This window comes from Gigantopelta aegis, chromosome 2 (genome assembly GCF_016097555.1).
Source record: "Gigantopelta aegis isolate Gae_Host chromosome 2, Gae_host_genome, whole genome shotgun sequence".
Classification (NCBI taxonomy): Eukaryota; Metazoa; Mollusca; class Gastropoda; order Neomphalida; family Peltospiridae; genus Gigantopelta; species Gigantopelta aegis.
In genome coordinates, this window is record NC_054700.1 from 6503729 (window position 1) to 6782194 (window position 278466).

A 278466-nucleotide genomic window follows, 5' to 3' on the forward strand; every position below is an offset into this window, starting at 1 on the left:
GTCATGATGAAAATGACCTATTTGGAGTATTTTTGAAGAAAGTTCCCAGTTGTTCGCCCACCACTCAGGCCACTTTCTTCCTAGATGAAAAGGATCAATCTTCCTTCTCGAGAGATGATCTTGTTAGCAAGTTACAACAACCTAAAATTGTACTCTCGAGTGCCTAATAAACGTAGGGGCTGAATAAGCATAGGGTCTGGAAAAAATTTCTAAAATCAATAAGAGTAGAGTGCGGAATTAGCATAGGGTGTGGAAATTTAGCTAAAGTGTAAAAATTTACTAGTAATGAAAACAATTTGGTTTGACGTAAAAATAAAAATAAGTGTTTTGGGAGTAACAAAAATATACTATTGTTGTGTGTACATGTGTACATGTAATTTAGAAAACAAGTGGCTCAGAAATAACGTGTAGTAAATTCCATGGTATGAAAAAATGTGTTCACTATAAACATGTGTTTCTATTATCTGTTAAACTGTGTCACTGTCACACACAATTAATTAAAACTGTGTGTTTGTACATTTAAATGAAATTATGATAATTAATGTGAGGCGAGATTGCAACTTTGAAAAAAAATCCAAAAGTTCCATGCAAGAAAACCAAAACAATCAGGGTGGATGACAGCTCGCTAGATTCATCTCCTATATTTAACACATGGTCAATTATAACAAAACGTAATTTCATCAACTTAATTTTTACCTGTATCATTCTTTATTTTTAAAGCATAGGTGGAGACACTTATGATGCCAGGAGCTGGCATGCATAAATCTCAGCTGAAGATTCACAAACAACCGAGGTCATCGGCCATGCCATCTGTTAGCAGAACTAATTTCTAATACTCTCTATTTGCAAGTGAAAATAAAAAGGTTGAGTGGAATTTGTAATTAAAATGAGTGGAATTTGTAATGTAAAAAAATATATATAAAAAGAGGAAAGAATGTAGATAAAGTTTGGGCCAGTTCCCCTTATCCTAAAGGAACTGTACTTTATCTATTCTAGTATACATAGCTTAACAAAAAGTCATATTTACCTTTAAGAATTTGGTACCACCGTCTTCAATGTTTGGTGAAAAGATGAAGTGTTGAAGCGAGCACTCAATCGAACGCATCCTAGGAATTTACCCAACCAAATAAAACCGAACCGAGCCGAGCGATAAAAACAAAATGGCGGCCAACAATGTTCGGAAATATGTGTTTACATTTTGTCGTAGAGTAACATACTTTGTTGTGCCTTAATGGTTCAAATGATCAATTAAGCAGAAAAACAATGTATGTATATTAATAAATAAATAAACGTATTATCTGACCACAAAAGTTGGCATTTTATTTGACAACTCGGAAAATTGTAAAATCCGTTTAAGATTTGCAATTCCGTCCGCTATTCCATGATCGCGAAAAATCGGTACCCCTAATAGAGGCTATATGTAAGCATTTGATAAATTAAGAATTGTAATAAGCATTGGGTGCCGAATTAGCATAGGGGGTTACATTTTTTTTAGATGTAATTAAACGTAGGGTGCTGAATAAGTGTAGACACCAACATTTTTCCACAAATTTAATAAACGTAGGTGTACGTTTATTTGGCACTTGAGAGTAGGTGATACAGCTCGCCGACACGGTCATTTCCAATTTGGTTTAAATTTGAGTAGATGGGACCTGAAATGACATTTGAAAGTTCTACTGACTATCATTGTCCATGATATGATGTTGTGTGTTTAATTTGACATTTAAAGTTTGGCATTACAGTTTTGTTACATACAGAAATCCTTGTTGTTTCCAGTCTTTAAAGTGGCGGCTCAACTTACCCGATGTAGTGGCTCAACTCACCCAAGGCCTAGGGTCACTTGAGGCACTCTGCCGGATAACATTCAAACTCAGTTTTAGGGGTATTCCGTTCAGGATGGAATTAATCTGATATACTAGACTCATAGTCAGATAGTTTTAGTACAATATCCTATGGTGAACATTATTCAGAGTCCACATGGCAGCACGCCAAAGTTTAGGTAACACAAAAGTGACTCAACATGTCCCACCTTCCCCTAACTGAACGACAGCGGTCAGATTTTCTCCAATACTTTGCTAAAATAAGCCAGTTAGAGAGGCAAAAGCAGAACAACTTCAAAAAAGAAAAGCCATGTCACTGTTAAACGGAATGGAGGACCATGCCTACAACAAACGAATTGAAAAACATTCTGGCAGCAATTCCAACTCCAGCTCAAGACTGAGGCATTGAAGAATGAAATTTGTTACCAGAAGGTGGTTCTTGAGGTTAAACGTTCTTCACTCAAACTGACAGGTAATTTTGAAGCATTGCTCAACAGCTTGAACCAGTTTCTTGAAACAAATGCTACAGAAGTGACCTCCTATGAAGACTGCGATGATGAGTGTGCCAATGATGAAATGTCAACAGGTCGAGGAAGTTCAAGATGCCATCGGATCTACAGACACTGCAGCATTTGACAATAACCAATTCTCAAAGCAAGGCCAAAATGTAGCAGTGTATTCTGACAATGATTTTTATGTTGGACAAATTGTCAACTTGAGAAACCCAGATGAAGAAAAAGTAAAATTCATGGACAAATGTGGTGTAAAAAAGAATGTTTTTAAATGGCCCAGACTGGATTCCATAGAAACAATTAGTTCAGTGTATGTTTTGGATTGGGACTTTGACTTGCAAACTTCAAATGGGAGAATGTGGAATTTAAGTTCAGAAATCTACAGCACGTTGGAAAGGAAGTATAAATGCTACAAAGAAATTTATTGTTAAACAGACTTGTTGTTTAAGACATCCCAACTCACCAAAACACACCAACTGTTTGAAAATATTCCAAATTACACTGCCTACTGTATAAGTTACTATACATGACACTTGTAAACAACTGCAAACAACGTATGTCTGCGATTCACTGTTTTCTGAGGAATGGATTGTTTGGTCGTAACGTGAAAGAAAATCTGTTCATAAAAGCAAGTTATTATAATATTGTATGATACTAACACATGTGTTAGTTTTGTATGTGTTGCACCAGCATGCAAAGATTCATGTAAATATCTTTACTAGATTTCAAAATACAGTCTGCTGAAAATACCTGAATCATGGTTAGTTTTTGTCACTTTTTCTGCACCCTAAATTCAACATTTAGGCATTTTGCTTAATCGATAGCATCGAAATTAATATTCTCAGATGCCTAAAAAAAAAATAGGCTGCAAGTATACAAACTTCTCTGTATATAAAATTCAACATGTTGGTGTTATAATTTATATTTATGTGATTCTGAAAATGGCTTCAGGACACATTTGGACACTTATTTGCGCTATAATTATAATTTTCAAGAACCAGACAGATATACAAAATATGAGCATAGCAGACTAATTTTTGCAGTATATTGGCACATGTTTATGAGTGTATTTATACCGTCAAATGATTTTTCGACATTGCAAGAAAAATTACAATACTCAAAATATATCATATCTTGAAAACTAATAAAGATATCTTCAAAATTATTTTTTTGTTGTGCTTCGTTTTGCTAGCAGATTGCAAAAAGTAAGTTTATACTATGGAAAGGTGCTTTCTAAATTTTGGTTGCTGGTACCTAATTAAATTACGATTGGAGCATGATCACAGAATGAGAGAAGGGTAAATGAATAGTGCAACAAATTCAAATAGTGTACAGGGCACAAATGATTTCAGAATCAATGACTGCTATAGATCAGTATCTGTATTTGATGAGACTACGGTCGACCTATTTTTCCTACAATTTGAGAGGGTAGCTAAGGTATTAGACTGGCTTAGGTATTATTGGCATTTACTTGTTCAAAGTCGTTTTCGTGGTAAAGCTGCGGAGGTGTACGTGGCATTAGACAATGATCTGGTTCGTGACTACGCTATTGTGTAGGGAGCAGTCTTGAAATCTTATCAGTTAACTAGTGAGGCGTATCGCCAGTTGTTTCACAGTCTTAAGAAAACTGAATCAGAAACATATGTTGAATTTGTGACGAAGAAACAAAATAGCTTTGATAAGTGGACTAGGTCTTTAGAAATAGTTTTTCCAAATTACGGGAGGCCATGATTCTAGAGGAAGTTAAAAGTTGTTTACCTACGACTGTTAAGTTACATTTATCTGACCAAGGTATCAAAAGTGTGACCGGTGCCGCGGAAGGTGTGGACCATTATACTCTGATTCATAAAACTAGTCATTCTCAATCAGGTTTTGTGCAGTTTAACGAGGTTGGACGAAGAAATAGTGTTCAGTCAGGTTCTAGTTGCAGGTTTTCAAGCAAGATTTTGTGAAAAATAAGGGCTTTTTTTAGGGCAAAATTCTTAAAAAATAAGGGCTATTTTTAGGAATTTTTAGGAATTTTTTGACAAAAATAAGGACTGAAATTCAATAATCAATATAAAAGAAAAACATTCTGTACTCACCTCCAGGGAGAACATAAATACAAAAGCTAATTACCAACTCAGAAGATCATGCCAATGGTCATCAACAGCGATATTCAGCATATAAAGTAATCTGATATGTGCAAATCCATGCTGAATATGATGCTGATAACCACCAAGATGTCTTCTGAGAAATACATTAATTCAACATATTCATTATCTGAAAGTATACTAAGGCTAGATTTAATTAATTCCAACACTTATTTTATGTTGCATTTATAAAAAAAATTGAAAATTTGAAAATTTAGGATTTTCACCAAAAAATTAGGGCTTTTTAGGATTTTGAAGCTTTAAAGGAAACATGTCACGTAAACCATATTTGGCACCAACCATGTACAATTAATTATAAATTGAATCACCTAAAAAAAAAAATTATAAAAAATTAATTACTTAAAATATCTCCATAAAAGAACCCCAGATACGAGCTCTTAGCGGAAATTGCCGATCTTTAATGAGCAGGGCAATCACGAGGTCCGTGACGTCAGAGACGCGTCGCTTGATCTGACGCCTTACACTTAAAAGCATTAGTCCGTACCACGCATAAAGAATCTAAGACTTGCACAGCTTACCAAAACAATGAGTGTTCGTTCGCAAAACGTTTTGCCGTATCAATATGAGCTGTTAGTAAATGAAGAAAGACACACATTTACTTACAACAGTGATACTGAAGAAAAAACGGATAGCGAGTCGGAGGGTGGAGAAACTGATGGTGCCAGACCAGACCGGTCGACCAATTTACAGCCCGGAGCCCGAAAGTAACCCGGAGACAAAACCAAAACTCGGATGCTAATGCCGAGGTGTATACTGTTCATATTTAGCATAAAGATACACCTCGATATGATGTATTTAAATATGTAAAAAATATAAATGTAGGACAAACATTTTTGGGTGGGTTTTTTTTAGAAAATATCGCATTTTTTATGTTCGGGCTGTACATAATGAAATCTGTATGCACAGTGTAAACAAACGCTCTAATTTACGACAAGGCGCTTCACTTTAATTAACCTGGCTTGTAAAACAACATAAATGACTTGAGAGTATAATCAACTTTTAAACTAAATATATTTCTATTTGCATCAGTAGAACGAAATGGGGTTATAGTATTTTTCTCTCATAAAAAAAAGTAGCATATTATTAGGCCTATTGGTTGGGTGCGTTAGAGTAAAAACGACCACTCACGATACCCAAGTGATAATTTTCTTTTCTTTGGTACTACGTAATTGGTCAGTTTTGTAATTTTAGATGGGAAAGTCTACTTAATCAAGGGTTTTACAGCATTATTTACAGTAATGAAGCAGGGCGGCTGATAATGTCCATTAACATTGTACTATAGTCGCGACAGGTTACGCCACAATACCCTGTGATCTTAAAAAAACTGGCACGTATTTTGTACGTATGTCTAGACCGTGGTAATCACTTTACCTGGTCGATACCCTGCAATATACACCTGCCAATCAGGAATCACATGTGCAGGCCACGGAAAGAAAGGACCAATTAACTAAAACAACACTCCGATTCTCAAGTCAGCCCGTGGATGAAACATAATAATTATTTCGACACCGACAGTAGTGGTTTATTTTGTATTGAACTTCGTGTTGCTTTGGGGCTTCGGGCGATGAGGAACGTTTTTGTGACGTATTCTGCCCGAAGATTAAAAACATTATTTAAAATTATTATTGTTTTCTACACGTTTTTTTAAAAACATATTTAAATACATCGTACTGAGATGTATCCTCATGCAAATCCCATGTTTGTATATGCCATATTTAATTACTTATTGACGTTTCCTTCTTCGGACGGTGAATACAGATTTTGTTATGTAGGCCTACAGCCCTAACATGAAAAATCTTTTTTTTTCCAAAAAATAAATAAATAAAAAATTCTACATTTTTGTTTTAACATATATAAATACATCATGCTGAGGTGTATCTTTGTGCCAAATATGTACAATGTACACCTCGGCATTCGCAACCGAGTACTGTATTTGTCTCCGGGTAACGTTCGGGCTCCGGGCTGTAAATAGGCTGACACCAAAGTACTATGCGGTGTTGGTGTCCAATCTTTTCTTTTGCGATAAAATACACGCGTCTTTCTTCGGATACAATCCTTTGGAAAACCATAAAAAGACAATCCCGATCGTTTAAAGTGTTTATTTTTACACCCAAAGGCCGCGCAGTACGGCACTGTTGGACTGAAAAGATCGTAAGCCCCTTACTCCATATATAAACAGTTAACAACAATGGAAGAGTACAGCGGCTCTGACGTCACTTCCCTTTTTTTCCGAACGCTCACGAAGAAATATGCATAAATCGTACTTTGATACTGATTAGCGTAATTTCTTCATTTTAAGTTAACTACACGTATTTTATTGTTATAAAGTTATTTGTATATTATTTGTATATCATTTTTCTTTTAAAATGAGCTATAATATGGTCTCGTGTCATGTTTCCTTTAATAAGGAATATTAGGGCTGCTGTCAAAAAATAAGGAAAATTAGGAAAATAAGGGCCCGCTTGCAAGCCTGTAGTTGGAAAGGAAGGAAATGTTTTATTTAACGACGCACTCAACACATTTTATTTACAGTTATATGGTGTCAGACATATGGTTGAGGACCACACAGATATTGAGGGAGGAAACCCGCTGTCGCCACTTCAAAGGCTACTCTTTCCGATTAGCAGCAAGGGATCTTTTATATGCACCATCCCATAGACAAGATAGCACAAACCACGGCCTTTGAAATACCAGTCGTGGGGCACTGGCTGGAGCGAGAAATAGCCCAATGATGGTTCTAGTTGGAATAACGGTAGCAATACTAGATGTAATGTGGGTACAACTATTGGTAGGGCTGGGTCTGTGAATGATAGTGCCAAGTTCCTTGGCCAGTAGTCAGTTATCCGCTGATGCTAAATCATTCAAGCCACATTGTTCGTACTGCAAGATGACAAATCACACAGTGCTTTCAACGGCAATGAGATAATAAGCACGTAGTTGGTTTAGTCAGAACTGAGACTTGAGTTCCACACTTTGTCAGTGCCACGTGAGTGACAGAGATATGAGACATGTGTCGGTGGGTACTATTTGTGATGATCAACAAAATAGTAACCCTCATCCCATCTCTATCTTCCATGACACTGGCACGTGGCAAAGTTTAATCGTAAAAGATGCTCTTAGTATTTTATTTTTTGATTTCTTAATAATTAAAATTAAAGGTCAACATTGAATATTTCACAAGTCTGTTTTATCATAGAGATCTGATTGAATTAACTGAAATTTACTGTTTATTTCCTTCTGAAGTTTTGATTCCCCACACCTGAAACTTGGTATGCTATAAGGATTCTCTAGTAATAAAAAGAACTAAATGTTTACATTAATAAACAACAGCAGATCTATCCAAGCCATATAAAATATTTTTTCTTTTTCTTTTTTTCAGAATCCCATCTGAATGTTGGATGACATATCAAGATGACACTCAACAGGACATAATTAACTGAAGAAAAGGGATGTGAGAAAATCCAATCTAACATTTGGAAATAAATATTTTATTTGCATATTGTTCAAATATACTCTATTGATGGGTCACTCATGTTTTTAGTACTACACATGTTAACGATGCCCATCGAACACACTAAGGCCAAAAAAAAGAAAAGAAAAAGAGTAGGTGATCGTCCCCGCCCGTACCTTAAAAATGTGTCGAGATAGCAGCAATTCAACTTTCATAAGCACCGTAACGGGTTAAACCATCACCAGGTCCATCTGGTGGCCAGTGTAGGAACTACAACATCCAAGTGCATGCGCTGTTGACTGCTACTCCCGCAAAAAAATGGATGTTTTGTGATGCAAATTCCGCATTCATTGAAATCTTGAAAAAGACGGGTCAGTATGTCAGTCATCGTCGCAACTGCTACCCTCAGTGTGGCAACTGCTCAACGAAAAGGGCCATACCAATCTGAATTTATTTAGTTTTCAATGCATCCTTATTTTGCTCACAAATGTATTTTTGTTTACAGGTTCTTCAGGCAATAAACAGGGAGACGTATGCCAGTGTTAGTAATGTTGATAGTGGTAATGAAGAAACACCATTACCCAAAGATGCCCCTGCTGTACATATAGTACGTGATACTTTTATTCAGAGTCAAGCAACATTGGTTGAGAAAACTCTCCCTGATTTGAATCCAATTCGAAATGTTTGTACATGCACCAAGCTCTAATATAGCTTGAACACAGAAGAAGAAGAATCCAATCCCCAATTTGAATCCACCAGTAAAAAGGCAGCAGGCAAAGAAAATTATTACTTATAAGCCATTACAAAGAACAAGGAAGATACAAGTTAAACCAAAAACAAAGGAGTTTTGCGTGCAGTTTTCATCTTCATTTTTGAAAAACTATTTTCAATACTTGAAGACAGCAGGATAATTAAAATTCAGTTTAATTTAATTTTATAGCAAAAAACCTAATTGAAGTTATTGCTACATAACAAATTATCCCTTTGTATGCAGCGACATATACATGAATATAGAAGAGAAAGAATTTGCCCAAAACTTTAGATGTCTTATAGTGGTCTGGCTGTTGTATTAAAGCAGTTGAATGCACTTGACTATGTGATTCAATGAGGGGAAGTAGTGAGTTATCTTCCCTTGATTCACCACATGGTGGCAGTACATGCCGGTTCTAGAGTTTGTCAAGAAATCATGTTGAATATTAAATATTTTGCAAAATTTAAACAAAGAACTAATCTGCTTGTTGGTGATATCAATTTAGACTCTCAGTCAGCAATTAATTTTTTTTGCGTATGATTTTTCTAGGGATGGTCAGGTAATCGGAACCACTACTATTATTTTGTTTGGTCTAATGAAAGTTCTATGACCTTGATAAAAACATTTTTAAAAATTTGTTTTGATTTCGGTTCAGACTTCATGGCATATGAACGAAACAAAAACTTTGGCCAGACGGATGTTTGTGGACCAGACTCTTATATGCTGATTCCAGATTCAGTTTGCTTCAGAGATATTAATTCAGATACACAATTTTGTTATTTAACAATAGACACTGTAAATCATTATTTGCATCAGTTTGACAAAGAATTGGATATTGAAACAGTAAAGACATTCTATAGTGAAAAAATTATTATCTTCCTCCATGTAGGCAAGGATGGAGATAAATTCTTTGTCAAGAGCTGTTGCCATGCAGAAATGACAAAAGGTGTTACCTATATGATAGATATGGCCTTGAGTAGTGATGGTGATATCATCGAAACTCAGTGCAAGTGTGCAGCTAGCATGGGCCCAAATGCCCATTGTAAACATGTGTGCACAGTGGTGTATGCTGTAAACATCTTTTGTTCAACAAAAACTATTATCACTGAGGAAAAATGTAGGCATACTAAAAAATTGCATATATTCTACCACTGTAAAACGTTTGTAGGCAGTCCAAGAAATGCCAAGCAAATGAATTTACCTCAGGATGATGAGTTTACAAACATGGATTTTGATCCTCGACCAGCTAACTTGAGAAACAACCCTGGGTACTGTGATTTTTTTTTGGAACCATCGCTTAAATTTTTTAGGGATTTAAAAAATGCCCATTTTTCAATTGATCCCACCTGCCAACAGTTATGCAGTAGCACTAGACCATGACTATTTGGAATTAACCCCACAGGACTGTTATTTGGAGGCAATCTTTGTGACTGAAATCACAGAAGAAGAAATTAAAAATATTGAGAAACAAACCTGTGGTCAGGGGAAAAATCCACTTTGGGCAGATGAGTGGACCAAACATCATACATTGTCAAACTTCAAACTTCAGCAGGATATGCAAAACGACCAACCGCACAGATAAACATAAACTGGCAAAGTCGATGGTGACTGTTACAAGTGTTAAGGCACCGTCTCTTGTACATGGTTTAAAGTATGAGCATGCAGCTCTTTCCAAATGCAAGCCGAAGTAAAGGTACCACCTGAAGCGTGGAAGAGCCTACCGATGCCTGTAAAACATTATTTGCAACAGTTTGACAAAGAATTGGATATCGACACAGTAAAGACATTCTATAGTGAAAAAATTATTATCTTCCTCCATGTTGGCAAGGATGGAGATAAATTCTTTGTCAAGAGTTATTGCCATGCGGAAATGACAAAAGGTGTTACCTATATGGCAGATATGGCCTTGAGTAGTGACTATGGTATCACGGAAATTCAGTGTGAAAAATGCACTCAAAAATTGCAGACATTCCACCACTGTAAAAAGTTTGGAGGCAGTCCACCGAATGCCAAGCAAATGAATTTACCTTGGGACGATGAGTTTACAAACACAGATTTTGATCTTCGGCCAGCTAACTTGAGAAACAACATTGGGTACAGTGATAATTTTTTTGGAACCATGGCTTAAATTTTTCAGGGATTTCAAAAATGCCCATTTTGCAATTGATCTCACCTGCCAACAGTTACGCAGTAGCACTGGACCATGACTATTTGGAATTAACCCCACAGCACTGTTATGGAACTGGTACTTTTCTGAAAGAAGATTCTAATATACTGCCATTATGTTCTAAATATATAGCACCTTACCATTAAATTGTATTTATCCTGCAACCACTGTTTCTACTGACAAAATATGATGACGGATACGGCAGTCGTACCTGTATATGCAGGATATGATTTTTGACCTTACTCGTGTGACATCACACTCATAGCTACATGACAAAATCGTCCATTTGACCTCTAGGTCATCGTACACTGTGGCTGAAATAACAGAAATGATAGCAGGATAAAGATAATAACTAGTTAATGATGTCGGATATCGGCTTTATCCTACGAAGATAAGAATGGGAAATTCTGCAAGACTGCCAAGCAGAATTTCTCATTCAGTCTAGTTATTGTCTATTTAGCTAGTATAAGATATTTTTACCTATGGACAGGGTTACATAACCCACTGTGTCAGGCTAATGGAGTTATATATGAACAATTGAGAATGATACTCAGAGCAAATCAAACTGTTAATTCATGGCGTTCAAAAGAAGCGACAAGCAATCAATAAAATGGTCAAAAAACTTCAAGCAGTTGTTTTTCCAGGGGAATTTAGTGGGTACTAAATATGACCCAGATATTACTACTTTTATATTAATATGATGATGACACTGAAATATTTGTCACTAAAACACCCCCACATTTTACTTTTACATTTTAACAATCAAATATTACGATTCAGCCTGAGTGTACAATTCTGGACCTTCCTAATAAAGGTAGAATCTGGTTAAACACTACAAAATATACCGATAATGCTTTACCTTCACTGTAAAAATGAAAACATATTTTGGCTTATTTATATAATAAAATAATATCTTAACCAATCGATGGTTCACTTTGCTATTTTTATCGAACTTCTCGTCTTTCTTTTGGGAAGGGAGATGTCACTTCTCGTACTTTTTCAATCCAGGATCAGTGACTGCAAACATGTAGCTTCACCCATTTTTATCGAACTTTTTCTCTCTGTCTTCTGGGAAGGGAGAATTCACTGGTTAAGCTTTGATAAACCAAGCCAACCAACAGTGTGGTATTCCGATCTTGTGTCAGTGTTTGTGAATCGGTATTGCACCATGCTGATGTCAATCAGTGTCTACAACTCTCATGGTACGGGTCCCGGGTCCGCAAATCACGCCACGTTGGGAGTAGTGCACCTTGTAGGTGTTTACCACATTTATGACATGGAGCAGAAAACAGATTTTTATATCCCTGCAACCATATCTGTAAACGAACACAAAAAAGAAAGAGAAAAGTTAACTCTTTTTCATCCAGCTTTACATCCAGAAAATGTCATCACTGACCAAGTTTTTCAACAAGAAATTTGTAATTTTGAACCTACATTTTTCAACCTCAAATTGTAAGAAAACAACTAATGTAACAATCTTTTGATGTGTGTCATAGTTTAGGACATCTTAGTAAGTCTAATTACATAAATAAAATTTACAGAAGAACTTATCTTGATATTTTTTTTTAACCTCTATGATCACGATCCACGACGTCATTGTTCATGATGCTTTCACAAAGTTTATTTGCACTTTCAAATGACGAAAAGTAATCCCATCCATCATCTACTTCAAAGTCTGTATTATCAGTTATTTTCAGCAAATATATCCTTTACAAATCTTCAATTTTCATATAATAATAATGTCGAACATGTTTTAAAAGAAATATTATACAAATACTGAGAAATCGAACCCATGTATGCGTTATGTCATCAGTAATGTTCACACAAATTTAGACCCTTTTATGTTTTCTTTTCGATATTGCGATAACAACTTAAATATGAATTCCAGTCAACAAAATACACTCGACACATTCGATAGTCATTCTACTATGTTCTAGCATTCACAGAATCAAGATAGATAACTCCTATGAAGGTTGACAGCTGTGTTTACAAAGACCGGATGCGTCTTGACAGTCGAGAATAGGTTTTTACATTAGTTTTGTGCATCTCGACTGCAGTCGAGAATGGGAGGGAAAAAGTTAATAGCATACATCACGCTTTGAAATTGAACTCTTTCAAATATAGACAGGCATATGAGATGGGAGGGTGGGGTCTACCAAGTCTCAAATGAAAATCTGACAGGGCCAAGATCAAAATTAATTTTTTTAAATATCAAGGAAAATTCCTTCCGACTATACATAGAGTATTTTTTAATATGGAAAATATCAACCGAGTCTATGTTAATCGGTATTTGTCAAGGCTCTGCTGAGACAAATACCGATTAACTAGACGAGGTTGATATTTTACATATTAAAAAACACGAGTAGCGAATTCTATTTATCCTATAACACTTCTAAACTAACATTTTAATTCAGTTTTTTTTAGTAAATCACAGTACTAAAGTCGCCACCATCGATAATATAACGTCATCATGATTAGCACAGATTAGTTTGACATCACGCATTTTAAACAAATCTTTGAAAACGTTACGTTCAGGTACACGGGTCTTGTTGGCTTGTAAGCAAATGACCCATCCACAACAACATATTACCTAGAGACCTTGCAAATTTGCATACCATTATTAACCAGGTTAATAAAGTAAATTATCACATGGGTAAGTTATAGGATAAATATGTTATCCTATACACCTAATGAAATATATATAAAAACAAAATCTAGATTTCACTAAAACAATCATTTCCAATGTGTTGGCAAAATCAGGGAACCCAAAATTCTGTTACCCAATATCATGAAACATAATTCACCATCATCATGATTACCGAAAACTGTTAATGATGGGTTCCGATGATCAGAATTGAAAATGTGTTTCTCACCAACCCATTAAACTGAATGCAACAAATGTCTTCCATATAAAGAACTAAATGGAGGATACTATCACTAGGGCGACATTTTACAAAGCAATCTTAGCATTAAGATACCGTAAATACATGAGATAGCAATGCACTTAAGGTGATTTTAGCACTAAGATCGCTTAGTAAAACGGGGTCCAGATAGACAAATATTTGTTAAAGCTGTAGCAATGCATTTAAGGCAATTTTAGCACTAAGATCACTTTGTAAAACGGGGTCCAGATAGACAAATATTTGTTAAAGCTGTAGCAATGCATTTAAGGCAATTTTAGCACTAAGATCACTTTGTAAAACGGGGTCCAGATAGACAAATATTTGTTAAAGCTGTAGCAATGCATTTAAGGCAATTTTAGCACTAAGATCACTTTGTAAAACGGGGTCCAGATAGACAAATATTTGTTAAAGCTGTAGCAATGCATTTAAGGCAATTTTAGCACTAAGATCACTTTGTAAAACGGGGTCCAGATAGACAAATATTTGTTAAAGCTGTAGCATTGCATTTAAGGCAATTTTAGCACTAAGATCACTTTGTAAAACGGGGTCCAGATAGACAAATATTTGTTAAAGCTGTAGCAATGCATTTAAGGCAATTTTAGCACTAAGATCACTTTGTAAAACGGGGTCCAGATAGACAAATATTTGTTAAAGCTGTAGCAATGCATTTAAGGCAATTTTAGCACTAAGACCGCTTTGTAAAACGGAATGACAAATATTTATTAAAGCTGGCAGTATGGAGTACTTGCTATGAAGGACTGGATACTAATCTCTGGCATGATGTGGTAGAAGTGCAATGTCGCTGCTGTTGCATGGTCGGTAATCTGTCAAAGAAAACAGCCTATGTTTATCAGAGTTAAAATGTTTGTATTTTCCACAAGTTTTTTTTTAGTCCTGAGAAACAAAGTTAACAGTTTGTTTAACGACACTGCTAGAGCACACTGATTTATTAATCATCGGCTATTGGAAAAAAGAAATGTTTTATTTAACACATTTTATTTACGGTTATATGGCGTCAAACATATGGTCATGGACCACACAGATATTAAGAGAAGAAACCCGCTGTTGCCACTTCATGGACTACTATTTTCGATTAGCAGCAAGGGATCTTTTATGTGCACCATCCCACAGACAGGGTAGCACATACCACGGCCTTTGATATGCCAGTCGTGGTGCACAGGCTGAAACGAGAACTAGCCCAATGGGCCCACTGATGGAGATGACCTCAGACCAACCGTGCATCAAGCGAGGTGTTTTAAAATGTATAGCCCTTAAGCAATACACATGAAATTACAGTAGTGAAGGTAAATATAACAATCTGGACATGAGAACACAATACCTTTCGGAAGACTTGAAACCGTGAATTTGACCAGATATCTATCTGAAATTTAAGAAAATGGACATGTAGACATGAAACAAGCAAAACTGAAATACATTACGTAATCATCTCAGGGTTTGAAATAATATGTAGAGGTTTAGGAGCAAACTAACATCCCTCTCCTCCCAGAATGAGTTGAGTTAGAAGCCAGTTTAGAGCCATAGATGATTAAAACTATTTTTAATATATATATATATATATTCAACCTCTGCACTGCTTTATAGTTTTAATTTTTTAGTTTTTTTTACATTTGAAGTATCAGCTTTATATTTAACTGCAATCCACAAAATCATCCAAATTTCAGCTGACATTATTACTATATCAGATAAAATCCCATAGAAGAACATGTTAATGTTTGTGTTTGAAAATACTATATACAATATATCAACCACACTATGACCCATAAATATCAGTACTACAACCCCTACCCGAAAGTATTAACTGCAGAAAATGGTACCTTTCACAGCTCATTTTCAGTATAACCAGATGTTTTTACAACACCCCTAGTTTCACACAATATTTGAGTCCTTTTATTTTTCACTGGTACCCCATATACATATTTAAAGTACAAGGCTAGTGGTACCACAAAAAATAAAATTGCATATATTGTTTTCCCAAATGAAACTAATTGGTTTTTTCACAACACTCACTCACATTTATCACTATTGGCAGGACTTGTGGTATTAACTGCTCTATCAAAATTTGGGTGCACCTCGAACTCTGACCTAGCCAGACATTATTTGGTTTAGTACTACCTTAAGAAGCACAGTTTTTGTTAAGTATATTCGAGTTCCAAGTAAAATAGTATGTAACAAACCTTTCCATCTTCTGTAAGGAAGTCTTCTTGGTAGCCTTTCACTTTGACCCACTCTATCATCAAACCCCTGAACACAAGCAACACCTTCATAGTTCGGCCCAGGGTTACCTGCAGAGAGAAGCAGAAGAAAGGAATATATCTTTACCAACACCTCATAACATTTGGGTTCTAACATGGTTATTTTGACTCCAGATGTCTACAGATTGATAGAGATAACTTTTACTGCCACTATGCAGAGATTTATTCACTGGCAAGCATCCTCCAGTACCACACACTGGACTGATTCCCAGTAGCAAGTGGCAATGAAATTCCTATGAACCAGCTTTTGTATTTACTGCATCAGGGCTAAAGATTTGTCAGTTTTCATGAGAATCCATCCATGTGGATTCTTATGGAAGCAATCCACGAGAATCTTCTTAATCCAAACTTATATTTAAACTAGAACTTTACAAAAAGTTTTTATTTATAAATTTCTGCAATAGCATGGTGTCCAGTCCCACATTTAATACAGTATTTTACTAAGAATTTTTGGGGATGATGGTTCCATGTTCATGGTCTTACATAATTTATCTTTATTTTCATGCATGTAGCCTATTCAACTAAGGTACAAGCAAACAGTCCTGGGCACACATTTAGGCTATCTGTCCAGGATAGTGGTTTAATGGCTAGTTGTCAGTGAGAAAAAAAAGAAATGTTTTATTTAACGATGCACTCATCACATTGTATTTACGGTCATATGGCGTCAGACATATGGTTAAGGACCACACAGATATTGAGAGAGGAAACCCGCTGTCGCCACTTCATGGGCTACTCTTTTCGATTAGCAGCAAGGGATCTTTTATATGCACCATCCCACAGACAGGGTAGTGCATACAACGGCCTTTGATATACCAGTCATGGTGCACTGGCTCAAACGAGAAATAGCCCAATGGACCCACTGACGGGGTTCGATCCCACACCGACCGTGCATCAAGCAAGCGCTGTACCACAGGGCTACGTCTCGTCTCATTGTCAGTGAGAGAGAAGTCACTGAATAACTTTCTACTGAGCCACAGAAACTTACCCAGTACCTACCAGTTTCAGTCTGATGATCACGTAAGTCGGCATGTTTAATTTAGTTTGATAAACTGCGCAAGGAGGTACTTTGGGATTGTTCATTGACATTTGTATGGATATTACTGCAGCACAGGTCCAGTGAGAAAGAGCAGATAATTTTATTAAAATGAAGGTTTTTAACGAACCAACAAAGAAAAGCAGTGTTGTACAAATTTTGGCAAAGAAATCGTGACTTTCCACGTTACTTTCCATTCTCTTCAGGACAACTTTGAATCATAGAAACGGGTCAACAATAGACTGACTTAAGGCCAGGCTAGTCTCAACAACCCACAACATTTCTTAGACTACATGGCTATGAATGTATGATACGCTTTAAAAGCTAGTTCAGAGTGAAGCTTGAGAACCAGACTATTTTTGCATTATTATTTCTTGCTTAGTAACAGTTTACTAACTGATTATAAGATTTAATAAATTTCCAAAAATATTTCATGCAAATCCCGATAGATTCGGATGGTTAATGCTGACGCGATCGGATTCGGAGATTCACGCATATTTTTAGCCCGGTGCACTGAAATTACTTATATAAAAACTGTGTCATTAAAAATGTAGTCTAAAGTAAATGAGTCAAGTCAAGTCAAGCTTATGTCATGTGTAATTTTGGTAACTGAACGAAAATCTTGAATTTTTATCTAGTGATAATTGGCTATTCTTATCATCACAGAGATAGCTGGATACCATAAATATACTTCACACCACTTAAATATTTAATCTCTACCTGTACCACTGCACAGCTGCCAAGAGGACGAGTCACGTTGAACTGGATGTCTTGGAACTGACGGTCGAGTTGTGCAATAAAAGTATCCACCTTGCTAAAAATAAGAAACACAGAGCCATAGTTACACATATGTAAATATGTAATAAAAATATTATAATTACAATATGTAATAAATATGTGTATATGTAATAAATATAATTTAACTAGAATGCCAAAGCAATGTTGGCTTGCATGTAATGTCTTTTTGTTTTCATTTTAAAATGAATAAATGTATAAATGGCCAAAAGTAAACCAGGGTTCGACAAATCCACTAGCCCTAGGTCCTGGCTAGTAAATTTTTGGTTGGGCTGGTGGAAATTATCAACCATATTACTATAATACATCCATAGACACTAGCCAAAGCTTTCTCAAACATTTGCCAAACACCGAGTAAACTACACAACATCTCACCTAAAATTTGCTTAAAAACAAGGGGATAAATGGACTGCATAGTTCACAGTATTAAAAGGCGGTTTAGCCAATTTCTCACTGAAAATGAAAAAGCCACTATGTACTGGATAGTGAAATGATAAAAGTGAACCACCATGAAGGTGCAGTATAATTTATAAAACAGTAGTTGGGGAGCATTAGTTTCAATTACATGTAACACCCCTACTTCAGATACATATATACCAGCTATGGAAATAAGCAGACATTTTCACTAGCTCATCAGAGAGAAGTACATATAGAAATCTACTTATTTCATTAAAGTGTAAGGGTGATCTTTTTAATTGCTGAAAATGAAACTGCACTGAACATTTTCACTTGTCCACTGGACAACCACTGGGGTATAGTTTGCTTGTCCAAGGCGATTTTCACTTGTCAGGACAAATGGACAAGTTCTTATTTCGAACACTGTATAACATGTAAAGCTGAACAACAACAAAAAAAATGTGGGTTTTCCATTAGATTTCTGAAAAACACAATGGTAGGTACAGGCATGTATGACGATGGCATTTTACACGAGAGTGAATAGAACAAGGCTAGGGAGCACTAGTTTTAGTAACATGTAACACCCCTAACTCTAGATACATTTTGTAAAGCTAAAAACAAATTGTTCTTTCTCTATTATATTCTGAAAAACAACAGAGCAGGTACAGGTAAGGCACCTTTCTACCACAAATATCAGATTACAGACATTTATCATGAAGATGCCAATTAGGTACATGCTATTGTTCATTTTAATCATATAAAATAAAATCAAAAAGTTTGTTTCGTTTAATGACACCACTAGAGCACATTGATTTAGTAATCATCGGCTGCTGAATGTCAAATATTTTGTAATATTGACATATAGCCTTAGAGAAAAAACCCACTACATTTTATTCATTTGTAGCAAGAGAAATTTTATGTGCACCATCTTACAGAAAGGATAGTACATACCACGGCCTTTGATATACCAGTCGTGGTGCACTGGCTGGAATGAGAAATAGCCTAATGGGACCAACGATGGGGATCGATCCCAAACCGACCGCGCATCAGACGGACGCTTTACTACTGGCTACGTCCTGCCCCAAAATCAAAAAGAGCACAACAATAAAATTTAAAAAAGAAGTTTAAAGCTGTTTCAATCAGTGAGGTTTCTCTGATTTCACCTGGGTGGGTATGCTGATGGTAGCAACACAGATCGTCCTTTCACTCGGCTCATTCTGTATGGTGACAGGCTGGACCGCTTCAACGAGTTCTGCTGGAGGATCGACACGGCTTTCTCGGAATGTTCATGCATCTGCACGAGAAATATAGCAAATTACATACAGCTACTTGTATATGCAAAGGTATAAAATATATTAAAATTGTCTTAAAAACTATTGTAAAATTACACAATTTTGTTTTTAAATTTTAAACTTGCTCAGGGGAATAAAATAACATGATGCAATGAGACTAAAAACAGCCTACACCAGATGAAGAGATTTATTATTAAAAACAACACAAGCTAAGGAAACTAAGGGAACCAATAAACGAAATAAAATAAGAGAGACCCATTAAAACAACAAAGGGAGCACTGAAAGCTAGCCAAAACCACTGGGCGGGTTTTCATTAAGTCTGTGTGTGCTCAAACTGTATTCAGCCTGTGAATCCAAAGTGACTCAGCTATGTTGAGTTTCTTTTTGTATGTACACAAACTGGGAAAGGGATTTTTTAGTACCACCACAGTGCATTAATAATTAATCAGCACTTTGCTGGCATATGAAGAAGGAAGAAATGTTTTAATAACGACATGTTCAACACATTACTGATTTTAATTACGGTTATATGGTGCGGACATATGGTTAAGCACTGGTCACAGAGATAATGACAGAGGAAACATTCTGCCGCCACACAGTGGGACCATCAGGTTATATCGCATTTCAGCTAGTGCACCACAACTGGTGTACAAAGGCCTCCATTTGGTTTATACTATTCTGTCTGTGGGAACAATGCGCTTTGTATGAAAATATAAGCAGAGTGGGTTATGAAAACAATACTCGAAATTTTAGTATTAGTGGTCGGGTATTTGGCCATAGGGCTCGGGATGCAGAATACTTTGAATATTTAAAACGGTGGCCACCATTCACAGTATTAAAGTTAAAGTTTGTTTTTGTTTAACGACACCACTAGAGCACATTGACTGATTAATTAATCGGCTATTGCATGTCAGACATTTGGTAATTTTTTACATATATGTATAGTCTTAGAGAGGAAATCTGCTACATTTTTCTATTAGTAGCAAGGGATCTTATATATGCACCATCCCACAAAGAGTATAACACATACCATGGACTTTGACATACCAGTTTTGGATGGAGAATATCGAAAAATTTGGATAAACTGCAAAAAAACCTGTAAGCTTTACACTGTACAGACAAATAAAATTCTTGAAAACTTTAAAAGTTTTATCTCTGATAAAGAGACTATTTCATTTACTTTGTTAGTCCACTTGTATGAGTGCAGGATCTGAGAATAGACTGGCATCTTGTCAACAACAGGATCAACACAGATGTGCCCAGTGTTTGCTGTGTAGACGGATGTTGAAAGCGTTGATGCAACTTTATCCAGTTCACTAAAATATACAAGTATATATGTATATATATATGAAGTACTTTTTTTTTTACATTCATGTACTAATCTGAAATTTTACAAAACAAAATACACACATAAATATTATATCAAAGGCTGACAGACAGAATTGGTTATCAAGGCTCAAAATTTATTTTGTTGAATAGGAAGCAATCTGTGCTTTTAACATTTTAATCTGGAGGCAAATACTAGAAATTGAGAAGCAGCTGAGACCACATATACCATTGACATCCCAAATACTAGAAATTGAGAAGCAGCTGAGACCACATATACCACTGACATCCCAAATACTAGAAATTGAGAAGCAGCTGAGACCACATATACAACTGACATCCCAAATACTAGAAATTGAGAAGCAGCTGAGACCACATATACCACTGACATCCCAAATACTAGAAATTGAGAAGCAGCTGAGACCACATATACAACTGACATCCCAAATACTAGAAATTGAGAAGCAGCTGAGACCACATATACAACTGACATCCCAAATACTAGAAATTGAGAAGCAGCTGAGACCACATATACAACTGACATCCCAAATACTAGAAATTGAGAAGCAGCTGAGACCACATATACCACTGACATCCCAAATACTAGAAATTGAGAAGCAGCTGAGACCACATATACCACTGACATCCCAAATACTAGAAATTGAGAAGCAGCTAAGACCACATATATATACAACTGACATCCCAAATACTAGAAATTGAGAAGCAGCTGAGACCACATATACCACTGACATCCCAAATACTAGAAATTGAGAAGCAGCTGAGACCACATATACAACTGACATCCCAAATTGCATTTGGTAACAACCAAAACATGAATATGATACTTATGGAAAGAAAATTTTATATTTTTCAATTATGAAATAAACTGTATATATTCCAATCAGTTAATGAAAAAAATCAACATGGACGTAAAACGAATCCATTATAGGAAACAAAAGTGTAACACCATACAGTAAACAGGAAAGTGTGATAGTTTCTAACTGCATTCAAGCACATGCATTTGAAAAAACAACCTTTCCACGCATATGCAGTTCGTCATTTTCAATTTTTAAAGCCACATGATAAAATATATATGTTTCTCAACTATGCACAGTGGACAAACACTTTGATTAATATTTTTCTAAAGGGAAAAATTAAGTTTAAGAGCAGTCAGTTTACTTCTTTTCCGCCCCTCATGATCGCTAACAACACTTGGATGTCAATACAGATCTAGGCATTACCAGTCAATAGTCTCAAAATTATTTACAATTATTCTGGACTGCAGTGTATACATGTCTACTATTCACTATACAGTAGGAGCACAAAAATGCAGCATACCTTTTGCAAATCGAATACAATAAACTAAATAATGCAGGACCGAAACTCTTCTCTTGCCTCAAGGATAACTCTTCACACATAGCACCCAACCAAATGCTGGTCAACTCACCCAGTGTTTGGACAACTCATCCCAAATAAACTGTCCATAAATAATTGTGACAAAATTAAAAATGGACGTTTACAAATTTGGTGTTATTTTATTTATTAATATTACAGTGAAACTCTGCTATTACGATCACTTATTAAATGGTTTTATATTGTGGAGATCCTAATATCGGATAAACAATGAACTGTCAAGCCTATTTTAACGATGTTTGCGAGTTTGTCCCGTATTTCCTTAAACGAATGATCAGACAAGGCTTTTGGATACCGACTGGTATACATTTCAACACTATTTAATGCACTTTATTTCTCAAACTGTTGGTATATTGAATTAATAAAACGATAATGATAGTCCTTGGCTTTCAAAAAACCATGGCGAGTGAAAAATCGCACACCTCAAAACGCTTAGGCAAGTGAAAAATCAAACTCATCAAAATGGCTTGCGGTGAACTCGTATCCATGGAAAACTTACTCGTATGGGGGAAAATGCAGTGAACTCGTATGGAAATCCATATGTGAACTCGTATGGAAGACAAACTCGTATGGGGGAAAATGCAGTGAACTCGTATGGAAATTACAAACTGATATATCCAATACTGTATAGCAACTTGTGTTGTTTTTATGCACAGTTCGACAAATCCGCTACCCCAACGTCCGTGGCCAGTGGTTTTTAAGTTCGGGCTAGTGAGAAACGCAAAACATGCATGCATTGTTTACGGTTTCTGTTGCAGGAAATAAGTATAATGACATGCGTGTTTTAATTATAGGTGACTGCCGTTGACACACAAACTGTGGTTGACGCGCAAATAGTTGACTGATGGGGACATAAATAAGAAGCATGTATACAAAACAAGTGTCAAAATACACATTTAAGAGAAATATCAAAGTATATATCCCCATACGAGTTCACCGTTATTTTTTCCATACGAGTTCCCTGCATCCCATCAAAATGCTATGGCAAGTAAAAACCAAGCATTATCAATTAATGAAGTAATGGATACATGTAAATGTAGACATATTATAGGCCTAATAATTTTTCTTTGGATTTTTTAAGAGAGAAAAATACTATATAACGCCATTTCATTCTGTTGATGCAAATTGAAATATATTTTTGTTATTTTTTTACACTCGCCAGATTGAAATTGTGTGCGCTGTACAAGTTCGATCGCGCACCTTAAAGACATGGTCTGATGATAAGTTGACTAAACAGTGCGAGGCGAGTTGACCAAACGCTGGGGCCAGCTGATTTTGTGGCGAGCTGAACTGCTCACACCCACCCCACCAATCTCAGGGCTAGCTCTGGCACTCGCCAATTGTGAATTTCAAAAACAACTGGCGAATTTTATTTTAATTTAGCAAAATAATTAAATGAAATAAATGATATTTTTTAAGTTTAGTAGATAATTTGGTGAAATTTTCTGCTTACCCAGAGCTAACACGGAAAACAGGCTAAAACGGAACCATTTTCTTTGGCGAAAACGGAACCTATCATGGCTAAAATGGCACCATATATAAATATATATAACTTATCTTATTTTTAATTTCAGGATTAGGGTTAGGGTTCAGAGCGATGAGTAGGGGTTGGGGGGGGGGGGGGGGAATTCGGAAGTCTTTCCATTTTGATGACGTAGACTGGCCACACTGTTTATGTAATGTTACTACTAATATTACATATTAATAGATTATAACGTGATGTAAATACATAAATGTCTGTATTTCTTTTCTTTTCTTTTTTTACATTGGTACACTTATCTCTTTGTACATACTTTGATGCCTAATATATACCGACCTCGGTAGCGCTGTGATTAAGTCATCGGTCTCCAGACTGGTAGGTACTGGGTTCGGATTTTTAATTCAGGTAAAGGCTCCAAATCTGAATGAGTGCTCAGTCGAGACATGGGTAGGTTTAAATCACTTGCTCAGACCAGAGATCCATAACTGGTTCAACAAAGGCCATGGTTTGTGCTATCCTCCCTGTGGGAATCGCAAATGAAAGATCTCTTGCTGCCTATCATAAAAGAGTTGCATATGTGGCAACAGCGGGTTTTCTCTAAAAACTGTGTCAGAATGACCATATGTTTGACGTCCAATAGCCGATAACACACTAACAACAAAGTTGACAAGATTAAAACATTTTATTTGTTTAATAGTCATGTGACACTTTGACACCAAATGTACTGCAAATTTTTAATCAAAATGGACTGGGCCATGGACATCAGAACAGCTTGAAAGCAGCTGAATCGATGTGATTTCGCCATCTTTGAAGGCCTGCCATGCCTCTGACGCTGGGTTGCCGTCTGCCTTATATACATTGCCATTTGTAGCATCCATCACACAAAATTCCTTCTTGCCGAGGACGGACACACCTTTTACAAGCGATACAAATGTTACTCATTGTAAGAGACAAACAACACCAGAACGGTACAAACACGGTTTATATAACCTTTTGTTTTACTTGAGTCATGAAGAAAACAACTCATAATTAGCGGTACAGTCTTTGAAAATACAGAAAGTAGTCTTAACACCAATTTGACTGAACTTGGACAAACTCTAGTGAACATATATTGCTAATTAGTTCACAATGGATAACACCTCTCTACATTGGGAGGCTGTGTGTTAAATAAACAAGTAAGGGAACCGGGCTATCATACAATTAAACTCAAATTGCAACACAGAAATATCATTTGTTTTCTTGAATTTACAAACGGATTACTCAACAGGCATAGCCCATACATGAGCTCTCCTAAGCTCATATATATAATGACTGCAAAAGTTGAGATAGATAATGATTCGGTTGTTCCATATCTGTAATAGGAAGCTATGATTCTGTGTGTCTAATACAACAACAACAATACAGGAACAATACAACAACAAGGAAAAGTGTTGTCTTTATTGAATGTGTAAAAATTAAGAAATGCATACACAGCTCACGTTTTCTTCCAACTTCCGGTTGTCTCTTTGTTTTGACTTAATTTTATTGAGAAAAAAAAAAAGTTCACAAGAGCTCTCCTCAGCAAGATTGGCGTCTGGCTCTTGTCAGAGGCGGCTCCCAATGGGAGCGTGCTTGAACAGTTATCTGATGGAGGCACGTAAATAAATTTACCTGTCCTGAAGATTGTTTGTGCAACTATCAGAAGTGACACAAAAACATTTATTTTTTCTTTTAATAAATAACTTTTCATTTGAGTTAAGTTGTTTTGTTGGGGTTTTTTGTCTTATTTACTATTCTTCAAATAAAATTCAATTATGGTGCCGTTTTAGCCAACGCAGGTTCCGTTTTGTCCAATTTGGTTCCGTTTTCGCTTGGTGCCATTTTAGCACGGTTCCGTTTTAGATATAACCCGCTAACACTAGTAACAGTGAATCTCATTTATTGTTGTGATATTTAGTATTAAATCGAATGCGTAGCTGGGATGAACCGTTGTATATTGTTGATTCCCTAAGTTATTAACCGTTTACCTATAGTTATTATTGACCAACTTCAGAGATTTCTGCAAATTATTCAACGAACAAGATGCAGACACACCGGTCCCGGGCTCGCTTTCTTGTGGTCCGAATGCATTTTGATTTTCAAAGCCGTCAGCAAGATCTTGGAAAACTTGAGATACGCTAGATCTCAGTTTTTGTGTCAATCGTATCGCAAGATTGAGATTTTCTGTCTGTTCTCGGGCCATTACGATTATCTCTTCGTGTTCACCGCCAAAGCAAAACGGTACAGGAACTACTACAAACACCTGTGCTGCGCATGCGCAAATGCTATTTCCACATTACTTTCGATGTAAACAAAGCATGGGGGACGTAGTACAGAACTGTTTTCCCATATAGCCCCAGTGGATGTAGAAGTTGTATTAATCTCACTAGGAACAGTGAACCTCTACCTACCTGGAGCCAATGGACCCTCTTCTTGAGGACGACCCCTGCTTTTTTTTTTTTTCGCCGATTCGATCGTCAATCAAGTCGTTTCGTACAATGAATCATTCTCGGAACCGAACATACGGGTACTTCGACCCCTGGCCGCCATTGTTTATCACGTGACGCGGTGAAGCTTCTCCTTAGTTACGTATGGTTTGATAGTGAAATGAGGCAACTTTGGTCGATCATTTACAACAGTTAACGGTCACGATGCCTAACACATGTTGTGCAGTTGGCTGCATAAACCATAACATGATGTTAAAAAAAATATCGTTTTACAAATTTCCAAAAGAAGAGACTAGGCGCCGCTTGTGGGTAGGGTCATTAAAACGACAAACCTGATGGAATTCCATGGCTTCCCTCACAGAATGTGACTACGTTGACTTTAATGTTGTTGCTTGTTGACACCAACGGAGATTAATTTAGCAAACAAAATGGTTAAAGCATGTGCAGTGATACAAATCCCACATTATACTGTAAATAAAATACACAATTCCATCGTCTTCCATGAACCCCCCCCCCCCCCCCCCCCCAACAAAACGATGCATCCAGTTCTTGAATAAAGAGTATATTCCTTTATCATTAAATTTGTGTGGTCTTTATTTTTCATTTAATCTTAGTTGCTTGGATATTATCTATACTTGTATTTATTTTGCCATACCACAGCTACATCATCTTATTTATTTATTTTTTAATTTTAAAATAAAAGTTTATACTGCTAAATTGAAGAGTTCAGGCGCAAAAACCGACAAACGCCATTTTGGTCGAAAATAAACCATGGCGACCATTACATAGTACTGGTGCCGTATTTACTGACAGCATATCTGTTTCTTTGCAAAAGCCGACACCTACTTCATAAAACCCACAACAATTCCATGATTCGTTTCAGAAACCGACAAGTGACGGGTATCATTTTTCGCAAATACCGACAACTCCATTTATCCAATCTATACGCCGTAATTAGTCACGTGATTCAACATGGCAGCGCCCAGGATCCCTCTCATTACTCACTAAAGTTTCTACGTATTTTATCGAAAATGTCCTTTAATAATGGAGAACTTTGATGACATTGACGAGACAGTGGTATTATCACCAATTGGGCGTAAACGGGAGAACAATTCAGGCAATTCTGGACGCTCCCTTGCAAAAAACGCGCGACATAGTGGTGCTGAAAAACCTGCTAGCATTTCGTGTGTACATAATGTACGTAATGTGTGCTTGGCGACTTCCCTGTCCAATGATGATTTAACCTACGCACATGATCGGTTATATTCTACTGAAAACAAGGTTACTCAGGATGCCACCCTGCTTTCTTACATGGATATCGGTAAATGTGTGCGGAGGCGACCAAGGATAGACGATTCTTCTAAAATTAAGAGGAATAGAGAAATTTCAGTGAAGTACTTCACTTTGACTGCAAACAAAGAGAAGATACCAGTGTGCAAGGCCTCATTCATGAGCATTTTCGGTGAGTATAGTACCCAGTGTAATAAAGTTCTAGACCCTAGGCCATAAATGATCTAGTTTTCATTAGTATCAAAATGCCATGCAAATAAAAAAAGTATTATAAGTTGTAGAAACATCACAGGGGCAAATGGATTTTTATGTGCCCTCTGTGTGCTTCGACTGGGGGTAAAAGAGCACACAGAGGGTACGGTGCATAAAAATCCATTTACCCCGAGAGATACTTCTTCAACGGATTTATCTGGCCGACATTTAACTATATATTATTATGATGTATTTACAAATTTCCGCGATTAAAGGTTTACACTTTTCTAAGAGTACGGCGTCTCCCTAAAACTGAATGTTTTCCTTCCATAAACCTAAAACAAAAATGACGTCAAACCTTAGAAAATGACGTCATTTATATCTCGGCGGGGAATACAATTCAATAAGAGAATCTGGCTTTGCCTTCCAGTGTATAATGGTTTTGTCAAAGGCTAAATGATCAATGGAATTCAAGTATTTTACATGCAGGCGAGATAATTAATATTAGCCCCCGAACCAGAGAGTGGCTAGCCACACCAACTGACCAAGGCTATGTAATTGTTTGCTCCAACGGCCATATTTCCTGGTATGGCAGGCGCGTGCGCAGGGGGAGGGTTTTAGGGGTCGAACCCCCCCCCCCCCTGCTCAAGGCGAATTTTTTTTTGTCAGAAAGCAGCTCGGCTAGCCAGCAGAAAACACCTCAGAATAGCCCTAGAAGGGGCTTCGCCAGACACCTCGACCCTCCTCCCCCCCTGCAAAATTTCCTGCGCACGCCCCTGTATGGTTACATGACTGCTAAATTAGCTCCACTTAGCAAATATTCACCCCTACCCAAGACCAGGCTATACCCATTTATTCTGACACACCCCCCCCCCCCCCCTTCCCACACATTTTAACCTTACTATATGGGCTTTGGGAGTGGCTCAGGTCGTATCTAATGATATAGTCACGTACTTTGAGCCTTCAGGTGGGACCCACCTTCATAAAATCGTGGATCTTCCCCAGATTGCATGCCGAATGATAACTGCTTATTGTTATGTGCTCCAGTATCGTTATTTTAATAATTTTCTTATTTTCATTTCCATTTTATTGTTTCAGGTGTCAAGAAAGATCGGTTAGCGAATATTGCCAAATATTGGTCAGAGAATGGAGTTGCGAGACCAGAACATCGTGGAGGTGTGCGAAATGTGGAGAGGAACCTTGCCAGAAAGCATGCCATTCGTGACCACATCACAACGTTCACTTGTCGAGCTAGCCATTATGCTCGGCGTGGCGCCCCTGGCCGGAAATACTTACCAGCCGACCTGAACGTCAAAAAGATGCACCAAATGTTTCAGGATCAGAATAATTTACAGATATCGTATTCACTATACTACAGTGTTTTTGTCTACGATTTCAACTTGGCCTTTGGTCATCCTGCTGTGGATATATGCAGCACATGCCTGAAGTTCAGGCTACAGCTGAAGAACCCATTCATCACAGATGATAATAAACGGAATTGTTCGGCCATGTTCATTCTTCACAGGCGTATGGCAAGGAGATTCTATGACAGTTTAAATAATGTCGAGGATTCATTCACCGTTTGTTTTGATATCATGGAGAATCTTGTTCTTCCGAAGTCTCCCATAGGACAAACCTTCTATTCTCGGCAGCTCTACCTCTATGTTTTTGGTGTAGTTCACCACCGCGGCCGAGGTCTTCCACAGGGAAAAGATGACATTCACCTATACATATGGTTAGAAAGCCAGAACCGCAAGGATAGCAATATGGTGGCTTCAGCCTTAAACCATTTTTTCATTTCTGTTGTGGGGGACCAACTGAAAAGGAATCAACACTTGCGCTTGTTTTCAGACTCCTGCTATGGCCAAAATAAAAACATCAATGTTTTGTCGATGCTGTGTGCTATGCGAAAACAGAACTTTCCACAGCTGAGCATCGAATACACATTCCCTGTCCGAGGCCACAGTTTTCTTCCAGCAGATAGGGTATTCGGGAGGATCGAGCAAGACATTAGGAAAAATAATACTATTCTCCTACCTGATGAGTATGTTGCTATTCTAAACAAACACGGCAAAGTACATGAGTATTGTACAGATTGGCAATGTCGCGATTTCAAGACAGCTGCAGCAGCGCATTGCAAGTCCCAGAGGTCCTTCAAGATCAGCGACGCCAAGGTCCTACGCATCAATTCGGATCAAGTTGGTTTCAAGCAAGTCTATGGTGGTGACTTTTGTGAACACGTTATTCTCAAGAAGGGTAGAAAATGGGAGAACTTCAAGCCAGCCATCACTCCCATGGTCAACTGTGTGAAGCCTGCCAAGAAAGTTGATGTCCTCAAACTTATTGATGAGATTGGTGCAGCTGACACTGTCCGGATCTTTTATGAGAATATCTTCGCCGATGTCGGCCAGCGTGACATTGGCAGACAGGACCTCGAGGAAAGCAGTGATGAGGACTGAACTGTCATTGGTTGGTTTCAAGCCAGTGCTACATTATATCCTACTTGAACTTTGTGTGGCGATACTAGTCACAAACTGTATAAACCTTAAGAACCTTGACTCTCTTTCATGGCGGTGATTATTCCTTTGTAGTTAATATCAATCTGATTAGATTTCTAGTCATATGAATGTTTGTTTCTTCAAGGACCTCTTGTTTTGTTAGATTAATACTGATTTATGTTGAATATTGAATAACAGTCATAATATTTGCCATTTTTAACATATTTGTGTACTTTGAAACATATAATGTTTCGACCATTATTTGAAGAAAAAAAAATGTATGGATTTGTCTGTTTTTGCCGTAAAACGGAATCAAAAACTACATTTTTCTACTTTATTAATAAATTAATATTTTTGAAATTCTGTCCTTGGTTTACTTCACTTATAACAATTCAGAATCACCCTATACTAAATTGATATGCTTAACCTAGAAAGCACACCAAAAAAACCTCTTTTACAGAAAATGATCAAAATGGATTTGTCTGTTTTTGCATCTGAACTCTTCAATTACATACATAATAATTATAATATAGGCCTAAATTCTTGTTTAAACTTTAATTATTTTAAAAAAATTTGCAAATGTGTCTGTAGCAGGCCTGCAGTAAGAAAATATAGGTCGTTTCCCCACCCCCTCTCTCTGTGTGTTTAGTATTTACTTTGGTGCAGAGGGTAAATAATGTGTGTGCCTTTGTTTCAGTATATATATATATATATATATATATATATATGCCAAATTTCTAGGGAAATCATTAATGTCTGTGTGTGTGTGTGTATATATATATATATATATATATATGTATGTATGTATATGTGTGTGTATATATATATCTATATATGTATATGTATACATATACATACATACAATATATATATATACATATATATATACATATATACATACATACATACATACATACATACATACATACATACATACATACATATATATATATATATATACACACACACACACATTAGTGATTTCCCTAGAAATTTGTCAAGGCATGGTAGACCAAACACTTTTGGGGCATTTTCACCATTTTCGGGGCACTTTTTTCATTAAAAATACAAAAAAATTAATTGAAATAAACATTAATGTAATTTATGTGCTCGCTTTAATAAATGAATGGCAAAAGATGTAAAAGGCATATTTTATTAATTAATAATACCTTTTTGGGTGTTTTATAAAGGCAATTTTAGAATTAATTAGTGAAAAAGGCTTATTTAATCTCAGGGCAGCATGGTGCTGATTAAGGCAAGATGGTGCTAGACTATTGAGGCATGGTGCTGCACTGTGCTAAAACAAGCTAGGGAAAACACTACACATACATATACATAAATCTAAAAATACATAAAAATCTATTCTATTGTGGATCAATGTAATTTGGTGGTTGTGGTACATTTGTAAATTTTACTTGTTCAAGTTAGAGGACTTACCTTTTTACATATATATGTAGTTTCATGGTATTCTACAGTTCAGTGTGTGTTTGTGTGTGTGTGTGTGTGTGTGTGTTTGTGTGTGTAATCTGCTTTAGAAATTACCTGCAATAAAATGAATGGTCAACTGCCATATCTGATATTTGTTTTCCATTCTGAAAACACTGTTTGACATGGAGAATATAGCATTTAACTATCTCATTCATATATTTTCCTTGAATATGCTACACAAGTGCATCTACATGAGGTAATTTAACCCGGGTTAAAAGCAACTTGGGTTAAATATGTGTAGTCTAGTAGAAGGCATACCGATATAGATCAGTTTATTAACAACCATATTTGCCTCCTTTCTCCAGCTGTATACTATTAAAAATTAGTTTTGTAGATATTACTTAAATTGAACTGCAATAACAATTCCAATACAGCACAAGACTGAACAAGAAAATATCTGTAATATCCATTGTGACTAGATATAAAACACCAATATTATACATATATATATATTAACAATTTTTTACTCAGGTAAGTTTTTGTGTTTTATTACTAAATATACCAGGTTAAACCCTATTATTAAAACATTTGCATGTTTGTTCGATGAGGTAACACTTATGTTTTATTAGGTTGTAGACCTCGACATGAAAATAACTGAGGGAACTGATTATTTGCTCCCTAATGTAGTTTATGGGGGGCAATTTAAAATATTACCATATTGATACTACATGTATATAAATTCACATGCCAAAGGTAACTATATATTATTCTCCTTGAAACTAATCTCAGGTGTGATGGGTAAGTAGAGAGAGATATTGCTCCCCCTAGATGTCAAGGTCTGAGGATGGCTATATTTTATTATTGCTATTTTTTGTTGCCTGCATTCAACCGGTAAGGAAGGGCAACATCATGTGGTAATTTTGCAATCTGTAAAAACAAAAGCATTTCATTATTTCAAGAAACTATTTTGTTTTAAGAATAAAAGAATGTATTCAGTGGAACATTATACTGTTGCCAATTATACATCTATATAAGATATGACAATAATACTATTGTAATTTTGAACTTGTAAAGTAACAACTTTGCCATTGTTTAATTATTACATATTATTATGGAAATAAAATATTAAATCATAAAAATAATTAACTTAATCATGCATACAAATTTTATTATAAATACAAATTATATATTTTGTAGCCCACATCATAATTATTATATTAATAATTATCTTATCATTTCAAAATTGTTAAAATTTATAATTAACATTACCTGAAAATTGCATCAACAAAAATTATATTCTGCCCAACCTGCCCTGTCCCCTCGACATTCAAAGTACACGGAAACACATCGGTACTAAATATAGATTATACTAATTCAGATTCCCGTTGTTCGTTTCTCTTATATGGCAACCCAAGCTGTTATAATACACATAAGACGTATTGCAACTATGTGTTAGCTACAGAAAATAAATGACAATATGTAAGGCATGTAAAAAGTTAATATGATAACTTTATTCTATGTAAACCAGTAATCACTAAGGCTTTGCTTCACCCCCAAAGACCCGGATGATCGGTAACTAGGCCGTGTGACGTCACGCCGGTTCCGAGAATTGAATGGCATGCTAGTGCTTTGGCCATTTCGTACCATAGCCATTTCGTACCTACTTTTTACCATCTCGTACCATAATGTTTGGTCGGTATAATATCCACCCGGCCCCCCCCCCCCCCATTATTATTTTTACTTAGGGTTAGGGGAGGGGGGCGGGGACCGGGCGGATATTTGTTCACGAATGCCAGACAACTCGGCCCGGAGGACAACTCGGCCCACGTCGAGACAGCTCGGCCTAGAGTTCTGAGACAGCTCGGCCCAGAGTTCTGAGACAACTCGGCCCACGTCGAGACAGCTCGGCCCAGAGTTCTGAAACAACCCGGCCCACCGCGAGACAACTCGGCCCGGAGTCCAGTGACAACTGGAATCTGCAGGGGAAAATTCTGCAGGCATCTGCAGGGGAAAATTTTCGAACTGTGGGGATGCTACACAGATGGTGAAGTGTCCACTTCTAGATTCCTGTCTGCCTGTGGAAAGCTGTACGCCCCTGTTGCACACTGACTTTTATCTTTTGTTGGACGTTTTATTTCTATGTTCTTTTGGTGATTGGTGTTTTATTTCTTTATTATAACTATTTATGTATATGTGTTCTGTTGGTTTTTTTGCGTACATATGTGCGTATGTATTTAATGTAATAAATGTGGGAATTTGGCAAATGATGTCTTTTGCGTTATTTCTATAGTACAATACTTCTAAAAACCCATCCGACACTACGATATGCGCCTACGACATACACAATTGTCATTCTTAATGGTGACCATATAGTTAGCGGTATCTATCAGTATAATGCATTATTATTACTATAGTACAATACTTCGACACTACGACATGGCCAACTATCATACTTAACAATCATATAATGTGTCACAGCATGCCCCGTCTATCAGTCTAATAACTCGGCCACGGGGCCGAGTTGTCCCCCGGTCCGAGTTGTCTGGTCCCCTTTGTTCACCCCCTTCCAGATGCCTACAATTAAATTATGATCAAAGTAGGTTGCACATAAAGTCGCCATCTTAGGGGAGTATATAGGTGGCAATATAGGGGGGACCAGACAACTCTGGGCCGAGTTATTAGATTGATAGATGGGGCGAATGCCAGACAACTCGGCCCGGAGGACAACTCGGCCCATGTCGAGACAGCTCGGCCCAGAGTTCTGAGACAACCCGGCCCGGAGTCCAGAGACAACTCGGCACATGGACAATCTTGTCTATTGTTGAACAATATTGTTGAACAAGTGTTGTTTTTTAAATTAAAGTATTCTCACAGAAATAAAAGAATTAGTTTTTTTGTTAAATTGATAAATTGCTGATCCATTTATCTTTGAAGATAGTTTCCGCTGTTCGAATAATTTGTTTTTGTTCTACAGTCGATGACCTAAACATTGGAGATGATCCCAGAAAAAACATGCAAAAGTTATTTATCGTTGTAACAACACTGACTTTTATCTTTTGTTGGACGTTTTATTTCTATGTTCTTTTGGTGATTGGTGTTTTATTTCTTTATTATAACTATTTATGTATATGTGTTCTGTTGGGTTTTTTGCGTACATATGTGCCTATGTATTTAATGTAATAAATGTGGGAATTTGGCAAATGATGTCTTTTGCGTTATTTCTATAGTACAATACTTCTAGAAACCCATCCGACACTACGATATGCACCTACGACATACAAAATTGTCATTCTTAATGGTGACCATATAGTTAGCGGTATCTATCAGTATAATGCATTATTATTACTATAGTACAATACTTCGACACTACGACATGGCCAATTATCATACTTAACACGCATATAATGTGTCACAGCATGCCCCGTCTATCAGTCTAATAACTCGGCCACGGGGCCGAGTTGTCCGAGACAACTCGGCCCCATGGCCGAGATGTCTGGGCTGAGTTGTGCCCCGGTCCGAGTTGTCTGGTCCCCGATGGGGCATGCTGTGTCACATTATATGCGTGTTAAGTATGATAGTTGGCCATGTCGTAGTGTCGAAGTATTGTACTATAGTAATAATAATGCATTATACGGATAGATACCGCTAACTATATGGTCACCATTAAGAATGCGTCTACATTATTTGTTGAAAATGTCATCATGCTCATGCTCACCAATTGGAATTACTTCTTAATAGCAGGTAAAATAACAACACAACGTCTGCAGGGTGATATCATTTACTTGTTCATTAGCTACTCCCTGGAAGTCAGGAGGTTATATCCGCGAGTGTTGTTATTACGATAAAGAACTTTTGCATGTTTTTTCTGGGATCATCTCCAATGTTTAGGTCACCGACTGTAGAACAAAAACAAATTATTCGAACAGCGGAAACTATCTTCAAAGATAAATGGATCAGCAATTTTTCAATCCGACATGACACTTTGTTTCGGAATGTTTAGGTTAAGGTGGGACTAATTCAATACTAACAAAAACACATTCTTTTATTTCGGTGAGAATACTTTAATTTAAAAAACAACACTTGTCCAACAATAGACAAGACTGTCCCTGTGCCGAGTTGTCTTTGGACTCCGGGCAGAGTTGTCTCGCGGTGGGCCGGGTTGTCTCAGAACTCTGGGCCGAGCTGTCTCGACGTGGGCCGACTTGTCCTCCGGGCAGAGTTGTCTGGCATTCAATATAAGTACAGCCTGTTAATGCTAGAAGTGACTGGCCTCGGTAGTGTCGTGGTTAAGCCTTCGGACATAAGGCTGGTAGGTACAGGGTTCACAGACCGGTACCGGATCCCACCCAGAGCATGTTTTAATGACTCAATCAAGTCAGTGGGTAGGTGTAAGGGCACTACAACCTCTTCTCTCTCACTAACCACTAACAACTTACCCACTGTCCTGGACAGACAGCTCATATAGTTGAAGTATGTGTTCAGGTCAGCTTGCTTGAACCTTAATTGGATATAAGCATGAAAATAAGTTGAAATGAAAATGAATGAATGAATGCTAGAAGTGACCATGTACTGAACATTCTCCAAAGTGGTCAGACTAAGCCCAGGCACTACAACAGCTTAGGCAAGAACTGGGATGTGGAAGGAAGGAAATGTTTTATTTAACGATGCACTCAACACATTTTATTTAGTTATATGGTTAAGGACCACATAGATATTGAGGGAGGAAACCCGCTGTCGCCACTTCATGGGCTACTCTTTTTGATAATTTTGACACAGTCATAAAGAGGAAACCTGCTGCATTTTTTCATTATCAGCAAGGGATCTTTTATATGCACCATCCCATAGACATGATACCACATACCACAGCCTTTGATGTACCAGTCATGGTGCACTGGCTGGAACGAGAAATAGCCCAACGGGGATCGATCCCAGACCAACCTTGCATCAAACAAACTCTTTGCCTCTGGGCTACATCTCGCCCCTCGAACTGGGATGTGGAGGTAAACTGGGATGTGGAGCTGGACAGCAAAAGAAGATGAAGGATATAGGAGGAGCTGCCGGATAAGGAAGAAATGAGATGGAAATCAAAAAATAAATAAGAAAAGGGGGCAGCTGAGTGAGAAAATAAATATTAATAATTTGGGGGTCAAGAATACAGGCCTTTGGATTTCACGGTAACGATTGTTTCCGGTACAGTGTTGGTAGCTAGGGTGTCGGTAAAATCACGGAACTGAAATTTTATTTCCCATGATTATTATATCGAGTACAACTATTCAACAAAAATAATATGAACAGTTTCTGATGGGTTCCCATGATCACAAGGCATGGAGCCGAAGAAGTGTTTCCCATGAAGTTTGAAATCCTATGGCCTGAGAATACTATCAGTCTTCTGCGATTTCCCACAAAAATATGAGAGTAATATTTTTAGACTGTCCTGAGTGTGCTCACAACATAAGATGTTTTCAACTAATATACTTTTTAATGAATAAAATTACATATTAAATAAATTTTCTTGTTTAGTAATTAAACCAGTAACTGTACTTGCAGTGTGTTTCTGATCATCCTAATCGGGGCTAGTTCTGGCACTCGCCAAATTTGACAGTTGCAAATTTCAAAAACAATTGTTGAATTTAATTTGGTGAAATAATTGATATTTTGTTACAAAATAACTGTGTTTCTGTGGTTTTTGAAGTTTGATAATTTTACGAAATTTTTAAATGACCCAGAGCTAACCCTGCTAATGTTTGTAGCCCACGTCAGCTTTTACCTCCGAATGATTTCATACATAACAAAAAACAATTTAATTTAGGTTTTTAAATAAAAAATTATGCTTATACATGCTACTACAGTCATTAGGATGATTAGAAACATAGAAACACTGATATATTTTAAATAAGAAAATGTATTATTACATATGTAATTCTAGAGATTAAAAATGATCATTTAACGTTAAATATGTCATCAAAGCCCCACCCGTTACCGACCTCCATTGGGCTGCTGGTGCTCCCTTGCACCTGCCAGCATGCCCCCTCTCCCACCCACCCCAACTGTTTTCCTGTCCTGGACAGAGGAGGCGACAGAGGCCGGTACCTGCAGCCACGACAGGTGTGCATTACAACAGCTTGTTCTGAATGTGCATGTAAAATCCTATGACCTGACCTGGCATCAAAATGAGGACGACTGGCGTCATGGTTAGGCCATCGGTCTACAGGCTGGTAGGTATTGGGTTCGGATCCCAGTCGAGGCATGGGTTTTTTAATCCAGATACTGACTCCAAACCCTGAGAGTGCTCCGCAAGGTTCAATGGGTAGGTGTAAACTACTTGCACCGACCAGTGATCCATAACTGGTTCAACAAAGGCCATGGTTTGTGCTATCCTGCCTGTGGGAAGCGCAAATAAAAGATCCCTTGCTGTTTGTCATAAAAGAGTAGCCTATGTGGCAACAGCGGGTTTCCTCTAAAAAAACAGTGTCAGAATGACCATATGTTTGACGTCCAATAGCTGATGATAAGATAAAAAAATCAATGTGCTCTAGTGGTGTCGTTAAATAAAACAAACTTTACAAAGTGAGGACAGTCTCTGTAAGTACTGTGTGTAAGAGAGAACAAAACAGCCATGCGTTGAACAATATTTTAATTCTGTCTCTCCATAAATCTGATGAGGTCATTAATTGTTTACCATCATAAGTATACAATGTAAGTACACAGTGCCAAACTACACAAGAAGATATTTTCCTGAAAACCAATCGATGCATGAAATCTTTGATGCATGAAATTGTTAAATCCGTTAACTCTGACAAAGAAATAGGTTACCATATAGTCGCCCATGCACAATTTAAATGACCATCTTTTGTTACCACTAATAGTAATATATAGTTTCTACTGTTTTATGTATGTCGTATACACATCGTCTTAACAATTTTTTTTTTCTATAACAGACTAACAAATTCTTTATGCTGTACATATGGAGGATGTAAGTTAATTTAAAATAATTTTATTGTTAAATTTGTGTTTATACATTCCGACTATAGGGTAAAGATCATGGACTCTAATAAAAAAATTCTTTTGCTTGTTTGAAACAAAATTAATACTAAATTCAGTCAACAAAACTAAATGGTTTTGAAAAAAAACTAATATAACTATCAAACATGTTTGCAGCAATTTATTACTGGTAATACAAACTTAAACCATAAGGTCACCATTACAAAAGGTAATGGGTTTTGTAAAATAACAAAGTCTGGCAATAAAATCAAATGACTTTTTTCTTTTTGTAAATTTTAAAAATAGAATTAAAAACAGTTAAAATATACCACTGAATAAAAACTCCTGCTAAATATAGATTCAAAATTAGGAAACCTAATGGTTGCTGTGGTAACAAACTGGTCATTATAATGTGAAAAATTTAAAAATGTACACACATTTATCCAGAACATTATTTTTGGATTCTATTTTATGGCATATATGACATAAATAATTTAAGCTAAACTGATAAATATTGTCCGACAGGGTACACATTTTGGGCCTAATTTACGAAGCCTGTTTTTCTTAAACGCAGGTGTTTAAGCATTGTAAATGTGTGTAGTTACACACGTGTAAATCTTAAAAAAACAGGCTTTGTAAATGTGGTCCATTAAGTGTCAAAATAATCACTCGTATAACAGATATACTGGAAATAACTGCAACTGATCCAACTCTTTCTCCAACATTTTAACATTTTGTGAATTGATTGTTCAATGAAGAGCATCACTTAACAGTAAATACAGGTGAAACTGACAACACTGACGATCTGTGTAAGACATATACTCAACAGCAGGAAATACATCACAGTATTCTTTTACAATTAACACAGGGCTCGAAACAGGAAGTCAAATGTGGCCTGCTGTTACATGTATTTTGTTTAATCAACGTCATATAGCAGCCATCCAAAAGAAATATATCCTGCTGCAAAAAACAAAATGACCTGTTGTTATTTTTGTTTTTAAACATAGCAGCTCTCCAAAATATGTCCTTCTTAAAAAAAAAATATGACCTGCAGGTTTTTGTTGGTTTTTGGGGTTTTTTTGTTGAAAAACCTATTTTTAAATTTTTTGAAACATAGCAGCTCTCCAAAATGTGTCCTGCTAAGAAGAAAAAATACAATCTGGGCCCGTGCTTATAAAACTTAAAGTCTAGACTTTAATAAAGTCCAGACTTTAACGTAATGCTATTTGAATGGCGCTGTCATGGCGTTAAAGTCTAGGCTTTAAGGTTTATAAGCATGGGGCAAGCTGGAAATAAAACAACTTTTAACTGAATTAAGAGATAAATAATAGTCCTGGATCAGGCTTCTGGCTATCCAGAGAAGGGATCCAGGAAAGACATGCTCGAACCCTTGGTGATGTAGGAGCATGTTAAAATATATCTCACTCGCTAAATAATGAATGGGATAATCGTAGCTGTTGTTTCGTGACATGTGATCGGCAATAGTTTGGTGGTTTCAGCAGGTGCATGCATTTTCGTTTCACCTGTTGGGTCTAATAAAAGAACTGTTTTTCCATTTTTGCAGGCCACTATTTCGAGCCCTGCGACACATACTGTAAACCATAAAATATTAGCAAATTCATGTTTAACAATCAAATCACTATGTTCAGTATGCAGTAGAGAAATAATGCATGCCAGAATTAAATTAAGGTGATCTTGCTAATAAGTCTCCGACTTTACTTTCTCTGAATCAATATTCCTGTCCCGAGTCAGACCCCCAATCTTATCGGAGGCTGGACTCGGGATAGGCGTGTTCAAAACCATAAAGGTATGTGGACACGTTAAACTCCTAGTCACATCAAGTCTGCATCAATTTCAAGGTCACAAATATTTTATGGCTTACAGTATCTTTTTTTTAAGAAGGTAAAGTGTTGTTAAAATATTTCTGACAATACAAGGGGCTTTATAAAAACCTTTCTGAAATTATCATTTATTCTTAATCATTACTGCTTGAATTGAAAAGGTAATTATTGATCTTTCTCCAGAACATGGGAACAAAACCCATTAGCAATTTAAAAAGGCTTAACCATAAATGGTGCATTAAAATTAATAGAGTGATAATTCTGTGTTAAAATTCTCTATTACTTTAATGTGTGTAACAGTAATATGTTTGTAGTTTATTTATTTCATTACCATACATTTGAGAGAGATTAGATAAGAATAAATGCCTGTTGAGAAATCATTTCAAAAGTATTCTTGAAACCTTGAAATGATTCATGTTTTCTATACACTTAGGATATGATATTTACTGGACAATTTGTTTTATTTTTTTAAATACAGAAACCAAAACCCCTTGTAATGTCATAAAAAATCTTATTTAGGATAATGTCAATATAAACTATGCTTGTGGAGATCAGTTTTACATACCATACAAACATTTAACGCACACACTCAGATTTAATATCCGTTAATAGTTTGTTATAATTTAACTATAATTATATCATATTTTGTTAGGCTACGAAAAAGGGTAGTGAGCAGTTTGAACTGTATACATGTACAACAGTGTTAGTGTTCCAATGAAGTCATCCTAGTCATCTATATAACATGCGTGTATTATATAATATAGTCCGTATCATTGTGAGCTAATGCAGCCACAACAAAAACTGTAACATTTATCAACAATTCCACACATCACACTTGCTGCCAACTCAGTTCATTTACAAACAGTATATAGTCACATGTACAATATGTCAATAACTTACCAGCAACAATATATACTACAGCATAAAAATAGTAAAATTTACACACACAAACAAAAACGTCAAGTTATCGTCATCCTAAAGTCAACAAGTCATAGTATAACCATTGTTAAATGGAACATGAAAAACAAAAGCACTTTGATTTATATAAAATAGTGTTCAAAACCTCAGTGTGTTTTGAACAGTGACAAGATAATGTTCGTTTATTTATGAGACAGAGAAACATTAATCTTTTCAAACAATCCCTGTTACAAACAACTGTAGACAATTACACATAAAAAAAAAAGACATACATGTATTAAAATGTCTGTACATCGTTCTCTTCAAACTCAGATTCTGTTTTCTCTATAAGGCATATGGTCCAAAGAACTTCAAAATATCTACCAAAAAGAAAAGTCGGTTAAATACTACACTGGGCTATCTTTTGGGCAAAAAACAAGTCTTATAATCAACACATATCAGGAAGGGTCCAGATTTAATTTTGAATTCTGCACCATTTAGAAAAAGGGGCATTATTCTGTCCATCTATGTGCACACAAATTCAGATGCACGAAAAACATACATGCACACACACACAAATAGACATTAGGCTTGCCAACCCTCTAGCTCAAACCAATCAAATTGCTGAAACTGTAAAGATAACTAAAACAATAACTTTATTCAGTCAAGAAAAATTGAGAAAACCCAGTATTTACTTTTAGCCAACTTAATCACAGTTGCTACCGTCTTTTATGCCAAAATTGTGCATTAATAATTAATTAATTAATTAATTGTTAATTTTCTATTTATTTGAAAATATAAATGGCAACATTTGTAACATGACAAGAATGTTACTCAAATTTAAAATCCACTTTACATCTAAATGTAAACTCGTATTATCAAACATCTCCCCATCATTTTAACTTCAGGTTTATTAACATTTCTCCAATGTTTTAACAAAATCATGAAAATGTTCTTTAACATGTGGTTACTTGGTTTAAACGATACAAACTTGAATAAAGTGTTTTGGACATTATTTAAAGATATAGGTTATTCTAACTCCAGGATGAAATGGCAAACACTTCAGTTTAAGTGATATGTAATCCAGCCATCTATCATGGTGAAATATATCTACTAAAGACAACTGGCTATTGACTTATCCTCCTGATATTAAATGTATCATGGTAAAATATATCTACTAAAGACAACTGGCTATTGACTTATCCTCCTGATATTAAATGTATCATGGTAAAATATATCTGCTAAAGACAACTGGCTATTGACTTATCCTCCTGATATTAAATGTATCATGGTAAAATATATCTACTAAAGACAACTGGCTGTTGACTTACCCTCCTGATATTAAATGTATCATGGTAAAATATATCTGCTAAAGACAACTGGCTATTGACTTATCCTCCTGATATTAAATGTATCATGGTGAAATATATCTGCTAAAGACAACTGACTGTTGACTTATCCTCCTGATATTAAATGTATCATGGTGAAATATATCTGCTAAAGACAACTGGCTGTTGACTTATCCTCCTGATATTAAATGTATCATGGTGAAATATATCTACTAAAGACAACTGGCTGTTGACTTATCCTCCTGATATTAAATGTATCATGGTAAAATATATCTGCTAAAGACAACTGGCTATCCTCCTGATATAATATGTACGTACAAATATATCAATAATTGTTAAAAGAAATCAGTTTGTTATGTTCCATTTTTCACATTAATGACCATTAAAAAAATTCACTAATTATATTATTGTTAACATGAACAATTTACATGATGTCATTACATTTAATTTACAATTAGTAATAATTTACAACTACAACTGTACAAACTAGCAACATACAAAATGTGTTTCACAAAATCTGATAAGCCATATAGAGTACTTGATCTATATAAAAATGCTTCATATAAAATATAGAAAAAATGAAGTCCAAAAAAATAATATATGTTGATCATGATGGCCCATGTTTTAATTTTTTTTTAAATTATGTATACTACATTTAAGTACAAAAATTAAAGTAACCCCTTGTTTCAAAGATGAATTCACTTCACAGAGATATGGGCTAAATTTAGCCACAGTAAGCAATACAATAATGCTTGTGAATGGTTGCCGATAGGGTCAGTTGGTTTAAAAGGATTATCCTGATTTTCAGCCCTAGCAAGACTTCCGTTTGTCTCTCCCCCCCCCCCCCCCCCCCCCCAACAGCTAGTATATTTCTGCCTTGTCAAGGGAGTACAGAAATGACTAGTTACAGCAAAAAGCCGACTACAAAACAAGCCTTATGAGGATGAACAATCTTATCTAGATAAAGTTCGGAAGCCCTTATATGCAGACCTCAATGTTTAAGGGATGCTTTCAGTGTCATTCGAAATGTTTAGCTCCCCTTAGCATTTGAATTTATATGATATCAGTATGGTAATATCTTAAATGACTCCCTATAATTTAAGTTAGAGGAGCAATTATAAATTATTAATCACTTCCCTCAATTTGTTTATATGGCGAGGTTTGCATAGGAGTCCTAGGAATAACAATAGGCCACATTTTGACTCGTCAGATTGTCAAGAATCATCATCACATTCTTTCTAGCTTTTTCTTTTATGTTAATTCCACCCCACACAGTGTGAGCCACACTATAAGCCTAGCAACTCTATAACAGTTGTGCATCAACTCAGGGGCTCTTTTAATTTTTGTGCTTATTAAGTACTTCAATTTTTTGTATTTTATTAAAAAACACTGTTTCATTTTCTCACATGGACCACTAGTTTATTGAAAACAAAAAGGTCCTAAAAATTATTTTCCTTTTTTATACGATCCTCTTTTTGAATTCATGACTGAAAAACAAAATCCATCAAAACATATGATGATCAACACATCGGTTCACATACGTCAACTGACTAATCTATCTAAACTGATATGTAAGACTTTTAAAATTATCTTTTGAATCGGCCAAATCTTTTTTGCAAAAGCTTTGCTTTTATTCGATAAATCCAAACATACTTTCTTTATCGACTCATGCCTCAAGGCCAGAATCCACTACTGAAGGTACCGGTATACTAGTATCAACCTATAACATACAAAAAAATAGTTAAGGCATTAGAAAAATAGTGAAACATTGTATCACAGAGAATGCAGCAATAACCCACATAACCAGGCTTATAATTTCAATTGTTTCCTGTATAGTCTGGCCAAATCTCTTCTTCATCTACACCAATATTCCTCTTATTCCCATTTACAATATGTCTTGCGAATCATTTCTCAACCCATCTGCACCCTAAGAAAATCACATTGGATCCACTACTGAGCAAAGGTAAACCTTTGGCTTTGGGTGACAAAAACATTTTAAATTGTTTTTTTAATTATTAAGTTGTGAAATTTCCATTTTACAAAACATTAAAAAGTATATTTAGCTTCCTTCTAAAGACAAGTTATCATATTTAGTATTCATTGAACAGCTAGAAGTGATAAAAGCTGTCACTGTTCTTCAATATCTTAATAAAAAAATAAATAAAGCACTGGCCAACAACAATGCCTGAAGGAAAAGTATCGGTCGCATTAAAAAGGTGGAAATGTGTTTGCTACATTCTTTGTAGATTATCAAAAAGTGAATGTGTTACATTGTGTTTTCTAAGACATTTTGGTAAAGGAACCCTCGATCTGTTACCTTCTTGACTAGTATGTGATTTTCAAGGCACATTGATTAACTAAATTACCCAGATCATGTTACTAACCTTTCTCTATGAACAGCCATTTTGATAGAACTTAACACAAAAGGACTCTCCAAAACCTAACCATATGACTTCATAGTTCATTATTAGGAAAACAAGAGTACAACTTTCTGAAGTGCTAACTTTATCCTCAAAAATCACATTGATTGCTTAGATACAAAAATATCCTTTCTTCATATTTCATGTGTACACTGTGTATTATCTAACTAACAAAATCCACAGGTTCAACAATATCATGTTGTGCTTCAACATTTTGTTCTATAGAACAACACTTGATAAAGCATTCTAAATTATATCTCAAACTCGACCAAATATCTAAAAATTGAAGTGTTTTTAAAAAAATAATAAATAAGGTTTTTGTTTTTCTTCCTTAAAAACCTGAGCTGGCCATAACTTTATTCCGAGTTACACTGGCACATTTCTGTTTATTGCACCAATAATACAAGTGGGGATAACTCTATCATTCAGACAACATCACAGAGTTACTGTAAAATGTCATTAAAAGCTAAACTCCACAAAATTTGAAAAAAAGCACCATAATATCTATTGTTAACAACAACAACAACAAAAACAATTTAGATTATAAATTATTCAACATTTCTGTTCCAAGCCAATGATTACAACGACAAGCCTATACAGTGCAGTTCTCTCTTTTGTAAAACTGTTACTTTCCACTTACATTAAAGAATGGAGGTGAAATTCTGTCAAAATTAAAAAGAGTTTTGTTTGAAAAAATATATATCAAATCAGCTAGTTTCAATAGATGAGTTCTTATCATTAACTCAAACTAATGGTCAAACTTTCCCTCTAAGTACTTTACAAATGCAGTGAAATGTTTTCAAATAACATATATTAATTAGTAAATAAGTGTTAGATCAATGCAGTTCCTGCCGTGCTCCAAAGTCAGCGGAGGAATGTACAACCAACCAACCCCATTACCTGGATGTGGCTGTTGAAAAATCTCACCATGTTGTTTTTCACTGCCATATTAACTAAACTATCCACGACATTAACAAAACCAAAGCATATATTAGAGTCATATCCAGGGGGGAGGGACCTGCCCCCTAAACACATTGTATATTCAAGTACCTTTTTTTCCTGGTCTTTTTCCTTTAGTCCTCCACCCCACATTTTCCCTGGATCTGCTCCTATATATCTTAGTTTGAGCTTTTAAATAGATTGTCCTGTGTTTGCTGTCATGGTAACATGATTCCGACCAATAGTTTTGTTTAATGACACCACTAGATCACACTGATTTATTAAATGATCGGCTACTGGATGTCAAATATTTGTTAATTAGACATATAGTCTTACAGAGGAAAACCCTCTACATTTTTCCATTAGTAGCAAGGGATTTTTTTATATGCACCATCCCACAGACAGGATAGCACATACCACAGATGTAGGAGGACACTTGCTACATTTTCCCATTGGCAGCAATGGATCTTTTATATGCACGTTCCCATGGACAGGACAGCACATACCACAAGCTTTGATATATCAGTGGTGGGACACTGGTTGGAATAGGAAAACCCCACTCAAAGAATGGGTCCACTGTGTGGATTTGATCCTTCATCCCAAGCTTTGATATATCAGTGGTGGGACACTAGTTGGAATAGGAAAACCCCACTCAAAGAATGGGTCCACTGTGTGGATTTGATCCTTCATCCCAAGCACCTGAAGCAAGTGCTGTACCAACTGAGATAAATCCTGCCACTACAACTACATATTAAATACATTTTTGTTGGTTGCAAAATTGGTATCTTTAAAACCAATGTGTTTCTGGTCATCCTGATATTTAGAGCAGCACTAACTGACCTTTACCTCCCAATAATTTTATACATAGGGAAACATACAGTCAAACCTCTTGAAACCGGACCCTCTGTAAACCGGAATTCTTCAAAACCAGACGTTTTACCCAGTCCCTTTTTAAAACCAGGTCATAACTTAGCCTCTCTAAACTGGATCCCTCTTAATACCGGACATTTGTCTGGGTCCTATGTGTGTCCGGTTTAGAGGGGTTTCACTGTATATTAATTACGAAATACACGTACTTTGAAGTTTGATCTTTTACAAATATTATGATGACCAGCAGCACACTGAATATACAGACACTTCTATTCTAAACAAGAAAATGTATTTAACATGTAACTGTAATTAAAAGGTCTCTATTACTTAGAAAGATCTTTAAAAATGGCAGCCTATGGCAAAATTGTAATGCATTTCTTCATGTAAAGAAAGCATTGTAATTATTCTTGTGAAAAGCAAAGTAATCTATGACTCATTCTTATAAAACTTTACACTCTTATAGACTTAAATCCTTAATAATGTCACATGAATGCAAGTTGTTTGACTTCCCCACTATTAAAAGTCTCGGACTCTATTAGAGTCTTGAGTGTAGACTCTAAAATGTTTTATAACCAACAGGCCTGGTATACATGATATAATAAAAACAGATGTGCAAAATACCATTCTTGTGAATTATATTATATGTGAGTACACGATACCATTCTTGTGAATTATTGTTCACGTGAGTACAGACAGTGACAAATATTAAGGGTATGCTCCTTAATGTCTCTAACCAGTGTATGGGGGGGGGGGGGGGGGGGGGGGGGGGGGGGCGGATATAATTAGGGAATATTTCTTTACAACTCTAAAGTGGTCTAAACTAAGGTATCCAAATTTCATAGAAAAAAACAACTAGTGTGTAGGACCAGTCTCAAGGAAAACAACCCACATTTTTCAATCTTTTCTCAAAACAGTTCTACAAAACCAATCATGACTGTTAAACAGTATCTAAAGAACTCAGACCTGAAAAAAATAACTTAGCACTCAATGTCAATTGCAGGAATCAATCTTACAAGGGGAAAGTAACCCCTCGTAATCTACATAAGCTAGCATTGTGACCGGTTTCGTCAATATATCATCAAATAAACACGACATTCATATGAAAATACTCACGGTGCTACTGTTATAAAGGGGATGTCTTAAAGTCGCAAAAAGAAAAAGTACAAAGAAAATGTTTAGTGAAATGTAAAGATTACATCTTGAAACATATGCCCACAAAAAATTACATCTAACTAATTTCATTCAATATTAAATTTTATAAATTTATAACATTGCAAAAACTGTAACATGAACAGTTTGTATTGGAATCTCTATATTGACAATTAGCTGATTGCTATTTTAACAGATATGCAATAAATATTACTCTAATTTTTCCACCAATGATTCTTTTGGAAACAATTATTTAAATGGCAAAAAAAATACAATTTTGATATTCTTGAGTGAAAAGATTACATGTGGGGTCGATTAATTTGAAGTTATTTATCACAAATAAATATAAAAATTGTGAAATATAACATTTGCAACTTTAAGAATGCTCCTTAACAGGGGGGATAATCAAGACTTTTCTTCGTGCACTACAGTTTTATACTGTAAATAAGAGTTAATCACATAACATATCACAATGTTTCTGTCACAATGTACCACCAAGAATAAATTCTGGGGTCAAAACAAACAAAAAAATTACTTTTCAGTACAACTGCAACATTAGTAAAATACAATGGCAACACAAGTAAATAACAGAAAAAACCACTAGATACCATCCAACTTTTGACACGTTATATATGATATTAATATATACAGGCCGATAAAAAGTCCCAAGAAGTTGCACCTGACAGAAGCAAAGGCACCGAGTCACACAGTCATTAACCCCTTAAACAGATCCAGTCTCAAGCCTGACATTGCTTGCAGAAATATCATTTACAGCTGTGCAAACATGCAGTTTTTACTCTTTTTTTTTTTTTTGTCCTTTTTTTTTTTTGTTTGTTTGTTGTTGCGGCCATCAAGGTCTCAAATAATTAAATTTGGACCTAAGTGCTGGGTCAGAATTAGAAACTGACCCAAGCGTCAACGAGAACAGCTAGACTCCAGGGCGCGAGCGGCCCAACGGCCCGAGCCAGTCCTAGGTTGTCCATGCCTCAATTCGAGATCGCTTTAGTAAGGGCCCCTCGTAGTCCGAGTTGTGTATGTGAACTGGAGACGAGCTCTGGCTGTGGGATATGTGTCCCGGCGACAGGTGGCCTGTGCCCGTCGATGGGGGCCGCAGCTGCTGCTGCTGCTGCTGCTGTTGTTGTTGTTGTTGTTGTTGGTGCTGTTGTTGATGCTGTTGTTGATGCTGTTGTTGATGCTGTTGATGGTGACTAGAGGGAAGTGAGTCACGGGGTGGAGAGATGGGCTCGCTTTTAATGTTCATCGAAGTCATTGTGTTGATAGCAAGGGGAGACAAATGTTGATTGTTGATGGAGTGGGGCACAGTTCTAAAAAGAAACAGAGAAGAAGGAAATGTGTTATTTAACAACGCACTCAACACATTTTATTTACGGTTATATTGCATCAGGAAAAAAAACAAAACCCCCAAAAACCAACAAAAAAAACCCCAGAGAGACAGAAACATATGGAATGAAATTGAAGTAATTTATGCGTTTGGATGTACATGTATGATAAAATCTTTACGCAAATGAAATAAAAATATGTTTATATACCTCTATATACACTAAAATATATGAAAACAAATGATTAATAAATAACGATTAATAATTGTTTGTATGTAAATAAATAATTTAATTAATTAAAAATATATAATCTCTCTCTATCGCTGAAGCTCCCACTCTCAGTGTAAAAACATATCTATAGTTAAAGTTTGTTTTAAACCACTAGAGCACATTGATTTTGTAAAAAAATGTTTTAGTCCAAATGACCTCACCCTCTTATTATTTTTTTTTTTTCGGGGGATGGGGGAATTTATTAATCATTTGCAAACCTGTGCTGGTATCAACTGTTCACAAGAAAAATCAGAAGAAAAACATGTCACAATATTAACCGATTTACAGCATTTTATGGTAAAATACAAATCTATGTTAGGGGGGTGGGTGTACATACCCTGCTGATATGGAGAGTCCGGGGTGGTGCGAGGATCCTCCTCCGCTCAGGGGGCTGTGTCCATCCCACTGGTAGTGCGGACTGTTTCCTACATCAGCAGTATTCAGTGGGAACTCGTCTGAAACACAAACAATACAGGTAACATAGGTGTACAACATGTGGGAGGGAGGCGGGCCAACTCCTCCTCATCCAGTGCTGGAGTAAACTACAGTGAAACCCAATCTAATTAAAATTAGCCTCACTATTACATGTGGATCTAACAGCAGCCAGTTGGAGCTCATGTCCACCAATCAAAACTTTACTTGCAGAATCATGCCTTTGATTTAAAAATAATTTGAAAACATTCCGAATTATCCTGAGGGTATACGACATGTTTCGTGTGAATTACGAATGCCTTAAAACATGTTTTATTTTATAAAATAAATAATTTGTAATGTAAAACTGAAGACTGATTTAGTTTTTAGTTTTTTTTAATAAATAAATCATTTGTAATGTAAAATTGGAGACTGATAACCCATCCTGTACGTATTGGTATGGTTCACTGTACTGCGGCCACTAAAATAGACTCCCCCAATATTTTTAGAATTTGTATGCTCCCAAATAACGTTATAAAAGGCGAAGTGTGATTGGTCAATATTTAAATTATTATTTACAGATGAAATGTTACCTGGACATTGGAGACTATGCAGTGTTGTTAGCAATCTGATTAAAATTAGTTCTACTGGTCTAAATAAGGCATTCGTAATTCACAAGAAACATGTTGTATACCCTCAGGATAATTCGGAATGTTTTCAAATTATTTTCAAATCACTGGCATGATTCTGCAAGTAAGGTTTTGATTGGTGGACATGAGCTCCAACTGGCTGCTGTTAGATCCACATGTAATAGTGGAGCTAATTTTAATTAGATTGAGTGAAACCCTTCTAAACCGGACACCCTCGGGACCAAGTAAAATATCCGGTTTTAAGAGGTATCCGGTTTAGTGAGGTTAAGTTCTTTACTGATTTTAAAAAAAAGGACCGTGAAAAATGTCTGGTTTTGAGGGAAATCCGGTTTACAGAGGGTCCGGTTTTGAGGGAAATCCGGTTTACAAAGGGTCTGGTTTTGAGGGAATTCCGGTTTACAGAGAGACCGGTTTTGAGGGGTTTCACTGTATTGCAGTCAGGCAAATATGATGGAGCTAAGATGTTCCTGCAAAATGAGTTGGTGTGAAACCTTTTTACCATCCAATATTAGTTGTAATCTTTATAAAAATGTGTAGTGCTGTAAATATAAATAAACACAAACAAAACGGCTAACCAATTTCAATGTGGCACATTGACTAGTAAGACTGAGTCACTGATTCTGTTTATTTACTTATTAATTTGTTAAACCTGACAGTTGATGGAAAGTCTGATGCAAAATCCCCAGAAATATATGTTAATTTTGACACATAGTCTTCTGTGTGTGTGTGTGTGTGTGTGTGTGTGTGTGTGTGTGTGTGTGTGTGTACATGTGTGTGAGTGGGTACTTGTGTGTATATGTATGTGAGTGGGAACATTTGTGTGAGTGGGTACTTGTGTATACATGTGTATGAGTGGGTACATGTGTGTACATGTGTGTGAGTGGGTACATGTGTATACATGACATTGTGTGTGAGTGTGTTTGTTTAACAACACCACTGGAGCACATTGATGAATGAATTATCAGCTACTGGATGTCATACATTTGGTAATTATGATACGTAGTCATCCGAGGAAACCCGCTACATTTTTCCATTAGCAGCAAGGGATCTTTTATATGCACTTTCCCACAGACAGGAAAGCACATACCACGGCCTTTGACCAGTTGTGGGGCACTGGGTGAAATGAAAAAAACAAAAACAATCAGTTGAATGGATCCACCAAGGTGGTTCGATCCTGCGATGCAAGCACCTCACACGATCACTCTAATGACAGAGCTAAATCCCGCCACATTTTCTTTGACAAAGATACAACACGAGATGTTAATGGTTTTGTGAAATTTTCATTACATTTATACTTGCCATTGTTGGACATATTAGGTGGAAATGCTGAAGGAAGACCCGGATAGTTTGATCCTGGCGGTAACCCTGGCGTTGCTAAGGAAACGACAGGCGATGACATGCCTGAGTTTAATTGTCTTCCCTGAAATTGAAAGAAAACATCATTAAGACACAAAAGATTTTAATTATGTGGAGAATACATGGGTTTTTTTAATCTATATAATACTGAAATTAGATATTGTGAGTATAACGAATAAATGTTAAAATTGAGATTAAATTAAATTCAACATTCAGTTCCGTAATATTAGTGACTGTCATACATTACCATTACATTATTGCCATTAACAAAACATCAAACAACATTAATGTTACAAATAGAACACTAGTTTTACAAAGTAATGGACTATTAAGAAAAGCAATGAGATTACATAAAATTTTACAAAACAGCTATGGCATCATATAAACAAGCAAATGCAGAAAAAAGTGTTTATATTTAACATTTTTGGTTTGCTTTTTATGTGTTTTTTTTATTTTTATTCTAAGTTTCCACAAATATGAATATGAGATAGAATTGTGCTGGTTTAATATATTTTGACTTCAGTTCTTCAGTTCCCTCATTTATTTAGATGCAGCTTAACACAAAGTAAACCTTGTTTGTAAATAAGGTACATCCAAGATGTTTCAAATAGTCGGTAACCAATTTATTATTTAAATAATTCGTGTTTCTTCGCAAAGAAGATTTTAATGATTAAAGGAACATACCCTAGTTTTTAAACACTAAGGCATATTTTTTTTACTATTATAGCCATTTTTGATAACTGAAATCATACTTTAGATTATCAATTTCTGTACATTCGAAGTGTTTTTGGTCTTCCTGGTGTTTTTAATATCACAAAATCCATTTATCCTATTTTTAAAAACGCATGTGCGTCTGAGAAGTAACAGTTATGGAGTTGAGTTTTAGTCTATTTTTAGAGGGTATTTCACTATTTCAAAGTCACAGACTCGTGTTTCACTCAATTGTAACTTTATCCAAATGTGTCACAGGTTTGTAGATTAAATAAACTTAGTGTTAATTTTCATGGGTTGAAACTAGGGTCTGCCCCTTTAAAGGGGCACTTACGACTACCATAAGGTTGCTTTGTGGAAGTGCTGTAAAGTTTACGGTTTCCAGCCGTCAAAGGGGCACTCACGACTACCATAAGGTTGCTTTGTGGAAGTGCTGTAAAGTTTACGGTTTCCAGCCGTCAAAGGGGCACTCACGACTACCATAAGGTTGCTTTGTGGAAGTGCTGTAAAGTTTACGGTTTCCAGCCATCAAAGGGGCACTCACGACTACCATAAGGTTGCTTTGTGGAAGTGCTGTAAAGTTTACGGTTTCCAACCATCAAAGGGGCACTCACGACTACCATAAGGTTGCTTTGTGGAAGTGCTGTAAAGTTTACGGTTTCCAGCCGTCAAAGGGGCACTCACGACTACCATAAGGTTGCTTTGTGGAAGTGCTGTAAAGTTTACGGTTTCCAGCCGTCAAAGGGGCACTCACGACTACCATAAGGTTGCTTTGTGGAAGTGCTGTAAAGTTTACGGTTTCCAGCCGTCAAAGGGGCACTCACGACTACCATAAGGTTGCTTTGTGGAAGTGCTGTAAAGTTTACAGTTTCCAGCCGTCAAAAGTCACTACAATTAACCTTAGCTACGATTCTTTCATGCAACGGAGCACTGGCCAATAGCTTGGTCGGGGGGTGATCTGAGTATCTTATGATCCATACACCTCAATCAATCACTCTGAACACTCCAGTGTGTGCATTATGTAAAAGTACATGTACAGTCGGGCCATGTTACAATGACAGTTACACAATCCAGCCAAAAAATGCTTTTTGTTATTATTATTATTAATTATTTAAATGCTATTCAGTCTTTTGTTTAATTATGACACATAATAATAACTATTAACATTTTTGATACGTCATTACGTAATTAGATAATTCATGTCACATTGCTATAATGACAAATTCGTTATAAAAACTAAATGAGCCAAGTTAACGTTTGTTTTGTTTAATGACACCACTAGAGCACACTGATTTATTAATCATCGGCTATTGGATGTCAAACATTTGGTAATTTTGACATATAGTCTTAGAGACGAAACCTGCTATATTTTTTCCATTAGTAGTAAGGGATCTTTAATATGCACCATTCCACAGACAGGATAACACATACCATGGGCTTTGATATACCAATTGTGGTGCACTGGCTGGAATAAGAAATAGCCCAATGGGCCCAACGATGGGGATCAATCCCAAACTGACTGCATAAAGCATGTGCTTTATCACTAGGCTATGTTCCGCCCCTTTGAGATACACATCCAGCTCTTACAATGTGTGTTACTAGTGTGTGTTGTGTCTATAACATATGTGTATGAACTAAAATCCAGCTGGTGTGTGTTGTATCTATAACATATATGTATGAACTAAAATCCAGCTCTTACAATGTGTGTTACTAGTGTGTGTTGTGTCTACAACATATGTGTATGAACTAAAATCCAGCTCTTGCAATGTGTGTTACTAGTGTGTGTTGTGTCTACAACATATGTGTATGAACTAAAATCCAGCTCTTGCAATGTGTGTTACTAGTGTGTGTTGTGTCTACAACATATGTGTATGAACTAAAATCCAGTTCTTGCAATGTGTGTTACTAGTGTGTGTTGTGTCTACAACATATGTGTATGAACTAAAATCCAGCTCTTGCAATGTGTGTTACTAGTGTGTGTTGTGTCTACAACATATGTGTATGAACTAAAATCCAGCTCTTGCAATGTGTGTTACTAGTGTGTGTTGTGTCTACAACATATGTGTATGAACTAAAATCCAGCTCTTGCAATGTGTGTTACTAGTGTGGGTTGTGTCTACAACATATGTGTATGAACTAAAATCCAGCTCTTGCAATGTGTGTTACTAGTGTGTGTTGTGTCTACAACATATGTGTATGAACTAAAATCCAGCTCTTGCAATGTGTGTTACTAGTGTGTGTTGTGTCTACAACATATGTGTATGAACTAAAATCCAGCTCTTGCAATGTGAGTTACTAGTGTGTGTTGTGTCTACAACATATGTGTATGAACTAAAATCCAGCTCTTGCAATGTGTGTTACTAGTGTGTGTTGTGTCTACAACATATGTGTATGAACTAAAATCCAGCTCTTGCAATGTGTGTTACTAGTGTGTGTTGTGTCTATAATATATGTGTATGAACTGACCAGTAGTTCAGATGGCGGAATCATGCCTCTAAGATTCGGGTTGGTGTTCTGCCGGATCTGGTTGAGGGGGGGTGTGGGCGACTGTTTTGACATGTGTTTGGCGTGATGAGCCATCAGGCCTGGGGAGCTGCAGGGTGACGCTCGGTGGGAGTATCCGTTCGGGGTGGGGGAGTGACTCAAGTCAACCATCTGACCTGAAAATAAGAGAGAGAGAGAGAGAGAAATCACAATTAAAATGTATTTATATTAAGCAACATTTGTCCATGCATCATTATGGCATTAGTTAAGTCCAGAAGACATTATGTTTGAGAAAACCCCCGATGTTTTATGTTTTAAATGATTATATATCTTCATGTACAATGTATATATGGCAAAACCTCTCTAAACCACACACCTATGGAACCAAGTAAAATGGCTGGTTTTTAGGTGTATTCAGTTTAGAAAGGTGTTAAGTCCAAAAGACATAACGTTTGAGAAAAACAACAATATTTTATGTTTCAAATCATTATATATCTTCATGTACATGTACAATGTATATACTGTGTAACCTCCCTAAACCAGACACCCATGGACCAAGTAAAATGGCTGGTTTTAAGGGGTGTCCAGTTTAGAGAGGTTATGTTCTGTACTGATATTTTAAATGTAATTAAACTAAATGAGTGCTGCGCTCTGTTACACTATGTCACGGTTAACAGCTAAAAACATGACGTTTTGTCTGTTTAGTATCCACATGGTTCTTGTCCCGAGTGAAGTCCCTGGCTATCCAGAGACAGGACTCGGGATGGACATGCCTGAAACCTTAGTGGTATATGGGTATGTTAAAGAAGCTCAAGCTCAAGCCCACATAGTTCAACATAACTGAGTTAATAAAAATCATACAAAGCACACATGTAATAACAAGTGTCATGATGTGATTTTTAGAAGCAGCGTTCTAGCCCAGACTGTGCATGTGAAATATGATGTCATGTCATCATTGCCTTCTAGCTGTGGTGGAAACTGTCCATGTTATTACAATAATAATAAGGAAATTATTACACTCACATGTGAGTCGTACTGATTTTACAAAACTCATGTTAGGATTCATATTTTTCCATTAGTAGCAAGGGATGTTCAATATACATCATCCCAGAGACAGGGTAGCACATACCATGGCTTTTGATATACCAATGATGGTGCACTGGCTGGAAGGAGAAATAGTTCAATGGGCCCACCGATGGGGATTGATCCTAGACCGACCGTGCATCAAGCGAGCGCTTTACCACTGGGCTACGTCCCTCCCTCATTGAGTAAGGATTATAACAGTTAAAAACATGACATTTTGTTTGTATAAGATATTCAGAAGTAATTATATCTCTGTGTTACATGTACTGTCAATATCAAGGGATCTTTCACATGCACCATCCCACAGACAGGACAGCACATATCGAAGCCTTTGATATACCAGTCATGTACTGGTTAGAACAAGAACTAGCCCAATGGGCTCACCAATTGGGGTACTGCAAATGACAATATACCTGTGGAGGCTGTAGCCTATGCACACAAGCTTGCATAATAATCATATTTCACATAATATATATATAATATATATATAATATATATATGTGATATTCAAAGTAATCTACTATGTTCTGTAAATAGGAGTATACCTGTAGAGGCTGTAGCCTATGCACAAAAGCTCATATAATAATCAAATGTCAGATATAATATATATATGTGATATTCAAGCGTAATCTCCTATGTTCTGTAAACAGAAGCGTACCTGTAGAAGCTGGCCGTGGACTGTGTGAGGGTGGGATGACCGACGGTGGTTGAAGCAGGCCGGGCGACGGGCTCGACATGCTGTGGTGGTTCGGGTGCGGGGGGAGCAGCCCCGTCTGACCCCCGTACATGTTGTTGTGAAGCTGTACAGGCATCCCAGGGTTCCCAAACTGTGGCAAAGTACCCTGAAACACAGACATAAAAATATTAGAATGTAAAACTGTGGCAAAGTCCCCTGAATGCAGACATAGAAACAAGATATGTAAAACTGTGGCAAAGCACCATGAAACAAAGAGATAAAAATATTAGAATGTAAAACTGTGGCAAAGTCCCCTGAAACACAGACATAAAAATATTAGAATGTAAAACTGTGGCAAAGCACCCTGACACGCAGACATAACAATATTAGAATGTAAAACTGTGGCAAAGCACCCTAAAACACAGACATAGAAACAAGGTTTGTAAAACTGTGGCAAAGCACCCTGAAACAGACATAGAAACAAGGTTTGTAAAACTGTGGCAAAGCACCCTGAAACACAGACATAGAAACAAGGTTTGTAAAACTGGCAAAGCACCCTGAAACACAGACATAGAAACAAGGTTTGTAAAACTGTGGCAAAGCACCCTGAAACACAGACATAGAAATAAGGTTTGTAAAACTGTGGCAAAGCACCCTGAAACACAGACATAGAAACAAGGTTTGTAAAACTGTGGCAAAGCACCCTGAAACACAGACATAGAAACAAGGTTTGTAAAACTGTGGCAAAGCACCCTGAAACACAGACATAGAAATAAGGTTTGTAAAACTGTGGCAAAGCACCCTGAAACACAGACATAGAAACAAGGTTTGTAAAACTGTGGCAAAGCACCCTGAAACACAGACATAGAAACAAGGTTTGTAAAACTGTGGCAAAGCACCCTGAAACACAGACATAGAAATAAGGTTTGTAAAACTGTGGCAAAGCACCCTGAAACACAGACATAGAAACAAGGTTTGTAAAACTGGCAAAGCACCATGAAACACAGACATAGAAACAAGGTTTGTAAAACTGTGGCAAAGCACCCTGAAACACAGATATAGAAACAAGGTTTGTAAAACTGGCAAAGCACCCTGAAACACAGACATAGAAACAAGGTTTGTAAAACTGTGGCAAAGCACCCTGAAACACAGACATAGAAACACATATATGATATACACACAATCACAATTAAAACCTGAAAAACCACAGTGTAAAATGATAAGAAATGGCAATTTTGCTGGTAATCCTGAATTTCATTGAATCATTCCTTCATTTCTTTTTCCTTTATTATTATTCTCTTTTGCTCAAATACTGATGAGCATTTTATCAGTACAAAGTTTAAAGTGTATTAAAAATAAAAGAATTGTATATTTAATAAAACTGAAAAAAGATAGGATAACAAATTTTATAAAATTAGAAATTGTACATTTGTACACTGATTAATGTCCCAAATTGCATACTTTTTAAAAAGATCGATTTCACTGGATCCGCCACTTAGCTGTGAAACAGTGGAACTGTATACTTACACGCATGGCATTTTGCTGCATCACCCTCTGATAGTCGTCAGAGAGACGGTCGAACTTCTCGTCTCCGCGGAGAGCCTGTGTGTACGGATCCTGATCGATCGGCTCGGGGCTGTCGCAGCCCTTGTGCTCCTTTTTGTTCAGAGCCTGCAAGACACAACATCAAACAGAAATTACATTTTAAATAATGTATAACAATGTTAATTAATGTATAATAATGTAAAAGAAGAATATATATATAATATTGTTAAGTAAAACAAGCATTCTGGGAGTACTGCTAAAGCCATACATGTTCCCTATACCGGGCCCAACAATTATGCCTATCTCCTAAAATCAAGGGCCATATTTCTGTGAAAAATAGATAAATCGCCATGAAAGTCTAATGAGATCTGTAACAGTACATAATAAAGCTATATACAAAATTTCAGGCATTCTGAAAAAAACAAAAAAACATCAGAAAAACTATATGTGTGACAGATAGACAGACAAACAGAAGGACGGAGATTTGTAAGTCAGTGAGAGGGCAAGTTAATGAAACACAGTTGTCAGAAGTGGTGGGGTGGGGGGTGGGGGTGGGGGAGGGAAGAGACACGGAATGCTGGCTTATTCAACTGAGTGAGGGTGTGAGATAATGAGAAAAAGATTTTAGAGATTGTGGGGCAAAGAGGTGGGGGTATTTGCCTCCCCATTGCTAGCCTCTTCTAAATCCTGTAAGAGTAGCATTACCAATTTCATAGTAAAACTACCAGATATACATGCATATACTTTTTTTCAGACTAGACATTAACAAAGCTTACATTGTAACAATAATAATTTAACATACTAGTATTATTTTTTGGTGCGTTTCCATTTTGTTCAGTGTTTATATCATGTAGTTTTCAGTTAATTTTATTAAGGCATTAATTCGTCTGTCTGTCTGTCTGTCTGTCTGGCATTAATTCGTCTGTCTGTCTGTCTCTGTCTCTGTCTCTCTCTCTCTCTCTCTCTCTCTCTCTCTCTCTCTCTCTCTCTCTCTCTCTCTCTCTCTCTCTCTCTCTCTCTCTCTCTCTCTCTCATATAAGGGGTGGGACGTAGCCCAGTGGTAAAGCGCTCACTTGATGCATGGTCAGTTTGGGATCGATCTCCAGCCAGTGCACCACGACTGGTACATCAAAGGCAGTGGTATGTGCTATCCTGTCTATGGGATGGTGCATATAAAAGATCCCTTGCTGCTAATCGAAAAGAGTAGCTCATGAAGTGGTGACAGTGGGTTTCCTCCCTCACTATCTGTGTGGTCCTTAACCATATGTCCGACACCATATAACCATAAATAAAATGTGTTGAGTGCATCGTTAAATAAAACATTTCCTTCCTGCCTCTCATATAAACATGTGAGTAACACACTTACCAGAAAGACTGAGTCACTGATTCTATTTATTTACTAAATAGTATGCTTGATGCTTAGTTCATGCTTAGTTCATAAAAAAATCTTATGTAAAATCCCTGGAAACTGTAAAAAAAAACACTCACTTAAAACCAAACAAAAACAATGACCTATTTACAGTAAAAGACTGTGACCATTGTATACATGGGCCATTGTGTGTGATGAAACTGAATCCATCTATTTGCTAATTATCTTGCAGTTTCAGGTAGTCTGGCGCAGCGCTACCTACGTCATGCGGCGTAATCAATAACGCCATCTAAATAAACCTCCATTAGCAGATCCAAATCAGAGTTGCATAATGTACTTAAATCAGCGACTAGCTCCACAACCATATTACATGACATCTACTTGCAAAATATTCCTCATCTTTATATAGATTTAGAGCTGGGTTTTTTTTTTTCTTTCGACCGTCAAAGAGAAAATCAATGTGTGTACTTGAAGAATATATAGGAAAGAATAACAACCATTTTCTGTTGAGTTGTAATTCTCCAAATTGAATGTATATATTTGGAAGCAGGAATTAAAAAAATAATTAAAAGGTAAACTTTTTTCTTTCTTTTTTCCCATCATGTATGCTTGGTGTGGCATGTTTTCCTCCATCTTACCCATTATACAATCCATGAACATGTGTTTTCACAAATAGCATCTTACATAATTCCATGGTGAGGCAGAGACAAAGAACAAGTTAAAGTTGCAGGTTGTTTTGTTGTAGTTATTTCTGTGTGCATGTGTGCGTACGTGCATGCATGTGTGTGTGTATGTGTGTGTGTGTTAGATGTGTGTGTATGTGTGCATGTGTGTGCATGTGTACATGTGTTATGTGTGTGTATGTGTGTGTGTGTGTGTGTGTGTATATATATGTGAGCGCATGTGTCTGTGTGTGCATGCATGCATGCATGTGTGTTGTTTGTGTGTGCGTGCATGCATGCATATGTGTCTGTGTGTGTGTGTGTGTGTGTGTGTGTGTGTATGTATGTGTATGTGCGTGTGTGTATGTGTGTATGTTAGATGTGTATGTATGTGTGTGTACACACATGTGCATGTGTGTGTGTGTGTGTCTGTGTGTGTGTGTGTATGTATATGTGTGTGTGTGTGTGTATGTATATGTGTGTGTGTGTGTGTGTGTGTGTGTGTGTGTGTGTGTGTGTGTGAGTGTGTGTGTGTGTGTTGTTTTGGGGTATTTTGGTAGTTGTTGTTTAACAACACAACTGGAGCACCTTGATGTATTAATCATTGGCTATTAGATGTAAAAAAAAAAGGGTAATTCTGACATATAGCTTTCATACATTTTTTTTTGTTAATCATAATACATCTATATAACATTATTTGGTTGTCAATGTAATAACAATGTGTCAGAATGTATATATATTTAAAATTCGAAAGACTTTCATCAAAATTGGTTGCATTTTTCAATAAACATTCAGTAAGATTAAGCTATGGGGAGGGAGAAGATAGAACATAGGGCATGGTTGAAAACAAATATTATATAAATAAGAACCAGTTTGTTTATTTTGTTTGTTTTCTTTAATGACACCACTAGAGCACACTGATCTATCAACCATCAGTTATTGGATGTCAAACATTTGGTACTTCTGACCCGCACTATTTTTTATATGCATCAGCCCACAATGAGGATAGCACATACCACAGCCTTTGATATACCAGTAGCGGTGCACTGGCTGGAACGAGAAATAGCTCAATCGGTCGGTTCACTGACGGCAGTGTCAATCCTACACTGATTGCAGGCAAGTGCATTACCACTGGGCTACATCAAGACATCAATATTTAGAAAGATTCTGTAATGTACTTTTGTTTCCCACATGAATTATGTACTCTGGATGTGAATGCTTATTGCAAACACAAAATCAATACAATGATGCCTATGTTCTATACAGGTACGTTTGTAACATTCATTGTTAAAGAAACCAGAAGAGTAAATTGATCAAGTAATCATCGGCTGTTAGATGCCAAACATTTGGTAATTGCGACACGTAGTCTTCTGAGAAAACCTGCTACATTTTTCATTTGGCAGCAAGGGATCTTTTATATGCACTTTCCCACAGACAGGACAGCACATACCTTTGATACCAGTTGTGTGGAATGGGTAGGGAGGTTAAAAACCAATTAATCAGATAATGGGCACACTAAGGGGATTTGATCCTTCAACACAAATATCTCAGGCAAATGCTCTGCCAACTGGGCTAGATCCAGCCCATGTTCACTGTTAAATACACATGTAATATAATTTTTAACCAAAAAAACTAAATAAATTTTAAAAACTGGAAAAAATTACTTTTACTAAAAACATGCATATTATTCTAAACGGACATGCTGTTTCGTCAAATATAATTATTATTATGCTAAGTTAATTATATGGAAAGTTTTTTGTTTGTCTTTTCACAGCTTTACGATTCATATCAATATTTATTTTCACATATTAGTCATGCATCAGAAATTCATATTTGATAAAAAGCCTGAAACTGCCGCTGTATATATTTACACATGTAATATTCCGCCAAACTATGATATATGGCAAAACAACGTGCATTGTGCCGCAGGCTGTTCGTTCGGCTTGTAGGGCAAGATATCAGAGAGGTGGTGTTTTGCTCCAGGCATGATTTTAATGATTTACATTAATGTACAAGTGCGTCATATACTCGCTCGCTTGAATGCAGTAAACATCAACACATAACACCTCTTTTCTTTCATTCTATTCTTTTAACTCTTTCTATCTATTCCTTTTCTTTCTTTCTGTTAGTCCTCTTCTATTTCTATCTATTCCTTTACTATTTCTGTCTATTCCTTTTCTTTCTTTCTTTCTATTTCTATCTATTCCTTTTCTATTTCTTTCTATTAATTTTCTTTCATTCTATTCTTTTTCTATTTCTTTCTATTTCTTTTCATTCTTTCCATTCCTTTTTTATTTATTTTTTTATATTTCTTTCTATTCCTTTTAATGCTTTCTATTCTTTTTCTATATCTTTCTATTCCCTTTATTTCTTTATAGTCCTTGTCTATTTTTTTCCATTCTGTTTTTTGCTTGTTCTTTGATTCTTTCTTTCATTTTGTCTCTCTCTGTTTTTTTCCTAATTTATTTTACTGTTTTTACCACCACCACCCCACTTCCTTCATGAAGGAATTCCTAATTTTTAAACGAGGAAACTGTTCCAGAAAAGTATGCATCTATACCCCTGTAAGTGGTATTCCTCACCATGGTGCAGGGTGGCAACGTTCTGCCTGAGAGTGGGAAATACACAGCACACACAGTCACCAGTGGTAAAGTGCTCACCTGATGTGGGTGGGGGGTGGTGGGGGGGGGAGGGTGCACTGGGTGGCCCAGTGGTAACGTGCTCACCTGATGTGGGGGGGGGGGAGGTGCTGGGCGGCCCAGTGGTAACGTGCTCACCTGATGGGGGGGGGGAGGGTGCACTGGGCGGCCCAGTGGTAAAGTGCTCACCTGATGTGGGGGGGGGGGAGGATGCACTGGGCGGCCCAGTGATAAAGTGCTCACCCGATGTGGGTGGGGGGGGGGAGGGTGCACTGGGCGGCCCAGTGATAAGTGCTCACCCGATGTGGGTGGGGTGGGGGAGGGTGCACTGGGCGGCCCAGTGATAAAGTGCTCACCCGATGTGGGTGGGGTGGGGGAGGGTGCACTGGGCGGCCCAGTGATAAAGTGCTCACCCGATGTGGGTGGGGTGGGGGAGGGTGCACTGGGCGGCCCAGTGATAAAGTGCTCACCCGATGTGGGTGGGGTGGGGGAGGGTGCACTGGGCGGCCCAGTGATAAAGTGCTCACCCGATGTGGGGGGGGGGGGGGGGGGGAGGGTGCACTGGGCGGCCCAGTGATAAAGTGCTCACCCGATGTGGGGGGGGGTGGGGGAGGGTGCACTGGGCGGCCCAGTGATAAAGTGCTCACCTGATGTGGGGGGGGGGGTGCACTGGGCTATTTCTTGTTCCAGCTAATGGGCCCACTGATGGTGATCGATTCTAGTCTGACCTCGCATTTAGCGAGCACTTTACCACTGGGCTATTTTTTGTTCCAGCCAGTGCACCATGACTGGTATATTTAAGGCTGTGGTGTGTGCTATCTTGCCTGTGGGATGATGCATATAAAAGATTGCTTGCTACTAATCAGGCACAGTAGAAGTAAGTAGACATTGGGGGCGGGGGGGGGGGGGGGGGGGGGGGGGCTGACTGAGATCGAGTTTTTAGGGAGGTTTGGTGATTTACTACCAATAATATTTTTGATTTCAGAATTATTGGGGGGGGGGGGGGGGGGGGGGGGGGGGGGGATAGAGCCTGCTCCACCATGCCTGCTAATGGGAAAATGGACATGGATATCAAATCTACTATATATTCATTCCCTCTTTCCTTTATTATTTGGAATATATAATAAAATATTTCATCAGCTTTTAAATACCAAAAAGTAATCACACACCCAAGTCTAATCTTTCTTAGAGAGAAAAAAAACAACCCTGACACAACTGAATTAATAATTACTTAATAAGCAATAATGAATAGGGTTCTTTGTTTTCCTCATGTAATCTCCACCCAAAATGACAGAGAACACCAGTGTTATCTGTGTGTGTGTATTTTGACCTTCAGTATGAGAGAGAACCAAGCTGGCCCCATATTACCGGAGCACCGAATGTGGGCCAAGCGGCTCCAATATCACAACTACACGAAACTGACTCACACGCCAGCTATTTTAGTGATACACTCCTGCTATGTTTAGCCCACCAGTCTAATGTGCCTATTTTTGGTGATGCTTCAAGTGGACTCGGGCTGCACAGCTCGTTTGTGAAGGAATCTCTGTGAGGTACCAGTACATGTACATACATACATACATACATACATACATACATACATACAACATACATACATACATACATACATACATACATACATACACTTTCACTGGCTCTTCTTATTGAACTGGGCAAGACATAGCCCAGTGGTTAAGTGCTTGTTAAATGTGTGGTCAGACTAGAATCGATTGCCATCAGTGGGCCCATTAGCTGGAACAAGAAATAGCCCAGTCTCCCCCCCCCCCCCTCCCCACACACACACACACCTAAATGGAGATCAATCCTAGACTACACGACCATGAATCAGCAAAATGTTCCATGCAAGTTTGGTTTTCTGTAATCCTTTTTATATTTAGGACATCATTGTCATAGTCATGATGAGTTATGCAGAAATGATATGAGTTACCCGAATTTTGTTATGCATAACCCAATTATGCCAATTTTCAATTCTCAGGAGCAGGGTTCACATACCAGTACCAGCTTCCACCTAAAGCAAGACTTAATGCCTCAAGGAGAAGGCATACGGACATAAACAAGTAACCATTAACCCCTGTATGGCCAGATAGGTGAGATGTGATGTGCCCAGGATGGCGTGCTTGGTCCGTAATTGGATAATATACAGAGTATACTTAATAGTCCATCCTATCCTATAAAAGTGTTTTTTGTAAATAATTTCACTTTGATTTGACATAAAAAAAACTGTTTTGGAAATAACCAAAAAAAAAAAAAAAAAAACTTTCAGAGTATGTGGGAACGACTACAGGAAATTTAAATTAAAAAAAATTAAGGTCCATACTTCACTGGCTGGTTTAATCATGCAAAAATGACATACTCACATGTAGTCTAAAGTAATTAGGGGGGTGAGTGGGTGTAGGAGGTTAAAACAAAAAGCCTATGTATGAGAACAATAATTGTTTAATTCACCTGCATTGTATCAATAGTAATATGAAAACAAATAAAAACAATATTTGTTATCAGTGAAGTATCATTAAAAATAATACAAAATAAAACACAAGTCTATATTATTATTATTTTAATAATAATAAAATTTATAAAAAAAATACAAAAAAGTTAAAAAAAACCCTCATCAAAATCCTCTTAGAAACTCACTTTCTGTTCTTAAAATAAAATGATACATCTGGTCATACTTTCAGTGGTACTTGGTAATGAATGTAAAATCATATGGCTGCATGAGAAGCCCAGGTGTTCTTGCATATACATGTTTATTAAAAGTTGTAAGCAAAACAAGTGGGTGTCTACACTAATTAGTTAGTTGCTGTAAGTACAGGAGGGTTATTTCTTTTTCTATGAATGGTTTCAGCAATGCTAAAGAAAAATTATGTTTTCAGACATTTCTTAGCTTAGCTTACATGTTTATGTAGACCTAGTTAGCAGTGTGTAAAATCCAGGGCTCCGTTTTACGAAGCGATTTTAGTGGTAGGATCACCTTATGTGATTTATTAGTTATACACCTAAGGTGATCTTAGCGCTAAGATGGCTTTGTAAAATGGGTCCCTGGAATATTAATTGGATTACATGGCACCGAATCGGTAACTTCTAGTAAAACAACTGCAATTCTGATAGTTGGACAAATCTATGGTTCTAAAAGTTTGTTTTTAAAGTTAGTTTTTTGTTTAACGACACCACTAGAGCACATTGATTAATTAATCATTGGCTATAGGATGCTGGTTCGTAAAGATACATGTAGCTGCAACCGATTGGTAGTGATATAATAAAGTGTTTATTGACATAGATACTACTGTTTACACTTAATAAATTCATATGTTTACTGAATGTACAATGTATAAATGTACATTGGAGGTTAAAACCAGTAAAATTATGAAGCTAGCTACAGTCTAGAAACTAAATTGTTTCCAAAAATATTTTTAAAAGCAGTCCTACTTATTTTATGTGTAATGTCTGATTTGGGTTTTTTCGCAAACGCCTGTATATGTTTTATTACAAAATGTTAACATAAGCACCAGTGGCTATTTAAAAAAAATAGGCCTGCTTATTTTATACGTGTAATGTGTAATTTAGGGTTTTTTTGCAAATGACATATCGCCTGTATAAGTTTTATTTCAAAATGTTAACATAAGCACCAGTGGCAAGTAATTTAGTGCACGGCAACCATCAGACAGTCTTTCGTCATTGCATGCGGGCCTAACACCAATGCAGCCGCCTGCACCACTGCTTGTTGTGAACTGCTGGGTTGAAAATAAGCCCAGTCTATTCCTGACTTCCTACAATGTACGTATATATCAGAAAAAATATTTTTAGGAAGAACAGAATGAGCTATTTTTATTATGGCGTTTCCAAGACACAAACAACATTGTCTTCCAGTTTCCACCATGTTGCAGTACATCGAGCTATATAGCGTGCACGAGCAAGCTGATTGAGCTTTGATCAATAAGAAAGAAAAACTGCCATTTAATTTGGTCTCCATTTTCCGTCTAGGTCTGGAGACTACGAAATGCAACAATTTTAAACTAATTTATCACAGGTGGAATTTGAGGAGTAATCAGTCAGCAATGAGATCTGACAAAAAACTCTGATGAAACACGACTCCAAACGGAATCTACCCTGATATACCGTTGTGAGCAGTCGCACTGTCTTCCAGGAGATCGTGGTGGGAGGTGAAATAGCTCATTTCGGCGTAATTAATTTTCTGTGTTATTGAGGCAAAGTTATTTTAATGTCTTTCGGCAATGTACAAAGAACGTATTAGGATGTAAATGTCATCAGGCTTATAACGACATATATAGGAAGACTGACACATTAAAAGTATGAAGTAAACAGGTAATATTAAAATGAACAAAACACAAAAATATGAAAAACAGAGTTTTGGATTTAGTATCCTTCAAGAATACTGAAGTCTTTAGTTATTTGGTATAAACAATTCATTGCTGCTAATAGATTTAAAAAAATGTAGCAGGTTTGTTATAAAACAATGTCAAAAATTAACAAATGTTTAACATCCAATAAGTCAGTGTGTTCTAGTGGTATTGTTAAATAAAAATGTTTTATGACTACTTTTTTAATAGTTATTTTGTACTTTTTCCTGGTCACACAATTTTTTTTCTAAATTTAAATAAAAACTTTTTTTCTCTTTTTTGTGTATGTGACTTTATCATTGTATAACAGTCATAAATTATATAATTTAAGATGAAAAATTATTTGTTATTTTGTAAATTACAAAGAACATGGATTACATAGTTAAATATACACAACAATCTGGTTTTTTAGTTGTTGCCACAATCTGTTTTTCACAATAAAGTCCTAGCTATGATGTCATTTTCTACATTTTAATAAAGGTAACATTCAAGGTTTTTTTTTCAGATGTATCTTCCGATCAGCATTGAGTAAATTGCATAACAATAGAAAGATTGTAATTATAGATTTAACTACAGTGAAACTGGACATCCTCAGGACCAATAAAAAAATCCAGTTTTAAGAGGTATCCAGTTTAGAGAGGTTATCTTCTGCACAGATAATGAAACAGGGACCGTAAAAAACCTCCAGTTTCAGGGAAAATTCTGCTTTACAGAGGGTCCAGTTTTGAGAGGTTTCACTGTATGTAAATATTTACAGATTATGCTATTCAAAATGTTCTTTGAACCTGGTTTAGGCAATCGTTAAACTGTTCAGTCAGTTAGCTTCAGGGGTTCAAAACATTACATGTTTTATTTTACAGTGCGCTGGGGGTTAACAATGACTGTGTTGTATGGGTACGTATATCTAATTAATAAACATACAAACCAGTCTTAAATCTTAAAGTCTTCTGAACACAAAATAGATTTATGAATCATTCCTTAAATATGATTAAATGTTTTCTTCATTACTGGTAAACAATATACCATGTGCAATACAAAGTTTAAAGTTTGTTTTGTTTAATGACACTACTAGAGCATATTGATTTTTTAATCATCGGCTATTGGATGTCAAACATTTGGTAATTTTAACATAGTCTTAGAGAGGAAACCTGCTACATTTTTTCATAAGTAGCAAGGGATCTTTTATATGCACCATCCCACAGACAGGATAGCACATACCACAGCCTTTGATGTACCAGTCGTGGTGCACTGGCAGGAACGAGAAATAGCCTAATGGGCCCATGGACATGGATCAATCCCATACAGACTCCGCATCAAGCGAGCACTTTACCACTGGGCTATGTCCCACCCCACTCTGTGCAGTACATGCACAGAAATATTTTTCTGTGATTATATATATTGTTTTTCAAAATGCACATCTGTTGTTCTGAAAACAGCATCAGTTGCATTTGTTATTACTTTCTGGCATCTCTACCTCAATTAGTGTGTCACATTTTCTTATGTGGGAAGCCAGCTAATTAAACAAATAAATATAATTAATCCTATTTCGGTCTCAAATTTCTATTTTAAATTTATGCTGGTAAATAAATAACAGGAAATTGCCACTGTAAATCTGAATGTGATCACATGTATGGAATGTACCAAATTAAGTTACAATTAATATAAGATATTGAAGAAAATCTCACAATGCAGTGTCAGTATACAGGACTGGTATATCAAAGGTTGCAATCCTGTCTGTGGGAAAATACATATAAAAGATCCCTTGCTGCTTATGAAAAGGTGTAACTGGTTTTCTCTAAGATTGTGTCAGAATTATCAAATACACAACGTATTTGAAAGAAAGAAAGAAATGTTTTATTTAACAATGCACTCAACACATTTTATTTACGGTTATATGGCATCAGACATATGGTTAAGAACCACACAGATATTGAGAAAGGAAACCCGCTGTCGCCACTTCATGGGCTACTCTTTTCAATTAGCAGCAAGGGATCTTTTATATGCACCATCTCACAGACAGGGTAGTACATACCACGGTTTTTGATATACCAGTCATGGCGCACTGGCTGGAATGAGAAACAGCCCAATGGGCCCACCGATGGAGATCGATCCCACACCGACCGCGCATCGAGCGAGCGCTGTACCACTGGGCTACGTTCTGCCCTCAATGTATTTGACGTCCAGTATAGCCACAGATACAGACATTGCAGAATGGAATTTTGTTTTTTAATTATTATTATTATGTGATACTGAACCACTTTAAAAATGCAATATTTAGATATCATTGTACCAAACATTTGACAAAATTGGTTAAAACAGAAAACAGATATGCATGTGTGAAATTGTGAACCGTGAGACTTGTGCAACAACAACTTTATGGACATTCGACATTAATTTGTGGTCACTTATGATAAAGCAACCGATTTCAATCTGTTTAATATGAAATATGAAATGTTTGGTACAATGAGTATTGTATTTGTAAATATCTAGGAGTTACGCTTGAAATGGGATGGGTTTTGTACTCAATCAAACCTATGTACTGTGACAGAGCTATGTTCCATATCTCGACATGATAACAATTGAAGGGAAGTGACTGATTGCAAACTTCACTTTGATTATGGAGAGCCATTTAAAATATTTTGACATTTAGTATTGATATTTAATCCGCTTGCAGTACTTTTTTTTCTTTAAAAAAGCCCCTATATGTCAGTATTACTAAATGGTTACCACCCAATAGCTGATGATTAATAAATCATTATGCTTTAGTGGAAGGAAGAAAATGTTTTATTTAATGATGCACTCATCACATTTTATTATCGGTTATATGGCATCAGACATATGGTTAAGAACCACACAGATATTGAGAGAGGAATCCTGCTGTCACCACTTCGTGGGCTACTCTTTTATATGCACCATCCCACAGACAGGATAACACATACCACAGCCTTTGATATACCAGTCATGGTACACTGGCTGGAACGAGAAATAGCCCAATGGTCCCACCGACGCGGATCGATCCCAGACTGACTGCAATCGCTTGTGAGCGCTTGTGCTTTAGTGGTGTCATTAAACAAAACAAACATTTTCTTTTTTAAAGGGGAGCTAAAAATTCCTCTCCTTGAACTAGTCTCTGGGAAGTGATGGGGAGTAGGAGTGATAGCCTTCCTTAAAAGTTGAGATCTGTGTCTCCATCACCCCCACCCCTGAGTCTGGCCATCATCCACTTCACTCCCAGATCTGTGTCTCCATCACCCCCATCCCTGAGTCTGGCAGTCATCCACTTCACTCCCAGATCTGTGTCTCCATCAGCCCCACTCCTGAGTCTGGCCATCATCCACTTCACTCCCAGATCTGTGTCTCCATCACCCCCATCCCTGAGTCTGGCAGTCATCCACTTCACTCCCAGATCTGTGTCTCCATCACCCCCATCCCTGAGTCTGGCAGTCATCCACTTCACTCCCAGATCTGTGTCTCCATCAGCCCCACCCCTGAGTCTGGTCATCATCCACTTCACTCCCAGATCTGTGTCTCCATCACCCCCATCCCTGAGTCTGGCAGTCATCCACTTCACTCCCAGATCTGTGTCTCCATCAGCCCCACCCCTGAGTCTGGCCATCATCCATTTCACTCCCAGATCTGTGTCTCCATCACCCCCACCCCTGAGTCTAGCAGTCATCCATTTCACTCCCAGAATGCCTTGTCAAAATATCTAATTACCGTATAATCCAGTGTTTAAGGTAGCACTAAACCAAATAGCATCTGGTCAGGCTAAAGTTCAAAGTGCACCCATCTTTTGATAGAGCAGTTAATATCACCAATCTTGTTATTGGTGACAAATGTGACAATGTTTGTTGTCAAAACAATTAATTTTATCTTGGCAATAAATACATGCAATTTTATTTCATTTAGTACCATTGTGGCAAGTGGCCTTGTGCTTGAAAAGTTCATATGATGCTTATAAAACTAAGTACCGCAATTTTGTGCAAACTAAGGGTATTGTGAAAACATCTGTTTATATAAAAAAAAAAACGAGCCATGAAATGTTCCATTCCCTTTGGGTTAATTCTTTGGCAGAAGGGGCTGGAGTATTCATATGTATGGGTCATAGTTTGGTCAATATACTGCATCTAGTGTGTTTAACTACATACATGTTTGTTAACATTGTTGCCTATGGGATTTTATTTGGTATAGCTACAACTTAAAACAGATATCTGTGTGTGTGTGTGTGTGTGTGTGTGTGTGTGTGTGTGTGTGTGTGTGTGTGTGTAATTTTAAGTCCCTATCTAAGCCTCAGAGTCATTCATTCCACATACAATGCCTTTTCAAAATCTCTAATTATCATTCATGTTACATGATTTCTGTTATTGTATATGTCTTTATGGCATTTATGTCCTTTTCAATAGTTTTCAATGGTTGTTAAATTGTCAAATGCTATCCATACCACTGAGAAATACACACCCTATTCTACAATCCTTTCAAATTTAATTCTTTCAAAAACAGGTTTCTTTTTCTCCACGTCCTGTTTAAAACTATATAATAAAACATATTTGTTTTATGAATCAATTATCATAACACGCCTGGTGTCCAAACATTTAATAATATCCAACCCATTCATCAGTATGCAGCGAGAACATTATTAACACAATTCATTTTCTTAAACAGACTAAACAGCATATGCTAAAAATTAAACGGCCGGTTTTCTGAATAAGGAAAAAGTTACTGGCGACGAAATGCATGCGGTGAAACCCAGCAGGATGGTGACGGTGGTGACGATGATGTATTCAAGTCGGAAACTCCGGCTGAGTTGTCACTTGTCTGTGTCAACCCTGCTCATGCAGGAAGTGCTCCAGTAAATGTCATATGAATATTAATCTTGAGTCGGGTTTCCTCAAAGCCAGCAGTTTTATAACGGCCGTCTCCGTGCACAGTTTTATAAAGCTGCCTGCATGCACCCCCATGTAGCTTTTAATCCTATTACTTGTGGTTTAGCTAGCCACATAATGTGAACATCAACTGTACTGTGTGTTTTAATTATCTGAAGCACCTTCTCTGTGGGGGTTTTATATACTTATAGAAGAATTCATGAAATCTGATATTTTTTATATACTTACGGAAGAATTGTTTTGAAAACTAAGATATTTTTTATATACTTACAGAAGAATTTTCATGAAAACTGAAAATATTTTTTATATACTTATATAGAAGAATTCATGAAAACTGAAGATATTTTTTATATACTTATGGAAGAATTTTCATGAAAACTGAAGATATTTTTTATATACTTATGGAAGAATTTTCATGAAAACTAACATATTTTTTATATACTTACAGAAGAATTTTCATGAAAAATGAAGATATTTTTTATATACTTATGGAAGAATTTTCATGAAAACTAACATATTTTTTATATACTTACAGAAGAATTCATGAAAACTGAAGATATTTTTTATATACTTAAAGAAGAATTTTCATGAAAACTGAAGATATTTTTATATACTTATGGAAGAATTTTCATGAAAACTAACATATTTTTTATATACTTACAGAAGAATTTTCATGAAAACTGAAGATATTTTTTATATACTTATTGAAGAATTTTCATGAAAACTAACATATTTTTTATATACTTACAGAAGAATTCATGAAAAATGAAGATATTTTTTATATACTTAAAGAAGAATTTTCATGAAAACTGAAGATATTTTTTATATACTTATGGAAGAATTTTCATGAAAACTAACATATTTTTTATATACTTACAGAAGAATTTTCATGAAAACTGAAGATATTTTTTATATACTTATGGAAGAATTTTCATGAAAACTAACATATTTTTTATATACTTACAGAAGAATTCATGAAAACTGAAGATATTTTTTATATACTTAAAGAAGAATTTTCATGAAAACTGAAGATGTTTTTTATATACTTGATAATATACTTGCTAATGGAAAAATGATACTGATGATACCATAACACGCTCTGGTAATAATTAACCTCTATGTATCATTAAAACTTGCAAATGGTTAAATGGATCCAGCCAACTATTTTATGCATGTAACCCTATATAGCATAGACATTAATTTATTAACAGCTGTTATAAACCTTTTTCTACTTTTGAATCAACGGACAATGCCAGCTAAGGTATATTAGCAACAGAATTGACACAAAAAGGTATATACATGTACTGTAGAGTCTGTGCAAATTTGTTATATGAATAAACATATTTTATATGGAGTAATTAAGCACTGAAAGCATTGGTAATATGTTCTAAATCAACTTATTTTCATGCTTATATCCAATTAAGGTTCAAGCACGCTGTCCTGGCCACATACCTCAGCTATCTGGGCTGTCTGTCCAGAACTTGTAAGTGGTTAGTGAGAGAGAAGAGGGTGTAGTGGCCTTACACCTACCCATCTAGTCATTAAAACTCACTCTCGGTGGGAGTCGGTACCAAGGTTGGTTTTTTGCTTACAAACATTGAATTGTTTTATATTGTATTAAAACATAGAGAAAAAGAAAGAAATGCTTAATTTAATGACACACTCAACACATTTTATTTTACGGTTATATGGCGTCACATATGGTTAAGGACCACACAGATTTTGAGAGGAAACCCGCTGTCACCACTACATGGGCTACTCTTTCCGATTAGCAACAAGGGATCTTTTATTTGCGCTTCCCACAGGCAGGATAGCACAAACCATGGCCTTTGTTGAACCAGTTATGGATCACTGGTCGGTGAAAGTGGTTTACACCTACCCATTAAGCCTTGCGGAGCACTCACTCAAGGTTTGGAGTCGGTATCTGGATTAAAATGTCCATGCCTCGACTGGGATCTGAACCCAGTACCTACCAGCCTGTAGACTGATGGCCTAACCACAATGCCACCGAGGCCGGTCTTTTCAACTACCAATATACCACAATCAACAAATGAAAGTATTAGGAAAATCTAAATATCCTTTTCACCATACAGTGACTTTTGTGAGGATAGTGGTATGGTGGGGTGGGGTGTGTGTATGTTTTGTATAGGGTAGATTTAAACAGTTTATCATTGCTAGATTCAGAAGAAAGGTATCAGTGATGTATAGAATCCTTTATTTCTTTCTAAAATTTTGAATATAATAAACAGAAACAACTTACAGCCATATGGATGACCAAAAATATAGTAATTTATCCAGTTATTAAATCCAGTCAAATGTATATCCAGTGATTACAGGATCTTTTAATTATTTATTTTTTTGTTAAATAAAGTTTATTGACCCCAGAGAACAAATATAGACTGGGAGTGGCAGTCCTCTTTGTGATAGTCAGAATGATGTATTGTTCAGTAAAGGATCTCCCCAGGAGTGGCTGTCCTCCTACAGACGAAGCACTATTTTGCCAAATGCCCATTCGACTCTGCATTGTGCAGAGATGTGGTTTTGATCACGGATTACGGTTTTCTTGTTCTGATAGTATTGGCAGGGTAGTGATTGCATGATGAAATATTAAACAGATGTAAAATCCTACCTCAATAATGTCCTTGTTAGTTCGGCTCTCGTGAGGTTCATTGTACTCGGTGTATTTGAGCAGACATTTGTCCATGTCGGTGCTGGCATACTGGAACAGTTTGTTGGAGCCGTTAAAGATGATGAGAGCAATCTCACAGTCACACAGGACACTCAGCTCATACGCCTTCTTCATGAGGCCAAACTTCCTCTTGGTAAACGTAACCTGCAACACAAAACATGACTTCTTCTTCAGGCCAAACTTCCTCTTGGTAAACTTAACCTATAACACAAAACATGACTTCTTTATGAGGCCAAACTTCCTCTTGGTAAATGTAACCTGCAACACAAAACACAACTTCTTCATGAAACCTGCAACACAAAACATGACTTCTTCATGAAGCCAAACGTCTGCTTGGTAAACGTAAACTGCAACACAAAACATGACTTCTTCTTGAGACCAAACTTTTATTTGGTAAATGTAACCTACAACATAAAATAAGACTTCTTCACAAATTCTACAACATGCCTTCTTCAAGAAAGTTACAACACAAAATATGAATTCTTCATGAATTCTACCATACAAACATGACTTCTTCATGAATTCTACCATACAAAACATGACTTCTTCATGAATTTTACCACACAAAACATATTTATTCATGATTTCTACCATATAAAGCATGATTTCTTCATGAATACTACCATACAAAACATGACTTCTTCATGATTTCTATTATACAAAACATGTAAAACAAATCACCAGTGCCAAAATTTGGCTACTGGATTCTCACAAAAGTAATATAGTATCGGCAAAGAATGTAGAAGAAAAACTTTAATATAATACTAATTTGTGGCAAAAAAAAGAGTAAGTACATGTATCCACTTCCCCTTTCAGTTCTCTTCAGGGTGACTTTGGTTCATAGAAATGGATGAACCATTGTTTGACCAGCCAGACTAGTCTCGATAAATGATTACAGTTTCAAGATTACATGAATACGCTGTTTTCAAAGGCAGCTTAGACTGAAATTTTGAAAACCACAGTAGTTATTTATTATTATTTCTTGAGTTATACTAGTAAAATTTTATAAATTAATTATTAGATTTCATAAATTTTGGAAATATATCCCATGAATGGACAATGATTCGGATGTTTAATGCTTTGTGAACCATGATATGAATCAATTTCAGAGATTCATACTAATTTTTAGCCTTGGTAGTACCTCATACTAGTGCCAAAATCTCCACATCAAAGAATTCTCATACATACTTAATTAGTCTTTTTTTTCTTTTTTTTTAAATTTCTGTTTTATGCTTGTTTATTTATTATTTTTTAAATTGTTATTTCAATTTCTGCAGCATGAATTAATGGCAAGATCAACTTTGATGAAGAACTCAAATTGAGAGAAACTCCAACTTTATTGATGAAATCAGTTTTGAGTGATACAATGGGAGACTATCTAAAAGTCATTAAAAACAAAGGAATGTGACCTCAGCAGACAATTACAAAGATAAAGACCTTAATGTGGCTTTACAAATTTAGCATCTGCCGTGGATCCTGGTGGATGATCTATCATGGCCAGCATGAAACTATGAATCGCATTAGAAACCAATCACAGACCATTGAGCGAAAGTTCACCTCAGTTCTCAAGACAGTAGTAACAGATGCTACTGTCTGATTGGTCAAGCCAAGAAACAATCACTGGACACCAGGTGTCCAGTAGAGCTTAATAAGGTGGCAGGTGCCCTGTGGATCCAATAAGTTTGTCAATCATCTAGCAGATTAAACCATCTGTGATGATATCATAAAGCAGCCAATGACCAATTCCTTGTTACAACCAAAACTACATTTCTGACTACTTTTTTTGTTTTTGTATTTAAAAAAAATAAAAAATGAATGAATGAATATTTGCCACCCCAGAACAAAAATATTGACTATTGGGTGTCAAACAATGGTAAGTATAATGAAACCTCTATAAACTAGACACCCAAAGAACAAAATAAAAAGTCAGTTACGGGATATCCAGTTTAGAGAGTTAATATGTTGCTTGCTGCGCAGTCGGTCTGGGATCGATCCCCATTGGTGGGCCCATTGGGCTATTTCCCATTCCAGTCAGTGCACCATGACTGGTATATCAAAGGCTGTGGTATGTGGTATCCTGTCTGTGGGATTGTGCATATAAAAGATCCCTTGTGGCTAATCAAAAAGAGTAGCTCATGAAGTGGCGACAGCGGGTTTCCTCTCAATATCTGTGTGGTCCTTAACCATATGTCCGACGCCATATAACCGTAAACAAAATGTGCTGAGTGTGTCATTAAATAAAACATTCCCTTTCCCTTTCCATGTTCCATACTTATGTTTAAAAAAGGGACCTTCAAAAATTTCCAGTTTTTAGGGGTTTTATTGTATATGAATATGATTTACATGAATTTAATATATATATATATATATATATATGTAAAATACAGTGGAAAAAGCTGTGAAAAGAATACAAATATCACAGGAATTTTAAAATTTGTAATAAAAATCATATTTTAAAAATTAAAATTAATTTAAGGGATTGCTCATAAATGCAATGTCACATTGATGGTCTTAACAGCAGAGTTTTACTGTATAATATTTAGAATGTTAAAAAAGTAAAAAATGTCCAGTTTAAAAGAGGTATCTGGTTTAAAGAGGTTCTGTTATGAACTGATATATAAAAAGGTACTATAAAAAATATCCTGTAGGGAATTCCATTTTTCAGTGTCTGGTTGTGAAGGAATTCCATTTTACAAAGTGTCTGGTTGTAAAGGAATTCCATTTTACAAAGTATCTGGTTGTGAAGGAATTCCATTTTACAGAGTGAGTGTCTGGTTTTGAGGGAATTCCATTTTACAGTGTCTGGTTTTGAGGGAATGCCATTTTACAGAGGTGTCTGGTTTTGAGGGAATTCCATTTTACAGAGTGTCTGGTTTTGAGGGAATTCCATTTTACAGAGGTGTCTGGTTTTGATGTAATTTCAATTTAATGAAGGTCCAGTTGTGAGGGAATTCCATTTTACAGAGGTGTCTGGTTTTGAGGGAATTCCATTTTACAGAGTGTCTGGTTTTGAGGGAATTCCATTTTACAGAGGTGTCTGGTTTTGATGTAATTTCAATTTAATGAAAAGTAAAGTTTGTTTTATTTAACGACGCCACTAGAGCACATTGATTTTTTATCTTATCATCGGCTATTGGACGTCAAACATATGGTCATTCTGACACTGTTTTTAGAGGAAACCCGCTGTCGCCACATAGGCTACTCTTTTTACGACAGGCAGCAAGGGATCTTTTATTTGCGCTTCCCACAGGCAGGATAGCACAAACCATGGCCTTTGTTGAACCAGTTATGGATCACTGGTCGGTGCAAGTGGTTTACACCTACCCATTGAGCCTTGCGGAGCATTCACTCAGGGTTTGGAGTCGGTATTTGATTTAAAAATCCCATGCCTCGACTGGGATCCGAACCCAGTACCTACCAGCCTGTAGACCGATGGCCTAACCACGACGCCACCGAGGCTGGTCAATTTAATGAAGGTCCAGTTGTGAGGGAATTCCATTTTACAGAGGTGTCTGGTTTTGAGTGAATTTCAATTTAATGAAGGTCCAGTTGTGAGGGAATTCCATTTTCCAGAGGTGTCTGGTTTTGATGTAATTTCAAATTAATGAAGGTCCAGTTGTGAGGGAATTCCATTTTACAGAGGTGTCTGGTTTTGATGTAATTTCAATTTAATTAAGGTCCAGTTGTGAGGGAATTCCATTTTACAGAGGTGTCTGGTTTTGATGTAATTTCAATTTAATTAAGGTCCAGTTGTGAGGGAATTCCATTTTACAGAGGTGTCTGGTTTTGATGTAATTTCAATTTAATGAAGGTCCAGTTGTGAGGGAATTCCATTTTACAGAGGTGTCTGGTTTTGAGGGAATTCCATTTTACAGAGTGTCTGGTTTTGAGGGAATTCCATTTTACAGAGGTGTCTGGTTTTGATGTAATTTCAATTTAATGAAGGTCCAGTTGTGAGGAAATTCCATTTTACAGAGGTGTCTGGTTTTGATGTAATTTCAATTTAATGAAGGTCCAGTTGTGAGGGAATTCCATTTTACAGAGGTGTCTGGTTTTGAGGGAATTCCATTTTACAGAGTGTCTGGTTTTGAGGGAATTCCATTTTACAGAGGTGTCTGGTTTTGATGTAATTTCAATTTAATGAAGGTCCAGTTGTGAGGGAATTCCATTTTACAGAGGTGTCTGGTTTTGATGTAATTTCAAATTAATGAAGGTCCAGTTGTGAGGGAATTCCATTTTACAGAGGTGTCTGGTTTTGATGTAATTTCAATTTAATGAAGGTCCAGTTGTGAGGAAATTCCATTTTACAGAGGTGTCTGGTTTTGATGTAATTTCAATTTAATGAAGGTCCAGTTGTGAGGGAATTCCATTTTACAGTAGTGTGGTTTTGAAGGGTTTTACTATATTTTTTCTTATTTCAGAAAATATAGGTCAGGTATAGGGCTTAATGTGCACATTCAGAGCAAGCTGTCGTAGTGCACACCTGTCATGGGCTTAGGTGCCGGCCTCGGCCACGTCCTCTGTGAAAAAAATACATGGACCTGTATGCATTTATAATGCAATCAAATTGTGATTGCTCAATTGTACAGAAAGTGATCTCCTTTAAATGCATTAAAAACCAATTCTACAATTGAACTGTCAGTGTTTCAAATTGAAAAACAAGAGATAAACAAGCTGATCAATAACAAGCCAACTAGTAGCAGACATCAATTGGCTGAGGGGCAGTCATACATCCTCATCAAAGAGACAAGTAGCAGACGACACGGGCAGCCATGTTTATCTTTTAGGACGAGTAACATTTCTTCAAAGCACACCACTTAGCATTGTGTTTTAATGATTTCAACTTCCCCTTGGGTCAGTACCCGAGGCTTTAGGTGCGGTGTGGGATGTGTTAGCAAATGAGCATGTAGTCTTTCCAGGGTTTTATCTACCAATTATCTAAGGACAAATATTGGCCTCCAGTTATATGGATATAGTTCACTCAAAATTCACACTTTTTGATCCAGCGATGAAAATTTACTGAGGATTAATGCAACCATAACTATATTATTATGAGTCAATTGAATCCCCCCCTAGAAAGAATTAAGAATGGAAAGAAAATAATATGCTTTAAAACATCCCAATATGTTGTTGATATAATTATCCAAGTTGTATATAAGGCCAAATAAACAAAAAGAGTTGGTGATCGTCCCCGCCCGTACCTGAAAAATGCACCCACCCCTGAATTTATTTTATTTTTTATTTTGTTCAAAACTGTTAAAAATGCATCGAGATAGCAGCAATTCAACTTTTGTAAGCACTGTAATGGGTTAAACCATCACCAGGTCCATCTGGCAGACAGTGAAGAACTACAACTTCCAGGAGCATGTGCTGTTGGCTGCTACTCCCGCAAACAAAATGGTCTCCAGGTTTTTATAAAGTTTTTCACAGAAATGTAAACATTAAATCTTCAACTATATGCCCATAAAAAAATATTAGAAGCAAATAATTTAATGTACTAGAAAAAAAAGAAGAAGAAATGTTTCCGGCAAGTTTGCCGTCTTTGTGCAAAACATCTGTCTGTGATGGCACTACCTAGCAGCCAATTATCACCTTACCCGATTCTGAAGGTTTATCGATTTCATACAACTTGTTATGACATGGCATTGGACATATGTTTAAGGACCCCACAGAGATCTCAGAGAGAAAACTAGCTTCTTCCTCTTGATGGTCTCTTATTTTATACTGTATCACACACATAGCACCGAGGAATCTTTTACATACACAGACAAGACATTACACAATCACTGCCTTTACTTGTTACATGTACACCAGTTGTGGACCACTGGCTGGAACATCAACTATAGCCCAATGGGTCCACCAATGACAGGGGTGGAAATCGGGCTCTGTAAAGTAAAGTTTGTTTTATTTAACGACGCCGCTAGAGCACATTGATTTTTTATCTTATCATCGGCTATTGGACGTCAAACATATGGTCATTCTGACACTGTTTTTAGAGGAAAACCGCTGTCGCCACATAGGCTACTCTTTTTACGACAGGCAGCAAGGGATCTTTTATTTGCGCGTCCCACAGGCAGGATAGCACAAACCATGGCCTTTGTTGAACCAGTTATGGATCACTGGTCGGTGCAAGTGGTTTACACCTACCCACTGAGCCTTGCGGAGCACTCACTCAGGGTTTGGAGTCGGTATGTGGATTAAAAATCCCATGCCTCGACTGGGATCCGAACCCAGTACCTACCAGCCTGTAGACCGATGGCCTGCCACGACGCCACCGAGGCCAGTCGGGGTCTGAGAAAAAAAAAGAAAAAAAAAAACCAGTCCATTTTATAGCCTAGAAATTCACCTGCTAAAACCACCAAAGACTTGCAGGTCATTTTCCAAAAGATATATGTATGTACAGTCAAACCTCTCAAAACCAGACCCTCTGTAAACCAGAAATCCCTCAAAACCAGACCCTCTGTAAACCAGAATTCCCTCAAAACCTGACGTTTTTCATGGTCCCTTTTAAATATCTGTACAGAAGAGAACCTCTCTAAACTGGATACCTCTCTAAACCAGACTTTTTAGTTGGTCCCTAGGGTGTCTGGTTTAGAGGAGTTCCACTGTATGTATCTCACCTGCTATTTAGCTTGTGGTTCTGCTTTAGTTTAATTCCACAACACTCAGAGGTCCTAACTTCACACATTATCCCAAACCATCCCTCACCCCAAAACGTATCTTATTTCTAGCAATCAAGCCTTTTTTGTTTTTCTTAACAGGACCTGGTATTTTAAAATAATAACAGCAAAAAAGTTTATTCTGTTTAATGACACCACTAGAGCATACTGATTGTTTAATCCTCGGCTATTGGGTGTCAAACATTTGGTAATTTTGACATATAGTCTTAGAGAGGAACCACACTACATTTTTCAATTAGTAGTAAGGGATCTTTTATATGTACCATCCCACAAACAGGATAGCACATACCACAGCCTTTGATATACCAGACATGGTATTTTACTTGTTATTTCGAGTTCTGAATGGGGATTGATCCTGAGAATGATTGTGCATCAGGGAAGCATTTTGCCACTGGGCTACACACACATCCTGCCCTATATGGGAATATGCCGTTTATTACACATTGGTTTTTCAGGGGGCAGGACGTAGCCTGGTGGTAAAGCACTCGCTTGATGCACGGTCGGTCTGAGATCGATCCCAGTCGGTGGGCCCATTGGGCTATTTCTTGTTCCAGCCAGTGCACCATGACTGCTACATTAAAAGGCTGTGGAATGTGCTATCCTGTCTGTGGGATGGTGCATATGAAAGATCCCTTGCTACTGATGAAAAAATGTAACGGCTTTAATCTCTATGACTGTGTCAAAAATTACCATATGTTTAACATCCAACAGCAGATGATTAATAAATCAATGTGCTCTAGTGGTGTCGTTAAACAAAACAAACTTTTTTTCTTTTTTTTTGTTCTTTCAGAGTCCTGGATCTTAGGAAAACTAGTAACCCATATTATTTAGCATTTTTTGCTTTGAAGAAATTTTAACTACACCCTTCACACGATCAGTATGATATACAGAATCTACATGGTATGTTATTATTAAAGACTTTTCTTTTCTTCTTAAAAATAATAAATGTAAAAAAAATCCCCACAAAGCTGTTTGTTATTATTAAAGACTTTCTTTTCTTCTTCAAAATAATAAATGTATAAGAACACAAATCTGTTTAATTTTAACTGCCGTTTTTAACAAAATAAGGTCAGAAGATAAGTTAGGGTGTTTTTTCTTTATGTATTTGCATAATAAATGACTATATACAGACAGGAAACCTCCCAAATAAGAGAAACTAAGTGGTATCAATCATGTGTCTCTCCTGGTCTCCGGAATGAGCAGGACAGGGTGTTTCCGTCTCTAAGGTTCTTGGTGTAAGAGAAATGATGAGAGAACATTGGGCTGGCATACCTGTTGGATTATATATACACGACAATCATTGCAAACAGAAGCACGGCAGACGTGCAGTGTTGACACAATACATCTAACTTCACTGTCACACCCCTGCATGCCAAGGGGCCTTGTTGGGGATCCCAAGTTGTCGCAGGTTAAATAAAAAAATAAAAATTAATGACACCACTAGAGCACATTGATTTATTTATCATTGGCTATATTGGATGTCAAACATTTGGTAATTCTGACATATAGTCTTAGAAAGGAAACCCACTACAGTTTTCTATTAGTAGCAAGGGGTCTTTTATATGAATCATTAAGTTGTCACAGATTATGTTTATTGGATAAAGTTTGTGACAACCTTGTGAGATAAATTTAAAAAACATTATTATTAGAAGGAAAGTTTTTTCCAGTTAATTTGTGAGAAAAAAAGAGAAAAAAAAGAGTAATATTTTTAACATTTCACAAAGTAAACTAGGAGAAGACAGAATTAAAAAAATTTCAATTAAAATGTTTTTGGGGTTTTTTACAAAAAATTTTTTTTATAAATTTCCAAAATATCTCTTTTAGTTTATGGACGGTACCCCAGAGAATCATTGTACCAAGCTTCAGAACAATTCAAAACTGTAAAAGACAGACTTCAAAAAAAAAGTTGATGGATGGACAGACATATGGATGGACAGACGGATGGATGGACAGATGGACACCCAACAGATCAGTATTAGAAAAGCTCCCCTAACAGGAATACAGACAGGAAATATTCTAGTTAAGAGAGACTAACATCAATACATGATCCTTTTTCCTTTTAGTCAAAAAGACATTTTAATACAAGATTTTTAATTTTTTCTAAAAATGAAATTGAAATAGTTTTTAGTGGAAATGAAAGCATACCTAATCTACGTAATGTCATTTCCTGATCTTTGACAAAACTTTGCAAAACATTTTTCTGTATGGTTTTAACTTTACTTTATTGTAATTTTTCATAGCAACTATCAATTGTGAATATCCATTTTGGAAGATATTTTGTCGATATTATATGGTAGGTTTCTAGTGACCAATGAGACAACGCAGGGGATGAAACCAAGTTGCCAGCTGTCATGTCAGCTACTCCTATCAATTAGCACCAAAGGATCACACATACCATAACCTTTAATATTCCGGTTGCAGAGCGGAGATTTGGTAAACAAGATTTTCAGACACAGTCACCCATCCCTTTTTTACTTAGTGCCAGCAAGGACTGGTTTATCATCTACCAATATTGCAAATATACTGAATCTCACTGGAAAATGGTCAAACCCCCCCCCCCCCCCCCACCCAAATCAAATCCAAACAATGTTCTCCTTTTTTCTCCTCAATACATTTTTCAGGGGAACATGTCTCGACCCGTTCCAGTAAACATCACTTGCCACCCCCACCCCCTGCTAAAATTCATTGGAACATCACTAGTGATATTTACTTAAAACTAAATGTTGAAATGATCTTTAAAAGACTGAAACCCTAACTACCATACATAACTAAAGATGTTTTTGAGCATTTAAGATCAAACCCAAAGAACATTATTTTATGCAAAAAGAAAGAGAAAAAAAGAAGAAAAAAAAGAAAGAAAAAAAAAGATACCCCACCCCCCCACCTAAAAAAAATTACCTACAAAATACAATAACTGAAATTGTATAAAATGTTGATAAATCGAATCCCTGCGTTTACAAATTCCATGAAAATTCCAGTCTTTGCATGACCGATATGACCCCTGTATGAAACAGTACACTGTCTCCAAGATGGTCATCCCTCCCGGACGATTTCACCCACAAGAAGGAAACCAGTCGTCCGGCTCTAATTAGCCCAACTGACCACCACGGAGTTTCTTCACGAATTCGGTCAGTGGCCACTTGTTCCAGGTCTACGATTACCCTGGTTAATGAAGCAGACTTTCAAACAATAGGCACAATGTCTTGTCCATCACAGACATGGACGTGGGTTCCCCAGTTCAGAATTCTACAAATGTCTTAAAATATTTACTTTTAATGGCCATGCTACTACACACACAACCGAACAATTTAGTGACACCCAACTTAACATGAGTAGATAAAAAAACAAAAAACATGACTGTACTGTTCACCAGCCCTATACACAGTTTGGAGTGTGGTCACTTGGATAAAGTAATAACATGGAAAGGAGTTTTAAACTATTATAGTACCTGTATAAGTATATAAGATGGAGGGGTCAGGAGGGTCAACTGCCCCTCCACCAGCACTTCTCATCCCCATCCCCCACCCCCGGTGTTGGAGCGAATCAATGCAATTAAGGCAAACAACTATGAAGATGTGTGGACAAACTGAGCTAGTCCTAAACCTGTTCACCACACATTTCCATCATTCTACCCACAGTATTAGTTGTAATCCAAGTTAAAATGCATATAGTGATTCGTTTGCTACCCTATATAGCTGTTTGGTAGTAATAAAATTATGAATAAATGTTGTCCACATTCAGGCATTTTTGTTTAATTTGGGCAAAAACTTGCCTGACCACTACAAAAATGGAAGCTTGAATGCCTATGAGTAGTAATAGGTTACAGATGATGGAAGGAAGGAAATGTTTCATTTAACGACACACTCAACACATTTTATTTACGGTAATATGGCATCGGACATATGGTGAAGGACCACACAGATATTGAAGGAGGAAACCTGCTGTCGCCACTTCATGAGCTATTCTTTTCGATTAGCAGCAAGGGATCTTTTATATGCACCATCCCATAGACAGGATAGCACATACCACGGCCTTTGATGTACCAGTCGTGGTACACTGGCTAGAGTGAGAAATAGCCCAATGGGCCCACCTACCAGGATCGATCCCAAATAGACTGTGCCTCAAGCGAGTGCATTACCACTGGGCTACGTCTGGCCCCCATGGAAGCCTGAATGCCTATGAGTAGTAATATAGCTACTTGGTATCTAATATACAGATAATGTTGGAGAAAAGGTAAATTATCACACCAACACTAATAGCAAAGAATGCATGACAAATATTTTATTGATTTAAAACAAGAGCAAGCAAAATTTTATATGGGAATATCCTAAATTATTTATTAAAACTCCTTTACACTGGACCCTCTGTAACTGAAATTCCTTCAAAACTGGACATTTTTCATAATTCCTTTTTAAATATTGGTACAGAACACAACCTCTCTAAACTGGATATGCCGTAAAACCAACTTTTTTTTACTTTGTCCTGTGGGTGTCTGGTTTAGAGGGGTTTAACTGTGTATATACATGTACCTAGATATATTTGAGACATCACATTGTGTTGTTACATGTTTGTGTGTTTATCATCTTGTATGCTTCCCCATGGGGTGTACTGATTCTATAAAATGTAATTCAATTCCATCCACATAACTGACATTCAATCTGGCATGCAGGCGGGACATAGCCCAGTGGTAAAGCGCTCGCTTGATGCGTGGTCCATTTGGGATTGATCCCCATCTGTGGGCCCATTGGTCTATTTCTCCTTCCAGCCAGTGCACCACGACTGGTATATCAAAGGCCATGGTATGTGCTATCCTGTATGTGGGATGGTGTGTATAAAAGATCTCTTGCTACTAATGGAAAAATGTAGCGGGGTTTCCTCTCTAAGACCATATGCGAAAATTACCAAATGTTTGACATCCAATAGCCAATGATTAATAAATCAATGTGCTCTAGTGGTGTTGTTAGACAAAAGAAACTTTAATTTTCAATCTGACGTCAAATTGTTGTATTTCAAACAGACATTAATTATGATGCTGATCATGAATTAAATTTGGTCGACAATTCCGTCAGGATATATAGTTACTCCAGAGCTACATAGCACTAGGTTACTTTTTTTTTCAAAATTAAAAAATAATAATTGGCAATTTTCAATTTTATTTGGCAATTTGAATATGTATTCACCAACTACATTTTTGGCATGTCAGTAAGAAAAACTATTATACTTTGCAATAACATAATAATGAGAAACACAAAAAGCTTGGGGAAGTTTTTTTTCACCATTCTTATAGTGGGATATTGCTTAATGGTAGAGTGATGTTTCTCCTGTTTCAACCAGTCCGTCCCCCCACCATAACTGGTATATCAAAGTCTATAGTATGTACTGTCCTGTCAACAAAGAGTGCATATAAAAAAAACTCTTATTGCGGGCTTTTTAGCTTCACTTTCCTTCTCTCCCTCACACCTCTTTCTTTCTCTATTTTCTTTCTATTCTCTCCATCCCTCCCCCTTTTCTCTCTCTCTCTCTCTCTCTCTCTCTCTCTCTCTCTCTCTCTCTCTCTCTCTCTCTCTCTCTCTCTCTCTCTCTCTCTCTCTCTCTCTCTCTCTCTCTCTCTCGTTAGACACCAAACAGCTGTAGTTTAAAATGTACTGAGGTGTCATTAAACAATATATTTTCAAACATTAAATTAAAATGAAAAAAACACCCAGATTAAAATGTGTATTTACCTGCCGGTTACGTTCATCTCCTATACGCGAGATCTGTATCTTCTTGCGCCCCATTTTACTGTTGTTCGAGGCTTTGCTTGATTCAGCCAATGTTAAGCCGTATGTAGAACCACGTATAAATAAGTCCCCAAATTCTACAAATAAGTCTATCCAATGATGTCAGCACAGATTCTGAAAAACAGAAAATATCCCCCAAAAAGTTAATCAAAAATTACTTTTATGAAACACACCAATGGATCCAACAGAAGAATACATTTAATCAACTGCTGCTAAAAATAAATTAGTTCCAGCCACGAATTTTAATAATAATTTGATGATTTTACATTCACAGAGTAATATCCAACTGTGGTGCTGTCACACATCTAAATATACCTACATTTATATAATAGGCTTCTTAATTACTACTGCCAGAGAAAGAGCTTTTCTGCCATCTTTCCAGTTTACAGATTACACATATATCCTAGCTGTATAGACAGACCAGTGTGTGTATTCTACAGACCAGTGTGTGTATTCTACAGACCAGTGTGTGTATTCTACAGACCAGGGGCTGGACATAGCTCAGTGGTACAGCGCTCGCCTGATGTGTAATCGATCTAGGATCGATTCCCGTCGGTGGGCACATTGGGTTATTTCTCATTCCAGTCAGTGCTCCACAACTGGTGTAACAAAGGCCATGGTATGTACTATCCTGTCTGTGGGATGGTGCATATAAAAGATCCCTTGCTGCTAATAAAAAAAAGAGTACCGGTAGCCCATGAAATGGTGACAGCGGGTTTCCTCTCTCAATATCTGTGTGGTCCTTGACCATATGTTCGACACCATGTAACTACAGACCAGTATATGTATTCTACACCAACATATTCTAGACCTGGGCCCCGTTGCACATAGTGATCTTAGCCCTAAGATTACCCTATGCATTCAAGTTGATCTTAGGGCTAAGATCACTTCATGGAACAGGGCCCAGTGCATGTATTCTGAACCACTACTTATATATTTTAAAGACCAGTGCATATTTTGAAGACTGGTATACATTGTATATATATCCTATGGACCAGTACATGTATTCTATAAACTAGTACACATATATCCTATGGACCAGTACATGTATTCTATAAACTAGTACACATATATCCTACAGAACAGTGCATATATTCTATAAACTAGTACATTATATATCCTACAGAACAGTGCATATATTCTATAAACTAGTACATTATATATATATATATATATATATATATATATATATATATATATATATATATCTGTCTATTTATCTATCTATCTATCTATCTATCTATCTATCTATCTATCTATATATATATATACATATATATATATACACACATACAACCGTGTCCGGTGTATCGGCGCGTCCGGTGATTCGGCGCACTTGGTATTTTGCTTGAGTATGCTTAGGAAGTTGTCATGTTGTCGGAGTTTTTAACGAATTAAAGTTCAATTCCTTTTTCAATAAGTATCAACATATTTATTGTTAAGGGTGCAATTTTTTTTTTTAGAATTATCAATAATTATATAATAATTTCAAAATAAATCATTCACCTGTTTTCGTGTTTATAAACGCGAAGTAGGTCATCCTTACTGATATTAAGAATGTTAAAACCAGTCTAAAAACACCTTTCCCACATTTTAAAAATTATAGTAAACAGTATAAATGTAATTATTTTTGTTCAGTTATTTTTTATTTAAACCGAAAAAGAAAACACAGACAAATGCAAACAAAACGAAAATTGTACAGCTTAATTGACAGTCATTCCAGTTCACAATTGTCACATTGTTATAAAAAAATAAAAGTGAAATAAGATCCATGTGTGTGCACAATCTATCCGAGAAAAATAAAAATCCATGTAGGCATCTTAGCCATGCATGACAATGAACATGTATGCATCTGCAGTACTGTGCCACTCAAGAAAACGATTCCGAAACTGATCATGAGAAGGGTAATGTGTGATCGTTCATTTTCATAGTAATATTTTTAACAAGACAAAACAAAAAAGTGCTAAAATAATTCTGGGACAATAGTGTAGCGTTTATAGGCTAAAAGTGAGGTCATGGGCGGTTTACAAATAGCGGGGTCAACGATCCACATCTACTGCGCCGAATCACCGGACATGCAAATCGTTTTGGATACAAGGGGGTGCCTATATTTATGCACCATTTAAAAATATTTATTTACTACAGACATAAAACAGTTTGTAGTGTATTTCAGATTATGCACTTCTTCATTGGTAAGAGACGCATTTTATTAAATATTTCACAATGTTCATATAGAAAATGGTCCTTGAAAGCTTAGGTGCGCCGATACACTGGACAGCACTGTACGTGTGTGTGTGTGTGTGTGTGTGTGTGTGTGTGTGTGTGTGTGTGTGTGTGTGTGTGTGTGTGTGTTCTAGACCAGTACATGTATTCTATCTTGCTGACCAGTAGATATTATAGACCAGTATGTGCTTGACGACTACACCATCGAGGTCGGGCAGTCCCACAACAGGTATGTGTATATCTTACAGAAAGCAAGCCACCGTGTCAAACGAGTCACCAGTATGACAGGCCATGTCCTCAAATACCCTCCATGAGGTCCAGAGGCCATGCCGTGACCTGTTTGTCCAATGCTGGAGTACGCTGTGGTCCGACTATTAACACACTTAGTAGGTAATCGACCCATCCACTGGGCACCTCGGGGGTTCATACACATATCATGTCACATTACAACCAATCCACCATTGCTGGGTCAGTCAAGTGTGGCCAGTCATCACTGTACAATGATCACCGTTAACGGGTGGCTGGGTAATTGTTCTCTAACTGTAAACAGTAGGATATGGAGAGGTTTGTTGCACCTCCAGGATTAATTCACACAGCATTACAAACTGTGAATATACTACAAGTATAGCACTGTCTAACTAAATAACAAACAAAAATATTTTAACAAAAACATTTTTAAAAATAAAAATAAAACTAATGTAAAGAAACCCTTTTCTCTTAATTAAAGCTCACAGGTAGAAAATTTTGTGGATAAAGAAGAAGTTTGTTTTGTTTAACGACATCACTAGAGCACATTGATATGTTAATCATCGGCTATTGGATGTCAAACATTTGGTAATTCTGATTCGTAGTCAACAGAGGAAACCCACTACATTTTTCCTAATGCAGCAAGGGATCTTTTATATGCACTTTCTGACAGACAGGAAAGCAAATACCACAGCCTTTGACCAGTTGTGGTGCACTGGTTGGAATGAGACAAAAATCAAATCAGTTGAACAGATCCACTGAGAGGATTTGATCGTGCGACGCAAGCATCTCAAGCGAGTGCTCAACCAACCAAGCTAAATCCTGCCCCATTGTGTGGATGATACACCAATAAATACTTTAAAAGATTTTCTTAAATATCGGAGTACATATCAAGAATTGACAACAAGAACTGGTTACATGTATGGCAAAACTTATTGCTTGTGTTTTTTTGGTTGGTTTTTTTTTGGGGGGGTACAAAGAAAAGAAAAAAATAAGATTACTGTAAAGAAACCCTTTTCTCTTATAATGTTCTCAGAGATAACATTTAAATACACATCAAGACTAAGTTAAGTCATCTTGGAGTTGTATATTTTATTAGCCATAACTTTTCAAAGGGAATAAAAACATGATTTGAATGTCCCCTAGATGACACTTGACAAATATCACAGTTTACTCTTCTGGCTGTAGCTTGACAAAGGAATACAACACTGTCAGATTTATATACTACTGTAATTTACTGGGCCATTCTGATGGCACATAATACAAGAAATATCTCATGACTGCGAAACCCAGCCTCGGCAGGGCAGTGGTTAAGCCATCAGACCAGTCTATCATGAACCATTTTAAAAATTTAACAATTTATCAATCTTAGTTAAAGTGTTATAATTACAAACTTTCCGAATTTATACGATTTACTGTATTCTGATTGGCTGATGTCACTAAAAAACCAAGCGTTATCCTTCCATAAACCTCATAAAAATATGTCATCACGGAAGACCAAGATCGAGATAACCGCACAACACCAACAGTCACTACACGTAAACAAAAGTTAATACCAAGGTCACTTTGCGATAGAAAAACACAAGACAAATCTGCACATGAAATTGTTTCATTTTCTAAAAAGAAGTTATAATAAAGGTATATACACTGTTTTTGTTGATTCAATACTTATTTTTATTTTTAGCGGACAATTTCCAATAGTATGTATACATGTATTCCTACGCTTATTTACAGAACATGGTTGACGGTAAGAACGAAAGAAATTATTTTTGAGTGTTTTAAGGTACACTTCTTGTACTGTCTGTAATTATAAGAATTGTTTCTAATTTTTTAGGAATTTATCGATGTATAAAAGTCACAAATGTAGTATAAAATCGCTTCGCTACGCTACGCGATTTTATACCATTTGTGACTTTTATACATCGATAAATTCCTAAAAAATTAGAAACAATTCTTATATAACAAATGGCTGAACTTTCACATCATTCATAATTTTGTGAAATGTCCTGGATGGATGGATGGATGGATGGATGGATGGATAAGATAGATAAGATATGGTTGGATGGATGGAAGGAAGGAAGGAAGGAAGGAGGGAGGGAGGGAGGGAGGGATAAATAAGATATGGTTGGATGGATGGATGGATGGATGGATGGAAGGGTAGATGGATGGATGGATGAGATAGATAAGATATGGTTGGATGGATGGAAGGAAGGAAGGAAGGAAGGAAGGAGGGAGGGAGGGAGGGAGGGAGGGAGGGAGGGATAAATAAGATATGGTTGGATGGATGGATGGATGGATGGATGGAAGGGTAGATGGATGGATGGATGAGATAGATAAGATATGGTTGGATGGATGGATGGGAGAAAGGAAGGAATGAAGGATGAATGGATGGATGGATGGATGGATGAATGGATGGATGGATGGATGGATATAAAACTTGAGAAATGGATAATGTTAAAATATATATATATATATGTTTATATTAATACATAATTTCACTATATGTAGCTGTTATTTATATATTATTATCTCTATCATATTTGTCTAAGTTATCCATATATGATAGGTAAGACCAACAGTAAATTCTAGAACTCTTGACTCAATGGATTTCACGCTATATAATAGGTATATAAAATCAAATAAATTATACTTCATATAAACATTCCATATTTGGAACAGCATGAATATAATATTATGACATTAAAAAGGTTTAAAACAATCATAATAAAAACATAAAAATATAATAAAATGTCTGTTACATTCATTACACTATAACATCATCCCATTGGTCCAGCCGTAGAGACATTATTTGTCAATTTCTCGATGAACATAAAAATACCATTGTCAGCGAACGTCATACCTGATGACATCACTTTACATGGCTACCTTGTCTTACTGAGTGTTATTGTTTAAGAACCAAAACATTATTCAAAATAAAGTATAAACTTTTAGTGTTATTATTAGTAAGTATGTTTCAAATTTAATTATAATTATTGTCTGTTATTTCTTTTACATTCATCTGGGTATGAACAAAAACAATCATCTTTAAACTTATGTAGGAATGGCTTCGCCAATTCACACAGTTTGCAGATATTTTTGGTTCATATCCACATGAACGTAAAAGAAGGAAGGAAATGTTTTATTTAATGACGCACTTAACACATTTTATTTACGGTTATATAGCATCAGACATATGGTGTCAGACATATGGTTAAGGACCATACAGATATTGAAGAAGGAAATCTGCTGTCGCCACTTCATGGGCTACTCTTTTCGATTGGCAGCAAGGGATCTTTTATATGCACCATCCCATAGACAGGATAGCGCATACCACGGCCTTTAATGTACCAGTCATGGTGTGCTGGCTGGAGTGAGAAATAGCCCCAATGGGCACACTGACGGGGATCGATCCCAAACCGACTGTGCATCAAGCGAGCGCCTTACCACTGGGCTACGGAACGTAAAAGAAATAACAGACAATCCTTAAATGAATCAAGTATGCAGTCACATATAGCAACAAGTGTTTTGTACACATTAATGTCCTGTTTGTGTTGCAATAGTTATACAATCGTGTAAGTCAAATTTGTTCTTTTAATCTCTGAATCCTTAATTTTTATGGGCTTAAATGTTATTGATTTTGCTAAAAAAAAAAAAAAAAAATACCCAGAAGTACTTAAATTTGTGGATCAAAAAGACCTGTAGTATTATATTTTATATTATATATTAATAGAATCAGTCACTGTTGTGAGGTATAGATAGATACGGTAATTCCAACCTGAGGGACAAAATGTTTTTTTTGTGAGGGCCAAGGTTTACCGAGTCCCTTACAAAAACGTTTTGTCCCGAGAATTGGAATTGCCTCATCTACTTGTATACTTCACAACAGTGATTAATTCTTTTTCTTGCCTGTTTAATTACAGTAACAAAACATTACTTCTAGTGCAGTGGACAAGAAATACATGTGTTATATATTGGTTGTTCTTAAATATTATGTCAGCTAAACTAGTCCATGAGTGAACCGGCCTCGGTTGCGTCGTGGTTAGACCATCGGTCTACATGCTGGTAGGTACTGGGTTTGGATCCCAGTCGAGGCATGGAATTTTTAATCCAGATACCAACTCCAAACCCTGAGTGAGTGCTTCTCAAGGCTCAATGGGTAGGTGTAAACCACTTGCACCGACCAGTGATCCATATCTGGTTCAACAAAGGCCATGGTTTGTGCTATCCTGCCTGTGGGATGCACAAATAAAAGATCCCTTGCTGCCTGTCATAAAAGAGTAGCCTATGTGGGGGGGGGGGGGGGGAGGGTGTCTCTCGTCCAAACCCCCCGAACCCCCCAGCCTATGCCCCTGCAATATGCATGATGTTCAAAATGTTTACTGTGGAAAACAAACAAGTCACTGAATGCGATTGATAAATAAGACAACAACTAAGAAATACAACTAAAACAATAGTAGAACAGAATTCAGAGGAAACAATAATTATAATTCATAATGCCGGGGAAAAAATTTAATTAAACTTTTAAAGGGATTGTACTGAGTTTGCAGCCATTGTCAGATGTATCCAACTAACAGAGGTCTTTTTGATGACTGAAGTTACATATCAAATACATTTTCTTGTCTAGAATACCAGTGACTGTATATTAGATGTGTTCACAGTCATATGATAAATTTGTAGCAGTCGTTTTTTTTTCTACTAGAAAATATATTAGAACAACACACACATTGTTTACACAGACGCTGATATTATAAACAGGAAAATATCTTTAATATGTAATTTTACTCACCAAAAAGACTTTGACTGTCATAAACACATTACAATGGGAAACTTCTTTCCCTCCCTCCCCATCTCTTACTCCTCTCCCCCCCCCACCCTCTCTCTCTCCCTCCCTCTCTCTCTCTCTCTCTCTCTCTCTCTCTCTCTCTCTCTCTCTCTCTCTCTCTCTCTCTCTTATATACACTAAATGCATTGTAAAACTTACCGTAATATATTCTCCTAGTTTTCTTTTAACCTCCCATTTCAGTTAAAATTTTGGTGCCAACATTTCAATTAACCAACAGCTGGACCAGACTAACTATTCAGTGCAGAACTCGCCAAGGAAACAAAGCAGTTCCTGTGTTTCCATAGCGATACACTCCAGGATTGGCAGTCACCAATATTACTGGCATAATGAACATAACAAATATTGAATATAACCTTATGGACAGGTGGTCTTAGTCCACATGTTTTTATGATACATACAGACTTTGTTATGAACAAAACTGAAAGAAGGTAATGTTTTATTTAATGACGCACTCAACATATTTTATTTACGGTTATATGGCATCAGACATATGGTTAAGAACCATACATATACCGAGAGAGGAAACCTGCTTTCGCCACTTCATGGGCTACTCTTTTTTATCTTTTATATGAACCATCCAACAGACAGGACAGTACATACCACGGCCTTTGTTACACCAGTTATGGAGCACTGGCTGGAACGTGAACAAAATTGAGGGCAGTGATTAATTTCTCCCCAAACTTAGCCCCTTAGCAACATCTAACACCTGAAATGTTTCAAAACATATCCATTTCCAAAAGATACCCAGTTGTATCAAGTCTAAAAATTACCTGTGCAGATTGCATCAGATGAACACATATTTGAAGAGGGTTTTTTGGGGGGGGTTTTCCATCTCCACATTGCAGTGCTCAGGTACAACAAAAATCTTTTAGCCAGTACACCATAACTAGTATATCAAAGGCCATGGTATGTGCTATCCTGTCTGTGGGATGGTGCACATGGATGGTGCACATAAAAGATCCCTTGCTACTAATGGAAACAAAAAGTAGTGGGTTTCCTCTCTAAGACTATATATCACAATTACAAAGTGATTGACATCAATAACTGATGATTAATAAATCAATGAGCTCTAGTGGTGTTGCTAAGCAAATCAAAGTAATATTTTAGCTGAAGCACTATGCCATCGAGGCTGGTCAGTCTCACATATATATGTTTAATCTTACAGAAAGCAAGCCACTATGTCAAAGGAGTAACCAGTATGACCAGCATTTGTTTAACTAACTGGCCATATAATACACAATAAATGAAACCACAGGTATACTATGATGTGCTACAGGCAACCGACTATATGACAGTGTAAGATACATAATTTGAATGGCTGCATCAGGGACATATACGCGTATGCACTAACATTGGCCAGGTGCCAGAAAGAGTGATATTGATGGTTTGGAAAATAAGTCTCTATCCATCACTGTGGACAGCTTGGATGATTAATCCTCAACATAGCAAACCGTCTCAGTACAACGGAGACGATACAGAGAAAACAGCCACGGCTAGGTAGATACACCATCAGATACTTACAGAGAAAACAGCCATGGCCAGGTACATACACCATCAGATACTTACAGAGAAAACAGCCACGGCCAGGTACATACACCATCAGATACTTACAGAGAAAACAGCCACAGCCAGGTACATACACCATCACATACTTACAGAGAAAACAGCCACGACCAGGTACATACACCATCACATACTTACAGAGAAAACAGCCACGGCCAGGTACATACACCATCAGATACTTACAGAGAAAACAGCCACAGCCAGGTACATACACCATCACATACTTACAGAGAAAACAGCCACGACCAGGTATATACACCATCACATACTTACAGAGAAAACAGCCACGGCCAGGTACATACACCATCAGATACTTACAGAGAAAATGGCCATGGCCAGGTACATACACCATCACATACTTACAGAGAAAACAGCCATGACCAGGTACATACACCATCACATACTTACAGAGAAAACAGCCACGGCCAAGTACATACACCATCAGATACTTACAGAAAAAACAGCCACCATCCAATACTTACAGAGAAAACAGCTACGGCCAGGTACATACAGCATCACATACTTACAGAGAAAACGGCCACGGCCAGGTACATACACCATCACATACTTACAGAGAAAATGGCCACAGCCAGGTACATACACCATCACCTACTTACAGAGAAAACAGCCACAGCCAGGTACATACACCATCACATACTTACAGAGAAAACAGCCACGGCCAGGTACATACACCATCACATACTTACAGAGAAAATGGCCACGGCCAGGTACATACACCATCAGATACTTACAGAGAAAACAGCCACGGCCAGGTACATACACCATCACATACTTACAGAGAAAACAGCCACAGCCAGGTACATACACCATCAGATACTTACAGAGAAAACAGCCACGGCCAGGTACATATACCATCAGATACTTACAGAGAAAACAGCCACGGCCAGGTACATATACCATCAGATACTTACAGAGAAAACAGCCACGGCCAGGTACATACACCATCACATACTTACAGAGAATTAAAAACCAGCTTCTCATCCTCTCGCATGCCAATAGTAACAAAACCATGCTATAGAAAGTAAGACATGTTTCATAAAGGTGTTAATTCATAATATGATCACTACAGCAACAAACACTGGTACTTTTACTTTCTCTACTCTTCTAGACTGACAGAAAAGAGGCAGGGGATCAGTCTAAACTGGTACAGATGTTTTACAGACACAAGCAAAAAGACATCCATATGACAGATATAAAACCAGTTGGGGGTTTTCAGTTGTTCACACAAACAATATTGATGTTTTGTTGTTGTTTTTTGTTTTGTGTTGAGGGTTTTTATGTTTGTTTTTTTAAGGATCTCACCCAATGTCTATATTACCACATCTTTTGATGTATCTTTAAATTTCACATTATATTTTAATAGACCCCCCCAGGGAGGTATTATAAAACACAACGTTATAGTAAAATCTGATGACGTCATTTTATATTCGTACATTGTCTTATTGAGCGTTATTGATTATGGATAAAAAATTATTCAAAATAAATATGAACTTTTAGTTATTGTTAGTAAGTATGTTTTAAATGTAGTTATAAGGATTGTCTGTTATTTCTTTTACGTTCATCTAGGTATGAACAAACAAAATAATCCACAAACTTATGTGAGAACGGCTTTGCCAATTTACAGTTTGTACATGATTTGGGTTTTTTATTATCTCCTGGTGATCGTAAGAGAAAAAACAAAGAATTCTTAAATATAATAATAATAATAATAATAATAATCATGCATGTAAATCCTCTATATGTTTTTCTTTGCTATTATATCATTTGTAAATGATAAGTGCAGTGATCTGAACCGATTAACACTCTATACAATACTCGCTGTGTGTGTATAGATATTATTATATAAGCTTGTGTGTCATACTGATACTGAAAGTAAAAGAAGGTATGTAATAAATACAGAACCTCACATACATTGTTTTTATTCCTATTTATTGCACAAGTTTATTTTGCACAAGAATACATACACCACGAGACTGCATAGCAGTCGAGTGGTATGTTCTTGTGCAAAATAAACGAGTGCAATAAATAGGAAGCGAAAACAATATATGTGAGGTTCTGTATTTATTACATACCTTCTTTTACTTTTTACAAATCGGGTTTTAATTTAATGTCATAAATACACTTTCTTAAATCTATGATCAATCCTCCTTTCATGAATTTACTTAACCTTAAGAAGTATACTCTGCGGCAATCTGGTGTAATGTTTCAAATACAATGTCACATAAGTTGTAAATCATACATGACGTCAGTAACTCCAGTAAAAACACAAAGGGAATTCCCCATTTACAAGTTATGGTCCAGATTGCACATGTGTGATACAAAATAAATTTATCACATGGTTTGAAAATATCTTTATCCCTATAGTAAGATTGAATAGGTATGTAAACATGCGTATACACTGAAAAACTAAGCTTCTGGACAAACAACTATAGTTCATGAATATGTACATGTAGATATACACTAATGATCCAAGTCCTCAGGCCACATGTACTCATTTCCCAAAGTCGACCACAGAAGTCAATCAATGTCTAGTTGTCCTGATCATACTAGATAGACTTGTACCAATTAGCATCTCACTGGGTCAAAGTTCGAGGTGCACCCAACTTTTAATATCACACTTAATACCAAATATCATCTCACTGGGTCAAAATTTGAGGTGAACCCAACTTTTAATATCACACTTAATAGCATCTCACTGGGTCAAAGGTTGAGATGCATCCAACTTTTAATATCACACTTATAACCAAATAGCATCTCACTGGATCAAAGTTTGAGGTGCACCCAATGTTTAATATCACACTTAATACCAAATATCATCTCACTTGGTCAAAGTTTGAGATATACCCAACTTTTAATATCAAATTTATAACCAAATATCATTGGGTCAAAGTTTGCGGTACACCCAACTTTTAATATCACACTTAATATCATCTCACTGGGTCAAAATTTGAGGTGCACCCAACTTTTAATATCACACTTGATACCAAATAGCATCTCACTGGGTCAAAGTTTGAGGTGCACCCAACTTTTAATATCACACTTAATACCAAATAGCATCTCACTGGGTCAAAGGTTGAGGTGCACCCAACTTTTAATATCACAGTTAATGCTATCAGTCCTGCCATTAGTGATAAATATGACCATGTTCATTGTCATAAAATGTTTCATCTAGCCAGTAAATTTCTACAATTTAATTTGAACTGTTATCAATGTATCAGCTACTACTGTGCCTCAAACATGTGCCGCGTCCTACTAAACATTGGGGGGGGGGCAGGACATAGCATAGTGGTAAAGTATTCGCTTGATTCGCGGTCAGTCTGGGATCGATCCCGTTGGAAGACTCATTGAGCTGGTATATCAAAGGCTGTGGTATGTACTATCCTGTCTGTTAGATGGTGCAAATAAAAGATCCCTTGCTGCTAAACAAAAAGAGTAGTGACAACAGCAGGTTTCCTCTCTCAATATCTGTGTGGTCCTTAAACACATGTCTGATGCCATATAACCATAAATAAAATGTTTTGAGTGTGTCGTTAAATAAAACATTTCCTTCCTTCCTTCTCAACAATTAACACTAAAAATCATAAATCAATTAATGAAAACACTATGTTCATTAGTATCAGGTAACTTGTTATGGTAAACTACATGCACAGTGAAACCTCTGAAAACCAGACCATCTGTAGACCAGAATTCCCTCAAAACTGGACATTTTTCATGGTCCCTTTTTAAATATTGGTACAGAAAAGAAGCTCTCTAAAATGGATACATCTTAAAACTGGACTTTTGACTTGGTCCCAAGGGTGTCCGATTTAGAAGAGTTTCACTGTATAACTAATTATATTAATTTCACATTATACTGTAAACTGTGGAAAAAATGTGTGCATATATACATTTTCCATTCTCAAGTACAACGATTTCTATGTATCCATTGTTTTCATTGCAGATACTGGTATGCACTGCAGATACTAACAGTTTGTGAAATGTACACATCACAAACATTCTAAAGTATATGTTCACAAAAAAAAAACCACAATGCAATATTAATATGGTGTATAGTAGATAATTATATAAAATCACATTACTTGATAAACACATAACATATATACTTTTGGGGTATATTTTGGTAGAGTAGTGATGAAAAGTTATATATTTTTATATAAAAGGTTACTGGGTTGTTTTTGTTTTTAGAAGGAAGGAAATGTTTTATTTAATGATGCACTCAACACATTTTATTTACAGTTATATGGTGTTGGACATATGGTTAAGGACCACACAGAAATTGAGAGAGGATAACCGCTGTTGCCGCTTCATGGGCTACTCTTTTCGATTAGTAGCAAGGGATCTTTTATATGCACCATCCCACAGACAGGATAGTACATACCACAGCCTTTGTTACACCAGTTGTGGAGCACTGGCTGAACCAAAAATGGGCCAAAGGGCCCACCAACGGGAATCGATCCTGGCTGTTTTTAGAAAACTGTCAATCAGTTTAGGCCTATCTTCAGTGCAATACAGCATAACATTTTATATGATCCTGTGTTATATTATATTATAAACATATTAATGGCAATGAAAGGATGAATGAGTGAGTGAGTGAGTGAGTGAGTGAGTGAGTGAGTGAGTGAATGAATGAATGAATGAATGAATGAATGAATGAATGAATGAATGTTTAATAATACCCCAACACAAAAACAAAAATACATCGGCTATTGGGTGTCATACTACGGTAAACGCAAAAAGTAAATATTAATGGCAATTGTGAGACTGTACAAATTTAAGTCTTACCTCGTCTTTAATCCATTATAGTGTTGACAGTCCAGTCAAGTATATAGAGTTTTGACAGTCTCAATCCAGTTGCCTAATGCCTTAACCTCAGTGATGAAATTAACCTCAGTGCTGAAATACCCATGCAGCAGCTACTGCAATCATAACCATACGGTAATGAAAGCCAATGAGGTCAAACCATTTGTTCTACAGGGATGTGTGGTACAGCAGAAGGAAGGAAAGCAGCACTAAACTAAAAGGTAAGGCATGCCCACGGCAGGTGGTCACAGCCAAGTGTCCTTTTTATGATTTGTCCATTTAAATGCAGTTCACATTATAACGATGGAGAATTGCATGGTAGCAGGCCGGTCTGTCTGTGTCTGTGTGTGTGTGTGTGTGTGAAGGGGTCAAAACAAACGATTTGACTGCCTGGGACATCACAAGTTCAATGTTGATGACACCGGCTGCATGAAGACTGGTGGAAATGTTTCTATGGGATGAGAGGCAGATGAGTGAATTGTCCTCGTCTCTGATGCTGATCTCGGTGTCCAGCGATGACGGTAGGGACAGGTGGACAGACAGGCTCACGTGGATCAATGGACCGAGTCTGGGCAGCAGGCGTCATCAACAAAAACACCACTGGTCAAGTAGAGGGGTCAGGAGATGGACAATCAAAGAGGTGTTCACAAATTAATGGGGGCCGAGATTGGCAAACTGTAAAGGAATGACAGCATGACAGAATGGAGGGTGAGACTTGGGCACGCGCTGCTGACAATTGCGAAACAATGGGGGGAAGATTTAAGATGCAATGGAGTGTGATGGTTATCGGGGACAACAACAGACTGCAGGCACGTGGCTGTTCGTTGAGGGCTCCGGCTCTCCGCATAATGACAGATTATCATGTTTGGGGAAGACTTCAAAGTTCCGTCAAATTGCAAGTACAAGTAATGATGGGATGGGGTTTTCACAGCAGTTACTACTGAGGCGACCTGCTGGTTTCGGTGTTTCGCAATCCAGAGGCCATGCAGGGCAGGAATAGTTTGATAGATTTCAATTAATGCCTAGGATATATACTGAGTCAATGTTTACTGATGTTGCTGCCTACTGATATATTTATTTATGATGAATAATAAATTATTAATAAATTTGATTAATTATTTGCCATTTCCTCAATATAACATCTTTTATTAATGAATTAAAGCTTTAATAAATTTGTTTGGTTACTTTACAATAGTTTACACTAGATTTTAGCATAATGCTATTATTATTACTAGCTGAATTCTTTATTTGTGTATGACCTACACTAGAAAAAAAACCTTGTGTCAAAAACCTTTAATATTTTACACATACATACTTTTTTGTTACTAATTTTTTTAATATTTTTTTTATAAATTTTTTTAAATACTTTTTTTTATTTTTTTATTATATAAATAAATATCTTACACTATCCATTTGGCTTTTGTTATTTTCTGGATCTGAACAGGGCCTAAACTTTCATTAATTAAAAAAGTAAAATATTGATTTTAGATTGATCAAACTTCAATGAAAGTAGACATAAATGGCCACTGTAGACAGGTGTCTGCTGAATAAAGGTGGCTACATTTACATGCTTAAAAATAAATAAAAATAAAAATAAAAATAAAAATAAAATAAAATTTACCATCTGCATTGCTTATTAATGGAAGTGTTCTCTATATTTTACTGTAAATCAACTTTCAACATGTCGTCTTCTTCAAAATTAATAAAATTTTAATAAGTATTAATTTGACCATTTGGATGTTTTCCCGCCTCCATTCGTGCAATTACCACATGTGATATGAATGTATTGTCGCTGTAGATAAAGCTACTGACGTCAAGCTCTCACTTAGAGCTAGTTAAATACATGCCACAGTCGCAATTCCTTAATGAACACACAGTCAGTGTCAGACAGAATCAGTATACTGTATAGTAATGTAAATGTGTGAAGAGCTATTTCTTAATATATTGTTTTTTTCTTTTTTACAACTTTCAAAAAACATGGTCACCTGAAACAGGGTTTTTACTTTTTAACATTTGAGATCCAGGTATAGAAAATAAAAATAAATAAATAAATAAACAAAGGTTAACATAGGTCACTTAATGCAGAATATAATTCAGGAGGAATGTATGTGGCCACTCAAGACAGGTGGCCATTGAATACAGGTGGCTGTTCAGGCAGGTTTGATGGTATATCGATGCCCTTTTACTGTACTACAATAATAATACAGTATTCCAGTGGATTCGTTCTACATGTCACAAATCATTACAAGAATTCTACAGGAATGCATTTACTTAAAGGGACGGACCCTAGTTTTTAAACACCAAGGCATATTTTTTACCTAGACCCTAGTTTCAACCAGTAAAAGTGGACACTAAGTTTGGTTAATTTACAAACCTGTAACAAAGTTAGATACAACAGAGTGAAACAAGAGTCTGTGATGTTGAAATACCCTTAAAAATAGACTAAAAATATGAAAACTTAGAAAAACCAAGATAAACAGAAACACTTTGGTTGTACAGAAATGGATAATCTAAAGAATAAAATATAAGTAATGTTTGATTTCAGTGATCATAAATGGCTTTAATAGTGAAACATATGCTGTAGTGTTTAAAAACTAGGGTCTGTTCCTTTAAAGTCTGTGAGAGGAAAAGAGTTTATATGGAGTTGGAAAATTGATTTTACATCCTCTGATATAATATGCTTAAGTTAAAGTTTGTTTTGTTTAATGACACCACTAGGGCACAGTGATTTATTCATCATCGGCTATTGTACATTAAACATTTGATAATTCTGAGTTTATACATGTTGTTGGAAGAATTGCTGTCACAACCTCTGATATAATATGCTAAAGTTAAAGTTTGTTTTGTTTAATGACACTACTAGAGCACAGCCAGCGATTTATTCATCATCGGCTATTGCATATCAAACATTTGGTATTGTGACATATAGTTTTAGAGGAAATCCAGTATGTTTTTCTTTTCGTTAGCAGCAAAGGATCTCACAGACAGGTTAGTGCATATTACAGCCTTTAATACACCAATCATGATGCACTGGTTGGGGGAGGGAAAAACCAAATGGATAATGAGTCCACTAAGGGGATCTGATCCAGCATCCAAATCACCTCAAGTGAGCACTCTACTGACCTAGCATGATGCCAGCCCTAACATGCTAAAAACAAACATGATGTAATAGAATAACTACTGTTTATTTTCTTTCTTAAATAATGAAACAAATCATTAACTTATAATTTTTCTAGACTTGGATAGTGCTAAAGGTTTGTGAAAATCAAACATATATGGGGATGAATTCTAATGACATCTGAAAACAGAATTTTAAATTTTTTTGTTTTTTTTGTTTAGCTGTTTGAATCTCAAGTCTCATTAGAGTACTTGCAATCAACTGAGATTGGCATACATCATGTAATCATTAAGAAAACTGACATTATTTAATAATCAATAAAATGCACTGTCACGAAAAAGTCTAAATCAATATCCACATCGGCTAGGCCCTATGAAACAAAATCTTGACTTATCGTAGTAAAAAAAATTAAAAATCTATTGACCCAATTCCGGTATAAATACCAATTTATAAATGGCAACAAAACCATTTGTCCCAGCCCACCACAAGCCGAAACCAATAACAATAATAGTAAACAAGCACAAAACACAAAAATATAAAAGCTCTTACAAGCAAGTTATTTTTATCAACTATAAACTCTTGCCAGATTCTCAATATAGAATTGCACTTGAAACCACATTGAGAACTCCCATCTCAATTTGACAGGAGAGCTAAATATATTCTACATATTTCCAGCAAAGGGCCAAGATATAAACTAACCACACACCTACCAAAATAGATAAGTACTATAAACAGAACAAATTAAACTATAAAAGAAGCACATTCCTAGTTCTCATTCATTCTCACCTGTGCACAGAGAAACCTCAACATTTAAAGAAGCCACAAAACGTGAAGACGTTTTTCTCCTTCTGAAATAGCAGCTTGTGAAGAAATTTGCCTGAAAATGTTTCCACAGTTTCCAAGATGGATGGAAGTTTAAAAAGATGTTCTAGGAATGAGGAATATGGTGGAAATAGAGCTGAGGAAAAAGAAGAGAGATTTGTTGGCAGTGTGCCAGGTTCTGGCAGGTATATGAAAAGTCTGAAGAGAGCAACATGATCAGCTGCTATCGTGGGTGATGACGTCAGGGCATACCGGAGTATTCTATGACCAGTGCTGCTTCACACCACTGCAGTATTAGCCCACTTCCACGACTCCTGTGTGCTGCCTATTAGTCAGGCTAACAACAGCCATAAAGCAGAGTTTTTCTTCTACAGACATCATATATAGGTATCGTCATAAAAAATAAACCAAACAAAAAACAAACAAAAAAGGTTTAATTTTCCACATTGGTTTTAAATTTTAACATTGTTCACATTGTTTTTTCATTTTTTTCATTGTATGACCAAAACAAAGCTGTAATTTAATATTTAGTGAGGGGTTTTAAATTTTAACAAAGTTTGTTTTGTTTAGAGCACATTGATTAAGTAAGGATCAGTTACTGGATGTCAAACATTTGGTAATTCTGACATGAAGTCATCAGAGAAAACCCGCTTCATTTTTCTATTAGCAGAAAGGGATATTTTATATGCACTTTCCCACAGACAGGAAAGCACACACCATGGCCTTTGATCAGTTGTGATGCACTGGTTGGAATGAGAAAAAAAAATCAGCTGAATGGATCCACCAAGGTGGTTCGATCCTGTGATGCAAGCACCACAGACAAGCACTCAACCAACTGAGAAATTTTAACATTGTTTTCATCAGTTTGTTATTGTATAACCAAAACACAGCTGTAATGTAATATTTTGTGCCGTAAATAGTCAAATATCTTCGTTAAAAATAGAGGATGAGACATAGCCCAATAGTAAAGCACTTGCTTGATGTGCAGTCAGTTTGGGATCAATCTCCGTCAGTGGGCCCATTTCTCGCTCCAGCCAGTGCACCAAGACTGGTGTAACAAAGGCCATGGTATGTGCTATCCTGTCTATGGGATGGTGCTAATCAAAAAGAGTAGTCCATGAAGTGGCGATAGTGGGTTTCCTCTCTCAATATCTGCGTGGTCCTTAACCATATGTCCAACGCCATATAACCATAAATAAAATGTGTTGAGTGCATCATTAAATAACATTGTTAAGCATTTCCTTTCATTAAAAATATGCATTATACAATTATTAGCATAACTGATGTTATGTTTTAATCAATAAAATATGGTGTTACAAATCTTTTATATCAATATTAACATAAAGTCAATGCAAATATTTTTTGGTAAATTCAAGTTATCTTAATTATCTATATTAAAATTTAAATCAAATTAATATATCAAATCAAAATACAATTTCGAAAATCTATTTACCTGAGGGTTTGGGGAGACAAGTTGAGAATTTTATTTTTAAAAATGAACCTGAATCAAGATAGAACAGGTACAATGTCATTAGGCTGGAAAATGGTTGATCATTAATATACACCATTACAGTATGTATGGTATATGCTGTCCTGTCTGTGGGATGGTGCATATAAAAGATCCCTTGCTACCAATGGAAAAATGCAGTGGGTTTCCTCTCTGAGACTATATATAAAAATTACCAGATGTTTGGCATTCAATAGCCGATGATTAATTAATCAATGTGCCCTAGTGGTGTCATTAAACAAACAAACTTAAACTTGTTTAATAGGGGGTGGGACATAGCCCAGTGGTAAAGTGCTCGCTTGATGTGCAGTCAAGTGTTCAGTTTGATATCCAATAGCCAATGATTAATTAATCAATGTGCTCTAGTGGTGTCATTAAACAAAACAAAATTTGTCCATTAGTAGCATGGGATGTTTTATATGCAACATCCCACATACATGACAGCACATACCACAGCCTTTGATATGCCAGTCGTGGTGTACTGACTGAATTGAAAAATAGCCCAATGAGCCCACTGATGGGGATCGATCCTAGACCGACAGTGTATCAGGCAAGCACTTTATCACTGGTCTACGTCCCGCCCCGACTCTTGTATATAAGTCTTATTTTTAAATAACAAAATACCAGCCTCGGTGGTGTTGTGGTTAGGCCATCGGACATAAGGCTTGTAGGTACAGGGTTCGCAGCCCGGTACCGGCTCCCATCCAGATCAAGTTTTAATGACTCAATGGGTAGGTGTAAGACCATTACACCCTCTTCTCTCTCACTAACTACCAACAACTAACCTACTGTCCTGGACAGATAGCCCAGATAGTTCAGGACAGCGTGCTTGAACCTTAATTGGATATAAGCACGAAAATAATTTAAAAGAAAGAACACAGTTTTCTCAGTAGTTAGGTGATTGTGATTTTGTTTAATAAGACTGTGTGGAGAACAAAGTATCTTCAAAGGCATAGCACACATTACGCACAGTACACATGTGCGTAATGCAAAAAAATCTGGGAATAGGTCGAGGCTGTCTGTAATTGTTCTACAAAATATCCTTTTAAAATTCACTCAAAAAAAGATAGAAAAAAATGCCTCAGAAAAGGCTCAGAATGCATCTACAGGCGTCTTGAGTTTCAAACTTTTCACGGTGGGGGAGGCCCCTAGAATACCCTTCGTTCTTGACTTATTTCAGTGGCCTGGATCTTTATGATGTCTGAAGTGATAGTTACTTAGTGCATAGACTCAATCAACAGTGTATTGGCAGTTTAATGCAGATTTGAAGTGCATGTATTAAAATACATCAGGGGCCTATTTTCACAAAGGTCTCTTAGGCTCTGCTAAACAACAAAGCATCCTCTTTGTAAGTCTTTCTGCATTGCACTGCGAGATCGCAAAGTTGCGAGAGTTTAGAGAACTACATGTATAACTATAATATTAATTCATTTCATGAGAAATCAGTTATTAATCTGTAACAAAAATATCAGTAATTGACATGTTTGCGGTAATATTATTTTTACTACATCTTCATTTGAGAGCATACCTTGAACTTTAAAAACATTATTTAATGTTTCTTCTTCTAATAAATACGGCAACTTCCCCTCCATTAGTCTGAATAGTATTTTTCTATAATCAATACAGAGATTAGTTCTTCATGTCTCACTTTCATTATGTTTCGCGTACATCATATCTCCATATAGAAGCTAGTACGAAATTGAAATTGATTAGACTAATATTGTAATTAGGTTGACATTTCAGAAAATCATAAGCTACAGTATCGGGTGATATGCTATCAAACTTCAGTGTTAATGAAGTTATAGCTCACTGTAATGTTCCCAGTAGAAGCTTGTAGAATCAATCCTATCAATCAAACTGATTTCTGTCTGTAGGGTACTAGTAACTATACCACAAGTACGGTATACATTTTCAAAAGAAAAACAATTTTGTTTTGTCAGTATTTCTTTCTTTGTTTTTTCTCTTATTTTTTATTATTACTTTTTTGAGGATAGAGGTTATTGTGGAGGGCATTGTTGCTTCTTCTTTTTTTTTCTTTTTCTTTTTCTTTTTAAGTTATAATTATGTTTTTATGAAATTTTATATACCCTTAATTTTAGCAATATTTTTTCTTTCTTTTTTCTATAGGTGTATTGTGTATGAATTTGTGTATGTTTCAGAGCCATTGTGCATATGCACAGTTGCTGACACAGAGCAGGCACAAATTAATATGCAGAAAACAAATGCAGAAGAAAATAATTATTTTTACAGTTATCCATCCCAAACAGGACAGCCCATACCACAATATTTTTGTTTTGTTTTGATGTGTGTCAGCATGTGCATGCATACATAGGTGCATGCCTGTGAGCATGTGCAGTATGTGTGTTTTATTCTAAAATAACTATCTAATTTTTAAATTTAAATTAATTGTTGTGTGTTACATGAATAGAAGTTTTATTCTGACACTATCTCTGACAGGACAGCACATACCACAATGATGGAAACCAAGGAAAAAAAATAACCGTACATGTAACAGGAATAAAACAAGGACAGAATCCCAGTCTATTTTTACTCAGCACATTCAATCATAAGATTTTTATTGTGGAACTTTTATATCACAGGACAGCACATACCACAATGATGGAAACCAAGGAAAAAGATAACCGTACATGTAACGGGAATAAAACAAGGACAAAATCCCAATCTATTTTTACTCTGCACATTCAATCATAAATGTTTTATTGGGGAACTTTATATCAAACAGGACAGCACATACCACAATGATGGAAACCAAGGGAAAAGATAACCGTACATGTAACGGGAAAAAAACAAGGACAGAATCCCAGTCTATTTTTACTCGGCACATTCAATCATATAAGATTTTTATTGAACTTTATCTCAGACAGGACAGCAATACCACAATGATGAAAAAGAAGGAAAATTAATACATGTATATACCACAATAATAGAACATTAGATGTAACAGGAATAAAACAAGGACAAAATCCCAGTCTATTTTTACTCGTCAGATTCAATCATACAAATCTCCTATGAATAAACCTACTATACTGGGAATAACAATGTCGCCAAATCCCCTTGATTAAAACCAGGATGAATTAAAATGATTTTCTTATAATTTATATATTACGTACTTCACTCCAAAAAAGAAAATCACAATTATCTTCTATTTTTGCTTCAAAAAGAATGCTTCTTTCCAACACACCAGTCACCCATTGACCACGACCCAAATGCTCCAACAGTGACGGAAATATATCAACAATGTGTATATTCATCCTTTGCTAATGGAGGACATTAATTAAAGGGGTCAGTTTTTTAATTCACAGAAAGGAAACCCACTAACCTGAAAGCTCTATCTAGAGTAAGGTCTTGACATGAGGGGACATGTATATAGCTATGAAAATAACCAAGTTATAGTTCATCAGACATAGTGTGGCTAATTATATCTTCATTACATGCTTACAAGCAGGCGGTGTCTGTTTGAAGACAAGTACATATATAAATCTGATTATACTACTTTCAGAGAGTGCGTGTAATATGTTTTGCTATTAAGTCACAGATCCCAGTTGGGGTGGGACATAGCCCAGTGGGTACAGTGCTCGCTCGATGTGCAGTTGGTCTAGGATCGATCCCTGTCGGTGGGCCCATTGGGCTATTTCTCGTTTCAGCCAGTGCACCACAACTGGCATATCAAAGGCTGTGGTATGTACTACCCTGTCTCTGGGATGGTGCTTATAACAGATCCCTTGCTGCTAATCGAAAAAAGAGTAGCCCATGAAGTGGCGACAGCGGGTTTCCTCTCTCAATATCTGTGTGGTCCTTAACCATATGTCTGATGCCATATAACCGTAAACAAAATGTGTTGAATGTGTCGTTAAATAAAACATTTATCTTGTTTTAGATCCCAGTTTTTTTAACATTATACACAGCATATTTTTCACTATTGAAAGTTTGTTTTGTTTAACGACACCACTAGAGCACATTGATTAATTAATCATCGGCTATTGGATGTCAAACATTTGGTAATTCTGACATATAGTCTTAGAGAGGAAACCCGCTACATTTTTCCATTAGTAGCAAGGGATTTTTTATATGTACCATCCCATAGACAAGATAGCACATAGCACATACCATGGCCTTTGATGTACCAGTTGTGGTGCACTGGCTGGAGCGAAAAATAGCCCAATTGGCCCACTGATGGGGATCGATCCTAGACTGACCGCACATCAAGCGAGTGCTTTACTACTGGGCTACGTCCCGCTTCCTTTCACTATTGGAGAAGTTTTTGGTAATTGAAATCAGACATTACAAAATTTTATTGTTTAGGTTATTTATCGATTTCTGTTTATGAATCTGAAGTGTTCCTGGTCATCCTGGTATTTCTAATACCACAGAATACTTTTTTATTTTTAATTTTAATTTTTTTTTTATTGTTCCCAGGTCATTTTGACAATGCCAGGGTTCCACAGAATACATTTTGTTATAATTAAAAACCCCACATATACCTCTGACAGGTAACAGATATGGAAATAAGTTGTAGTCTGTTTTTTACAGACTCTTGTTTCCCTCCATTGTAACTTTATCCAAGTGTGTTACAGGTTTCTGTAGTGTCCATTTTCACGGGTTGAAACTAAGATCTGCAACTTGAATGGGCTTCAGGATGTAATGGGTTAGTCAATTTATCTGAAACAAAATGTGTTTTAAAAAGAAAAACATTTGGGGTGGGTAAAGATGTTTTCCGTAACCCTAATCCTAACCCTAACCCTAAACTGGTCTATCAATTAATATTGTCAATTTGGAATGTGGCAATATTTTCCAGTAAACGTTTGACTACATAAATAAAAAAAAACCCTATTATTTCATGGTGTATATGCACTTTATATAGAGAAAATAACAGCAAACAAAGTGTCAAATACTTTAACGGCAAACCAGCGGTGCAGAAAATACTCGCCCGCTCGCCAAATGCGAGTAAACATTTTCACGGATGAGTTAAAAAATGCAACTATCAGTCCGACAGGCGATCTGTCTTTTTCTGACTGACGGTATTTTTTATTTTATTTTAAATTTTGAATTTTGTAAATCTACATGATTAAAACTAGAATATTTTTTAAAATATATATCATTTGATGTGAAGATAGTGCATATTATAATATTATTAAACATTACCCTGGTAATATATTGTTCTATAGGCTGGCAGACTGGTATAAATTCTGGCGGGCTAGTAAATTTTAGTTGCTTCTGGTCATGCAGGCTAGTGAAATATTGTTCATTTTTGTACCTCTGCATTTAAAAAATATATATGTAGCCCTAAAAAAGAAATAACTACCGAATGTGACACCAGATAGCCGATACTTAAAAACCCAATGTGCTCTAGTGGTGTCATTAAACAAAACAAACTTTATTTCCTCTCTCAAACTATAATGTCAAAAATTACCAAACCTTTGACAGCCAATAGCCAAAGATTAAAACATCAAATTCTCTAATGGTGTCTAAATTAACTTTAATTTTACCAATTCCATATTCAGTAGGGTTATCCGCATTCTTTGGGGAGCCATCCGGTATATATCTGATTAAAACCCACTTCTCTTGTGAAACCTGCTTTACCTGTTGTTTGTGTATAACAATATGTTTGTTTATTTTATGCGCATTGCTCATCACTATCCTATCACCCTGCGTGTGGTACCACCACCTATCCTTGAGACCAAGCCATTTGCTTTTGTTGACCTTCGACAAACACGGGGACCCAACTGTTTACCGTGGGTGACCGCAACCCAACATCCACGGTCCGCGAGCGTGGTCAAGATGGAACCGATCGACTTGAACCGCGGCCGGGGAGGCGCGACATGGCACACCGGTGTCTTCTGTCCACATGACATAAACAAAATCTGCGACTAGTGACCCCCGCAGAGACGGTACACTGGAGGAATTCAGAAATACATATATGTTTGAAGTCTTGGAACGAAGGTGGAAAAAAAATATAGGCAAACTAAGCAGATAAAAAAAAAAAAAAAAAATGGCTGTGCATGTACTGTACACTATGTGATGACTAATTGTCTGTACAAATCTAAAGCGGAAAATATTGTTGGTTGAACTAACAGTGTGGAAGTGGTGTTTTTCAGGAGGGTTTTCTTCTCGTTTTTTGGTTGTCTTTACAAATCTAAAAATACTGTCAGCTGATTTAGAAATATGGAAGTGTTTTGTTTTTGTTTTACAATTATTTATTATTGTTGGTATTTTTTTTTTTTTTTTTTTTTGGGGGGGGGGGTGGTGGATTGTTGTTGGTTTAGTTTTTTGGTGTTTTTCTTTTGTAATCACCTGTACAAATCTAAAACAAAAATATTATATTATATAGTCAATCTATAAACCATGTTGAAGAGGTTTTTTTTGTAGTTATAGTTGTAATTGTAGTTGTAGATACCGATATAGATATAGATACAGACACAGACATAGACTAAGATATAGATATAGACATACAATGTACATAGATATCGATAAAGATGTAGATATAGATGTAGATGTAGATGTAGATGTAAATATAGATATAGACATAGATATAGATATAAATCTAGATATAGATATATATAGAGACGACGACATAGACATAGACATAGACATAGACACAGACATAGACTAAGATACAGATAGAGACATACATAGATATCGATAAAGATGTAGATATAGATAAGATGTAGATGTAAATATAGATATAGACATAGATATAGATATAAATCTAGATATAGATATATATAGAGACGACGACATAGACATAGACATAGACATAGACACAGACACAGACATAGACTAAGATATACATGTAGATATAAATATAGACTAAGATATAGACATAGATAGATACTGATATATATATAGATAGATAATGATATATATATATATATATATATATATATATATAGATAGATAGATAGATAGATAGATAGATAGATAGATAGAGAAATAGACTAAGATAAAGATATAGATATAGACTAAGATATAGACATATATAGATATAGATAGATACAGGACAGATATAGATAAATACAGATATACATATAGATAAAGATATAATGTATATTTTTAAAAAGACAACTTCATGAGCTAAAAACGTTTAAAAAAACCCAAAAACAACATGCACAAACCAGCCAGAAGCATTTTCGTTGTTGAGGCTGTCCTCACAGCACGTTGAACACAAGTGCATTACGGCATGAAATTCTCATCAAAATAGTTATTGGTTTTGCCAAATTCCGGATACCAAGAGAATGAATCTAAAAAGGATATTTACTCTCAAATGTTCAGTGACTTGAGTAAACAGGCACTAAGTGTAATAGGGAGGCCGTCGGAGTGCTAAGTTCCTCCATCATTTGATGTTATCCCTCGAATGCTCTAAGAAAGTTTAGAGGGGATGCATGATAAACCAACAGACCGTAATCCTTGGGTAAAACAATTGTGTGAAAAGTGACAAGACTAAAGCAAAATGTGGACAGGCAACAGATTTTTATCGATTCTTACCCTCTCCTCCACCTATCCCCAATCCCCTCCACCTATCCCCAATTCCCTCTCCCCCCCCCCACCTCCCCTCACACTATATAAGCAGAATATGATTATTTTAAGTACTAAAATTATTGTTGTCGTATATAAATATTGGAAATATTGCTGACAAAATGGATTAATTTATCTGTTCTGGAAACAGATCAAAGTTTATGCCCAAAATGGATATGCTTGAATCTCTACTTGATATAAGCACACGCTGAAAGTTTAAATTGGGACAGAGTAAGATAATTGTAATATTGCTGTGTTTAAACTGTTGTTTTCTTTATGTGCAATACTACAGTCAGTACATTTCTAGTTCAAATGTGAATTTCTGGGATTTTTTTAATTGGACAAAGTTATATGTAATATTAATCTTGTTTTGCTTATTTAATACGAACACTGGTTGATAATATGGAAACTTGTCTGTTGTTTCTTTGTTTTTTAAGTATACATTCAGTAGTTAAACAAAGATTTATTCATATTTTTGCATGTATGAAAAATTAAAAATTAGTGAATAACTGAATTTACAAAAAGCTGCATAAAACTTATTCCACACATGAAAATTACTCTCTTTTTTATGGCAGTCTATTTTTACCTTTTTTAATGACTTGATGGCAGTTATGAAACAGAACCTATAAAGATATATATATTAGTACATGTATTTGAAACCAAAATCTGGCAAATAGGTTTTTTAAAATTAAAATATAATTTCTTCCCTGTTCAGCAATTATCTCAAGATTTCTTGCTTGATAGCTAGGTACTGTACGCCTAATTTAACTATGGTACTTTTGAGATGCATCAATTAATTCAGTTACATCTCATAAAAATTAGTATAACAAATGGAAAACCATTAAGGTTTTTTTTATTTCCAAGAAACCTTATCCAAGGCAATAATCATTAAAAGACAAGTATGTTAATAGAGTACAAAACGGCCACCGTGACCCAGATGTAACCTATAGTGGAACATAATATGGTGTCACTGCCGCCATTCAGAATTTTATCATGAGGTATTTGTGAGGAGTGCTGGACAATGCATATGTTCAATTAGGGAAGGAGGTGTTTAAGAATTTTGTTAGCATTTGAGAAGGGGAGGATGTGTGGACAATATGAATTTTTTTTTTGCATGTGTATTTTGCACGCAGCCCCTAGTCTATAAACAATACCTTCTTACGCGGGAATATAAAACAAACTATCACATGTAATGTAAGTCGATTACACATGATATGTACATATGCGTATAAGTTACAGTCAATGTACATATTGAGATTTATATATATATAATTCACAGACTAGACATGTGCAAATCATAAATTACAACTATAAATAAATAAAGGAGCAAAGTACAGTGTTAACAGTGTTTCAGCTTGTTCAAACATTACAATAAGTCAAAGGGGCGGGACCGGGCTCAGTCTGTAGAGTGCTCACTTGAAATGCTTGGGTTGCAGAATCGAACCTGCTCAATGAGCTCACTGGGGGTTTTCCCATTCCAACCAGTGCCCTGTGACTGGTATATCATAGGTCATGGTATGTGCTGTCCTGTCTATGGTAAAATGTACATAAAAGATCCATTGGTTTTAATGGAAAATTGTAGAAGATTTTTCTCTGAAGACTGTCAGAATTACCAAATGTCTAACATCCAATACTCAACAATGGATTAATCAATGTGCTCTAGTGGTGTCGTTAAAAGAAAACAAACCTTATTGATTGGTACATCATTTTCCCACATCATACAGTTCTTGGATGGGACATAGCCCAGTTGTAAACAGCTCGCTTAATGCGCAGTCGGTTTGGGATCGGTCCCTGTCGGTGGGCCTCATTGGGTTATTTCTCATTCCAGTCAGGGCACCATAACTAGTATATTTCAAAGGCAGTGGTATGTGCTATCCTGTCTGTGCGATAATGCATATAAAAGATCCCTTGCTACTACTAAAAAAAATGTAACAGGTTTCCTCTCTAAGATTAAAATGTCAAAAATTACCAAAAGTTTGACATCCAATAGCTGATGATTAAAAAATACCATGTGCTCTAGTGGTGTAGTTAAACATAACAAACATACATACAGTTCTAGACAAGGTGCAAAAAGTGGGGGGGCACACTTTTATATTTACATACTTTTACACTATTATAAAGAGAATAACTAGTTAATGACATCAGATATCGGCTTTACCCTGTGAAGGTAAAAGTATTCTGATAGGGCTCTGACGAGCGGAATTTTTCATTCGACCTGAACAGGATAAAGCAAATATCCAACATCATTAAATAGTTATTATCTTTATCCTGCAGACCTTAAAAATTAAGGGGAAAAGCTATTATTTCTGTTATTTCAGCTGCACAGTACTGACCTAGAGGTTAAATAAGTGATTTTGTAATGCATGTGACATGAGTGACATCAAGTGATATCCTGGTACTATGTGTAAATGACTTTGCTTTATCTGTGATCATAATCTGTCAACAGAAATGGTGGTTACAGGATAAAGTAAATTATATACTTCATTATGGGATGCAATTAATTTCTAAAAATTATCCCCCCCTACAGAATAAAACTAAACCATTTGTTTTAACAGTGTATATAAAACTATTTCCAGGACACACACACAGACCAGACATGAAAAGGAAAAGCCCAAATTGGTGCTGTGAATCTTCACACTGATCGATTTTACATGTAGTTTAGCTGTAAGGTATTTGACCTACAATTTTACATCCAAGAACGTTTGATTTATTATTTAAAAACCAGGCCAAGTCCAAATGATATGACTGAACCATCCATGCATGACATGACTGACCATCCATGCATGACACTAATGTCATACAAATACATATGTACTATAAGAAGAAAAGGAATGTCTGTTGGCTAATTACTTATAAATTAATGTATGCTCTAGTGGTGTCGTTCAACAAAACAAACTTTAACATTGGTTTGGAAAAGAAAGACAAGGAATGTTTGTTTAACGACACCTCAGCACATTTAAACTACAGATATTTGATGTCTTAATTAACACATGATTATGTTAAAGGGATATTCCTGAGTTTGCTGCATTGTAGGATGTTTTCGACTAATAAAATATTTCTACAATTAAACTACATATTAAATATATTTTCTTGTTTACAATATCAGTGTCTGTATATTCAATGTGTTTCTGGTTGTCTAATATTTGTAAGAAGCCTAAACTGGAGTTTGTCTTCAAATAATTTCGAATGTACGAAAAAAACGTAATTTAGGAAATAAAATGTGACTTAACCTAGTACAAATATTAGAACGATAAGAAACATGTTTAATATACAGCCACTTAATATGTTAAGCACAAAAATATATTTGATACATAATTACAATCATTAAAAAGTCTTTCTTAGTCGATAAAATCTTAAAAATTGCAGCAAACTCAGGAATGTCCCTTTAACATTTAATTGGTCAAAAGAGAAAGAAAGAGAAGAAACCCCTTGCAACCACATATGTTACTTGGTGTCTAACTTGGATATTAATTTGGTCAATACAGTAACCACTGCAGCCATACTGACTACTACAGACAAAGCAGCAAGGGATCTTTTATACAAAGCAGCAAGGGATCTTTTATACAAAGTTTTACATTGTTAGAAGAGTATATTGCCACAGCCTTTGATGTACCAGTTATGAAGCAATGGTTGGGAAGGAAGGAAGGAAGGAAGGAAGGAAGGAAGGAAAGAAATGGTTTATTTAACAACACACTCAACACATTTTATTTACGGTTATATGGCATCGGACACATGGTTAAGAATCACACAGATATTGAGGAAGGAAACCCGCTGTCGCCACTTCATGGGCTACTCTTTATCGATTAGCATCAAAGGATCTTTTATATGATCATCCCACAGGCAGGATAACACATACCATGACCTTTGATGTACCAGTCATGGTGCACTGGCTGGAGTGAGAGATAGCAATGGCTGGGAAGGGAAAAACAATTGTGTCCATGAAAAGCGATCGATTTTCTAATCATCTCACCTCAGATAAGCACTTAACCCTACATTAAATCCTTCCCAACTACAGAAGTATTAGTATTCCACAGATGTGAAAAAAATTACCTATGAAATAAGTGGCTTTTGATGCACCAGTTGTGAGACAGTGATGGGAATGGCAAAACAATCCTGTATCCATCAAACATGCTTGATTTTCTGACCCATTTCACCGTAGACAATCACTGTACCCTAAACTAAATCCTTCCCGTACATAGAAGTATTAGTATTCAACTATGTGAAATAGTGGCTTTTGATGCCCCAATTGTGGGGCAGTGGTGAGAATGAGTAACAAATGAAGCCTATCAAGGATAACTGACCATGGACCATGTCCTGCCTTACTATACTATATGTATCAGTATTCTAATGATGTGAAACAATGATGTACCAATCATGGGCAGTGGTTGGGATGAGAAAAAAAAACAATACGGATAATCGATCTTATGACCCATCACACTTCAGGCAAGCACTCTACTACTAAGCTATGTCCTGCCTTACTAAGAAATACTAGTATTCTAATGATGTGAAACAATGATGTACCAATCATGGGCAGTGGTTGGGATGAGAAAAAAAACAATATGGATAATCGATCTTATGACCCATCACACTTCAGGCAAGCACTCTACTACTGAACTACGTCCTGCCCTACTATAGAAGTATTAGTATTATAACAATGTGGAAAAATGACGTACCAATCATGAGCAGTGATTGGGATGAGAAAACCCCAACAAGGGCAATCGATCTTGCGACCAGTCGCACTTCAGGCAAGCACTCTACTACTGAGCTACATCCTGCCGTACTATAGAACTATTAGTATTGTAATGATGTGGGAAAAGGAACCTATGAAATAGTGGTTTCCATAATCAACACATTTATGAAGCCTGCATTGAACGCGGTCGGTCTTAATAATCACTTACTAATGCACGTTGGCAGTAACATTGCAGACAGACCAGGGAATTGATTGCGGGGGAAGCCTTACAGCAGCCCACATTGAGAGCGGCGACTCTCTGAGACAACCATGCAGCCATTGATTTATCACTGGGTGTGGTCGCTAATACATATGGTCACATACCATTTCGATCTCCTATATGGGCACTGCATGGGTATAATTTCGTGTTTTATTTTTTATGTCTAATGAAGCCAAACTAGAGACTAAATTTTGTAATAAGTTAAATTTGTATTTGTCCAAGGTGAATAATGGGCTGTGTGGTCAATCACCCCCTTCCCCACCATTCATGTCTGCAATGAGTTAATCTCATTCCATTCTTCAGAATATAAAATAATGTATTAATATGTAAAAGTGACGTATTAGAGAGAAAGAATGAGAGAGAGAGAGAGAGAGAGAGAGAGAGAGAGAGAGAGAGAGAGAGAGAGAGAGAGAGAGAGAGAGAGACAGACAGACAGACAGACAAAGACAGACAGACACAGAGAGAGAAACACAGAGAGACAGATAGAGAAGGGGAAGGAGAGAAAGAGAGGGATGGAGGGAGGGAGGAAGGTAGAGAAAGAGAGAGAGAGAGAGAGAGAGAGAGAGAGAGAGAGAGAGAGAGAGAGAGAGAGAGAGAGAGAGAGGGGGGGGATACCAATATCTGTATACATAAAACATAGACCACCACACCAACAACTGTATACATTTCAAAAAATCACCCCACCAATATCTGTATATACATTAAAAAAAACCTCACAACATCTGCATGGTAAAACTTATGTCAAACATAATATCACTTTTATAAGCCAAAAATGTGACTGTACAAGACTGCGTGCTTTTGTTCCGGAATGTCTCAGTTTCCAAATCCCAATGACGTCAGCGAAACATCAATAAGCGTCTCTGCATGGGGAGCTGATCGCAGGCCGTCAAGATCAGGTGTGAGTGCACACCGCAGATCTGAGATAATTAAAGTGAGTCGCAGACGGACTGCTCTGATGACGTGATTTCGCTGCCCGATCCCTATTGGCAAGCCGGTGTAACCTTTCAGTGGGTCTGCTGCAGCCTCATTTGGACACTACTAATGGTCTTATTTACTCTGAAAGGATTTTTTTTTAGAGAGAGAGAGACACGAGAATGACAAGAAACAGTTGGGTATTAATATAGCTTTGTCAGTTTTAAAAACAGACGGAAAAAACATGACTGTGATGTTAAATGAATGAATCGGACATTAATTTTTTTTCTATTTTTTATTTTACAGTGGTGTTTCTGATGGAGTCATTTTTCTGTTTGAATGGTTTATTAAATTAATTTATGAATGTTGTATAGATTTTGCATTAAAAACAAAAGTGTCGAGTTTTCAAAATTCTGAAGTAGCAATTTTGAATTTTTTTAAAAACATTTAACAATGAATCATATGGCAACATTTCAATTTCCCTTTTGTAGTTAACATGGTCTTAAATTGTAGCAAAGCTTGAATTTTCCATATAACAATTATTGATAACATTGTGTGTTAAACTGTGGCAAATTCTGAACTATTCTAATGGCAAAATTTGAATTTCTCTATAACCATTATCATAATGTTACCCTATAACAATTAAGTTAACATCATGACTCATTGCAAAATTTGAATTTCCCTATAACCATTATCACTGTGTTTTTGAAAAAAAGAAGTAATTTTCCCATAACAATTAACACCATGCAATAATTGTGGTGCATCAGGAAAATGCTTTACACAGGGCTATGTTCCACCCCAAACAGACAACATTATAAAGACAATTAAAAGACAAGAAAGAAAAGGTAACAGAGAGAGGGAGGGTGGGAGGGAGAGAGAGAGAGGAACACAGAGAGAGAGAGAGAGAGAGAGAGAGAGAGAGAGAGAGAGAGAGAGAGAGAGAGAGAGAGAGAGAGAGAGAGGAACACACAGAGAGACAGAGACAGAGAGAGAGAGAGACAGAGAGAGAGAGAGAGAGAGAGGAACACAGAGAGAGAGAGAGAGGAACACAGAGAGAGAGAGAGAGAGAGAGAGGAACACAGAGAGAGGGGAACACACAGAGAGAGAGAGAGAGAGAGAGAGAGGGGGGAACACAGAGAGAGAGAGAGAGAGAGAGAGAGAGAGAGAGAGAGAGAGAGAGAGAGAGAGAGAGAGAGAGAGAGAGAGAGAGAGAGAGAGAGAGAGAGAGAGAGAGAGAGAGAGAGAGAGAGAGAGAGAGAGAGAGAGAGAGAGAGAGAGAGAGAGAGACAGAGACAGAGAGAGAGAGACAGACAGAGACAGAGACAGACAGAGAAAGAGACAGAGAAAGAGACAGACAGACAGACAGAGAGGGGAGAGAGAGCAAAAGTGTCAGAAACAAATGCTGGAAGAGATAGCAAGAAAGAGAGAGAAAAAGAGAAAAAAACCCAGAAAGTGACATAAAAATAAAAAAGCTGGAGGGAGAGAGAGAAAAGGAGAAAGAGAATGATGGAGAATAAGAAAGAGTTTTAAAATCGTAAATGAAATACTAAGGACACAAAGAAGAAGATATAGTGGAGTATAATAGATAAATTAGGGAGAGAAATGAAATCTTCGCCAAGACATTGGCTGTTGAGCATAATCCAGCAAGGCAGACAGTTTGGTTCATTGAGAACTATTGGGAAAACTATCTATCACTAGAGTGTCACTTCTGAACACAAGCAAATATCGACCACTAATGTAAGACAGGGGAGATCAGTGATAAACAGAGCTGAACTTGCTTGCACCAACTGACACACACAGCGCCTCAATCCCTTTATCCCTCTTGGCACAACACCCGATGTTTGCCAGAGAACCAGCCCGGCTGTGGTGCTCTTTCAATGCAGATCGGAATAACTCAACTACCGCAAAAATGTTCCTCCATGTTGATGATATATAACCACAAAATCCCCTTCCAGTTGTGTGGTTCTACTTCTAGACTGCCCAGGATAGAAAGCTAAAAATATTCTTTTATTCTTAAAGCAGCCGAGATGGGTTACTGGTGTATGTAAAAATAAAACAAGAGACTAAAATCTGACAAATGTATGTGTGCACAGATGTGGAACATACATAATCTGTACTGGTGGAATTAGATCAAGAATAGATGTACTGATGGAAATATATGTATGAATTGTCCATGCCATTGGGGGTGTGGTGGGTTGCCTGTTTGTGTTTGTGGGGTGGGGGTGGGTTTTGTGTGTGTGTGTGTGTGTGTGTGTGTGTGTGTGTGTGTGTGTGTATGTGTATGTGTGTGTGTTTGTCGGGTGTGGGTGTGTTGTGTGTGTGTGTGTGTGTGTGTGGGGGGGGTGGGGGTGGTGGGTTGTGTGTGTGTGTGTGTATGTGTGTGTGTTTGTGGGGTGGGGGTGGTGGGTTGTTTGTGTGTGTGTGTGTGTGTGTGTGTGTCTTTGTGTTTATGGGGTGGGGGTGGTGGCTAATCCAACTTTTGTTTCCTGTAGATTGATATTCTAATGCTTTTGTAGATTTACTTTGTACTTAATTCTCTATAAACAACTACATGCATATATACTTTAAGGAAAGCACTAAAACAAACAGAAATTTTATACAAGGTTTTATAAGCTAAACTTTTTAATGCACTTTCCCAGACAGGACAACACATACCACGACCTTTGATGAACCAGTTGTGAACCACTGGTTGGAATGGAAAATAGCCCAAACTGCAAATGGGTCTACTAAGAAGGATAGATCCGATGACCGACTGCTTCACAGGCGGACACGGATATATCATACATATAGTCACACCGACATATTCACAATAATATTTTTGTCTTTGCATTCTCTTTTGAATTTTGAAACTTCCACACATCATTAAAGATGGATACAACTTAGTTCTGTGATATTTGTGAATCCTTTTTTTTTAAAAACATCATTTAGCCGAAAATTTAAAGTCTGTTTGTTTGTTTGTTTATTTCACCTACTTTATGATGAATTCTTCACCAAAAAGCTAATTAATAAATCATCGATCCTTTGATATAGATCTATACAAAAAACCCATTACATAGCTATATATGATAGTTTTTACACATTAGTGGCAAGGTGTATTTTATTTGTACCAGGACTTGTAGAATTGTCATAAAAATCCACTAGCCATGGGATCAGTGATTAATTGTTTTTACTAGCCATGATTAAAAATCCACTAGCCATGGGATCAGTGATTAATTGTTTTTACTAGCCATGATTAAAAATTCACTAGCCCTACTTTATGAAAATTTTTTTTTACTCATAGGAATAATTGGATATATCACCTAAAGAATGAGACAGAGCTTTAAAAAAAACCCTAATTTTGAAGGGGGGGGGGGGGGGGGGGGGGGCAGGATATTCGTAATTACAATATAGACTTAAATGCAGTATTTGACCCAAAAAAATTCACTAGCCATTGGAAAGGCGATAGTAGTTATTTACTAGCCCTACATTGAATATCACTAACCACTGAAGTGGGGCTACCATAATCTAAAAGCCCTGTTTACTATCACATAAAAAAAGACAGCACAAACAAAGCACTTCCGTTAATATAAAGCAGTCACGGAAGACTGCCTTCATTTGAGAAACTACAGGGCAGTTGCCAAACACTGCTGTTTGAGGGGAAAACCCCAGTGAATGAGTCCACCAAGGAAACCTATTTGAACAAGTTCCTTAATCAAGGAAGGAAAGGAAGGAAATGGTGATATGGCGTCAGACATACGGTTACGGACCACACAGATGTTGAGAGAGGAAACCCACTGTCGCCACTTCATGGGCTACTCTTTTCAATTAGCAGCAAGGGATTTTTCATATGCACCATCACACAGACAGGGTAGTACATACCATGGCCTTTGATATACCAGTTGGGGTGCACTGGCTGGAACGAGAAATAGCCCAATGGGCCCGTCGACAGGGATCGATCCCAGATCGACCGCGTATCAAGCGAGCGCTTTACCACTGGGCTACGTCTCGCCCCTGACTTAATCAATGAAGAAATGTGTGTAGACAAGATTTTTGTTAAAAGAACTTTGTTTTAAAAATTTATATTGTAATTACCGTGAGTTTATAAAGACTGTTATAAACAGTTTTATATGTCACAATAAATGGAATGACCTAAAAAAAGAAAAGAAATCAAAATAACAAATAAAAGATTGCCGACAGATGAGTATAAAATGTTAATGCAGAGATTGATAGATTCAAAACGTTAACACATTATCTTTGATCTAAATATCCATAATAAATTATGCACATCATTTTGCTGAAGAAAAAAACCCTACACACACATTTGTTGATAAATGTGAAAAGATATTTTAAAAAAACCCCAATATATTTAAAATAACTTAAATTTTACAGTAAAATTATTAAAGATTTAAAACACAATTTTTTTTTTTTAAATCTTAAAATGGTATTACTGGTATGTTCAAATTATAAAACAGAAATATCTAAATGCAAGTGTTTACCATCAGTACCAGTAGTGAGAAAACAAATGTGATCATAAAAACACATTGAGTTGATACACTGAAACATATACCATGCGACACTCGAGTCATATATCAAATTTGGAAATTCCATTAAATATTGATTGTGAATTGTCATACAATGTATACTTTAAAGGTTTCACCTTGTCCATTGCCAAGGTAGCCACATGCTAATTTGTATACAAAATGGCTACAACATTTAATCTTTGCCTTATAAAACATGCCTTAAAATAATAATTTAAAAAATATTTCTAATGAAATACTCTACATATTCTAAAAATTGGCTAAACCAAAATTATCTAAACAAAAAATATTGCAATCAGACATTATTATAAAACTACATGTAGCTATCCACACAGAACAGACCATTTTACTGAAGAGAACGGCTACAATTTTAACTACCTAGTACTGGTAATTTGAGGAAAAACCTTATAACAAGTAAACCAGTTGTCTTCCAAAATAGAGGAAGAAAGAAATTATTTATAACATGGCAACATATTCATGGATAGACATTAATGTGTTTAACAACACCACCAGAGCACATTGATTCATTAATAATTGGCTATTGGATGTCAAACTTTTGGTAATTTTGACAAATAGTCTTAGAGAGGAAATCAGCTACAATTTTCCATTAGTAGCAAGGAATCTTTTATATGCACCATCCCACAGACAGGACAGCACATACCACATCATTTTATATACCAGTCGTGGTGCACAGGCTGGAATGACAGCACAATGGGCCCACCAACGGGGATCGATCCTAGCCCGACCACATATCAAGCGAGCACTTTACCACTGGGTTCCGTCCCACCCTACGTTAATGTAAGACAAGACAAAACTAGACGTCACCAGATAGGTTACCGTTTCTAACTACAGCAAGGGCTTTTGTATGCATCTTTTCACAGATATGATGATATGTATTTCTGATTTACAGTAAAACTACTCTGAAATGGACCAACAGTAAACCAGAAGTTGTTCAAAATCAGATGATAATCATGGTCCTTTTTTTCAAATATCTATCAACAAGAGAACTTCTCTAAACTGGATAATCCATAAAAGCTGACTTCTTACTTGGTCCCGAGGGTGTCAGATTTAGAGGGTTTTCACTGTATATATAATGGATTGTCAGGAAGCATCGAGATGGAGATATTAACCTTCTTGTACAGGGGCCCGTTCCACGAAGCGATCTTAGTGCTACGCAGAGTATGACAAATATTTTGAAAAGTCATTAGCCACAGGGCTAGTGGGTTTGTGAAAACCACTAGCCCACCAAGATAAAGCACTAGCCTAAATTCCTGATCAATTATAACTGGATTTTTATATAATTTTTGTAACATTACACATTTACGCGTATAACAGTAAAATAAAACAAACACTTAAATCATGTTGTAACTTTCAGTTTTTTGTCGTGTCGTACGTTTTGTCTTTTGTCAAGTGTGATCCATCGTCATTGTCCCGTTTTCGTTTTTGCCCTCCCCCAGGGAAATATAATTGAGCAAACTCTTGGTTGGTATCTAAAAGCACTATCAAAATAATTAAATTTAAATGAGGGTACGACAGTGTGACACACGGTAATAGATGGTTCAGTTTATTTGGTAGTTGGTTATATATTTAGGGCCTACTATTTATGTCGCCAGGAACGGTGATGCCAAATACAGGGCATTATTCCGTGTCAGACCGACATCAAAAGAATATAACGGCGACATCTAATCCGTTGTTAATTGAGGAACAAAAAAGGTATTATCTTGTATCGGCAGCTATGACGTATTATCCAAAACGCTACACATAATAGGCCAAGCCGAGTCATTGCATATGCGGTTACCATTAAAGTAAATTGTTTTCCTGATTGCCGATAACCACATGTTAGCGAAGTGTTAAATTAGAAAACAATAGGTAAATAAAACAAACACTGAAATTCAAAGCATGGCTGGTGTTTACTTGATTGAGATTAACCTGTCGTCGCGATTGGTGATTTCCAAGTTCTTAGCCTAAAACATATGTGCGAGATTAACTACCACGTGACGTGTCTAACCAATCAAAACACGCATGTCATTAGACTTTATTTCCTGTGCCAGAAACTTGAAAGGGAAAGGTAAACAATGCATGCTGTAACTGTGACGATGTAGAGATAGCATGATACTGCAGTTTGCAGACCTAGCTCAAGTGGATTATTATTATATACTGATTGCGTTGTTGATATTATTCGATGACAAACGTCACAATCAAATTTATTAAACGAAATTTCAGCCGAGAGAAAAAGAAAGAAAGAAAGAAAAAATACCCGCGATGACGAGAGGAGGGGGGAAACCACTAGCCCGCAGGGGCTAGTGGTTTTGCCTTTCTCACTAGCCCGAACTTAAAAACCACTAGCCACGGGCGTCGGGCTAGCGGATTTGTCGAACTCTGCTACGACCATCTTAAGTACATAAGGTAGCTATACACTTAAGGTGATCTTAGGGCTAAGAGCACTTAGTGGAACAGGGCCCAGGCCTCTCAAAATCATGAGAGCGATAGTTTCGTTCTCATATCACTTGCGTAAGTATAGTTTGCGTAATAATTTATGACATCTTTTACATGGTCTTGACGGGTTATGTAAAAACAAAATGGGTTACCTGAATTTGTTTTTGTGTAACCCATAAATGGTTTACGCAAATGTTCAATTATCAGAGTCCTGCATGTATTAGGGGTTTTTTTTAAAAATAAAGCTGATATATAAATTTATTACCCCAGCAGGCACTCATAATGGGGAAAATAAAAATCATAATTTCTCACTGAGAAATTATCATGCATTGGTCTAACAAACAATACTATTGGATGATTTGACGTCAACAAACCAATCAACTTGTCGGTACTAAATATGACATCACAAGTGAACATTATTTCACTAGGGACATAAATTTGATAATACCTGGCAACTCGTTTATTATCCTCTATATATACACCACAAAATACCAATGAAAATAGAATGAATGGATTATGTTTATAATGAAACCAGCTGCCCAATATTTAGTTATCATTTATTATTTTATACTGGAAAAACACCACACTAAACAGAATTCACTATTGTATTAAAAAAATATAATGCAATAAACAGTTATAATTATTACATAATGCATATATGGTAATAGATTAATAAAATACATATAATGGTACTAGAATAAAAATAAAAATTAAATTAGGAGTAAACACTGAATTAAAAATGATTGCAGTGCCAAAATAACAGTGGTCCATAAAAAGCCTACTTTTTTAAATAAAGGTGAAATATTTGTTTAAAAACAAAACACATACTATGATACTAAAAGGCAAATAAAAACTGAATTAGAAATAAACACTGAATTAAAAATAATAATAGTGGAAAATAATCAAAACTCTAAAATTTTAAAACTAAAAGTCAAATAAATGTTTCTAAACAAAATACATACACTGATACTACAAGACAAATAAAAACTGAAATAGAAATAAATATTGAATTAAAAATAATAACAGTGAAAAACATAATAGTGTTTAATCAAAACTTTAAAATTAAAAAAAATAAAGGTCAAATAAATGTTTTTAAATTTAATTTTTTTATTTATTTATTTAAAAAATGTTTTGCCGTGTGAGAAAAGATAACAGTATTACCTGTACATTGAGAAGAAAGCAAGCGTTCTTTTGGGTGTTACGACAACAGAGGAGATCAGCGCAATAGCGGGCGATTCAACACGCAGCAATCCTAAACTATCAAAGCCTGGCCATCGAGAACAGAGGACGTGGGTTTGACACCGGGAGCCGGTATGTTTGCATTGGATGAGACAACGAGCTCACCTGGACCAGGTAATGAAACAAACTGTGCTGCGTTTCCCACCTGGCCGTTACGGCTCAAGCCGGCTAGGGTATTGGTCAAGCGGCCCTTATTAGGATACAACAACGACAAAAGGTTGGGTCATCATCATCGTCCGCTGAAGGAGATGACCAACTTGGAAGAAGGGTGTGTGTGGGCGACTTCACAGGTATATAAAACACGACAATGGTGATTACGACTCACAATAGCCGGTCACTTTCACAGTTGAATGACGGTGGTTGATTGCGGCGCGTGCCGGTGCAGTAACAATCGTCAACACTGGATGTGTCCCCTAAAGCAGATGGCAGCGTCTAATAATAGTGCTAGAAATGGTTATCGGTTTGGAGATTCCAGCACATCCTATTGTGTGTGGTTTGGCGGTGGCCACGTCTTGTCCACATTACGTCAGCCCACCGTGCCATCTGCCGCTGTAGACAGACTCGTGGCAGGACACTGTGGCGGCACTGCCGCACTTCCTGGTGTCCCGGCATTCCTGCAATCGTACAATTCGACAAGAATCTGTGCAACAAACACTCATGCTTCAGTGTATGGATCTGTGTCTGGTCAGACTACTTCTATCTCCAAACACACAGATGTCGATTAATTGAAAACACTCATGTCTTCATCTCTACAGTCTTATCTATATATTTGTGTGTTAAATATTAATGTAATCAGATTTGACCCCCAATACCCCCCCCCCCCCAAAAAAAAAATGTTTTAAAGAAAATACAGGTCTTAATGTTTACTTAATTTGTCATTAATTATAAAATGACAGATATTAAGGTTGCACATACCTGAAACCATTAAGTCCACCACAATGTGGATTCATTGAAAACACTCATGCCTGGATCTTAGTCTCATCTATATATTGGCATTTATTTTATCATTAATTATAATTTGGATTCTATATTGAAAACATTCATGCCTTACCTTACAGTCTCATCTATATTTGTATGTTAAATATCAATGCAATCATATTTTCAACACACACAGCCCCCCACCCACCCCCACCCCCCAAATTAAAAAAAAAAAATCCATATATACTAGGTTTGATGTTTATTTATTTTTATCATAAACTATAAAAATTACAGATATTAAGATTTGCACATACCTGAAACAATTTAGTCCACCACAATGTGGATTCATTGAAAACATGCATGCCTTGATCATACAGTCTCATCTATATATTTGTGTGTTAAATATCAATGCAATCAGATTTGAAGCCCAATTTTTTTTTCATGTTTATTTATTTTATCCTTAATTATAAAAATGGCAGATATTAAGATTGCACATACCTGAAACCATTAAGTCCAACACAATGTGTATGGATTCATTGAACAAAAATTTCATCTATATTTGTGTGTTAAATATCAATGCAATCAGATTTGAACAAAACAATAAACAACCCAGAACAAACTCACATAGACAACATTATACAAATGTAAACTTCTTTGTTTAAATTTTAAAAAACCCTAATTGTACTTTGACAGTGTTTTCTCAAAGACTGTCACATAATTATATATGTGTCTACCATTTATATAAAGTACATTTATATGATAACTGACATGCAACGAATCATCAATGTAAATTATTGTCAGTGCCATATAAAATGAAAATTAAAAACTGAAACACTTACAACTTAACAGCACCCTTATCCCACCGACCCTCACCCACAAAACAAATTTCCAATTTTAATATTCAAAATATAGTAGTTTCTTTAAAATTTTGTATATGTTTTTTCTTATTTTGAAGAAAGTTATTTTTTCCTCTAATATTGTCGAAGGAAGGAAATTGATGACACTATAAAATAATGTATGTGTACCGTACGTGTCACTCACCATGTATGTGTACCGTACGTGTCACTCACCATATATGTGTACCGTACGTGTCACTCACCATGTCTGTGTACCGTACGTGTCACTCACCATGTATGTGTACCGTACGTGTCACTCACCATGTCTGTGTACCGTACGTGTCACTCATCATGTCTGTGTACCGTACGTGTCACTCACCATGTATGTGTACCATACATGTCACTCACCATGTATGTGTACCGTACGTGTCACTCACCATGTCTGTGTACCGTACGTGTCACTCACCATGTATGTGTACCGTACGTGTCACTCACCATGTCTGTGTACCGTACGTGTCACTCACCATGTATGTGTACCGTACGTGTCACTCACCATGTCTGCAGAAACTCTCCTACACCACCATGAGAATGGCAGAGAACAAGAATACATGCATTATTAAAAATACTTGATCATACTTGATGTGTATTAACTGTCATGTACATCAAATAATCGTCATTTTAATATCTTTTTCACATTCTTAGGGGGTGGGGGGGTGGGGTTAGCTCAGTCGGTAAAATACTTGCCTGAGGAGCACAAGTTGAAGGTCAACACAACCTCGGTGGACCAATTTTAAAATAATAAATTTTTTAACCATCCCAATGAGAAGCCAACAACTGGGATATAACAAATATGTGTTATTGTGTCTATAGGTAAAGTGCATGTCAAAGATCCCTAAATGTCCGACATAAAATAGCTGATGATTAATTATTCAATGTGTTCTAGTAGGGTCTTTAAACAAAACAAGACTTTTAGCTTTTCTCACATTCTTCTCACAAATGTGGAATAGATTTTACACTTTAATCATATACATAACTTCTAAAAATGTTATGTTTTTTTCTTGTAAAGATAATTTTAGCCTGCAATTTTTTGTTCTCCATTTTAATGTCATAGACTCTTGTTTCAATCTATTATAACATTATCCAAATGTGTTGCAGACTTGTAGATTCACCAAACTTGGTGTCCATGTTCACGTGTTCAAACCAAGGTTTGTGACTTTCAGCATACACCTGCATTGCCATTTATTATTTGGCAAATATCTAATATAGCTCACACTGACCTATATTAATTATATTCATCAGACACCTATCTTAAAAGACCACCTCACTTTCTAATATCTAATACAGTTCAAACTGGCTTGTATTCAGTTAAAACAGATCTACATTAATTAGCAACCTGTCTTAAAAGACCACCTCACTATCTAATATCTAATACAATTCTAACTGGCTTGTATTCAGTTAAAACAGACCTTCATTAATTAGCAACCTGTCTTAAAAGACCACCTCACTATCTAATATCTAATACAATTCAAACTGACTTGTATTCAGTTAAAACAGACCTTCATTAATTAGCAACCTGTCTTAAAAAAAAGAAGATTGTTTTATTTAACAACGCCACTAGAGCACATTGATTTTTTATCTTATCATCGATCCTGTCGGTGAGCCCATTGGACTATTTCTCGCTCTAGCCAGTACACCAAAGGCCATGGTATGTGCTATCATATCTATGGGATGGTGCATATAAACGATCCCTTGCTGCTAATTGAAAAGAGTAGCCCATGGAGTGATGACAGCGGGTTTCCCCTCTCAATACCTGTATGGTCCTTAACCATATGTCCGACAACATATAACCATAAATAAAATGTGTTGAGTGTGTCGTTAAATAAAACATTTCCTTCCTTGGACTTGACTTTTGACTTGACTATTGGTTTCAACAACCAGGACTTTTATATTTATACATAAACATACACATATATATAGAGAGAGAGATAGATAGCTAGATAGATAAATAAAATGATCTATCTATCTATCTATCTATCTATATCTATATCTATATCTATATCTATATAGAGTTCAAACTGACCTGTATTACGTTCAAACAAACCTTCATTAAAAGACCATCTTAATGTATGTCTGATGTCTAATATAGTTCAAATTGACCTATTTTCCTAAGAGGTTGTTTTCGATTCTCTCTATATAGGTGACTGTTCAACCTGTTTGGCTGGACACAGCAGTGGATTAATGTGCTATTGATCCACAGTGGCCTGAAAAGACTTTCTTTCCAGAGGACTATTTTTAAATCTGCTCAAGCTAGTGGCAAAAGGAGAGTAAATGTAACTGCCAGAATACCGAGTGCAAATATCATCCACAGACTGAGTTCAGTTTCCACACACCACTCCTCCAAAGTGATAACGAGAGACAACTCTGAAACTTTGCCACAGAATTGTTTTTAATAGTAGAATACCGGCCTCAGTGGCGTCATGGTTAAGCTATTGGACACAAGGCTGGTAGGTACTGGGTTCGCTGTTCAGTACTGGCTCCCAACCAGAGTGAGTTTTAGCGACTCAGTGGGTAGGTGTAAGACCACTATATTCTCTTCTCTTATTTTATTTTTATTTTGAACTTATTTTCGTGCTTATATCCAATTAAGGTTCAAGCACGCTGTCCTGGGCACACACCTCAGCTATCTGGGCTGTCTGTCCAGGACAGTGGGTTAGTTGTTAGTTGGTTAGTCGTTAGTGAGAGAGAAGAGGGTGTAGTAGCCTTACACCTACCCATTGAGCCCTTAAGAACTCGCTCTGGGTTGGAGCCGGTACCGGGCTGCGAACCCTGTACCTACCAGCCTGTAGTCCGATGGCTTAACCACTGCGCCACCGAGGCCGGTTCTCTTCTCTTTCATTAACCATGAACAATTAGCAACTAATCCACTGTCCTGGACAGACAGCCCAGATAGTTGAGGTGTGTGCCCAGAACAGTATGCTTGAACCTTAATTGGATATAAGCATGAAAATCAGTTGAAATGAAATGAAAATGGTAGAATTCAAATGCAAATCCAGGATGGTGGAGCTGGGAGGGAGGGGGGGGGGGGGGGGGGGTGATGGGGGTACATCTCTTATCTTGAATTTGTGTGTCCCGAAAGTGAAGTGATTAATATAGGAATATAAGGATTGTTTTTCTTTTTTTGGGGGGGGGGGGGGGGGGATGTAATAATTATGTTGATTAGTTGGGTGATTCTGGTTTATGTCAAACAATTCTGGAACACCATAGTTGTCCTTCATTAAAAAAAAACCTCCTCTAGATACCACTTGTATCTACACTTCCAGGTGGATGCATGGACGATAGATGGACTGATAGATGGATAAATGGATGGATGCATGGGTGGTAGGATGAATGGATGGATGGATGGATGAATGAATGAATGAATGGATGGATGGATGGATGGATGGATGGATGGATGAATGGATGATTGGATGAATGGATGGATGCATGGGTGGTAGGATGAATGGATGGATGGATGGATGAATGGATGAATGAATGAATGGATGGATGGATGGATGGATGGATGAATGAATGAATGGATGATTGGATGAATGGATGGAAGGAAGGATGGATGGATAGATAGACTGATAGGTGGATGGGTTTATGGATGGAAGTTGGGATGAATGGAGGGAGGGAGCAGTGTATGGGTAGACAGATGGCTAACTGGATGCACAGATGCGTGCAAGAATGGATAGATGGATGGATGGATGGATAGATGGATGGATGGATGGATGGACTGATGGATGGATGGACAGATGGACGGAGGGATGGACAGATGGACCTATGAATGGATGAATGGATTAACTGATGGGCAGATGGATGGATGGATGGATGGATGGACAGACTAACAGACAGATGGTTCTGAGTGAAATAAACCAAAACTAAAGTGTCCATGTTACAAGTGGAAACTGAATGAACAGCATAGCAGGGTCATGATGACATGATACATTTTGCATTATGGGGTCAATTACCACCAGAGGTCATATTACACTACACTGCTGTATAAGATTAGATTGTATCCTGTCATTACCATGGACCATCACTGAGTAACCACTTAATGAAATTCACAAGTGCTCATTCACAGTAACATAATGCAGTCAACTCAAATGACCAAAATTAATTCTGTTTACAAAACTTAAGTCCATAAGATGTCAATTTGAATTAAAAAAAGTTTTGTTTCAAACAATTATAACTTTGTGTATATAGCACTGGTTAATATCAACCATATTAATCCATTTACATTACTTCAAATTTCTTCAATTTTGGACATAATGAGTTTCATAAAAAAAATCTACTTCTCTCAATAAAAAAATGAGAAATTTGTGAACTGGCTCATTGATCCCTTCATTTTAATAGTATGTGTTACACTTCAACAATTATAATAATTAGTAATCATTTCTTAGGTCAACAACTTTTAGGATTGGGGTTGGGAAGGGTTTAGTATTTTAAGGGAAGATAAAATTAATGAAAACCAGCTTGCTATGTCAATGAAATCTTTTTTACATTTCATACTTCATGGTACATGATGCCTTGTTAAAAAAAAAATCCCATTAAAAATCCCTTTAATACTACTGAAATAGGAGATACAAATGGTGAAAGATAAAGTTTTCAAAGCAATGTAGGGTTCAGCAATGATTGGCTTCTTAAACGACATGGTAGGTGCTGACCTGTGTGGTAAAGTGGATTTCAAAATATTTTTTGTAATATGTGTCAGTTGTATAACACAGAAAGGTCTCAACACAGACATTGTTATTTTGAAGCAATCAGACTATATTTATATGTCAACTTCTTAACTTCTTTCAAAATAATAACAGTTCACTATTTTTTTACTTTATTTATTTATTTATTTATTTATTCACTGATTTTTTTAATTTATAAAAAAAAAAAAATCAGATTTTTATTAAAAAATTTAGGTTGTTTTTTCATTACTAAGATTAATATAAGACTACATGTCAGAATTACCCAATGTTTGACCTTCAATAGCTGATGATTAATTAATCAATGTGCTCCAAGAAAGAAAATGAATGATACCATCTTTGCAACAATCTATTTGACAAGACCGGCCTCGGTGGTGGCGTAGTTAAGCCATCGGACATAAGGCTGGTAGGTACAGGATTCATAGCCTGGTACTGGCTCCCACACAGAGCAAGTTTTCATGATTCAATGGGTAGGTGTAAGACCACTACATCCTACTGTCTCTGACTAACCACAAACAACTAACTCACTGTCCTGGACAGACAGCTCAGATAGCTGAGGTGTGTGTGTGTGTGTGTGTACCTAGGACAGCATGCTTGAACCTTAATTGGATATGAGCATGAAAATAAGTTGAAATGAATGAATTGATGATTCAATGGGTAGGTGTAAGACCATTACACCCTCTTCTCTCTCACTAACCACTAACCAACTAACAACTGCCCTGGACAGACAGCACAGACAGCTGAGGTGTGTGCCCAGGACAGCATGCTTGAACCTTAACTGGTCTATAAGCACGGAAATATACTCAACAATGAAAGTTTAGCAAATATCTTTTATGATGTCTAAATTTGCCATGGTTGAATAAACCTAAAAGAAAACCAGGTCCCCCTGTTGTGTTAAGGAAAAGGTTGATGAGTTTATGTTGTTTGTAAATGGTAAACATTTCAGATGTGAATACTAATTAATATCAATAGGTTAATTTATAAATGTTATGGCATTTCTTTTAACATTAGCTAAACTTTTGTTGTTGAGTATATATAATTATGTTGAAATGAATGAACATTTGACAAGGAAGAAGGCTCCTCTGCAGGGGACCAGTGCATTATGACTGCACCGGTGTAAAACCTTCGTATTACTAAATAACAGCGTAATGTCAAGAGACACTCCATGACATTGTAATGCCAAGTTAACATCCCCGTCTCTGTACAATCACGAGGTTTCAGCCGGCCAGCTATTACTGAAGTAGAAAAAGAAGCAAAAGCCATAAAGCAGCTAAGACAAACCCGTCTAAGTTCTCAATGACAAGTCGGATAACACGGAGTAAAGTTCCTTGTTCATCATTGTAAGTATGTGTGTGCGAGAGAAACAACAGCAAAAAAAACAAAAAACAAAACAATACCAGGATCAAGTTGCATTATGAGCTGGCCAGAAAGCCTCACTTCGCCAGCTTCCTTGTTCATTGTTAATAAGGCCATTTTCATTTAATATATTGTATTACAATTCATCCTAAACAGAGGCAAGGACGTAGGTCACTTGTAAAATGTTCCCTGTCAGTGGGCCGCCCATTGAAGGAAGGAAATATTTTATTTAACGACACACTCAACACATTTTGTTTACGGTTATATGGCATCAGACATATGGTTAAGGACCACACAGATATGAGAGAGAAAACCTGCTGTCACCACTTCATGGGCTACTCTTTCCGATTAGCAGCAAGGGATCTTTTATATGCACCATCCCACAGACAGGGTAGTACATACCAAGGCCTTTGATATACCAGTCGTGTTGCTGGAACGAGAAATAGCCCAATGGGCCCACCGACAGGGATCGATCCCACACCGACCGCGCATCGAGCGAACACTACCACTGGGTTACATCTCACCCCTCTGACGTAGGTCAGTTGTAAAATGTTCCCTGTCAGTGGGCCCATTGAGCTATTTCTCATTCCAGCAAGTGCATAATGACTGGTGTATCAAAGGCTGTGGTATGTGCTATCTTGTCTGTGGGATGGTACCTATAAAAAGATCCCTTGCTACTAATGGAAAAATGTAGCAGGTTTCCTGTCTAAGACTACATATAAAAATTACCAAATGTTTGACATCCAATAACCAATGATTAATACATCAACGTGCTCTAGTGGTGTTGTTAAACAAAACAAAATGTTAATTTTACAATCCATCTTAAACAGAGGGCGAGACGTAGGTCAGTGGTAAAATACTTGCCTGATGCACGGTTCAGTCTAGGATTGATCCCCATCAGTGGGCCCAGTGAGTTATTTCTGTTCCAGCCAGTGCATCACAACAGTTACTGGTGTATCAAAAGCTGTGGTATCCTGTCTGTAGGATGGTGCATATAAAATATTGCTTTGCTACTAGTGTTGGAAAAGTTTTGTGGGTTTTTCTCTCTAGGAATATGTAAAAATTACCAAATGTATGACATCCAACAGCCGACAATAAATCGATTAATATTTTCATATCTCTACACAAGATGGTCAAAAAGATGTTTTCATGACTGTTTCCATGATTCCCAATAGTAGAACCACCCCCACCCCCAACCTCACCCCAAGATAACACCATCCCCCCCCCCCCCCTCCTATTTCACCCTCAGGAGGACTGACAAATTCTAATCTAATCGAATTCAGACAAAAAAAAGCCCCAGGATTCCTGTAGCTGTTTACTTTTTCATTAACATCATTATTATCGTTAGTAACATTTCCCAAAAGCATCATGCTCAAATAAATAAACCATGGGTTATCATATAAATAAGTGGTAACCTTTGTTTACATGCAGGAAGAAAAACAACAAGAGTTCTTTGAGGGCATAGCCCAGGAGCCAGGAACCATCCCCTTGTCTCAAGAGGGATCTCAGTGCGGTAATGAGCTTGTATCCACTCTGCCCGCAGCACAGCGGTGGCCTCCTCTCGAGGTATGTTGGTATTACCAGTCTTAGGATGACCCCCCCACCCCCCATCATTGCCCAGTCAGACAGAACACAAGTGAACATTACAACAAGCTTTTTTAGTGTCTTATTATTTTCCACAAATAGAAGATTTAAATTGACAGTCTGGCGCTGTAATAAGTGGAGGAACTGACGTATGTGTTTATGTTCTATCTGGATCAAGTTCACTGTTAGTGCAGTATGGAATACTTGATACTGTAATGTACAGGGATGGATGAATGGATGGTTGGGTGGATGGATGGAGGGATGGAGGGAGGGAGGGAGAAAGGGAGGGATGGATGGATGGAGGGAGGGAGGGTTGAATAGATGGAGGGAAGGATTTATGGAGGGATGGATGGAGGGAGTGATTTAAATAGGTGAGGATGGGTTGTGGGGAAGTGGATCTGTGGGTGGATGGATGGATGGATGGATGGATGAATGAAATGGATAGATGGGTGGGTTTTAGGATTTGGATGGATGGATGGATGGACAGACAGATGGATGGATAGACGGACAGATGGATGGACAGATGGATGAATGGATGGATGGATGGATAAATGGATGGATGGATGGATGGATGGATGCACAGATGGATGGATGGATGGATGCATAGATGGATGCATGGATGGAGAATGGATTAATGGATGCTGCAATAAACAATGTATAAAGAATGGGTGCTTATAAAGGACAGACAGATAAATAAATAATACAATTAAACGGATAGGTATAAATACTATTATAAAAATATAAATAAATTAACTACAAGTTTTGATCTACACAGATTATTAGCTTCAAAATATTCAAAACACTCCCACCCCCACCATTAACATTTAGATCTGCACCTGTCAACACAGAAGCAATCAGGGCCTACAGACAACGATAATGATGACAAGATGAAAACTACAGTACGGAAAAGAAACAATGGCTGTACTCAGGTTGACTGAGATCACTGGGTTCGAACTATATGGAGCCAGTCAGTCAAACAAAATTGGACGGGCATCGAAAATACCGACCTGGACCAAACTGTATTTTGCCCCGCAGCTATACAGATTTTGCTTGACACAGAATACAAAATATCCAGTAAGTGACGCAGATACAGATTTTAAGATTGTTTTATGGCGTAAGGAGTGGTTTTTGTGGACGAACACCTAATAAAAACATGCCAAAGCGGAGTCATAAATGTCACCACACGACAACTCTCTCATATTGATGTGTTTTGTTGTTATGTTGTTTAGAAAGTATCATCTTATAAATGTAAACGGCTAATAGATACGGTACTTGGTTGTTGGTACATTTATTACAGTATTTACTTGTTTACTGTACAACTGGTTATTAAACCATTCTGGTCCGGTGAGAGGGACACAAACAATTTTCTGCATTAAAACAAAATACAAAGGTGTAGTTGATAGACATATGTTTTCTTAATCTTAATTTTAAACATGTCAGAGTAGGCAGTAGTGTCACTTTAAACCTATTAAGATTTTAGCTGACTCCTCATGTTAAGTACTGTGGCTTCAATATATGCTAACACAAAACAGTTTAGCAATTTGGTAAATGTGCTTAAATGAAAGAAATCTCTTTACTTTCAAAGTAAAAACTTAACTATAATTATTATGTCACTGACAAATTTGAGTTGAGTACTTATTTACAATATATTGCAAACCCATGCTAATTGTTGTTAAATCTCTATGCAACAGTATAAATAATGTAGGTTCAAATGGAAATTAAAATTTAAAAATTTCCTTTTTCACAAAGCTTAGGTACAAGAGCACTAAAAATCTTACCATAAAAGAGATATCATCATGGATAGGGCGTCTAGACTTCACTTCCGATTATCTCCAGATTATACACCATCAAGGTCAGATACACCCAACATTATAACTATAAACATCAAAACGGCATTATCTGTACCTCAGTATTTCGGTTTAGAAGAATGAATTGAACAAGAAAAAGAAAAAAGAAGAAGAAGAAAAAAAACCTTTCAAAATCTAGCATAATTGCAGTGTGGTGAAAATGTGTATCGCAGTAGCGGCCTTGGTTTGCCCAAGGAAAACATCTTGCAATGGATCCAGTGCGTTGGTGTGTGTCTGGCCGTCCTGTTTAAATGTACACAGCACACAGCTCTCCACATGCTAAGTGACGGATTTGACATGCACTTCCAACAGGCCCCTTGTGTTTCGTATTGACCGAGTCATTCATCATTTACATCCACATCACCTCTCAAGTTTTGTTTTAAACTTTTTTATATTCATCAACACATTTAATTGGCTTTTTGTTATCCTGTGAGTTGGCTAGGTAGTGTAAAAGTATAAAAAAAGAGCACACACACAAAAGCATTTCCAAAAGTGCCCTTGTGTTTGGTATTGACCGAGTCATTTATCATTTACATCACATCAACATCATCTCTCCAGTTTTGTTTTAAAAATGTTTTATTCATAAAACAATTAACTGGCTTTTTGTTATCCTTTTAGTCAGCTAGGTAGTGTAATCTCCCCAAACTCCCATCCCCAAAACACAAAAACAAAAGGTTTATGAAGTTAACTCTGGGTAAATCATAATGAAAGTCAAACTTGATCAGTAACAGTATTTGATAAAGCTATAAACAAAATTTCAGTTCAGTATCTTGAGACATTGTGGGGTAAAACATCCGGAAACCTATATGTGGGACAGAAGGATGGATGGACAGACAGACAGACAGACAGACAGACTGACAGATCGACAGACCGACAGACTGACAGACAGACCGACAGACCTACAGACAGACCGACAGACCTACAGACAGACAGACAGACAGACAGACAGGATATAGATGAAACCTATAGTCCCCCCAAGTTGGACCAGTAGGGGACTAAAAACAACTTTTAAAAACAGCAATAAGAGCTTATTATAGGTTGAATACCACCAAATCAAATCCCTTAGATGAAACATAAATAAAATAAAATAAAATAAAATAAAATAAAATTGAAATAAAATAAAATACAATACAACAGAAATAAAATAAAAATAAAATAAAATAAAATAGCCAAAAACCAAAACCAAAAAACCAAAACCAAATAAAAAAAGCCATTGACAAAAAGTTGACAACAACTGCTTTAATTATGCCTGAAACATTTGCACTTGTGAGGAAGGAAAAAAACAGAAGAAGAAATGTTTTCTTTTTTTTGTGTGCAAATAACATTTAAGAATCTGAGACATTTTCACAATTTCCTACACAAATATACTCAAACTTGGGTTAAGCCAGGGATTATGTAAGAGCTATTGTGTGCTGCCCGTGATATGATGCTCCTGAACAAACACACAGTCCCTCCCATGTGCCACAGCGCCGCCAGAGACATGCGGCATGCATGCCAACGCCATCGATTGGAGAGATAACCGTTGCAGAGGGGCAGTCGCAAAACTTGTCAAACAGCCACACAGTTTATGTGGAGCTCCTCAAGATGTCACACTTCATGGAGGTAGGGAATATGCAGACTTAGTTTCAGATTTGATCTTACTGATGCCAATATGATCATAGACTAATAACCTACTGATCACTGTACATGCTGATGACCGAAAACTGATAGCCATTTTTCTATGGCCATAGAATGATGGCCTATTGATGACAATTATACATTGTTGACCATGTATCAATGGCAACAAACTGATAACATATACTTACAATAATATATTGATGACCATATACTGTTGACCATACTAATGGCAACACACCAATGACATAATTACAATCATATATTGATGACCATATCAATGGAAAAATACTGATGACCTATTTACAATCATATTCCAATTACCACAGAATTGACCATACCAATGACCATATATTGATGACCATATTGGTGACCATACCTATACCTATGTCGATACTGTCCATATTGATGATCATATACCTACACTAATCACCATGCCTATACCTATGCCACTAGTGACCATGTTTAACTAATACCTAGATGGACATTTACTGCGCCTATACCTATGTCAATATTAATCACCATGCCTATACCTATGTCAATATTGTCCATATTGATGGCCATATACCTACACTAGTGACCATGCCTGTACCTATGTCGATATTGTCCATATTGATGACCATATACCTACACTAGTGACCATGCCTGTACCTATGTCGATATTGTCCATATTGATGACCATATACCTACACTAGTGACCATGCCTGTACCTATGTCGATATTGTCCATATTGATGACCATATACCCTTACTAGTGACCATGCCTGTACCTATGTCGATATTGTCCATATTGATGACTATACTACATTAATCACTATGCACAGATGGATGATCATACCAATGCCTATGATGATGTTGGAGACATTGATATTAAGCACAGACTTGTAGCAGTATGTTAAATACTGTATGTGTACCATGTAATGGTCATGATGGAATCTATGGTTCTACCTAACAGTAAGGAGGACAAAGTTAGGCTGCTGTCATATATTTATACTATACAGACAGCTTTCCTTGTATTCTGGTGCCAAAATATCTATCAGTCAAAAACCACAGATTAAATCCCAAATCTAATCATAATTTTGCTTTCTGTTTTCTTAACCAATACACTGTAGGGTACCAAGCCATTGTATTTGCTATGATCCTTAGAGCCACTGTGGAAGGAAGGAAATGTTTTATTTAACGATGCACTCAACACATTTTATTTACGGTTATATGGCATCAGACATATGGTTAAGGACCACACAGATATTGAGAGAGGCTACTCTTTTCGATTAGCAGCAAGGGATGTTTTTTATGCACCATCCCATTGATAAGACAGTACATATCATGGCCTTTGATATGCCAGTCGTGATGCACTGGCTAGAGTGAGAAATAGCCCAATGGGCCCACCGACGGGGATTGATCCAAGACCGACCTCGCATCAAGCGAATACTTTAACACTGGGCCACATCACGCTGTCACAGCTGCTGTGACTGCCATCAGAAAAGTAAAAGTTATATCGCACCTTTATACTTCATTAAAACAAAACCCACAATTACTTACAAACTTACAATTGTACACATTTTGACTATGGCTCTGACGTGTCATATTATAAACCACAACTTACCTGGTTCTTTGACAATGTCTCCATCAACTGGAATCGAAAATCTCCGACCGACAAGCAATGAAGAGATATCACTGTGGAGTTAGTCTACAACTGTATACCACATACATCACTGCGTTACTGGATCACACCAACACAGCTGGGTTTTTTTTTTAACAAACTGAATATTTCATCCAAGTACACATGTAATAAAAAATAAAAAAAATAAAGTTTGTTTTGATTAATGACACAACTAGAGCACTTTGATTAATTAATCATCGGTTTATTGGATGTCAAACATTTGATAATTCTGACACAGTTTTATCCAACTAATATGCAGTTTTATTCCTCAGTGTTCGTATCCATCTATGAAAAGTTTGCTATAGTATTGCATACAGCTGTTTGCCTCAATGACTGCCAGTTTCTGTTTATATGATGTTTGCTAGTATCACATACTGTCAAATGTTTCAATGACTGCCAGTTTCTGTTTATATGACATTTGCTAGTATCACATACAGCCAAATATTTCAATGACTGCCAGTTTCTGTTGATATGTTTGCTAGTCCAATGTATCACATACTGTCGAATGTTTCAATGACTGCCAGTTTCTGTCTATATGACATTTGCTAGTGTCGCATATGGCCAATTATGTATCAATGACTGCCAGTGTCCTTCTCTGAAGTTTGCCATACAGGTAGTATCACATACTGCTTGGTCCCGTAACTTGGCTTTCTTGGCAAAAATGTTGTCAAAGAAACGACTGTGGTCGCATGTAAAGTACACAGAGATCTTCTCCTATCTGAGAGAATGTGACACCGCCATGAAGAGCTTGTTGAACATTAGATGAGGATACAATTGCATGGGCCACTGAATGTTACTGATGCCCAATGACTTAGCACTAACAGTTTGACATTCGCTTGTGGTCGGTTCAGAGGGTGCGAGCCAGCCAAGGGGAACAAACAAACACCCACCTCATATATGCCTTGTAGCTTATTTCCAAGAGGCCCAATTTGGGTGGGAAGCAAATACCAGTAGGACTACATCCAGATTTGTACTTATCACGGATGAAGTGTGACAAATTTTTTGATTCTTTGTTTTGTTGACACCACTAGAGCACATTGATTAATTAATCATCTGCTATTGGATGTCAAACATTTGGTAATTTCTGACTTGTAGTCATCAGAGGAAACCTGTTACATTTTTCCTAATGCAGCAAGGGATCTTTTATATACACTTTCCCACAGACAGGAAAACACATACCACAGCCTTTGACTGGTTGCAGTGAGAAAAACCCCAATCAGTTGAATGGATCCATAGAGATGGTTCGATCCTGTGATGCAAATGGGGAGGGGGAGAGAGAGAGAGAGAGAGAGAGAGAGAGAGAGAGAGAGAGAGAGAGAGAGAGAGAGAGAGGAACACAGAGAGAGAGGAACAGAGAGAGAGAGAGAGAGAGAGAGAGAGAGAGAAAGGGAGAAATAAGAAAGAGAGAAAGAGAAAAAAGAAAGAAATGTTTTATTTAACGACGCACTCAACACATTTTAATTACGGTTATATGGCATCAGACATATGGTTAAGGACCACAGATATTGAGAGAGGAAACCCGCTGTCGCCACTTCATGGGCTACTCTTTCCACAGACAGGATAGCACATACCACAGCCTTTGATATACCAGTCGTGGTGCACTGGCTGTGACGAGAAATAGCCCAATGGGCCCACCGACGAGGATCGATCCCAGACCGACCGCGCATCGAGCGAACTCTGTACTACTGGGCTACGTCATGCCCCAAGAGAAAGAGAGGAGAAGAGAGAGAAATGGAATGAAAGTCAGACACACAGACAGACAAAAAGACAAACAGACAGAATGGTTTACAAACAAATAAGACAGACAGGCAGACTTACAGACAGATTGATGTGTTGGAGGATAAAGAGTGGAAAGAAAGGAAGGTTGAAGGTTCCAGCCAGTGCACCACGACTGGTATATTAAAGGCTGTGGTATGTGCTATCCTGTCTGTGGGATGGTGTATATAAAAGATCTCTTGCTACTAATGGAAAAATGTAGTGGTTTTCTTCTCTAAGATTATGTCATACTGACCAAAATTATTTTAATGTTTGACATCCAATAGCCGATGATTAACATATCAATGTGCTCTAGTGGTGTCATTAAAGAAAACAAACTTTAACTTGACAACCCAGTAATTAGATGGATGGGTTTGGTAACTATCACTGGATATATTATAATCTGTCATTGTTTTAAACATGTATTCAGAAACACTTCACCGTTTCATTTTTCACATTAAATTATGATTACATGAAAATGAAAACTGAGAGAAAATATGTTAAAGGCACAGACGCTAGTTTCAACCCGTAAAAATGGACACTAAGTTTGGTTAAGTTACAAACTTGTAACACATTTGCATAACGTTACAAGAGAGTGAAACAAGAATCTGTGATGTTGAAACAGTGAAATATTAATAAAAATAGACTAAAACTCAACTCCATAACTGTTATTTCTAAGAAGTACATGTGTTTTTAAAAATATGAAAAATGCATTTTGTGGTATTATAAACATCAGAAACATTTCCAACGTATGGAAAGTTAATAATCTAAAGAATAAAATATAAGTAATGTTTGATTTCAGTGATCATAAACGGCTTTAATAGTGAAAAATATGCTGTAGTGTTTAGATGAATACCTGGAAAATAAACCCAAAAAACAATAACAACAAAACTTTAACACACAGATTGTATAATGAGTATGGTAAGAATTAACGTAATTTCTTATAATTTCCTTTAAAAAAAATTTCTTATAAAAAGGAAATGTTTTATTTAATGACGCACTCAACACATTTTATTTTCGGTTATATGGCATCGGACATATGGTTATGGACCACACAAATATTGAGAGAGGAAAGCCGCTGTCACCACTTCATGGGCTATTCTTTTTTGTTAACAGCAAGGAATCTTTTATATGCACCATCCCACAGACAGGATAACACATACCACAGTCTTTGATATACCAGTTGTGGTGCACTGGCTAGAGCGAGAAATAGCCCAATGGGCCCACCGACGGAGATCAATCCTAGATGGACACTGCATCAAGTGAACTCTTTACCACTGGGCTACATCTGGCCCGTTTCGTATAATGTGTTGAGTGTGTTGTTAAAAAACATTTCCTTTCCTTCTTTCATGCATGTGTATTTATTGCACTGTTCAGCATGTAGCTGTTTTCAAACACGTTGATCACTGTGAGATAACAAAAATTAATAATTAAGAAAAAATTAAAATGGCAAACCGACATGTACTAGTTGACCAACAGCTTCTACTAAATGGACACCCGAGGCTATTTCAATAATATAAAATGTTCGACACGGGCTCAAGTTGGATCTAAATCAGTCTAGCAAGAAGAACTGGCTGTATGTATTAATCTTGGTTAATACCGGTGTGTGTCGTACCACCTCTACATGGGCAACAAAAGACAGCCTAATCTAGTGTTACTCCAAGTGTGTTGGTTAACACCCAGCTAATGGGTGCCAGACAGTACACCCAGAAATAACTCAACAACTGACGTATAAAGAAGAACAACAAGACATATTATGTGAACAAGGATTAAGACATCAACACAGATTGATATGGCAAAGAAAATCTTCTATTTTGCCTTAGGACAAACTGTGTTTAAAAAGGCTACTAGTATATATATAACTGTTTTATTGTTGTAAGGCAGCACATACCATAGCATTTCATATGGAACACTGTGTGAGATTTATATCATCAGCGATATCGAACACATGATGGATTATTCATTTAAGGAATCTCATTGTGTTTTTTTGTGTGATGATTTAGTTGTCAAATCCAAACCCCATGACTGGTATATCAAAGGCTGTGGTATGTGCTGTCTTGTCTGTGGGAAAGTAAATATAAAAGATCCCTTGCTGCTAACAGAAATAGTAGTTTTTTTCTGATGACTATGTGTCAGAATTACCAAAGGTATGACACTGAATAGCCAATGATTAATAAATCATTTTTTCTGATGACTATGTGTCAGAATTACCAAAGGTATGACACTGAATAGCCAATGATTAATAAATCATTTTTTCTAGTGGTGTCATTATACAAAACAAACTTTAACTTTTCCAAACAGTCCAATGAAATGAACACTACAGATACCTTTTTCTACCATTTAATGGCCCACACATTTACTGCAAGCACAAACGCTGTACACCAGTATGTATGCATATATCAGTTTGAAAAAGACAGTTAAATTTGATAAAACCGGCTTTTTTAAATTGACACACCCTTGTTTTAAACACTATAACATAATTTTCACAATGAGAGTCATTTTGTATAATTTAAATTAGAAGTTACTTACATTTTATTGCTTTGAATATCCATTTGTATACATCCGAAGTGTTTCTGGTCACCCTAGTATTTGCAATACCAGGAAACACATACATTTTTGTTAATTTGAGAAATGCACATAAAGGAAATAAAGGTTATAGAGACACGCTTTAGTCTATTTTTAAGGGTATTTCCCCATTTTAACCTCATTATGTTGTAACTCTATCCAGATGTGTTACAGGTTTGTAGATTAACAAAATTTTGTGTCCATTTTCATGGAATGAAACAAAACTCAGATACTTTTTTGGGCAAATAGTTTAAGGTATAATTTTATATTTCAAAGCAAAGATTAATAACAAGAAAAGCAAGTTGTAAATAACATACATGAAGCTGGAAAACATAGTAAGAAATTAATTTTTAAAAACCCTGTTTTATGAGGAGGATATATACGAAACAGGCGAGACGTAGCCCAGTGGTACAGTGCTCGCTTGATGCATGGTTGGTCTAGCCAGTGCACCACGACTGGTACATCAAAGGCCATGGTATGTGCTATCCTGTCTATGGGATGTGCATATAAAAGATCCCTTGTTGCTAATCGAAAAGAGTAGCCCATGAAGTGGCGACAGCGGGTTTCCTCTCTCAATACCTGTGTGGTACTTAACCATATGTCCGACACCATATAACCGTAAATAAAATGTGTTAAGTGCGTCGTTAAATAAAACATTTCTTTCTTTCTTTAAGAGAAAAGGGTTTCTTTACATTAGTCTTTTTCTTTCCTTTCCTTCCTTCCTTCAGTTAAGAAACCGGACACTCCATGCGTGTGTTTTTATTGTTCAGCATGTAGTTGTTTTCAAACACGGTGATCACTGTGAGATAAGTGTGCTATCTAATGGCCAGTCATACTATTCTCCATTTAGTCACGGAACACTGATTAAAAAAAGGAGATAACATAAACAAGTGTTCGTTATGTACAGAACTTTTCAAAAAATAAGCCAGAAAATACCATTTACTCGGTCAGTTGTGAAGAATTTCGCACAATTAAGCTTTCTGGTTTAAATATACTGATGGCAAATTTTTTTTTTTAAATATACTGAAAAAAGGAGGAGGGAAAATATGGTATTTGAGACCAAATTTAATTCACTACTAGGGTAAAGTAAAATTTGTTTTGTTTAACGACGCCACTAGAGCACATTGATTTATTAATCATCGGCTAATGGATATCAAAGATTTGGTAAATTTGTCATATAGTCTTAGAGAGTAAAACCTACTCTATTTTTCAATTAATCAGGTCAGGTCAGGTCAGGTCAGGTCAGGTCAAAGTGCTTAAAGTGTACATTCAGAGCAAGCTGTTGTAGCGCATGCCTGTCCTGGGCACAGGTGTCAGCCTTAGCCGGCTCCTCCGTCCAAGACAGAAAAGGGATGGGGTGGCATGGAGAGGGGACCGCCTGTACTGGCAGGTGCAAGGAAGCACCAGCAGTCTGACTGGGGCCAGTAACAGGCATTTCCATTAGTAGCAAGGGATCTTTTATATGCACCATCCCAGCGGTCGAAGCATCTCCCTACTTTTGTTTTGTTCAATGTATTTTCTAGGGAAGCATTACGTGTCCCCACTGTAAACTACACTCACCACAATCTAGACACCTCCCTGCTAAAATTCCTGCACACGTTCCTACCAAAAACATTTTAATCTTCCCTTGAACCCCCCCCCCCACCACCACCACCACCAGATGACCACCATATGGAACAATGTTTCATTTTAAAAAATCTTCCAGTTTTAAACCACCCAAAGATAACCACCATATGGAACAATGTTTTATAAATTAAAAAAAAAAAATCTTCTATTTTTAAACCACCCAAAGATAACCATATGGAACAATGTTTTATAAATTAAAAAATCTTCCCTGGAAACATAGCCCAAAATGACCACCATATGGAATATTGTTTTATAATTTTAAAATCTTCCCTTGAAACACCCCCCAAGATGACTACCATATGGAACAATGTTTTACAAATTAAAAAATTTAAATCTTCGATTTTGAAACCACTCTAAGATAACAACCATATGGAACAATATTTCATAATAAAATAAAAACATTCTTCCATTTTAAAACCACTCTAAGATAACCACCATATGGAACAATGTTTCATAATTTAAAAATGTTTAAATCTTCCATTATGAAACCACCTTAAGAGAACCACCATATGGAACAATGTTTCATAAATTTAAAAATCTTTCCTTGAAACATAGCCCAAGATGACCACCATATGGAATGTTTTATAAATTTAGAAAATCTTCCATTTTGAAACCATCCTAAGAGAACAACCATATGGAACAATATTTCATAAATTAAGGAAAACAAAAATTCTTCCATTTTGTAACCACCCTAAGATAACCATCATATGAACAATTAAACAAATCTCTCCTTGAAACACCCCCCCAATATGACCCACCATATGGAATAATGTTTTATAAATTTAGAAAATCTCTCCTTGAAATACACCCCAATATGACCATCATATGGAACAATGTTTTATAAATTCAGAAAATCTTCCATTTTGAAAACACCCTTAGATGACCAACATTAAGTACGTTTGAAAGCTAAAGAAATCCTTGTGTTAGTAGCTAGAGCCCACAGAGCCCGAGGTGACAAGGTGTTTGAGCTGTGATTAGGTGGGATGAACTGACAAACAGCGGACCTCACTGTGGTGAGAACTGTCAGAGACTCGGTGGGCGGAATCGTTCATCTCAAACACCGAGGGCTCCAGCACACAATGGAAACAGATCTCTGTCTGTCACCGCTCTCAACATCATCTACGATGTCGTCACTGCTCAAGTTTGTGAAAACAAAAATATTTTTGTGTGAAAAAACAACAACAATCTTCTCTGCCGCTGGTTCATGTTGCTCAATGATTGAATCTCACTTTGAAGAGATTTAGAATTGTCCCGAGACATTCTTCTGATGCTCATATGTCAACGGATTTAAGCTTTGTTTTTAGTACTCATTTTAATATATTTGCATTGTCGGGGGAAATGAGCCCGGCATAATATTGACAGACTAATTCCTGTTCTTGTTATTGCAATCAGCAGGGCAGTGGCTTTCAAATTAGGGATACAATGAGATGCTGAATGCCATGCACAAAGCTCATCAGCAGATGAACTTAGTTACAAAGTATTATATGTCCTTTTAAAAAAAAAAATGTTTTGTTTGACAACGCAAACATTTGATAATTCTGTTATATAGTCTTCAGTGGCATAGAAAGGTGTAAAAAAAAGGGGCGGAGGACACACACACACACACACACACACACACACACACACACATATATAAACCATCTCTACTGCTACAGGATCAAGAAAAATTATAATTGTGCTAAGATATTGTAACCATTATAATGTGTTGTTTTTTCTTTTCTTGATGTTGATATTATTGTTTATGTCTGTATAATTCATATACGGAAATAAATGATTGAATTGAATTGAATTGTATTCTATAGCTTTGTTACTTTTAAAACATAATTAGTCGTCTTTTGTAGCATTATATCAGTATCATGGTATAGGAGGAACGTAATCATGCATTTCACAGACAATAGATAGAACTGCAGTCTGCGGTTTCTGACACATCCTGCTTTTTTCCTATTGTCTGTGTGCAGTGACGGAATCAACCAATTGATGCATCATCTGGCAACCAACATAAAATATATATGTTAATTGATTAGGTAAAGATGTTTTAAGTTGTAAGTATGTGAATAATTTATGGTAGGCATCAAAATGTTTTAATAAAAAAGGATGGAAGGAAAGAAGAAAATGTTTTATTTAACGCCACATTTTATTTAGGGTTATATGGTGTCAGACATATGGTTAAGGACCACACAGATATTGAGAGAGGAAACCCGCTATCACCGCCTTCATGGGCTAATCTTTTTGATTAGCAGCAAGGGATCTTTTATATGCACCATCCCACAGACAGGATAGTACATACCACAGCCTTTGATGTACCAGTTGTGGTGCACTGGTTGGAACGAGAAATAGCCCAATGGGCCCACTGGCAGGCATCAATCCTAGACTTGATTAGGTAAAGACATTTTAAGTTGTAAGAATGTGAAGACTTTAGGGTAGGCATCAAAATGTTTTAATAAAAAAGGGAAAGAAATATTTGTTTAAAAATACTTCAGCATATTTTAAATTACGGTTATTTAGTGTCTAACTTTAATGTTAAAGTTTGTTTTGTTTAACAGCACCACTAAAGCACATTGATTTTGAAATCACAAGCTATTGGATGTCAAACATTTAATAATTCTGACACATCTTTCCATTAAAAAGAAGGGATCTTTTATATGCACCCAATATTAATTACATCCTTACCTTAATTCTGTAAGCTGTAAGCAGTCTTCAGGGTGATGGTCATAAACTGTTTACTATTGGCACATGTGCACAGTATGACTGTGAATGACACAAACACTGACCTCAGGATCCCTCTAGAGGTAAAGCCAGGTTCAAGTTGTGGGTGTTCAGGATTACATGTTTTTCTCACCCGCTGTTCCCATTCCTTATCTCGACAACCCAGATATGTGATTACACCGACAGTCCCCTTTCCGGTTTAGCTGACACCACTTAAACCATGTGTGTATTACGGTATATATATATATCAGGCATATTAATCGGACCTTTCAAATAGACTCTTTATCAAACAATGCTGAGTATTTGTGACTAAAAATAGCCCCCCTTCGGATATATTTAGATAAGTGTGTTCATTCAAGTATTGGAGTGAACAGTTATCAATAGGACAAACATACAATATTGTGCCACAGATTCTTGTCACCTACGACGACACAAGACGACGATGACACAAGCCGACGATGATACAAGATGATGATGACACAAGCCGACGACAACACAAGCCGACGACGACACAAGCCGACGACGATGACACAAGCCGACGCCGACAACGACACAAGACGACGATGACACAAGCCGACGATGACACAAGTCTCGTGTGCACACATCTCTTTTTCTCTGGGGGCAGAACATAGCCCAGTGGTAACGTGCTTGCTTGATGCGTGGTCGGTTTATAATCGATCCCCGTTGGTGGCCCCATTGGGCTATTTCTCGTTCCAGCCAGTGCACCACGACTGGAATATCAAAGGCCGTAGTATGTACTACTCTGTATGTGGGATGGTGCATATAAAAGATTCCTTGCTAGTAATGGAAAAATGTAGCAGGAATCCTCTCAGACTATATGTCAAAATTATCAAATGTCTGACATCCAGTAGCCAATGATTAATAAATCAATGTGCTCTAGTGGTGTCATTAAACAAAACAAACAAACATTCTACTTACAATAGTACTTGTAATCCCTGTAACAATGTGCAGTGGTTTGTTTGCAATGCAATGTAGCAATTGCAGATTCTGTATTTTCATTTAACTCGTGCAAACATCAGCCTGCATCCACCCCCAAACACAAACGAGAGCCTGATCACCCATGGTCTATCTATCCCCTACCATGCCCATTTTCTGAACAATATGGGATGAATTTACAACACCTGTTTTTGTCTTACATGATACGTGAATGTAACCACATTGATTTACAAAGTTTAAACACCTGTATTTAAGAAAAACAGGCTCTGACATGGAACCCACAAGGCAACAGAAAAAGCGGCCACCCAAATAACACATGGTGGAGGCAGCTTGAAACCTGAGCCCAGGACAGACAACTCTGGAAAACTGTAGTCAATGGCCTATGTCCCAGAAGGGACGATGGGTATAAGTAAGTAAGTAAGTAAGTTTAAGAAAAACGGGATTCGTAAATTTGATCCAAAATATATTTAATCTCACCCATCTTGAAATAACTCAACAAAAGAAGTGTTTCATTGCTTCACGTTCAGTTATCATAATTTTTTGTTTCATTCTGATGTCTGTAATAAATGGAGGTGTCTGGATAAAAATCAGTTTTTAGCATCGTTTCAGAGTCAAATATTGAGAATTTGTCACGATTGTTTTTTAATTTAAAAAATATCAACTGGGTCTGTGTTAATTGGTATATGTCGAGGCTCTGCCAAGACAAATACCAATTAACTAGATGATGTTGATATTTTTACATATTAAAAAACACGAGTAGTGAAGTTTATATATCCTATAACACTTCTAAAATAACATTTTAATTTGATATTTAGTAAAGCACAGTTCTAAAGCCAGCTCCATCGTTAATATGACGCCATCATGATTGTCTCAAATGTAGTCTGATGTCACGAATTTGATATTTAGTAAAGCACAGTTCTAAAGCCAGCTCCATCGTTAATATGACGCCATCATGATTGTCTCAAATGTAGTCTGATGTCACGAATTTGATATTTATAGTAAAGCACAGTTCTAAAGCCAGCTCCATCGTTAATATGACGCCATCATGATTGTCTCAAATGTAGTCTGATGTCACGAATTTGATATTTAGTAAAGCACAGTTCTAAAGCCAGCTCCATCGTTAATATGACGCCATCATGATTGTCTCAAATGTAGTCTGATGTCACGAATTTGATATTTATAGTAAAGCACAGTTCTAAAGCCAGCTCCATCGTTAATATGACGCCATCATGATTGTCTCAAATGTAGTCTGATGTCACGAATTTGAACTACATGTATTTCTCAATCTAGTCAGTGCACCATGACTGGTGTATCAAAAGTTGTGGTATGTACCATCCTGTCTGTGGGATGGTGCATATAAAAGATCCCTTCCTACTGATGGAAACATGTAGCGAGTTTCCTCTCTCTAAGACTATATTTTAGGGTAAATCTGTACATCAAAGCTATCCTTGTCAATGGCATCAACTTTTGTCTTTTATATTCTGAGCTGTCGATCCACCTACCAGTAACGATGGATGGATGGATGGATGGATAGATGGATGGATGGATGGATGGGTGAAAGGAAGGGTGGATGGAGAGAGACAACCATTCCAGAGACACAACAGTTCATGAGAGACAACCGTTCGTGAGACAGCAGTTCCAGAGAGACAACCATTTGTGAGAGACAGCAGTTCTAGCGAGACAACTGTTCATGAGAGACAGTAGTTCCAGAGATACAACCATTTGTGAGAGACAGCCATTCTAGAGATACAACTGTTCGTGAGAGACAGTAGTTCCAGAGAGACACTAGGTCGTGAGAGACAGCAGTTCCTGTTTGGATCAGGCCCAGCCTACTGTGCACTGTGTTAGTGTGGAAGAATTCATCTTATCCCAGACCATTGATTTACCCAGTCAGGTGTGAAATAGCAATGACTGGTCAAACACGCACTCGTGAATACTTGCCAAGCAAATGCTTTGAGAAATGTCTTTGAAGGCAATCCATCATAGAAATTATTTACAAAAAAACTGAGAACTGAGTGGGCTTTTCTTTAGAACATCGAAAAATGGTTCAATTTGGATCTGTAATCTGGTGTGTTTATATGTACAGTGACCCATATCCAAGTAGGCCATGGTAATCAGTATGGTGTAGGTGATTGATCAAGGAATTGGTTATTGGTTATTGGTTCAGCTACCACTTCCTGGTCACATCAGTTTCACTGATTAATATTTAAGGCTTGTGGGTATTGAGTTCATGTCTCAGGACTGGCTCCCACCCAGAGTAAGTTTAAACAGCTCTTTGGGCAGATGTAAGTGTGCATATTACATTTAAAAAATGTCTTGCTATCCATGGGTTTGAGAGAGAGAGAGAGAGAGAGAGAGAGAGAGAGAGAGAGAGGCATGGGAGGGATAGGGGAGAGAGGGAGGGATAGAGAGAGAGAGAGAGAGAGAGAGAGAGGCATGGGAGGGATAGGAGAGAGAGAGAGAGAGAGAGATAGAGAGAGAGGCAGAGAGGCATGGGAGGGATGGAGGGGAGAGAGGGAGGGATAAAGGGAGATAGAGGAAGGGGGAGGGAGGGAGGGAGGGAGAGAGAGAGAGAGAGGCATGGAGGGATAGGGGGGAGGAGAGAGAGAGAGAGAGAGAGAGAGAGGGATGGAGGTGAGAGAGGGAGGTATAAAGGGAGATAGATAAAGGGGGGAGGGAGGGAGGAGAGAATAGCGTGGGGCATGGGAGGGATAAGGGGAGAAGAGAGAGAGAGAGAGAGGGAGGTCGGTAGAGAGAGAGGGGCATGGGAGGGATAGGGGAGCTAGAGAGAGAGAGAGAAGAGGAAAGAGAGAGAGAGAGCTAGAGATGCATGGGAGGGGATGGATGGGGGATAGAGGGAGGGCTAAAGTTAGATAGAGATCAGGGGGAGGTATGGAGGGAGATAGAGAGATATAGATATCTAGATAGAGAGTGGTTGGCATGGTGGGGATTATTGAGGGGACGATAGGGGAGTGGATCAAAGGTAGCGATAGAGGAAGGGAGGGAATGAGATAGGATCAGAGGGAGAGAGAATAGAGAGAGAGAGCAAGAGAGCGAGAGATAGCGAGAGAGAGAGAGAGAGGGGGGGAGAAAGAAAAAATGAGACAAAAAAAGACAGAGATGGTGGACATAGACAGAGAAAAAGCATGAACAACAGAAAGAAAGAAGGAAAATAAGAAAGAAAAAGAAAGAAAGAATCAATCAATGGTTAACAACACTCCAGCATGAAAACTACATCAGCTATTGGGTAGATTTACCAATGAACCAGGAAAAGGAAAAACAAAAGAATCCTTTTCCCCTGCAGTTTTACTGTCTGTTTTTTTAATAATTTTTATGATGACATATCACAATCATAACTGATGTAAGTGCAGAAAGCCAAGGCGTAGTCAAAACCTATGGCAAACAATCACCTTATTAAACTCAAAATATAAAAAAGTCACTATGTTAGTAATTGGCTACTGAATATTGTTCAGCTTAGCCAACTTGGAATATTAAGGCATACTCTCAAAACACTGCCTGAAAGATTTGGTAGTTAAAGCAGTTATAACTGTATTCTAATATTAATGACCTGAGAAGGTCATACATAAGGTTATATAAGAAGCTTCAACAGTCATGCAGTACAGAGTAATATTTATGAGAGGTGAAAACAATAAAACTGTAAATCATGTTCACTATAGGGCGTGAGATTAGAATGGATTGAGAAATACTGTACCAGCCTTTGTGGTGTCGTGGTTAAGCCATCAGACATAAGGCGGGTAGGTACAGGGTTCACAGCCCGGTATCGGCTCCCACCCAGAGCGAGTTTGAACGTCTCAGTGGGTATAGGTGTAAGACCACTACACCCTCTTCTCTCTCACTAACTACGAACCACTAACCCACTGTCCTGGACAGAGAGCCCAGATAGCTGAGGTGTGTGTCCAGGACAGCGTGCTTGAACCTTAATTGGATATGAGCATGTAAATAGATGAGAATGGACTGAGAAATACAGTTAGTGTGTCTGAACATGTTACTGTTAGTCTAATGTCTACAGAGGAGAACATATCACTAATGCAATAACCTCAAGTTCACACAAGTGAATATACATGTATATCACTTGACACTAGCTCGGCAATCGAATGAAACACCTTACCTACACAAAAACTAAATAATAATGACATACAGCAATTTATTTTATTATAACGTTTATGTCTCTCATGAAATAATGTTGTTTTGTCACGCACGTTAGTATTAATGAAAATTATTTTAAAGAAATAAGATCTGTAGCTTTTTTGATGACCTCTAAAAATTATATGAAGGTCAAACGAACAATCTGAATAAAAAATTATGTTCTCTCTTGCTGTAAGAAATAGAACAAATATTGATATAAAAATAATAAAATTTAAGTTGGAAAGAATTTAAATACATGTCCAATATCTTGAAGTGATAGTCCCTAGTTTTTAAAAATTATAGCAATTTTTTCCCTATTTTAGCCTTTTTTGACAATTGAAATCTGACATTACTTAGATGTCATTGCTTAGATTTATACATTTCTGTACCTCTCAAGTGTTTCTGGTCATCCTGGGTTTTCTATAATACCACAAAATGCATTTTTTAAATATTTTAAAACAAACATACACCTCTGAGGACTGTTATGGAAATGCTTTCTTTTTTCTTTTCTTTTTAATTTAACGATGCACTCAACACATTTTATTGACGGTTATATGGTATCAGACATATGGTTAAGGACCACACAGATATTGAGAGACAAAACCCACTGTTCACCACTTCATGGGCTACTCTTGTCGATTAGCAGCAAGGGATCTTTTTATATGCACCATCCCACAGACAGGATAACACATACCACGGCCTTTGATGTACTAGTCGTGGTGCACTGGCTGGAGGGAGAAATAGCCCAATGGGTCCACCGATAGGGATCGATCCCAGACTGAATGCACATCAATCGAACGCTTTACCACTGGACTACTTCCCACCCCATAATACCACAAAATGCATTTATTTTTATTTTAAAACACACACACACACACCTAAGAGAAGTAACAGTTATGGAGACGTTATCTAGTTTATGTGTAAAGGTGTTTCCCCATTTGAACATCATGCAGACTCTTGTTTCACTCTAATTGTAACTTCATCCAAGTGGGTTATGGGTAAATTAACCCCACTTAGTGTCCATTTTCACACACTGAAACTAGGGCTATGACTTTAACATAAAGACACATCAGATCTCACCCCCACTACAGTAGCTGCTATATTTATAAACATGGAAATTAACTCGCCTACACTGTGAAACTTAAATTACTAAACATATAGGGCCGAATTTACAATGCCTGTTTTTTTCAAAGGCAGGTCACTGGCGTAGAAATAATATTATGTGAGTGATCTTCTTTAGAGCTATAACATAAAAGCCACTATTAATATTTGTATTCCACATTGTGGTTCTCTTACCATAATTTGCCAACATCCTTTATTATTTTTTGGGCCACCATATTTTTTGGCGAGTTTCAAGCCCTGTGGTTGTAATACAATGCATGAAACATAGAAAAAAAATAAAAATAGAGAGAAACATCGAGTGGGTGAGGAAGGGAGATCAGCAAGATGCCCATATAAGGACTGTCCACTTTTATATAGTCCCACACACACGAGATATGCCTGAAGAAAAATGTTTAAAACTGACTACCTCAAATACGTAGAAATTTCTCCTTAGAAAACGACACCCTATAGCAATTCTACACTGGTATTAACCAACTACTGGAAATAAACTTTATAAATAACATGTTTACTCAACCGGTTGGCGTCAATTTGCAGACTTGTTAGCAGCAGCACTTGACCAATAAGAAACCAGTAGGAAGATGTTATAAAAAGATATTATTTATATTTCCTATATGAGAGTCAGATGTCTCAAGATTTTCAGTTCCTACAGCCATGAACTAAGACCTTGTGCAATCTAATATTAAACATAATGTTATACACATGAACAGCTTGTTTTATAAACAGAATACAGACAACTCATATTATGAAGCAGACGTACCTATTGAAAAAAGCCATTTCAGTTTACTATTCTCTATAGTCGTTTATTAGTATATATGGCAAATAATCACTTTTGATTATAGATTTTTTTTTAATGCAAATATTATATTTTGTGAATTAAAAAACAATAATAAAGAAATAAAATAAAAAAATAAAAATATGCAAAACGCGAATGACATTTGCGAGTTATTTTTATGGAATGATCAAAAAGAAAAGAAGATATTTAGTGGCTTCTGAGCACGCCGACTTTCATTCTAAGAACTCAGTTTGAAAGACAGTTATTTTCTTAATGCTTAATATTTAATTCTACTCTTTCATTCTTTTACATCAATACTTAATCATAATTACGTTTTGTAATACTGAACTGGAAAATAATTTTAAAAAATTAACTCAAGTAATGAGCGCTTTTTTAGTGGCACCCCCCCCCCTCCAACCCCCCCCCCCCCCCCATCGTAAGTGGATATATTACGTTTTGCAAATGAACTCTTAAAATATTCCTTTCATTTCACCTCATACTCACTAATAAAAGGAATATGGTAAATGGTTCTGTGCTCACATTGCATTATTGTGCTTTATTATTTATTAACATTCTGCTTGTTGTTTTAGATATGTCCAAATGTTCTCTTTATATGACATTTCTCACCTGGAAATAATATTAGTATCCAGGGAGCCTTCTACCAATATTCAGGAGATGGCTGATGTTTAAATAATTAGTTCTTTGTCAACGAAGCTCAATCATATAAACTTTCATTATGACAAACATGAATATATATTGATTAGATGGCAATGATAATTAGTACATGTAGCTTTCACATCAGGGCTGAGATGTAGCCCAGTGGTAAAGCACTCGCTTGAAGCACAGTCGGTTTGGGATCGATCCCCGTCAGTGGGCCCATTGGGCTATTTCTCACTTAAAAAGGCCATGGTATGTGCTATCCTGTCTATGGGATAGTGCATATAAAAGATCCCTTGCTGCTAATTGAAAAGAGTAGCCCATGAAGTGGCGACAGCGGGTTTCCTCTCTCAATATCTGTGTGGTCCTTAACCATATGTCTGACGCCATACAACCGTAAATAAAATGTGTTGAGTGTGTTGTTAAATAAATTATTTCCTTCCTTTCACATCATGCAGTAACACTACTTCATTTGCATATTATGAACATACGGTATATACTGTAAATCATAAAATATTAGCAATGTTAAAATTTAGCGAAATCCAAATAAGAGACATGTATAACGTATTAACAACGTAAAACTATATAGACGTCGGCATTATCAGACATTAACAAAACAGATAGAAAAAGCTGTAGGATTGGCTAAAAGAATACTTTGGATATATTTTGACGTTATGCAATTTACATATAATCAAATTTAGTAGAAAAATGCAGTAATATGCATGCTAACTAATTATTATTATCATCATCGACAGCATGTAACCATTGTTGTGCATCCAGTTAATCACCAACAAAGAAAGAAAGAAAGAAACGTTTTTATTTAACGACGCACTCAACACATTTTATTTACGGTTATATGGCATCAGACATATGGTTAAGGACCACACAGATATTGAGAGAGAAACCCGCTGTCGCCACTTCATGAGCTACTATTTTTCGACTAGCAGCAAGGGTTCTTTTATATGCACCATCCCACAGATAGGGTTAATCACCAACAAAAGAATTGCAAAACAAAAATTCAGATTAGTGTCTAGTAGGTCTTTTTAAATTTAGTATCATGAAATATTAGCATTTTGTATGGACTTGTTAATCCACTAATATTTTATACTCGCTAACATTTGCTGATTTACAGTATACAGCAATTAAGAATGTATAAAAAAGAAAGAATCATAACAGAATTTAAAGACACTGAATCTGTAGTAATTAGTGTAAAATAGTTTTGGCTACAACAGCTAGCTTTTATAACATTCATTCACACATTATTTACAAATGATGGCTTAAATTATCACTGTTTGGCAAATCATACTGATGTTTGTAGAAGCTTAAAATATATTTGTATGCCAAACAGAAATGTACAAACTTTGGTAATGACAGCAGCTGTGACTTAAAATTTTTGTAATACAGTAATAACTGGTAAAGATATATATATATAGTTAAACCCTTCTAAATTGGACACCCATGAGAAGTCCAGTTTTAAAGGGACATACCCTAGTTTTTAAACACTAAGGCATATTTTTTTACTATTAGAGCCGTTTTTAATAACTGAAATCATACTTTACTTCGATTTTATTGTTTAGATTATCCATTTCCGTACATTCGAAGTGTTTTAGGTCATCTTGGTGTTTTTAATATCACAAAATGAATTTTTCATATTTTTAAAAACACATGTGCATCTGATAAGTAACAGTTATGGAGTCAAATTTTTGTCTATTTTTAGGGAGTATTTCAACATTTCAAAATCACAGACTCATGTTTCACCCAATTTTAACTTTATCCAAATTGTAGATTAACTAAACTTGGTGTCCATTTTTACGGGCTGAAACTAGGGTCTGTCCCTTTAAGAGGTATTCGGTTAAATAATGAGTTTGTGTTCTGTACTAATATTTAAAAAGAGACCATGAAAAATGTCCTGTTTTAAGGGAATTCTGGTCTACAGAGGGTCTCGATTAAATAGGTTGGGGTTGGTGGGTTGGATGGAATCTGATTATTGTTTATGCCTACTAAAATTATTTTTAATGCATGACAGAATATAACACAATTATATCAGCTGAATTGTTTGTGACAAACAAAACCACTATTCGATCCACTGGCTCCACTGGCTCCACTGGCTCCACAAGTAGAGAGTCGCATAACTTATGTATGTTTACTTCTTTTCACAAAGCTTACGAATGAAAAGAGAGATAATTATTAATTAAACATGTTTCTGTACTCTGCAGACACGTGGATACGAGTCTGGGCAGCTTGTATTCCCATTTTATTTGAGGATTCTTTTCCTCACATTTTCAACAATCATGTTCAAGCAACGCTGCATGAATCCATATAAACTGAAAAGCGGCAGACAATTGGTTCCAAGGCAGGTGATCAAGTGTTCACAATGTGACGAGCTGAACACAGGCCAGACTAATGAAGCATGTATAATTCACAATCATTTGTATAATTACATTACTGAATGGTGCCTCATCATCGGCTATAGCACCACGGTTCATTTGGCAGTGTGATAAGATTAATATATGCTGTGTAGTTATAAACGGCAGGACGACAGTCTCGGTGGTGGTGGTGCAATATATTATGGTAAAAAAAAGTTAAAGTTTGTTTTGTTTAATGACACCACTAGAACATTGATTTATTAATCATCAGCTATTAGATGTCAAACATTTGGTAATTTTAAACATAGTCTTAGAGAGAAAACCTACAACATTTTTCCGTTAGTAGCAAGGGATCTTTTTTATGCACCATCTCATAGACAGGATATTCCATACTATGACCGTTGATATTATATTATGGTAAAGTTAAGGGAGAGTCTTTTAAAATCTTGGGTAACCAATATATATAATCTGTATTAACATTTATATTGTGATTAACATGTGTAGTGCCACTAAAATTAGGATAACAATTTATGTGAAGAACTAGGATGGTCATGGGTATATGCTTCCTATTATTTTGGGCTTTCATTTTCTTTGAATCTTAAAGGTAAAGTGTTGTAGTTATCTATGGTATATCACTAGTTAATGTGAGTTATCTATGGTACATCACTAGTTAATGTGAGTTATCTATGGTACATCACTAGTTAATGTGAGTTATCTATGGTACATCACTAGTTAATGTGAGTTATCTATGGTACATCACTAGTTAATGTGAGTTATCTATGTTACATCACTAGTTAATGTGAGTGACACACTCTCAAGATTCACCTCTAAAATAAAACATGTTCAACTAGTACTGGTAAATATAATTATTTGGTTGTAGGTTTTTTTATAGGCATATAATTAAGGTATAAACTTCACTAGTTAATGTGAGTTATCTTACGTTTCAAAGCAAAATTTGGTTGTAGGTTTTTTTATAGGCATAAATTAATAAATATTAGTTGTGGTAACTGCCATTATTGAAACTTTGAAATAGCACCTTTAAGGGTGAAGTGTTGTAGTTATCTCTGGTATATCAGGGGTTACAGTGTGTACCGGTATTTGAAAGTGGGAGGGGCCCAATGTCAGTATGATTTGAAAATGGGGTGGGGGGGGGGGGGGGGCACTGTCAGTCCTATGGCCCAGGGCATGGACCTGTCAGAGAAAGTTCGGTGGGGGGGGGGGTGTATTCTCCTCTGAGTGAACCTTTTGAATTTCAAGCATACAAATATAGCATTTCCATCTTTCCTGTCGTAATAACAGGAAAAACTGGGGGGCATGGACCCTGCAAAACCCCGTTCCGTGACCCTTGTATATAAGTATGTACATACATACATACGTTGATTGAAAGGCTGCATGTAGCAGCTTTATTACATTAGCCAAATATGTTAGTATGGTTATCTGTGGGAACTGATTTGGTGGTGTGCACCCTGTAAATGCACGTCTGTATAAAACACATATGGCTCTGTGTTTGTTGGTGTTTCCATATCCTCTCTTACAAAGTCATCTTTGTTAAAAACCCGCCAGGGATTTGACGGTGTTTCCACAGCCCGACACTGCAGATAGTAACCAGGAGCCCAGTGCAATATACGTCCAGAATTAATCAAGTGTATTACTGTTAGTTAAAGACTTCCCAACGTAATCTTATCACATGTTTCACAACACACAGTTTATTATTAAATGGGCTACGAGTTAAGATTCAGTTTATCACACACCAGGGTCAAATTGGTGGAACAAATGGCAGATTATTAACAACTTTACATATGGGAAAGAAAGGAACTACTACATATCTAGGTACAAATTTGGAGAGTGGAGGGGGTAAAGGAGTTTGAATCCCTCACTTGAATGTAAAAACAAAAAATCGATGTAAAGCTGTTCACGAATACACAGTGACACCTCTGAAAACCGGACCCTCTGTAAACCGGAATTCCTCCAAAACCGGACATTTTCCACGGTCCTTTTTTAAAAATCAGTACAGAAAATAACCTCTCTAAACTGGATACCTCTTGAAGCCGGACATTTTACTTGGCGCTGAGGGTGTCCGGTTTAAAAGAGTTTTACTGTATATGTTTGTGGATGAATTTTTTCTTTTTCATAACCAAAAGAATGTAAAAGAAATAACAGACAATCCTTATCACTAAATTTGAAACGTATATGCTAAAAATGACACTAAAAGTTCATACTTTATTTTCAATAATTTGTTTGGTTCTAAACAATAACATTCAATAAGACAAGCTACAGTGACGTCATCAGGTAATCAACCATATGACATTACCTGACATTATTTTTACATTCATCAAGTAAATAAACAAACTGAAGTTGCTTTGGCTGGACCAATGGGATGACATTATATACATTTGTAGTAATGAATGAATGATGGAAATGTTTTATTTAACGACACACTCAACACATTTTATTTACATTTATATGGCGTCAGACATATGGTTAAGGACCACACAGATATTGAGAGAGGTAATCCGCTGTCACCACTTCATGGGCTACTCCTTCCAATTAGCAGCAAGGGATCTTTTATATGCACCATCCCACAGACAGGATAGCACATACCACGGCCTTTGATATACCAGTCGTGGTGCACTGGCTTGAATGAGATATAGCCCAAATGAAATTTGCATGCTAAAATTGACTCTCCTTTAACTACCAGTATACTCTCTGGGGAGTGATGGGGAGTCTATGTGACAGCAACCCTGTAAACGGTGACGTCTGGCCAAGCTGGAAGTAAATAACATTGCATTGTGCTGCCACATACCAGACAAGTTCCTCTAGTGAGTCTTATTAGTGCTGCCATTACAAACCATCTCATTTTGCCGGGATCCCAACTCAGACACACTAGAGCTCTCAGAAACACCAGTGCCAGCTGTTCCAGTTCACGCCTAGTGTGTCAACAAGATGAGCAGAATTAAGTTATCAACCTCAAGGTGTCACACAAAATATGTAACCCATCAAAATGGACCTAGTTCTATTTTAGCTAAAAAAATAATAAGAAAGAAAGATAGAAAAGAAAGAAAGGACGGAAGAAAGGATGAAAGATAGATAGATAGAAATTAAGAAAGAAAGAAAGAAAGAAAGAAAAGAAAAGAAAGCAAGAAAGAAAGAAAAGAATGAAAAAAGAAAGAAAAAAAAATCGAGTTGGTGTTACTCTGTAATAAGATATGGATTACCATTATGGTTAGTGAAGGAGAAGAGGGTGTAATGGTCTTACACCTCCCACTGAGTTGTTAAAACTGGCTCTTGGTGGAACTCAGTACCTACAACTACAAGACTTATGTCACGACACCACTGAGTTGTTAAAACTGGCTCTGGGTGGAACTCGGTACCTACAACTACAAGACTTATGTCACGACACCACTGAGTTGTTAAAACTGGCTCTGGGTGGAACTCGGTACCTACAACTACAAGACTTATGTCACGACATCACTGAGTTGTTAAAACTGGCTCTTGGTGGAACTCGGTACCTACGACTACAAGACTTATGTCACGACACCACTGAGTTGTTAAAACTCACTCTGGGTGGAACTCAGTACCTACAACTACAAGACTTATGTCACGACACCACTGAGTTGTTAAAACTCACTCTGGGTGGAACTCAGTACCTACAACTACAAGACATGTCACGACACCACTGAGTTGTTAAAACTCACTCTGGGTGGAACTTAGTACCTACAACTACAAGACTTATGTCATGACACCACTGAGTTGTTAAAACTGGCTCTTGGTGGAACTCGGTACCTACAACTACAAGACTTATGTCACAACACCACTGAGTTGTTAAAACTCACTCTGGGTGGAACTCGGTACCTACAACTACAAGACTTATGTCACGACACCACTGAGTTGTTAAAACTCGCTCTGGGTGGAACTCGGTACCTACAACTACAAGACTTATGTCATGACACCACTGAGTTGTTAAAACTCGCTCTGGGTGGAACTCGGTACCTACAACTACAAGACTTATGTCATGACACCACTGAGTTGTTAAAACTCGCTCTGGGTGGAACTCGGTACCTACAACTACAAGACTTATGTCACGACACCACTGAGTTGTTAAAACTCGCTCTGGGTGGAACTCGGTACCTACAACTACAAGACTTATGTCATGACACCACTGAGTTGTTAAAACTCGCTCTGGGTGGAACTCGGTACCTACAACTACAAGACTTATGTCATGACACCACTGAGTTGTTAAAACTCGCTCTGGGTGGAACTCGGTACCTACAACTACAAGACTTATGTCACGACACCACTGAGTTGTTAAAACTCGCTCTGGGTGGAACTCGGTACCTACAACTACAAGACTTATGTCACGACACCATTGAGTTGTTAAAACTCGCTCTGGGTGGAACTCGGTACCTACAACTACAAGACATGTCACGACACCACTGAGTTGTTAAAACTCGCTCTGGGTGGAACTCGGTACCTACGACTACAAGACTTATGTGACGACACCACTGAGTTGTTAAAACTGGCTCTGGGTGGAACTCAGTACCTACAACTACAAGACATGTCACGACACCACTGAGTTGTTAAAACTCACTCTGGGTGGAACTCGGTACCTACAACTACAAGACTTATGTCATGACACCACTGAGTTGTTAAAACTGGCTCTGGGTGGAACTCGGTACCTACAACTACAAGACTTATGTGACGACACCATTGAGTTGTTAAAACTCACTCTGGGTGGAAGGAACTCGGTACCTACGACTACAAGACTTATGTGACGACACCACTGAGGCTGGATATGTTCTATCCTGCCCTTCTACAGCACACAGCATTCATGTTATACCATATAAGGACTGACCAGACTCTAGCTCCATCAGCAGCAAAGGTTTTATTGAACTATGTAGGTCAAGATACACAGTAGCACTGAGAAATCTATACATTCAATTACAGCTACTAAATGAGGCCCATATAGCTCGATCTGATTGGAAACAAATTGGTGAGTGTGGTATCCATTTCCAATAAATTCATATATATATACTTTTATTTAATATGCAATTGTCATTCATATGCATGAGAATATTTCTTCAGACAGATTTTTTTCTCTCTTTTATTTCTTTTTTAAATTTATAATTTAATGATTTTGTAAATTTGGGATAAATCTGGGAGGTAGAGGGAGTATACCCATTTATTCTTGCAGTGTTCATGACAATATATATAGGGCCATATATAGGTTTTTTTTTGTGTGAAACATTGTGTATATATGTACATCTTACAGGCATAGCATGTGCAGAAAGTTAACAAATGGGCAACACTATCTTACTTAATGATTATAAAATATGTACATAATGTAATTATTTGCTTAGACAGGTAGTATATAATATAATGATTTACTAAGACCAGTGGTACATAATGTAATGATTTACTAACAACAGTATAAAATGTAACGATTTGCTAAGACCAGTAGTATATAATGTATTGATTTGCTAAGACCAATAGTACAAAAATATAATATAATAATTTGCTAAGATGTGTAGTACATATGTAATGAGTTGAAGTCCAGTAGTACAACTGTACATAATGTAATTATTTGCTAAGACCATGCAGTAGTACATAATGTAATGATTTGTTAAGATATTTAGCACATAATGTAATGATTTACTAAGACAGGTAGTACACAATGTAAAGATTTACCAAGACATGTAGTACATAATGTAAAGATTTACTAAGACAAGTAGTACACAATGTAAAGATTTACTAAGACAAGTAGTACACAATGTAATGATTTAATCAAACAAGTAGTACACAATGTAATGATTTACTAAGACATGTACCAGTAGTACACAATGTAATGAGTTACTAAGACATGTACCGGTAGTACACAATGTAATGATTTACTAAGACATGTACCGGTAGTACATAATGTTATGATTTGCTAATACCAGTGGTATATAATGTAATGAATTACTAATATTGGTAGTACATAATGTAATAATTTACTAAGATGGGTAGTACATAATGTTCTAATTTGCTAAGATCAGTAGTATATAATGTAATGATTTACTAAGACTAGTAGTATATAACGTAATTATTTGCTAAGACAGTTAGTACATAATGTAATGATTTGCTAAAGTTGGTAGTGCGTAATGTAATGATTTGCCAAGACTTTTAGTACATAATGTAATGATTTGCTAAAGTTGGTAGTGTGTAATGTAATGATTTGCTAAGTAGCACATGATTATTTGCCAAGATATACAAAAGGCCTACTTAATCATGTACGGTAATGATTTGCCAAGTCAGTGGTATTCATATATAATGTTTTTATGATTCTCTAATACTGGTTTTAGTACGCTCTTCACTTACAGCACAAGATAAGGTAACAATACTACAAAAGGCTCTCCGATTGCCTGGATGTATACATGAACTAGGTTTGTAGGTCATGGTAAGACATATGACATGGTGACGGGCAAAGAAAAAACCCACCTCGGTATACACGAAGACAGTCACATGTATGCTAATGTCCGTCAAGGTGAATAATAAAGTGTCAGATTGCCAGCGCTTCTTACTTACAAACCTCGCCTGTGTCACCATGATAAATTGGGTGGGTGCAAAAGGTGTTCACTGAAGCACGACCTGCCTGAAAAACATGGGCAGCCAAGCGAGCACGGAGCATGAAGCATGAAGCGGAGCATGAAGCATGAAGCGCGGGCCTGGTGACATGATGGGCAATGACATTGAGGTCGTTAAGCAATTAAGAACATTTACAGCATTCTTTTGCAGTTGACCGACTCACTGAACACACAGCCCGGACAGCATATGATATACAAATTAAAAAGTTAAAGTTTGTTTTGGTTAATGATACAATTAGAGCACATTGATTTATTAAAATATTATAGTTTTGCACAAATTAACACATTTCACAATTTGCCATCACTGTTCAACATAATCACCATCATCAAGCTGGTCAAACGTTTGGTAATTTCGACATATACATGCAAGTCTTAGAAAGGAAAACCGTGCTACATTTTTTCATTAGTAGCAAAGGACCGGCCTTGGTTGTGTCATGGTTAGGCCATCGGTCTACAGGCTGGTAGGTACTGGGTTCGGATCCCAGTCGAGGCATTGGATTTTTAATCCAGATACTGACTCCAAACCCTGAGTGAGTGCTTCGCAAGGGTTTGCTCAATGGGTAGGTGTAAACCACTTGCACCGACCAGTGATCCATAACTGGTTCAACAAAGGCCATGGTTTGTGCTATCCTGTCTGTGGGAAGTGAAAATAAAAGATCCCTTGCTGCTAATCGGAAAGAGCAGCTCATGTAGTGGCGACAGCGGGTTTCTTTTCTCAAAATCTGTGTGGTCCTTAACCATATGTCTGATGCCATATAACCATAAATAAAATGTGTTGAGTGCATCCTTAAATAAAACATTTCTTTCTTTCTAGTAGCAAAGGATCTTTTATATGCACCATCCCACAGACAGGATACCACATACCAAGTCCTCTGATATACCAGTCGTGATGTACTGGCTAGAACGGGAGATAGCCCAATGGGCCAGTTAACTGATGGGGGTCAATCCTAGACTAAACACGCATCAGGTGAGTGCTTTACCACTAGGCTATGTTCCGCCCCCACATATGATATAAACATGAATACACACCGGTAGATAAAGTTCAAGTTTTATAGATAAAATCAAACACAACATAATAGAAATGTACCAAACACACAGATCTTATGCACGCATCTGTTCTTTGATTGCTGTGTGAGACTGCCAAACTCGGTGGTAGATAGAACGTTTGCCTCAGGTGATACACTTAAGTCACAGCATGGAGGCATGTTCGGGGGGGGGGGGGGGGGGGGGGGGGGGGGGGGAGGGAGGGGGGGGAGAGATGATGGCCTCAGATTACAGTTATCTTCCCATTTGGTTGTCCAAAATCCGGAAATTTGACCGCGCAAGTAGTCTGCTGTTTGACTGTGATTATTTCATGGCAGACAGCTATGAAGTGGCAACTGTTTGACTGAAGTGACAGGGGATAGCATGTAGTTTGTAAACATGTGTAACTTGTTGACATTGAAGACTTGTTTGTGGTAATTCCGGCCCATGCAAAAGTAGTGCTTTTTGTGTAAAATGGGTGTACTCCGGCCTGGTTTAGAGGGTGTGTCTGTTTAAACCAATATGCTGGGAGAAAGAGCTGGACAACAGGGGTTGTCCTTTTCAGGGTATGTGTCCCACATGCAGGCAAAGGTACATACAAAACTTCACGGGCCTGCTGATATTAATAAAAATGTTATAGCCACTAAGGCTATATAGAAACATATAGGGAAATTAATTGTGGTCTGAGGCCATGATCACAGGCACAAGCTAAAGACTGGTTTTTGCATCTAACATTAGATAAATGTAATGTGATAGAAGATGATGGTACCAGTTAAAATGTTCATGAGCACTTGGCCTCTTGAACAGGTCACTGATCTGCTCTAAGGACCCACTGGGGTTTTTTTTTTTTTTTTGTGGAGGTCAGGTCAGGTCAGGTCATAATATTATGGCTTAACATGCACATTCAGAGCAAGCTGTTTTAGCGCACACCTGTCATGGGCACAAGTGCCGGCCTCAGCCGGTCCTCCGTCTAGGACTGGAAAGGGTTGGGGTGGGTGAGAGAAGGAACTGCCTGCACTGGCAGGCGCAAGAGAGCACCAGCAGCCCGACCGGAATCAAGAGGTAATTGGGTTCTTTTTATTGTTTGTTTTTTTGGTGTTGTCCCAAACATAGGCGGGATTTGACTCGGTAAGTAAAGTGCTTGCATGAGGTGCCTGTAAATTGGGTCATAGGATCAAACCTCCTGGCCAGACCCTTTGGAGATTTTCCTGTCCCAACCAGTGCCCTATGACAGGTATATCAAAGGCTGTGGTATGTGATGTCCTATCTGTTGGAAAGAGCATTTAAAAGATCCCTTACTGCTAACAAGAAATGTCGCGGGTTTTCTTTGAAGACTACATGTCAGAATTACCAAATGTTTGACATCCAGTAGATGATGATTAGTCAATCTATGTGCTCTAGTGGTGTCATTAAACAAAACAAAGTTTAACTTGTATGCTATCCTGTCTATGGGATAGTGCATATAAAAGATCCCTTGGTGCTAATCGAAAAAAGCAGCCCATGAAGTGGCGACAGCAGGTTTCCTCTCTCAATATCTGTGTGGTCCTTAACCATATGTCTGATGCCATATAACCATAAATAAAATATGTTGAGTGTGTCGTTAAATAAAACATTTCCTTCCTTCCTTCCATCAAAATGTGGTAGTCAGTATACACTGACAATGTTCACACTGAGGAGGAGGGTACTTTAAAATAAATGAATGTGTCAAATATGTATGCACAGCACAAGACTACTTCATTATTCCTGCACCGCCTGTAGGAGGACTGCCACTCTCCAAGGACCACTAGCTTGACAGAATGAACATTGTTTGCGACTGCACCATCCTAATCATAAGACATAGTGGTTAATATGAGTTTAAAATCACTGAATGGGACACTGACATTGGCAGGGGCAAATTCAAAGCAGACTTGCCAGCTGTATTTGCTTTTTCATTGTCCTCAATGCCAACATTGCTTGGTCCCCAACACAATATGACATCTTTATTGGTAAAAGATAAGAAGACACAGGTTCATATCACCATCCCCACCAAGGGGTGCTCCAATTTCATGTACTGTAGAGCTTGGAGACACGAAAGTGAGTCTGTAAAATAATATATTTGGTTGCACATGAATTCTTCATCTCTTCCAGGGCTTTAATGATTACCCAAATTTCACCAGTAAATATGGATGTCGAAATGGGCCAATCTCATGGAAATTATTGTGTCTGATAGAAAAATTGTAGCAGAAGCCACAGAATTAGCATCCTGTGATCTGCCTGTTTAAACAGACATATATGTAATCACGGTACCTGTCTTGAATTTTCATTACATGAAATATTGTTTATAAATAACTATCTGTTTTAACATTAAATGTAGTATCATGAGTGCAAAATGTGCCATAACGAGAAGGGGGGGGGGGGGGAGAGATGGGGAGAGCCATGGTAGCTCCACTTTACCGTTATTGTGCTATGGAAGCTGGAAATGATGTCCTGAAATTCAAACATTTTTCAATGAAGCATACCATACCCCTAAACCCTCCAAGACAGGTCCACACCCTTTAGGCCCTCAGATTTCCATCTCCTTAGCCATCACATTAACCATGCCCCCCAACCCCATCCCCACCACCAACTTTCAAATATACTCTATGGGCCCTGAACAGATAACATAATTAAGATATATAATACTGTCTACCATATATACTTGTAATACCCTATACACTTTCAAGCAGAAATAAATTTTTCATTTAGAAATAGGTCTAAAAATGTTAAGTATAAACAGACCATTATAGATCGGGTGCGTTATTTTACCTTAAAGTAAACACTGTCCCGATTTATCAACATTTGTACTGCTGTATCAAGGTCTATTTTGGTTGCCTTTATCATTCCATGTTGTAAATTACAACCAAAAAAAAGTTGTAAATTTCAATACAATTCCAGAGTAACAAATACACCGGTGGTGTCGGAAAAGAAAGAAAGAAAGAAATGTTTTATTTAACGACGCACTCAACACATTTTTTTTATTTACGGTTATATGGCGTCAGACATATGGTTAAGGACCACACAGATTTTGAGAGGAAACCCGCTGTCGCCACTTCATGGGCTACTCTTCCGATTAGCAGCAAGGGATCTTTTATTTGCACTTCCCACAGGCAGGATAGCACAAACCATGGCCTTTGTTGAACCAGTTATGGATCACTGGTCGGTGCAAGTGGTTTACACCTACCCATTGAGCCTTGCGGAGCACTCACTCAGGGTTTGGAGTCGGTATCTGGATTAAAAATCCCATGCCTCGACTGGGATCCGAACCCAGTACCTACCAGCCTGTAGACCAATGGCCTGCCACGACGCCACCGAGGCCGGTCCCGGTGGTGTCGGAAGATGCCAATCACTAGGCAGGGGCGTCGGAAGCGGTACAGCTGGTATGGCCATGGCTGTACCACTTTTTGGGCCAGGAATGTGTTTTTTTCTCTTCCTATGGTACAAGCATAGTGTAGATATCATATACATTGCTTTCATGGTCATACCAACTTTTAATTGCTTCCAACGCTCCTGCTAGGGTGGGTGGGAGTGGGGCTGGTGATGGTGGTGGGGTTAGCTATATATTAATTTGTCTGTCAACTATGGGAATGTCTGTTTTAAATTGTTAGATGACTGATGCCTATGAAACAGGAGTTTGGGTTGGGGTAAACATTGTAAATATGGACAATTCCCTATATAACAAAAATGGCAAATACAATTCTGCATAAACTCCCCCCCCCCCATCTCTCTCTTGTGCCAAATCATTTTGTATGTGTGTATATATACATATATATATATATATATATATATATATATATATATATATTGTGTGTGTGCCTGTGTGTGTGTGTGTGTGTGTGTGTGTTTTATATATATTATATGCAAAAAGGATCAATGTAATTAAAGAACAATGAACTTGCCATTAAAACAAAATAAAATCTTAAACAATGTTCTAAAAAAATAAACTAAATTTAAAACATTGTACTAATATGAACATTTAAAAAAAAAAAATGTTACCTTCGCTAACAACCCCACCCCACCCCCAACGAACTTCAGTGATAATCATTGTTTTAAATTACTAACGACCTGAAACAATTTAGTCTAAAATTACTTTTGAAATAAACATGGGATAAACTAACACCGACATTACAACGTCTTACTTTTGAAATAAAGCATGGGGTAAAATAACACTGACATTACAATGTTTTACATTGTTCTTGTCGTGTTATATAACATCACATGATTTGTGACATTTGATCAACACAAAACACCCCCACACTGCTCTTTTTTTTAAAACAGCTACCAAAATAGGCCTACTCATTGAAAAACAAGAGTTGACGAAATAAGAGTTGCCAGCTAAATCTGGCACACGGTAACAAATAAGGTGACAAAAATAAAACGGTGATAAATGAGTGAATGCATTATCCGGGCCAGTAATAAGAAATGGCGTGCCCGCACGCCGCTGTGCATTGCATTGCACGAGGTGTTTACCAGTTCATTACTCTAATGAGCTCATAACGGTTAACCACGGTGATCCGCCGTACCAGAAAAAAAAAAAAAAAAGGGCGCGGTAAAATATCAAAAGAAAGTGACCACGGTTTTGGCACGAGGCCAATATTTTCTGCTGATTACGTTTGATAACAGTAGATCGTGTATATGTAACAATACACAATGTTCATGCGATCCTTTTTCTTGCGAGTCTGTGTAAGCGACATAGATTCGCGGCTGTGTACGCAGTCTGGTCTTAGGTAGAAAAATATCGATAATTGCGAATTCGAGTCAATGAGAACGAACGGCTACGAACGTCAATTTTTGCCTGCTCACCAAGGCGATATTGTACCAAAGCGATGCGTTGCTAATGACGACAACGCAGTCTCTGACGTCATTGCCACTGGCAATCCGACAAGGGCTAACCTAACAGCGTTTTAAGGTCGATTTACCCCCAAATACATATCACGGCATTACTGGTCGGGGAACTAAATATTTTACTAGCATTTTCACTAGACGTCAGTGGCAGAATGTTATTAACCACGTACAAACGTCAGCACAGTGTCTACTTTTAATTATTAAAGCTTCCATTTCCAACCTATATATACATTTAGGGTCTACAAACATGTGTTAATAATTTAAATAACTGTGATATGGTACCGTAACACAATACTTTAATATTGTCACAGTATGTAAATTATGTTGTCAATGACCGTGTTGTTTGATACGCCGTTTAACTACTCTGTTACTGACAAAAATATTCATTTCAATCACAAAATGTAGGCTACCTCGTTATTTGTGACAGGTCGCTAGTAGAAAGGCCAGGGAGGAAATAAATTAGTTGATGTATGGGGAAAGGGAAAGAATATTGTGAGTTTGTGATGAATGAGAAGTTAAATGAACTCTGTATTTGTAGTTCTATTCATCAGGCCCGCTATGGTATATATCGTTGTAGTGTTATACGACAAAAATAAAACCATGGAATGTTCTCTACGTTTCGTTAGAATGTTACTAGTTTATATAATAAAATAAAATAAAATAAAATAATTAATTAAAATATCGGCTGCCTCACAAGATAAATAAAATAAAATAAAATAAAAAGGGGGGAGGGGAAAGACGCAAAATTACTGTACTAAACTGCAAACACCTAGTGACGTAACATTTTCGAAAGTAATACAGTTTATAGTAAAGAAGGATATTGTACCAGATATGATAATTAAGATAAGAAACCTACCTTCTTGGTGCTGACTTAGCGCTGGCGGCAGTGTAGTTCCTCACATAGGTAACATGTAAATACCATCGAGGAAGAGAACGCACGAATCGTTTGGTATATATCCGTCAGTCCAGGCAAAACTCTTGATGGTAACAATTAATCGTTTGTGTCACTTGTAGCTTTCCCTTCGCATTTATGTCACGGTCCAGCATTCTGAAATATTAAACACACAATAATAATAAGCGAAAGAAAAAAATAACTTTAGCCGTAATATCGGAGAGAAGAAGAAAAAAAATTAAGACGGCGGTCGTAGGATAAGTAAGACCTAGTGACTTGGAATTATTCCATTCATACTTTCTTACGACACTATTTCTAATTTAAGAATACAATTGTGCAAACATTACACCAAATACATTTCACCGCTATAAATCCATGAACTGAACGAAAATAACTCTAAGGTTTCTATTTTTACTAACCACTGAGATGGTATAAGGTGGAAATCTGCAACTCGTGCTATTTTGGGATAAGGAAAATACACTGCCTCAGTATTTATAGTGGGCCTATATCAAGCTATCGATGCGCGAAATGCGGTCAACCTTACCAGACTAAACACAAGGTAACGAATCTCACCAGGCCAGAAATAGTGTATTTCCTATTCCGATTCGCCAACGACAATGTCTAACTTTACATCACTTTCGACCTGTAGATAATTTCGGAAGCGCTACTTTCTCTCGCGGAGCACTCGCTACTTAGGTAGCTATGTGCGCTGTCGTATTTGCGTCATCAATGCCCCAGTTACGAGCCGTCGACTGGAAAGTGATTAGTTGGACTTCGTACATGGTAATACGCGCTTCCACTGCCAGAATGTAATCATTTCTGTGTTCTGCGATATTATAAATGCTTTCATTGGCCTGTACATCACAATTAAGACAGACTTGCAGATTTTCGGATAGCTACACGCTACCTGGAATACCCCGTAATTGACGTCATCTGGCAACGCCAATCCGATGAGGGGTGGGGTTTACCGTTGAATGTAGTAATACATTGTCAGGGACACGACGTATCACGTGGACTAGATATTTTTATATGTTTTGTTGTATGTATTTGCGTGTATCTGTCTGTGCCACTAGGTCAAAGTGGATTAGTAAGAATAGATCATAATTTATTATTGTTATTATTATTTAGTTACGGAAGCTAGATTTATTTCTTTTTTTTAGGAAGGGGTTACTGGGGTGGACTTATGCCGACAATTGTTTTTAATTTAAAAGGGCACCTGCAGTATTCTACAGCACACTGGCAAAATTAAATGTATTGCAGTTTTTTTTGTTTTTGTTCTACCAATATTTAATACACACTCACACACACACACACTCTCTCTCTCTCTCTCTCTCTCTCTCTCTCTCTCTCTCTCTCTCTCTCTCTCTCTCTCTCTCTCTCTCTCTCTCTCTCTCTCTCTCGTCTCCATTAAAACGGAATCAGTGCATTAATTATATTCTGAATTTTTAGGACACTTCTAAGTTAAGGGGAAGAGTAGGCACATCCAACATTTAATTACTTGCACCCATCTCTGAGCTTTTATCATCATGAAATTTAATATGTACATGAATTAATTATATTTATATTTATATTAAGTGTACTGTTAAAGGAGTTTCAAATACAAGAAATTGAAGTATACGTAACACTGGAACTCAGGGCGATGCCAGTACATCGAAGATGGTACGAAATGCCAGGATGAGTGAGAGAGTAATTATTGTCCTATTGATTCAGTAGTTTATTAAAAAAATAATTATTATTGTATTGTATTGTTTTGTATTGTTTTTTATTGTATTGTATTGTTTTATTTCATTTCATTTCATTTCATTTTTATTTATTTGTTTGTTTGTTTGTATTTATTCATTTATTCATTTATTTATTTATTTATGTATTATTTATTTATGTATTGATGTATTGATTGATTTATTGATTGATTTATTTGTTGTTGTTCTTGTTATTATCATTATTATTATAATATCATTTTATTACATAGTACATACTAATATGGCCTGGTGCCTTTTCAAGCCATTATTTAAAGCCACTACATTATTTATTTATTTATTTATTTATTTACTAACATTATAATAGTTTTAATGTTAATAATTCAGTGACACTCTAGTGTACTTTTATTTGTTTATTGGTGACTGTTTTAATTATTATATTTAAAAAAAATTAAAATTTAGTTGTCATCTCACATATTAATTGCATCTTGAAATCATATAGTCAAAGAAAATTAGAATGTTGGTTCATAGAAGATAACACAAATATACGAATAATAATAAATAAATAAATAAATAAATATTGAACAGATTTAGATTACGGAACTGTTTGTATGATTTTAAAAAGTAAACCAGTTACCAAACAACAACATCATGAACAACAACAAAAAGAACAAAGAAACAAAACAAAATTAAACAAGTAATCTTTTATTTAAATTTATAGAAAGATGTTGTTGTTGTTGTTATTATTCTAACTGTTTTTACTGTTTTGTTTTGTTTTTCTTTGATAAAAGCGAATTTGTGCTGCAGATAGGTGCGAAACGTTATTTTTTGTTTATCAACTTCTTTTAATTTCGATACAGTTTGCCCAAACGTTTGTACTATATACCATAAAATACGTTTCAATCAATCTTCTTAATAACCAACCAACCATTCATCCGTCAGCCCCTTCGTCATTCCGCCATTGCATGCATGCTGACACACACACGCGTACATCCATCCACCCATTCATCCACCCATCCATCCATCTGTCTCCATCCATCCATCTATACATCCATCCATCCATCCATCCATCCATCCATCCATCCATCCATCCATCCATACATCCATACATACATCCATACATACATACATCTATCCATACATCCATCCATCCATACATACATTCCCCATCCGTCTCTGTCCCCATCCATCCATCGATCCATCCATTTAAAAAAAAAAAAAAATTTAGATAAAAAAATTACACATCCATCAATTTACACAATGACGTAATTATAAGGGAATGTAGAGAAATACATTAAAAACTTAAAGGGACATTTCTGAGTTTGCTGCATTGTAAGATGTTTCTGACTGATAAAATATTTCTACGATTAAACTTACATATTAAATGTATTTTCTTGTTTAGAATATTAATGTCTGTATATTCAATATGTTTCTGGTCGTCTTAATATTTATAAGAAGCTCAAACTGGATTTTGTCTTCAAATAGTTTTGTACGTATAAAAAATATATATTTTTGGAAATAAAATGAAATTTAACCTACTACAAATATTAGAACGACCAGAAACACGTTTAATAAACAGCCACTAATATTTTATGCAGAAAAATATATTTGATATGTAATTACAATCGTTAAAAAGTCTGTTAGTCGATAACATCTTAAAAATTGCAGCAAACTCAGGAATGTCCCTTTAATTGATTATACATTGTAATAATATATATATGTATATACTGACACACTTTGAAAACGCAATTTGGTTTTAATGTGACATTAAACAAAATATCTAAACAAAATATCTAATGTATGTCTATGAATGTATTACTATAACATGCTATGGTGTATTCGTCCATGTCAACGTGGGTTTCTGAGTTTACAACGAGTATCTTTTCATGCAGTTAACACACAATCTGAAAACTATATATATATATTGTTCTGAAAAATCATACGAATTAGACATAGACGTATAGCAAACACCCGTATGTATTTAGATACACATGTATTTTAAATGTGTTTACTAGATATCAACCTAGAAACTCGTTAATTATTCTACTAATTTTAGTACCTTTAATGTGTTGATACAGTACGGCACTTATAATGATATATTTTAAATATATTGCATACATCACAGTTATAGACTGCTATCTTCAACTAGCATTATCCAACAGACAGGACTGCACATACCCTTAATATTATGGTTCGTGTTAAATTCGATGTAATGTTTAAATATAATAATGCATGGCTATACTTTTATTGTGTCTGTTGATATGACTGAGTCATATGGGAGATTGTTTTATTTCACACAAACGCATGCACCCGCATGCATACGCGCATGCACGCATATGTGCAAGCATGGCTATACGTACGCATACACGAAGGTGCGCCTACTACACAGAGGCGGATCTGGGGGGGGGGGAGGGGTGTCAGGGGCCCGGATCCCCCCTAAATTTTGCGACAGATATAATTTTATTATATATTAATTTCATTTTTTTTTTACGATCCCCTCCAAATCTCCCCCAAAGTTCCATTGACATTCCGCCTCATGTCATTGCCCCCCTCCCCAAATGGATTTTCTGGATCTGCCACTGCTACACGAACGCACATGATATTATGTAATAACATAAATAAACAAAAGCAATAATAATGGCTACAACGGAACAAAATAGTTTTAGCGATAAACCTAAATTGTTAAAACAGTTTTAATTTAAAAAAAAAAAAAAAAAACTTACTAAGTTAACCGGAATGTGAAGATCTGAATATATATATATATATATATATATATTTTTTTTTTTTTCTTTATTATTTTTTTTTTTTCTTCTAATTAAAATAAACTCTTATGGTCTTCGAAAAAGATAAAACCGAAAATTAATAATTAATAACTACTTTTGTGAATGAAAAATGTTTTACATTTCATTGCTTTGTATTAAATCTCGGAGCTTTGTCAAAACCATTTAAACAATTTAAACAATGCCACAAAACTCATGTTTAGCATTTCTCAAACTGATTTTTTTTTTTTATAATGAATTTTATTGAATGCACTAAACAGGCTAAAATTATAAGTACGATTGACTATATTTTGTTATTTAGATATTAGAGAGAGAGAGAGAGAGAGAGAGAGAGAGAGAGAGAGAGAGAGAGAGAGAGAGAGAGAAAGACACAGAGAGACAGAGAGAGAGACACATAGAGGGAAAGACAGAGAGAGAGAGAGAGAGAGAGACAGAGAGACAGAGACAGAGAGATAGAGATAGATGTGTGTGTTAAAACATAAAAACAAAAGAGTTGGTTATTTAAATGTACTATGCAGGTTTTCAACCCTAGCAAGACTTCTGCTTGTTCCCCCTAAAATAAACGTACATTCTGATTTTTTTTTTCTCTCTCTCTCTCTCTCTCTCTCTCTCTCTCTCTCTCTCTCTCTCTCTCTCTCTCTGTCTTTAAATTTTAAAAAAATAAAATAAACAAACAAACAATCCTACACTATCTTATCTTAACATGTTTCAAATATATAGAGAATAATACATGAGTGGCCATTATATACCATTTATCTCACAACGAGTTGTTTTAAAATGTATCTAACTAGCGAAAGCGAGTTTGATACGTTTTTAAACAACGATTTGTGAGATAAATGGTATCTAACAGACACGAATGAATTATTTTATTTCTTTCATATCCTCAAAACCAAGGTTTTAAGCAAATTTTAACATCTTTTTCGACTAAAAGCTATCTACAAACGTTGCACTTGTAGCTGTCTTACCCGTCACAGACACATGATTGTAAGGTTAACTATACGTCACAGTGTAATCGATTTCCATCGCGGTTTTTTTAATTGGACGTATGGCATTGGTGACCTGGTCATTACCTAGGAGCAGTCAGTCGTATGTCTTGAAATTGTTAACACACGTACATGTGTAAAGAACTATGTGCTATCAAAAATAACACATGATGTTCTCACCAACGGGTGTATAAGAAAAAGTATTAAACGGATAAATACATTTGGAATGAACTTTGACCGAAATATTTCAAATTTCATCGGTTTGGTGGAAGAAATTATTTTAGACAAAAATCGATATTGAGATACTACAAAACATTACGATGTCCAGAAATACATTGGTTTAGAAATGTTCATATTCTAAGCAACAAAGTATAAGTAAATCATAATTTTAATAATCTACAAATATTTGTTTCCCGTAAACCTTTTAGAATGGTTACAAACTCAGAACAGTTCCTTTAAAAGTGAAAGTGTTACATCAGAGTTGCAATTCTAAATATTTACATTTTTTGTCATAAATAAATACACATTAATCTATGCCACATATAATGTTTGCATAATTAACTTGATAATATAAAAAATTATAATGTACAGTTGGGCGTAAAGAGTGATTCTGTGAAGAATTCGAAGTAAAAATAGTAAACAGAAAAATGCACGTCACATGTCAATGAAAACAGCAGTTCTAAAGTTGTTGTTTGATTGAAACATTTTTTTCTTTTAAGAACAAATGTATTAGGCACGTTATAACTAGACCCTCTCCATAATGCATACATACATACAGATAGAAAGACAGACAGACAGACAGACAGACATATTAATTTTTTTTAAAGTGTCACCTTATGTACACAATAATAAAATGCAAATTAAAATACAGTATAAAAGTACATAAGCCATTCTTTACAGGAACTATGAAAGACTATCAATAGATAATAATATAAAAACGAACGTACACACACACACACACACACACACACACACACACACACACACACATACATGTTTTAAAAACTTTAAAAATAATTCTGGGTGGAATTTAAAAGATTTCAAAACATTTCTGTTGCCAAATTTATCATTTCTTGTCTGTTTCAGATGATTACACTCCACCAAAATGTGGCGCACAAGCAGTGTACACTGATAATGTTCACACTGAGGAGGAGGGACCTTTTTTATAATAAATGAATGCGTCAAATACGTATGGCCGAGACTACTTCATCCTTCTTGCACCGCCTGTGGGATGACTGCCACTCTCCCAGGACTGGCTTAACAGAATGAAGCTTGTCCGTGACCGAACCGTCCCAATCATCTTGCCAAGTCGAAAATATATATTGGTTAATATAATATTTAAAATCAGTGTAGGGCAAGACGCAATAAAGTTCTCTATATGTGTTGAAAGAAAGAAATGTTTTATTTAACGAAGCATTCAACACATTTTATTTACGGTTATATGGCGTCAGACACATGGTTAAGGACCACACAGATTTTGAGAGGAAACCCGCTGTCGCCACTACATGGGCTACTCTTCCGATTAGCAGCAAGGGATCTTTTAGTTGCGCTTCCCACAGGCAGGACAGCACAAACCATGACCTTTGTTGAACCAGTTATGGATCACTGGTTGGTGCAAGTGGTTTACACCTACCCATTGAGCCTTGCGGAGCACTCACTCAGGGTTTGGAGTCAGTATCTGGATTAAAAATCCCATGCCTCGACTGGGATCCGAACCCAGTACCTACCAGCCTGTAGATCGATGGCCTACCACGACGCCACCGAGGCCGGTCTATATGTGTTGAATAATTAAACAGCAGGTTTGCTACAAGGAAGGCAATGTTTTATTTAACGACACACTCAACACATTTTATTTAGGTTATATGGAGTCGGACATATGGTTAACGACCACACATATATTGATTCGATTAGCAGCAAGAGATCTTTTATATGCACCATCCCATAGACATGATAGCACATACCACGGCCTTTTATACACCAGTCGTGATGCAGTGGCTGGAGCAAGAAATAGCCCAATGAGCGGACTGACAGGGATCGATCCCAAACCAACCGTGCATCAACCGAGCGTTTTACCACTGGGGTACGTCTCGCCCCGTTTGCTATATGAGCACAAACCACAAACAAAGCATCGCAACGATTACGTAATAGCTACCACCCCCCCCCCCCCCAAACACAACAACATCAAACAAAAAACCCAAACAAACAAAGACCTCCAGAACCTCACCCTCCCCCCCCAAAAAAACAAAACCCACCCCCAAAAAACCCCAAAACCCCCCACATATACACACACACACACACACACACACACACAAGGAACACAAAAAACAAAAACGTTCATACATTATTTACTAATTAAGGGAAACGTTTTGTTTCATTTATATACTTGTGTATACCTGAAAAAAATCTTTATTTATTGTCTTCCTCATTTAGAGTACTGAAGTTCTTCAAGAATTACGGTTGGAAAGTGTGTGCCCTATAGTCGTGAAACCACACGCGTAACCTCTTGGTGACCCTCGAAAGGTTTCTTCATTTTGTTTCTGCTAATAAACGAAATTATTTGGATGTATTTTTTCTATTATTTTTAATTTTTAAATTGATCGAAGCATATTATTTTGCTTTTGAAAAACAAATGGATTAGGCACACTTTTCACAACTTACTTGGCCTTCTCCATAAATGGTTTGACGTTCAAGTTATAATTTTTGCATTAGAAAAAACAAAAAACAAAACAAAACAAAACAAAAACAGAGAAAAACAAAGAAGTAAATATTAGCAATTAATGTTTATGTAGCTTTGATACTGTCTCTTTAACTATACATTTATTTGGTTTGTAAATTACATTTTTCGAAATTTAACGGCGCACGTAACTATTGTTTTTCTAACCGAACGGTCATCTTTGATTATTGGCCCAAAGTAATAAACAGCGAAGATGCTGTAGCTACGCCAACAACAGGAAATATTATCAATAGATAAGTGCGAGCAACCACTCGAGCCGTGTCAGTGTCCTATGAAAATGGCCACCGCACGTTGTTGTTCAGGTGAATCGACCGCCCCACGACCAAGGAAGTCGCGACCGCTGTGCTATCGGCTAAACCCCTACTGGGAGACGCCAGGGGATCCACGGGGGTGATCGAAAAACATGGCGCTATCAAGAAACCCTGTCTTGCCATAATTATGTAGACAATTAAAGTTTGGTTTGTTTATAAGGACACAACTAGAGTCCATTGATTGATTGACGATCGACTATTGAATGTCCGTCGTCATTTATCCATTCGACTCGCTCGATGCATGGTCGGTCTGGGCTATTTCTCGTTCCAGCCAGTGCACCACGACTGGCCGTGGTATGTACTACCCTGTCTGTGGGATGGTGCATATAAAAGATCCCTTGCTGCCAATCTAAAAGAGTAGCCCATGAAGTGGCGGCAGCGGGTTTCCTCTCTCAATATCTGTGTGGTCCTTAACCATATGTCTGACGCCATATAACCGTAAATAAAATGTGTTGAGTGCGTCGTAAACATTTCCTTCCTTATCCATTCGACAATAAAATTTGGCATATAGCTACGAGCTGAAATTCGAAATTGTCAAAATATATCTTCATTTAAAAAAGCAATAAAACCCGATGTCCCATACGTTGCACCATACCATTCATTTGGTAACAGAAGAGAAAATGTATTGCATACATAGAGAATAATACATGAGAGGTCGTTAGATACCATTTATTTCACAACGAGTTGTTTTAAAATGTATATAACGAGCGAAAGCGAGTTTACTACGTGTTTAAACAACGAGTTGTAAGATAAATGGTATCTAACGGACACGAATGTATTATTCTATTTCTTACATATCCTCAAAAACAAGTTTTTAAGCAAATTTTAAAGGAACATTCCTGAGTTTGCTGCATTGTAAGATGTTTCCGACTAATAAAATATTTCTGCGATTAAATTTACATGTTAAATATATTTTCTTGTTTAGAATATCAGTGTCTGAATATTCAATGTGTTTCTGGTCGTCATAATATTTGTAAGAAGCCCAAACTGGATTTTGTCTTCAAATAATTTCGTACGTACGGAAAAAATATCTTTTAGGAAATAAAATGAAATTTAACCTAGTACAAATATTAGAACGATCAGAAACACGTTTAATATACAGCCACTAATATTTTATGCAGAAAAATATATTTGATATGTAATTACAATCGTTAAAAAGTCTCTGTTAGTTGATATCATCTTAAAAATTGCAGCAATTTCAGAAATGTCCTTTTAACATCTTTTTCGACTAAAAGTTATTTACAGCCGTTGCACTTGTAGCTGAGCAAAGGCAAAGACGCATTCTCTGGAATTCATTGTAAAGATTTCAGCCAATAAATCTATAACTGGTTTTAAACGGTAAAAGTGGTCTAAGTGAAGAAGACAATAAAGAGATATTTTTTCATGTACATAAGTATGTAAATGAAACAACATGTTTTCTTTAATTAGTAAATAATGTGCGGATTTTAAAATATATGTTTTGGTAGTCATTGCGATGCCTTGTTTGTGTTTTGTGTTTTCCTTTAGCAAACCTGCTGTTTAATTATCGAACGCATCTAGAGAACGTTATTGCGTCTTTTCTCAGTTTCCTTAATTCTCTCTCTCTCTCTCTCTCTCTCTCTCTCTCTCTCTCTCTCTCTCTCTCTCTCTCTCTCTCTCTCTCTCTCTCTCTCTCTCAGTAATATTTATTTCTGTTCATATTTAAATTGCAAAAATATATTACTGTCGTGCAATGTATGTATTATGGGGAATGCTTAGTAAGTTGCATACCGTGCTTAATCAATCGGTTATTTTAAAAAAACAATAAAATATGTTTCAATCAATCTATCTAACATAATATTGAAATAACGTTGCATTTTTTTAAAAATTACAACTAGGTTTACCTCTGCAGTATTTATATAGCCCATTCGTTTGATGTTCTTTATTATTTTGGTTACTAAATGATAAAACCTGTAATACGTATATACAGCAAAATGAGGTGGTCCTCTGGTTAAAGGGGGATTACTTTTTTATTTATTTATTTATTTATTTATTTTTGATGATCAACCTATAATATTTATTTTACATGACAGTTACCAAGCGACAGTACCTGCAAAAAAAAGAAAAAAAGAAAAAGAAGAGGAAAACCCAGTCACGTATCGATGTTAAACTGTTCATATAATATATATTCTGACACAGAAAGTGTATTGAATGTTAAAGTTTGTTTTGTTTAACAACGACTATTGGGTGTCAAACATTTGTTAATTCCGACATATAGTCTTAAGAAGAAACCCGCTACATCTTCCCATTAGTAGCAAAGGGTCCTTTTAGATACACTATCCCACAGACAGGATAGTACATACCATGATCTTTGATATACCAGTCGCGGTGCACTGATTAGAACGAGAAACAGTCCAATGAGCCCACCGACGGACGGGGATCGACCGCCCGCATATTAGACGTGCGTTTTACCGCTGGGCTACGTCCCACCCGTTCGTTCCTCTATATTGGAGGGCTTGTAGTTATATAGCATGCAGGATCGTTCTTAGCGTGGGTAAGGGGAAGTTGCACCCCCTCCCCCCGTACAATACAACGTAGGCCTACCCTTCTTAGTTTACAGCTCCTTACACTGTGGTTTTACATAATCATATAAATAATATTTTCATATACTTAACTTTTGTGACACCCAATAGCCAGGGACGAGGCGTAGCCCACTGGTAAAAGCGCTCGCTTGGTGCGCGGTCGATTTGGGATCGATCCCGTCGGTGGGCCCATTGGACTATTTCTCACTCCAGCCAGTACACCAAAGGCCGTGGTATGTGCTATCCTGTCTATGGGATGGTGCATATAAAAGATCCATTTCTGCTAATCGAAAAGAATAGCCCATGAAGTGGCGACAGCGGGTTTCCTCTCTTAATATCTGTATGGTCCTTAACCATATGTTCGACGTCATATAACCGTAAATAAAATGTGTTGAGTGCGTCGTTAACTAAAACATTTCCGTCGTTCCCAATAGCCGATGTGTGTGTTTTGTGCACGGGTGTCGTTAAACATTCATTCATTCATCCATTTTTAGTTTAAAGGGACTATCATGAGGGTTCTTCCTTAGCAAGACTTCCGTTTTCTCTCTCAACGAAATAAACACACAACCTGCTTTTTCCTGTTTTTTTAAAAATACATTATATCACGTAACATGCTTTAAATACAAGCATATTAAGAATAAATACAATTGGAATGACGTTTGGACTGATTATTTCAAATTTCGTTTGGCCGTTGGAAAAAAATGAATAAATTTGTATGTACGAAATTATTTTATACATAAATCGATATTGTGATAGGACCTACTACAAAACATCACGATGTCAAGAAATGCATTGTTTATAGAGATAGTCTTATTCTAAACAAGAAAATGTACATAAATTGTAATACTGATAATGTAAAAAACATTTCATGTGCCAAAAGCCTTTTAAAATGGCTACAAACTCAGAACAGGTCTTGTCCCTTTAACAGTGCACTTTTCGTCTACCTGTCCAGACATCCTTTATTAACTGTCCCCTGATTGTTTCTGTACTTTCAACCAGCTCATATCATAGTAAGTACGGTCTTGGGATGGGGTAACATTTTAATGATAAAAAGGTACTACGTATTCACCATCTACAGCTGAAATAAATCGATTTTCTCACAGATATGAGAGAACAAGGTAAAAAGTGTGCTACCTGGTCGATACGACGCGAGTGATTTACGATGTCGGCTATTCTGCGAAATCAGCATATAAAGAATCGATCCATCGATCTCTCTATTTGTAGCGACAACTACTGACGATAATAAAAAAATATTGTATTTTTGGCAGTTACAACAAAGGAGAGAGAGAAAAAGTGTCGTGCTTGCGTCACTTCACGGGTGATCACGCTTTATGATCACTTGAACATGGATGCGTTCAACTTCGAGTCGATCGTTTGACGCAACCCACCTCGTCTGACGCAAATACATTTTTGACTGGGTATTTAGGTAATTTTGAAAATCCGAATAGTGTATAATGGATAATTATTTACTAGCATAGGCAGGCTGGCGCGACATTGAACTACCAGAGGCTGAATCGCACGGATTACGTGACTTCGAACATGCTTGTGTATAGCTCTACGTTCCTCTTTAGCTGAAGATCGCTACCCTAAAGCCCAGCCTCACACGGTGCGCTTTTTTTTTTTGCGATATGACGCCATACTGTAAGATACGATAAGATATCCTAAAAGAATCGCACCATGTGCTGATTCTTGCGATAATATTATAGACAGTACGATGCCGTCATGTCATGTCATGTCTTGTTTGGTCGTGACGTTTTGAACAAAAGGTCGTATACAAATTGTAGGAAATTGTACCGTGTATGTGTATATTTTCTCTGCGATCCCATACGATAAGATGCTTCAAGACACGCCACGATATTTATAGCTGGACACACACGGTGCGTATTTGCTGCTATTCCACACGATACAATATGATACGATGCCATATCGCACCGTGTGATGATACCTGTGATACAATTAGCCATCATTTGGCTACAGACGATAGTCGTATCTTATCGAGTCGTAGAGGTTTCAATATACGTGTTCTGAAAAATGTTCTAGTCGCACGATCGGACGATCAAGTCGTATCTTGCGCAATCACACCGTGTGTGATCACGTCATAGTAAATCGTGTCGCATCTCGGACGATCGAATCGTATCTTGCGCAATAACACAGTGTGTGATCACGTCGTAGTAATTCGTGTCGCATCTCGGACGATCGAGCCGTATCTTGCGCAAATCATACCGTGTGTAATCAAATCGTAGTAAATCGTGTCCCATCTCGGACGATCGAGTCGTATCTTGCGCAATCACACCGTGTGTGAACAAGTCGTAGCAAATCGTGTCGCATCTCGGACGATCGAGTCATATCTTGCACAATCACACCGTGTGTGAGCAAGTCGTAGCAAATTGTGTCGCATCTCGGACGATCGAGTCGTATCTTGCGCAATCACACCGTGTGTGATCACGTCATAGTAAATAGTTTCGTATAGCAGAGCACTCTTGTCGCAGCTCCAGCATTTTCACGTGTATTTCGACCAATATGTCCACACGCGCGCGTGATATTCTCCAAGATATGTCACAATATTATTTTCCAAATACACATCGTGTGAAGCCGGCTTTAGTCTTTCTGCAAACGTTGTAGGTATCACTTTTAATATCACAGTTGACACCACCACTCCTACCATTGATGATAAATGTGACAGTGTTTGTTATATAGAAATAAATGTTTTATTAACGACGCACTCAATACATTTTATTTACGGTTATATGGCGTCAGACATATGGTTAAGCACCACACAGATATTGAGAGAGGTAACCAGCTGTCGCCACTTCATGGGCTACTCTTTTCCATTAGCAGCAAGGGATCTTTTATATGCACCATCCCACAAACAGGGTAGTACATATTACGGCCTTTGATATACCAGTTGTGGTGCACTGGCTGGAATGAAAAATAGCCCAATGGGCCCACCGACGGGGATCGATCCAAGACCGACCGCGCATCGAGCGAGCGCTTTACCACTGGGCTACATGCCGCCCCTTGTTATATAGAGAATAATACATGAGTGGCCGTTAGATACCATTTATCTCACAACGAGTTGTTTTAAAATGTATCTCACGAGCGAAAGCGAGTTTTATACATTTTTAAACAGCGAGTTGTAAGATAAATGGTATTTAACAGACACGAATGTATTCTATTTCTTACATATCCTAAAAAAACCCCAGGATTTAAGCAAATTTTAACATCTTTTTTGACTAAAAGTTATTTACTTACGCGTCACAGACAAATGATTGTCAGGTTAACTCTACGTCACAGTATAATCGATTTCGATCGTGCTGTTTTTTTCATTGGGTGTATGGCATTGGTGACCTGGTCATCACCTAGGAGCGGCAAGTCGTATGTCTTGAAATTGTTAACACACGTACATGTGTCAACAAGTATGTGTTATCAAAAATAACAAATGATGTTCTCACCAACGGGTGTGTAAGAAAAAAAAATTGTTTTGTCTGGTCAGTAAATTTCTTCAATTTTCTTTTGACTAATTGACTAATATCAATATAGACTACCAATTAAAGGCCCGTAGGAAAGCCTTTGGGGGGGTGCGTGTGGGATGGGGTGGGGGGGGGGGGGGGTGGGGGTGGGGAGCACTGACGGATCGAGTAAAAACTCTATATCAGACTTTGGTTACAATGGCAAACATTAATGTGATAAAAAAAAAGGCATACAAGTGTGTGTGTGTGTGGGGGTGGGGGGGGGGGGGGGGTGGGGATGTGCTCCCCACCCCCGGTTCCTACGGGCTTGAGTTACTGCTTTGCTTGAAACATAATATTAGGTGGGACACTGGCATAGCCAGTATTTTATATTGGAGAACACCCACACTGTGGCGACAGGAAAACATAATATTATAACGTAACGTGGGAAAAGAAATGTGATGGGGGGGGGGGGGGGGGGGGGGGGGGGTACCCCATGACCCGCCCTCTGGGTACACCAGTGGAATAGAATGATAATGTTTTCGATTTTTTAAATGCGGAACTATGGTAGTTAAAGATGCTTCCCGGTGTATTTGAAACGAGCAGCTTAACCCCAGCTTATTTTCTGATTTACTTTAAGGGTGGGGGTGTCACGGTATTTGTATTCATGGTGTAGAATGTTGATTAAAACACCATGTAGCCGTTTTAACCACGTATTTTACCCCCAACCTTCCGCTAAGTACAGCTCTGGAAAGATATCCAGTTAACTGACAATTGTTGTTGAGGGTTTTTTTTTTTGGGTTTTTTTTGCGCTTTTTTCCAATAACTATTTCAGTGTTTTAAATGTTGTCATTGCTATTATTTATTTTCTGCATTTTGTTCAAGAGGCCGAACTATGTTAGTTCTATCGCAAGCATAAATAGCTGTATACAATGTCACGGGCGTTGCGCTGTTCAGTCAAGGATACAAGAGTTGTTTTTCTTGATCATGTATTGCATGAAAGGATGTTACAAAAAGGAGACTAAGACTGAGTATGCACACTTAATTATGTAACGTAGCATTCCTGTCTCTCATTTGTAACATTTTGTAACGTTAAGGAAAGAGAGAAATGTTTTATTTAACGACGCACTCAACACATTTAAGGTTATATGGCGTCAGACATATGGTTAAGGACCATACAGATATTGAGAGAGGAAACCCGCTGTCGCCACTTCATGGGCTACTCTTTTCGATTAGCAGCAAGGGATCTTTTATATGCACCATCCCACAAACAGGGTAGTACATACCACGACCTTTGATATACCAGTCGTGGTGCACTGGTTGGAACGAGAGTAACGTTAAGACCACACGCCTCTAAACATACGCAGCGTTTATCAATAGGCCCCAATTTCCTTACAATGAGAGGTGTTGTGGGTAGAACCTCCTCCCCCCCCCCCCCCCCCCCCCACAGCTTAAACTTTTTTCAATACATATTTAAGGGAGCATGTCTCGCCCTCCTCCCACCTATAAACTTATCTCGCCACAGTCTAGTCCCCTCTCTGCTAAAATTCCTACACATGCGCCTGTACTCCCACTCCAGATACCGACCTCGGTACGGTCGTGATAGGCCATCGGTCTACAGGCTGGTAGGTACTGGGTTCGGATCCCAGTGGAGGCATGGGGATTTTTAATCCAGATACCGACTCCAAACCCTGAGTGAGTGCTCTGCAAGGCTCAATGGGTAGGTGTAAACCACTTGCACCGACCAGTAATCCATAACTGGTTCAACAAAGGCCATGGTTTGTGCTATCCTGCCTGTGGGAAGCGCAAATAAAAGATCCCTTGCTGCCTGTCGTAAAAGAGTAGCCTATATGGCGACAGCGGGTTTCCTCTAAAAAAAAACCCAGTGTCAGAATGACCATATGTTTGACGTCCAATAGCCGATGATAAGATAAAAAATCAATGTGTTTTAGTGGCGTCGTTAAATAAAACAAACTTTACCCACTCCAGATATCATTCCTATTGGCCTGATTTTTCTTTATGAATAAAAATGAAGGAATTATTTCGAAAACGTTACATAACTGTTGACAAACTCCACGCTCATTCCCTTATACTTCCAAGCTAACTCTCGAAGAAGCTTGATGCTGTCGCCTGTGCTCTCGACTTGCTCCCCCCCCCCCACCCCTGGGGGGCTTGATTGCAAGCTTTGGGTCGCTGCTGGAGTTTCGCGTCGCGTACACCGGGTCACGGGCAACCGCGACTTTGGTGTACGGCGACTCGGACTCGCAGAAGAGGAAGGGAAGAGGACGGAGGAAGAGGAAACGTGCGCCAGGGGCGGCTCAGGGGGAATAAAACTGGCGCCTCAACAGCCAGCGGCCAGCGGCGGTCCCTTCTGCGTCGCCGCCCCCGACACGACCCAAGACGAAAGGACCAGCTCATCCGGACCTGCCGTCAACACCGAGGGATGCTCTCAACGCGCCGATGTGCGAGACGCCCGCAGACAGATTTCCATCTCCCTCTACGCCACCGCCTACCCGTAACTGGCCACTGTTACCAGTCTTGCTAGTTCGGAAGGCGGCGGTCCGGGCAGGAGCCGTTGCGAAGAGGAAGGCCGTCGATCAGCCGAGCGACCAGCCTGATAAGGCAAGGCCTCCACCTTGACAAGCACCGTCTCCCTCCGACTCGGAAGCCGTCTGGAAAGTTCAGATCGGGAAAATCAGATCCGGCTTCCTGAAGTTCGTGGTTTAGAGAGATGGATAGCCACACCATCCACAGGATCGTCAAGGCCCTTTTCGGCAATGTCATCACCATCCTCGCCGACCAGAGATGGGTGCGAGTGCGAGTGCGAATAATTTTTACATGCCCATATACCACTAGTTTCGAGCTGGATAGCCAGGGGCTTGTCCCAGGACAGAAAAAAAATGAGCGGACAGTTTTGAAATTTACATCCAAAAATTAAATAGTGGGCCTTTAAAATTTTTATGCGCATCTCTAATATAATTAATAAAGAAAATTTTACTCATTAATTTGGTCGCTAGATTAGATCGGGTGGTCAAAAAGAAATTAGATAAGATCGGTGGCCCGACTCGAGATGGGGGTGGGGGTGGGGGGGGGGGGGGGGGGGGGGGGGGGTAGAGTTGAAAATGGGCAGAATTTTGAAAATAGCAATTAGTGTAAAAAGGTTAACAGAATTTAAAAAAAAAGAAAAAAAAAGTTACAAGCCAGAAATAAAAAGAATTGACTGCTCGGTCGAATATTTATATAATTTGGAGCATTTTAGAAGGACAGTCCAAAAATAAATAAAAGAAAGAAGAGAAGATCGGACTATTTAATAATATTAAAAAAAAGAATGTAATTTCGGCATAAACGTTTGAACGAAGGTCTAAACGTTTAAAGTCTGATCTATATATTCATGTGAGTGGCCTCGTTAAGGCCGCTTGGGTGCACAGCTTATAGGGACGAGATAGGTTGCATCCCGTCAAGAAAACCCCTAGATTGACAGTGAAGTGCTGTGATGAAATACAGATCTTGAGAAGCCGGATCCGTCTGAACCAGAGATGGAAGCACTTCATCCCCGCCTTTGCCGGTTCTCCGCTCACCAGTTCGCTGTAGGCCAACCTCCATACCTAAGACCTTAAATTCTGCCTATTTTCAACCACTGTACTTCCTGGGGGGACTCTAACTGAGTTACGGGAAGCTACTTGAGTATCGCGTCACGTACACCGGGTCACGGGCTTCCGTGACTTTGGTGTACGGCGACGCGATCGTACAGAAGAAGAGGAGGAGATGGAGGAAGAGGAAAAGCGCGCCAGGAACGACACGGGAAAAGTTCAGATCGGGAAAATCAGGTCCGGCTTCCTGAAGTTCGTGCAGGGGGACACCTCGGATCCAGCATCACTGATGGGCGGACTAGTGAAACCAGAACTAAAACAACTGCCTCATGGAAGCGCTTACGAGCTACACACCATCAAATCTACAGTCGGCAAGACGGGGTTGGTACTAACTCAGCGCCGAGAAGGAGTCTACCGACAAGCGGTCCTGGTTAGAGAGATGGATAGCCACACCATCCACAGGATCGGCAAGGCCCTTTTCGGCAACGAACGACTACCAGAGTGTCATAACCATCCTCGCCGATCAGAGATTGAAGCACTTCATCCCCGCCTTTGCCGGTTCTCCGCTCATCGGTTTGCCGTAGGCCAACCTCCACACCCTAACGGCCTTAACGAGGCCACTCACGTGGACATATATTATAGATCGGACTTTAAACATTTAGACCTTCGTTCAAAATGTTATGTCGAAATTACTATTAATATTATTAAATAGTCCGATCCTCTCTTCTTTCTCTTATTTATTTTTGGATTGTCTTTCTAAAATGCTCCAAATTATATAAATATTCGGCCGAGCAGTCAAATCTTTTTATTTTTAGCTTGTAATTTTTATTTTTTTAAAAATTTATTCTATTAACTTTTTACTAATTGCTATTTTTAAAATTCTGCCCATTTTCAACACTACCCCCCCCCCCCCCCCCCCCACCCACACACACACACACACATCCCGAGTCAGACCACCGATCTTATCGGAGGTCGGACTCGGGATGGGCGTGTTCGAAACCCTAGTGGTATATGGGCACGTTAAACTAGTTATCATCATCATCACCATTTTCAACACTACTCTCTCTACCACCCCCCCCCCCCCCCAATCCCGAGTCATGCCACCGATCTTATCGGCGTGTTCGAAACCCTAGTGGTTAAACTAGTTATCATCATCACTCCCTTACAGCTACTCGTAACGCATCTAATGACACCCCTTCCTCTAAAGTGTTACGCAATTGTCGAACAGACCATTTTCTAATAATTTCATTCCCAGTCTGGAGCTCCACGCGGTAAGACGTGTTTGTTTCGCTTGTGCACACTGCACGTGCTTTCGTGTGCTCGACTTGGGGGTCCTTCATTTCGTTGTTTTTGTCAGCGAAATGAAGTTTTCTACTGGGATGTATGCGGCCATTGGAACTGATCGAACGCTGGAACGCTTCTCGTTTCGGCAGCCTGCACCACCAGGTTGGATTCTTTTTTAGCGAGATTCCTCGCCTCCACGTCATTTCTCCGTCTGACTGTCGACTTGTTTTTTTTGTGACTCGTATGACGGCCATTCTGCAGAACGCCACGGTTGTTCGCGTTTAGTCTCTACATGTCCGAACCGGTCCTAGCAGCACTGGAAGATTGACCGCCCCACTCTAAGAAGAAATAGGAAGCGGAGTCGGCCCCTACTACTCTTTTTCTAGACTTTACCTTGCTTTATAGTGATACCATCTCGTATCCTCCGGAGTCGGGCCCGTCCGCACCACTATACCAACCCATGACGACTGGACTATACCCTAGTCTGATACTCTCTCTCGTTCAGACGGATCCGGCTTCTCAATATCTGTATTTCAGCACAGCACTACACCTTCAACGTCTATCGACTGTCAATCTAGGGGTTTTCTTGACGGGATGCAACCCATCTCGTCCCTTTAAGCTGTGCACCCAAAACGGCCTTAACGAGGCCACTCGCGTGGACATATCGATCGGACTTTAAACTTTTAGATATGCGTTCAAAATTTTAGGTCGAAATTACTTCTATTTTTTTAATATTATTAAATAGTCCGATCCTCTCTTCTTTCTCTTATTTAATTTTGGACTGTCCTTCTAAAATGGAATATAAATATTCGGCCGAGCAGTCAATTCTTTTTATTTTTGGCTTGTAACCTTTTTATTTTTTTTATTTATTCTATTAACTTTTTTACTAATTGCTATTTTCAAAATTCTGCCCATTTTCACCCCCCCCCCCCCCCTCCATCCCGAGTCAGGCCACCGATATTATCGGAGGTCGGACTCGGGATGGGCGTGTTCGAAACCCTAGTGGTATATGGGCACGTTAAACTAGTTATCATCATCATCATCATCTAATAATTTATTTGGCTGGTGGTGGACTAATTTAAGGGCAGCTCGCCTGAGGTTTGAAGAATCAAAGGATCGATCCGACTCAATGGATTTCATTTTCCACACTCCCCCCTCCCCCCTCCCCCCACGTCCCTCGCCTCACGGCATCTTCTCTCTACGACACTGTTTATGAGTCATATTATGGAACGACAGAAAAATATATAACGTGGGGGAAAAAGGAGTTTTGATTGGTGGGAGGGAGGGCATGCCCCCCCCCCCCCCCGACTACGCCAATGTCTGCCTCTGTTCTTTCTCTCTCGCTCTCCTCAGTCATGTTCCTTCCTCCTCCTCTATCTTTCTGTCTCCTCTCTTTCTTTCTCTCTCTCTCTCTCTCTCTCTGTCTATCTGTCCATCTCTCTCCCTCCCTCTCTGTCCGTCTCTCTCTCTCCCTCTGTCTATCTCTCTCTCTCTGTCTCTCCTCATTCATCTTCCTTCCTCCTCACTATCTTTCTATATATCTCTTCTCTCTCGCCCTCCCTCTCTCTGTCTATCTGTCAGTCTCCCTCCCTCCCTCCCTTTCTATGTATGTGCGTCTCTCTCCCCCTCTCTCTGTCTATCTATATGTCCGTCTCTCTCCCTCCTACTCGGTATATCTATCCGTCTCTCTCTCCCCCTATTCCCCCCCCCCCCCCCCCCCCCCCCCCCCCCCCCCCCCCCCCCCCCCCCCCCCCCACCCCCCCCCCCCCCCCCCCCCCCCCCACCCCCCCCCCCCCCCCCCATCACCGCCCCCCCCCCCCCCCCCCCCCCCCCCCCCCCCCCCCCCCCCCACCCCCCCCCCCCCCCCCCACCCCCCCCCCCCCCCCCCCCCCCCCCCCCCCTCCCTCTCTCTCTCGGTCTACTTCTGTCTCCTTTTCTCTTTGTAACCTTTAAGCGGCAGTGGATTTCCGATCTTTCGTGTTCAAAGTGTTGAAATAACCATATTATTATATGCAAAACACCCAAATAATCGTAGGTTCATTTTACTGAGGTGTCGCTAAACATTTGTTCCATTCCTTTACAAGAAAACGTCCTTGTTGCTTTTTCGGGTGGAATAGTCCGTGAGGTGGCAGCATGTTTCCAATCCTTCATATCTCTCAAACCAAGGGTAGAAATAATCCTATTATTTTAGATAGACAGATAACTAGTTTAACGGTATTAACGAGTTTTGATTGGTGGGAGGGAGGGCATGCCCCCCCCCCCCCCCCCCCTACGCCAATGTCTGCCTCTGTTCTTTCTCTCTCTCTCCTCAGTCATGTTCCTTCCTCCTCCTCTATCTTTCTGTCTCCTCTCTTTCTCTCTCTCTCTCTGTCTATGTCCATCTCTCTCCCTCCCTCTCTGTCCGTCTCCCTCTCTCCCTCTGTCTATCTCTCTCTCTCTCTCTGTCTCTCCTCATTCATCTTCCTTCCTCCTCTCTATCTTTCTATCTATCTCTTCTCTCTCGCCCTCCCTCTCTCTGTCTATCTGTCAGTCTCCCTCCCTCCCTCCCTTTCTATGTATGTGCGTCTCTCTCCCCCTCTCTCTGTCTATCTATATGTCCGTCTCTCTCCCTCCTACTCGGTATATCTATCCGTCTCTCTCTCTCCCCCCCCCCTCTCTCTCTCTCTCTCGGTCTACTTCTGTCTCCCTTTCTCTTTGTAACCTTTAAGCGGCAGTGGATTTCCGATCTTTCGTGTTCAAAGTGTTGAAATAACCATATTATTACATGCAAAACACCCAAATAATCGTAGGTTCATTTTACTGAGGTGTCGCTAAACATTTGTTCCATTCCTTTACAAGAAAACGTCCTTGTTGCTTTTTCGGGTGGAATAGTCCGTGAGGTGGCAGCATGTTTCCAATCCTTCATATCTCTCAAACCAAGGGTAGAAATAATCCTATTATTTTAGATAGACAGATAACTAGTTTAACGTGCCCATATACCACTAGGGTTTCGAACACGCCCATCCCGAAACCTGCCTCCAATAAGATCGGTGGCCTGACTCGGGATGGGGGGAGAGGGTAGAGTTGAAAATGGGCAGAATTTTGAAAATAGCATAATAGAATTTTTTTTAAAGTAAATAATAAAAAGTTACAAGCCAAAAATAAAAAGAACTGACTGCTCGGCCGAATAATTATATACTTTGGATCATTTTAGAAGGACAATTCAAAAATAAATAAAAGAAAGAAGAGAGAATCGGACTATTTAATAATATTAAAAAAGAAAGTAATTTCGACAAATTTTTTCGATCGAAGGTCTAAAAGTTTAAAGTCCGATCTATATGTCCATGTGAGTGGCCTCGTTAAGGCCGTTTGGGTGCACAGCTTATAGGGACGAGATGGGTTGCATCCCGTCAAGAAAACCCCTATATTGACAGTCATGAGACGTTGAAGGTGAAGTGCTGTGCTGAAATACAGATCTTGAGAAGCCGGATCCGTCTGAACGAGAGAGAGCGTATCAGACGGGTATAATCCAGTCGTCATGGGTTGGTATAGTGGCGAGGACAAGCCCGACTCCGGAGAATACGAGATGGTATCACTATAAAGCAAAGTAAAGTCTAGAAAAGAGTAGTAGGGGCCGACCCCGCTTCCTATTTCTGCTTGGAATGGGGCAGTCAATCCTCCAGTGCTGCTAGGACAGGCTCGGACATGTAGAGACTAAACGCGAACAACTGTGGCGTTCTGCAAAATGGCCGTCATACGAGTCACGAAAAAATGATTCGACATAGTCAGCCGTTGAAATGACGTGGAGGCAAGGAACCTCGCTAAAAAGAATCCAACCTGGTGCTGCAGGCTGTCGAAACGAGAAGCGTTCCAGCGTTCAATCAGTTCCAATGGCCGCATACATCCCAGTAGAAAACTTCATTTCGCTGACAAAAACAACGAAATTAAGGATCCCCAAATCGAGCACACGAAAGCACGCGCAGTGTGCACAAGCGAAACAAACATGTCTTACCGCGTCGAGCTCCAGACTGGTAATGTATTATTTAAGACACCCAAATAGCCGTGCTGAGGTGTCGTTAAAAGGGTGTCTTTCCGTTGCTTTCACAAACTGAAGAAAAATACAAGACATGGAAATAAAACTTTATTTCAGTAGAAAGACCATCACACCCGAAATGTTTTTAGATTCACGAGTTTCTGAACTCATCCGTGAAAATGTCCGAGCTCATCCGTAGAAATTTCCGAGCTCATCCGTAGAAATTTCCGAATGCACCCGAATATATTCGGGAATCAATCGGATAATCCGAACGCACCCAAATATATCCGGAAATCAGTCGGGAATCCGAACGCATCCGAATATATCCGGAATAGAAATCATTCGGACCTAAAGACACTGCATGTCTCTACCCACTGTCTCTTTTCTTCCGCTTCACTCCGATTGTCCGCACGGAACTATTTGCCGGTGAGGCGGATCCCACATTGACACACTGGCAGTGATTTGGCACCTCGTGTGACACGAGCTGTACGCCAACGCTCTGCGTCCACACGAGACTCCAATGCGCACGCGTCACCTGCTTACAGCGGGCCACGCCCCCTCCACCACACGGGGCGTCCTCGTTCCTGTGTAGAAGACAAAAAATAAATAAATGATAAATTTAAAAAAAATACGCATTTATATTATATCTATATTATTAAATTACGTCATGCGAGCATTAATACAACATTACTTGCTACCATTGTTATATGATTAGGGAATGTCTCTTTAAAAGTATAACCGGCATCAGTGGCGTCGTGGTAGGCAATCGGTCTACAGGCTGGTAGGTACTGGGTTCGGATCCCAGTCGAGGCATGGGATTTTTAATCCAGATACCGACTAAAAACCCTGAGTGAGTGCTCCGCAAGGCTCACTGGGTAGGTGTAAACCACTTGCACCGACCAGTGATCCATAACTGTTTCAACAAAGGCCATGGTTTGTGCTATCCTGCCTGTGGGAAGCGCAAATAAAAGATCCCTTGCTGCTAATCGGAAAGAGTAGCTCGTGTAGTGGCGACAGCGGGTTTCCTCTCAAAATCTGTGTGGTCCTTAACCATATGTCTGACGCCATATAACCGTAAATAAAATGTTTTGAGTGCGTCGTTAAATGAAACATTTCTTTCTTTCTTTAAAAGTATATACTCAATTTTTTTTTTAAAAATGAATTAATGGCTAGTAGAATTTTTGGTAAGTTTTTCTTAGTGTTATATTATTATGTTAGCATGTTTTAATCAGAAATGATTTTCAAAATTTGTTTAAATAAATTCTGACCAGTGAATACTCTCCTTAATTAATTTTGTTGAATAAATAAAGTGCACGTGGGTTCAAAGTTGTCATTTGCCTTGCTAGACTCGACCCGTGCCCGAGTACTCGAGTACTCGTGAAGGCACTAGTGTCTATATCCTTCAAAAGGTTCAGGCACGTTATATCTGTACTATTATACTGGCAACGTACTGGGTTCCACTACAATTAGCATGCCTGCTGTGCCCAACTAGGGTATCCACATTCTCATTTTCTGTTATTTATTTTAAGAGTGGAGTGTTTGTTTATTTATAATTGTCTATGGCGTTCAGATATGCAAGTGATGAATTTTGTCTAATATTGAAGTGCACGAACCCTGTAAAACATCAAGTACAAAATTAACAGAGTATGAATAGAATAGAGTAACACATGTGATACGTAATGACTATGACAATCTCTGACTGTGATAATACGAAACAGTCATAAAACATGGTACGAAATGACTTTGACACGCTCTGACTTGAATTAAAAGTTGTTATTGAAGTTGATGATGCTGTGGTTGACCCGCTGGAAATCTGTAATTTTGTCCACACCCTCATTTTCTGTTATTTATTTAAAAAATGGAGTGTTTGTTTATTTATAATTGTCTGTGGCGTTCAAATATGCAAGTGATGAATTTTGTCTAATATTGAAGAGTATGATTAGAATAGAGTAACACATGTGGTACGTAATGACTATGACACGCTCTGACTGTGATAATACGAAACAGTCATAAAACATGGTACGAAATGACTATGACACGCTCTGACTGTGATAATATGAAACAGTCATAAAACTTTGTACGAAATGACTTTGACACGCTCTGACTGTGATAATACGAAACAGTCATAAAACATGGTACTTAATGACTATGACACGCTCTGACTGTGATAATACGAAACAGTCATAAAACATGGTACGTAATGACTATGACACGCTCTGACTGATAATACGAAGCAGTCATAAAACATGGTACGAAATGACTTTGACACGCTCGGACCGTGATATTACGAAACAATCATAAAACATGAGAGAGAGAGAGAGAGAGAGAGAGAGAGAGAGAGAGAGAGAGAGAGAGAGAGAGAGAGAGAGAGAGAGAGAGAGAGACTGACTAACATGCATCGTCCCGTGGGGATGAATTGAAAGTTGTTATTGAAGTTGATGATGCTGTGGTTGACCCCCTGGAAATCTGTAATTTTGTCCACAACCTCGTATCCCACCTCTCTGAAAAACATATCATAACATTACTATTATAACATATACACAACTGTAAAAAATAATCTGTTTTAAGGTTCAACTCGGTAAACGTAGTCTAATCTATAATACAATACGCAAGGCCGTTTTAACAATTTCCGATCGTTCTGGTCGCTTCTCTGTTTTTAATGTGCACTGCCAACTGTCTTCTTTGTACTTACCCGATGCCGCACTTCGCAATGATCTTTTAGCGCTCATCAGGCCCAATTAACTACCGTACACACATCGTACTAAATATTGTGTACATAGATGAATTCCATAAATACAACGGCAATTGAAGCCTCCATCTTTGTCACTTAACATAGAAGCGGTTTTATATATACGGTGGCAGTGTACATAGCAATGGCTAATCAAGGCTGGCTGTCTACACGGCAGTCGTATTTTGGGGAGACAGCCCAGTGCATGGCCACCTCATCCCATCTAAACTCGCCCGTGCTAAGCAGGGATTACATCGTCGTATTTTGGGGAGACAGCCCAGTGCATGGCCACCTCATCCCATCTAAACTCGCCCGTGCTAAGCAGGTGTTACATCGTCGTATTTTGGGGAGCCCAGTGCATGGCCACCTCATCCCATCTAAACTCGCCCGTGCTAAGCAGGGATTACATCGTCGTATTTTGGGGAGACAGCCCAGTGCATGGCCACCTCATCCCATCTAAACTCGCCCGTGCTAAGCAGGTGTTACATCGTCGTATTTTGGGGAGACAGCCCAGTGCATGGCCACCTCATCCCATCTAAACTCGCCCGTGCTAAGCAGGGATTCATCGTCGTATTTTGGGGAGACAGCCCAGTGCATGGCCACCTCATCCCATCTAAACTTGCCCGTGCTAAGTAGGTGTTACATCGTCGTATTTTTGGGAGACAGCCCAGTGCATGGCCACCTCATCCCATCTAAACTCGCCCGTGCTAAGCAGGGATTACATCGTCGTATTTTGGGGAGACAGCCCAGTGCATGGCCACCTCATCCCATCTAAACTCGCCCGTGCTAAGCAGGTGTTACATCGTCGTATTTTGGGGAGACAGCCCAGTGCATGGCCACCTCATCCCATCTAAACTCGCCCGTGCTAAGCAGGGATTCATCGTCGTATTTTGGGGAGACAGCCCAGTGCATGGCCACCTCATCCCATCTAAACTCGCCCGTGCTAAGCAGGGGTTACATCTAGTAGTGTTAACAATGCCATAGCGAGGCAATTTCACTAAACATCACGGCTGCATATTTTAATATCCCCCCCCCCCCCCCCCGGGATCAACAGCTGGCATTGTCACAAGTTGGAGCCGTAATGTCCGTGCGTGTACCTTTGATGTACGCACGGTGATCAATAGGTTTCCACTCCTCGTCATTTTAATCATTAAAGCAGTTTACTAACAATCTGCATAAAACTATTAGCAGTTTTACCTGTCGTAGATTTGACAACCATAAGCGTACGAGCCAGAGGAACAACTCCCCCCCCCCACCCCCACCCCCATCCCCGACACACCAGGGCTGGAGCAAAATCTCACATTCGGGCAAAAATTATCCGATAATCGGGTAAAATGTGTTAACCAGGGGCCTAATTCACAAAGCTCTCTTAGGCTCTGCTAGACGAAAAAACATCCTCTTTGCAAGTCTTTTAGCACTGTACTGTGAGATCGCAAAGTTGCGAGAGTTTAGTGAATTAGGCCCCTGAGACCTTTTTATCATGTATTTCCATCATTCTACCCTCAAAATTAGGTGTAATCCATATAAAAATACGTAGTTATTCGTTTGCCAGCCTATATAGCTGTTTGGTAGTAATGCTTATTTGACTCCAAACCCTGAATGAGCGCACACTAAAGATCACTTGATACTAACTGACAATGAATTCATAACGCAACGGTATTCAGATTTGACTTCATTCCTGTAAACGGAACTCCACGGCAAATACCTCTCAGAGGCGGATCTGGGGGGGGGGGGGGGGGGGGTGTTATAATTTTATTATATATTAATTTTCATTTTTTTTTTTTACGATCCCATTCCAAATCTCCCCCAAAGTTCCCTTGGCATTCCACCTCATGTCACTGGGGCTCCCCCTAAATGGATTTTCTGGATCCGCCACTACACGCTCATCTGGTCCTCAGATCGGGCTGCCTGTACGCCCCGGTTTGTGTGTCCCAGCTCCTCCTTTTCCCTCCCAAACGTTCCTTCCTTTCATGGACATATGAACTGGCTAATGCCAGAATTTGTACCTAGGACGTGCGTGCGCTTCGACAGCTTTCTCTAAACATGCACATTAAACTACTTGTTTTGTCTTGTCTTGTCTTGCCTTAAAATATACTAAACATTTCTTTTTAACTGTCTTAAAATCCCAACGTTTCGATTAAAAACTTTAAACTTCCTCAGGGGAATAAAATAACAAAGTGCATTGTCTTGTCTTGTCCTGTCTAATACAAAAACGTAGCTGGTTTCCCCTGAGGACAGTAGTTTGACATCAAATAGCCGATGATTAATCAATCAAAGTACTCTAGTGACGCCGCTAAACATACAAAACAAAATAAAGAAAGAAAAAGGAAAGATAAAAAAATCATAATGATGATGATGATAACTAGTTTAACGTGCCCATATACCATTAGGGTTTCGAACACGCCCATCCCGAGTCCGACCTCCGATAAGATCGGTGGCCTGACTCGGGATGGGGGGGGGGGGGGGGGGGGGGGTCAATAGGCAGTATTTGGAAAATAGCAATTAGTTAAAAAATTAATAGAATAAATAAAAAAAAGAAAACGGTTACAAGCCAAAAATAAAAAGAATTGACTGTTCGGCCGAATATTTATATAATTTGGAGCATTTTAGAAGGACAGTTCAAAATTAAATAAGAGAAAGAAGAGAGGATCGGACTATTTAATAATATTTAAAAAAACGAAGTAATTTCGACATAAATTTTTTAACGCAGATCTAAAAGTTTAAAGTCCAATCGATATGTCCACGCGAGTGGCCTCGTTAAGGCCGTTTGGTTGCACAGCTTAAAGGGACGAGATGGGTTGCATTCCGTTAAGAAAACCCCTATATTGACAGTCGATAGACGTTGAAGGTGTAGTGCTGTGCTGAAATACAGATCTTGAGAAGCCGGATCCGTCTGAACGAGAGAGAGTATCAGACTAGGGTATAGCCCAGTCGTCATGGTTTGGTATAGTGGTGCGGACGGGCCCGACTCCGGAGGATACGAGATGGTATTACTATAAAGCAAGGTAAAGTCTAGTAAAAGAGTAGTAGGGGCCGACCCCGCTTCCTATTTCTTCTTAGAGTGGGGCGGTCAATCTTCCAGTGCTGCTAGGACAGACTCGGATATGTAGACTAAACGCGAACAACCGTGGCGTTCTGCAGAATGGCCGTCATACGAGTCACGAAAAAAAACCCAAGTCCACAGTCAGACGGAGAAATGACGTGGAGGCAAGGAATCTCGCTAAAAAAGAATCCAACCTGGTAGTGCAGACTGTCGAAACGAGAAGCGTTCCAGCGTTCAATCAGTTCAAATGGCCGCATACATCCCAGAAGAAAACTTCATTTCGCTGACAAAAACAACGAAATGAAGGACCCCCAAGTCGAGCACACGAAAGCACGTGCAGTGTGCACAAGCGAAACAAACACGTCATACCGCGTGGAGCGCCAGACTGGAAATGAAAGATCATAAAGATCATGCTCGTGAATGAACCCCCCTACCCCCACCGAAACAACTCCCCTTAAAAACACACTTAAAAACCTCCCCACAAACCCCCCCCCCCCAAAAAAAAAAAAAAAACCCACACAACAAAACTAAAACAACAACATTATAATATTATGCTTACGTAAGACAGCAGCCACATTTGTTGTCGTTGATATAGCTGACCTTGCCACTCTTCCAGGGCGCGCGCCCAATAAAACTGCCCACAATGATTCGACGCACCGGCTTGTAGGTGGGGTTGTGGGGTTTCGTGTCCACCATGTCAAAGTTCGGAACCATCTTCAACAGGTCGTTCTCCGACATGAACCTGTTCGGCAGGAGTCGGAGGACGTCGCTTCGCTTCCGGAAGCTGCACATGTTACTGAAGGAGGGGAAACCGAACGAGCGCGTGATCGGCCGGCTCTGGAACTGCGATTCTGATCTGGAGGACCAGTAATAATAGCGTCCAAAAACAAGGGGGACAACCAGCGAGATGATCATGACTGCCGCTTGGAGTCGTTCTGGGAAGATGCCTGTCGTCTGCAATGAAACAGAAACGTTTTATTTAACGACGCACTCAACACATTTTATTTACTTTTATATGGCGTCAGACATGGTTAAGAACCACACAGATATTGAGAGAGGAAACCCGCTGTCGCCACTTCATGGGCTTTTCTTTTCGATCAGCAGCAAGGGATCTTTATATGCACCATCACACAGACAGGGTAGTACATAACACGGCCTTTGATATATATACCAGTCGTGGTGCATTGGCTGGAACGAGAAATAGCCCAAATGGACCCACCGACGGGGATCGATCCCAGGCAATGAAACGGAAACTGTCGTTATTTTAACAATGTTGTCTTAAATGTGTACGATGCCAATTCCAATCCATACATCGAGGGCTTAATCGACTTTATATATAATTATATACATTAAAAAAAAAGCATTCTTCGACTCACTAATGAACTATTATGATTTATCAATATCCTACAATAGGGAGACGCATGAACTTTATTTCCCTATTCCATTAAATAAAAATATTAAAATTGTCCCAGAGATTTGGTAAATACCTGTTTGTCCTAGACCTAGCCAATGGCCATGCCACACTCTGGCAGGGGGTTGTACATGTCTGAACAATAATGATTAAATTATTTGACCTCGACCGTGACCGTTTTAATAATTCCTTCCACCCAGGGACCAACGGTTGACATTGTTATAAGTTGGACTCGTGGTGTCTGTTCGTCAGCCTTGATTGGAGACCAAAAGTTTCCCTCCTCTATTTTAATAATTAAAGCAATTTACTAGCAATCTGAATAAAAATATAAGACTTATTATTCTATATTAAGAATTAAGGAACCGTTTAACAATTTTACATTGGGGGTGGGGGATCCACATAGTCTAATAAGTCGTGTTATGGAGCCACAGGCAAATTTAAATCCTCAAATTCGGGACACACCATAGAAATATTCGGGCAAAATGAGCAGGCCTGAAACGTTTTCACCATGTGTTTCCATCATTCTACCCACTATATTAGTTGTAATCCATGTAAAAGTGCGTGATGATTTGTTTGCAACCCTATATAGCTGTTTGCTAATATGAATAAATGTTCTTATTCAGATTCGGGCATTTTCGCTTAATTCGTGCAAGGGATCTTTTATATGCACTTTCCCACAGACAGGAAAGCATATAACACGGCCTTTGTCCAGTTGTGGTGCACTGCTTGGAACGAGAAAAAACTAATCAGCTGAATGGATCCACCGAGCTGGTTCGATCCCGCTCTATATATCAAATTACCAAATGTTTGACATCCAATAGCCGATGATTAGTAAATCAATATGCTCTAGTGGAGTCGTTAAAAAACTTTATTTAAAAAAAATAAGGTTACGTAATTCTTCACCATCATAAAGCAGAATCTTCATAGTCATATAAAGGACATTTTACGAAAACATGACTCCTCCCTCACCCTAAGGCGTTACAGAAAACATGACTCCTCCCTCACCCTAAGGCGTTACAGAAAACCTGTTGAACGGCTCCTATTAAAATTACTTTCATTCAGTAGCCCAGGCGAGTTTCGTGTGAACTAAATCTACGTTAAGATTGCAGGCTCATATCAAAATACAAACATGATATGACACACGTGGAATATATTTATAGCAAAAACGTTGTTTGGACCCAAAAATATTTTATATGCTTTTGAAAATGTAGCAAAAGACATATACATTTCGATTAAAATATTTTATTACAAAACACTTCCAGCTGTTAACTACTTAGAAATAATGGTGCAACATTTTGTGGACAGTTCAGGCCTGATTTACTCGCTGCCATTACATATCATGTTTATCTCCTTCATTAAGTAATTTTCATTATCATTCGATAAAGCTGGTGACAACTGAAAACTATTTTACTATGGACATAAACATGATACTATCCTATTTATTACCCATAATCGATTTTAATTAATATCAGTCATCTCGTTTGGTCCACTTTCAAGTAAGGTTGTATTGCACCAATCAATGACGTCACTGTATTACGTCGAAGTGTCACGTCCCACTTGGCGTTCTAGTAAGACGTATCACTTTGATACGTACCAAGATATTTTTAACCATATGGGTAATAAATTCCAATTCTGCCATTCGGAATGGCATTGAGTTGGAGTTTAGTTTGTTTTGTTTAACGACACCACAAGAGCACATTGATTTATTAATCATCGGTTTGGACCGAGTTGGAAAGTAAGAACATTTGAAAAGAGGCAAGTTGCTGCCAAATAGGGAAAATAAAAATAAAATGGATCTCAGATGAGACAAAGGGAACGCTTCAAAACGACATAATAAACAAAACAATAAAGGTGATGCGTATGATCTTCTGAAAAAGATATACATTTAATTCCAAGTGTATTCTGATACATTGATCCATATATAGTATTGTATATAAATACTTTTGACCTATTTAAAATAAATCTCCAAAACACCAGATATAGGAGCTGTGGAAATAAATGAACATAGCTTTTGGGTTTCTTTGTTTAGATGCCAGTGCAATAAAACGTCTGAGTATAGTTTATGCATACTTTTATTAAGTAAAAAAACTAAACAAAAAAACCCTCACATTTCTTTCGTTGGATAAACTAAATCATCTTGGCGAAAAAATTTTATTAATTCTACACAACATTTATCAAAGGTTTAGCGTAAGATCATAAACATATCGGTGTCTGCACGCGCCAAGCATAAATTATGTGAATATTATGATAATTAACTCACGATTATATATGACTCATATGAATATTATGACTAAGAGTGAAAACAAAAGAAGACAATACTCACTTCTGTTACAGTAATACAAATATACATTTCGAAACAAATATTGCATACAAAATAAACAGTTTTGACCTCGCGTGAGGCCTGAAACTTCTTCTTCTTAAAAATGCTAATTTTGTATACTAGTCTTAAAAGATATAGCATAAATTATGCGGATATTATAATTATTAGTTCAGGTTTAACTATGACTAACATACGAATATTGTAATTAGGAGTGAAGACAGGGATATTAAAACAATATTAAAACAATACCCACTTCTGTTATTCTAATGCAAATACAAGCTCAAAACAAATATTACATTGAAAAATAAACCACTTGTAATTACAAATACAAATTTGATATACTAGTGTTAAAAGGTGTAGCATAAAGTATGCGAATATGATGAAAATTAACTCGCGTTTATCAATGACTAAATTACGAATATTGTAACTAGTAGAGATGATGGTAATATTAAAACAATACTCACTTCTTTTATCCCAATGCAAATCTGATTCTTGAAACAAGTATTGATTACAAAAAACTTCCCGCCCCAACCAGCGCACCACGACTGGTATATCAAAGGCCGTGGTGTGCAGTCATGTCTGTCAGAAAGTGCATATAAAAGATCCCTTGCTACTAACAAAAGAATGTAGCGGGTTTCCTCTAAGACGAGTTAAATATTACCAAATGTTTGACATCCAATAGCCGATTATTAATAAATCAAATTGCTCTAGTTTTCTCGTTAAATAAAACAAACATTAACTTTGTATTTAAAAAAAATCTACTTGTACTTACATAATTGTTCAAATTTTGAATACTAGTGTTAAAAGATGTAGCTGACAGCGTACAGAATTTGAAATGAGAGACTTATTGCCATATATGTGAAACACTTGGCATTCCTTCACCCGTGAGTGCCCATCTGTGGGGCCAGGTGTTCTTGTATGAATGCGTCATAACTAAAGACCTCTCATAAAACGATCATCGAGTAAATGCTCATCCTGGTACGGTACAGAGAGGACTTATTTCACAAAGACCCACTGTTCTGCCGATGTTTCGCGAACCTCGCAAATCACGCGGAAACCATTTGCATACTATATTCCGTACGACTTGCTTCTGTCATTACTCATTATGCACCTAATCCACGTTTCGGAGTGATACCCACACTAATTATTTGACGTGGGTTTTTTTTTACCCAGTTCTACAATAATTTAATTGTTTAAATATTTTATAGCTGTTTTAATTATGCATTTCGAATCACGAAACACTGGCGGTTGGCACTTCATGTACCTTGTTACAAATTCTACAATAATTTCGATGTTAAAAATATTTTATTTCTGTTATTATAATCTGAAATTTACAGCTCTGTGACGCATAAGGTAACTGCAAGTGCGAGTGTTCTAAATTAGTTTTAGTTGTTTTTGAGGATACGGACCTTAATACGTGACAGTACTTTCAGTTTTTTCTTTGCAATATTTTTCGTTTTATCCGTCCATTTGCACGAGCCAGTCAAATGTTTTTTTATTCAACGACACCACTAGAGCACATTAATTTATTAATCATCGGCTATTAGATGTCAAACATTTGGTAATTTAGATTCTTAGAGGAAATTCTCTACATTTTTTCATTAGCAACAAAAGATCTGTTATATATGCACTTCCCACAGACAGGACAGAACATACCATGGCCTTTAATAAAACAGTTGCGGGATACTGGTTGAGACGAGAAGTACAAGCCCAAACACGTTTCATATGAGGACTTCCATAGCGCGCGTTAATTTATAATTGTCACGTTTCACGTGTAATCTTGTAATTATTAAAGGTGCAGTGTTAATGTTTCACGCCAAAATGATTGATCAATCTTTGCTTTGAAATGTAAACCTTATACCTCCAACTATATGCCCATACAAAATTACAACCAAATATATTTTAGCATTTAATTTTAGGTGTGTGTGGATTTTGCTTTTTTTAAAATGTTCCCAGACCATTGTAACGTTGGTCAGAATCACAACCAAATGATTTAATTTTCAAGCAGAATTAAAAAAAAAAAAATCAAATAATGGAGAGATCTTTAGAAGATAGCCGAAAGAATTGGGTGAGTTCCGTTGAGCGTCATGTGAAGTTATAAGCAGATTTGACATGTTGTTTGTGTTGAAACGATCATCACCAAATTATTCATAAGCATTCATTACATCACAACGGTATTCAAGGCTCCATCTTAAAAATACTGGCACATTTTTCTCACTGTCCAGCACCAGCAAACGTAGAGTGGCCATCTGGTCCTTTACATTTTGAGTGTATGTTTTAACTTTTCAACAGTTGTGGATCGGATTAGACAATTATGAGACCATCGAAGCAGAAGAGTGATCCAGTGCATCTCCAGTAATTCCTCCTGCAGTCTTGAGTTCACTTATAGCTTGGTCCATTTTTTAAATCCACTGTTAGAATTATGAATAGGATGTTACAAAATGTTTCTGCTTTCCAGGTTCTTGATGAGTGCTCTTGAGCAACAGCATTTGGGCAACATAAACTGGCATACTCGTAGAAGTAATGCTACACGTGATCCCCAAGAGCTTCAAGGTGAAGCTCTCCCTCCCCCTCTCTGCTCATTCGAATCAAGTGATGTACACACTGCCTATTATCATATGACACCCGATGGATCTCTATAATGTCTTTGGCATTTTGACTCGCATTTCGAGCTTGTATCCAATAGTGGACATAAATCTCAGCTACATAAGCCAATTGGGTAAATAGTTATTCATTTAATGATCCTACACCTCCCCAGTGAGCCATTAAAACTCACCCTGAGTGGGAACCGGTACCCAACAGTCTCAAGTCAGGTCAGGTCATAGGGTTTTACGTGCACATTCAGAACAAGCTGTTGTAGCGCATGCCTGTCGTGGGCACAAGAGCCGGCCTTGACAGGAAGGGGGGTGGGGGGTGGGGGGTGGGGGTGCTATTAAATTTTGAATGAAGCAATTAATATGCCAAAGAGAAAAGGTGCGCAATTTTGATTGAGGACATTTCGCGCAATTTTAAACTGTCGGTCAAAAAGTAAATGGCAGAGCTAATATAGGTTTTGACATTAGTGAATCGAGAGTCTCAAGTCCAATCGCTTAGCCACTATACTACCTAGAGAGATGCATTAAACGAGTCAATGAAGATTGAATATACAAACACTTCTTCAAAGGCATCTGTGATGTAACGTTTGTCTCTTGTGTAGCGCAATGCAGTGTTATTGGCATTTCAGGACCATGGTTTCCTGGTAAAATTAAATTAAAATGCTGTTCAAAGCAGGCCGTAAATGTGGTACGGAACACCAGGATGTCTTGTCAAATTGTAATACTTTCCAATGAAGATTTGACAAATTGGTGACAAGGAATAGAAAGGCCAGCACCAATGCTGAAGGTATGACTATACCAAATAAAATTCCATAGGCGACCATGTTAACGTTTGTGTTTAAAAACACTACACGCAATATATCAACCAAACTATGACCCATAAATATCAGTACTACAACCCCTACCTCAAAGTATTAACTGAAGAAAATGATACCATTCGTGGCTCATTTTCGGTGAAACCAGATGTTTTTCAACACCCCTAGTTGTGCAAAAAATTTGATTACGTTTTTTTTACAGGTACCCATGTTCCAAGCACAAGGCTACTTGACACAGTGGTACTAGATGAAATAAAATTGCATGCAGTTTTAGCCCAGATGAAACTATTTTTTTTTTACAGCCAACACACTCACATTTATAACCAATCACAGGACTTGTGATGTTAACTTCTCTATCAAAAGTTTGGTGCACCTCCAATCTAATTAAAATTAGCTCAACTATTACATGTGGATCTAACATCAGCCAGTTGGAGCTCATGTCCACCAATCAAAACCTTACTTGCAGAATCCTGCCAGTGATTTAAAAATAATTTGAAAACATTCCGAATTATCCTGAGGGTATACGACATGTTTCGTGTGAATTACGAATGCCGTAAAACATGTTTTATTTTATAAAATAAATAATTTGTAATGTAAAACTGAAGACTGATTTAGTTTTTTTTAATTTTTATAAATAAATAAATAATTTTTAATGTAAAATTGAAGACTGATAACCCACCCCGTACGTATTGGTATGGTTCGTTGTACTGCGGCCACTAAAATAGACTAGTCTGATATTTTTAGAATTTGTATGCTCCCAAATAACGTTATAAAAGGCGAAGTGTGATTGGTCAATATTTAAATTATTATTTACCGACGAAATGTTACCTAGACATTGGGGACTACGCAGTGTTGTTAGTTTTATATCACTGGCAGGATTCTGCAAGTAAGGTTTTGATTGGTGGACATGAGCTCCAACTGGCTGGTGTTAGATCCACATGTAATAGTGGAGCTAATTTTAATTAGATTGGTGCACCTCGAACTTGGACCCAGCCGGAAATTATTTGGTCTGACAGAATCAAACCCACTGTCTTCAAGATATTTTACCGCAACATGATGAGAATCAAAACAAACACAGTTTAAGACCAGTTGTTATGAGACTTTTACAAAACCACTATAATCAGTGGGGGATCTCTCTTAAAATAAGCAATGATTCCAGTATGTGCCTTTGGTGATTGTTTTGCTGATGTCACTGTGTATTGATACCCACCGGGCCACGTTGGCATGACAACGTGTTTTTAGAGTTTAGTACCTATGAACTCTTTAAAGTTGTGTAGAACTGTGTATTGCTCTTCAAGATTGGTTTGGCGTTGAAGTTACTTGAACATTTTATAACAGTCAAAGATAATGTTTTGAGTAACCAAAAACCCACAAGATACACACAACCGGAAGTACCATGCAATGTTTTACAGGACATTGTACCTTTAACCGATGGGGAACTATAGAATTTGTGTCAAACGCATGGAATTTTTAATTCACTTAAATTGACTCGTGTTTAAATCTTGAATCATAAATGCTTTTGAAATTAAGTTCATTATTTATTCAAAATGGCCACCACTTGTACACTTAAGATAAAAAATTAAGAACAGTTATTTCTATTATATATCCGTCTCATTAACACAATAAAGTAAGGTCATTTCCATAATAAAACAGCTCTCAGTTGTCGGTTAGTAAAGGTATTTTCCAAAACAGGTTTGAAACTGGCAGCCATTTTGAAATCCAATTTGGCGGCAGTAGCTGCAGAAAAAAAAAAAATGGTACGTAAAATGTTTGCATTCAGCATAACGTAACTGACAAATCTGAACGACCCCCCCCCCCCCCCACTAGATATTATGCCCTCCCTCACTAGAGATTGTGCCTCCACACTAGAGATTGTGCCTCCACACTAGAGATTGTGCCTCCACACTAGAGATTGCCCCCAGGGGCCAGCCCCTACCCTCAATTTGGCTTTTTTTTTCTTCATTTTTTTTACGTTAGAGAATCCCAGGAATCACTTCGGGAACATTTGTGGCCTTCGGCCACATGTCATTGATTCCATGAATATTTATCTAGTGCCTCGTCTATTGGAGGACAGCAAGGGCCCACTCGTGACGAGATCCTTTACTGGACACTACATCCTTACTGCACTGCCACAAAGAAGACTGCCAGTCTCGCACCAGTTTACTAAATCAAAACGAGCACACATCAGAGCTCGTTTGAATAAAAATAGCTGTGATGCCATGCACTCATGAACCACTGTTAGACCAAAACATCCATTTTGGCACAATCATCTAGCTAGCCCAACTTATTGGACATAGCGAACTGTAGTATTATGCCAGGCAGATGATGCAACCTAAATTCACTTGTGTTCGACTACCTTATCGAGTGCCCGTATTTTGTCCAGCCGTAGAAACTAGGGGGTCGGAATGGGCCAGTGCCATCCTAGCCCCTCACTCCACCTGAGAACGAAAATGTATGTGTTTTTTTTGTTCCACACTAGAGATTGTGCCCCTCCCCCACGCTAGAGATTGTGCCCCCACACTAGAGATTGTATCCTCCACACTAGAGATTGTGTCCTCCACACTAGAGATTGTGCTTCCCTCACTAGAGATTGTGTCCTCCACACTAGAGATTGTGTCCTCCACACTAGAGATTGTGCCCCCACACTAGATATTGTGTCCTCCCTCACTAGAGATTGTGCCCCTTACTAGATATTGTGCCCTCCCTCACTAGAGATTGTGTCCTCCCTCACTAGAGATTGTGTCCTCCCACACTAGACATTGTGCTTCCCTCACTAGAGATTGTATCCTCCAACACTAGAGATTGTGTCCTCCCACATTAGAGATTGTGCCCCCACACTAGAGTTTGTGTCCTCCCTCACTAGAGATTGTGTTCTCCTTCATTAGAGATTGTGCCCACACACTAAAGATTGTACCCCCTCACTAGAGATTGTGCCCACACACTAGATAGTGTGTTCTCCCTCACTAGATATTGTGTCCTCCCTCACTAGAGATTGTGTCCTCCCTCACTAGAGACTGTGTCCTCCCACACTAGAGATTGTGCCCCCACACTAGATATTGTGTCCTCCCTCACTAGATATTGTGCCCATCACTAGATATTGTGTCCTCCCTCACTAGAGATTGTGTCCTCCCTCACTAGAGATTGTGTCCTCCCACACTAGAGATTGTGCTTCCCTCACTAGAGATTGTGTCCTCCACACTAGAGATTGTGTCCTCCACACTAGAGATTGTGCCCCACACTAGATATTGTGTCCTCCATCACTAGAGATTGTGTCTTCCCTCACTAGAGATTGTGTTCTCCTTCATTAGAGATTGTGCCCCCACACTAAAGATTGTACCCCCTCACTAGAGATTGTGCCCCACACTAGAGATTGTGCCCCCTCACTAGAGATTGTGCCCCCACACTAGATATTGTGTCCTCCCTCACTAGATATTGTGTCCTCCCTCACTAGAGATTGTGTCCTCCCTCACTAGAGACTGTGTCCTCCCACACTAGAGATTGTGCTTCCCTCAATAAAGAGTGTGCCCCCTCACTAGAGATTGTGCCCCTCACTAGAGATTGTGTCCTCCCTCACTAGAGATTGTGTCCTCCCACACTAGAGATTGTGCTTCCCTCAATAAAGAGTGTGCCCCCTCACTAGAGATTGTGCCCCCTCACTAGAGATTGTGCTCCTCACTAGAGAGTGTGTCCTCCCACACTAGAGATTGTGTTCTCCCACACTAGAGATTGTGTCCTCCCTCACTAGAGATTGTGTTCTCCCTCACTAGAGACTGTGTCCTTCCACACTAGAGATTGTGCCCCCTTATTAGAGATTGTGTCCTCCCTCATTAGAGATTGTGTCCTCCCTCACTAGAGATTGTGCCCCCTCACTAGAGATTGTGCCCCCCTCACTAGAGATTGTGCCCCCTCACTAGAGATTGTGTCCCCCTCACTAGAGATTGTGCCCCCTCACTAGAGATCATGTCCTCCCTCACTAGAGATTGTGTTCTCTCTCACTAGAGATTGTGCCCCCTCACTAGATATTATGTCCTCCCTCACTAGAGATTGTGCCCCCCCTCACTAGAGATTGTGCCCCCTTACTAGAGATTGTGTCCTCCCTCACTAGAGTTTGTGTTCTCCCACACTAGAGATTGTGTTCTCCCTCACAAGAGATTATGTCCTCCCACACTAGAGATTGTGCTTCCCTCAATAAAGAGTGTGCCCCCTCACTAGAGATTGTGCCCCTCACTAGAGAGTGTGTCCTCCCACACTAGAAATTGTTCTCCCACACTAGAGATTGTGTCCTCCCTCACTAGAGATTGTGTCCTCCCACACTAGAGATTGTGTCCTCCCTCACTAGAGATTGTGTTCTCCCACACTAGAGATTGTGTCCTCCCTCACTAGAGATTGTGTTCTCCCTCACTAGAGACTGTGTCCTTCCACACTAGAGATTGTGCCCCCTTACTAGAGATTGTGTCCTCCCTCATTAGAGACTGTGTCCTCCCACACTAGAGTTGTGCTTCCCTCAATAAAGAGTGTGCCCCCTCACTAGAGATTGTGCCCCTCACTACAGATTGTGTCCTCCCTCACTAGAGATTGTGTCCTCCCACACTAGAGATTGTGCTTCCCTCAATAAAGATTGTGCCCCTCACTAGAGATTGTGTCCTCCCACACTAGAGATTGTGTCCTCCCTCACTAGAGATTGTGTTCTCCCACACTAGAGATTGTGTCCTCCCTCACTAGAGATTGTGCCCCCTCACTAGAGATTGTGCCCCCCTCACTAGAGATTGTGCCCCCCTCACTAGAGATTGTGCCCCCTTACTAGAGATTGTGCCCCCCTCACTAGAGATTGTGCCCCCTCACTAGAGATCATGTCCTCCCTCACTAGAGATTGTGTTCTCTCTCACTAGAGATTGTGCCCCCCTCACTAGAGATTATGTCCTCCCTCACTAGAGATTGTGCTCCCCCTCACTAGAGATTGTGCCCCCTTACTAGAGATTGTGTCCTCCCTCACTAGAGTTTGTGTTCTCCCACACTAGAGATTGTGTCCTCCCTCACAAGAGATTATGTCCTCCCACACTAGAGATTGTTTCCTCCCACAGTAGAGATTGTGTCCTCCCTCACTAGAGATTGTACCCCACACTAGAGATTGTGCCCCCACACTAGAGATTGTGTTCTCCCTCATTAGAGATGGTGTCCTCCCTCACTACAGATTGTGCTCCCTCACTAGAGATTGTGTCCTCCCACACTAAAGATTGTGCCCCCTCACTGGAGATTGTGCTTCTCTCACTAAAGATTGTGTCCTCCCTCACTAGAGATTGTGCCCCCTCACTAGAGATTGTGCCCCCTTACTAGAGATTGTGTTCTCCCTCACTAGAGATTGTGTTCTCCCACACTAGAGATTGTGCCACACACTAGTGATTGTGTCCCCTTACTAGAGATTGTGTCCTCCCTTACTAGAGAGTGTGCCCCACACTAGAAATTGTGTCCTCTCTCACTAGAGATTGTGTCCTCCCTCACTAGAGATTGTGTCATCCCTCACTAGAGATTGTGTCCTCCCACACTAGAGATTGTGTCCTCCCTCATTAGAGATTGTGCCCCTTCACTAGAGATTGTGTCCTCCCTCACTAGAGATTGTTCTTCTTCACTAGAGACTGTGTTCTCCCTCACTAGAGATTGTGCCCCCACACTAGAAACTGTGTTCTCCCTCACTAGAGATTGTGCCCCACACTAGAAATTGTGCGCCCTCACTAGAAATTGTGTCCTCCCTCACAAGAGATTATGTCCTCCCACACTAGAGATTGTGCTTCCCTCAATAAAGAGTGTGCCCCCTCACTAGAGATTGTGCCCCTCACTAGAGAGTGTGTCCTCCCACACTAGAAATTGTGTTCTCCCACACTAGAGATTGTGTCCTCCCTCACTAGAGATTGTGTCCTCCCACACTAGAGATTGTGTCCTCCCTCACTAGAGATTGTGTTCTCCCACACTAGAGATTGTGTCCTCCCTCACTAGAGATTGTGTTCTCCCTCACTAGAGACTGTGTCCTTCCACACTAGAGATTGTGCCCCCTTACTAGAGATTGTGTCCTCCCTCACTTAGAGACTGTGTCCTCCCCCACCACACTAGAGATTGTGCTTCCCCTCAACTAAGAGACTAGTGTGCCCCCTCCTCCCTCACTAGAGATTGTGCCCCTCACTAGAGATTGTGTCCTCCCTCACTAGAGATTGTGTCCTCCCACACTAGAGATTGTGCTTCCCCCTCACTAGAGATAAGAGATTGTGTCCCCCTCACTAGAGATTGTGTCCTCCCACACTAGAGATTGTGTTCTCCCCCTCACACTAGAGATTGTGTCCCCACACTAGAGATTGTGTCCCCCTCACTAGAGATTGTGTCCTCCTACACTAGAGATTGTGTCCTCCCTCACTAGAGATTGTGTTATCCCACACTAGAGATTGTGTCCTCCCTCACTAGAGATTGTGTTCTCCCTCACTAGAGACTGTGTCCTTCCACACTAGAGATTGTTCCCCCTTACTAGAGATTGTGTCCTCCCTCATTAGAGATAGTGCCCCTCACTAAAAATTATGTCCTCCCTCACTAGAGATTGTGCCCCCTCACTAGAGATTGTGTCCTCCCTCACTAGAAATTGTGCCCCCTCACTAGAGATTGTGCCACCCTCACTAGAGATTGTGCCCCCTCACTAGAGATTGTGCCCCCTCACTAGAGATTGTGCCCACTCACTAGAGATTGTGCCCCCATCACTAGAGATTGTGCCCCCTCACTAGAGATCATGTCCTCCCTCACTAGAGATTGTGTCCTCCCACACTAGAGATTGTGCTTCCCTCAATAAAGAGTGTGCCCCCTCACTAGAGATTGTGCCCCCTCACTAGAGATTGTGCCCCTCACTAGAGAGTGTGTCCTTCCACACTAGAGATTGTGTTCTCCCACACTAGAGATTGTGTCCTCCCACACTAGAGATTGTGTCCTCCCTCACTAGAGATTGTGTTCTCCCACACTAGAGATTGTGTCCTCCCTCACTAGAGATTGTGCCCCCTCACTAGAGATTGTGCCCCCCTCACTAGAGATTGTGCCCCCCTCACTAGAGATTGTGCCCCCTCACTAGAGATTGTGCCCCCCTCACTAGAGATTGTGCCCCCTCACTAGAGATCATGTCCTCCCTCACTAGAGATTGTGTTCTATCTCACTAGAGATTGTGCCCCCCTCACTAGAGATTATGTCCTCCCTCACTAGAGATTGTGCTCCCCCTCACTAGAGATTGTGCCCCCTTACTAGAGATTGTGTTCTCCCTCACTAGAGTTTGTGTTCTCCCACACTAGAGATTGTGTCCTCCCTCACAAGAGATTATGTCCTCCCACACTAGAGATTGTTTCCTCCCACAGTAGAGATTGTGTCCTCCCTCACTAGAGATTGTACCCCACACTAGAGATTGTGCCCCCACACTAGAGATTGTGTTCTCCCTCATTAGAGATGGTGTCCTCCCTCACTAGAGATTGTGCTCCCTCACTAGAGATTGTGTCCTCCCACACTAAAGATTGTGCCCCCTCACTGGAGATTGTGCTTCTCTCACTAAAGATTGTGTCCTCCCTCACTAGAGATTGTGCCCCCTCACTAGAGATTGTGCCCCCTTACTAGAGATTGTGTTCTCCCTCACTAGAGATTGTGTTCTCCCACACTAGAAATTGTGCCACACACTAGTGATTGTGTCCCCACACTAGAGATTGTGCTTCCCTCAATAAAGATTGTGCCCCTCACTAGAGAGTGTGTCCTCCCACACTAGAGATTGTGTTCTCCCACACTAGAGATTGTGTCCTCCCTCACTAGAGATTGTGTCCTCCTACACTAGAGATTGTGTCCTCCCTCACTAGAGATTGTGTTATCCCACACTAGAGATTGTGTCCTCCCTCACTAGAGATTGTGTTCTCCCTCACTAGAGACTGTGTCCTTCCACACTAGAGATTGTTCCCCCTTACTAGAGATTGTGTCCTCCCTCATTAGAGATAGTGCCCCTCACTAAAGATTGTGTCCTCCCTCACTAGAGATTGTGCCCCGTCACTAGAGATTGTGCCCCCCTCACTAGAGATTGTGCCCCCTCACTAGAGATTGTGCCCCCTCACTAGAGATTGTGCCCCCATCACTAGAGATTGTGCCCCCTCACTAGAGATCATGTCCTCCCTCACTAGAGATTGTGTCCTCCCACACTAGAGATTGTGCTTCCCTCAATAAAGAGTGTGCCCCCTCAATAAAGAGTGTGCCCCCTCACTAGAGATTGTGCCCCCTCACTAGAGATTGTGTCCTTCCACACTAGAGATTGTGTTCTCCCACACTAGAGATTGTGTCCTCCCTCACTAGAGAATGTGTCCTCCCACACTAGAGATTGTGTCCTCCCTCACTAGAGATTGTGTTCTCCCACACTAGAGATTGTGTCCTCCCTCACTAGAGATTGTGCCCCCTCACTAGAGATTGTGCCCCCCTCACTAGAGATTGTGCCCCCCTCACTAGAGATTGTGCCCCCTCACTAGAGATTGTGCCCCCCTCACTAGAGATTGTGCCCCCTCACTAGAGATCATGTCCTCCCTCACTAGAGATTGTGCCCCCCTCACTAGAGATTGTGCCCCCTCACTAGTGATTGTGCCCCCCTCACTAGAGATTGTGCCCCCTCACTAGAGATCATGTCCTCCCTCACTAGAGATTGTGTTCTCTCTCACTAGAGATTGTGCCCCCCTCACTAGAGATTATGTCCTCCCTCACTAGAGATTGTGCTCCCCCTCACTAGAGATTGTGCCCCCTTACTAGAGATTGTGTCCTCCCTCACAAGAGATTATGTCCTCCCACACTAGAGATTGTGTCCTCCCTCACTAGAGATTGTACCCCACACTAGAGATTGTGCCCCCACACTAGAGATTGTGTTCTCCCTCATTAGAGATGGTGTCCTCCCTCACTAGAGATTGTGCTCCCTCACTAGAGATTGTGCTCCCTCACTAGAGATTGTGTCCTCCCACACTAAAGATTGTGCCCCCTCACTGGAGATTGTGCTTCTCTCACTAAAGATTGTGTCCTCCCTCACTAGAGATTGTGCCCCCTCACTAGAGATTGTGCCCCCTTACTAGAGATTGTGTTCTCCCTCACTAGAGATTGTGTTCTCCCACACTAGAGATTGTGCCACACACTAGTGATTGTGTCCCCTTACTAGAGATTGTGTTCTCCCTTACTAGAGAGTGTGCCCCACACTAGAAATTGTGTCCTCTCTCACTAGAGATTGTGTCATCCCTCACTAGAGATTGTGTCCTCCCTCACTAGAGATTGTGTCCTCCCACACTCGAAATTGTGTCCTCCCTCATTAGAGATTGTGCCCCTTCACTAGAGATTGTGTCCTCCCTCACTAGAGATTGTTCTTCTTCACTAGAGACTGTGTTCTCCCTCACTAGAGATTGTGCCCCCACACTAGAAACTGTGTTCTCCCTCACTAGAGATTGTGCCCCACACTAGAAATTGTGCGCCCTCACTAGAAATTGTGTCCTCCCTAACTAGAGATTGTGTCCTCACTAACTAGAGATTGTGTCCACCACACTAGATATTATGCCCCCTTCCACACTAGAGATTGTAGCCGCTCTCCCCCCCCCCCCCCCCCCCCCCCCATACACTCTCACTAGAGATTGTGTCCGTTAGACATTGATCTATTACTCATACGGGCCTATTTGTGGATTAGCAGATTGTTTTATTGGAAATCTGTTTGTATGTCAGTACATAAGTCTGTGAGTGTACTGTACCCAGCGTTCTCAACACGTACGGCAATGTCAGCCACGTGACACACATCTGTAGTAAATAGTAAACAAAGACACACACCACACGGCTGTTTTAAACCGTCACAGTTAAGCAAAAGATGACTTCTGAGCTATCAGATAGCCAGGGGTTGTCACTTTGCCATTGTGGAGGTCTTCAACAACAGACACCGTGTGACCTTGGTTCCAACGCCAACAAACACGCAACACCGGAACAAACACGGCAGAGATGTTGTCGCGTTGTTTTTGACATATGGAAGGTCACATTTTAAGACACAAGAATAGACTGGGCGTTATGAAAGGAAGGAAATGGTTTATTTAACGACGCACTCAACACATTTTATTTACGGTTATATGGCATCGGACATATGGTTAAGGACCACACAGATATTGAGGGAGAAAACCCGCTGTCGCCACTTCATGGGCTACTCTTTTAGATTAGCAGCAAGGGTTCTTTTATAGGCACTACCCATAGACAGGATAGCACATACCACGGCCTTTAATGTACCAGACTGGGCGTTATATTATATAGGATAAGCTAATGTATTTAAAAGCTGGCCATGCTGTTGCCATGGGTATTTGCCATGGACAAAAGCGTACGAGACAGGGGGCAGGGAAGGGGGTGGGGAACCATTTCCTTGTTTAGAGTACCTGTGTCTGTATGTCCAATATGTTTGCGACCGTGTGCTAATGTTTCTAGCAGTCACTGTTCATTTACTTCGTATATGTTTTTCGTACGTACGAAATTATTGAAAGGTAAAATCCAGTTTGGGCGGCTACAAATTAACACTGGAATGACAACAAACTTCTTATTTATGCAGACACTGATATTCAAAACAAGAAAATAGATTTAATACGTAATTTTGGGATCTGTAGTTCGTAAACATGCTACAATGACAACTAACTCAGGTTAGTCCCTTTGATAGGGGCTCATAATACCGAACACACACACACACGTACGTACGCATGCATGCACGCACACACCTACACACATGTACACACACCTACACACATACACACACACATACTCTCTCTCTCTCTCTCTCTCTCTCTCTCTCTCTCTCTCTCTCTCTCTCTCTCTCTCTGTGTGTGTGTGTGTGTGTGTGTGTGTGTGTGTGTGTGTTAATGATGACATATTTCCTAAGCCAGACTATATATTATTAAGCTGTTACACAAAGTAAAGACATGGGGAATAGTGGTCTTTACGCTTTCCCAAAATGTTGTATCAATAAACTTACCATGGTTTAAGCCAAACGTGTCGACGACTGAAAATACTGATGAATTCACTAAGTAATTTTTGTCAGAATCTGTGTCGAATGTTTCATTTGTGGACGTAACAGACTTTCCTACCGATGTTTGTCACTCCCTGTTCACCATTACGTGGAATCGTCTGAAGTTGGAATCATCTATATAGCGTGGATGCCTATACGATGCCACAGAATTCCATCTCTTCTTGAAACGTCAGCAGGAAGCGTCTGAATGTTGGACTTTAAATCAAGTCTTGGAGACAAGGAATCATAACTCTTCTTTAAATGTCAGTAGAATTGTTTTTTCAAGTTATACTTTAAAAGAAGTCTAAGAGTCCGATAGTCATAACTCTTCTTCAAACGTCAGTAAAACGTGTCCGAATGGTAGACTTGAAAATGAGTTTCAGTGTCAGTGAATAATAACTCTTCTTCAAATGTCAGGTAGAACGTGTCCGGTCCGGATGTTGCACATTAAAACAACTCTTAAAGACAGAGAATCAAAACTTTTCTTCAAATATCAATAGAAAACAATGTGAAGGTTACAATTTAAAAACACGCCTCAAAATTTAGTTATCGGAGCCCAACAAATGTCTGTGCACACACTTGTTTTCCGCATTCGCCGACTGTTTACAGTAAGCCCCCCGTTTTACCTGTGTCACCTGTGTCGCCTGTATCATCTGTCTGGAACTCTCTCGTCAGCCTGTTACCCACCGACCTCTCTTCTTTTTTTTTTGCCACTAACATGTCGCTCGATCAACAGCTACAATCTTGAGTAGTGACAAGATATAGTCTTCCCTGTCACCTTTTGACAAGAGCTAATCTTCTGTAGTTGGCAGAGGAAACACGTTGTTGAATTTAACGCCATATACAAGTCATGGCAGGGAATTAAAACATTATATATGTAAACCTTTGACCGACCTGTTTATTGAGATATGTGTGTGTGGGGGGAGTTCTTGTGTGTTTAAATGCTACAAGCATTGTGAACGAAAACAGATTGCAGGCGTATCCACAGATTTGTTATAAATTAAATAATTAATTAATCAAGAAGATGGATATGAGAAAATATAGCCCATCTACCGATCCTGTAGGTTAGAGGTTAAGCATGTGTAGCAGCACCAGTTATGCGTGAAGCCACACCAATATAGGGAAGCGTAGTGCATGACGCACACACCTGTCAATAGTAGCACACTAATGACGTCAAATCGCCTTTATATTCCACGTATACTGAGATGTACAGACAAAAACCTGCAGTTGTCAAAACAAAAAACACACACAAAAAACACACAAAAAAGGTAAAAGTAAAACGTAGATTTCATCATCACGACATACACGGAGGGAAATACATATTTATTAATTGTGTTGAAGAAGAGGAAGAAGAAGAAGAAGAAGAAGAAGAAGAAGAAGAAGAAGAAGAAGAAGAAGAAGAAGAAGAAGAAGAAGAAGAAGAAGAAGATGATGATGATGATGATGATGATGATGATGATGATGATGATGATGATGAAGAAGAAGAAGAAAGGAAGTAAAAGGTAGATTCCATTACCACGCCATACAGGGAGGAAAAACGAAATACCTATTTATTATTGGTCAAGAAAAAGAAGGAGAAGAAGAAGAAGAAGAAGAAGAAGAAGAAGAAGAAGAAGAAGAAGAAAAAGTAGTAAAACTGAAACATAAAAACTAGATGTCATCACCATGCCATTTATGGAGGAAAAACGAAATACACACTGCTTCAGAATTAATCATTTATATGTAATGTGGTTATCCTACTTGAGCGAATTCTTCTTCAACGGTTATATATTGTTACTATCTATTAACAACGAAGCAAATACATGGACCGTACATACCAGACTCCGTATTCATAATGTCGGTGGACGCAACTGGTGTAACAAAGGCCGTGGTATGTACTATCATGTCTGGAATGGTGCATATAAAAGATCCCTTGCTGCTAATCGAAAAGAGTAGCCCATGAAGTGGCGGCAACGGGTTTCCTCTTTCAATATCTGTGTGGTCCTTAACTATATTATGTCTGACGCCATATCACCGTAAATAAAATGTGCGTCGTTAAATAAAAACATATCCTTCCTTCTTCCGTTTTCATAAACATCCTTTAGTCAAAATATCATATTTATCTGTATGGATCAAGAAGGTAAATAAGAATTATACGTTGACTTTTGTCCGCTTATAAATATGGAGCCAGAGGGGAAATAAGATGTAAATTTTATTTTTTAATCCAGATGCAGCGTGGGTGGTGCGAGTGCCCCCCCCCCCCCTCCTCCCTCTCATTGCAACAAGCCTTTTTTTCTTTCTCTTTTTAAATACATGTATATTTTCTAGAAACAAAATTCGCTCGTCATAATATAGACCCGACCCCCACTGTACAAGCGTTTGAGTTCAGTCTTTATTCAGTTTTTTCTGAAATCATTTGTGAAAATATATTCTAAGTATGGAGGCAGGACGTAGCCCAGTGGTAAAGCTCTCGCCTGGTGCGCGGTCGGTCTAGGCTCGATCCCCGTCGGTGGACCTATTGACCTATTTCTCGTTCTAGCTATTAAAAAAGGTTGTGGTATGTGCTATCTTGTCTGTGGGATGGTGCATATAAAATAAACCTTGCTACTAATTGAAAAATATAGCCTGTTTCCTTTCTACGACTATATGTCGGAATTATCAAATGTTTGACATCCAATTTCCGATGATTAATAAATCAGTATGCTCTAGTAGTGTCATTAATCAAAACAATCTATTCTAGGTACAAAATGACATAATGAGAACAATCAGTGCTTTAATAGGAATTCCGGAGTTTACACAGACGAATGCGGTCTACGTTTGTCCCAAGGAAATAACTATCAATCCACTACCGTACGTGTCTGACGTTATTCCACGTGTTGTTCATTTTCATATCACTCTGGATCTATTACAGTTGGTGGTCACCTCCCTCGAGCTCGACAATACACCTGCCACTCAATTTTACCAGCCCCACCCACCTATGTCAGGCTATAGGCAATACCATCAAATAATAACACGTCAGATAATTCTTTCTTTAAATTCACACAGTACTACTACAGTAAACAACTTACCAAACACAAGATACGTTCCAAGAAAAATACAAGGAATAAATCTCCACACTGCCTTTTATAGCTAAATTAATATTCATAATCACAGAACGCTTATTCTAATTGGTCAAAACAAGACAAGACCTACTATGCCACATTACTAAGTTACAAGATGTATTACTTTTGGATGGAATATAAAGGAAATAGGACAGACAGTATCTTTACTCCCTGTCATGGGTAGAACTCTCTGGCGAAGTCAGAGGATGTTCACACGACAGGCGTGGTTCTAAAACAGTCTACATCAAACTGCATAACTCTGTGCGGTCCTTAACCATAATATGTCTGACGCCATATAACCGTAAATAAATCGCGTTGAGTGCGTCGTTAAGTAAATACAGTTCCTTCCTTCCTTCCTTCCTTCCTTCCTTCAAACTGCATAACACTAGATGCACCTCTATCACTCTGAATCGGCACAGTTACCGTTCCTGTCAAAACATCTTTCAGGTGGCGGGAAACACCAAATACATGTAGTTTGAGATTTGATTTGGACCATCAAAAATCAAAGGTGTACTAAATGTAACAATTTTACGACTCACAAGGCGTGCGTTCTCCCTTTGTTTGGGGGGGGGGGGGGGGGCATGCTGATTTTGCCCGAATTAAAAAGCAACACACACACAAAAATGCCCGAATCTGGATAACAACGTTTATTCATATTTGCATAACTACCAAATAGTTATATAGGGGTCCAAAGGAATAGTCACGCATTTTTATACAGAATAGAATAGAATAGAATAGAATAGAATAGAATAGATGTTTAACGACACCCCGCTTTTTTCATATAGATAACAACTAATATTGTGAGTAAATTGTAGAAAATTCTTAGTGAATAGGTTTCAGGTATTTTCATTTTGCCCAAATGTTTCCAGCGGGGTTTTTTTTAAATGCAAATATTTGCTCAGGGGGCAGGAGGATGTTTGTGATAAGTCTAATTGAACATTCAATGAAACTATATACACATTAAACTCTAAGGATAAGCATACGAGACAGGGGGCGGGTGAGGAGGGGGAACTCCCCCCTTAGTATTGGAGCAAATCATCAAATTCGGGTAAAAACGATAGAGATATTCGTCCAAAAATGTGCGAGTGCGAGTACGAATAATTCTTACATGCTCATATACCACTAGAGTTTCGAGCATGTCCGTCCCGGGGCCTGTCTCTGGATAGCCAGGGGCTTGTCCCGGGACAGAAAAAAAATTAAGCGGACAATTTTGAAATTTATATCCAAAAATTAAATAGTGGGCCTTTAAAATTTTGATGCGCATTTCTAATTAATATAATTAATAAAGAAAATTCTACTCATTAAATTTGGTCGCTAGATTAGATCGGGTGGTCAAAAAGAAATTAGATAAGATCGGTGGCCTGACTTGGGATGGGGGGAGGGGGTAGAGTTAAAAATGGGCAGAATTTTGAAAATAGCAATTAGTAAAAAAGTTAATAGAATTTTTAAAAAAAGGAAAAAAGTTACAAGCCAAAAATAAAAAGAATTGACTGCTCGGTCGAATATTTATATAATTTGGAGCATTTTAGAAGAACAGTCCAAAAATAAATAAGAGAAAGAAGAGAGAATCGGACTATTTAATAATATTAAAAAAAGAAAGTAATTTCGACATAAACTTTTGAACGAAGGTCTAAAAGTTTAAAGTCCGATCTATATGTCCACGTGAGTGGCCTCGTTAAGGCCGTTAGGATGCACAGCTTGTAGGGACGAGATGGGTTGCATGCCGTCAAGAAAACCCCTAGATTGACAGTCAATAAACGTTGAAGGTGTAGTGCTGTGCTGAAATACAAATCTTGAGAAGCCGGATCTGTCTGAACGAGAGAGAATCAGACTAGGTCCAGTCATACGAGTCACGAAAAAAACCCAAGTCAACATAGTCAGACGGAGAAATGACGTGGAGGCAAAGAATCTCGCTAAAAAAGAATCCAACCTGGTGGTGCAGACTGCCGAAATGAGAAGCGTTCCAGCGTTCAATCAGTTCCAATGACCGCATACATCCCAGTTGAAAATTTCACTTCGCTGACAAAAACAACGAAGTGCAGGATCTCCAAGTCGAGCCGCGAAAGCACGTGCAGTGTGCATAAGCGAAACAAACACGTCTTACCGCGTCGAGCTCCAGACTGGGTATGTCCAAAAATGTACTAATTTGATATCTTTTTACCATGTATTTCCAACATTCTACCCGCAAAATTAGTTGTAAGCCATGTATGTAAACATGCATAGTGATTCGGTTGTAACCATATATAGCTGTTTGGCAGTCATGCTAATATGAATAAATGTTGTTAAATCCAAATTCTGACATTTTGTTTTAATTCGGACAAAAACAAGTCTGCCCCCCCCCCCCCCTTTTCAAAAATGAGAGCCCGTACGCCTATGCACAGAAGATTTGGTATTAATAAGACATGAACGTACACTTGGAGTTACAGGTAGGGATGGTTAAGGACCACACAGATATTGAGGGAGGAAACCCGCTGTCGCCACTTCATTTGCTACTCTTTTCGATTAGCAGCAAGGGATCTTTTATATGCACCATCCCATAGACAGGATAGCACATATCACGGCCTTTGATGTACCAGTCGTGGTGCACTGGCTGGAGCGAGAAATAGCCCAATGGGTCAACCGACGGGGATCGAGCCCAAATCGACCGCGCACCAAGCGAGCGCTTTACCACTGGGCTACGTCTCGCTCCTGTATGTAAGCAAGGCATGTAACAAAGTTTTAAAAAATACAAAAAATACACGGTACATGTTGTTAAGTTTATTATTAAAACATGAAATATATGGATCACGTCGGTGTACTAAAGTTTATTTAACACGCATTTAACATATATTTTAACACATTTAAGAAAGCTAGTCGAATCTAAAATATAGGGGTTTCCGACTGAGAACGAACTTGAAATAAAAAAATATTATTTACCGACTCATAATATATGGGAATACCGATAATAACATGCACCTCTAGTAACAAGCGCCGATTAATACATATTCAGTTCGGACGTCAGTCACGCTATGACAGGTCAATTTCATTTGTGTTTACTTCCGGTCTGCAAGGCCATTACGTAATGTGATTAATTGTCCAGATCAAATCAAACGAAGCTGGTTTGACAAGACTGAATGTGTGGTTTTACTAGATAAACTGGGTTAAAGCTCCTGTATCGAGATTAGACCATCATCATTCCTCGGTGGTTAATCCATCGGACGTAGGTCTAAGAGAGCACCATACTATTCATTTGGCAATAGATGAGAAAATGTATTGCATAAACCAAGTTAAGACACGGGTGTAGTGATTTAAAGCAGACTTATATCGAGTTGGCCTTAGCACCGATTCCTCGTGTAGTTGTGGATATTATTTCGAAAACAATTTTTTTACTGGAATTCATTGCAAATATTTCAGCAAATAAATTTACAACTGATTTTAAATGATAATAATAATAATAATAATAATAATAATAATAATAATAATGAATTCGTATGCAGAAGTAGATAAATGAAACAAAACGTTTTCCTTAATTAGTAAATAATGTACGGAGTTTGTTTTCTGTAGCCATAAAGTAATCATTGCGATGCCTTGTTTGTGTTTTGTGTTTTCTTTTAGCAAAATTGCTGTCTTATCGAACACATACAGAATTGTATTGCGTCTCTTCTCTGTTTCCTTTATTAATTCTTTCTTTATGTCTTTCTTTCAATAATATTTATTTCTGTTCATATTCAAATTACAAAAGTATATTACTGACTTGACATGTATGCATTACGGAGAAGGCCTAGTAAGTTGTATAACTTGTGCGTAATCCATTTGTCCTCTTTAAAAAACAATCAAATATATTTCGATCAATCAATCAATTAAGTAAACAAGCAAGCAATCGATCAATCAATTAAGCAAAGAAGCAAGCAATCGATCAATCAATCAACAAGGCCAGTGTGAAAAAAACCTTTAAAGACATAAGATTGGCTCCCGACGTGGCTATTTGGTTTATCGAGTTCCATTATCTTTTCATTTGCCATTTTTTTTTATAATTCACGAGTCCAATTTCTACACCCATATTATTATATGCGACCAAGTACTTATAAATAACTTATTTAGAGAACAAATGGAGAATAAACGAATTAGTACCCTAAATAAATGTAATAATTAATGAATTCAAACGCTCATGACTACAAACATCATCAAAACCAAAAATATTCAATAAAATATTACAATTATGTACTGCACCATATATACGTTTAATAATCTATTCGTTTATAAGTACTTGGTTACCTCTATATCTGTATTATTACATAATATATTGATGTGCGTGATTGTATGTGTTTTTGTATGTGTTTGTGAATGTATTGTAATTAATGTATTTACTGCCAACCATCTTGTCACGTGTATATAACAAAATGTTTATGTATATATTCCGCCTATGCCGTTGTGCAACGGCCCGAGTGTAAATAAAGTCTTGTCTTGTGAAGCGCAAAAACCAGTCCAGCGGAAGTTGTTCTGCTCGGTATGGCTGAACTTAGCAATGGTTTTTCCTCGTCCCACCAACCTAGGCGTAGTTTACAAAGTGTTGAGATGTTGTTAAATAAATACTCCTCTAACTCCTTTCTCGAAACCGAATCTTTTTCTTTAAAGAATCATACTAATATTTTAACACTTTTTTCTCAAGTAAATTAACGGACAAAAATAAACTTTGTTTCTGTGAAACAACATGTGAAACCAGAATTACCCATCTGTGAGATTAATTAGGTGTGTATGTAGTCAGTTCCTTCTGTTTACTCCTGACAGATCTGTGCTATATTGTGAACTCGCAGACTTAAAAAAAGCGCTGTAATTTATTAATCGGAAATTACATAGCATAATACGATGTCCCATTCCGCCTTTAGATTTTCCTCTTATTTATTTTGTTACTTAGCACTAGTTATAATATTGCTTACTATCGCCACGGCGATGTAATAATTCCAATCTGGGATTAATAGTTTCAAATTAAAACATATATTTAATATGTTAGCTATTTTTAACCTCCTTAAAAAAAAAAATTAATTAAAAAACAACAACATTTAATTGAGTCTTTTAAAACGTTTTTGTGCTGCGACCAGGAATAATGTTTTTTCTTCATCCATCTGTGCTTAATTCGATGGTCATCATGCAGGCATGTCATGTGATATTACATATAATGACATGTTGTTTTCTTTGTTGGGGTTTTAAACAGGATTATGGTAATGTGATGAGATGAATGTGCCACGTGCATCACAGTAAGTGATATTACATTTGTTTGGATTATGTCATCAGACTCATTCTCTTCACTGCTGACATATTACACTTCCCTGTTCACACTGTTAACAAATGACCCCTGTCATACATCGACGTCATCGAGACACAGTTATCTCAGTCGGTACAGAGTTCGCCTGAGGTGTATTGGTCTTAAGATCGAACCCCCATAACGGATCCATTGATTGACTGGGTTTTTTCCCCGTCTCTGCTAATCGTCAGTGATCGATGTTTTGTGAAAATGGCTTCTGAACGATCATGCATCTGTTAATGCAGGCGCGTGTGTGGGGGTGGTGTCCAATATATTTTCCTGGGGAACATGACTCGACCCCCCTCCCCCCATACACTTAGCTCACCACAGTCTAGAACCCTCTAAAAGTCCTACACCTGCGTCTGTAAAGGTCCTTTAATTCATATAAAGGACAAATTAATATTAAAGGACAAATTAAAATTAAATGTCCTCAAAGGCACGTAAGAGTCTCTATTATGCATTACAGGATAGTATTCCTAAGTACCCCTCACCATAATTATGTGAGAGGCCCATATGATAGATCATTGATTTTTTTTTATGATCTTTGTAATAATGTCACTTTTTTATTTTCTTCAGAATGTATTTTAAATACAGTTAGGCCCTACTGTTTTAGACTTCAAGCGAAGGGCACACCTACCCCACCCCGCACCCGGTTCTTTCGGACCTGTGTTGAAAGATGCAAGTTTGCGCTTAACACGCATAACGTCATAATCTATTTTTGACAAAGTATATTAGCGATCGAGACTACATTTTCTGAAATTCGTCAAGGGAAATAACTTTAACAAATAAAGAAAAATCTTTCGCTTGGAAAAAACAGTTTTGTGCTGACTTCCGTATTTGTTGGTGTTGCACATGTTTGAGTAAATGTTGTCAAGGATTATATATTCTAGGCTACTGTCAGGCTTAGCATTCAAAAATTTAAAGACGATGTCGACAGCACTACCGTCTGTGTATGTCAGATGCATTCCAGACGAGGAGAGAATGCAAATAAGCGTCAATTACGATCGTGGAGGCGGACACAAAGCTAAGACCTTTAATATGGAGCGACCACAGCAAGAGACCTTGAGTAAAGCTCTAATTCGATTGCAGCAAAATATACAGAAAGGCATTTTCAAACGTAACAAGAAAAAGGCCCCGAAGGAGGTAGTAGGAGAAATAGGGATTCAACTTCTTATCAATGGGGATTCTGTCGAAGACGATCTTCCCAACAATAAAGCCTGGGTTGACGGAGCAGAACTTCACATTGGTGATCACATTCTGACAGTCGGTGTGAATTTACCCACAGTGTCGGCACTTTCCATGCCATCAAACATCATGGCTGGTTTTCCAATATTTCCAAGAATTGATGTGGAATTTGCAGATCTAAATAAGTGTGTTTTTAAATGGGTAAGAGTTGCTCGTGATCAGACGGATGAATCTCACGAACATGGGGAAACATCTTCTGGTATTAGTAGTCCGAATGAAGCTGACGTACAGGTTTCTTGTTATCTTGTTTATACACCATCCACAGACGATATCGGACACCATTTAAGTTTAACATGTTTCCCCCAAAATGCCAGTAGGACGGGAAGAGAACTGTCATGTGTATCAAAAGTTGCAGTTGATGCTGGACCTGGAGTTTGTCCTTTCGACAACAGACATCTGTATACACCAAGTGAAGTCGGTGCTGGCTGGTGTGTCTTCTAAGTATACAGTTGCTAGTCACTTCGTACCATGGTCATTTCGTACCTAATTTGGTCGTTTCGTACCCTGGTCATTTCGTACCTTGGTCATTTCGTACCATTGCAAAAAGTCATGTCGTACCTTGGTCATTTCGTACCATTGCAAAGAGTCATTTCGTACCTAGTCATTAAAACATAGTCTGGTTGACCAGCAAAAATAAAGTACATAAAATTAGACGCTAACATCAAAAAAACTAAACTACAACTCTTGTGTAATAAAGTACATGTAGTGTAACAGGTTCTATTGTCTTTTGTCTGTTCTTCGATATTTGGTTAATTAAAATAAATAAATATTATTAAGTGGCAGGGAGTCTAGTTAGAAGGCTAGTTCGTGCTGTGTCCAAATCTGAGCAGAGTTGTGCGACTGTAATGAGTTGTGTTTTAGGGAAGTTGATGATATAATAACATTTTTCGTATTTATTTAGTGTTTGGAATATTGAGAATTCTTGTGCGAGTGTAATAAAATATTTTCTTCTGTTCGTTTCTAGCTGTTTGCAGTCCACAAGAAAATGTGCCTCATCTTCCACTGCCTCTTTGCAAAGCTTGCAGAGTCGGTCTTTTCTGAGAATATTGTGATATCTGCCTCTTTCGATTTCGAGGCGGTGTGCACATATTCTAATTTTAGTTACATGTCTTCTTAGGTTACAATTATTTAATGTTTCGAGGTATAGGGCAAGTTGATATGGTCGTATTGTGTTTATAATATAAGTTTTTCGGAGTCTTTTAATTTTTGTTTAAAGTATTGCCTGTAGTTGTGTTGTAGTTTTTCAGTTGACAGGTATTATGGGTATCAATAACGATATGCTGCACAATAACGTGTTCTGGTTTTCAAACTCTTAAAATAAAGTTTTAAAACAAAACCCACTGTTTTTATGCTATAGTCAATTCGTTTTCTATATACTGGAATGAAATGACTAGGGTACGAAATGACTGGGGAACGAAATGACTTTTCACAATGGTACGAAATGACTAGGATACGAAATGACTTGGGTACGAAATGACTTTTTGCAAAGGTACGAAATGACTAGGGTACGAAATGACCAGGCAGCATGGTATTAAATGGATAGTACAATATGACTTGGGTACGAAATGACTATGATTCAAGTATACATACATTTGTCTTAAATTTTAAGTTATCATTTGGTTTTGATCGTCTAATGATTTGAAAAGTACTTTTGGTATATATCAAAATTGTTAATGGTCATGCTATATATTGTTATCACTGCAGAGTAGTAGTGATTATTAATACAACAGATTTAATAAAGTTTGTATTGTTTAATGACACCACTAGAACACGTTAAATAATTAATCAGTGGCTCTTGAATGTCAGACATTTGGTAATTAAAGGAAACCTGCCACATTTTTCCATTAACACTGATAAGCAAGGGATCTTTTATATGTAATTTCTCACAAACAAGCTTCGATTATCCCAGTCAGTGAATGGGTCCATCGAGGAGATTCGATCCTTCAAACTAAGCAGGTCAGGCGAATGCCTTACTCACTGAGCTAGATCTTACCTCAGGAACACATTTAAATATTTTCTACAGTATAGGAATACAAAAATCCTGGACTGAAAATATTATATATATCTATGTCCTGATATATAGTGGCATAATTTCCCCTCCTTAGCATTAATTAAATTAACATTTTCCTCCTTTTTTTTTCAGTTTCCGAGTGATGACATATAACATCTTAGCTGACTTGTATGCAGACTCTGACTTCAGCAGAGAACACCTGTTCAGCTACTGCCCTCATTATGCCCTCGCCATTGACTACCGGAAGCAGCTGATACTGAAGGAAATAAGTGGTACATGTTTTAGCACACTTGAAAACAACCACAAAGTATGTGCAGGTGTATTTATAAAACACATGCATCTTCTTGTTTCAGAATGAAATATTTATATTGTCATTTGTAAAATGTTTCAGTTTAATTTTCCCAGGCTAATTAATGTTTAGTTTACCCTTAGACATAACATTAACAAAATATTTGCTTAGTGTAACCTGACATAAGATCAGGTCAGTATCTAGCAAGGGAAAAGAGGGGGGGGATAAGTTGCACCCATCTCCATGAAAATCATAAAAAGTTCTTCTTTTTTTTAATGGTCTCTCTAGCTGGAGTTGTAAGTCCCAGCTGAATTATTATGCCCCTATTCTGTATTTACTGTCCCTCTCCCCATTTTTGTTTTTACTGCCCCTCCCCCTTTCTGTTTTTACTGCCTCCCTTCATGTGTTATTTTAGGCTTGGTACTTCCTTGATTTTTACAGTTAACTAATGCAGTGTATGTATTTATTTTATTATTAATGCCAAATTACAAACATACTTATTATATTACTTCCTGTATTATGGGGACAGGATGTGGTGATAAAGCATTTGCCTGTGTGGTCTGCTGTGGTATGTACTATCCTGTCTGTGGGGTGGTGGAAATAAAATATCTTCTACAGGGCTTCTAGAATTTTTATAATATAAAATCCTCTAGCCATGGAATCAGTGATTTAAAAAATTTACTGGCCTAGATGAAAAATTTACTTTAAGTTAATACAATTTTACTAAATAATAGCAATAATCAGATATGTCACCTAAAGAGGGAGATAGAGGTTAAAAACGCTAATATTGGGGGGTTGGGGTTGGGGCAGGCTATTCATATTTACAATATACTGCAGCATTTGACTTTTTTTTTTTTTACTAGCCGTCAGGCATGGCAATATTAGCTATTTACTAGCCCAACATTGAATGGGAGTGGGGCTGTCATAATCTAGATGCCCTGTTCTACTGCTAGATTGGCGACAGCAAGTTGCCTGTATTATTATCTGTGTGGTCCTTAACCATATGTCTGACATCTGAAGCCATATAACATTAAATTAAATGTATTGAGTGTGTCATTAAATAAAACATTTGTTTCTTTCTTTACTACTTGTATCTAGGGATAGGATGGTTCATTTCTTTTATTTTTAGTTAGATTTTTGGCATTTAGTCCACGGTTTGATTTATTCATGATGCTTTCCACAAGTAGTACAAGTATGCTAATTATCATACATACATTTTTATTCATTATTTTAAGAGCAAGACACTTTATTTTTATTGGTCATTTGTAAAATAACTGTAAATATAAAATTAATTCTCTACTGGAAAACAAAAATGGCATTTTTGCCATGCCATGTTAGAATGTTGGGTCTGGGATGCAAGATTTTAGTTCAGAGGGTTGGCAAAATAATTGGGGACGACAATGCTAGGGGGTCTGGGGATAGTCTCTCCCATATTTTGTTTTTTAATTCAGTTGTCTTTAGATGCATTCTGGAGTACATAATATATGAGTGTCATGTATATATTATAGAAGTCTAAAATAAAGATATATGTCAAGACTTATTTCTGTAATGTTTATTATTATTTTGTTCATGTCAAAACTTTGATGAGAAGTTTGTTTTGTTTTTTTGTAAAGTATGGAATAACTTGAATAAGCACAAATACATAATATATAGGCCTACTGTTGATTATTTAACTAAACACAAGTTACTTAAAAAAATATCACTGATTTAAAATTAAAAAAGAAGATAAGCAAGCACATGCACATAATATATAATAGTGAATTATTTAAGTAGGTTTTGTTTTGTTTTTTTGTTGGTCTTCGCTAATACTAAAAGTGAAAATAAAAATCTACAAAATTGTATCAAAAGTAGTTTGCATACATTGTAGTTCTGGAACTGTGGACAATTTCGTCCCGATAAAAACTTATGGAAATTAGTGATGTTGAATCGTTTTATAAGTCTTGGAAGTTAACACTTGTTTACTTTTTTCAATTTTGACGACTGGGACGAAACATACTTAAAATGTTTATTCTCTCGGTGAATTAATCACCGAGGTCAGTCCCTATTTTTTGAAATTACAGTTTTTATGATCCTGGCTAGAAATTTGTGGGTTCTGTGCAGGATCCGAACGGCACCTATCGCCTATGCAAAAATGTCAGGTTTAATAATAAACTTTATGGGAATCGAGCACTGTGATTGGCTGAAATATGTTATGGGTAATTGGGATTACCAGCATGGTGTGGAATCGTTTATACATGTACCATTTAAAATATAAAATCAAAATCAAAATGAACCGTGGTTTGCAAATTGTAAAATGGTACACCGAACTGTGGGCCTAAAACCGCAATTTTCAGTAACATCAAATAATCGTGTTACCCCTACAGGTACTTGTATCTATGTATTATAATATTTTTTATTAAACAATATGTCAGGATGAAATATTAAGCATTGGTCGAGTTGAGTAAGATGTTAACATTATGAGTACCATGTTTGTAATAATTAAAGAAAAAACGGAATGAAAAAGAAAAGATCAAGTCTATTTGTTGGCAGTATTAATGAAATCAATAAAACATTCAACTGGACAAAAGATGACTTCAGCTTATACATGAGGCCAGTGATTTTGTACTACCGATACATATTTAGGGTGACCATGTTCTGCTGCATTTAATTGCGATTGTCTTGTGATGTACATATAGTGTACATATATGTTTTTGTTATTCTCACCACCACCAGGGTATAAAGCGGATATTATATGTCTACAGGAGGTAGACAGGAAAGTTTTCCAAGGTTGTCTGTTGCCGGCACTAGATCTCCTTGACTACGGAGGATGGCTGAAACTGAAAGGTGGAGAGGTCAACGAGGGGTCAGCAACATTCTACAGGAGATCCAAGTTTAAGTAAGAAAGTCACGTGTAAGGAAAGAAAGGAATGTTTTATTTAATGACGCACTCAACACATTTTATTTACTGTTATATGGCGTCGGACATATGGTTAAGGACCATATAGATATTGAGATAGGAAACCCGCTGTTGCCACTTCATGAGCTACTCTTTTCGATTAGCAGCAAGGGTTCTTTTATATGCACCATCCCACAGACAGGGTAGTACATACCACGGCCTTTGATATACCAGTCGTGGTGCACCGGCTGGAGCGAGAAATAGCCCAGTGGGTCCACCGACTGGGATCGATCCTAGACCGATCGTGCATCAAGAAAACATTTTACCACTGGGCTCCGTCCCATCCCATGAATACGGAGACAGGTGGCTAAACACCTATGTTTATGGTAAATTATTAAATATACACAGATGTTTAGGAATATTACATATGACTGGGATAAATACGGTTTTAATTGTGTGTGTGTTTTAGGGGGGGGTTGTTATTTTGTGTGTAAATCCATCCTATGATATTTGTAAACATTCTAGGATAAACATCTGTAGTTAATAACTGAAATTACTGCCTTGTAAAAATCAGCTTTTTGAATGTTTAAAAAAAAAAAAAAAATTATGCATCCTGTTAGCGTATATAATTAAAACTGGCCTTTTTGTCTTAAAATAGGTGGCTTTTATTTTTTAAAACATTTTTATTTGTCTCTGCCACAGGGAAAAAGTGTCAAATTTATTGCATGTAAGGTATATATGAAAGTGTAACAAAACTGGATAATGCAGGTGGAAATAAATATTTTAAAAACTATGTGCAGAATAATTGTTAAGACATAAAAGCAGGCATGTAAATTTATTGCTTCTAACAGACATTTATTTACCTTCATCAGTTGGTAATAGTTTTTACGCCAGCAACAGATCTATCAGTTGATACAAATGTGTTTGTACTGGTAGTTACGTACATGTATACTGGAGTTTAGCTCTCATTAATTCTGATAAACGGGTATTAAAAAAAGCATTAAAAAATTGTATCCAGTTTTCGCTATGACAAGGATGTTCCAGTTCAAATTCAGGTTCTTTATTTTCCTTGAGTTTTACAACCATCAACAAAATACATAACGTAATGCAACATTGTTATACGATATGCACACTGCAAAACAATGATGGGTGTGGTTTATATACAATCATGGACAATTAAAGTGATATGAGATACATTTATAACATTAAACTATCTTTTTGAATTAACCAATCTATAATGTTATTTACCTGATCAGTAACTCTGATTATATATTGATGTTCCATGCATGTATAATTACAGTCGTTAAAATGTTTTTGTTTTTTTTACAAATAAAAACATGTTAAAATGGTTGCAAAATTAGTAATCTCCCTTTAAGAATTCATTATACATACAATGTAAGTAATTTCTCCTTCAGAGGATTTAGCCTCAAGTTCAGTTTATTTACTAATTGTAGCATTTTCAGTATAAATGGAGTCGGTGTTATATTTAGGAATTAAATACATGTGTGGAGTTGTTTTGTATAACAACACATTTTGTAAGCAGGGATGCAATTTTAAAGGGTTTTTTTTTGTCTGATGTTGGCTTTTTTTTGTATATGTGTAGTTTCTGTGATGTAACATACATTTTTACATTGTGTTTAATATATATTCAGGTATCGAAATAAGTCACCCACTAGATAAATTTACTTCGGATTTCGTTTCTCGTACCGATGTTCACGCGCACCATTACAATTTTAGAACGACCGCGTAGTAGTAACAGGAATTCAATTCTAACTTTCATATACCTGTAGTTGTGGTAACCTATAGGTTACCAGGCTATATTTTGTGGTAACCTGTAAATGGGTTACCAGACACAATGCTTATTTCGATGCCTGTATATTCAGACTGTTTGACCAAAAGGATGTGATTCAGTCGACATTTCTGAAGGAAGATTCTATAAACAAGGATATATGGGACGTGGTGTGTTTGAAACCAGCTCTGAAGGAAGCCATTGAACAGAGGACAACAGCTCTCCAGGTGACCGTCTTAGAGAGCCTGGAACATGAGGGGCGGTGTCTGTGTGTGGCCAACACTCACTTCTACTTTCACCCAGACGCTGACAACATCCGCATTATTCAAGCAATACTATCACTGAGGTTTATTCACAAGATATGCAATGAACTCGCTGAAAAGGTGTGCATATAGATAATATTTTTGTTTTTGTTTTTAAAATACTTTTTATTTTCTTGATTACACTTGTCTGCAACTCTTATACCTTGTATCGAGTCATTAAAAAAGCGTACCATTTTTTGAAGTTGAATAGTGGAAAAAGCATGCAATGCAGACATTGACATTTCTACACAAGACTAGTTTATTATAATGTAATGATTGAAAATGTATAATTTCTACACAAGACTCGTTTATTATAAAGTAATGATTGAAAATGTGTAATTTCTACACAAGACTCGTTTATTATAAAGTAATGATTGAAAATGTGTAATTTCTACACAAGACTCGTTTATTATAAAGTAATGATTGAAAATGTGTAATTTCTACACAAGACTCGTTTATTATAAAGTAATGATTGAAAATGTATAATTTCTACACAAGACTCGTTTATTATAAAGTAATGATTGAAAATGTATAATTTCTGCACAAGACTCGTTTATTATAAAGTAATGATTGAAAATGTATAATTTCTGCACAAGACTCGTTTATTATAAAGTAATGATTGAAAATGTATAATTTCTACACAAGACTCGTTTATTATAAAGTAATGATTGAAAATGTATAATTTTGATACATACAGTGAAAGTCCTCTAAACCGGACACCCTTGGCACCAAGTAAAATGTCCGGTTTTAAGAGGTATCCCGTTTAAAGAGGTTAATTTCAGTAATGATATTTAAAAAAGGACCTTAAAAAAATGTCCGGTTTTAGGGGAATTCCAGTTTACAGAGGGTCTGGTTTTGAGAGGTTTCACTGTACATGTAGCTTATGTTTAATGTTTAAAAATACTAAATGATATACATGTGTATATCAGTACACCTACATATTCAAGTTAAAAATTTACATAAACCTAAAATCAGATTATTTGAAACAAAATTGCATAAACCTTTTTTGTATTACTTAAAAACAAAAGAAAAGAAATGTTGGTAGGACTGAGCATTCAGTAAATTTTATGTAAAAAGCAAATCAGTTTGGGAAAATAAGATTGTGCATATGATGCATGAACCGAACAATCATTCCTGCAGTTTATGCAAGCCTGGGGCCTGATTCACAAAGCTCTCTTAGGCTCTGCTAAAGTCTCTTAGCATTGCACTGCGAGATCGCAAAGTTGCGAGAGTTTAGTGAATTAGGCCCCTGATATTTATTCTAGCTTTATATTCATGTTTCTTTTGTTGAGTGTGTTTTATGTTGCTGTGTGTCAGGGCTTCTGATTGCTTCCAAGTTCAGGCAATAAATGATGTGCCCAAAATGCCATTGAAATGACAAAAAACAAGTAATTTTTATTATTCTTCATCAAATTATTAATGCATTCAAGAACAAAAAATACATAATATTGCATGATGAGGTGTTTTATTTATACTGTGCACAAAATATTGTTAAATAAGCTGTGAAAGGCTGTAAGGGTCTGATCAAAATTTGTAAGTCGTGGTCGGGAGTGTTTTCAATCAGAACTTTATGAACCAATTTGTTGCCTCCGTGTATAAGCAGACTCTCTACTTTTGGAAAGTATTTCTAGACTTCAAAACTTGGCTAATACACAGCAATATACGGTAGATAAAAGAGAGTTAATAATCTGTATTATTCATCTTTAAGGGCAAGTCGGTCGCCGTGGTGTTCTGTGGAGACTTCAATGCTTCTCCCAAATCCGGAGCTGTTGAGCTGATAACAAACGGCAGTATAGCAGCTGATCATTGTCACTGGAAGTCTGGTATGTACTGATCACTGGGAAGAACTGCAACAAACACAGGCTCATAGCCAGTAGGAAGTAGGAGGGGAGGGGGGTGCCAGGTGACCCACCCCCAGCGGACTAAGTTTATTTCATTGACTGATATTTTTGAAAGACTGAATATCATGTTTACCATTCTAATTTTAAAAAAAAGAGTCTTATTTATGATAAAAATCAGGGATCACAATGGAAAGAATTTAGTTTTAGCCAATTTTCAGATCTATGTAGAGTACTTCATTAAAATTTATTGAAACGTAGTTAATTTAAACAATATTTTATTGGCCAAATGCTAATTTGGCAATGGGCAGGGTGAGTCCTGAACAATTACCTGTCTACTTGGTTTATGCTGGTTAATGACCTGGAAAATGAGCTTACCATGACAATTCATTTAAGTATACTGAGATCAAATTCTTGCAAAAGAAAAAGATGTAAACAGTGGACTGAATTTACGAAGTCTGGTGTCTTACACACAAGTAACTACATACATTTACAATGCTTAAACCACCAGTATGTAAGAAAAACCTTTTTCTTGCAATTTGATATTATTCTCTATCTGGATGTAGTCATTTACAATGATACTTTGACCACATTCATCATGCCACATTTGTCTTTTGTCATTTGTTAAGAATTATCCCCCTTATGGAGAAACATACAACCTAATAATAATAAAACATTTTAGATATGGTATAATACTAGTCTTATTGATGCTTATTGTGTGACTAGTGAGTTATGATTAACAGCATATTTAGAATATCAGTATATTTTAACAGCTAATAAATTAAGATATGTTCATCCTTTTAGAGTCCAAGAGTCAATGATTAATTAATCATTGTTATTTAGTGGTATTGTTAAGCCAGACAAGTTTTAACTTTATAATGTCAGCAGTTTTCCCAGGAGTCAAAAGCAGACATATTTAGTTTACCCTGCAACATGACTTGAAAGTAGAACTTATATCAATGTATTTACATCATGAAATAATTCCGTTTGCATCTACCTTTGTCAGACACCTAATAGCCAATGTATTTGTCATGCTGGAATGTCGTTAACATTCATTCATTCATTCATTCATTCATTCATTCCATTCATTTTTACAGCAATAGAAGACAGAAATGTACAGCTTGCCCTGTCACATGACCTCAAACTCGTCAGCTCGTGTGGGTATCCCGACTACACGAACTTCACCAACGGTTTCTTTGGGACGCTGGATTATATTTTCTCTGACTCTGCCAGGCTCTGTGTTGACCGAGTGATACCGATGCCGGAACACGCCGAAGTGACTATGCATGTGGCTCTACCAAGTATAGTGCACCCTTCAGACCACATCGCACTTGTCTGTGACTTGAAGTGGAAAGATTGATAATCATTGTGTAAACAGTTGCCTTGCCAGTCAGAGGCAACAGATTAAAACAATTTGTATATGTTATACAGACTAATGGACCATTCAGACTTTTTACAGTTAATATTTTCATGTTCATATAAACCAGTCAATTTTCGAAAGTGAATGGCCCCTAACTACATGTATAAACAGAGAAGGAACTCTTGATAAATTCTGAAGGGCTGTATAAAGTAGTAGTCTACTTGTCAAATGTGAGTGAAAATTCTTAATACTGTTCCCAAAGGGCAGCAGAAAGTAGTCCACTTGTCACATGTGAATGAAAATTCTGATGGATGAGTTATAGAAGATACACAAGTTGATAAAAGTATGAAATCCGAGGCTTGCTGAGGATTTTTATACTTTTATCGAGTGCTGATAAATTATGATATCATAAAACACTCGGGGGTATTCTTTTTATCATCCATTATCATTCTTTTCATTTACGACAGTTGTAAACAGTGTCAGTAATGCGAGTTGAATGTCACTATATTTGGCAATGGAAGATTTGTTAGCTAGCAGAACGGCGTCACTAATGATAGGTTTAATGCTGAAACAAACACAGTGACGTAACAAAATATTTTCTTGTGATTAAAATTTGACCAATCAAGATTATAAGAAGCGATATCTCTTGTGGAGAATATTGCAGGAGATATTGCAAATTATAGTGCCAGCGATATTTCCTACAAACGCCTTTAATGGATGTTAAAAAAATATAACCACAAATCCGATGGCGACGTCTTTTTTTCTTTTTCGGATACTGCAAATAAAGCATTCATTTTTCATTGATTCCAATATTCCACAAATCACAAATTTGAACTGTCTAAAACTGTCGGCATTCTGCCAGACTAGTAAATGTTGTAGTGTGACGGACCAGTGATATATTTTCCACCCCAATCTTGTTCTCGCTCTAGTGGTGGGACGTAGCTCACTGGTAAAGTGCTCGCTTGATGTGTTGTCGGTCTAGGATCGATCCCCGTCAGTGGACCCATTGGGCTATCTCTCATTCCAGCCAGTGCACCATGACTGGTATATCAAAGGCCATGGTTTGTGCTATTGTGTCTGTGGGATGGTGCATATAAAAGATCCCTTGCTACTAATGGACAAATTTAGCGGGTTTCCTCTCTAAGACAATGTCAGAATTACTAAATGTTTGACATGATAAATAAATCAATGTGCTCTAGTGGTGTCGTTAAACAAAACAAACTTTAACTTTGTTCTTGCTCTTTGATGACTAATTCATAACAACTGTCACTTCTCAAGATCATTATTGGTGATTCAAAAGTGGGGTCACAGGGGTCTTGTTACCCTACCCCCCCCCCCCACCTATTTAAGGTGCCCTTTTTAATTACTTTTAAAACTTCTTCGTCCACAATATTATACACATCTCGGAGCATCTTTATTTGATAATTTTACTGGGGAGCATACCTCTGGACTCGCGTACATGTCTCGCTCAGGGAGTTGAGCTAATTTCCATTAGGCAAACCCAGACTTTCCATTTTTAGAATTTTCCGACCCCCCCCCCCACCCTTCCCTTCACAAAATCCAGAATCACTCCTGACCCCACAAAGTTTTCTAGAATTTTTATGCAAGGTAATTTTCAACTCTCAACTGAAAACATTAATATTGTACTAACAAAGGTTTGTATTGGTTAACCAGATACCAGTTCTTCTTTATGAAAAAGCATTTCTAAAAACAGACTGAAATAAAAAAAATCCAGTGTGCCATTTTCAAAGTTAATGTATTTTATTTATTTATTTAAGTACATGTATGTGTATGTTGAAAAATAAACTATGTTAAAACCTGTCAGTCTTTTGTTTTTTGCTAACTTAGTAATAAAAATGTATTAGATTTAGAAACAATATCTTATTAGATGACACATTACTTTAGCTAAAATTATATTGTGAAAATAATAAAATGATATCTTTCATTATTACTCTCCAGTGTAAGATATTGCTCATGCCATGACAATCGCTCAATATTTAGTGTAATATTGGCGTGATGTGAGCATGACGTTGAGCACTTGCTGACCCAATTTGAAGAAAAACAACATGTAGTAGGGTTCGACATCTGCTTATTTCTGCGTTGTGGCTTGTTTGCAGTTGGTTAGTAATAAATAAAATACTAAACTAGCTTGCCTATCATAAATTTTTATGAAAATTGTGAACAGTGTTAGTATCTGACTCGATCTCGCTCGTCAGATACCAAAACTGTTAACGATTTTCATAAAAATGGTATGAGAGGCAAGCTCGTTTATTATTCTATATTTATGAATATATGATGCCACGACCATGGCTAGTATTTTATTTATTTATTTATTTTTATTTCCGTGTTTACATCCAATTAAGATTGAAACACGCTGTCCTGGACACACACCTCAGCTGTCTGTCCAGGACAGTGGGTTAGTGGTTCGTGATTTGTGAGAGAGAAGACAGTGTAAGAGTCTTGCACCTACTCACCGAGTTGTTAAACTCATTCTGGGTGGAAGCCGATACCGGGATGCGAACTCATTACCTACCATCTGTAAGTTCATGGCTTAATCACTACACTATCGAGACCCATTAAATTAAATAACATTCAAATGTTACTGGCATTAGTTTTCACCTGAAAAAGAGAGATATTTTATTTTATTCCAGTACCAAGTGCAACTCCACAAGAATGGTTAAATAATCTAAATCTACTTCGACCCTAAAAAGAATGTCTATATTTGTTTTTCTGATAAAATCAAGATACTATGTGATAATCTACTTTTAAAAGTGTGTAATAGAAGCTGTTACTGTGTAACATACTTACATAGGATATTAAATTCGCTACCATTTCATATCTTTATGTCCCGACCGGCGTCGTGGTAGGCCATCGGTCTACAGACTGGTAGGTACTGGATTCGAATCCCAGTCGAGGCATGGGATTTTTAATCCAGATACCGACTCCAAACCCTGAGTGAGTGCTCCGCAAGGCTCAATGGGTAGGTGTAAACCACTTGCACCGACCAGTGATCCATAACTGGTTCAACAAAGGCCATGGTTTGTGCTATCCTGCCTGTGGGAAGTGCAAATAAAAGATCCCTTGCTGCTAATCGGAAAGAGTAGCCCATGTAGTGGCGACAGCGGGTTTCCTCTCAAAATCTGTGTGGTCCTTAACCATATGTCTGACGCCATATAACCGTAAGTAAAATGTGTTGAGTGCGTCGTTAAATAAAACATTTCTTTCTTTCTTTATGTCCCGAGTAAAATACGTTTCAGTTTTCATAAGCTTTAGCGAGTGACAATGAAAATTATTTCACGAGGGACATAAACATGATACGAAATGGTAGAGAGTTTAATATCCTGTTTATTACCCATAACTGATCTTAATTTATATCCCTCAACTCGTTTGGTTGATGTTCCTGTAAGGTTGTAGTGCGCCAAAATTGATGACGTCATCGTGTGACTTTGCGTTCTAGTGGAACGTATCACTTTGATACGTACCAAAATATTTTTAACCATATGGGTAATAAATGACAATTACGAATCTGCCATTAGCATATTCAGTATCATATCTCTGCACAAGTCCGGTTCCAAAAGATGTTACGATACGACATAAGTGTATGGGAGGATAACTTGAGACTAATTCACTAAATTCTCCCAGCTCTGCCGTCTCGCAGTGCATTGCAAAAAGACTTTTAAAGATGATGTGAGGTTGCTTAAAACGAGTAAAAGGTTTTGTTTAACGATACCATTAGAGCACATTGATTAACCATCGACCAGTTGAAGGAAAATAATGTGTAGCTTTCTTTATCGTTTTACTTTTATATGGTATGAAAGTGATAATGTCTTAAATGGTTCTCCATAATCTAAGTCTGGGCAGCAATTAAGCACTTCTCTTCTTCTTTTTTCACGTTAAAAAAGTTGTTTTGTTTAACGACACCACTAGAGCACATTGATTTATTAATCATTGGCTATTGGATATCAAACATTTTGTAATTTTGACATATAGTATCTTAGAAAGAAAACCTGCAAGGGATCTTTTATATACACCATCGCAGACCGGATAGCACATACCACAGTTTTTGATATACCAGACGAGCTGCAATGGCTTGAACAAGAAAAGCTACATTTTTTCCTTTATCAGCAAGGGATCTTTTACATGCACTTTTCAACAGACAAGACAGCACACACTGGCATTTAGTATACTGTGTGTGTGTGTGTGTGTGTGTGTATGTGTGTGTGTGTCTATGTGTGTGTGTGTCTATGTGTGTGTGTGTGTGTGTGTGTGTGTGTGTGTGTGTGTGTGTGTGTGTCTATGTGTGTGTGTGTGTCTATGTGTGTGTGTGTATGTCTATGTGTGTGTGTGTGTGTGTGTGTGTGTGTGTGTGTGTGTGTGTGTCTATGTGTGTGTGTGTGTGTGTGTCTGTGTGTGTGTGTGTGTGTGTGTCTATGTGTGTGTGTGTGTGTGTGTGTGTGTGTGTGTGTGTGTGTGTGTGTGTCTATGTGTGTGTGTGTGTGTGTGTCTATGTGTGTGTGTGTGTGTGTGTGTGTGTGTGTGTGTCTATGTGTGTGTGTGTGTGTGTGTGTGTCTATGTGTGTCTATGTGTGTGTGTGTGTGTGTGTGTGTGTGTGTGTGTGTGTGTGTGTCTATGTGTGTGTGTGTGTGTCTATGTGTGTGTGTGTCTATGTGTGTGTGTGTGTGTGTCTATGTGTGTCTATGTGTGTGTGTGTGTGTCTATGTGTGTGGAGGGGATGTCCAATACAATAAGAGAATGTGTCCAACGAGGGGGTTCGATCCTTCAACACAAGCACCTCAGGTATTCTTAAACGGTCGAAGTATATCTCTTCATTATTTTGTTCAGGTTAAGACAAACAAATAAACAAACAAACAAGAAGAAAAAAAAAAAAAAAACCCCAAACAATCAAAAAATAAATATCTCAAACAACACCTACCCTCCAAAACCCCGAGACAAAATAACAACATGAATAAATAAAGTAGCTAAGGGATACAATGATATATATGTTTTTATTCACACATCACATATACATATGGTCACACACACATGAACGTGGTAGCACATCAGTTCTTGTTTCTAGGTAAGATCACAGTACTTTTTGTACACCTGAATGGTCGGTGTCCACCACAGGTAATTTTAATTCACATATGCTCAAAAATATGTACAGATTATTTAATATAACAAAAGAGAAAAAAAGAGAAAACTCACCAAAACAAAACAAAAACGGCGCCCCCCGAAAAAACTAAAAAATAAACCCAAACAAACAAAACCTAACAACAACGAAAAACAAAAAACCCAACAAAAACCCCACCCCTAAAAACTACAACCCCTAAAAAATCAAAACAACCATAAACAAAATCCCCCCCCCCAAAAAAAAAAACACACAAGAAAAACAACCCCAAAACCCCCCACCAAAACAAAACAAAAACCCCAAAACAAAACAAAACCCTAAAGCAAAACAAAAAACCACATCAAACAACGACGACCTTGTATATTGTATGAAAGTTCATAACAATAACACCCATATTACCCATTCCATCAGGTAAGTAAATACCCCAATTAATAGTGTTGTAGTATATTATATCATGAAACACTACAGCATAAGCCGCTAAAACTGTTTTTTACGCAAATCTCCAAAATGTAACCCTGATGTTTATCACAAAATGTTTGACCAGACTATTTTATTGTTTCACATTATCATTGTGAGAAATAGGTTTAGAAAACTGTTTAATTATTGAAAATGTGCATACACGTGTAAGACTTCTACGAATGTGTTTTGGTTTATAAGGTAATGCCCCAATATATACTAGTATATTATTTATCGTGAGCTTTGGAGGTTTGACCTATTGCCTATGTGAAAAGTAAAGTGATTATCGTACGTTAAATGGTAATAATGTGATTAAGCTCTATGTATAATGATAACAATGTACAATAGGTTATATGACCTTTAAAGAGACATACCCTAGTTTTTAAACACAACAGCATATTTTTCACCTAAATTCTAGTTTAAACCTAGAAAAAATGGACACTATATTTGATTAATTTACAAACCTGAAACAAATTTGGATACAATAGAGTGAAGTAAGAGTCTGTGATGTTGAAATATCATTAAAACTAGATTAAACGCGACTCCATAACATATTACATCTCAGACGCACGTGCGTTTTTTAAAAAATATGAAAAAGTGCACTTCGGTTGTACGGAAATGGATAATCTAAACAATAAATATAAGTAATGCTTGAGTTCAGTTGTCATAAACGGCTCTAATAGTGAACAATATGCCTTAGTGTTTATAAACTAGGGTTTGTCCCTTTAAATATAAGTAATGCTTGAGTTCAGTTGTCATAAACGGCTCTAATAGTGAACAATATGCCTTAGTGTTTATAAACTAGGGTTTGTCCCTTTAAATATAAGTAATGCTTGAGTTCAGTTGTCATAAACGGCTCTAATAGTGAACAATATGCCTTAGTGTTTATAAACTAGGGTTTGTCCCTTTAAATAGAAATGAAACGGTGCAATCAATCCAACATCGGGTGATAGTGGCCGAGAGCAATGGCGTGTTTAAATGGGACACATTAAACTAATTTAGTTATAAATACATATGATGATATCCGTGGTATGTTTATTGACAAATAACTAAGAAAACCCCCACTTTTTGCTATTGAAAATTTGTTTTGTTTAACGACACCACTAGAGCACATTGATTAATTAATAATCGGTTATTGAATGTGAAACATTTGATAATTCTGACTCGTAGTCATTGGAGGAAACCCGCTACATTTTTCCATTAGCAGCAAGGGGTATTTTATATGCTCTTTCCCAGACAGAAAAGCACATACCACGGCCTTTGACCAGTCGTGGTGCACTAGTTGAAACGAGAACAAACCCAGTCTGTTGAATCGATCCACCGAGATGGTTCGATCCTGCGACGTAAGCACCTCAGACGAGGGCTCAAACGACTGAGCTAAATCCCGCCTCAATTAGCTTATACGGCAACATTGAAATTTCCGTATCATTTAACCCATTATTATCTGACTTGAATAGCCAAGTTTCAAATCCAAAACTTGAAGCCTTGAATCAATCATAATTATCTTCCATTACATTCATCATCATGTATCAATATCATCATCACCCCAATCATTAACATCATCCATGGGAGCGGGAGCGGGGGTGGGGGGGGGGGGGGTAGTAAACAATATTCAGGGTCCAAATGGAACGTGAATTATCTTCACTTAGATTGCTGGGGTGTCGTTAAACATTCATTCATTCATTCATTCTCCATTCAGATAAAAAAGTACTCTTAAAGAAAAAGAGTCACTTTTTTATTCTTTTGTTTTTAGGGGAGGGGCAACTGACCTAAGACATCCTCTAGATCCAACCATATCATTGTCATCATAATCATCATTATTATTATCATCATCATCACCATCACCATTATAATCGACGTAGTCTTCGATAAATGTAAGAAATGTAAGAACGATAAACGTAAGAACATGACACATTCGTTTCACATAGACAGTAAGTTTAAATTTGAGAAATATAACTACACAAATAGCTATCACAGGAATGTCAGTGGGTTGCAACTCGGTTGACATGGGTAGTGTTTTCACAATGGTGACAGTTGTCTGGAAATCTATGAAAAAATAATAACGTGACATTACAGACTAGCACGTTAAACCATTATTTTCTGAAATAAACCAACATAATTTTAAACAAAATCATTAAATACAATACACAGAATGCGGCCGACGCGTGTGTTCTGGCTTTGCGTTTGATGCGCCTTCGTATACACTTGCGTTTGATCATCATTTGCGTTTTTGTCGAAATATTTTATACCTGTCGCTTGAAAGTATAGGCATACGGGCTCCCAATTTTATTGGGGGAGGGGAGAGCATACTGATTTTTGTCCGAATTGAACAAAAATACCCAAATCTGGATAACAATATTTATTAATATTTATTCGTAGTAGCATTACTGCCAAACTAATATTACGTGTAGAATGATGAAAGTATATGGTGAAAAGAATTTAGGCCAGCTCATTTTGCCTGAATATTTTTATCGTTTTTGTCAGAGTTGAGGATTTTATCAAGCACTAGGGGGCAGTTGACACCGAACGACCCCCCCCCCCCCCTCCCCCCGACTCGTACACGTACATTTATATCTGAAAACAGCTGCGTTTGCACACAATTTATAACAGGTAGGCATTTCGTAAAATATCACTTTTATTTAACACAATTTACAATGTAAAGAGCATCTAACTGACCGTACGTGTTCTTTTATTTACTGTGCTTAATGGAAGATGTATTCCCGTCAATAGCAAATGACTTCTCTTATTTGTTAATACATGTATTCATAATAATCTATGTTTGATGATTGTAACTTCTAATGTTTTGACGCGTGTCTCATTTTCATATGTAACAAGCACGTGGTCAATATTTATTCACACCACACTCACTGAAGATTCTCTTATCCTAACTAATGCTTTTTATTTTAGTTTATTTTAGCCACTCTCCACCCTTGCGCCACACACAGTTTAAAGGAGATTTTGACATATACTTTTTTTTAGTCTTTTTAGTCAGAGGCAGGTCACAAAATTCTGAAAAAAGGAAATTTGAATTTGTCTAAAACAATTGAGTCGAGCGAAATCTGTAGGAGGTTTGGGTGCAGGTTCCTACCCCCCCCCCCCCCAAAAAAAAAAGAAGAAAAAAAAGTATAAACAGAGACGCGTTTTCAGGGCAATTAAGTATTGTTGAATGTTGTGGATAATGAATATAAAAAAGAGAACTTCATGTTTTGAAGTGTATCCATGTTGTAAATTGTTTAGCATATTCCTAGATCTCTACTTGGTACTCACAGTGTCATGGCCTGGCTCTGCCGATGTTAAGACACTCGCAATGAGACGGGATTTTGATTGGCACAAACGTAACGGGCGGGCCCAGCGAGTTCTTCTTGTCATCATACACCAGCACCCAGTGGGCTCGAAGTATCTGAACACACTGACCCTGTAGGCAAGTTGTGAGTTTCCTGCAACATTAAGTTACACAGAGATATTAGTAGTAGTGTGCAGAATGAAATGGTTCTTTAATAAGACAGAGAGAGAGAGAGAGAGAGAGAGAGAGAGAGAGAGAGAGAGAGAGAGAGAGAGAGAGAGAGAGAGAGAGAGAGACAGACAGAGACAGAGAGAGAGAGAGAGAGAGAGAGAGAGAGAGAGAGAGAGAGAGAGAGAGAGACAGAGAGAGACAGACAGAGAGAGAGGAGAGAGAGACAGAGACAGAGAGAGAGAGAGAGAGAGAGAGAGAGAGAGAGAGAGAGAGAGAGAGAGAGAGAGAGAGAGACATACAGACAGACAGACAGAGAGAGATAGAGAGAAATAGAGAGAGACACAGAGAGAGAGAGAGAGAGAGAGAGAGAGAGAGAGAGAGAGAGAGAGAGAGAGAGACAGACAGAGAGAGAGAGAGAGAGAGAGAGAGAGAGAGAGAGAGAGAGAGAGAGAGACAGACAGACAGACAGACAGACAGAGAGAGATAGAGAGAGACACATACAGAGCGAGAGAGAGAGAGAGAGAGAGAGAGAGAGAGAGAGAGAGAGAGAGAGACATACAGACAGACAGACAGAGAGAGATAGAGAGAAATAGAGAGAGACACAGAGAGAGAGAAAGAGAGAGAGAGACAGAGAGAGAGAGAGAGACAGACAGACAGACAGAGAGAGAGAGACAGAGCGACAGAGAGAGATAGAGACACACACACAGAGAGAGAGAGAGAGAGAGAGAGAGAGAGAGAGAGAGAGAGAGAGAGAGAGAGAGAGAGAGAGAGAGAGAGAGAGAGCTTAATTTGATGGAATAAATGATTATAATGAATACTTACTTGCATCTACCGACTGGGACAAACTGATACATGTGCCTGAGGTGTACAACGGTGTATCGTTTGGAGTTGTAATTCGTTCTGTTGGGCGCCCAGTGGCCATATTCTCTATTCAAAATACCAACACATTTATGTTAACGCTAAAACGAACAGTTAGATAAACCGTAACCAGAGTAATAGTTCAAAATAATACATGTTATACAGTTTAACCTTTAATCATGTGATAAATAGTTTCACGTTCAAACTGATTCGCGTCAGATTTTAAAGCAAAGCTCAAAACAAAATTTTAACATCAAATGCATAGTTCGGTTTACTTTGTGTCAAACCAAATATGAGCCATGCATCTTGCAGACAATTAACACCGACTGGTATATATAGTTACATTTTATATATAGATAAATTTATTATATATTAGTAAATCTATTTGCGTTGATTCACTTCATACATATTACTTTTATTGCCATTTAACATGAATTTATTTGTGATATAAATTTCGTTCTTCAGAGAGTAGGAGTAACAACATTTATCACAAATAAATTGTTCAATCACAATAAAATATATGTATGAAGGGAGTTTACTAACATTTACTAACATCTATCAAAATTACCCAAATACTACTAGTTATCAATTTGTGTCTGATGCGCTGCATAGTCGTTGAACCGTCAATAGGGGTTTAAAGGAACATTCCTGACTTTGCTGCATTGTAAGATGTTTCCGACTAATAAAATATTTCTATGATTAAACTTACATATTAAATATATTTTTTTTTTTGTTTAGAATATCAGTGGCTGGTCGTCTTAATATTTGTATGAAGCCCAAACTAGATTTTGTCTTCAAATAATTTCATACGTACGAAAAAGAGATATTTTACAAAATAAAATGAAATTTAACTTAGTACAAATATTAAAACGATCAGAAACAGGTTAAATATACAGCCACTAATATTTTAAGCAAAAAAAAATATTTGATATGTAATTACATTCGTTAAAAAATCTGTTAGTTGATAACATCTTAAAAATTGCAGCAAACTCAGGAATGTCCCTTTAACACATAATGATGGGGCAGGATATGCTCACCTTTTACAAAAATATGATACCATCACTGTGTTTACAGTGATTCGTGAATGCATGCCATCACAACTGTATATATTCCATTGATCTCTATCCTGTGCAAGTTTGGGTTTTCTAAGCTACTCTTGGAAATGGCAGTCCTCCTACAGGCGGTGCAAGAGGGATGAAACCTCATGTTACAGATCTCCTAAGGGAGTGGCAGTCCTCCTAAGAACGAGCACCTGATAGTGGATCAAGGATGCAATCACGACTTTGTTTAACTTCCGTTCGACTCTGCCTGATGCAGAGATACGATTTGATAATGAAATACGGTTTTGTTGTTCTTATTTACTCTAGTAAGTCATTTAGTCCCATACATGCCCATGCTATACGTACGTTTCACAGCATCCGTAGTTATGATTCCCGGGGTTATGACTATTGTTACTTGGGTTTCCACTCTCTGAATCGGAACTGTCCGGATAACTTGGATTGGCTCCCGAGTTGACTTCGGGCTTTCCGTTGGAATCGTAAAAGGAAACGGGCGGCTTCGGACTGAACAGGCCCGAGTAGTAGTCGGAGATCCACCGCTCCATGGGCGTCGTGCGTCGTACACACCGGTGGCATTCCGCCGTGCACGTCCACCACATGTAGTGATTTGAGTCCACCACCACAGACTGTAGTTGTAGCAACAGGCTGGTGATGGCAACGACTACAAAACGTGCACATAATATGGTATATACATGTATTTCAATGCATATATTTCATATACTGTAAATCAGGAAGTAACGGCCTCAGTGATGTCGTGGTTAAACCATCGGACTTTACGACGGCTGGTAAGTACAGGGTTCGCAGTCCGGTACCGCCTCCCATCCAGAGTGAGTTTTAAGTACTCGATGGGTAGGTGTATGACCACTACACCGACTTCTCTTTCACTAACCACTAATAACTAACCACTAACCCGCTGTCCTGAACAGACAGCCCAGATAGCTGTAGGTGTGTGCCAAGGACAGCGTGCTTGAACCTTAATTGGATATAAGTACGAAAATAAGTTGAAATGTAATGAATCAGGAAATATTAGCGAGCATACAATTTTTTGCGAATTTAGCGACATCATACAAGACGCTACTATTTCATGACGCTAAATTTAAAGAGACATAAAACGGACGGCTTCAAAAAACGTTTGTGTGATTGTTTTGTCGGCTATTAAAAGCGCAGACCTTAGTTTCAACTCGTAAAAATGGACACTTAGGTTAGTTAATCTACAAACCTGTAACACACTTGGATAAAGATACAACAGAGTGAAACAAGAACCGGTGACGTAAAAGTCGAATCAATAACCGCTACTTCTCAGACGCACGTGCGTTTTTAAAAAATAAGGGGGAAAAGCATTTTGTGATATTAGAATGAACAGGATGACCAGAAACACTTCGGTTCTACAGAAATAGATAATCTAAACAATAAAATATAAGTAATGTTTGATTACAGTGATCATAAACGGCTCTAATAGTGAAAAATATGCTATACTGTTTAAAAACTAGGGTCTGTTCCTTTAACTGAACACACAACAATGGTTACATATTATTGATTGAACCAAAAAGGATAGTAAACAACAATAGTTAGTTAGCATGCACATTATTGCAGTTTTCTATCAAATTTAAGTTTTTCTTAAGCTACATAACGTCACAATTGGGCAAAAACATTATTTCAACTCGCCCAACAACTTAAGCTTAGTCTATTTTTTAAGTTTCTGATATTGCCTACTCGCTAAGGTTTTATGTCGCTAATTTCGATTTCGCTAAATGTTAAGATCGTTAATAGTTTATGATTTACAGTAATATAATATAATAATAATAATAATAATAATAATAATAATAAAACAAACATCCAATTGTCTCTAAAAATAAAGAGAATATAATAGGCCTTTCGCCCATTATTTTATTTAGAGACATATGTTTGGATGTATGTATATATATACACACATATACAATTATACATACATGAACATGCATTCATTGCACGACTCATTGACAGACACATGTTGTATACACAGACAATATACTTGAAAAACCCAGGTCATTCACCGCAAGTAACCAGAATAAACGTTTGAAACATTAAAATGTAATACAGTACATCTATTTGTTGAATGCAAAGCACAAATCAACAGAAGTGAAAGCCCTTTTGACAAACACTGTGTACACCTTTTGATTTATGGGGCAAAAACACAAAGTCATTTAATAGTAAATGACGTTAGCGAAGTAGACATTTCGCACCCCACCCTTTCTCACATCCTTGTGTCCGTCCCTACGTCGGCTTTCAACGTTATTATTCCAAAGTAATTATCAAATAAATAGTTCATGATGTATTTGCACACTCCAGAGAAACAGATTAGTTGAACAAAAAAAATAAAAAAAATAAAACATGCAATATAAGCATATGAACATTTTCCGGAAATTCCGTGGCGTAAACCGTAGTCAGTTTGATGAAAACGCCATTTATCATAAAACTTCATTTACATAATTTATTATGATTAACACGTCATCCCGCTGTGTTCGCCAAAACAGGTCACTGAGCCCAAAAGGCGTGGTATATATTATATGCTGAACAACACAAGACACGCTTCGCAATTCGTGAATATATGGTTTTCACACATCAATCGTTGACGTGAAAATCGTAGTCGAAAAAATATAATGTCTGTATTGTAAGTAACTATTAAAATATAAACGTTCAATTCGTGTTGTGAGGCAGGCGACGGTAGTATGATTTCAGCTGGTTTGCCGGTGTAAACGGAATGCAAGTCCGTAGGAACAGTCGTCTGCCTGGACGTAATCTCCTAGGAATGCAGGTCCTAGGTCTAATATACCTAGGAATGCAAGTCCTAGGACTTACGTTTCTTAGGAATACTGGTCTGACTGCCAGGATATCAAGTCCGGCCGGACTTGCATTCCTGGACAATCAAAATTTAAGTCCGGTCGTACACATAAAAATTAAATTATAAATGTAAACAAAACGAAAAACAGTTTCCTTTTTGGTTTATTTAATTAGCTTAGGATACTAGCGCCTCTCTTTATTTAAATATTTTCTATTTATTCCAATATTTTCCATTTATATCATTTGCAAGAGTTTGTAGACATTTTGTTGACATTATTACACGAGCAGAACCAAGGTTTTTATTTATTGCGTATTGTTCCAACTAATAAATGTTTAAACATTTAAAAGTAACTCAAAAACATTTTCCATAATTCGAAGCATATTAGTACTCACAAATAAGTATAACTTGCCCATATGATATACCAACACAATTATCTGTTAGACATTATATATTGGTATTTGATAACAACAACAATAATAATAATAATAATAATAATAATAATAATAATAATAATAATTTAACTATAAAAATGTGATATTTGCGTTATATACATTGTCTTGTTATTATATAATTTTAAGTTTGTGCCTTTTTGTCAATAATGTTGCAGGCGCGTGTACATAGGGTGTGGGATGGGGTGGCGTGTTCTAAACACCCCTCTTCAAAGCAAATTTCTTGACCTCTCCCCTGCATAGCTTAGTGAACATGTGCCTGCTTTGTCAATTTTGCTCATTTTCAAAAATTAATTTGCTCTAACATATGACATATCAGACTCTAGCCTCTATGATATCTTAGTCCCAACAAACCATACCATCGATAAAAAATATGTTAAATGGTTTTCATTAATGTTTATCAATTAATAAAAATATCAATGACTAAGAGTGGCTTTTAGCAGCTCAATGGGCTACTACACCGACTAAAACAAAACAGTAACCCCTGAACAATTATCATACTGTCAATAATATGCACACACAATTTACAAAGATCCTTTTAAACAGACTAACTACTCATGACACTTTTACACCTGACAGTTTTGGTCGCAATAGGCATTCAGGCTCCCTTTTTGGAAGAAGGGGTGGGGGAGGCATGCTGATTTTTATTGCCCGAATGAAACGAAAATGTTCGAATGTGGAACACAACGTATATTTATATTCGCATTACTACCAAGACGCTAAATAGGATTCCAAACAAACCAGTCTGCATTTTTACATGTATTACAACTAATATTGTGAGTATAATTATGGAAATGCATGGTGAAGATTTTAGGCCAGCTCGTTTTGCCCGAACGTGTCCATTGCCCCCCACTGGGGGAGTGACCCCCCCCCCCCCCCCCCCCCCCCCCCCCGACTCCCACCTCCACCAAGTCTCGAACGCTTATGGTGTTCCTAACGGCTAGGTATAATAATACAGAGACCCTTTCCCCAACTCAAGTGTTTTGATGCTATTTTTAATTGTTCATCAATAAAAGTCAAATTTTCATGCTTATTATTCCTGTTATTTTATATTGTAATAACTGGTCATTATAGTACTAGTTATAAGTACTAACTACTAGAACTAAGTACAGTTTTTAAACTTTTATTTCAGGGATTTTCAGGAATCATATATATGTAATAAGCAAACTATCGGAAATAAATTCCAGAGGACTAGGAATACTAGGATTGAAAGTCCTGTGGACTAGGAGTACCAGGAATAAAAGTCCCACAAACTTGCATTCCTTGGAATGCACGTCCCACAGACTTAAATTCCTGGGGAAACAGGTCCCACAGACTAGGATTCCGAGGAATGGAAGTCCGATCGGACAAAGATTAAGAAAATCACAATTAATCAGATTGTGACTTACCGTCAAAATATAAACTTACAAAACATATTATTAAAAATTATGTTGGTGTATATAGAAATTGTCTTTTGTTGTTCACCAAATGTTAAGTTTGTTTTGAGTTACCAGTTTTCATATATATATTTTTAAAACAATTTTGGGCTACATATTGAGTGTGTGGGTGTGTGTGTGTGTGGGGGTGGGGGGTGGGGTGTGTGTTATATTTCTTCGTGTTTAACACATGAACATATAGCCTACTTTATATCTGTATTATATACTTTTGAAAAAAGAAGATATTCGTCCTACTTTAATATGCTAACAAAAATGTAAGACGATTACAAAAATTCACTCACGTGTTTGATCCACAAGTCTTTGACGTAAACAAAATAATTAAGTTGATACTCAAACTTAAAAGTATATTTTCAGATGGAGATTTGAACCCACAATAATCTTACGACACTCGTACACTTATCCATCACACTACGAGAGAAGGCTGACGAAACATCACTTTTTTCCTTGTGTCTTTCTGGCAGCTCGTGCAAATTGCAGAGTATAATAAATGGGCATCTCATTTGCCGGACTAATATTTCTGTCACTGCTGTAGAAGGAATTTAAGTCCGGTAGGAATACAAATCCTACGATAAAAACAACTTAAAAATAAACCAGGAATGAAAGTCCGGGTAGGACTATGGTTCCTAAGCTATGGAGGTCCGATAGGACTACTGTTCCTACGGACCTGCGTTCCTTTTACAGCGGGTTTAGTTTGAAATAGCCAGGTGATTCTGGAAATGACGTTTTAATGACCTACAGATTACTACTTGTATATTGTATAGACATGTTATAATAAGAAATCGGTTATGTGATAAAACACGTGATGCCATGATATGATGCAGTGTTTCGGTAGAACGTGTGGAATTCGTGCACAACCATGGCCTTTTAAAAGGGAATTTCAATTAAAATTATATTTTATTTAATGACAGTTAAATTAAAAATTATTTATTAATACTGACAAAGGTATCGTCCAATTACACAACAAATAAAACAAAACATGAATCAAAGCTAAAGTCAACAATATGTCATTGTGTCATCATTTTGTAGCTTCGTAGACAATTAATTATACATATTTTACCGTCATTGCACTCGTACACACGGTTAAATTACATTTTACCTTCAAATACAATCTGATGCAGTGGTAATAATCAAACTAAAAGATGACGATGCAACATTGACCTCAATAATTAGACTTTAATATTTGACAAGGGATGTAACTGAAATGAGAAAATTAATTCGATAAACAGACTGCCATTGTTGTTTTAATTTCTCACCCATCTGTTGGTGATAACACATGGGTTGTTTACACACGTACGTGTATTAACAATTTCAATACATCCGACTTGCTCCTAGGTGATATCTAGGTCATCAATGCCATACCATCCAATGCAAACACAGCACGATCGAAATTGACTACACTGTGACGTATAGTTTTGTTTTTGTTTTTTTTAATAAAGTTTATTGACCCCAGAAAACAAATATAGTAATGCCAGGGTTGGGACCCTGGTATCGCTACTTTACAATCATATAATATGTTAAACATTGTACACACACACACACACACACACACACACACACACACATACATATATATATATATATATATATATATATATATATATATATATATATATATATATATATATATATATATATATATATATAGCACATTAATCAAACACTAATAATGGACATAGATACATGTAAAACATAGTTTATAGTTTTATGGGGTTAACAAAGAAGCTAGAAATAATAGAAATAAACAGAAGGAAGGAGAGAAAGAAAGAAGAATGAAAGATTGAAGGAAAGGAAAATTAAATTAATTTAAAGGATAAATTGCAATAGAAAATAGTACATGTATCATTATTATTATTATCATCACCACTACCGTCATTACCATTACCATTACTACTACTGTATTATTATTTCACATGTATAGAGATAATGTATAAGATGTAGTTTATCTTAAAATCAAAACAGAATAGTAAAAGAAGATGGAAAGGAAAAACGAGTGCATGGAAGGGTAAGAAACATGTTGTGTATGGAAGAGAAGAAAAAACATTGAAAGAAGGCAGTATTATGAAAAACAATTAAGGTTTGCTTTCATAGCTACAATTTTTAAAAAGAATATATTTTTTCGATATCAAATTTAGTTTTTAACATATTTTTAACGCTATTTATATTTAAATATTTTTTCTGTATTTTCATACTGTAGATATAATACTTCATATTTATAGTTAACCAATTTATGAAGCTAATGTTTTTGTTATTAGTTATACCAAATATGACGATATTGATTTCGTTTCCTGTTTTACATGAAATCCATGATTTTACTTCTTTCCATACATTATGAACTTTGTCACACTTAAAAAATAAATGTATTAGTGTTTCTGGATAATTTATACAAAAGCTACAAGCATTAGAATCAATATAATGAATCATATGTAAGAATTTGTTAGTCGCCAGGATTCTGTGCAGAATTCTATATTGAAACCATGCTAAGGATGTATCTTTCACGCTATGGAAAGGGAGAGTATAAAATGTGTCCCATTCCTGTATATTATATATAGTCGCCATGTATAATTAAATCGAGTATAGATATACCTGTAATAGATTTAAAGAGATTAGTTCACTTTGGGTTATTAATAATCATTCGTCGAATCCATGCATTTTTAAGTGCTATAATGTAATTAGTTACGTTTATCATTTTAATTCCGTCATCTTTATAGTTTTGAGTTATTAAACTGCGTATAGTGACGTATAGTTAACCTGCCAATCACTTGTCTGTGACTAGTAAATTAGCTACAAACGAAAGGGCTGCAAATAACGTTTAGTCGAAAAAGATGTTAAAATTTGCTTAAAACCAGATTTTTGAGGATATGTAAGAAATGGAATAATGCATTCATGTCCGTTCGATACCATTTATCTTACAATTCGTTCTTCAAAAACGTATCCAACTCGCTTTCGCTCGTTAGATACATTTTAAAACAACTCGTTGTAAGATAAATTGTATCTAACGGCCACTCATGCATTATTCTCTATAGACACAAAAACTAATAGGATTCAAAATGAATCATTTAAATAAATTAAAGAAAACTAAATTAGTATTCGCGTTTCTTTTGTTCTTCAGTATATATTCCACTTAACAAATGTTGCTTATATGTGACAGTAAACGCATTAAAATATGACAGGTACTTCACAGGTAAGGCACTCGTATGGACACATGAAACAACAGTTTGCTGCGATTGCAAAATTACATAACAAATTCATAACTTTCTTGTCTATAATGTCAGTGTCTGCATATACAAGTATTAAGTTTTAAATCCATATCAACTCACATAACATTTGAAGAAAAAACAATGACCAATAAACAAACACAAAATAGCCCCACAAAAATAAAACAAAAACCCCTAAAAAACCAACAAAACCAAAACAAACAAACAACAAAAAACAAAAACGAAACAACCTCAGAGTAAATAAAAAAGTTTCTTAACAAATTGCCATAAAATTGTATAGATTAAATCTCCTATATTGATGCAGGACTGAATGCAATTAATGGAACAGCAATGGTAGAGCCATTGTTCTGGCTTTAGCCTCTGTGTACTTCATTAACGATTACTATTAACAATGCAGGTGAAACTACATACCTTTGCTGTTCCGCATTTTATCTCCACCCTTGTATTATAAATGAAATTTAATCTATACAGTTTGATGGTTATATGTAAAAAATGACAGTTGGTATGCATTTAAAATTTTAAAACTACATACATGTATATATAATTCAAATGCACACCAACTCTCTCCCTCCCTCCCCTCTCTCTCTCTCTCTCTCTCTCTCTCTCTCTCTCTCTCTCTCTCTCTCTCTCTCTCTCTCTCTCTCTCTCTCTCTCTCTTACACACACACACACACACACACACACACACACACACAGAGTGGTCGACCTGGGTATAGAAAATTCAGAATTTTGAATGTCAACCAATTTTGAAAATTTCTCATTTAGATAGATTTGTTATACAAATACAGATAATTTGACATAACGTTACGAAGTGTTTGCTTCAACTGAACGCGGCAAGTTCTGTCAGTTGTCCACTGAAGATTAAATATCTACTATTAAATTAAATTATTTAGTTGTACGTTTTGTGGGTGTATAGATGAAGGTGTAATGCTTACATTTCAAAGCAAAAGCTCATCAATAATTGTAGCGTGAATCCACAATTTTGCAACTTTCAAATTGCACTTTTAAAAGAAGTTCCCGGCGTTTGCAGCCATTGTATAAGAAATTTTCGTTTAAAGGGACATACCCTAGTTTCAACCCGTGAAAATTAACACTAAGTTTAGTTAGTCTATAAACCTGTAACTCATTTGGATAAAGTTACAGTTGAGTGAAACATGAGTCTGTGACTTTGAAATGGTGAAATACCCTCTAAAAATAGACCAAAACTCGATTCCATAACTGTTATTTCTCAGACGCACGTGCGTTTTTAAAAATATGAGAAATGCACTTTGTGATATTAAGAACACCAGGATGACCAAAAACACTTCGAATGTACGAAAATGAATAATATAAACAATTAAAATTAAGTAAAGTATGATTTCGGTTATCAAATGCGGCTGTAATAATAAAAAATATGCCTTAATGTTTAAAAACTAGGATATGGCCCTTTAACAGAGTTTTTTTTATGACTAAAATCACACATTAAATAAATGTTCTTGTTTATAATACCAGTGTCTGTATATCCAGTGTGTTTCCGATCGTGTGCTAGTGTTTGTAGCAGTCATTGTTCACCGTCGGCGGACCCATCTGGCTATTTCTCGTCCCAGCCAGTGCTCCACAACTGGTGTAACAAAGGCCGTAGTATGTACTATCCTGTCTGTGGGATGGTGCATATAAAAGATCCCTTGCTGTTAATCGAAAAGTAGTAAAGCGCTGGCTTGATGTGTGGTCGGTCTAGGATCGATTCCCGTCGGTGGGCCCATTGCGCTATTTCTCGTTCCAGCCAGTGCTCCACCACAAAGACCGTGGTATATGCTGTGCTGTCTATGAGATGGTGCATATAAAGGATCCATTGCTGCTAATCGAAAAGAGTAGCCCATGAAGTGGCGACAGCGAGTTTCCTCTCTCAATATCTGTGTGGTCCTTAACCATATGTCTGACGCCATATAACCGTAAATAAAATGTGTTGAGTGCGTCGTTAAATAAAACATTTCCTTCCTTTCTTCATTGTTCAGTTTACTTCGTAATATATATATATATATATATATATATATATATATATATATATATATATTGCACGTACGAAACTATTGGAAAGTAAAATCAGATTTGAGCTAGGTATAACAAACGTTAGGATGATAACAAACACCTTGTTTGTTCCTATACTGACATTCTAATAAACAGGAAAGTATCTTTAATATGTGAATTTGGTCATCAGGAAAGATCTGTTAGTCGTAAAGACCTTACGATGGCAGCAGACTCGGGACAGTCCCTTTAAAACAGCGCTAACTAGTTTTGATCAAAACAAAGGTTACCTCACACCTAGGAAGGGTACAAAGGCGTGAATTACGACCCGATGAGTTAATGTATGTGTTTGCACGTAGTAAACTCTCCCGACGTAACGCATGGGCTCTCGAGTTGAACACCAGTCTAACATAGATAGTTAGTAGTTTAGGAGAGCGCCTGTCGTGTTGAACTCCAGTCTAATATAGATAGTTAGTGGTTTAGGAGAGCGCCTGGCGAGTTGTACTCCAGTCTAATACAAATAGTGTTTTAGGAGAGGACCTAGTTAGTTGGCAAACTTATATGTACCCAATTCGTTTGTTATATATGCAATAAACTATGATATCAATGAAAATTGATTGGTGACATAGCTGTCCTACCTAACTGATAATACCAAGAAGTTTGAGTTCACTCTCTCTTATTGGATGAACTAAAAAATTAATCACATTGTCAAATGAACCGAGAATATACTCTAAATTTAATATTTTTCTCAGAGTCTACTCTAAATTTAATAATTTTCTCAGTCTACTCTAAATTTAAAAAAAATTCTCAGTCTACTCTAAATTTAGAGCAGACTGAGAAAATTATTAAATTTAATAATTTTCCAGAATATACTCTAAATTTAATAATTCTCCCAGAATAATATACTCTATATTTAATCATTTGCCCGAATATACTCTGAATTTAAAAAAATTCCCAGAAAATACACTAAATTGAATAATTTTCCCAAATATACTCCAAATTTAATCATTTCCCCTAGAATTGTTTAATGAACTTTTAGTACCCTCACCTCCACCCCGCGAACAAAGAGATTTTTTTTTTACAATGTGACTGGTAGCTATAATCCAGCTATATTTTATGACTTATCGTCTGGTATTACTGAATTATCAATATCAAATTATGACAAACACTAAAATAGTATGATCGAAAACAAATATGACGCGAGAACTCATAAAACCCTCACCAAATCAGTTCACGGGATTTTTTTTTTTTTTTTTTTTTTTTTTAATTTTAATTTTTTTGCTTGTTTGTTTGTTTGGGGTTTGTTTTGTATTTGTTTTTGTTTGTTTGGTGTTTTTTTAGTTTGTTTTGTTTAGGGGGTTTTTCCCCAGGAAATGTAGTATTCTTACAGTGCTCAGCTTTAAATGATATAGAATATATTTAGTTACCAAATAATACCGGGTACATAATCAAAATAGCTAATAAGTGTGGAAGAGAAACATCATTTCACAAATTCACAAGAGTAGATATATATTGTTTAAATAAATAAAGAAAGGTTTTTCAATAACGGTGCATAACGGTATGTTTCATTTTTAAAATAATAATAATATTTTGACTTTTACAATTGAATAAAGTTTATATAGCATGCTTTTTGGAAGAATGTTATTCATTCTACCCGTTTTAAAGATAAATTTCGTTTTGAGAGAGAGAGAGAGAGAGAGAGAGAGAGAGAGAGAGAGAGAGAGAGGAGAGAGAGGAGGGGGGGGGGGAGAGGGGGAGAGAGGGGGAGAGAGAGAGAAAGAGATATTGTAAATGTATAAAATTGACCCCTAAAAGAGTTTGTAATATCCGAAAAAAAAAATAATGTTGTGTGAATTGATCACGAAGTTTTTGTTTTAATTCTTGTTTATAGGATTTGAAATCGATATATTGATTAGTGTATACCAAGTTCAAGTTCTTTATTGCTTTTAGTTTTTACAACTTATCAGCATAATACAATGTACGACAAAATAATAAATATATACAGGATATGTACAGGATTATGGTGGACAGTGATTTAGTAATAACTTGAACTTGATCTTAGAATTCAAAGGAACCACAATATCTATCTTATTTAGTGTAGGTTTCCCCATACAACCTGAAACTCCATTCCCCCCAGATATTCGAATACTTGAAAATACTATTCTAATATTTCGAATAGCAAATTAGCGAGCGAATTTTGAAATATTCGGTCCAAACACTACCATGCACTCAAATTCCACATAAATACATTTTAAACTGAGTTGACAGTTGACGGTAAGTTATTATAGCAGGGCTATGCCGTAAGTCATGCTCCCAAACAGGCTACAAACGCAACACAAGAACAGAAGTGACAAAAACTAAAAAAAACAAGAAGAATATAAATAAAATACACACTTTTCATACATTTGAATATACTGAAGAGCAAAAATTGCAAACATATACTGAAACTTAAAAAAGAAGAAAGTTTTGGACCTAAAAGAAACTCCAACCGAAAACAAAAACATATATGATAGTTTCAAATCGCACACTTCAGTTTTGCATTTAACTTACTTTGACACCCAATAGCTGATTTATGTTTCGTGCTGGGGTGTCGATAAACATTAATTAATTAATTAATTAATTAATTAATTAATTAATTCATTCATTCATTCATTCATTCATTCATTCGCTGACCCTAGTTTCACCCCTTGAAAATGGACACTAAGTTTCTTTAATCTACAAACCTGTAACACATGTGGATAAAGTTACAAGAGAGTGAAAAAAGAGTCTGTGACGTTCAAACGGTGAAATGCTGTTCGAAATAGACTAAAACTCGTATCCATAACCATTACTTCTCAAAAGTACGTGCAGTTATAAAAATATGAAAAATACAGTTCATGGTAGCAAACAAACTAAGAAAACCGGACACATCTCGGGTGTTCGGAAATGGATAAAGTAAACAATACAATCTAAGTACGTGTAATATCTGATTTCAATTATGAAAAACAGCTCGAACAGTGAAACATATTCTATAGTGTTTAAAAACTAGGGTCTGTCGCTTTAATTAAAATACACGTGCCTTGTCTTGCGTACATGAAAGTTGAAACTTGGTGGTTTGTTAGACATACAATGGACTTTAGGCTCGATCCCTCTCAATGGATATTTTCTTCGCCAACCTGAACTCCGCGATTGGTATTTTAAAGGCCGTGGTAGGTGCTGTCCTGTAAATGCTGTGAGTAAATGTATACACAATATATCTGGGTTTCTTCTCTAAAGGAGAAGGATTTAGCTCAGTGATAAAGTGCTCGACTGAAGTGCAATAGTTTCAGTTTTGATCACCATCAGTAGGTTCGCACTGTCCTATTTATGAGAAGTGCTTGTGAAAATTGCTGTGTATGCTAGAGGTAATAATTCATATGTACTTTTCCATAAATAGAACAACAGCAGCGGGTTACCCCTATGTCTCTCTCTCTCTCTCTCTCTCTCTCTCTCTCTCTCTCTCTCTCTCTCTCTCTCTCTCTCTCTCTCTCTCTCTCTCTCTCTCTCTCTCTCTCTCTGTGTATGTGTTTCTCCCTCATATATTAGCGTAGCCAGGATTTTATATTGGGGAACTCACATTGGGGGAGAAATGGGGCGACCACTCTACGAGTCTCTCTCTCTCTCTCTCTCTCTCTCTCTCTCTCTCTCTCTCTCTCTCTCTCTCTCTCTCTCTCTCTCTCATGTTAGACACTTTCATACAACAGTAGTTTAAAATGTGCTGAGGTGTCCACAATAATAATCTGACAAGCAAAAGCAGAAAAAAAATCCTGATAATTGCTGTTTGAAATATTATATTCTTAATAAATTCAACAGTATGACTTGGGGTTAAATACTAATACCTTTACTAGCTCTTCGTGTTTTGTTTTGGTTATTGGCAATTCTACACAAGCGTACATTAAAATACATAAATACAATCTGTATTGTTTTAGAATTATACAAACTCATTATTTTTTTAAAAAGGAAATAATCACTTACTATAAGTAGTGGGCGCCATGACACTACACTGGTTTTGCGATAGATGGCCCTTGTAACAGATTTCCATTTGCCGGGAACGTGCGAATGATTCTCGATCTATATATCATCCGAGATTAAGATGAAATGTCACCTCACGAGAGAAGACTTCGCCGTAAAGAAGCCGGCGAAATACATCACCGTGACTTACTGAATCATAATTGCAGTACACGTCCAATTACAAGCCATTGTAATGTCTCTGTAAGTGGTTGTTAAAAAAAGCAAGAAAAAAAGGGAGACAAAAGAAAAAAAGTGAAGAAAAAAAAAGAGCAACAAATAAAATTAACCTCGCGAAATATTGACAGTAAAACCGTGTTCAGAATGCCAAGCGCTCGCAGTCAGTTTGACTGGTACATTCGTCTTTTATCATATCACATTAAAATAACATTAGGTGAAAAGAAAAAACAGTCTAGCGAGCGATCGCGATTGCGTGCACTCCTGAAAATGCCTCCGAATCCCCCAGGTTCAGATTACGGAAATAAATTCCATTAATGAGAAAATTGTTTGATATAATTTTCCCACAGGAAGCCGTGTCGATAAGAAGATACTTTCAAGTGTCTTGTCCTAGAACGTTATCATCGCCAGTGATTGACTGTTATGTCACAAGAAGGAAAACGCGCCGGAAATACAGAAACGAATGGAGACATTTTAACGTAGCCTGCAGCGAATGATTAAAGAAGCAGTCTCGAGTGAAATGTTTTATTATTTAGCCATTAAGAATAAACAATGAACATTAATTTTCTTACAATTACACGACATCATTCGATATCTTTTGACCGTAGTCACTTATCTACAGCTAATAGTGATGCTTTTGAATCGTTACGTCACGGCGATATAAAATCAATACCAGTCATTCATCTTGCAGCACTGTGTGTGTGACATTTCCAAGGTATAAGAGTTTTATGAAGCGCTAGGTTAATTTGAGATTTCTTAGAAATGTAGTCACAGATTTCCATCAGGAGAAAATCCTATGTTAAAGGTATACGGCCATCAAAAAACACCAAACCACACTTGAAGGTCCGTTAAAAAGTTAGCAGAGCTAGGCATAGAAGTGATGACAGACTAAATGTTTTTACATTACTTTTCAATATAAGCATCTTTAACCTCAATGCATTTGGCCCATTTATCATTCACTCTTCTGATGTCAACAAAATAGAACTCTTCTGACTGGCTCAACAACCACCTTTCTATTGCAGCCATCAGACGTCCAACATGTCAACACCGGGTATCGCGAAGGACGACTTTCAAATTCTGGAACAAATAATAATCCGTCGGTGCCAGGTCCGGACTGTAGGATGAGTGATTGAGATGCTCGAAGCTACATTTGTGGATGGCAGCTTTAGCAATCCTGGTCTTGTGCACTGGGGAATTGTCACGGAGCAGCAGAACACCAGATGTCAACATCCCTAGTCTTTTACCCTTCATTCCTTGTCTCAGTTTTGTTATCACATTAGCATAAAAGGCATCAGTGATTTCAGTTTTTGGAAGGAAGAAGGAAATGTTTTATTTAACGACGCACTTAGCACATTTTATTTACGGTTATATGGAAAGAAAGAAAGAAATGTTTTATTTAACGACGCACTCAACACATTTTAATTACGGTTATATGGCGTCAGACATATGGTTAACGACCACACAGATATTGAGAGGAAACCCGCTGTCGCCACTTCATGGGCTACTGTTTCCGATTAGCAGCAAGGGATCTTTTATATGCATCATCCCACAGACAGGATAGCACATACCACGGCCTTTGATTTACCAGTCGTGGTGCACTGGCTGTGACGAGAAATAGCCCAATGGGCCCACCGACGGGGATCGATCCTAAACTGACCGCGCATCAAGCGAACAAGTTACCACTGGGCTACGTCCCGCCCCTTCAGGCATATAGTCGACTATTTGACATCCGAGAAAACAGTTGCCAAAACCATGTCCATTGACATCAGATGGACTTTCATACCTTGGGTCATCTTGAGACTTTCAACTCTTTTGTTTGACCATTTCACAATTATTAAATAATTGGGAGATCCATCCCCATATACACCAACCACATACTTATGAATTTCAGTGGCATTTTCGCTTTCTTTGGTGAGAAACGTGATGATGGCTCCTTGTACCAATTTTGTCAAATTCGTCAAAACCAAACAAGCAAGAAGGACAGTTGTATGAAAGAACAAGCTTTCAGAAAAAGTCAAATATATGATGGCGTACCAAGCTTTGTTATCTGGTTCTACGACGTTTTTGACTGCCCCGCGTTCTTTCTTATAATATTAATATTATGTATACACCGTTTATTTCTGGGTGTACTAATATCTATAGGTATCTCACCATTATTGTTTTTACATAGCCGAACATATAAGCATAAGCCTATTTAACGATTAAAAACTGGAAAAAAACAAAAAAACATTGTTTAACTTTCTAACTCATTCATTTCATTCATTAGAATTTTTAACATGCTCCTATACCACGAAGGTTTCAAGCATGACCTCCCCGGGCTCGATCGCTGGAGGCCAGCAGCCCAGTCCGGGGCGGTAACAGTTATTTGGGACAATTTTGATATTACAGCCAATCCAAGGGGGGGGGGGGGGGGGGGGGGGGGGGGGGGACCTTAGTATAGTTAATTTTGAGTGCGTCTTTTCCGATATAAATTTTACCTATAAAATCATGTACTAAACTTTTGGACGCCATTTTAGAGCGGGTTTTCCGAAATAAAAACAATTTCTAACTCAGAAGAGAACAGTCGGGCAGAATAAGGGTTATACGTTGAATTAGAGTACATATGATGTTTTATGATGGTTTTATGGCATTTAGGGTCTCCTGATTTAGAAACTGCATGATGACACTTTGTCATCATTGAGAAAAAAATTTGACGGTCATTTTAAAAGCACCACCCTAGGCTAAAAAAAAATACTGTTTTTTTTTCTTCTGTTAGGCCCATTGAGTTATGCTATAATGTTTTATTTGTACAAGATTATTAGAAGACCCATACCCATTTGGATATCTTTTCCAAACACTAAAGAATAATACAAAACCCCCAAAACACTATAGCAACATTTCAGGGGCTTTTACTGACGGCTATCTTGGTTTTCAAAATGGCCACCATTTCAACATTTGTTTTTACAATATTACCGCACCCAGGCAAATAAAGCAACTGTTTTAAGTTATATACAGGTAGGTGTGCATGCTTTCACTACAAAAGCAAGACTATTTGTAATCTCTATTGGTCAAACTAAAAATTGTAACATTTCTGGTGGACGATTTTCACAGAAGACAGTTAAAAATAACAGATTTAAAAATAGAAATCCCAATTTAATCTAATTTACACCATGCAAGGAACATATTTTGACATAATTTCTGAAATTAAATATTGATTTTATTTTAACTAACATCCCTTCTACATCATCATCTAACATCATTCTACTAAAAAGAAAAAAAAAAACAACCACAAGTTCAGCCAGCAAACGTTTCGCTAACATTCGCGGACTATTTGACTGGTTCTCAACGTGGCCATTTAGTTTACCGTGAAGCGCATAACCCGTCTACCGGACATTTTTCTGCTCGGTCTGGCCGAATTCAATTCGAGGAATCCAAAAAGCGAAACAGCTTTTTTAAAACCTCACTTTACAGGCAACAACCCTACATGGTAAGCCATTCAGTTTTGATGCACGAATAAAGCCTGTTTTGCACCATGTTTATTGGAGAGCAGTAGTCACATCAATTCCGATTACAACAACATGAAATAAAAGAAGGTGAACACTCGTTTCAGTGGGTCCAGTGGTAAAGCGCTCGCCTGATGCGCGGTCGGTTTGGGATCGATCCCCGTCCGTGGACCCATTGGGATATTTCTCGTTCCAGCCAGTGCACCACGACTGGTATATCAAAGACCGTGGTATGTGCTATCCTGTCTGTAGGATTGTGCATATAAAAGATGCCTTGCTACTAATGGAAACATGTAGCGGGTTTCCTCTGTAAGACTGTATGTTAAAATTACCAAATGTTTGACATCCAACAGCCGATGATTAATAAATCAATGTGTTCTAGTGGTGTCGTTAAACAAAACAAAACGTTTTTTTTAAACTTTTCAACGGAACTAAATTAGTCAATAGGAGATCAGATACATCGATGTGAAAAAGTTTGTTTTGTTTAACGACACCACTGAAGCACATTGATTAATTAATCATCGGCTATTAGATGTCGACCATTTGGTAATTCGTAATTTTGACTACTAAACCGGCCTCGGTGGCGTCGTGGTTAGGCCATCCGTCTACAGGCTGGTAGGTACTGGGTTCGGATTCCAGTCGAGGCATGGGATTTTTAATCCAGATACCGACTCCAAACCCTGAGTGAGTGCTCCGCAAGGCTCAATGGGTAGGTGTAAACCACTTGCACCGATCAGTGATCCATAACTGGTTCAACAAAGGCCATGGTTTGTGCTATCCTGCCTGTGGGAAGCGCAAATAAAAGATCCCTTGCTGCTAATCGAAAGAGTAGCCCATGTAGTGGCGACAGCGGGTTTCCTCTCAAAATCTGTGTGGTCTTTAAGCATATGTCTGACGCCATATAACCGTAAATAAAATGTGTTGAGTGTGTCGTTAAATAAAACATTTCTTTCTTTTGACTACTAATAACACAACCAGAATTCGTGATAACGTTGATTTGTTTATTCGTTAGTTTTTGACAACACATGGACTGAGTAACAATTGTAAATGGAATGCAATAATCATAAATTACTCACATCAATGAAGAAATGAATGAATGAATGAATAATAATATGACACACATTTTCTTACGCACAATGCGAAATAAACAAACAACCAAATCGCACTTTTTCAAAAATTGTAATGTAATTATGGTTCTTAAATTGGAATTGTTACAATAATAAATTATTGTATTACTTTCAACAGCAATTATGTATGAATAATCTGTGTTATCATTTCTAGCGAGAAAATGAGAAATAAACAATTGAAAAGAAAATGACTCAAGATGTACGTGGAAATTCCCACCAGCACTGATGAAGCCGTTTCCTATATGTGAGTCCCCCAAAAGGAACAACAAACAAACAAACAAACAAACAAACAAAACACCCCATCCTTAAAAAAAAAAAAAAAAAAAAAATGAACAGCAAAAACCAACAACAAAGAAACAACAAAAAACAACAACACAAAAATTCCAACAACAACAACAACAACAAACAAACAAACTATTGCACTCATAGAAAGCATCCCTTACTTGTTGAAGACGCTGTGTTCTCTTTCTAGAATTTAACATAATATACTAACACGAAAGTTGAAAAAGAACTACAGCCGCAGTAGAGTGTTAAGTGTAAGCCATGAAGTTTGCGTCGTCTGTGGACGCAAAGTGAAAAATAACAGTCGACAGCTTGAAATGTAATTATTTGCTCAACATAATGAAGAAAGACACGAATTGCAGTAACAATTTTACGGAAACTAGGACAGAGAGAAATCAGTAGCGTGTTCAGGAGGCCGAGCGCTCGCGAACAGTTTGACTGATTCCATTGTCGTCTATTATAATATCACATTGATCTCACGTTAGGGGTAAAAACCATTCTAGTGAACGACAGCGATCGCTCGACATCCTAAACATGCCTGTGCTTAATATGATTAGGCGAACTTTGTTCTTAAGATTTGTAATAAGAAATATCCTCTATAGCATATCTAGATTTTTTTTTAAAACAATATTTATTAACGTTTGTACATTGGGGATTAACCAACAGTAAACGCATATATTAAGATCTCTACATGTGTACGTACTGTTGTACAGATGCTAAATACACGTATGACCACACCATGGTTAAAAGTTTGATTTTGTTTAACAACACCACTAGACCACATTGATTTATAATCGGCTATTGGATGTCAAACATTTGGTAATTTGTAACATATAGTCTTAGCGAGGAAACGCGCTACATTTTTTCCATTAGTAGAAAGGGATTTGTTATATGCACCATCCCACAGACATGATAGCACATACCACGGTCTTTGATATACCAGAGAAATAGCTCAGTGGGTTAACACAAGGGGATCGATCCCAGACCGATTGTGCATCAGGCGAGCGCTTTACGACTGGGCTACGTCCCGCCCAGACCACACCGATGAGAAGCGAGTACAACACATGATTTGGTTGTCTGTACAAGTTTCAGTCTTAAACAAATTAATACCAACATAGCAGCGTTTATAACTCTAAATCTGCAAAGCGAAAGGGTTAAAACACGTGTGGCTGTTCACAATTTATAATTTTTTTCTCCTGTGACAAGGAGGTGGGGTTAGTGCTTGCGTGTACTTTGAAAACAAACAAAAACTGTTGAAAAAAAAAATTCTTTACAAAATCAACGCTTTTGTACTGTTGTGAAAATGCTCATAATAGCGAACAGTGCTTAGTGTGAAATATTCGTAAAACATATTATTTTAATTAGTGATGAAAGTTATCACACATACAAATCACTTAAATGAAATAAACTCCATTCGAGGTACACAACATAATCACGTTTAGAAACAGCATTCAAATAACAGAAAACGTTTCCAAAATCTACTATCTGCATACTACAATAACCAACACAGGGATGGTAATGCTAGACCCAGACTGTCATCTGTCATGATGAAGTTTGTACTTTCTCCAACTCCAGCCTTAACACGGATGAGCTCAGATAAACAACTAATTGGTTGTGAAAGCAGAAAATTGGCCAACTTTGTCGTGGCAGTTGGTAACCTGAGTCTAGAATTACGCCACGCAATATTAAAACAGTTTAAAAATGCTATGCTCAGACTACCAACTGTCACGATGGAGTTGGCCAATTCGCCGATATATCGACTTGTACGACTATCCAGTTGCTAGTCTGAGTGGTTTTACAACTCGATATAACCTATTGGTTGTTAATCTCAGCGCACCCATCGTAAGCAGGAAGTTGGGAAATTACAACGCAACTATCGAGTTGTCCAACTTCGTCGTGACAGTTGACGGTCTGATCCTAGCATTTGTAGACCACTGATAGTTTGATATATTTACGCAGTAGCGAAATTAAAGTTGCATTTAAACTGGTTGAGGATGCCTTGCCCTCCATACCCGGTGGTCAAAGATACGAGTTGGATTATTCCTGACCATCACTAACAAAACTCAAATATTAAATATTAATTCCTCACCTAACCAACTGCCACACCTGAGGTAATAAGTTGTATAATCAGGTGACCGAGCGCTAGTAACCAGTTTCACGGGTACCATTGTCTTCTATCATATCACATAATATTCATGTAGAAGCAAGAGCAAGCATTCGGGTTCTGGTCGGAGTTTCTGGGTGCTGAATTAGTATCAATCGATGGAACACACACGCGCTACGCTATATTGACCACAGACAATATAGCTTGACGTGCACCAGTAAAACAAAAACAGTCTAGAAAGCGTCCGCCATTGCCCCCCCCCCCCCCCCCCCACCCCCTCGAACGTGCCTAAGGTATTTAAACCACTGATTCAAGAGTTGAACCAATATGATAACCGTTTTACGTTTTAGTTTTACCAATACATTTACATACAAATAAGGATATAGCATCTAGACCTAACAACACAGACACGAGCCATTCAACTCACAGCATTTGGACGTATATACTTTTATTTACAGTAATACTTTTACAAACGACAATTATTCTTCTGTAATATGACCAAGAATAAACAAAAACTTCCATCCACTTTACATGTTTCAGCACATTACACAATATATTATATTCAGTAATTACAATACTACACACTGTACTGATGCCACGTGAGTATAAAGCAACTGTAAATATGGCAGTTTTGTTATGGAATAATCTCTTTTAAAACAAGATACACAAGATGTGTCCTATGTTATTATTTACATTAATAACTTTTACATGAGGCTATATTGTCTAGGACTAAATAAACACAATCGTCACTTTTTTGTTTTAATACGTCAGAATAAACTTTGGTTAGCTACTACTAACAAATTACTTCTTTCACTATAGATCACCTTTTTCTAAATAATTTATATGCCAGTAGTAGTGACGGGTTAACTTTTCTAACAAAATTGATATATCGGTCAAATCAGGTACAGTATATATACATATAATAGTGTGGCACTTTCCAACAAAATGGCTTTAATTCAACAAGTGACATATTTAAAGCATGTTCCTGTCGTAAGCAGAATTCTTTAGCGAGGTGAGATAACGTGCCTACGACAAGCGTGCTTGAACAGGTTTCTGATGTAAGCACGTCAAACATTTCCCATGCCCATATGGAACCCTCGTTTTCGCAGTCTTAAGTCCGACGGTTTAACCACTTGACGTCCGAGGTTAGTCTATGTGATAGCGTGCTACTGTCCGTCTGTAGGAAATATGTTTCGATTGTAAAATAGTCAGAAACCTGCAACTAAGCTGTAAAGCATATACCTCATATCTGACCTACGATAAACGTAAAACAAATATAATTGAATTTAAATTACTGAAATCTTATTACTTATTGCTTAAGTTTTGTCTTATTATTATATTACTGATTGACTGTTGTGCTTTGAGGTGGAATGACGTGCTGCCATTATAGCTAAATGTTAGTATAATGAGAAAAAAGTACCAAAACGACTGTACGAATACAGATAATTATCTACATATACATGATGGGCATAATTATAATACAAACATGCTCACTAAAGTCAAATCGTTGCTATATAACGTGCAGTTCATAGCACGGCCGAGTGTATAAGGAAACTAAATGCGGCGCTACACGATACGACAGCCTGGTACGAGAATAGCCGAGATATAGCCGATCATGACAAGACAACATTACACTGTCTTCGGTCGCTTTGTAATCGTCTTTTCTCGTATGACGCACTTGTGTCGTGTGACGTCGCCTTAATACAGTCTCTTTTTTTAAAAGTCTTTCGAAAAAAAAGACAGAAAGAAGAAGCATACTACATAGAACAATCTTCTTAAAAATAAACGTGTGATACTCTAGCACACATTTTCTCAAATACACGTTGTGAAAATAGTACAACATCAGGCTAATATACAAATACTGATATAGAATGTTTTTAAAAATATAAATATTTGTTGCTTTGAATACAGTCCGTGAGTATTATTGTAGAACGAAACATCTTTTCCTAGTCATTCCACACAAACGACGTCACTGTGTAGGGTATCTCTGATTTAGTTTTGTTGAGCTTTAAAAATAAAATGTCATTAAATTCATCGTTGCTGACAATCTGTATTTACCCAGACGTCTCGAATTACACGATGACCAATGAATGAAATTTAACAGGCGTGACAGACCAATTCGCGCAAAGAAAATGGGCGGGACGTAGCCCAATGGTAAAACATTCGTTCGATGCACGGTCTGTTTTGGGTCGAATCCCGTCGGTGGGCCCATTTGGCTATTTCCCATCCAATGCACCACGGCTAGTATATGAAAGGCCGTGGTATCTGTTTAATATAAAATAGCCGATGATTAATAAACTAATGTCCTCTAGACGTGCCGTTGAACAAACAAACTTTAACTTTTTGTATGAGAAGTCCAGAGAAAATCATCTAAAACATTTTCAATTGGGCAATTCCTCGCTGACCGACGTTACATTTTCAGTAATGTTTTTTAAAAACTTGAAATATTTATATTCTGGTCATTATTGTACTCAAGCATTTCTTACTGTTGTGATCGTATCAGATAAACATAAGCTATTAATGTTGCTATAAAAAATCATAAACTACAACAAGTGCTCTTTGGTGGCCATTTAATTGATTATTGGAGTTTACTGGACAGTTCGTTTGCTTTTAACGATACCACGATCGTTTATTAATTAATCAGCGGCTTTAGGTTGTGAAACATTTGATAATTCTGACATGTTACTCTTAGACGAATCCCGCTACATTTGCTTTTTCATTAGCAGCAAGAAATCTTTTCTATACACTTTTCCATTCAGAATTGCACATATATCCATGTCCCTGATGTTATCTCGAAATTCCTACATTATATTGTAAACATCGTTTTTAATCCATTAGAAATATTTTATTGTATGTTAAGTTATGTCATGAATCAAGATGCTACTACACAGGTCATACTATTATTAAAGGCTCAACAACGGATGAATGCCATCACGTTTCATATGACGTCTGCTCCTTGATATGCCACTGAAGTCCTAAGCACTGTTCTATATATCATCTTCATTGCTGGATGATTGGCCAATGCCGGGAGGTATATTATGGCAATGGATTTGTTTCTTACAGGTTTTGAGGGTTCTTGTAGTTCATTTGGATCGAACGAACACAGACTTTAATGTGTTCATGTAAGTGGCAATCTTACGCTGGTCCTGTGTTTACAAAACGTTTAGAGTCTAAACTAAAACATCTAACATAGTCTGCTTCAATAGATATTTAAGTCCATACTCAAACGTTTAGAGTCTAAACTAAAACATCTAACATAGTCTGCTTCAATAGATATTTAAGTCCAGACTCAAACGTTTAGAGTCTAAACTAAAACATCTAACATAGTCTGCTTCAATAGATATTTAAGTCCATACTCAAACGTTTAGAGTCTAAACTAAAACATCTAACATAGTCTGCTTCAATAGATATTTAAGTCCATACTCAAACGTTTAGAGTCTAAACTAAAACATCTAACATAGTCTGCTTCAATAGATATTTAAGTCCAGACTCAAACGTTTTACGTGCACGGGCCTTGGTATTAAATAACCTGTGATAAAACCTGCGTTATTATTTCTTGCTGTCACCTTCTAAAATTACGACAGTCGTAAAACCTACGCAGCACATGCGTTACGGTATGTAATATAATATGTAAAATACTTTTAAATATTTTGTTTCAACACCATGGGCATCGGAAGATGCCAGCAGATCAGGACGGTGTGTGTGTGTGTGTGTGTGTGTGTGTGTGTGTGTGTGTAGGGGTTGGGTATAAACTTATAAATTAATTGACCTCTTATATGGGGAATTCATATTCTTCAGAGTTGGTTTGGCAGTGTTTCCTGTCATCCCTCTTCCACCCCCTCCCGCTTCCGAGACACATATAAAGGAATAATTTTAGAAGAACACAGTCTTCTGCCTAATTCTGATTTTACAACAGGACAACAAACAAAATACGTACTAGTTTACTTCG

The 278466-nt window shown here is 37.4% G+C and overlaps 6 protein-coding genes and 1 long non-coding RNA gene across 14 annotated transcripts; 3 read left to right on the plus strand and 4 right to left on the minus strand.

Moving 5' to 3' along the window:
• Positions 1 to 7146: 7146 nt before the first annotated feature.
• Positions 7147 to 26021, minus strand: LOC121380560 (mediator of RNA polymerase II transcription subunit 27-B-like). The gene is made up of 8 exons (XM_041509433.1): positions 25772 to 26021; positions 20727 to 20862; positions 19418 to 19548; positions 17784 to 17877; positions 15953 to 16060; positions 15097 to 15138; positions 14507 to 14581; positions 7147 to 12170 (listed from the first exon to the last, which is right to left on the minus strand). The coding sequence occupies exons 1-8, from the start codon at positions 25984 to 25986 to the stop codon at positions 12036 to 12038; spliced, it is 936 nt and encodes a 311-aa protein (XP_041365367.1). The 5' UTR covers positions 25987 to 26021; the 3' UTR covers positions 7147 to 12035.
• Positions 26022 to 26955: 934 nt separating this feature from the next.
• Positions 26956 to 30710, plus strand: LOC121380568. Its single transcript, XM_041509446.1, has 2 exons — positions 26956 to 27692; positions 28811 to 30710. Exons 1-2 carry the CDS (start codon positions 27275 to 27277, stop codon positions 30169 to 30171), a joined length of 1779 nt encoding a protein of 592 aa, XP_041365380.1. The 5' UTR covers positions 26956 to 27274; the 3' UTR covers positions 30172 to 30710.
• Positions 30711 to 47687: 16977 nt separating this feature from the next.
• Positions 47688 to 176364, minus strand: LOC121380576 (myocyte-specific enhancer factor 2A-like). 4 transcript variants are annotated; one of them, XM_041509457.1, is made up of 10 exons: positions 175576 to 176364; positions 174996 to 175187; positions 87629 to 87799; positions 75166 to 75369; positions 58593 to 58736; positions 57048 to 57231; positions 55289 to 55482; positions 52043 to 52175; positions 50032 to 50149; positions 47688 to 49409 (listed from the first exon to the last, which is right to left on the minus strand). In XM_041509457.1, the coding sequence occupies exons 3-10, from the start codon at positions 87680 to 87682 to the stop codon at positions 49055 to 49057; spliced, it is 1386 nt and encodes a 461-aa protein (XP_041365391.1). In that variant the 5' UTR covers positions 87683 to 87799; positions 174996 to 175187; positions 175576 to 176364; the 3' UTR covers positions 47688 to 49054. The 4 variants fall into 4 exon arrangements, with proteins under 4 accessions (XP_041365391.1, XP_041365415.1, XP_041365398.1 ...); XM_041509481.1 differs by having other exon boundaries at positions 52055 to 52175; positions 175576 to 176362; XM_041509464.1 differs by lacking the exon at positions 175576 to 176364 and adding an exon at positions 175451 to 175495.
• LOC121380601 lies at positions 135856 to 139259 on the plus strand. The gene is made up of 3 exons (XR_005958965.1): positions 135856 to 136241; positions 137689 to 137823; positions 138670 to 139259. It is a non-coding gene; the product is annotated as an uncharacterized LOC121380601 (long non-coding RNA).
• Positions 176365 to 198506: 22142 nt separating the features above from the next.
• LOC121380605 lies at positions 198507 to 223223 on the minus strand. 3 transcript variants are annotated; one of them, XM_041509501.1, is made up of 4 exons: positions 222337 to 223197; positions 204742 to 205136; positions 200805 to 200912; positions 198507 to 198995 (listed from the first exon to the last, which is right to left on the minus strand). In XM_041509501.1, the coding sequence occupies exons 1-4, from the start codon at positions 222337 to 222339 to the stop codon at positions 198779 to 198781; spliced, it is 723 nt and encodes a 240-aa protein (XP_041365435.1). In that variant the 5' UTR covers positions 222340 to 223197; the 3' UTR covers positions 198507 to 198778. The 3 variants fall into 3 exon arrangements, with proteins under 3 accessions (XP_041365435.1, XP_041365443.1, XP_041365451.1); XM_041509509.1 differs by lacking the exon at positions 222337 to 223197 and adding an exon at positions 208686 to 208824; XM_041509517.1 differs by lacking the exon at positions 200805 to 200912 and having other exon boundaries at positions 222337 to 223223.
• Positions 223224 to 231131: 7908 nt separating this feature from the next.
• On the plus strand, positions 231132 to 243491 carry LOC121380621 (2',5'-phosphodiesterase 12-like). Its single transcript, XM_041509524.1, has 6 exons — positions 231132 to 232403; positions 234119 to 234258; positions 236988 to 237150; positions 239034 to 239322; positions 240950 to 241064; positions 242177 to 243491. Exons 1-6 carry the CDS (start codon positions 231595 to 231597, stop codon positions 242437 to 242439), a joined length of 1779 nt encoding a protein of 592 aa, XP_041365458.1. The 5' UTR covers positions 231132 to 231594; the 3' UTR covers positions 242440 to 243491.
• Positions 243492 to 248550: 5059 nt separating this feature from the next.
• On the minus strand, positions 248551 to 267844 carry LOC121380628. 3 transcript variants are annotated; one of them, XM_041509537.1, is made up of 5 exons: positions 267313 to 267844; positions 253743 to 254055; positions 252301 to 252405; positions 251292 to 251461; positions 248551 to 250070 (listed from the first exon to the last, which is right to left on the minus strand). In XM_041509537.1, the coding sequence occupies exons 1-4, from the start codon at positions 267377 to 267379 to the stop codon at positions 251296 to 251298; spliced, it is 651 nt and encodes a 216-aa protein (XP_041365471.1). In that variant the 5' UTR covers positions 267380 to 267844; the 3' UTR covers positions 248551 to 250070; positions 251292 to 251295. The 3 variants fall into 3 exon arrangements, with proteins under 3 accessions (XP_041365471.1, XP_041365486.1, XP_041365476.1); XM_041509552.1 differs by lacking the exon at positions 267313 to 267844 and adding an exon at positions 258382 to 258593; XM_041509542.1 differs by lacking the exon at positions 267313 to 267844 and adding an exon at positions 255344 to 255697.
• Between the last annotated feature and the right edge of the window lie 10622 nt (positions 267845 to 278466).

What these genes read in the sequence shown, in the direction of transcription:
- LOC121380560 (XM_041509433.1), bottom strand. Translation starts at nt 25,986, where the DNA reads ATGGCCCGAGAACAGACAGAAAATCTCAATCTTGCGATACGATTGACA. An exon ending in GCAGCTGTGCAGTGGTACAG is followed by an intron (nt 16,061 to 17,783) that starts GTAGAGATTAAA and finishes TTCTCTCTGCAG; the next exon opens with GTAACCCTGGGCCGAACTAT. An exon ending in TCCTTACAGAAGATGGAAAG is followed by an intron (nt 15,139 to 15,952) that starts GTTTGTTACATA and finishes CTTAAATTTCAG; the next exon opens with ATAGATATCTGGTCAAATTC.
- LOC121380628 (XM_041509537.1), bottom strand. Translation starts at nt 267,379, where the DNA reads ATGGAAATCTGTTACAAGGGCCATCTATCGCAAAACCAGTGTAGTGTC. An exon ending in CATGGCGCCCACTACTTATA is followed by an intron (nt 254,056 to 267,312) that starts GTAAGTGATTAT and finishes CACGTTTTGTAG; the next exon opens with TCGTTGCCATCACCAGCCTG. An exon ending in AACTACGGATGCTGTGAAAC is followed by an intron (nt 252,406 to 253,742) that starts GTACGTATAGCA and finishes TATTTTGAATAG; the next exon opens with AGAATATGGCCACTGGGCGC.
- LOC121380621 (XM_041509524.1), top strand. Translation starts at nt 231,595, where the DNA reads ATGTTGTCAAGGATTATATATTCTAGGCTACTGTCAGGCTTAGCATTC. An exon ending in GATACTGAAGGAAATAAGTG is followed by an intron (nt 234,259 to 236,987) that starts GTACATGTTTTA and finishes CACCACCACCAG; the next exon opens with GGTATAAAGCGGATATTATA. An exon ending in TCATTGTCACTGGAAGTCTG is followed by an intron (nt 241,065 to 242,176) that starts GTATGTACTGAT and finishes TCATTTTTACAG; the next exon opens with CAATAGAAGACAGAAATGTA.
- LOC121380576 (XM_041509457.1), bottom strand. Translation starts at nt 87,682, where the DNA reads ATGGGGCGCAAGAAGATACAGATCTCGCGTATAGGAGATGAACGTAAC. An exon ending in TGCAGCAAAATGCCATGCGT is followed by an intron (nt 57,232 to 58,592) that starts GTAAGTATACAG and finishes TCTGTGTTTCAG; the next exon opens with GGTACTTTGCCACAGTTTGG. An exon ending in TTCCGCCATCTGAACTACTG is followed by an intron (nt 52,176 to 55,288) that starts GTCAGTTCATAC and finishes TTTCAATTTCAG; the next exon opens with GGAAGACAATTAAACTCAGG.
- LOC121380605 (XM_041509501.1), bottom strand. An exon ending in AAATGTGGCTGCTGTCTTAC is followed by an intron (nt 200,913 to 204,741) that starts GTAAGCATAATA and finishes TATGTTTTTCAG; the next exon opens with AGAGGTGGGATACGAGGTTG. An exon ending in ATCCCCACGGGACGATGCAT is followed by an intron (nt 198,996 to 200,804) that starts GTTAGTCAGTCT and finishes TCTTCTACACAG; the next exon opens with GAACGAGGACGCCCCGTGTG.
- LOC121380568 (XM_041509446.1), top strand. Translation starts at nt 27,275, where the DNA reads ATGGAGAACTTTGATGACATTGACGAGACAGTGGTATTATCACCAATT. An exon ending in CTCATTCATGAGCATTTTCG is followed by an intron (nt 27,693 to 28,810) that starts GTGAGTATAGTA and finishes TTATTGTTTCAG; the next exon opens with GTGTCAAGAAAGATCGGTTA.